At 40.3% G+C, this 288,358-nt stretch overlaps 6 protein-coding genes across 14 annotated transcripts in view; 3 read left to right on the plus strand and 3 right to left on the minus strand.

Annotated features, from left to right (window-relative positions):
* Positions 1-10,580, plus strand: part of akap9 (A kinase (PRKA) anchor protein 9) — a 208,072-nt gene extending 197,492 nt beyond the window's left edge. For all 4 annotated transcript variants that reach the window (XM_059972268.1, XM_059972269.1, XM_059972271.1 and 1 more), the window contains 6 exons: positions 1,725-1,928; positions 2,164-2,396; positions 2,856-2,935; positions 4,935-5,091; positions 5,625-5,764; positions 8,509-10,580. In XM_059972268.1, coding sequence (XP_059828251.1) covers positions 1,725-1,928; positions 2,164-2,396; positions 2,856-2,935; positions 4,935-5,091; positions 5,625-5,764; positions 8,509-8,552 — 858 coding nt within the window. In that variant the 3' untranslated portion in view covers positions 8,553-10,580. The remainder of the gene's footprint in view (positions 1-1,724; positions 1,929-2,163; positions 2,397-2,855; positions 2,936-4,934; positions 5,092-5,624; positions 5,765-8,508) is intronic.
* Positions 10,581-18,424: 7,844 nt separating this feature from the next.
* On the minus strand, positions 18,425-46,283 carry LOC132395528 (lanosterol 14-alpha demethylase). Its single transcript, XM_059972287.1, has 10 exons — positions 45,949-46,283; positions 41,769-41,867; positions 40,154-40,330; positions 37,808-37,934; positions 32,471-32,645; positions 30,289-30,408; positions 29,035-29,230; positions 24,115-24,210; positions 22,475-22,643; positions 18,425-19,290 (listed from the first exon to the last, which is right to left on the minus strand). Exons 1-10 carry the CDS (start codon positions 46,111-46,113, stop codon positions 19,112-19,114), a joined length of 1,503 nt encoding a protein of 500 aa, XP_059828270.1. The 5' UTR covers positions 46,114-46,283; the 3' UTR covers positions 18,425-19,111.
* Positions 46,284-56,427: 10,144 nt separating this feature from the next.
* krit1 (KRIT1 ankyrin repeat containing) lies at positions 56,428-103,526 on the minus strand. Of its 3 annotated transcripts, none has more exons than XM_059972292.1 (17): positions 103,374-103,526; positions 93,764-93,912; positions 90,251-90,410; positions 87,124-87,216; positions 86,481-86,610; positions 82,478-82,721; positions 81,079-81,194; positions 74,752-74,895; positions 72,499-72,655; positions 70,099-70,206; positions 67,256-67,412; positions 66,217-66,368; positions 63,817-63,983; positions 62,378-62,465; positions 59,522-59,728; positions 58,270-58,386; positions 56,428-57,633 (listed from the first exon to the last, which is right to left on the minus strand). In XM_059972292.1, the coding sequence occupies exons 2-17, from the start codon at positions 93,863-93,865 to the stop codon at positions 57,544-57,546; spliced, it is 2,232 nt and encodes a 743-aa protein (XP_059828275.1). In that variant the 5' UTR covers positions 93,866-93,912; positions 103,374-103,526; the 3' UTR covers positions 56,428-57,543. The 3 variants fall into 3 exon arrangements, with proteins under 3 accessions (XP_059828275.1, XP_059828276.1, XP_059828277.1); XM_059972293.1 differs by lacking the exon at positions 103,374-103,526 and adding an exon at positions 102,961-103,252; XM_059972294.1 differs by lacking the exon at positions 58,270-58,386.
* A 22-nt stretch (positions 103,527-103,548) lies between these two features.
* Positions 103,549-209,562, plus strand: ankib1a (ankyrin repeat and IBR domain containing 1a). 3 transcript variants are annotated; one of them, XM_059972291.1, is made up of 21 exons: positions 103,549-103,660; positions 113,849-113,960; positions 122,989-123,250; positions 129,399-129,699; positions 141,390-141,572; positions 145,571-145,688; positions 149,662-149,870; positions 152,614-152,702; positions 154,765-154,909; positions 168,393-168,556; positions 170,356-170,444; positions 171,767-171,897; positions 174,384-174,518; positions 179,354-179,440; positions 179,530-179,596; positions 181,004-181,149; positions 184,505-184,683; positions 185,485-185,536; positions 190,430-190,535; positions 201,465-201,505; positions 206,543-209,562. In XM_059972291.1, the coding sequence occupies exons 3-21, from the start codon at positions 123,063-123,065 to the stop codon at positions 207,263-207,265; spliced, it is 3,153 nt and encodes a 1,050-aa protein (XP_059828274.1). In that variant the 5' UTR covers positions 103,549-103,660; positions 113,849-113,960; positions 122,989-123,062; the 3' UTR covers positions 207,266-209,562. The 3 variants fall into 3 exon arrangements, with proteins under 3 accessions (XP_059828274.1, XP_059828272.1, XP_059828271.1); XM_059972289.1 differs by lacking the exon at positions 185,485-185,536 and adding an exon at positions 185,888-185,918 and having other exon boundaries at positions 103,550-103,660; positions 201,465-201,595; positions 206,543-209,561; XM_059972288.1 differs by having other exon boundaries at positions 103,550-103,660; positions 201,465-201,595; positions 206,543-209,560.
* Positions 209,563-215,735: 6,173 nt separating this feature from the next.
* gatad1 (GATA zinc finger domain containing 1) lies at positions 215,736-236,056 on the plus strand. 2 transcript variants are annotated; one of them, XM_059972296.1, is made up of 5 exons: positions 215,736-216,168; positions 223,624-223,749; positions 225,084-225,143; positions 231,873-232,056; positions 233,932-234,065. In XM_059972296.1, exons 1-5 carry the CDS (start codon positions 215,986-215,988, stop codon positions 234,000-234,002), a joined length of 624 nt encoding a protein of 207 aa, XP_059828279.1. In that variant the 5' UTR covers positions 215,736-215,985; the 3' UTR covers positions 234,003-234,065. The 2 variants fall into 2 exon arrangements, with proteins under 2 accessions (XP_059828279.1, XP_059828278.1); XM_059972295.1 differs by having other exon boundaries at positions 215,837-216,168; positions 233,963-236,056.
* Positions 236,057-253,370: 17,314 nt separating this feature from the next.
* Positions 253,371-284,858, minus strand: zgc:110410 (uncharacterized protein LOC553618 homolog). The gene is made up of 10 exons (XM_059971456.1): positions 284,782-284,858; positions 284,263-284,591; positions 277,599-277,677; positions 264,368-264,421; positions 264,190-264,280; positions 263,380-263,417; positions 263,185-263,272; positions 263,007-263,096; positions 260,307-260,354; positions 253,371-253,969 (listed from the first exon to the last, which is right to left on the minus strand). Exons 1-10 carry the CDS (start codon positions 284,856-284,858, stop codon positions 253,820-253,822), a joined length of 1,044 nt encoding a protein of 347 aa, XP_059827439.1. The 3' UTR covers positions 253,371-253,819.
* Positions 284,859-288,358: the final 3,500 nt, after the last annotated feature.

Below are 288,358 nucleotides of genomic sequence, written 5' to 3' on the forward strand. Positions count from 1 at the left end.
AATTAAAAATACTGGCAAATTAAAATCAATTGATTTGAATCAGTACTCCATTAAGATGATTATATTTTCAAAAATTATTTTCATTAAATCAACATTGTGTTTTAATCAGTAAATTTGTTTTAAAGTGTATTTAATTTTTGTCCGCTACTGACATTTTTATAGTGGACATCCACTATTTAAATGGACAAGTGATGCAGACACTAAATATACAGATAATTAGATAAAAACTCCTCACTAGTTGTGAAACTTTAGTTCTCGGGAGAGAACTAAACTTAAAGAATAAGATAATATTCTTAGCAGTAATGACCATAAAATGCTGATTTGTTGCAAATCCACTAACTTCCTTCAGAATTTGTATTCTGCCACTCTTGCATGATCTGACTGGTATGTGACCAGATTCACAACAATGATGTTCACAACTGCCATCTTAAATAGCTTAGTAAGCTCCTCAGTTATTTCACGATTGCCAGTTTAAAACAAAAAGGGGATAAAATATCAAATTCAGATCTGACAAAGTTGGTGTCAGCTTAGACCATAGGACATAGGAGCAGAATGAGGCCATTCAGTCCATCGAGTCTGCTCTGACATTTCATCATAGCTGATTTATTATCCCACTCAGTCCCATTCTCCAGCCTTCTCCCCATAGCCTTTGATGCCCTGATTAATCAGGAACCTATCAACCTCCACCTTAATACACCTGAGAACTTGTTCTCCACAGCCATCTGTGGCAATGAATTCCACAGACTCACCATCCTCTGGCTAAACAAATTCCTTCTCATCTTTGTCCTAAAGGGACGTTCTTCTATTCTGAAGCTGTGTCTTCTGGTCTTAGACTTTTCCACTATTTGAAGTATATTTCGATATTCTGTAGGTTTCAATGAGACCCCTCCCCCCATTCTTTTAAACTCTTGAGAGTGTGGTCTTATGGTCTCAGAGCCATCAAACATTCCTCATGCATTAACCCTCTCATTCCTGGGATCATTCTCATAAACCACTTCTGGACCTTCCCTAACACCAGCATATCTGGTGGCTCCAGTTTCCTCCCACGTTCCAAAGATGTACAGGGTAAGTTATAATGGACATGTTATGCTGGCGCTGGAAATGTTGCACACTTGCGGGCTGTCCCCAGCACACCCTTGGTCTGTGTTGGTCATTGACACACACAACATATTTCACTGTATGTTTCAATGCACATGTGACAAATAAAGCTAATCATTAAATCTGTAAATTGCCCAGGTATGTTCTACCCACAAAAGTCACATCAGTATAACGTAGCTAATTACAGTCAAAACAATGCACCAGTTTACTGTCAGCTATATGTTGCAATGTTCCCCTGACATGAACCATACAAAAAGGAATGCTCTTTAACAAATGTTAAATGAATGTTGATTTGCCATAATTTTCACTGATATTGTTTCCATTGTAATCTGAAAGTAAATTGAAAATCTAAATTGATTTGATGAACTTATTTTGTACTACCCTTGAATTAGTAACATACAACTGTTTGACTTCCAATGGTGATAAACGCATTCGAGAGATAGCAAACCTTCCCACAAGGATATTGCTACCCTTCCAGTTCAGGTGTAAACCATCCCAATTGTAAAGGTCCTACCTGGAAGAGAACAAGTCAGGAAGACGTTATTTTTCCAGCTTTTTTACATTCTCGATAGTCTGTATGTTGACATGTGTCATTTTCCGCCCCCCCCCCCCCCCCCATTTTTCAGCTAACTAGACGATCTTTGGATAACCAGGATTGTGTTGACATCCTAATAAAATCGGAGAGAGCAGCTTGGGCTAAGGAAGAATCAAACCTTCAGCAGGCCCTGAAGCTGGCAGAGGCAGAGTTAGCCAAAATGAAAGCTGAAGCCAGAAATGAAGCTTTACAGACAGAACTGCTTGGGTCATGCTCTGAAAGTATTGCCGTAAAGGTAAATATCCACTTTTTCGTCATTCATAGTTGGTCATATTTGATTATATTTGTAGAGAAATATCTGCTGTATTATGGATTTTAATATTGCAGTTGTAGAGAGACATTGTTAACCTAAAAATGATGAAGACCTTCCCCAAGTCTCTGAAATAAAAATACAGTATTGTGGAACTTAAAATGTTTTTTGCTGAAATAAAAGATTTGGAATTTTAAGAACATTTTTATTTACATCACAGAGAATCTATGGAAAATATCTGCGGGCAGAGAGTTTCCGAAAGGCACTAATCTATCAGAAAAAGTACCTGTTACTTCTGCTCGGAGGCTTTCAAGAATGTGAGCAAGCGACGCTCTTGCTTATTGCCCGAATGGGTGGTCACCCGTGTTACACAAGTTTGCAGGTTATTACAAATCGTTCCAGAAGTTTTACCCGATTCCGCTCTGTGGTCAGGGTAGCCATAGCAATCTCAAGGTAAGCAGTTGGAATGGGTTTGGATTGTTCAGGAAGTCAATTCTGCTCTAGCCTGTAACTGGATGAGTAATTATTTAGCATCAGTAGTAAATTGGTTTTAGCTGTACATGTTTTTCTGCCAACTGGAATTCAGAGTTTTCCTAACTGCAAAAGCTAAGGGTAGAAATCTCTTTGTCTTATTCCCAGAGTTCACATTCATCCAAGGTTTGCTGTTGCTTTTATTTAATAGTGTTAATATTTGTAGCACTGATTTGCATGTAAATATTTGCTATGCGAAAAGCAATAGGCTAGAAGAGCTAAGGAAGTTTTATTCTTTTTATCTCAATTTCTATTGATGTTATATTTTTGTATTTCTAGTGTTGATTTATTATGTTAAAAATTAAAGCCAGAATGTCATACAAAATATTCATATGCATTATTATAGATGGTTTGTTCAACATTTAACTTTCTCTATTGTAGATTGAGATTCTTGGTCCGAAGGTGGCAGAGATCTTCTGGGTCAAGTAGCTTAAACAGGAATGGTCATGGCCAGATTTTGGGTAAGCTACTTTCAATGAAAATTTGATATTGAACTGTAAATCAGAGACCCAAATTTGTTAATAATACAAAGGTAAGCAGTATAGTACTCAGGGTAGCGATTTCAAAGACAGGTTAACTGTGGCAAGTGGTTTTACATCAAGAGTGATGTCTGATTTGAATCTGAAATGGAAAGGATGAAGTACTTCCTGAAATATAAACAGAAGCAGTCCAAAGAGTATTAATGGTTCAAGAATCATAAAAATTCAATGGACAGGTCAAAAAATAATCAAGTAAACTAATTAAATATTACTTATTTTACATGCTATGCTCAGCAAAACTCAATCACAGTCTTACTTACACCTTATATACCTTTGAGCCTTTTTGGATGTCAGATGTTCGGAGAAATTCAGTGCCCTTGGAGATAAGAGTACAGCATAGGTTTACAGGAATGGTCCCTTGTCTTCAAAGGTTAAATATCAGGCAAGGTTACACAATTTAGGATTGCATTCCCATTGTGGGTAAACGGTGATTTTTAGCACATTAATGTAGAATATTATGTATGATGATGGGGGAATATAACACTAGAGGGTATAGCGTAAGTTTCTAAGTAGTCATAGAATTGTACAGCATGGAAACAGGCCATTCAGTCCAACTTGTCCAAGTGGACACTTGGGATACTAGTGAATATCTAATGGATATTAATCCCATCTCCCAGCATTTATTCCATTATCTAATATGCCTATGGCAGTTAAGTTCTCATTTAGGCAATTAAATGGTGTCAGCAAATCAGCTGCAAATATTCCCACAGGGAGTGCATTCAAGGTACTTAACAGTGACTGGGTGAAGAAGATGCTCTTCTTATGCCTCCAAATCTCTTCATACTCACCCCAACTCTCCTTATTTACCTCCGATAAGGAGAAGCTTTCCTGCAGTGTACCTTAACTATATCTTTCAAATGTTGTATAATTTCATCATATCCTACTTTAATCTACTTTGCTCCAGGGAGAGCAGACTTGGCTTCTCATATCTCTCTTCATAACCGAACTACTCTGTCTAGTTCCTGTTCTGAAGTAAAATATTTGTAAAATGCATAAGTTTACTGTATTTATATACCAAAAGGGTACAGAAACCTTAGGTCCCACACCACCAGGTTCAGGAACAGCTATCAACTATCAGGCTCCTGAACCAGAGTGGATAGCTTCATTCACCTCAACTCTGAACTGATTCCACAACCTATAGACTCACTCAAGGAGTCTACAACTCATGCTCTCAATATTACTTATTTTTTTGTTTGCACAATTTGTCTTTTACATATTGGTTGTTTATCAGTCTTTGTTTATGTATAGTTGTTCATACATTCTTTTGTATTTAGTTTTGTTAATTAGAATTTGTGCAGAAAGATTGAAAACTGTGGGCACAGAATAAATAGATTTATGTTTCAGGTAGTGATAATGTTCTCCATTATACTTCCAACTAAAATAGCTTGGCAACAATTGATGAGGCTACATAGTGGAAGATTTAATGGCTGTAGCACATTTAGAACCTAGAACAGTAAAGCTTTCTGTGCAAATAAAACCTACTTCTGATATCTCCTAAACTTTCCTACACTCACCTTCAATGACCGTCCTCTGCTATTGGCCATTGCTGCCCTGGGATGTGGGAAAATGGAAAATCTATTCAGTTTCTAAAATAAAGGTAATGTTACTGAAATTTAAGGTGGCCCAATGTCATTGATGCTTGCTGTATAATGAATCTCCCTTATGTGGGCAGCGGTTTAAAAGATGGTAGGTTGTGCCAATGGATCCAAGAGCCTTCATTTAAGTCTATCATTGTTAGATTTTATTTAGCATACGTACCATAATTGTTGCTTCTCTGATGTAATAAGCCATCTGTTTGAAGTATAAATAAAGTCACACTGTAGGGCAGAAACCTCAGTATCATATATAAATGCAAACCAAAGTACTGGGTAATTGGTTAATCATTGCCACTCGTTCATTCAAATGTTTTTTTTAAATCTAGCTAATGAACTAAGAATGGATTCTCCTTTTGTACATTCTGGGACCATGTCTTTGGAATCATCCTTAGCTAGAGAATTATTTGGAGATCGTAGGCACTGCACAAGTAGACAAAGATCTGGTCAAGAATCCCCCAGATCAGTCACAAATTCTCAACACAGGTGATTTTTTGACATAATATAATTAATCTAATGTAAAAAATTAATGTATATAACTAGTGTATCTGTATAAAAATGTTTCAATCTGTTGGTATCATCCACTGAAACTTCTTGAATGAGTAACACATTTACATCTTTGTTTTAGAATATCTGTATTTTGTATTTTATATATTTAGTATAACTGTGTACCTATGAGAAACGTAAAAGTAACATGAAATAGAATTGTCAGATCTTCATATCATTTCAAAGCCTCTTTAGCACATTCCTAATTGTATGCACGACTATAACTATTTTGAAAATTACATACTGTAAACATGTTTATTAGTTTTAATAATTTATTACTGTCACTATAGACACATTCCAATGAGTAAATGTCGTGTTTGGCATTTATATTTGTAACACATCGTGTTCTTTTGATACAGTTTTGCTTGTCTAAAATTGGCAGGTAACCAGCTGCTTGAGTTACCTCAATTGTCAAGTTAATTGTTAATTGTCAAGGCACATGTAGATATCTGAGCTTTCTCCTCATCTCCTAGGTCTCAATCCAGTCTACCTGATTCTAGTTCGGGTTCTTTGGCAGCTTCACACCTCCAAAGCTACGACCCTGACAGAGCTTTAACAGATTACATTAATAGACTGGAATCGCTGCAGCGACGACTGGGAAGTGTGCAGTCAGGTAATGTGATTTCAGTGCTTGTTTGAAAGCCTGCTAGGTGGAGCTATAAATCTGTTCTTTGGTTGATTATGTTCTACTTGTGCCTGAATGGATATGCCAAGTAACAGGTTTCCAAGCCTCCTTTGGACTGGTGACATATAAACTCAGTGGCCACTTTATTAGGTACAGGAATGGAAACTAGTGTGATCTTTTTTCTCTGCTGTAGCCCATCCTCTTCAAGATTCAAAATGTGATGTGATTAGAGATGCTGTTCTACACGCCACTGTTGTAACGTGTGGTTATTTGGGTTACTGTGGCCTTCCTGTCAGCTTAAATCAGTCTGCCCATTCTTCTCTCACCTCTCTCATTAACAAGGTGTTTTTGCCCACAGAATGGCCTTTGTTTTTGCACTATTCTCTGTAAACTGTAGAGATTGTTGAGTGTGGAAATCCCAGGAAATCAAGAGTTTCTGAGATGCGTAAACCACCCCGCCCAGCACCAACAATCATTCCACAGTCAGTCACTTTGATCACATTTCTTCCCCATTCTGAAGTTTGGTTTGAACAATGATTGAACCACTTTGCCATGTCTGCATAGTTCTATGCATTGAGTTGCTGCCACGTGATTAGGTATTTGCATTAAGGAGCAGGTGTATCTAATAAGGAGGTGACTGAGTGTATGATCCAGCTGGTCTGACATCCCCACCCACTCCTTCTCTGCTTTCAGCTACTGGTTCAATTTCACCTTGGTTAGAAGGAGGTAATGCTTCTGAAAACTCTGTCTTGTTAATCATGAATGACAACCAGGATTTACATGACTTCAGTGCTTAAATGGCACTGAATTAATTTTGTTGACATGAGATATAAAGGAACAGATTTGTCAAATTTTAAGCACGTAAGCAATCAGAAGCTTGGGACTCAGCACAGACTGAGGTAGGGTCCACCGCTCAAGGTGATTGACAGCCCTAAGATTTTCCACCTCTTAAAGAGTTCCTCCAAGAGGACCACAACCTTGCCATAGGGTTTGGAGGCTTGTGTGCCTCAATGACCCAAAGAGCCAAGTTGGCTGGAGTCAGGGCTGTATGCTTTGGCTCTTGGTAGGGTCACCCATGCCAAACAGGTCAAGGGCCAGACTAACAGTGGTCTACCAGTCCTCCAGGTTCAGGGTTTTAGCTCAGGGTCAATGTTCCTGACCAGTAAAACAAAACGGTTATAGAAACAGCAAATGAAGAATCCTTCTGTATCAGTGTGCAACAGAATGGACACCGATGGAGGACCTTCATTGTTGTCCTGAACACCAGCGGTGTAATGGGCAGTAAGTAAGCAAGCAGTTCTAGTTATAAAGGTATTTTAAAAATGACTACCATTTAAGTGAGTAACAAATTATTTAAATAAAATACAGAACTAATTAAAATACTACCAATACAGTCCTATAATTTGTTATTGATGGAGGAATTATGCAGCCATTTTCTATTGACTGTAGGTGAATAACATCAGCACAGACATCAAGTGCAGTAAATGGAATGACTTCATACAATTTGTGACAATTGCATCTTCCAAGTTTTCATTATCATTCAAGATGATTGTCAATACCTTTAAGTTCACCATAGTTCCTAACCTGTTAAAGTAATGAAACCATTTCATTTTCACTCCTTGCTGTTTTTGGCGTCTCCAAGCCCAAATGCTTGAAACCACAGTGAGCAATACAGTTCAAAATTGACTTACTACTTAATTTCTCAACAGCTATCGGTGACATAAATTGCTGAATTTTTTTTAGCATAAACATGACTGACGCTATTTAGGAGCTGTTCGCTCTCAGCGCAGTACAGTGTGATCGCCACACAAGTGCACAAAACTGACACTAGTTAGAAACTGTTTGGCAGAACTCTCCTGACCCAAATAAATGAAGGGAATCTGGCTAGTTTTTTCAACTAATTTTTGTCCAAATAAGCAACTACCCCGATTAACCAATGGCCAAATTAACCAAAATCCACTGTACTTAAATTTAATGTTTGGCAGATTGGAATTGTAATAACCATTTCATTTTTAAATGTTCAAGTGTTTACTGGTTTGGATAATTAGTCTCCTCATGTGTAGTTAATTTAGAAAGTTAACCAACAAGCTATATACAGAAAGGATGAGACTAAAGCTGGCAATCCTACTTCCAGCAGAAATAGTTTTTCAAGGACATAATAAATGAGTTTTTGCTCCTGATCATGTCCCATGAGACTTTATGTGCTCTCATTTTAAAACTGGTTGGTTGTTCAGATAAACTTTTCTGGTTATACAGAAACATCTCCATTTGATTGTTAGTCCATGAAATCAAAAGAATTAATGGAGTTGATTTAAATGGGAATGTATATGTATATGCAAATTATTACCGATACTTTTTCCTTAGATTGTAAGTATAATCAGTTCAGTTTCAAATTAAACCACTAAATATTCAAACATTTGCCATGTGCATTGGGTTTGTTACTAATGCTACCAGATTTTTAAAAAAATTCACAGGCCAATTTTTGAAATTCATTTAAGGCGGTTATTGTTTGTCATTCCTTATGAATGTAATTTCCACTCAGGATAAGATTCATTGGGAAATAGTGTATGTTTTTTTTCCCCAGTTAGCATTAACCCTCAATAATACAACTTTTGCTCAGAAGGTAGAATATTTTAAATGTCGTGATTATTCTAGATTTACCTAGTGAATTATTTGTTTATAAACCATAGCTTATGGCTTTTCATCAGTTTGTTTCCTTTTGCAATACTTAGGTTCAGCGTCTTATGCACAGATGCACTATGGGACCAGAAGATAGTGCCTTGGAAACTGCTTTTGACCTGAAACTGGATTGCTTTTGAAGCTGTTTTGAATATTTTTCCTATTATTTTATGTATATTGTGGGACTTCTGTGAACTGGATAATGAAAATGCCTTGCCTGCAAGTCTAAATGTATTTTATCCTTTAAATAAGTTTAAGCTTCCAATGTGCAGGATACAATCTGTCTAAATAATTTAATTGTATATTTGTGGATTGCTAATTTAAACATGATTATAACTTAAAGCTGTTTATTTAAAGGGTAGAAGGAAAAATGTTTATTAAATGATTCCAAGCGCACTGCAGTCTTTCTGGTAGCTGCTGAGGTTACACTACAAGGTCCATTATAGCTTTGGCACAATGGACAGTAAGTACAGTTTGTAGAGGAATTATTTTTATAATGGTAGAGGTTTTGAATTATATGGGTATTTTGTCAAAGTATTGAAATAAACAGGAATTCAGAATTCAGATCTTTTAAATCTGCACTGTTTTTTTCTCGGAACGAAGCTGATTGCAGAACTGCGATTTTACACTGTCATATAGAATTTGAACATTTTGACATTCTCAATTTGTTTTTGGAAGGGTAATTTTCCTCTAACTCTTTGGATTTAAAATATATCTGAAACTGCATTTGATTCATAGTACAATATCCAAAAGATGTAAAATAATCATATAATGACAGTAAATGGCAAACTAGTTTATATGTGAAGCCAGACTAGACATGCCTAGACATCATTCCTGATGAAGATGGCAGAGTTTGTCATTGAAACATCGGCTAAAATCGATACCTGTACCCAGCTGGTAGCCCAAGAGGTTATTCATGACAAGTAGTATTTCATAGTAGTACCATAAAAACATCATGACTAATTACTATGTTTAAATACTGATGCACCATCAATAACTCACACTGAGACGTAAGGTGAGATATCGGCTTTTATTGACTGGAAGAAGGAACCAGGAGTGAGTGTCTATCATACTATGTCTTGGAGACTGAGGCCGAGCATCAGGCCTCAGATCGCCTTTATACAGGGGCCTGTGGGAGGAGCCACAGGAGCAGTCAGCAAGGGGCATGTCCAGACAGGCAGTTCACCACAAATACTAAGCATCGCCAAGGAAAATCCAGTACTGCCTTTGATTATACATTATTATTCCCAATAATGTAGTTGAGAAAATAGTTCTAATATTCAGTATTTGAATGAAATGTTGATTTGGCCTATGAATTTAAGATCTTGATAGTTGAGTTAATTTAGGCTATGAGCAAGTTATGATTAAGAATTATTATCCCCACCAGTGTTCTCATCTTTGGATGTTGCGAGAGCTTTGCTCACAGAGGAAAAAAATAGCAAATTCTGCAAGCTTACAAATGGAATAATGTGTTGAAAAATCAACAAACATAATTCTTGAAGCTCTTCAGTCACCCTCCTGACATTATGACTGCCAGCTAATCTGCTCTCGTTCAAATCAAGTTGCAGCAGGATGGGCATTTGTATTGGATTCTCTTCTTTGCAAGCTACCAACACATCATTCCCTAAGGAGCTCTTATTAATTTTGTTCTAATGTGGTGCTTTCATTTTCATGTATTGTTTGAAAGCATATCAGGTTCTACACACACAGTGACCATTTGTTATACTATATGTTTGATATGCAGTTCCTCCAATCTCAACCATTCTCATGTGCTTCAGTGCAGTTACTTCCACTCACATAAACACATTCAAACCTCATTAACTATCAGTCAATGATGCTGTGGTCATTAACCCAAATGTCCTAGACATTTTAATTTCAAAATTTAAATTCAGATGCTTGACTGCCTTTTTCCGTACCTACCTACAAACCTTAAATTTCTTCTTCCAGATCTGAATTACCATTTCCCCACCTGCAGTCTTTTTTAATTGTCCAGACCTTAGGAGGGCTTTGCAAAATTTCTATCAAGATGTTTAAACCATTCCAGTATGACCAATCATTAGGTTACCTTTTGTAATAATTGTGAAACACATGAGACATTATTAAAGTGTTAATGATGGTATGTAAATCCAAGTTGTCAACTTGTCGTCTTTTTGCAGAGAACAATGGTGCTATGCTGGTATCTTTGAATGCAGAAAGTTTGTGCTTTCTGTGCCCAGAAGTGATTTAGAGCTGCAGTTAAGTGGCTGTGGTGCTTCAAAATAATTAAATTCCACACTCATCTTTAGAAATAATGATTTTCTGTAAGACTTTTCAAATAAATTCTCAACAATTTCTGCTTGGTCACACAATCAATAACTAAAGACCAACTCTGGCAGGAGATCACTTATTTGAGTTTGAGAGGAGTTGGATTGTTTAGTGATGTTTTATTTACAATGCTATGTTTGTTTTCTTTGAGAGATAAAGGTTGGTAGGGTGAAGGAACGTTGATGAAAAATGTGGAATAAGAGGACAAAAGAAGATTAGGGTTTAGAAAGCAAGGATCAGACAGCACTTGAGGGTTATAAGGTAGCTGGGAAGGAGCTTAAGAAATGAGAGTTACAAGGGGACATGAGAAGGCCTTGGTGAGTAGGATTGATGAAAACCTCAAGGAGTTCTTTGTGTACATAAAGAACAGAAGGATGACTACTCAGTAGGTCCAATCAGGGATACAGAGGAAACATGTTTGGAATTAGAGAAGGTCGGTAGGTCCTTGATGAATACTTGGCTTCACTGTTCATTATTGAAAGAGGAAAGGGACCATGATGAATATGAGGACAACGTAAAACAGGCTAATATGCTGTTAGTTTTGAAAAACACCAGGGTAGATAATACCCAAAGCCTTGATATACTGCAGGAAATGAAAGAGACTGCTGCGCATTTGGAGATTATCTTTGCATCCTCACTGGCCACAGGAGTAATACCAGAAGATTAGATTGTGGCAAATAGTATTTCTTTATTCAGGAAAGGTAATAAGATTAATCCTGAGACTTACCATTGAGCTTTACATCGGTGATGGGCAAATTATTGAAGATTCTTGGAAACATGATTTTAGAGAAGCATTGTCTGATTAGGGATAGTATGCCTTTGTGAGGAGCGGCCATGCCACTCGAGCCTGAATGAATTCTTTGAGGAAGTAACAAAACAAGTTGATAAAGCAACGGATGGGATGTTTATGGATTTTAGAAAATAAGACTATCATGGTTCCCAATGCTAGGCTGATTCAGAAAGTCAGATTTCTTTTTAGTAATTTATTTTTTATTGAAGTTCATCATCAAACAAACGTTTTCATAAGATGTATTTCAGATATTGTACACATATATATTCATATTTCCCACAAATCTCCACATATTTATCTGAGGTATACACTTATAGAAAAGAGAGGAAAGAAAGAACAAGTGAAAGGAGAAAACTATGTACAAGTAGGAAGTGTTTTTTTTACAACATACTCATTGATTTGTGAGAATAAAATCAGGCCTATGAGGTGTTATGTAGCTAAACCATTTTTCCCAGTATGAATCAAATTGTTCCAACTTATGATTAACAGATGCTGTTATCTTCTCCATTTTGTAAATGTCCATTGTAATTTCTATCCATGCATTTAAGGTTGGGCTCTCCTGTGATAACCATTTCCTAGTAAGAGTCTTTTTACCAGCCACCAGCAGTATATTCATTAAATATTTATCTCCTTTCAACATCTTTGAGGTATATATCCAAAATATATGGTCTTACTCTCTAAGGGTATTTCATATTTAAAGATGTTGGGCATTGAGTATCCCACTCCAATAGTCTTTGATAATGGGGCATTCCCAGAAAATAAGATAATGGTTTGCATCTTGATTTCCACAATTTCTCCAGCAAACAGGGAGGTTACTATCATAATGGGATTTCTGAGAGGGTGTAATAAAATATCAAGTTTTTCCATCCGAACTCCCTCCATTTCTGTGAAGTGGTACACTTCCATTGATACCTCCATTCTTCCTCAGATATAATCCTTTCTTCTCCCATTTTGTTTTAGTGTATGAAGTAAAATGTGTTTTAAGATTTGACAAACCCTTATACACGCTTGAAATAAGTCTACTGCCGTTATCTGAATTATATGCTTTTCTAAATAGCTCTATCAAACATGTACTTGCTTTAGTTACATTTTTAACTGTCCTATTAACATATTGTCGCATCTGTAAATACCGATCAAAGTCTTGTTTTTCTAATGTGTTTCTCTTTAAGCATTTCAAAACTGAACCGTGTTCCTTCTTTCATTATGTTGCAAAGAACTGTTATTACTTTAGCTGTCCAGTCCTTAAATCTAGCATCCAGTTTATTCTGCGTAAAATCTGAGTCACATGCACGCCATTTAAGAATTGCAGTATCTCCCTCTAGGTGATATTCTTTTACAATAGTTTTCCATATTTTAAGAGTCCATTTCACCCATGGGTTATCAATAGGGTTTGTGTAGGTTATCATCAGCCAAAATTACCTGTATGGGGATGGGAAGTATCCGCTCCTCAATGTTTTTCCATTGAGCGTCAGGTGATGGGTTGCACCAACATATCACTGCTCTCAACCATGCTGCAAAATAATAATCTCTAAGAGAAGGTAGGCCCCATTCCCCCCCCCCCTTTTTCCTTAGCTAATTGTAAAGTTTTGAGACGAACTCTAGGCCCTTTACCTTGCCATATATATCTTGATAACGTTTTGTTCCATACATTGAATTGATTTTGATTCATCTCTATTGGTAGAGTCTGAAAGAGATATAATAGTTTGGGCAATATATTCATTTTAATAGATTCAATCCTTGAACTGAGACTAAAAGAAGGAATTAGGTTCCATCTTATTATATCTTCCTTAATTTTTTTATATATAGGCTGATAATTGCATTCTGATAATTTTGCCAAATCTTTTGGCATAATGATGCCCAAATATTTGAAAGACTATTTGCCAAGCCCAGGGATATCTACTTTCAATTTCTCTAGGTGAGCTATATATATATGAAAGTAATTGTGTTTTATCTATGTTGATCTTGTATCCTGACAATTGACCATTTTGTTCAAAGGATTGCATCAATTTAGGTTAAGAGTATGTTGGTTGCCCTAGATGGATCAAAATGTCATCTGTGTAACAAGCCAATTTATGCTCTGTCCCTTTAATAGTAATTCCCCTGATATCTTCATTGATGTATTGATCTAATGATTCCTGAAATAATGCGAAGAGTAATGGTGACCATGCACGACCCTGTCTCGTGCCCCTTTCCAGGGTAAGACTATTTGATAAATATCCATTGATTTTAATCCTAGCAATAGGGTTGTCATATAGTGTCTGTTTAGTTTTAATAATTGTGTCATGGAAACCAAATCTACGTAAAACTCTGTGAAGAAAAATCCAATTAACCGAATCAAATGCCTTTTCAGTGTCCACACTTAGCACCATTGCTTCAATTTTTTTTTGTATATGGTTCATAATGTGAACCATAATCCTTCATGTATTGTGTTTGGCGTTGTTGTATAAAACCTGTCTGATCATTATGTATCAGTATGGGTAGAAACTCTTCTAATCGTTTGGCCATGATGGAGGTAAATAATCTATAATCTACATTAAGAACAGATACTGGTCTAAATGACTCACATTCTATTTTATCCTTGCCTTCTTTTGGTATAGCTGAGATTATCACCTCCTTCCAGCTGGGTGGTGTTTGCACCTTATTTAGAGCCTAGTTCGGTGTGGGGAGTAAGACAGGAATTAACTCATTTTTAAATTCTTTGTACCACTCTGCAGTATACCCATCTGATCCGGATGACTTGATTAATTTAAGCCTACTAGTTGCAGCTTTTAGTTCAATTTCAGTTATATCAGCAGTCATCGTTCTATTTTGTTCTTCGCTTAAAGTGACAAACTCTAGAGAATTCAGTAAGGTCTCAATTTGGGTTATGCTTCCCCCTGGAACTTTGGAATATAGAGTTTTGTAAAACATTAAAAAAGCTTCTTGAATTTCCCTTAGCTTATTTTTTTTATCATTTTAGTTCTTGGATTCCTAATTCTATGAATTGTATTTTCTGCAAAAAAAATTTCAGTTTCCATGCCAGTATTTTCAGACTTAGATCCACTTTCATAACGTCTGTTTCAGAAACACTAAATTTTTCCTGATTTCTTGCGTAGCCAAACTATTAATTTCATTACTTATTTTTAAATTTTCCTCTAATGTATCCTGTGCCAAATTCAATTTGTTTTTTTTCGAGTTCCTTCTGCCTACTTTGTAATTCCTCTAATGTTTTATTCCTTATTTTTTTTCTTATATGAAGATATCGCTATAATTTTCCCTCCTAAAACAGCCTTCAGAGTATCCCATAGAATGGGAGGCGAAACCTCTCCATTATCATTGAATCCTAAGTAAAGACCAGTTTCTTTTTTGATTTGTTTCTTAAAGTAGGGATCATTGAGTAGACTTGAATTTAGTTTCCAAATAGTATTCTTTGGTTGTAGATCAAAATTAACAGATAAATGTATAGGTGCATGGTCACTTACATCTATTGTCCCAATTCCACAGGTGTTTTTTTTTTTGTCTTTGTCTTTTCCAAATGTTATGAAATAGTCCATTCTTGTATATACAGACTGGGGGGGGGGGCAGAATAATGTGTGTAATCCCTTCTGTTGGGGAAAGGGTCCCTCCATATATCAATTAGACCAACATCCTCAAAAAGTATATTGGCTTTCTTATGTAAGGAATTTGTTTCATAGGTTTTTCTATTGGAAGAGTCTTAACTTTGGTTGTAATTGTAAATTTAAGTCTCCCCCTCATATCAGGAGGCTTTCTGTTTCCATTACCATATTAGTAATTTTCTGAAAGAAGCTAATATCATTTCCTGGGGGTGTGTATATATTCAATAGAGTAACAGAATTTCCGTCTATATTTCCCCTTACCAGAATATATCTGCCCTCCTTATCTCCCATTTCGAATACTTTTTCAAAATTTAGCTTGCTTGAGATAAGAATAGCAACTCCTCTCCTATGTCCTGATTTATTTGAGGAGAAAGACAAATTAGTGAAGCCCATTCTCTTTAATTTTCCATGCTCATTATCACTTAAGTGAGTTTCCTGTAAATATACTACATGGGCTTGTTCTATTTTCATTTTGGATAGAATTATACTACGTTTGATTGGATTTAATAGCCCATTGACATTAAAAGAAATTAATTTTACTGTACTTTGTCCTTAGCCATGTGTATTTATCTGTCAACATATCATTGCAATGAGCAGAATAAAATTTAATTGATCTACTCCTGAACAAATAAGAACCAAAAAACACGAATAATTTTTAAAAAGGCAATGAAGGTGCAATTCCAAGGCTCTAGTAGAATACCCTGGGTTGAGCTAGAGGAAACATCTAGCCATGGGGGATAGTCCCTCCTACCTGTGAATTGAGGGCCCCATTGCAATACCCATAAAAGTAAGTGAATAAATCTATATCCATTACACAGAAAAGATTTCCCTGTGTATTCCTATATATATATATTCTCACTTAGGTGGGGGGAAAGTATTGAATGAATGAATGAAAAAGAATTGAGTAATATAAAATCCACATTATAATGAGTATTTCTTGAGATAGGTATAGCACCTTCTAATTTTGCTTCCATTTAGCTTCTCAACACTTTTAAAGTCAGCCAAACCTTATGGCTGTTTGGGAGGGGGTGAGGGCTGTCTTCAGAAAACTCAGTCTCTTCCTGATATACTTCTCTCGCCCTCCTCCCATCCCCTGCTTTCTCGATTCTCTATTTCCCAAGAGAGAGGGATAGCTGCTCAGCCAGGCTTTCCCTCGGTTTGATCACACTGACGGGCAACCCTCTGACCTTCATGTCTGTAGTCGCCTCTTCCACTGTCTGATATAGTTGTATCCCATCTTCATAAAACACTCACAGTTTAGCAGGGTACAGAGTCTGGAATCTAATCTTTCCTTGCTTTAATATTCGTTTTACTTCAGAGTATTCTTTATGTCTCTGGAGGACTGCCGGGGGTAAAATCTTGATCGAAATATATTAATTTACTGTCCAAAAACACCCTTTTCTTACCCCAGGCCCTTCGTAGAACCTCCGCCTTGGTATTGTATCGAAGGAATCTAATTACTATTGAGCTTGGCTCATCTTCTCTGTCTCCAGTAGGCCTCGGGACGAATGCACAATGCGCCCTCTCAATTTCAAGCTCCTTAGTTGAAGGAATCGCTAGCGCATACCACAGCAACAGAAAGTCAAGATTTCTTGGGATCCAGGAAACTTGGCTGTGCGGATTCAAAATTGGCTTGCCCACAGAAGGCAGAGGAAAGTAGTAGATGATGCAAATTCTGCCTGGAGGTCAGTGAACAGTGATATTCCACAGGGATCTGTTCTGAGCAGGACCCCTGCTTTTCTTGATTTTTATAAATTACTTAGCTGAGGAGGTGGGTGGGGGGAAGGGTTAATAGGTTTGCAGATGACGAAGATTGCTAGGGTTGTGGATAGAAAGTTATGATGGAACTTTTGATACTCTGCAGAGCTGGGTTGACAGGTGGCAGATGGAGTTCAATTCAAAAAGTGTGGAGTGATACACTTTGAAAGGTAGTACAGGGTTCATATGGGATTCTTAGCATTGTGCAGGAACAGGGGAATATTAAGGTCCATGTTCAGAAATCTCACAATTGCAGTGCAAATATATAGGGTGGTAAAGATTCAAATGGTTTGGTTACCTTCATTAGCCGGGGGACTGAGTTCAAGAGCTATGAGGTATTGTCGAGTTCTGGTTAGATGGCACTATGTTCATTTCTGGTACATCATCACAGGAAGAATGTACAAACATTTGTAGAAGCTTTAAAGAGAATGAAGATTTATCAGGATACTGCCTGGATTAGACAGCACATTTTATGATGATAAGATGAGAGTATAAGATAGACAGCCAGTGCCTTTTTCCCAGGGTGGCTAATGCAAGATGACATAATTTTAAGGTGACTGGGGGAAGTCAGGTAGATGTTTTTTTTTAAACTGACACTGGTAAGTGCTTGGAACATCTTGCCTGGAGTGGTGTTAGCAGCAGATACATGAAAGATAAATGGAAGACAAAGGCAATATTAGTGTTCAAGAGGTCTAGAATATAAAAGCAAGGATAGGATGTTGAGACTTTATATGGCATTGGTCGACCGCGCTTGGAGTGTTGTGGGCAGTTTTGGGCCCCTATTTAAGAAAAGGTGTGCTGGCATTGGAGAGGGTCTAGAGCTGCTGCACCACATGAAGAGTATTTAATGGCTCTGGAATTGTACTCCCTGGAGTTTAGAGGAATGGGAGGGTGGGGGGAGGAGAATCTCATTGAAACCTATTGAATATTGAAAGGCCTAGACAGGGAAGATGTGGAGAGGATGTTTCCTATAGCGGAGGAGCCTTGCAGAGGGCACAGCTTCAGAATAGAGGGAAGTCCCTTTAGAACAGAGATGAGTCAGAATATTTTTAGACAAGAGGGTTGTGAATGTGTGGGATTCATTGCCACAGACAGCTGTGGAGGCAAGATCATCAGATATATTTAAAACAGAGGTTCTTCATTAATAAGGGCAAAAAGGTTACAGGGAAAGGATAGGAGAATGGGGTTAAAAAGGATAATACACCAGCCACAATGGAATGGCAGACCTGACTTGTTGGGCCAAATGATCTAATTCTGCTCCTGTGTCTTTTGGTCTTATTGTAAAATATTAACAGCAAACAAGTGATATGCTTTCATGAATTAACTACAACTAAGGACTTAATTAATCATTTTACACTTTTTTACTTTATAAATTTGAACTTATCCATTAAAATACTGTTTTTCAAACACCATACCAAACAGGCATGCTTTTGCTCATGAATTTTCAACATAACTGTCCTTTGTTTTGAGGCTAGCTGAGGGATGGGGTATAAACAATTAGATAAATTTCCTGATACAATGACCAATTTTGGTGCTATATAATTAGTTAAAATAATACAAAACAATGTGACAATCTTTTGTACAATCAATTACATTCACAAGTAAGACAACAGTTTTAAAGCCTTAAGCAATCCCATTTTGAGAGGCTATAAAGTCATAACCATTATTATCCATCCCAAGCTGATACAAAATTTCTACAAACTAAGCTTTACCACAACTTCAGAAATTCCAAATTCATACTTAAAAGCAAACTTCACTCCCTAATGTTCATACAAGCAGCCCACCATTGGAAAAATGCAACATATCTTCTCTACATTTCCTTAATGTTAAAATGTTAAAGTACGTTGCAAAAGGGACAACATCCAAGTTTAACATTGAGAATAAATCACATAAGGATGTGATAATACAAGGAAATTCACTAAGCTGCTGTCTTTGAGTGCTCAGCAGTGCAATTAAGTCTCAACACATCTTTGCTTTCAGGGATACAAATGCAATTCGTGAGCAGAGACAACAAAATTTCAGACTACTACTATTTGTAAAACGGACCCCAGTTATCAATATCCTTAATTTAGAAATAAATTAATAGTAATTACAAAATCAGTACTGAATTAGTTGAATGAGATTTTTATATAACAGACCAACAAAATGATTTGATAGCATAAACAAGTCACTGCAGAATAGCAAGATTTGATTTTATTAATCCATTTCTTATTTCATTCGTCTCTTATAGCTGATAACTGGGTTTGTAGGGGTGTGGATCATGGTTGTGTAGTTCACAACTGGGAAGTATCCATCAACAAGATCAAACTCATACAAACGGATTAAAGTAGACCAGATTGTCTTGATCTGTACATATGCAAAATTTTCCCCAATACAACGATGACGACCTAGAGGAAGAAAAGAAAGTTAAAGGTTGTGAAGTGAAAGACATGACATGATGTCTTTTACAAACAAGAGAAAATCTGCAGATGCAGGAAATCCAAATAACACACAAAATGCTGGAGGAACTCAGCAAGCCAAGCAGCATCTGTGGAAAGGAGTATAGTCAAAGTTTCAGGCCAAGTCCCTTCATCAGGACTGGTGAAGGGTTTCGGCCCAAAACGTCGACTGTACTCTTTTTTTTCCATAGAAGTAGCCTGGCCTGCTGAATTCCACCAGCATTTTGTGGGTGTTGCTCGTCTTTTTGTTAATAACTTTTCAAAAGAGTAATGAAATATGAGTGACAAAACTATAGCACAAAATATCTTTAATTTATTTACCCCTTTAAAAACAAAAGTCAAGCTTTGTATTGGTTCTACAGAAGGACACATACAAAGCAGGAGTTGCAGACAGTAGGTAATCTTTAAATTGTATGAAGAATGGCAGCTAATAAGGATGATTCCAAATCAAAGGAATATTGGTGCAAGGGAAATGTTAAATCAGGCTTGTTTCTATTTTAAGAAATTAAACTTTCCATGGACATTATAAACAAAGCAAATTGCTCAAGGGGGAACATACTGGCCAAGGATTTCACCATTTTAAAATTGGCACTTTAGAAGTTAGAGGAATTCACACAATATACTTCTTCTGACAGAGCTACAGAGTACTGGGAAAGGATGTTTAAAAGAGAACATTAGGAAAAGGGGGTAACCACTTATCTCTTCAATCCTACCCTAATCGTGGCTGATCTACCTAGCTCTTCTGTATTGTCCAGAAAGCCCTAATCCCCAAATTGTTCACAACGTTATTTACTTCCTCTTCAATAATATAATTCCCATAATTCTGGGGGTAGAAAATTCCCAAAATTCAACACCCTTTGCAACAAGAAATCCCTACAGTTTTAAGGAACTGTCACTAAAATTGATAACTATGTCTTTTTGTTTGAGATTCTCCCACTTGTACAGACATTAGCATCTGCCTGATCATACATAGTAAAGTTCCTGCTTGTTTCCATTAGATAACCACTCACTCTTTCAAACTCTAAAGAACATTAATCTATTTTTTCTTAGCTATCCACATCTGGAATGTCTCCTTTGTCAGTACAGTAGATTCTAGTTAATTGGGACAGATCAGTACCAGTACATTTTGGCCCAGTTAAATGTCTGCCCCAATCAGCCAGAGTTTCATAGAAATAGTTAAACATTTGTTACCATGTAAATCAGTAACAAGTAATGTATTTAAATGAAATACCAAACAAATTAGAACACTACTAACACTACTGGTGGTTGTCCATCACATCTGATGATGACAGGAAACCTGTTCAGGAGAGTTTTTAAAAGTGAAAAGGCTGTTACACTGGAGCAATTCCACTCTCTTGACCTCGGCAGTCTGGGTTCAGTGGGAGGAGTAGACATCACAACCAGACTCTTCCCTGATGCAGTGGATGACCATGACTTACTCTGTACCTCATCATACCCTCCCCTCTCCACGTCGCATTGTAGAACCACCTTCCAGGCCATTGGATCTCACTGTAGATCTCATCCACCCGATCCACCAGACCTGACTTTGCAAGCTGGGACAGGCATGTCCCTATATGACCCGGGTATAAGACCCGCTGGCTGAGTGTCCAGTGGGGACCAAAGGTAGCATTCAAGATGATTGCCGATAACTTCAAGTTCTTCAAGGTTCCTAACTTGTTGAAGTAGTGAAATCGTTTCATCTTCACTCCTAAGCTCTTTCTGGCATATCCAAGTCTGAATCCTTGAAACCACAGTGATCAAAACAGTTCGGAATTGCCTTTCTGCTTGTTTCTCGCCAACTATCAGTAGCAAAAATCACTGCTTTTTGAACACGTACACAAGTAACTGACTTTTTTTTAAACTGTTCAATCTAAGCATGGTGTAGTGCCCAACAGCCACATGAACATGCACTTGACTGGTTAGAAAATGTCAAGCAACAGTCCCCTGCCCCAATTACTGGTGCGATGTCCCAAACAAACAAAGGGAATCCCAGCTACTTTCTCCATTTGTTTTCATCTTTAAGAGTTGTGCTAAATAAGTGGCTGCTCTGATTAACGAATGGTCAAAGTAACCAGCTCTGCCGTATATCCTTTCTTCAACAAGAGCACCTAGTTGTGCATAGTACTCCAAGCTCAGCATCACCACTGTCCAGTACAATTCTCAGTTATTCTCCACTTTTGAACTCCAATACTTCTGCAAATAAAGGCCAATTTGTCTTGCTAACCACATGCTGTACACGTTTACTCTTTTGAAAATAAGACCATGGGATATCGGAGCAGAATTAGGCCATTAGGCCCCTCAAAACTGCTCCACCATTTCACCATGGCTGATCAAATTTTCCTCTCAGCCCCAGTCTCCTGCCTTCTCCCTATATCCCTTCATGCCCTGACCAAACAAGAATATATCAACCTCTCCCTTAAATATACAGAATTGGCTCCACAGCTGCCTGTGGCAAAGAATTCCACAGATTCTCACTCTCTGACTAAAGAAATTCCTCCTCATCTGTTCTCTATTCTGAGGCTGTGTCCTCTGGTCTTAAACTCTCCACCATTGGAAATATCCTCTCCACATCCGCTCTATCATGGTCTTTCACCATTCGACAGACATCAAATGTTCTTCATGTGACAAGCTGTTCAATCCTGGAATTATTTTCATGAACCTCCTTTGAACCCCCTCGAGACAGTTTCAGCATATCCTTTCCAAGATGAGGGGCCCAAACCTGCTCACAGTAGTCCAAGTGAGGCCTCACCAGTGCTTTATGAAGTCTCATTATTACATCCTTGCTCTTATATTCTATTCACCTTGAAATGAATGCTAACATTGCATTTGCCTTTCTCACCAGACTCATCCTGCAAATCAACCTTTAGGGAATCCCACATAAGGACTTTGCATTTCAGTTTTTTTGTATTTTCTCTCCCTTAGAAAATTGTCAGCCCTTGCATTTCTACTACCAAAGTGCGTGACCATACTTTTTCCAACACTATTCCATCAGCCCATTCTCCTAATCTGTCTCAATCCTTCTGTAGCCTCTCTACTTTCTCAAAACTACCTATTCCTCCACCTATCTCATAGCTCAAGAGCTCCAAATCAGACAGCAACTGGCTTGAAACTTTTTTGATAGAACAAAACCTACCTGCACCGAAAGGTACAAACGCAAACTTCTGCTGAGCAGCCGGGTTATCTTGGAGATAGCGATCAGGGTCGAAATCAAATCTTTCAACCCAAGTATCTTTAAGTCTATGATTGACGGTAGGAGAGACACACACTTGATGGCCTGGAGGAATGGTGTAACCAGCAACAGTCTATAGGAGGAACAGAAGCCAATATTACAGATATTCAAAAGGTTGAACAGCAGACCTGGACAGCTTAATGAAAATGTCAATGGATAATTGATCAATGCAGACTGATTACTTGTACGTTTTTAAAGAAGCAAATTGATAAGCCTTGTTGAAGATTAGTAACTCGACACATGGAACAACTGTGCAATTAGTTTATCTCACATTAAACTCAACAAGTGACAACAAGGTAAGCAAAAATTAGTGACTTTTTATCACAAGTATCAAGGGAATAGCTATTCATGTATTTCTCAAATAAATGAAACAATAATAGTCAATACAGTTAAGTGGTAATCAAGATATGATCATGTATAATCTTATCCACACCACTGTCCACATGAAAACAGTTCTCAATGGCTTACCTTTTCCAACTCCTGGAACATTTTGGCCAGGTGTATCAAGTCCTAGGCGCTTTACCTGGGAGTGTGACAGAACTTTCTCCAGTTGATTATATCTCCACAACTCAAGAACCTACACATGAATTGGCTTATTGACTGGAATTTAATTCTCTGTGCTAAATATTTGGTTTCTCCACCTCTAGTGAAATGTGATTGTAGTGCAAATCACTTACAAGGTATCCTTTATTTTACAAAGTACAATGGCAATAGACCTGTCCACTACTTAAGAATTCCTCTTTAGGTCATACACTAACTTGGAATGGAAGTGACATGGTTACTGGGTCTAACTTCTTGAACGGCCTATAAGAAAACACTTTGGGAGTGCTTTCACCACTCAAGCCCATCAGCCTCGGCCTTAAATACACCCAATGACCTGCCTCTACAGCCACATCCACAGATTTACCATGCTCTTGCTAAAGAAATTCCTACCCACCTTTGTTCTAAATTGACATCCCTCTATTCAGAAGCTGTGACTTCTGATCCTAGACACCCTTACCATAGGAAACATCCTCTCCGCATCCACACTATCAAGGCCTTTCACTATTCGATAGGCTACTGTCCTCTGGTCTTAGACTCTCCCAGCATAGGGACATCCTCTCCACATCCACTCTTATCAAGGCCTTTCAAAATTTGACAGTTTTCAATTAGCTCCCCCATTATTCTTCTAAATTCCAGTGATTACAGGTCTAGAGCCAGAAATCACTCCTCTTAGAAATAACTGTTTGAACCCCAGAATAATTCTATTGAAACTCCTCTCAACCTTCTCCAATATCAGCACATCCTTTCTTAAATCTGTTCACAATTACTGCTTAAACTATCCAAGACCGTAAATAACAAATGTACTGAATATTGCTGTGTAGACTAGCAGTGAAGACAAATAGCAGTCCCATCTGTTCAGGCATTCATTTAAATTGTGCGCTCATAAAAATGATTCCACTGTGAAAAACAGATGTGCTTCTTTTGATTTAGAATACTGATTCATAATGCCGATATTTTTAAAGCCCAGAAGCAAGTTATTGCGTCCTCAGGCTCTGACGTACCTGTGGAGTTCTGGCCATCCTCATCATTGTCATAATCGGAGGACGGAGCCTGAGGGTTTCCTTTAAGCAGCGGTCCAACAAACTCATGTCTTTCAGCTGCAAGAAAAGTTTTTTAAAAAAAGGACTGATGCTGTCTTGGTACAAGTCACTAATGAACCAAACCTAGGTTAACCCTAGCCCACCATTTTATTTAAATAGTTCACTGATTAAAAATACCCTTGAAAGCGATTTACATGAATTAAGCATAAAGCTCCTCAGATATACCAGCAATACTGGTACCACAGATTATAAGGGACTATGCAGAAAACATTATTTTCTATACTTAGAAAATACGTATTTAGAATATATGTTTCTGCACTAGGAACAGTATAAATCAGACATTGGGTAACAAGAAATGTTGAAAGTGAGGCAAAGAAAATTTAAGGTCAGGAGATGAAGTTTGAATAGAAACACGACTGAAAAAAAATACACCAAATTGGCAAGCAGCTAAGTAACAAACCGTGGTTTGTTTTCACCACAAGCATAAAAAAGGTGCTGAAATATTGGGCTCTATTGTTTCACTGAACTGAATGCCAGGAGGGGAATATTACAAACATTTGATGCTACAATGTACAAACCCCATTTCCAGAAAAGTTGGGATATTTTCCAAAAGGCAATAAAAAACAAAAATCTGTGATATGCTAATTCACGTGAACCTTTATTTAACTGACAAAAGTACAAAGAAAAGATTTTCGATAGTTTTACTAACCAACTTAATTGTATTTTGTAATTATACACAAATTTAGAATTTGATGGCTGCAACACACACAACAAAAGTTGGGACAGAGGCATGTTTACCATCGCGTTACATCACCTTTCCTTTTAATAACACTTTTTAATTGTTTTGGAACTGAGGATACTAATTGTAGTAGATTTGTAATTGGAAATTTTGTCCACTCTTGCTTGATATAAGACCTCAGCTGCTCAACAGAACATGGTCTCCGTTGTCTGATTCATGATGCGCCATACATTTTCAATAGGAGATAGATCTGGACTGGCAGCAGGCCAGTCAAGCACACGCACTCTGTGTCTACAAAGCCACGCTGTTGTAGCCCGTGCAGAATGTGGTCTGGCATTGTCCTGCTAAAATAAGCATGGATGTCCCAGGAAGAGACGTCGCCTTGATGGCAACATATGTCTCTCTAAAATCCTAATATACGCCTCAGAGTCAATGGTACCTTCACATACGTGCAACTCACCCATGCCATGGACACTGCACCCCCATACCAACACAGATGCTGGCTTTTGCACCTTTCGCTGATAACAATCAGGATGGTTGTTTTCATCTTTGGCATGGAGAACTCGACGCACATTTTTTCCGAAAACTAGCTGAAATGTGGACTCATCTGACCACAGCACACAGTTCCACAGTCTTTCGGTCCACCTGAGATGAGCTCGGGCCCAGAGAACTCGCCGGCGTTTCTGCATAGAGTTGATGTATGGCTTCCTCCTTGCATAATACAGTTTCAAGTTGCATTTCTGGATGCAGCGACGGACTGTGTTAAGTGACAATGGTTTTCCGAAGTACTCCTGAGCCCAGGTGGCTATAATTGTCACAGTAGCATGGCGGTTTCTTAGGCAGTGCCGCCTGAGGGCTCGAAGATCACGCGCATTCAACAGTCGTTTCTGACCTTGCCCTTTACGCACTGAGATGTCTCTAAATTCTCTGAATCTTTTCACAATATTATGTAAAGTAGATATTGAAAGACCTAAATTCTCTGCAATCTTGCATTGGGAAATGTTCCTTTTGAACTGACTAACAATTCTCTCACGAATTTTGGCACAAAGGGGTGAGCCCCGACCCATCCTTGTTTGCAAAGACTGAGCCTTTGATGGACACTACTTTTATACCCAGTCATGATACCTCACCTGCTAACAATTAGCCTGCTTAATGTGGAGTCTTCCAAACCGGTGTTACTTGAATATTCTGTGCACTTTTCAATCTTATTTTAACTCTGTCCCAACTTTTGTTGAGTGTGTTGCAGCCATCAAATTCTAAATTTGTGTATATTTACAAAATATAATTAAGTTGGTCAGTAAGACTATTGAAAATCTTTTCTTTGTACTTTTGTCAGTTAAATAAGGATTCACATGAATTAACATATCACAAATTTTTGTTTTTATTGCATTTTGGAAAATATCCTAACTTTTCTGGAAATGGAGTTTGTACATACTTAGTTCTATGGATTGAGGTATTTGATTTTGGGCCATTTAAGATAATCTTGGTTGATGTTATTTAAAAATGCATAGAAAAGTAAGTTACAGATTCAGTTTCCTGAACAGTATTTCCAAAGTAAACTGGTAAACTTAAATTGGTTTATTTTTGTCACATGTACAGTGTACATGTACAGTGGGAAAAACTGGTCTTGCTTACTGTTGTTACAGATAAATTTATTACAACATGTGCATTGAAATAGTATATGGTAAAACATAAGGAAATTACTGTAGCATGAGAGAGGAACTGGCCAAAGTTGACCGGAACGGGACACTAGCGGGAAGGACGGCAGATCAGCAGTGGCTGGAGTTTATGCAAGAAGTGAGGAAGGTGCAAGACAGATATATTCCAAAAAAGAAGAAATTTTCGAATGGAAGAAGGATGCAACCTTGGCTGACGAGAAGTCAAAGCCAAAGTAAAATCAAAGGAGAGTGCAATCAAGGAAGCAAAAATTAGTGGGAAGATAGAGGATTGGGAAGTTTTTAAAAGCTTACAAAATGAAACTAAGAAAGTCATTAAGAGGGAAAAGATGAACTATGAAAGGAAGCTAGCAGATAATATCAAAGAGGATACTAAAAGCTTTTTCAAGTATATAAAAAGACAGGTGAGAGTAGATATAGGACCAATTGAAAGTGATGCTGGAGAAATCATAATGGGAGATAAGGAGATGGCGGAGGAACTGAACGAGTATTTTGCATCAGTCTTCACTGAGGAAGACATCAGCAATATACTGGACCATTCAAGGGTGTCAGGGAAGAGAAATATGCGCAGTCGCAATTACGACAGAGAAAGTACTCAGGAAGCTGAATAGTCTGAGGGTAGATAAATCTCCCGGATCAGATGGAATGCACCCTCGTGTTCTGAAGGAAGTAGCTGTGGAGATTGCGGAGACATTAGCAATGATCTTTCAAAAGTCAATAGATTCTGGAATGGTTCTGGAGGACTGGAAGATTGCAAATGTCACTCTGCTATTTAAGAAGGGGGCAAGGAAGCAAAAAGGAAAGCATAGACCTGTTAGCTTGACATCGGTGGTTGGGAAGTTGTTAGAGTCGATTGTCAAGGATGAGGTTACAGAGTACCTGGAGGCATATGACAAGATAGGTAGAACTCAGCATGGTTTCCTTAAAGGAAAATCCTGCCTGACAAACCTATTGCAATTTTTTGAGGAAATTACAAGTAGGCTAGACAAGGGAGATTCAGTGGATGTTGTGTATTTGGATTTTCAGAAGGCCTTTGACAAGGTGCCACACGAGGCCGCTAAACAGGACAAGAGCCCATGGAATTATGGGGAAGTTACATACATGGATAGAGCATTGGTTGTTTGGCAGGTAACAGAAAGTGGGAATGAAGGGATCCCATTCTGGTTGGCTGCCAGTTACCAGTGGTGTTCCACAGGGGTCCGTGCTGGGGCCACCTCTTTTTACATTGTATATCAATGATTTGGATTATGGAACAGATGGCTTTGTGGCTCAGTTGGCTTATGATACAAAGATAGGTGGAGGGGCCGGTAGTGCTGAGGAAACAGAGTCTGCAGAGAGACTTAGATAGGAAGTGGCAAATGAAATACAATGTTGGAAGGTGTATGGTCATGCACTTTGGTAGAAGAAATAAACAGGCAGACTATTATTTAAATGGGGAGGGAATTCAAAGTTCTGAGATGCAACAGGACTTGGGAGTCCTCATGCAGGATATCCTTAAGGTTAACCTCCAGGTTGAGTCGGTGGTGAAGAAGGCGAATGCAATGTTGGCATTCATTTCTAGAGATATAGAGTATAGGAGCAGGGATGTGATGTTGAGGCTCTATAAGGCACTGGTAAGACCCCACTTGTTTCCCATGGTGGGGGAGTCTAGTACAAGAGGGCATGAAGGTTGCCCATTCAGAACAGAGATGCAAAGAAATTTTTTTAGCCAGAGGGTGGTGAATCTGTGGAATTTGTTGCTACGAGCGGCAGTGGAGGCCAAGTCACTGGATGTATTTAAGGCAGGGATTGATAGTTATCTGAGTAGCCAGGGCATCAAAGGTTATGGTGAGAAGGCGGGGCAGTGGGACTAAATGGGAGAATGGATCAGCTCATGGTAAAATGGTGGAGCAGACTTGATGGGCCAAATGGCTGACTTCTCCTTTGTCTTATGGTCTAAAACAATAACAGAGTGCAGAATAAAGTGTTAACAGTTACAGATAACCACAGTGCAGGTAGACAATAAGGTGGAAGGTCATAATGAGGTAGATTATGAGGTCAAAAATCCATCTTATCATACAAGGGAAATATTAAATGACAACAGGATAGAAGCTGACCTTGAGCCTGGTAGTACATGTTTTCAGGCTTTTGTATATTCTGCCTGATGGGATGTGGGATATATCTGGGGTATGCGGCCTTTAATTAAGCTGGCTACAACTGAGGCAGCAAAAAGTGTAGACAGAGTCCATGGAGGGGAGGCTAGTTTCTGAACTAAACTAAGCTACATTCACAACCCTTTGAAATCATGGGAAGAGCAGTTACCACATCATCTTTGTGGCAGTTTTTCTCCAATCTTTAATCCAGAGATGTTCAGATCAAACTGTGAATGATTTGCACATAAACAACATATTCTAGCTTTAACAGTAAATTCATTTAAAAATATGGTTTACAAATCATCCACACAGTCACAGTTCACATCAGGCATACCTGGTCGTAGGTGAGCAGTGGCAGGTCCTCCCCAGCCACTGCTTTCTGCTCTGCGTAGCAACGCTCCTGCAGCTCTTTATGCTTAGCCAAGAAAAACCCCATCCAGGCACTGGTAGTAGAGGAAGTGTGCTGCCCTGCCAACAGAAGTCCAATGAGCATACCTGCGATTTCGTCATCAGTCAGAGAAGTTCCATCCCTACAGAAAGTATATATATCAAAAGAAATGGCATTACATCAAAGCAAAATGGCCGGACTGGAAGACACAGATGACATTTGAAAATCAGTGGATGTTGTTTACTTGGATTTTCAGAAGGTCTTTGACAAGGTGCTTGCACATGAGGCTGCCGAACAAGAAACCATGGTATTACAAGAAAAAGCGTGGGCAGAAGTCTAGAACCAGAGGGCACATCTCAGAAAAGAAGTATGTCCCTTTAATAAAGAGATGAGGAGGGATTTCTTTCATCAGAAGGTTGTAAATCAGTGGAATTTATTGCCAGAGGTGTCTGTGGAGGTCAAGTCATTGGGCATATTTAAAGCAAAGTTGGATGGTTTCTTGAGAGATAAAGGCATCAAAGGTCAAGTCAAAGGGAGGAATAAAAGTATCCAAGGGAAAAGTCAGAAGAATGGAGTTGACAAGGAAAATAAATCGGCCATAATCGAATGACGGAGCAGATGCAATGCCTAATTCTGCTCCTCTGTCCTACGGAAAACATCAGTGAACCAGATGAGTTTTTAAACATGGCTAATGATTACTAAGGTCAGAATTTTTAGAAATTCTCTATTTCAGATATAAATTCAAGTTCTACAGCTCATGAAGTTGAATTTGAATTCATGTCTCTGGATGAAAGAACTACTAGTCCTGTCATTTAATCAGTACACTATCTTGCTCATGGAAAGATTGTGCATTTGTTCTCCTGTATTCTATAGCTGCTCACTTATCCAATATTAAAATAGAAGCATATATTTATCAAATCTATGCTTTTTATCCACTTAGAAATAATCCATCAAACATTTAGGTTTTAAATCAATATCATCTTAATCCCAACTAAGGAATTTGGGAAAGCGCCCTCCAAGCACAAATACAGCACTAGAATAGCTTTCAACATCAGTGACCAATGCTACAAAGCAAAATGCTAAATCTTTTCAGTATAATTTGACTGATTCATTTGTAACATAGTGTTTTCAATCACAGGAATAACCTGGTGAACACTAAAAACAGAAAAGCTCCTTCATCCCTGAGTGCTGATGACATACTTATAGGTAGCATCCAGTAAGGTCTGCAGCATGTCATCTTCCCTGGTACTCGACTCCCTCCGTTTCTTAATTACATCATAGAAAATATTCTTGATCTTCTTATGTGCTTTATCCCGTCGTCTATCCAAAAACAGAGAGAAATATTTTGAAATATGTCTGAATAAAACTTATTAATGAAGGCAGCCCTAAAACAGTTGACTGGGTACAAAATAAAATATCAGGGAAGGGAAAATGAAAACCACATAACAAGCATGTCAAATGTGTAAAGCTGACAATAACCTAGAGCACAAGAATTTACACTGGTAGAAATATTCCAAAGCCAGTATACTTACAGTATGTTTACACCTATATATTCTTTCTTCCAGTATCCACAGACAGTTCCATCTCCTTCATGAAGACATCGTTGGCTTATTGGGCCACAGTTCCTCAGACTGGGGTAACTACCACCTGCTACGCTCAACCCTGATTCCCAAACTATAAAGATCAAAACCTTAAACAGCGGGCTTGTTGTAGAATGTTAAATTAATCAGACTTAGCCTATACACTCACGTTCAGAAACACAAATCATTATGTAATTAAAACACAGAAAATCCTAATGGGACTTAAAAGGTAAGTGCTTCCCCTGGCTGGGGTGACCAGAGTCCCAAAATAAAGGCACAACCGTTCAGGATAGAGTTAACAAGCGGTAGTTAATCTTTGAAATTTTCTATCCAACTGCATGGCACAGAATTGGTCAATCATTATATTTAAGGGAGTCTGATAGATCTTTAAATTGAGAACATGGGATTTGTACAGGAAAGGGGGACAAAATCAGCCACAATCTTACTGAACGGTAAAGTACACAAGGAGCTGAATGGTCTATTCCTGTTTCCATCTTATGAATTTAAAAAGGGTACTGCAGAATCATAATCAGGTTTAATATCACTGGTATACGTCATGAAATACAATACAATACATAATAGAGAAAAAACTGAATTTAAGTATACATACACATATATACGCACACTTGTATATTAAATAGTTAATTAAGTAGTGCAAAAATTAAAAATTTAAAAAGCGAGGTAGTGTTCATGAGTTCAATATCCATTCAGAAATTGGATAGTGGGGGGAAGAAACTGTTCCTGAATCGCTGAATGCGTGCCTTCAGACTTCCATCCCTCCTTCCTGAGGGCAGCAATAAGAACATGGCATGTGTGGGTGTTGGGGGTCCTTAACGATGGATGCCATCTTTTTGAGGCATCACTCCTAGGTACTACTGGAGGCAAGTGCCCACGATGCAGCTGACGAGAACGCTCTGCAGATTATTTCAATACTTCTTCCTTGCAAGCCAATACAATGAGCTGCAGCATACGGCCTCACAATCCACATGGCTCTTTCAGTAACTGAAATACAGGCGACAGCTCACATTTTTTTTAAAATATAATGGAGTACTGCTGCTTCATAGCTCTAGTGATCAGTGTTTGATCCTGACCTCAGCTGCTGTCTGAGTTTGACTGTTTTCCATATTTCTGTTTCCACCACCCAAAGAGCTGGATAGTCAACTGACCATTGTAAATCATGCCTTAAAATAACTAAAAAAAAATGAAAGGTGAGTTAACGAGCAAGTGAAAGAGGATAAGTTGCAGGATACAGGTAAAAGGAACCGATCAGATTGCTGCTTCACAGTAAGTCAAATACATCTTAGAAAAGATACTGATATACATGCTTTATAAACTGACCATAAACAATGTTACGAGAGTTTATTACCGGTATTATTAACTAACATTCCAGATGATACACACCCTCTAATGCAAATTTCTGTGTCACAATGCTAGACTTGAAGGGTGTACTTAACTGATATTCACACACAAAAGACAAGTGATTGTCTATAATCTTCCGCAATCTTTAGTTAGATCTCTAGTCTACTTCTTACAGAAATTAAATCATTCATTTCTGTCAGAAGCAGACCAGAACAACAAGTTGATTTCTCATTGTAGCCATCCGATTGGCCATGTCTAATGCTAATATGACTGGTTAGCAATATGACTGCATTTTATAAAAAGGGATAGCATATTTAAAATACACAGAATATTTATTCGGATTTCACAATTTAAAGTACAGAACTGTGGATACTTTTAACAGTAATGCAATCCTTGGAGTTAATGTTTGACCCAAGGGGTTTCGGAACAGTATGATTCAGTACCTGAAACTGGGAAGAGGTAACCAGCTGGGAAGAAGCCATGCAGCATGGGTAAATCCACCATCGAGGTCAGCATAGAGCTGAGCAACTTTCTCATCCAGCAGATTTCGAATCTCTTTTCCATGTAAACAACGGCTGGCTGTTAGAATGATCAGCTCTGAGAGGGCCTCAAACAAATCTAAAAAAAAAGTTGAAGCAATTTATTCTAAGTTTTAAATGCCCTCTGAATACTAACATTTTCTGCAAATAAACTTATCATCAATACAATGAGAAAACAGATTCTTGTTCTTCTTTCTTTTTCCTTACATTAAACTTTACTGGCATTTTGTGCAAATAGCATTCAAATATTATAAAAGCCCTGCAATTTTAATTGCTACAGTCAGTCATCCAGTGTGGCGACTGAACATTTGAAAAGTTGCATTTAAACTCCGTGCTCAGCATGGCTTTCAAATGTGTATCTCCAGCTACACTGAGATACTCAGTTCTGACCAATCCACCTCAATAAGCTCAGCAAGTTCATGGGTTTGCTCTTACTTACAACATGTTAAGCATACTTGCTCGATTGGACAGAGACTGTTGCTCATTTAGATACAAATCAGAGTAAGTTAGAACACAGAGTGTAGAACATACAGCACAGGACACGCCCTTTGACTCACAACATAGTGCCAACCTTGTAACCTACTCTAAGATCAATCTAACTCTTCCCTCCTACATAGCCTTCCATTTTTCAATCATCCATGTGCCTATTTAAGAGCTTCTTAAATGCCCCTAATGTACCTGCCTCCACCACCACCTCTGGCAAGGCATTCTACACACCCACCACTGTGTTAAAAAAAAAGTTAACTCTGACACCCCCCCCCCATACTATCCCCCAGTCACCTTAAAATAACGCCCCCTCATATTAGCTATTTCTGCTCTGGGATAAAAAGTCTCTGGCTATCCATTCGATTCATGCCTCTTGTCATCTTGAACACTTCCATCAAATCACTTTCACCCTCTTTCCTTCAGAAGAGAAAAGTCCTAGCTTGCTCAACCTATCCTCATAAAACACAGTATTCCAAGTGTGGTCTAACCAGGGTTTTATAGAGCTGCAACTTTACCTCGTAGCTCTTGAACTCAATACCCTGACTAATGACTTCATTTCTTCGGCAGTTTGAACGGGGCACGACTGTGCAAATGCGTGAAAGTCGACCTGTGAGACAGTGGGAGATTTTAAAAAGCAAGCAGATTAACGGAGTGGGCAAAGGAGTAGTGGGAGACAGAGTAGGAAGACTTTGGCTCAAGAGGCTTCGGCGAGCAGAGGCTGAGGACGAGCTTGCTCCCAGTCAGGTAAGGCCGGGTAAGCTCCTTTAAATAATCTAATTAGCTTAGGAACGGGTAACGGCAGCAGCAGTTAGGGCAGTTGAGTGCTCCGTTTGCAGTATGTGGGAAGTCAGGGCGAGCACAATTGTCCCTGATGACTACACTTGCAAAAGATGCATCCAGCTGCAGCTCCTGACAAACCATGTTAGGGAAATGGAGCTGGAGCTGGATGAACTTCGGATCATTTGGGAGGAGGAGGCAGAAATAAACAGGAGTTACAGGGAGATAGTCACCCCTAAAAGTCAGGAGGCAGGTAGCTGGGTGTCTGTCAGGAGAGGGAAGGGGATTAGACAGAATGAGCAGAACACCCCTGTGGCCGTTCCCATCAATAATAAATATACCGTTTTGGATACTGTTGGTGGGGACGACCTACCAGGGACAAGTTAGTGGTTGCGTCTCTGGCACCGAGAATGGACTTTCAGCTCAGAAGGGAAGAAGGGAAAAGAGGAGAGCAGTAGTAATAGGGGTTTTGATAGTTAAGAGGACAGATAGGAGGTTCTGTGGAAAAGATCAAGAATCCCGGATGGTCTGTTGCCTCCCTGGTACCAGGGTCTGCAATATCTCAGATCGAGTTCTCAGTGTTCTCAAGAGGGAGGGCAAGCAGCTAGATGTTGTGGTCCATGTAGGGACCAATGACGTGGATAGGAAGAAGGAGGAGGTCCTGTAAAGAGAACTTAGGGAGTTAGGTGGAAAGTTGAAGGACAGGACCTCCAGGGTTGCAATCTCAGGATTGCTACCCATGCCATGTGCTAGTGAGGCTAGAAACAGGAAGATAATGCAGCTAAATACGTGTCTATGGAATTGGTGCATTGAAGTACATGCACTTTAGCCCTTCCACCTTACTACCTTTACACCCTTTATTCTGTTTCTCTTTCCTCAAAGCCTCTTTATTTGTTAGATCTGGCTTTACTCCATGCACTATGCTTGCAACTATCACATCACCTTTATCCTCCTCCACCTCATTATCTGCTCTAACACTCTGGTTCCCCTCCCCCTGCAAATCTAGTTTAAACCCCCCCCCCCCCACCGGAGCAGCACTAGCAAACCTTCCCGCAAGGATGCTAGTCCCTTGTTCAGTTCAGGTGCAACCCGTCCCGTCGGAACAGGTCCCACCTTCCCTGGAACAAGGCCCAATTGTCCAGAGACATGAAGCCCTCCCCTCCCTCACCTTTTGATTCTGACATCTTCCCCCTTCATTCTCAGTCCTGACGAAGAGTCTCAGCTCGAAACGTCAACTGTTTATTCATTTCCATGCAGGATGCCTGACCTGCTGAGTTCCTCCAGCATTTTGTATTCTTTGCACCACATTTTCTTGCCTTCTTAGTTCAAAGTAAAATTTATTATCAGAGTACATACATGTTACCACATGCAACCCTGAGATTCTCTCTCTGCGGGCATACTGAGCAAATCTATAGAACAGTAACTGTAAACAGGATCAATGAACAACATACTGTGCAGATGCAAATGTAATAAATAGTCATAAACAACGAGTATGAAATGACAAGATAAAGAGTCCTTAGAGTGAGACCAGCGGTTGTGGGGACACCAGAAATAGAATGAGAGTAGTCATCCCCTTTTGTTCAAGAGCCTGACGGTTGATTGTAGTAATTGCTCTTGAACCTGGTGGTGCGAGTCCTGAGGCACTTATGCCTTTTACCTGATGGCAACAGTGAGAAAAGAGCATAGCCTAGGTGGTGAGGATCTCTGATGATGGATGTGGCTTTTCTACAGCAATGTTTCATGTAGATGTGTTCAGTCGTTGGAAGGGTTTTACCCATGAAGCTCTGGGCCAAATTCACTACCTGCAGATGAACGTGCATTTAAGTCTGCTTTTTAACCTATATTTTTGAAGAGCAAAATCATCAGAATTCTCCAAAGCAATCTTGTAAACTGGGAGAATGCAGAAGTGAAAAATGGGTTGCATTTTGCCATGACAGATTATTCAAATGACAGGAAAAGTAAGTTCTGTATGGACTCTCATGCAGGCTGTCCCTAAGCAAACCATGCCTTTCCAACACACAAAATTCCTACCCTTCAGTCTCTTCTCCAGTTGTTTCCTTCCCACTCACTTGAGGCTCACTCGTCTATACCTACCTGGATTATCCCTATTTCCTTTCTTGAACAAAGGCACATTTGCTACCCACCTGTTGCTATTGAGGACACAAATATCTTTGTGAAAGATCCAGCATTCTCCCCATTTGTTTCTTTAAGTATTCTGGGATACATACTATCAGGCCCTGAGACTTGTACATCTTAATGCTTTACAGAAGGCACAGTACTACCTCCTCTTAATCTCAAAGTGTCCCAGTCAGCCTTCACTATTCTCGAAATCCTTATACTTGGTAAATACTGACAAAGTACTCGTTTAATACCTCAGCTACTTGCACTGACTCCAAACACAAATTCCCTCCTTTACCCCTGAATGGATCTGCCTTCTGTTTTGTTACACTCATTTTCTTAACATAATTTTAAATTAAAACTTTGAGGTTCTCCTTAACCTTGCTTGCCAAAGACAATTCATGGCTTCTTTTGCCTTCCTAATCACCTGCTCGAGCACTTTCCTGCTAAGATTACATTCCACAAGGGCCCAGTCCGATTTTAGTTTTCTAAACTCTATGCACATTTGGTTTTCCTTCCTAAATTTACACCCTTGCCCTTACTCCTTATTGGAACACACTGATCCTGAACTCTGATCAACTGGTCTTTAAACATACCAGACATGGACCTGTCCGAAAGTGGCTGCTCCTAATCAATTCCTTAGCTCCTGTCTTATCCTGTTGTAACTTACCCTCCTCCAATTTAGTGCCTTTCCACAAGATCTTATTTTATCCTTACTTATAATTATCTTCAAACATCATGAGTTGTGCTCACTATTCTCAAAATATTCATCCACTATCCGGACTGTACCTGGCCTGGTTCGTTTCCCAAAACCAGGTCCAATAAATTTCCTCAAGTTGGACTTCCCACATACTGTACTGTTTCAAGACCCCTCCCAGATGCACTGAAGAAATCCTGCCTCACCTAAGCTTTTTGTGCAAAGGAAGTTCCAATCAATACTTGGGAAGTTAAAGGCCCTCAGAACAACAATGCTGCTGCTTCTACACCTTTCCGTCTACATCTCTGTACTTCCACCTCCGAGAGGGGGCCATAGTATAATCCCATCATCATAATCACACCTTCCTTATTTTGAAGCTCCACTCAAGTTGCCTCTGTGAACGAGCTCTCCAATGCACCCTCTCCGATCACTGCTGTTACTATACAGGGACAACAGATTTTTCACATTTCAAAACTCTCTTATTCCTTTCACTGAGGATTAGTAAGTAACCTGACCTGAGTTAGCAAACTCATCTGCTATACCTGTTGGCTTGTCACAAGCTTTCTTTACAATATGAGTTCTTGCGCTTTATTTTTAACTATTGTAAAGTAGGTATGAGGAAGAGACTTTTCAGGTAAAACTCTTTCTTCTACTACGTTTCAAAGATAGTATGTCTTGCAGAATACAATTAATGAGCCGTACAGTACATGAACAAGCTCTTTGGCCTGCTGAGTGCACACCACTATAAACCACCCACTTACACATCTTACTTTACACCAATTTTTAGCCTCCCTATGTTTATGAACTTGACAGATTTTTTTTACCATTCACTTGCACACAAAGAACAGGACACAGTGGCTAATCAAACTACTGGAGAGTTGGGAGGAAAAATGAACGGCCCAAGGGAAACCCATGTGGTCTCAAAAAGAACATACATGCACCACACAAACAGCACCCAGAGGCACCATCTCTGCTAACTATGCCACTGTCCCCTTCCCACCCTTTCAAATTAGAATATACTATTACTTAGTACTACACTTCACCCACAATTAAATAACTCAGCATAAACAATAATCCTCAACTTAACTTCTTTGGATTTTATGCAAAGTTATTTCAAGTTAAAACCAGCAAAAGCAGAGATGACGAAATATTCAAATACTTACTTCTGACACCACTGTCACCCCAACGTTTAAAATACTCAATAGTTTCCTCTTCAATCAGAGAGATGTGCTGTTTAAATTGTGCAATGTTCAGACCAGTTTTGAGCATCTTCTTCTGTTCCAGAAATAACTTGTCAAATAAGAAAACAACTTTTATTTATGGAAAATACTTAAAAATGGAAAAGTAATTTCTTTTACTTACAGAAACAATTCAATGCTCTGAAGAGATGAACTTTGCAGCTTTGTCCTTTCCCACTCTAAATGACGTATTTTACTTACAAAGTTAACTTACAGATAACTCAAAATGGCAATTGTTCAATAAACATTGGCTGTTCGCGGCCAAGGTTTTCATTTTATGCTCTGTATTAACTTGTCAGTGATAATAAACCTGATTCTGTTTCTGAATTTCTAGTTAGAGGCATTGATCTACAGAGGAATTGGAATTTTATTTTACATTTGTTGTATTTTCATATTTCCTTATGACGAAGGGCTAACCAACCATCTGTGACATGTTCTCTTCTCAACAGGAAGGAGGTAAAAAAGCCTAAAGACACACACTCAACATTTTAGGAACAGCTTCTTCCCCTCAGCCATCAGATTGATACTGAACCAATGAACATATTTCACTACTTATGCTCTCTTTTCGCATTACTTATTTAGTTTTTTGTATATATTTCTTTTTTTAATTCATCGTATATTTTAGGTATTGCACTGTTCTGCTGCCAAGAAACAACAAGTTTCATGATTAATGCCGGTAATAATAAACGTGATTTTGATTTAGATGGAACATGTGTTTAGCCAACTATGACTGAATCAAGCTTCAGTTCTGAGTAAACAGGCAGTTTTCAGACCAGACACACAAAATATTCAAGTTAAAGTCAAACATGACATCCAAATTTCAACAAGATCCCTTCACCACTAATTCCTGTCAGATGGATGAGCTGTTTCTCCATGCTGCTCTTACCCCTTTTACATCATTGTCTTAACAAATGAGTTTTGGAAGTCCATTTAGACCATACCAACTGCATTTCCCTCACTGACCTCTGTTACATCAAAGCAAATTGCTATTAAGGTTAGTGAGACACTATGCACCTTTAATAAATCTGTTCTGGCTTTCACTAATTAATCAGTGTTTGTCCAAATTATTGATGATTATTTCTTCTTCATTGTTTCTAGAAAGCTCCCTGCCACTAAGTTTGCTAGTTTTCCAAATTCTGGCTTCATTGTAAGATATTTCAGTGTGCTTAAGATGCCAAAAAGTGCGATGCAGCAAGTGCAGAAACTGGAAACTGCTGGGAGTGCTCAACAGTATCCGTGGGAAGAAAGAGCTGCAGAAAGATAAAAACTACAGATGCTGAAAAAATAGATCTCTCCCCATTCAGCATCCCACAGGGTCTGTTCCCTCTGCGAGTCCCTGCTTCACTCTTATGAGTCTACCAACCGGTCAGTTCATAAGGCGGTCCAGAGTTTTCACTCAATTTTCAATCCCACCCCCACTCTGAATTCTCCCTTGGGCTTCTTATAGATCATTCCAACACCACTAAGCTCAAACAAAAACCATCTCAACTCCCATTGTAGACTTGAGGCTGATTTTAACAATTTCAAGTGACCAGCTCTTCCTCTCTTTTACACACATACATCCCTCTCCCCACACCGTCCGATGTGGCTTTTCAATCTCAATATTTTACTTCTTTTTTCTCTCTTTTTCTTTTATCCCTAACTTCATGTTTTTTTTTAAAATAGGTGATACTTTGATCATTTTAGTCTGCACCATATTACAGACATTTCTTCTTTCTATACACCGATAACCGCCCCCCCCCCCCCCCACAACCCAACTCAGGCAAGGTTGCTCACTTTCCAAATCTAATGTAAGGCCTTCAACCTGAATCAAAGCATCTACATGAATATGAGTAAAACTAATAAAACAAGCTGAAGAAACCTAGCAGCTCAGATAGCATTTACAGACCACAAAATCAGGTCAATGTTACAGATTATTAAAATCAGAACTACTGAACATCTCCTATATTTTCTATCTTTTATTTCAGATACATGGCATCTGCAGATTTTTATTATCAGATGAGTACTATTAACATAACTAAAATCTGAAGTTTCTTTGTGGCAAAAATAAATTTGCCTTTGAATTAAGTATAATTTGAGAACAAGAATGATGTCCAATGTTTAATTCTGTCATTCATTACACAATTCCCACCTTCAGCAGCTTACTATAATCAAGAGATCATAAATAGATTAGATATTTTAAAAAAACAAAGAAACTAATTACAGGACAAGTCCTGATTACAGTTGATGTGAAAAGCCCCACATTTCTGTCCAACAGGAAAATATACATACTGGGTTTGGAATATCGTAGGCAACTCCTTTGCCAAAAACTGGTGTTGTAAGCTTGGAGTAAACATCCTCAGCATTTAAGTCCTCATTTTTACTGTTGAAGAGCAAAGCAGCCGAGTCACTCCCCAGCAAATATGTAAATGTCTTCCCAACCATTGTGAAACTAAACACAGGACCATACTGTTTAAAAAAAAGAGAGAACGATTTAAAATGATAAAAAAAATTGAATTTACATTAGTTGACCTATTACTTTCAAAGAGCATACACTTAGTAATTCCCTGAGTCCCTTGCCATTCTGACAATACTTACTTTCTCAAATAACAACTTGTGAAAATTCAGCAGAGCCTGTACATAATGCATTAACGAGCTTTCACTCCAATAATTTGCAGCACAGAACACTGATGCATCAGACTTCATGACCAAGGATATTAGCAGTTACACCATTAATCTGAGAAATAGGGATCTTGGGATAATGGTCACAGAAGTTGTTAACATGTTAGAAAAGGCATTTGCAGTGTACATCTTTATTAGTTGAGGCACTGAGCTCAACAGTTAGGAAATTATGGTGAAACTTTTTATAAAGTTCTGGTTTGTCCACATCTGGAGTATTGCATTCAGTTCTGGTTTCCCCATTTGTGCAAGCTTTGGAGAGGGTGCAGAAGAGGTTTCCTGGGAGGGTGCCTGGATTAGGGGCATGTTAAATAAGGTGAGGTTAGAAAAACCTGGCTTGTTTTCTCTGGAGGGGCAAAGGCTGAGAGGAGACTTGATACTTATAAAATTATGAGACACAGGTACATACAGTAGGAAGCCAATATCTATCTCCCAGGGTTGAAATGCCTAATACTAGAAGATATGTATTTAAGGTGGGGGAAGGGGTGAGGAGGCAAATTCAAAGGAAATGTGTAGGAGAAATCCTGGAACGTGCTGCAAGGAGAGTGGAGGCAGAAATGAAAATAGACATTTAAGAATCTTAGACAGGCACATAAATAGACAGAGAATGGTGAGATTATGGACAATACAGTATGCAGGCAGAAGTTTAATTAGTTCAGCACAATATTATGGGCTGAAGGGCCTATTCTGTTATTCAGAACAAATTGTACCAATTAAACAAAAGTTGTAAGTAATTACAGATGGATTTTAATGTAGAAATAAATTTGCAAAATGGAAGTAACTCTTGATGTATGTTAATGCTAATTAACACAAGAGTGTAACTAGATAAAAATGTTGGGAATACTTAATAAACAATGGTTTTACACTATTGGCACTATAGGAATGTTACCTGAAGAAACAATAAATTGAAGTAAATGAAATAATTATATACTAACAAAATTTTAGTCCCACAGTTATAGAATTTTTTCACCTCCCAAAATATATTAAATATTGCAAATTCAGTTTTGCACAACAGATTTAATAAACTTTGAGCATTTCCCCCAATTACTCCTCCACAAGTATCAGGCAAGATTTCTGATATGTCCAATGCAACCCTTTTTTCCCCCAAATCAAACACTCAGCTCAACCACATTTCTTTAAGGTCATTATAATGAACAGTAGAAATAGCGACAACTGGAAATTATGCACAATTATGTGACCGGAGAGCAGAAGTATATTTAACACTTACTTTAGAGTATGCATCTTCTAAAAAGTCAATCGGATTTCTTCCAAAAGCAATTGCATGTCCAAGGAATGGAATGCTAGAATGAATATATGGCGGGTATTTCTGAAAAAAAGACGCCAGTAACTTAGCAATCAATGAAATACACTAACATAAACAGTAATAATTTCACACACTCAGCCCATCTTGTTGTCTATCAGATACACCAAGTGATAAGAAAGAGTAATAGAAAATTGGTCTTTATTGTGATGGATAGGAGGGGGAAAATTAGGGGAGTTTTGATCCAGCTTTCCTGTATATTGGTGAATTTGCAGTTATAGTCTCCATACTTAAGAGATGACATACTTGCTTTGGACAATGTGAAAAGAATGCTCGATATGAAGAGACACATTAAGAATGGTTGATCAGGATTTATATTCAGTCAGAATAAGTGTCAATCAGTCTAAGATCTGATTGAAACATAAGCAAGTCTGTGGGGATCTGACAGGGTACGTCTTCCCAAATTGGAGATCTAGAATTAGGGTATATCAGAAGCTAATGAGATGGAATTTCTTCGCCCAGGTGGTTGACTTTCTGAGGTATTCCCTTATCACAGATACATGCAATGCAGATAATGAGAGACTTTTGAACAGCAGGAGAGGCTTCATAGGTCCAATCAGTCCACTTTTGTTTCTTATATTCAACATTATCCACCACACAAAAATCCTAATAACTCTTCTAGTTTTAAGTAGCACTTTAACTGCCTATCCAATTACATCAAGTGACATAATTTCTCCTTCAATCAGCCTCTACGCTGTCAATAATTACACAAAAGCACTTTTCTTAATGCGATTATTCTTTACTAGTCTTAATTACGTTGATCATATCAACATATGGTGTCAACTGCAAGATAAGAACGAAAAATAATTCACAATTTTATGTGAGGAAAAAATAATTAAATAAACAGAACGTGAAAGAAACAAAAATATGTTGTCAATTTTTGTCAAGGGCTCCCATTATGGAAACTTGTGATACAGATGGCTTTCTAGGAACACAAACCCACCATAACATTGGGGCAAGCCATATTTGCCTTTCCTCTTATTTTTAATATACATTCATTCATGATTAGTGGGTGCCTTTAATGAGATATGTCTTCTAGAACCACTGCAATTTGAAGGTAGCACTGTAGTGTGCTGTTAAGAGTTTCAATATTCTGATTCATCAACAACGAAAGAATAGTGATAAATTATACTCTGAATTCTGTTATGGCTTTCCCCCTGTACTACCTTGATGTACTGATGTGCTATAATAATCTGTATGGATGGAGCACAAAACAAAGTTCACTGCACCTCAGTATACGAGACAAATAATAAACCAATCAGCAAAGTTTCAAGTCACTACATGGCTTGAAAAGGAAGTCAGGGTTGGTGCTGTTCCCCTGCACTTATTGTTTGTTTTTTGTGGGTGATACAAGTCATAGATGTGGAGTGCTCTTGAAGAAACCTGAAGAACTGCTGGATTACATCTTGTGCATCATACATCCTACAACCACAGAGCCCCAGCTGTAAGGAGAATAATTATTTGTGGTGGGTTGGTCGTCAAGGACGCAGACTTTCCTCTCCCAGATAGTCGTGTTAAGAGTGTCACTGGTGTTGCACTCATCCAACTAACACATGGGTATGATGTTGTACTTCTGCATTGTGCTTTCCCAGTGCTGCAACAGCCTTGGGATGAATCACTCTGAAGAATACCCAATTTTCTGCCTGCTATTGTAAATCTAAGTGCAATAAGATTCTGCCTATCCAGTCCAGGATTGGTCATGGGGTATTCAATGGCACCAAGACAATGCAGTACTATGAGATGACAATCCTCTCTTCCTAGCACTTGTGGCACAAAACATTGCCTTGTCACTCATCAGGCAAGCCAAGGTGTTCACAGCTCTTTGTCCATGCAGATATGGTTTATTCCATAGTGTAAAGAATTGTGAAGGGAACAGTATATTATGCAAATGTTGACCAACATTCTGATCTTACAATGAACAGAATATCATGGATAAAGCTTACTTTAGGAAATAACGCTGAGAAGTTTCTGCCTTGATGGTTTGAAACAGAGTTAACTGGCTTCCAACAACCTTACTTTATGAACATAATCAAGAGAAGTGGGTTTATAGCTGATGAGCTTGGCTGTCATTCAAGGGATTATATCTGAATTTCTGTATAAAATCCAATTTCCCCATTGGGGTCATTAATCTCAATTTGCATAATCTTCAAAAATCAAGTATTAATTATCTTCCAATCATTACAGTCTTTAAAGTAAAGAAAATTATATGATAGGCAATTTCCCTGAATGAAAGAATGTCTCATCATAGTCATGTCTAAAGACCATGACCCCCACCTTCAGACTTTCAGGCCATGCTTAACACACTTAGCATTCTTTCTCAGAGAACCAAACACTTTCTTTAATGAAAGAGTACTGGGAAAATTATTGGAGCTATAAGCCAGTAAATTCATTAAACCTAGTGTTTTAAAAGAGCAGAAGAAATGTGGAATCAAAATGCAATCACAGTGTTTAAGAGGCATTTAGACAAACACTTAAATAGGCCAGGCATAGAAGATACGATAGTGTAAATGGGTGAAAATGTCATCATGGAAGTTATGGACCAAGGAGTTTGTTTTTGTGCTGAACAAAGTGGCTACAAAGATGACTTATGAATTGATCACAATGCTCAAAACCTCCTTATTTGCAAACAGAATCTAAACAGTCTGCAAAATGACAAATGTAACACCATTACTTAATGAGCGAAAAAGACAAATTGAAAGCCAGTTTCATTCCTGGAGGAATGTTGTTTCGATTTTACTGTGTATTGTACCAGCAGTTTATGGTCGAAATGACAATAAACTTGACTTGATTCAGGAAATGTAGGAAAATAATGAAATCTATGGTTAACTGTTAATTTAGAATTTAAGAAGAACTGGTGTTTTATCCCTTATCGTACAGAGTAAGCAATTCTTGTGGAAGGACTTTGATGAGACCTCACCTGCAGCACTCAGCTAACTTTCTCTCTAGTAAGATACACAAAAATGAAAACCAGGACCACAGGGCTAGCCTTTGAAGAGACAGATTAGCTTATAGCCTCTAGAATTTGGAAGAATGAGAAACAAACACATAGAACACATGATTTTGAAAGGATTTGATCAGAAAATTAGTTTTTATCAACTTTTAGTGAGTTTAGAACTAGAAAGTACAACCCTCAGAATACAGAGGTCTGTCGTTAAAAACCTAGGAGAAGAGAAATATGTTCACTAAAAGGGCAGTGAAACCTCATGTCTTCGGATTGGCTTTCTTTAATTAAAGGCTGAGGTCAATAAATAAATTCTCAGGGAAGTGGATCAGACAGAAAAGAACTTCTTTTTAATATCACAGTAACATAATGGTTGGTTTGAATAACAGATCTGACATACCAGGTCATGTAACCTATTATTTCTTATAGCCCAAAATATCCTTTAGCAGTAAATTTCTACAGCAAAATAATTTTCAATTAGTTTGACCACAATTCTGTAACTATTTCATAGGCAGCAACAAAGATCCATCCAATCTACAGTTTGCAATTTACCTGATGGTAACCATTGCATCAAAAATGACTGAGGTGCTGTCACAGAATGTTAACAAGACAGTAGGAATTATGTCTGGCTCTATTATTATCACTGGCAGACTCTAATGGCATGCTGTATAAAAGTTTCATAATCACGTATTTCTTTAAAACATCACTTTAGTCCGTATCACCTAGTTCTTGGTTTCTGCAAATTGGAACACTTTCTCTGTCAACACTAAGGGATCATTAGAAATACCTGTCAGATCGGCTCCCAGCCTGCTACAGCTTCGACAACATATCAGCCACATTATAATTTACAAATTAAACAATGTGATATTTATTAGTCAGCTCCTGGTAATAATTTTTACTATGGCAATCCTTATGAGTAACAGTTAATCTGAAGGAACAGTGAACCACGTTTTAAATAATTGAGATAAATTGAAAACGACTGCTTCCAGTATGATTTATTCATACTCAAAGGTGGTTTACTCTCAATTTCTTCCCTACTTCGGAGGCAACTGAGGATGGCCAGGGGCATCAGATTCCTGCAGGGAATGATAATACAAAGTTAAGAACCATTTCCAAAATATAACGGAATTGAGTTCTGATACATACTGTGTTCGGACTTTCATGATGTTTTAGGCTCATTTTGGAGAAGTACGCCAGACTTAAGATAAAAGCTGAAGTAACCAGCACCATGGACGTCAAGCTGCCATCCACGACCTTTTCCACGGCATTTCCCAGGATGGACGAGCCAGCCTCCAGCAGCAGCAACAGCATCGCGGCGACCGCAGACTCAGCCCTTCGGCACACCTCCCTGCACGGTACAGATTTGCAAGCGGTAGTCCCGAGGGGGTCTGCCTCCACCTTTTCAGTTACGGTGTAGCAGACATACGGGAGAGCTCCGCACCGAGACGCAGCGCTGGCTGGAGGGACCTGGAGCAAGGGGGCGGGCCCGACGCAGGGACCGGACTCGAGCAACTCTCATTGGCTGCCCGCCGCTCGGACCGGACCAGCTGCAGACTCGAGCAACTCTCATTGGCTGCCCGCCGCTCGGACCGGACCAGCTGCAGACTCGAGCAACACTCATTGGCTACCCGCCGCTCTACTGATGTCTGACTATATGATGTCACAAAGCAGCCCGAGCAGTGACGCGATCCCGGGGGAGATGGTGGGGGTCTCTCCCGGTGGAATTTCGCTGCTGAAAGCGCATTAAGACTTGGGGACGATTTCATTATAGAACCAGAATAACTGGCAATCAGAAAGCTGAAAAACAACAGTAGATTCTGGATTTAATTTAATTACATTTAACCAACCAGGTGAAGATGCAACCTGTCACGTACCCTGTGACCGGGTTGCCAAACCAGCAGAAATGGAATCATACATTGGAGTCTGCTGGTACTGTAACTAAAAGTGTTTATTAGTAAACTAAGTAATACAGTACTATAAAATGCAAATATATATAAAACAGGTTAGCAATGATATATATAGAAGTGTAGAAATGTAAATCAAAACCAAGCTCTATCGAAGTCTAGGGGTAAATGAATAGTCTTATAATGGTGCAGAGTTCAGTTCAGTTTAGCTTAAGTCGAGGTAGTTGCTGTTGTACTGTTGGGGAGAGAGAGAGCAAGAGGTGATGCAGTTGCAGGCAAACCTTCCATTGTCTTCTTGTCCTGTTGTGGTCACGGATTGTGACCCCTCCATACCAGGCCAACCTTCAGTGGCAAGCTTGTCACCCAGGCGAGAGTGGACACACACACAAGCCCCCACCAGTCTGCCTTAACACACTGTGAACCTCTGATCAATTCCCCCGAATCGATCCTCCAAACTCCCACCTTCACGTGGGTGCACAATGCTCTTTCAGTGTCCCGTGGCGTGTCTGCCTGATCTCAGCAGACTTGCTTTTTATCTCCCCTGCCGGGGTACCAGCCATCCATCACCTCACCTGGCACCGTCTTGCTGTCTCAGCAGGAATCTACACAAGCAGGCAAAAGTATCCTTGGAGCAAAAATAAACAATTATCGAAGAAGCCATAATACTAAATCATTCTCTCTCTCCCCCTCTCTCTCTCTCATTTTCAGCATCTGCAGCAGGATGCCTCCCCCCTCTCTCTCTCTCGTTAGCAGCATAGTTCACAGGGGGGTCAACTCTGGACACCATCTCAGCCTGGTTTGCTCATCACACATCACAAATTAAAAAGATGAAATACCAGACACTGTACTTGATTGAAATCTAAAATAAATAATATGAAAAATTATTTTAAAATGCAAACATGAGAAAATCTGCAGATGTTGGAAATTCAAGTCCCTCCTCCCCTTCTTACCCCATCCCTAATTTTTATTTCCTCTCACAATAACTCCTTGCCTGTTCTCCATCTTCCTTTGGTGCTTCCCTACCCCTTTCTTTCTCCCTAGGCCTTCTGTCCTATGATACTCCCCCTTCTCCAGCTGTGTATCCCTTTTGCCAATCACCTTACCAGCTCTTAGCTTCATTCCACCCCCCCCCCACCACCGTCTTCACCTGTCATTTTGGATCTCCCCCCCCCCACTTTCAAATCTCTTACCATCTCTTTTTCCCGTTAGTCCTGATGAAGCGTCTCGACCCGAAACGTCGACTGTACTTCTTCCTGTAGTTGCTGCCTGGCCTGCTGCGTTCCACCAGCATTTTGTGTGTGTTGCTTGGAAACCAGGCTGCATCTGTAAAGAGAATGATGTTAATGGTGTGATCACCGTTCATCACAACAGACTTAACTTCCATACAACTGGCAAGGGTTGGTTACCTGAAATCACTGAATTCAATGTTGAGTCCTGATAGCCATGACGTGCCTGAAAGAAAGATGTTGTCCATCAAGTTCTATGGGCTTTATTGGAACTGTGACTCTGTGGTTCACTTTTCCATCTCCACCACATTCAATCCCTCTTCTCCCAACACTTTCCCATGTGGCACAGATGGAATCAGGCTCAGACACACCTCAGTTTGAGAGGGAGAAGCTAAAATATGATGTATCAGTATTACTATTGAGTAGAGAGGATGACAGGCATGAGAGATGAGTAGTCAAAGTTAATTTGAAGGGGACACGAGCAGGGATGATGGTACAGCAGCAATGGCTGGAGTTTCCGGAAGTGATCTGGAAAATGCAGGATCAGTTTATCCCAAAGCAGCAGCAGCATTATTAAATGGAGGATGAGGCAACTATGGCTGACAGGGGAAATCAAGAACAGGTTAAAAGCAAAAGAGTGGACTTTCAATAAAGCAAAAATTAGAAGCTAGAGGGTTGAGAAGTTTTTAAAAACTAACAGAAAGCAATTGAAAAACCATGACAGAAAAGATGCAATATGAAGATAAGCTAGTCAAAAATTAAAGGAGGATACCAAAAATATTATTTCAGATATATAGGGTAAAAGACAGGTAAGAGCGGACATTGGACTACTGGAAAATTACACTTGAGAGGTTGTAGTGGGAAAAAATGGTGTATGAATAGAATGAATATTTTGCATCAGTGGAAAACACCAGCAGCATGCCTGAAATTTGAGTGTCCAGGGAGCAGATGGGAGTGCAGTCTCTATTACTAAGGAAAAGGTGCTTGGGAAACTGAAGGATCTGAAGGTACATAAGTCACCTGGAGCAGATAGACAACACCCCAAGGTTCTGAAAGAGATTTTGGAGGCATTAGTAGTGATCTTTCAAGAATCACCAGATTCTGGAATGGGTCCAGAGAATTGGAGAATTGCAAATATCACACCACTCTTTAAGAAGGAGGGAAGACAAAAGAGAGGAAGTTATAGGCCAGTTAACCAGACTTCAGTGCTTGGCAAGATGTTCCGGGTTGGCAAGTATCAATGACGTTTCAGAGTTCTTGAAGCCACGTGATAAAATAGCCAAAGGTGTGGTTTTGTTACGCTCAATTCAAAATCCAGCAGTGAGCAAAATAAGAAGGTGCACAATAACTTTAAAGCACTAATCATTGTATTCAGTCCTTGAGGGAACAAAAACAACACTTATCTAAAGAAACACCTTCATTCCCTCTTCTGTCCCCAACACCACTTGCAACATGGTCCAGCAATGTAGTACCTCCATAAGTATGGAATAGTTGTGTTTGCTCCCAATCATACTGGGGTGAAGGAGGCAAGTTCTCCCCACTGCTAGTGTCCCAGTAGAGTTCAGTGATAAGGTAAATTTAGCATATTATGTTTAACCATGTTCTGCAATTCGTATTTTGAAATGTTTCAACAAGCTCAGCCACCCATCACTCTATAGCAGCAGCTCAGGTCATTTTCCCATTGTTCGGCTTTACATTTTATCCTACCATACAAGTTTCCTTAAGGAGAAAAGCCTTAGCTGACAAATCTGTTGGAATCCTTTGAGGAACTAACAGGCAGGTCAGAAAAAGGAGAGTCAGTGGACGTCATTTATTTGAATTTTCAGAAGGCTTTTTATAGCAAGGTGTCACACAAGAAACTGCTGAACAAGATAAGAGCCCAAAGCACGACAGTTAAGATAGCAGATGGACAGAAGATTGACTAACTGGCAGAAGGCAAAGAGTGGAAATAAAATATTCTGATTGGCTTACGGTGAACAATAGAATTTCACAGGGGTCAGTGTTGGGTTGGCTATTTTTCACATTATATATCAATGATTATAATTGATAGAATTTACAGCTTTGTGACCAATTGTGGATGATACAAATATAGGTGGAGGGGCAGGTAGTGTTGAGGAAGCAGGGAGTCTGCAGAAGGACTTGGACAGATTAAGAGAATGAGCAAAGAAGTGGCAGATGGAATACAGTGTAGGAAAGTGTGTGGCCTGGCATTTTGGTAAAAGGAATAAAGTTATGGACTATTTTCAAAACAGGGAGGGAAGTGAAATATTGGAGGTGCAAAGTGACTTGAGATTCCTAGTGCAGGATTCCCTAGAAGTTAACTGGTAGGTTGAGTGGGTAGTAAGGAGAGCAAATGTGATGTTAACATTCATTTTGAGAGGATTAGAAAATAAAAATGTAATGTTAAGCATTTACATGATGTTGGTCAGACCAAATTTGGAGTAGATATAGAGCAGTTTTGATTAAAGATAAAAAGATTAGCTTTATTTGTCACATGTACATCAAAGCATCGAAACATACAGTGAAATATTTTGTTTGTATCAATGACCAACATAGTCTAAGAAGTGCTGGAGGCAGCCCACAAGTGTCACCGTGCTTCTGACACCAACATACCATGCCCACAACTTACCAACCTTAACCCGCATGTCTTCTTGAATGTGGGAGGAAACCAGAGCACCCGGAGAAAATCCACCTAATCACAGGGAGAAAGTACAAGCTCCTTACAGACAGCAGCAGGAATTGAACTCCAATCTTCCAATTTAGTAGCACTGTAAAGCATTAAGGTAACTGCTACACTACAGCACCTTACAGGAATGATCCCAGGAATGACAGGATTGACATATGACATAGACTGCTGGACCAGTTTAGAAGAATGATGGGCAACTCATTGAAACTTTCCAAATGTAGAAAGGCCTAGACCAGGGTTTCTCAACCAGAGTTCTGCAAGAGGACATGATTACAAAAAAAATGAACATCATCTTTTGAACTTCATGCAACAAATGATGCTAGTGCTCACAGTGGTGGGCAGTGACCAAGAAGTCCCGTTCACAATCTCATTAGAGGTCTCTCAGCACTTTATGGCAATATGCAATAGGATCATGTTTATTTGGTGGAGTCCATTCTCAGGTTTTGATGCAAGATAGGGGAGGCCGGTAGGCTGATGAGGAGTGAGAAGTGCATTTTCCGAGGATTGTATGGATTCTGTCAACTTGGGCTGTGACATCCAGAAAAAAGTTCTGGATGATGCTACAAAAGTGGTTAACTTTATTAAACCAACTCGCCCAAGAATGTTTAAAAAACTGAAAACCTGGACAAAGAGCACACCAATCTCCTGCTACATACAGAAATCTGGTGACTTACCAGAGGAAGAGTTCTCAACAAGTTGTTTGAGCTGAAAGGTGAATTGCAGTACTTTCAAGAAAATAGTACGCCAGATTTTTCTGAGTGCTTTGAAGATGAAGCATGACTGCAAATAATAGCCTGCTTAAAGGAGACACATGTCATCATGTGACCACTTGAACAAGTCTCTGCAAGGCCCTGGAGAAAATGTTTTGACCTCAAGTGACCAAGATTCTTCAAGTGACAAGATTCTTGGATTTAAAAGGAAACTGAATCTTTGGGAAAGTCATGTTGCAAAAGGAAATCTTGAAATGTCTCCACTGCTGCTTGGGCTTGAGAGTGAGGAAAGATATTAGGAAGTCTCAAGAATATTGAAAACTACCTGGAAGAACTACAGAACAAAATTGAACAATATTTTTCCCCCCTTTCAACAGAAGTGCATGACTGGGTGAGGGACACTTTTTCTGAATCTTCTGCTTAACCTGAGAACTTGACTTTGAGAGAAGAGGAAGAACTTTGGGAGCTGCAGTCTGATTGTGTACTTAGGATAAGATTTACTGACCTGCTCCTGGACGTTCTGGATTTCTGTGAAAGAAGAGTATCCCACTATTCATAGGAAATAAACACTCTGCAGTTTTCAATGTCTTACATGTGTGAGCAAGCTTTTTCTTGTTTAACAAGCATCAAGAGCATGGAGAGAAAGTCTCATGGTGAAATTTGTGTGTGTTAATCTCAAGTTTGACCCAGAATTGCAACAAAAAACAAGCACAGGTTTCACATGCTAGGCTTATATTTGAGCCTGATCATGTCACTTGGTAAGAAAATGTTTTTTCAAAGTCATGTATAAAATTGTGTCTTAGGCTGTATCTTTATTCATACTTCTTTGACTTATGGTTTTTAGTAACTTTACTATTCAATTTCATTAATAAATGTTCATGTTGTAAATAGCACTAATTAAAATCAATTTACCATTATTTATATTAAATCTACCAAGCCTTCCTGTAGAAAGCTTAAAAATCACATTTTGGCTTAAGCCAGTTATTTAACAGAAATTTATTATGCTTGCCAATTGAGTTCTTAAAATTTATGAAAAGGAAAGAAAGATTAATTTCAAGAAAGGTAGCTAAGCTTAATTAATTTTTTTCAAGAAAGACAGGCTAAAAATTCATTCTCTACTCAAAAGAGCATTGACAATTATTCTTGGATTATATATCTACAACTTACTAATCACGCTAATATACCATGTGCTGTAGATACAATAATTTTTACACAGAGGTTCCCTGAGACCTGAAAATTATTACATACAAGTTTGACTTATCTCAACAATTTTCTATTTCATACCACTGTATATAGTTAGCATTTTCAATTACTTTGCAGGCCTGTAATACCAATTTAAATTAGCTTCTCTATATTTTGCATGTTTTCATTGAGCAGTTCTTTTTCATAGAGTAGCTTAAAGAGTTTCTTTACAGGTGGCAAGTTTGGCAAACTTCAGGGTTGCCCATAAACTATGGACACTTTCCTCCTCATGGACTGATGTTGAACAAGAACTGCTTTTGGGATCTTTGGCAGCAACAATATTGATCTTCCTGCAGAAAAGCTCCTGTTATTGCTTAAGTTTTGAGACAATGTTCATTGAGTCAGTAAAACAGATTGAGCAGTGGTCATTACTGCAGTCATCAATACCGTACATGTCCTTTGTGACCCCTCTATTGGACAATGATATAATTTAACCGGTGCCAGTGTTTGGACATAGTTTTGTGACATCTTTTGCTGGTTCTCCTGATAAAGCAGAGTTTGTTAGAACTTAGCTATGCTTCAAGCATTTTATCAAGAGGAGAGCCCAGCTGGACTTGGCCTTCCCTATTCCTTTATTTCCACTAAAATGAACAGACTTTATTTACTTAATATCCAAAGTAAAAGAAAGTTAGAGATTAAGCAATTTAGCAGCAAACTTTAGTTTAAAAGTAATACATAATCTGTTTACTATATATAATTATTAAATACAAAAATAAAACATTACTTAAAAGGCAGATAAAGCTAATACCTTATTCTTTTGTTGTAACATGCAGGCACTTAAGGTAATATAGCCAAATTAACTTTAATAGCACCAAATTGTTCACTACTATACCTCCATCCCTGAGGTTTTGATTCATCTTTTCTCTAATTAATTTAACAGACTGTTGTGTAAGGATTCATTTGTCTTTAAGTGTCTCAATTACTTCAGATCTATTGCAGAGCAGCATATTATGAATTCCAAAAACTCATGCAAGTATGTTTTTCCTCAATTTAATTCAATGACTGCTTTCTAGTTTTAAAATTGATAAATATCCCTTCTCTACAAGAATGAAGAAGCATCAAACATGGTAATTCCCTTCATTAATTCAGACACTCTTAACCCACACTAATTTTTATAGGTGCACCGTAGAAAGCACTCTTCTAGGATGCATCACAACCTGGTATGAAAGTTGTCTTGTCCTAGACCGAAAGAAGCTGCAGAAGATAGTGAGCATAGCCCAGCCCATCACACAAACCAATCTTCCAACCTTGGACTCACTTTACACCACATGCTGTCGGAGCAGTGCTGCCAGGATAATCAAGGACAAGACCCACTCAGCCAACACACTTTTTGTCCCACTTCCCTCTGGGAGAAGGTACAGGAGCATTTAGATTCGTATGGCCAGATTTGGGAACAGCTTCTTTCCAACTGTGATAAGACTGCTGAACAGATCCTGACCCGGATCTGGGCCGTACCTTCCAAATATCTGGACCTGACTTGAAATACCTTACTTTCCCTTTTCTGTTTTCTAATTATGATTTATAATTTAAATTTCTATTATATTTAATTCAATTTGTACTTCAGGGAGCGCGAAGCACAGAAACAAACATCGCTGTGATGATTGTATGCTCTAGTATCAATTGTTTGGTGACAATAAAGTATCTAAGTTCCTTTCTCAACCTTTACCTTAAGAGAAAATAACAATTTTCCACCCTCTCATGTTGGTTAGGGCACCTCAGCCATAAGCAGAGAGTAGAAAAGGATAAGGTATAGTGACCATTAATAAAAACAAGAACCAGTGTCAAAAGCAGAAGAGATTCTGCAGATGCTGAAAATCCAGAGCAACACACACAACATGCTGGAGGAACTCAGCAGGTCAGGCATGTATAATGTATAAACAGTCGACCATTTCCAGCTGAGCCCCTTCATCAGGAGTGGAAAGGAGGTGGGGGGGGGGGGGTGGGAGAGAAGAGATCAGAATGAAAAGGTGGGGGAGAGGAAGAGGGCTAGCTAGAAGGCAATAGGTGAACCAATGGAGTGGGAAGGGTAACGGGTGGAGAAGGAATATAATAGGAGAGGAGAGTGGATCACAGGAGAAAGGGAAGGAGACAGTGGCGCCTAATGGCGACTCCTTGGCACGCATCTTTGGAAACAGCTCTATTTCTATCTTTAATATCTCTATTTTTCAGATTCAGCATTCTTTTGAAGACCCTGACCTGGAGTTACATGCTGACTTCGGCTGTTTGTGGGAAAGGGACCCGCTCTCACGACTGGCCGTTATTCAATGCGGCCTAGGAGATCAGCTCAGGAGCTCCGGGACCTTGTGGCTCTGGAGACGGGAGGACTGAAGGTCGGTGTCTCTACAGGAATCTGGTCTGTCGTGGGAGTACACGTTGGATCGAAAGCAGCAAGCTGGCTGCTGGCTTTGTGCCCAGAGACCCGAGTTCTTTGGGCAAAGAGCTCAGAAAAAGCAACGCAACAGACTTCTAACATCGTAAGTTAGTGAGATGTTTGTTATGTCTCCCCTCAAGCTATGAAGCGGAGACATCTCTTTCTCCCTTAATAGAGAGAGAGCCTGTGGTATGTCAAATACCAGGTGAACGAATAGTCTTTGGGGTACTGCAAATTGGTATCTTTGCTGAAACTTTGCTGCATGCTTGAGAGCTTGGTAGTGGGTGCCGGTGCTTGCTTTATTTTTCCTCACTGGTGGGGGGGTGGGGATCATTGCTTTGCTGCTCCTTGAGCAATGGGAGGGGGGAGATTTGGGGTTCTAACACTTAACTGTCATTCATTCGTTGGCGTCATTCTTTTGTGGATGGTTGCAAAGAAAAAACATTTCAGGATGTATATTGTATGCATTTCTCTGACGTTAAATGTACCTTTGAAATGGGGCAGCAGGGGAGATGATAGGCAAGTGAAAAGAAGAGGTAAGGGATCAGAGTGGGGAATAGACGAACAGGGAAGGGCAAGGGAAAAAAAATTACAGGCAGAAGAAATCAATGTGCCATCTGGTTGGAGGCTACCTAGATGGAATATGAGGTGTTGCTCCTCCACACTGACAGTGGCTTTGTCATGGCAAAAGTAGAGGCTATGGACTGACAGATCAGAATGGGATAGGAATTAAAATGGCTGGCCATCAGGAAATTCCACTTTGGCAGATGGCCAAACACAAAAACAGTGCTGAGTTAACTGAAATGCATCAAAAAGCCAGTCATGTATATACAATGGGTCAAGATCTGGGCAATTGAACCAAGCATTAAACATTTTAAAATGACAAGATGTTTTGCACCATTGTTTCACTGATATAGGGAGCACATTGTGTCCCTCAGAATGAGATCAAATAAAGGTTCCAGAGTGACTAGTTTGTCACTTAGCATTTCAAACATGGTCAAGACAATAACTGCGGTGTTTTATATAAAAATGGCTATTCATCACAGTACTGTGGTAAAAGGTGGCATCGGGGTTGTGTATTCAGAAGCTTTTAGAATACTAATGTGAACCTTGTTCCAACAAAAGTGATTGAACATTCACAATTGATTTTGTCAGTAAGATGTGGTTCCTTTGCAAATGTGTAATTCTATGAAACCATTAATTCACACCCAAAATACTTTAGTAAGCTCTGCAACTGTAATAGTAGAAATTTGTTAAACACCTGCTATTATTTAAAAGGCATAAAAACTCAATATATTGTATGTTCAGGAAGATTTTCCCACCGGGCCTCCCCTCTATGTTTCTTTGTATTCAGTGTTACATCTTCAGGTTCCATTTCCATTTGACTCATTCAAAGCCCCAACACGTCAACCATTGTAGCTTTATATGCTCACCAAAATTTAAAAAGATATCTATATATATATTTAAATGTACTCCAACTAATGTATGCTATTCAAATAAAATAATTTAATTATAAAACATTGAGGCAAAGCCCTAAATTATATTGGCTTTTTTAAACAATCCATTAAATTAAAAAGCTAATTCATAACAAATTTGATCTAGCACTTAATCTGGTATTTTTCAAAATAACTTTTTGTAACAGTAATACATGAATTAATTAATAAACCATTTTTGAACTCATCTTTTATTTTATAACTAATTGCATGAAGCCTTTAAAATTACAATATACACTCAGAGGTCACTTTATTAGGTACACCTTAGAACCCTGTGTGGTCTTCTGTTGCAGCCCATCTACTTCAAGAATTGATGTATTGTGCATTTAGGGATGCTCTTCTGCACACAACCATTGTAATGCATGGTAACTTGAGTTATTGCTACCTTCCTGTCAGCTTGAACCAATCTGGCCGTACTCATCCAACTTCTCTCAAAACAAGGCGTTTTCACCCATTGAACTGCAACTTACTGGATGTTTTTTGTTTATTTTTGAACCATTCACTGTAAACTCTAGAGACTGTTGTGTGTGAAAATCCTATGAGATTAATGGTTCCTGAGATACTTAAACCATCCTGCCTTAGCACCAGCAATCATTCCATGGTCAAAATCACTTAGGTCATATTATTCCCCATTCGGACATTTAATCTGAACAACTGAACGTCAAGCATCTCTGCATGCTTTTATGCAGTGAGTTGCTGCCACAAGATTGACTGATTAGATATTTGTGTTATTAGGTACAGATGCACCTAGCAAAGTGGCTACTGAGTGTATTTCTAAACTGCTTTGTATAAAAAAGGTATTTAACAATCAACTATTACATCACATGCAAACTTTGTGGGTGGCATTTGTTCCAATTTCAGAATAAAGTTTATTTCTTTAACAAAATGAAGTAATGCAAATATTCTAATAGACAGTTGATACACATGAAACATTTGTTAAAGTAACACAGAAAAGAAATACAGTATTTGTGATTCTTCAGTATCATACAAATATACATTTTCAAAAATACACAGTGACAATGGCATTTTTGTTCTTAATTTCTTATAAACAAAACACATTAGGACATCAAGAATACATGCTCAAGATAAGCCATACTGGTAATTAATGGTTATCCATATCCATGTCTCTCTGTCAAATTTCTTTCATTTACACTTAGCTGGCCACTTAGTTTCATCAGTAACTTCACAATTAGACCAGCCTGCAAGAAACAAGAAATAAAATGTAATTGAAATATAAAAAGAGAAAATGAAATAATTCCACTCTATTTTATTTATAGAGTAACATATTTACTTGATAAAGGTGATACTCTGAAAGGATGATTGGGGTCTCTCTTCCACACATCAGAGATATCTATCAGGTGTGCTGCATATGCAGAGCCCTTAGCATTGTCAATGATCCCTCCCATTGCCCAACCATCTCTTTAGCATCAGGCAAGAGGTATGTAGCATTAGTACAAGAACGGCTGGATGGGAAACAACTTCTTCCCCAGCCATAAGACTACTGAACTTCTGCCACCACCCAGGTCTCATCATGCATTAATTGTTAAACTTGTGTCATAAACACAGCTTATTAGTTGTTCATTTACTTGTGGTAATACTACCTTATGTGTTACGTGTGTGAGTTATTCAGTACTGTGTTGAGCACCTTCATCCAGAGGAACATTTGTTTATTTTACTAGTATACATGTATATGGTTGAATGATAATAAACTAAACTTGAACTTGATAATTGTTCACCTAAACTATTATTGTCACTGATTATGTACCAACTCCTGATACTGTTTTAAATTGAGAAAAGAAATTATACTTACCTCACTATTCATAATGATTTCTTACCTGCTTTGTGTGTACAACAAGGCTCATTTTATTTTCCAAACTGTGAATTTGAAAGTAGGCATCTGCTTCACCCAACTGCCACATGAGGGAGCCATACTTAAGACTAATCAGCAAAGCCTAACAAGGATTCAAGATGTATCAAAAAAACTACCACCAATCACTTCTGTAATTCTAAAGTACTCAGCAAATATCAGCAACAATGAACAATTCCCATCATAAATGGTCAAAGTATATACAGTATATCTGTGCAATAGTAATACAAGTCAGATAGGGAAAGGGCTTCCCTTTCTTCTCATGTTCTAACCTGAACAGTACCAGTTTTAATTTATTAGTTGTTACTTCGCAACAATCAAATCATGGCATCTATTTCTACAAATTCACAATAAAAAAATGTCTTCCAAATATACAATATACATTGAAAAACCAAAGCCACGTTTTTTGATCTCTACCATAATTTTCATTTCCTGTCCACCGACTCAGCAAATAACTAAAACTACAACAGAATGTTTCAACCTTTGACCTCAAGATGAGATCCAGAACATCAGATACCAATTCTCTCCTTCAGAATATCCCCTGAATCAAGCCCTGATGCACATCAGTTGTTGCTGAATTTCTCATCTATGCTTTCTCGTTATTCAAATGTATACTGGCTACAACCTGAACATCCAAAATTCTGCAAACGTACCCCAACAAAATATCTTCTTCACCTTTCACTTATGTGCATGGAGATTTTGGGAAGCAATTGCCAGATTTAAAATTTTAATCTTGCTTTCAAATTATTCCATGGCCTTTCCTCTCCCTATCTCTAATTCCCTCCTGTCCTAATATCCTCCTAAGATTATCAAAATCCCACTGACTCTGGGTTTTTCTGCTTGTGAACTAAATTAACCTATCACTGATGACTAGCTTAAATACTAATTCCCTTGTTCTGGAATTCTCTCTTTAAATATCTGCATGTCACTCTTGCCTTTTAGGATATGAATTAACCTTTCTACTCTGACCAACAATCCATTCATCTACTCTCACCAACTCTGATCATCTACTCTGACCAGCAAACTAGAATGAAAATATCTTTGCTAATGCTTCTAAAGCACTATATAAATCCAAGTCGTTATTTTTTGAGGAGTTAATATAAGTTGCTGTTACAAGTTTTTACTTTGAAAGCAATTTCATGTAGGAAGCACCTGGAAGTATTAAATTAACCTGCATTTGTCACATTATGAACTTATTGGGATTTATACAGTAAAATTACCTTTGTTTCCATGTTGAGCAAATGCAGACCTCTTGTGTTTACACCTACATAAACCTTGACAACTTTATGACCACTTGAGCTAGCCTTGGTATATATTTGTCCTGTGAAAAAGGCTGCTCCGTAGGTTGGAAATTCCCAGCAAATTTGCAGGAAGAGTCGTTGAAGATGGTGCATCTCCTTACTAATCCCTTCACGGCTGCTTAAGCCCTATTAGAGATTACATTCTTTTAGATATGCATTCCAAAGGAAAAAAATTACAAATGCTCAAAGGGAGAGAATGAGGTTTGTAAAGCAGTTTCACATCTACTTGGTAATTTAAAAAAGCGCATCAAATATTATTGTTAAAAATAACAATTTACAATGAAAAACCTGTTTATTTTTCCATTGTTAAAATAAATTCCACTGTGTTATTGTTTTAAGGTTTGTCAAACTTGTGCTGAAAGATATTACTGAAAATATTTCAAAAGCTGCAAATTACTACATACTGTTTTACATTAATATGACAGGGAGTTCGAGGGTAAGAGAGGAGGCAGAAGGGAAGTCAAGAAGGGACTTGGGAAAGTTAGAATGAGTAATGAAGAGACCTTGAGTAGTAAAGAGAATCACAAGGCATTCTACACATACATCAAAAGCAAGTAGAGAACTAAGGAGAGAATAGAACTCCTCAAGGATAAAGAAGGGAACGTGCTTAAAAGATTTGGGTAATATTCTAAGTAAATACTTTATGCCTGTATTTACCCAAGTGAAGGGTACAGAGGATTAAATAGAATAAAGCATGCTAAGATGCTAGGGCATCTGAAGATTAGGAAAAAGGTAGTGTCTGTGTATCTTTGCTAGTCACAGGTATGGTGCCAGAGGAGTGGCAAGCAACTAATGTTGTCCAATGAATTAGGAGAGGTTAAATTACTTTTTTAAAAAAAGAGAAGGTAATTGTAACATAGATTTCACAATGGTGTATTTTTGATGGCTCACATTTGAGAGCTATCTGTGTAGCTTTAATATACCTTGTTTAAAAAAGTGCCCAAAGGTCCACATAATGTATCAGGGATTAACAAGGCAGTTACTAACTAAAAGAAATCTTGAAATAATTAACTTGAAATACTTGACATTTACCATAAGAATGTAGAGATTTTTTAAAATAATTATGATATCTTGGTGGAGCTGTGATGACATTCTTCCTTGGTTTAGGTAACAAATGAAAACAGGTCATCAAATTTATTATGAAGAGAGGGATTACATGAAATTTTGGTAAATACTGCAATTTAAACCTCAGAAATAGTACAGGATAAATGGATCATTTGGGATTTGTCTAGTAAAGACCATGCACAGACACTGCTGGTAGCAAGTATTCAAGAAAGATTAATTAGGTGTTCTTTTTCCACTTATTAATTTGTTTCAGACTTCTAATTTGAATTATATATTCAAACCATAGACACCAAATACTATAAAAGCTATAAATCTGAAATAAAGCAGAAAATGCTGATAAACATTAAGAAAAACAAATTAAGTATTTTAGGGTCAATGACTCATCAGGTCTGATAATAGATCATTAACCCAAGGAGCTAAGCCTTCTTTCACATTAGCATAGATATGACCTGATGATAATGACCTGATCATTATTTTCTGTTTTAATTTAAACTACATTCTTGCTGATGGATATTATAAAAATTGGAAATATGGCAGTTTGAAATCAGTACATTAGTTTTCTATGGTACAATTCTCTTCTCTTTATTCAAATGTAAATTCACCTCTCTTAATTCACTAATTTACATGTCACATTATTATCTGGAGAATGTACAGGAGAATAACATTTTGTTCCACTTATGCTAATTTTGGCACAGATATGAAACAAAACACATAGGTTACACTATTGATCAGGAGAAATTCCAGTATCCGTAAGTCACCTTTGTACATCGGAGGAATAGAGAGAAAGAAGCTGATCATCACTTTTTCCTTCTAACTCATGGACATAGGTGAATTAAAAGCGTAAATAAGCTGAACATTTAATAAAATACGAAATAACAGCAAATCCTACTTATGAGGGTGCGCTTTTATTTTGCCAGTGGGAGAAGGGAGTATTGTTGCTTACACACGGGAGCAGGGAGCTGGGGGGGGGGAGATTTCGGGGTTCTCACACTTAACTGTCGTTCATTCTTTGGGGCACTTCTCTGTTTTCGTGGATGTTTGCGAAGAAAAAGAATTTCAGGATGTATATTGTATACATTTCTCTGACATTGTTGGACTTTTGAACCTTTGATCTTTCACCTCAGACAGTCGAGGAAGATTGGTATGGGTCCCCACGTCCTAAGAACTTACTGCAGGCGCACAATTGAGAGCATCCTGACTGGCTGCATCACTGCCTGGTATGGGAACTGTACCTCCCTTAATCGCAGGACTCTGCAGAGAGTGGTGCGGATAGCCCAGCGCATCTGTAGTGTGAACTTCCCATGAGTCAGGACATTTACAAAAATTAGTTTGAAAAAAAGGGTCCGAAGCATCATTGGGGACCCGAGTCACCCCAACCACAATCTATTCCAGTGCTACCATCCGGGAAATGGTACCGTAGCATAAAAACCAGGACCAACAGGCTCCGGTACAGCTTCTTCCACCGGGCCATCTGACTGATGAACTCATGCTGATTTGAGTGTATTTCTATATTATATTGACTGTTCTATATACTATAAATTATGAATTACTATGATTGCACATTGCACACTTAGACAGACATGTAATGTAAAGATTTTTACTCCTCATGTATGTGAAGGATGTAAGAAGTAAAGTTAATTTCATTCAATTCAAATGGTATTACATTTAGAAAGCAGCATGATAAATATTAAAGAATAACTTGAAACTGACCTTATACTCCTGTAGAATCCTACCAATCCAATGTGGACCCTTGCTTTTCACCTTGGTGCATGGTAATATACATTTGAGATTTTCCTCACTAAAAATGTTAAGAAACAGAAACAAGTTAGAACTACAGCAAACAACAAACACAGATAACAGACACACAATGTTCACTTCAACAGTATAGCTAAACACTGAAAGATGCAGAGGGAAAATATTTTGTCAAATAACAAAATAAAGTTCTTGCTTTTTACAGAAACTATTTGATCTTAGTCAAGATGAACTCCGTAATTGCAGTTAATTTCCCTGAGAATCCCTTTGCATGGGAAGGGAAATTAATTAAGTATAGTTTCTGTAACAGGAAGAACACATTTAAGCAAATTAGGTGAACAAAGAATTCTGTTTGCCTCTGATAAACTGCAAAGTGATACTGAGTATTCACAAACATGGGGTTATTTACTTCATTAAAACATGAGAAATTCGCAAAGAACTATATTTCATTATTGAGGAAAATAGCAGTTACAAAAAAAAAGAACTACATCTATCTTTGTCAATTCTTCCCATGCTCAATAAATCAATCCCAAAGTTTAAAAATTGAAAAGACCAAATCTCTGAAGGGAAAAAAATTCCATATGTACAATATGTTAGTTGGGACAACTCTTAAAGAACAAACGGTAATCAAGAAAATAGCTGAGGATCCCTTCATTTATTTGGAACACTATGCTATTTAATTGTGACAGGAGACCATTGCTGAACAGTTTCTAACTAGCATCAGTCACATTAACTTGTGTGGCTGTTAAGACACTACACTGTGCTCTGAGAGAACAGTATTTAAACAGCATCAGCTGTGTGTTCAAAAAGCAGTGATTCTTGACACTGATAGTTGGCACGAAATAAGCAATAAGACAATTCGGAGTTGCTTTGCTCACTGTGGTTTTAAGCATCTAGGCTTTGAAATGTCAGAAATAGTCAGAAGTAAATATGAAACTATTTCACTACTTCAATCTCCAAAAAGGAAGTATAATCATCTACATGACATCCAGAATTAAGTACTGCACTATTAATATTCTTGGGGTAACCTGAACCACCCTGAAGTATATGCTGTCTTTCCCAAAGGGACAGTTCTAAATGGAACTTCATTAGTAATAGAAAAATGTTTCAAAAAGTGACAGCTTATGTTTACTTCCTGTAATAATAGGAACTGGATCACTTTGCTTTCATTTATTCATGTTATTATTGTAAAATAGACAATCAGGGTTTCAAAGGGACAATCATTTGAGTGAGATGCACATATTTAAAGCACTGAAGTAATGTTACGTTTCTCAGCCAGAAAACCAAAATAATCAATTGTGAGATGGAGGTAGTAGGTAAGGTCATTAAAAATCTTGAACAAATATTCTAGTAGATTTGCTCTATCTGCCTTGTCCATCACTAATAGGCAAACTTACTTAAGGAATCCTTGCTTATGCTTTTTACTGTCATAATTTCCATAGATGATTTGAAGGAGGAGACCAGCCAAAATTATCAACTGACTGTCAGCACACGGATATAATCCTTTCAGCAGGTTACTACGTGCCTCATCAAATAGAATGAGGATAGCCAATGGATCGTCCACCTTTAACAAACAAAACATATGAAAATCAAAAAATAAACTGCAGATGCTGGAAGTCTGAAATAACAAAAGGAAATTCTTGGAATTGATGATCAGCTCAGAGAGCATCTCTGGAAAGGTAAACAGAGTGATGTTTCGGGCTAAAGACCTTTTATCAGAACTGGGAAAACAATGGGGTGCAGAAAAGGATGTCTTGAATGATTGCAAGTTACACAGATGGAGAGGGAAGGGGGCCTTAACAATATGAGACTAAACCTTTCTCCAAGGTCCCTAGAACTTCAACTGTTTTTTTCACTTTCCTAAACACAAGACATTCTGTAGATGCAGGAAATTATGAGCAACACACATCAAAATGCTAGAGGAACTCAGAAAGATGGGCAGTATCTATGGATGAGAATAAATAGTCAACATTTCATGCTGAGACCCTTCATCAAGACAGGAAATGAAGGGGGCAGAAGGCAGAATGCCACTTTCCTAGTTCTCATGAGGGACTTTGACTTAACCATTAATTATTTTTCTTTCCACAAATGCTGCCTAAACAAATGAGTATTTCTTTTTGTTTTTAAGTTAATATGTAGATTATGTATCTAGCACCATGTAAACTATGCTTAAACATTTTTGATACAATATTAAATCCACGTCAGCATAGGTGATAACATAAAATCATCAGTGGACAAGACCCCAAATTGATTACTAAAGCAAAATTGCAATGGTTACAATCAATACATTATAATTTCCAAAACACTTAATTATAAATAGGTCAAAATAAGTGAAAACTACATTTATGACCAATTCAATACAATACTTTCTCTTTTTTTTGCATTATTTTAATGCCAACCTTTCCAAGATTGGTAATCTTGCAAAGGTAATTGGAAAGGTAATGCCATACCTCACAATCCATGGACTGAGGGAAACAGCCCCATGCTGCCAGGCTATTGCAGATGCTGCAATGGTAATGTCAACAAGGGAAGACTAGCAGGAATGATTTGCTCACTGTTTTCCAATTCTTGAACATGCAACACCCAGTGACTGCAAATTAAAGATTCTGTTTGAATCTGATCAAGGAATAATGGAACTGCAGACACTGATGAGTCCACTTATAGTTTAGAAACCATAGTGTATTTTGATTTTAATTATAATTTTAGAATGCCATGTAAGAAATTCAAAGCAAACTCTCATTTCTTATCAATTCACTTCACAACAGGTTTGAGGTCCTTGACATTAAAGTTTTTAAATTCGAACAACATTTTAATCCCAAGCATGTTTAAAAATGAAAATTATTTCCAGTTTCATGAACTAAAGTGGGGCAGATATAATAATTTGGAGTATGGTATATGGTTTTGGTCATTCAGCTATAGAAGAGATGCGGTTAAACTGGAAAGAGTGCAGAAAAGATTTATAAGGATGTTGCCAGGACTACAAGTCCTGACTTTAGGAAGAGGTTGGCCAGACTGGGTCTTTATTTCTGTTTATGTGGCAGAATGAGGAGTGATCTTACAGAAATGTTTATAAAGTTCTCAGAGGCATAGATAAGGTGGATGGCAACAGTCTTTTCCGCAAGAGGAGGGAAGTCCAAAACAAAGAAGCATAGATTTAGGGTGAGAAGGGAAGGATTTAAAAAGGAGACGAGAAGAAACTTTTTCTTCACAGAGAGTGGTGTGGTGAGATTATATGGAATGAGTTGTCAGAGAAAGTGGTGGTGGAGGCAGGTTCTAAAAATATGATTTAAGAAGCACTTGGATAGGTATATGGTAGGGGGGACTTTAAGGGATATGTGCTGAAATCAGGGACTAATTGGGACTAACTGGGTGGGCACCTCACCTCAGTCAACATGGACTTGTTGGCCAAAGGACCTATATGTGACTATAAAAATCTTACTTTAAACTTTGCAAAAAAAAAAATCAACAAAATAGAAATAAACCATGAAAATGAAAGTGGTATGGGGAGGGGAGTGAGTAGAACTTATCCCAATTATTTCTCAGTTATCATCGTACACAAGAGAACAGTGGAAGGAGCAGAAAAAGCATTGAGAACCATCAAGAGTTATAACACCAGATCCATTGTAGAAACAGTTTACCAAAACAACACATTTCCTCAAACACTGAAATAAATTTTTGTTACAAGTCAAAGTTTGCTATCTTTATTACTATGACTAAGGGTTATTTTTAGCAGTGAAAGAATAGTGATGTATGTAATAATGTATATGTAACTAACTAAACAATCTATGAACATTAACCTTCTTCTCATTTTCTAGCTGAAGTCGCACATCCCTACGCAGGAAAAGTTGTGGCTTTTCCAAATGAGGATCAAGGCATGTTAATTCCATAACAATTTCCGGCCAGTCTCGCAGGTGCTGAAGTGATTTATGATATGGCTTGAGTTGCAAACCTGGACAAAGAAATTCATGTTATTTTAATGAAGCAGTAGCTTACATCTATGAAAAAAACTGATATGCCTTGAAGTCAATAATCAGAAAGTGAGAAATTTCAGTGGGTTACACGCAGACATTTCATTTCTGGGAATTAACTTGAAATATAACTGTCTCAGAGTGATGGCGTGAAAGCCAACTTTCCCACAGATTTTCAGTATTCAAAAATAAGAGCTTGGGTGCTCTTAATCTATTTTCTGCTGAATGTAGGCTTGTACCATTAAAATGGCCCAACTGTCCCATAGTCTTTTCAGTTCACGACAGGTGAATGCTCAAAGGCAACAGTGAATAGTATCCTCATTTTAAAAACAAAATTGACAAAATGCACAAAAAGATCAAAGCAAGTTAAATATCTCTATTGTATTCAGAATTTATGATAGATCTAACAGAAGGTTTGAGTGGTAAGATTTTCACACAAAGATTAGTGAATGAGCTGCCTCGGGGATTTGGAGGCAGGTACAATTACAGTGTATGAAAGGTGTTTGGACAAGTACCTGGATTGGAGAGTTATATATACTTGTGCAGAGAAATGAGAATAATTCAGATGATGTCATGAACAAGGTGGACCAAAAAGGACAGTTTTTGAGTTACAAAGTTTTATGATTTTTATGATCTCAGAAATGCCAAAAATAACAAATATAACTTATTTCAGGATTGGAAAACAATCAAAATAATTAGCTATGTTTCAAAATGCTTACTAAAATTTCTCCTGATACCATGCTTACAATTTTTATTTTATTCTATTTTAAAAACGGATTGAAAATTACATCCCTGACAATATCTGGCCATTTAACTTGCATGACAATATTAATAACCACATATTAAATTGTTTTGTTAACTTTCTTACTGAGGTTCTCAGAGCAGATCCAGATGGTAAAGTACTGTTGTGTTTCCTGTGAAAGCCGCATGCCTTCCATAATCTGCTGCACTGTTGTATTGTTACCATGCCTCAGTTCAACAGCACGGTATGACCCATCAGTACGATAAATCCTAACTTTCTCGTACTAATCAAAGAATAAAAAAGTACAAGTTAAAATTTAACTATATTTTAAATGTTTCTGAAAAGTTTATCCTTCTGATTATAACACAAAATGAACTTCTAATCAACACCATAAAAGACAAATTCATAAAAGCATTCCCTGAGAAACGTAAGCGCAGGATTTGCTGCCTGGAATTGTCAGCCCATTCATGAATCCTGCACAAATGAAAAACCTCTTAATATGTTACAAACATGAGGAAATCTGCAGATGCTGGAAATCCAAAGCAACACATAGAAAATGCTGGAGGAACTCGCAAGTCAGGTAGCATCTATGTAAAAGAGTTAGCAGTTGACCTCTCAGGCCAAGACCCTTCTTTAGACAAGTTCTGCCAGTTGAACTCAATATCAAGGCCCATGTTGATACAGAAGCTTGATGGAATTCTAGTGAAGAATCTACTCTCAGAACCCACGACACATTGATCCATTCATTTCACTGGAAATTTTAGGACTACAAGAAGAACAGGCAATATTTTAAACCCCCAGCACTCAGGACATGCGCGCTTCTCATTGTTACCATCAAGAAGGAGATTCAGAAGCTGAAGGCACGCACTCAGAATTCAGGATGGCTTTTTCCCTCTGCCCTCCAATTTCTAAATGGACATTGAACCTATGAACATTACCTCGCTAATGTTTTTTTCAATTTCTGTTTTTGCACTACTTCACTATTTAATATACACACACACACTTACATAGGCCAGCAATATTCAGCCTTATTCTGATTTTTGTTTCCCTTAATGTTTTTAACATTTAAATATGTTTAGATGATTTTATATTTTTTAAATTTCTTTTTAATGATATAATTGTTCACTTGAATTTAATAGTTTTAAAAGTTTTCTGCAAGTTAGACAGAGAAACACTGAACAACTGACAGTGGACAATAAAGCTGAGATGTTGTGGTTTCACCATCTATTCGAGATCTTCAGTTTTGCTGGCCCACCCAAACATACAGTATCACTAACATCACTGAAGGTCCTTTATGCTCAGGACATTTTCAGTAGGCAAAATTATTTTTGTAATTGCAGATAAGGTAACGATATAATATCAACATCTTCTGTTGGTGTTAGGGAGTATTCTAGAGTTAAGTGAATATAGCAGGTATCAATTCAAGCAAGAACCAGTCTTCAGTTCTTATTGTATATTGCAAGCAGTGAATTGAAGTTGAAAGCACAGGCTACTTACCAGACTAAAAGACAAGACTTGCAAAATGTTGACTATATTTGCATATACATCAGCCAAACGGTGGCAACTATTTACTTATGCACGTACTTACTTATCGACCAGCAATTACTTACTGTCCAGCAATCCCGTAATTTAATCCTAGCATAATGACAGGACAACTTGCAATGACCAATTAACCTACCAACCTGTATGTCTTTGGAATGTGGGAGTTATCTAGAGCACACAGAGGAAACCCGCACAGTCACAAGGAGAATGTACAAACCCCTCACAGGCAGATGTGGGAATAGGTAAAGTAATTTGCACCATTGTGATTTGAGTTAAAGGAAGTTTGCAGACTAGTCTGATATTATGACAATTAGTTTGTCCCAGAGGTTTCTCCCACAGTAGATGTGCAATTCGGAGGAAGCACTGTCAACCCAAAGTATTGAAGTAAACAAAGTTATTGTAACTACTGAAACTGTATTGAATCACCTATTGATTTTAAGGGTATAAAAGTGTGATGTACTTTTGAGTTTACGAGACTCTACTGAGAGAATCTCTGGAAGAACACCAGATTGTTGAGCTGAATTAAAGACTTCTGTATCACCAGCTTCAGTCTCTCTCTGATGACTGATGACAGTCACAACAGTTGGTATGTGCATGAGGGTAGAAATTCACAGGTCAGATTCAGTAAAATCCAGACCTGCAGTATATTTTAATGCGCCACTTCAATGTTCATTGGTATCATAATCTGCACTGTAATATTCTGCACTGCAATATAAAATAACCTCTACATGATTTTGGAAATGTACATGTTCATGAGACAATTAACAGCAAGATACATTGAGTATCACAATTTTGTACTTTATAGCAATAATATGGTTTCTGTACTTCCTACACTTATGGGGGCATTATTCCAAATTCAGTTGCTGAGCCATCTTCAACAACTTATGGCCTTCATTATCAATAATTACAATATTCATGCTAGTTCAATCCACCAATGTGCATGTTGGTTAGAAAATTAGAAATCTGCAGAAATGTGTGGGTTTCTATAGTTGACTCACCTTAGTCAACAAATGTATCAGAACAGATTATTGTTCCCACCTTACCAACTTATTTTGGCCCAAAGCACTATTACAAGGTAGGTAAAATTTGGTACATTTACACAATCCTTCTAAGATTTTTAAAATTAAATATTCATTCCTAAGTTTTGAAGATTTTCACCAGATATTACTGTTCTAAAAACATGCAATCTCAAACACTGGTTAAAGTATAACAGCAAATTTTTGTACATAGCAACATGATGCTTATAAAGTAATAAACAAAATATAAGTCTATGATTAAATATCAGACACAAACTAAACACTAAAGCTATGTTTTCATTATCGAAGTAAAAATGACCAAGTCCATTAAATATCAGCATACTGATAAAACACACAGCCTAGGATCTATCTAAAACAAAGTTCAAGCAGTTAAAGAGTACATGAACTTACTGGCTTATTCAGTGCATCAGTAAGAAGTTGTAATGTTTTTTCCCAATCATTCTGTTTGTTTTCTTTGCAGACTTGTATTGATGTCTTGCCCTGCTGGTCCACAATATGCTAGAATAATAAATATGCATAAAATAACTCACCACAATTTGCAAGCATTCTATGATGCTATATCCATTATTAAAATATGATCCACACAAAGTTATTTGTCTGCGAACATATCCGTAAGCAACTGTTACAGAGCTGATAAAGAAGCCAATTGAACTGTGATAGTAACTAATAGCCTCTTACATTGTTTAATGAATCCCCTGGATCCCTTTCTCTTTACCAATTACTATAAAACAAACTTTCAGGAAAGCAGAGGATAACTAGCAAGAAAGCTAGTATGGTCTATCAGGGGTGACAAACCTATGGCACATGTGCCCAAGATAGCACATGCAAAAATTTTGTTGGCACACGGCATGCAGTGACTCCGATTCTTTAAATCCTCCCAAAATAAAAAGGTACATGACTATTTTTACTGCCAAATGAAGCAGAGAACATTTTTTTTTACAACCCAAGAGCAGTGAGATGTTTTCACAGGAAATATTTCATGCCAGCCTGGTGCCATCTGGTATGTTGGGAGAACCTGTGTCATTGGATGACACATTTTGAAATTGTTGCAGATCTGGTCCACACTTCAGTATATGGTTCTAGAAATCCAGAGAAACTGACTGAGAAATCAGACAATATTTTCTCATCTCAGACAGGAGGATTATAATCTTCATACTCTCTCAGAGAACTGTGAATGAAATATTAAGTAAATTCAAGGACAAAAGGATTTTTATACCACATGAGAATCAGGACCAGGCAACAATGTGGAATTGCAATCAATGAATAGCTAAACCATTATCTTTTTGAATGGCAGGAAAGCTCCTGGATTTCTCCTGTTCTTTTTCCTTATATTCATTTCTAGCAAACCTATACTCAATACCTTCAAGGTAAGTCCATCTTTCCTTAGACAATGAGACTAAAACTGAACATAGAATTTCAGACGCAATCTTACCACAGCATGTACAGTTTCAGGACAACTTCCTAACTCTCAATTCAATCGTCTTTCAATACAGGGAAAATACCATTTGCCCTCCTAACTCTGCAATACTGGCATGAAAGCTTTCTGTCATTCATACACTAGCACACCAAGATCACTCTCAATACATTATTTTAAAAAATATCTTATTATTTTTCATATCAAAGTCAATAACCTCACATTATATTCAATATGCATCTATATTTATCCCATCAAACTGTCAACAATCTTTAACAGACTCTGTGTCCCACACAAAGTTCTGCTTGGTCCTTTCTCCTAAGGCATTAGCAAAGATTACGTATAGCTTAGAGTTCAATACTAAACTTAAAGCATCCCATTGGAAACAGTGTATCCACATGGGCATAAGAAAATAAAGAACAAGAGCAGGAATAAGCTGCAAGGCCCTTTAAATCTGCTGCATAATTTAATAAGTTTATATTTGATACCAACCTCAGCTCCATTCCTGTTCTCAATAATGTTCTACAGGGTAATGAAATAACAATGATTTTCAGAGCCTTGAATACATCCACTATCGCTTTTATGAATATAAGAAATAGGAGCAGAAGTCGGCTATCTGGTTCTACAAGCTTGCTCCACCATTCAATAAGATCATGGCTGATGTGGCTGTAGACTCAGCTCTAGCTACCTTGCCTTTTCCCCATTTCCTCAATTCCTTTGTTATGCCAAAATCTATCTGTGTCTTAAATATATTTAATGAGGTAGCCTCTACTGCTTCCTTAGGTAGAAAATTCCAGATTCATTACTCTCTGGCAGAGAAACAGTATCGCCTCATCTCCATCCTAAATCTATTGCCCCAAATTGCAAGGCTATGCCCCCTAGTTCTAGTCTCACTCACCAATAGAAACAGCCTTTCAACCTGTACCTTACTTATCGCTTTCATAGTGTGAGCAAGGCCTTGGGGAGTGCTGTTGAAAATAGAGACCTAGAGGTAAAGTATATAGTTCCCTGGAAGTTTCAAAATATGTAAGTTGCTGGTGAGGAAGGCATACGGTATACTTCACGGGCAAAAGAAATTTTTCACACAGAGTAGCTAATATGTGGAATAAGCTGCTGGAGGTGGTAGTGGAGGCAAGAGCAGTAACAAAATTTAAAAGGTATATGAACAGGTACCTGAATACGCAAATCATGGAAGGATGTGAAGGTGAAAGTATAGATAGTCATGATGGTCAACAGAGATAGGATGAGCTAAGGGGCCTGTTTCTAACTTGTACAAACATGCAGCTCTATGACTCAATAATGAAGAAAGAAGCTTTCAAAGTGTAGCTCACATGAAGACAAGAAGAAAGTGATGCAAAGAAATTGCTGAATCATACCCGATCAATCTCTGGATGCTGCAGCAGAAGTTGCACAATCTCTGCACGCCCTCCACCAGCTGCAAAATGTAGAGGGGAGCTGAGTTGTCCATTTAGAAGATTGGGATTACACTTTCCTTTTTCTAATAGGAATCGAGTAGCTTCAACTTTTCCATACCTAATGAGTAAATTGTGACAGGAAAATGTAAAAGACAGTTGTATACTTACATTCAATTACTTCTGCTTTTCGAATGAACATGATTTTGATTTTGTGATTTGGAACCTTTCTTTCATATTTAAGAAAACTGATTTGCTGTATCATCTCAATTTAATTTAACCATGGAGATGATTGTTGACTTTAGAAAGGCAACTTTGGGACAGCACATCCCAGTTCTCCACCTCTGATCCACCAGTGAAAGAGCAAGCAGCTTCAAATTCCTATATATTAATATCATAGGTGACTGGTCCTGGACCTTGTACATAAGTACAAGCACAAGGAAGACATGCCAGTACCTATACTTTCTTAGAAACTTAAAGAGATTTGGCATATCAGCAAATACTCTAACAAATTTCTGCAGATGTATATTGTTGTAAGTATTCTAACTGGTTGCTTCATAGCCTGGCATAACATTTCCAATGCACGGGAACAGAAAAGCCCGCAGAGTCCTGGACAGTTAAGTCCATCATGGACCCAACCCTCCACACCATTGAGACCAGCTATAGGAGGTGCTGGCTCAAGGTAGTGGCACCTGTAATCAAGAATTTCCACCTTTGGGATCATGCTCTATTATCTGCTACTACCATCAGGCAGGAAGTACCATACACCACCAGGTTCCAGAACATCTACTTTCCAAACCCATCAGGTCGTGACCTGAACCTATGTCTCTGTGTTTATTTCTCACTAATGTCTTACTTTTGCATAGTTTTTTCTGCTTTTTGTCTTGTCTGACTTATGAACGTCTTGTGTGTTGTCTGAACCTACACGCCTGGGATGCTGCTAAAAGCAAGTTTTTCATTCTACAACTCACCATACTTGCGCATATGAAAAAAACTTGACTTGATTTAATTGTAAGTAGTGCAACGGAGATGACTGAAGTTCTGAAGATGATGTGGGTTTACTGAAAATAGATCCGTACATCACATTTCTACACATCATCAGTTTTAAATGCAGATAGAACAGAAATGTTGGTTTTACAACAAGATGAGATTTTTTTTAAATGGTAGAGCGGAGATTGAGCTGGTGCTCATTTTTGGACCCAAACTGGTCTATCTTGTTTGTCTACGTCATAACTTGTGATTAGCATGTTCTGGATACTCCAGATAGGTGTGGATCCTTCTATTCTCTCCTCTGGGCTGGTCATAAGTTTGTACAGTGTAATAATAAAAGGTATGGAAACAAGACCACATTTTGCCTACCTTTGAAGTGGCTGCCACAAAAAATGAACCAAAATGCTATCAAAATGATATCATTGTTATCTATGTCACAAATGAAGTTAGTGAGCTCACCTATCTAGCAAATGTGATGGCAACACATTGAGGTGTACAAATATGTCAATTCAAGAATTAGAAAAAACAATGAAAGATTATCATCTAGTTTTCCTCTTTCCATATATGAGTGTAACCTGCTGAATATTGTCAGCAACTGTTTTGTTTCCTATTTTTTGCATCTGCAATGGGTCCGTTTTGAATGAATAAACACCTTAACCATATTTAAGAATGCTTTGACATCAAAAAGCTGGAAGTATGGTACACAAGCTAAAAATCTTTCAAAATAGTTAACTGTAAGGGATACTCAGAACTTTATAGCCAGAAGAAAATCAAAGACAAACTATATCTGAGGACAAATGCAAGACTTGTCTAATAATAGAAAGTACAGTAGAATTTGGGTATATGTCTTATTATATATCAGATTAGTTGGCAAGTTTAAAAGAGATCATCCTAAATGGTGAAGAACAATGGATGATGAAGGTGGTATGAGGCATGAAATGGATTACCATTATTTAGCATATCATCAAACATGCCACAGTGGAAAACTTCACAGCCAAACAATGCACGCACATAGGAGTACAAATGTAAGAACATGCAACAAGATGTGAATTATGAAGTAGACAAACAAGACTGACCAACTCCAATGATGAACCCTGTAATGCATGTGTTTGCATTTACCAAAACATCCAATACTCAAGCAAAAAAGAAAACAATGGGTGAAATTATACTTATGGCTTTATCAATGCCAGTAATGATTTTTAGATTGTATACAGTAAAACAACTTACCAACAAGCATAATGAATGGGAGCCCAATGATCACTGTCTAACTGATTAACTGAAAAGCCACTATCCAGTAGTTTGCTCAATAACTCTGTATCACCTTCACAGGCACTGCGATGCAGGGGAAAATCATCCACCCATTGTCGCTCCCTTGAGGAGAAATCAAATTCATATTACTACCCTTCCAAATAAAATTGTCATTAGAAACATATAAAGCACAAATAAATTATTTTTCCTTTAATTTATATGCCATTCCTTGTAAGTCAAAAGAAATTACAAGTTCATTGGGATAACTTCTGGGGAAGGTATGAAATGTACAAAAGGGACGGCTTACACCTGAACCCAAGGGGGTCCAATATCCTTGCAGGCAGGTTGTCTAGAGTTGTTTGGGTATGTTTAAACAAAATTGGCACGGGTCCAGAAACCGAAGTGATAGTGCTGAGTTTAGAAAGAGAGACTATGTGGAGTGAGACTCCTAGCAACGCGAGGCTAATGATAGAGCAAAATTGTGGTCAAAAAGATGAGTTGCAAAATAAAAAGCAAACAAAATCCAAAAGGGTGAAAACAGGACTGAAGGTCTTATATTTGAATGCTCGCACTATACGGAATAAGGTAGATGAACCTGTAGCAGTTACAGACTGGCATGTATGATGTAATCATGGCTGAAAGAAGATAACAGCTGGGAGCTTAATGTCCAAGGATACACACACTATTAAAAGGACAGGCAAAAAGGCAGAGGGAATGGCATTGCTCTGTTAGTAAAAAAAAGAAATCAAATCATTAGAAAAAGTTGATATGGGGTCAAAAGGTGTTGAGACATTGTGGATAGAGCTAAGGAACTGCAAGGGTAAAAAAGACTCTGATGGAATAAATATACAGACCCCCAACAGTACTAAGGATGTGGTCTGCATATTACAAATGGAGATAGAAAATGCATGCCAAAAGGGCAGCGTTACAATAGTCATGGGGAATTCCAAAATGCAGGTAGATTGGGAATATCAGGTTGGTGCTAGATTCTAAGAGGGGTAATTTCCAGAATGCCTATGAGATGCTTTTTAGAGCAGCTCGTGGTTGAGCCCATGAGGTGATCAATTATTCTGGATTGGGTGTTGTGCAATAATCTGGAATTGATTAGAAAGCTTAAGGTAAAAGAATCCTTAGGGGAAAGTGATCATAATATGATTGAATTCACACTGAATTTTGAGAAGCAAAAGTTAAAGTCAGATGTATCAGTATTATAGTGGAGTAAAGAGAATTCCAGAGGCATGAGAGAGGAGTTGGCCAGAACTGACTAGTAAAAAACACTGGCAGGGATGATGGCAGAGCAGCAATAGCTGAAAGCAATTCAGAAGGATACATATGCCAAAGGGGAAGAAGAACACTAAAGGCAAGATAACACAACTGTGGCTAACAAGAGAGGTCAGGATCAATATAAAGGCCATGGTGACAGCATGTAACAGAACAAAATTTAGTGGGAAGTTAGAGGTTTGGGAAGCTTTCAAATACTAACAGCAGGCAACTAAAAATGTCATTAACGTAAAGATGGAATATGAAAGTAAACTAGCCAATAATACTAAAGAGGACACCAAAAATTTATTTAGTTACATAAGGTGTAAAAGAGAGGTGAAAGTAGATATTGGACCACTGGAAAACAATGCTGGGGAGAGGTAGTAATGGGGAAAGAAAGAAATGTTGGATGAATTGATAAGTTTTTTGCATCATTCTGCACTGTGGAAGACACAGGCAGTATGGTGGAAGTTCCAGGTGTCAGGGGTCATGAAATATGTTCAGTTACCATTTCTATGGAGAAGATTCCTGGGAAAACTGAAAGGTCTAAAGGTAGATAAGTCACCTGGACCAGATGATGTACACCCCAGGATTCTGAAAGAGGTGGCTGAAGAGATTGTGGAGGCATTAGTAATAATCTTTCAAGAATCACCAGATTCTGGAATGGTTCTGGAAGACTGTAAAATTGCAAATGTCATTCTACTCTTCAAAAAAGGAGAGAGATAGAAGAAAGGAAATTATAGGCCAGTTAGGCTGATCTCAGTGGTTGGAAAGGATTGGAATCGACTGTTAAGAATAAGGTTTCTAGGTACTTGGAAACGCATGATAAAATGAACCATAGTCAGCATGGTTTCCTCAAGGGAAAATCTTGCCTCACAAATCTGCTGGAATTCTTTGAAGAAATAACAAGCAGGAGAGACAAAGGAAAATTGGTTGATGTTGTGTATTTGGATTTTCGTAAGGCCTTTGGCAAGGTGCCACACGTGAGGCTGCCTAACAAACAACAAGCTCATGGTATTACAGGGAAGATTCTACCATGGCTAAAGCAGTGAATGATTGGCGGGAGAGAGAGTAGGAATAAAGGCAGCCTTGTCTGAATGGCTGCCAGTGACTAGAGGTGTTCCAAAGGGATCTGGGTTGAGACCGATTCTTGGATTTGGATGATAGAATTGATGGCTTTGTTGCAAAGTTTGAAGTTGATACAGAGATAGGTGGAGGAGCAAGTAGATTTGAGGAAGTAGAGAGGCTACAGAAGGACCTAGACTGATTAAGAGAATAGGCAAAGTAGTGATAGATGGAATAGTGTCGGCGAGTGCATAGTTATGTACCTTGATAGGAAAAAATGACTATTTTCTAAATGGACAGAAAATACAACAAACTGAGGTGCAAAGGGACTTGGGACTGCTTGTGTAGGATCCCCTAAAAGTTAATTTGCAAGTGACCCTATGGTGAAGAAGGCAAATGCAATGTTAGCATCTATTTCAAGAGGACTAGAATATAAAAGCAAGGAAGTAATATTGCGATTTTATAAAGTACTGGTGAGGCCTCACTTGGAGTATTGTGAGCAGTTTTTGGCCCCTCATCTTAGAAAGGATGTGCTAAAACTGAATAGGGTTCAAAGGGTTCTGAAAATGATTCCAGATTTGAACGGCTTGTCATATTTAATGGCTCTGGGCCTGTATTTACCAGAATTCACCAGAATGAGGGGCATCCTCATTGAAACCTATTGACTGGTGAAAGCCCTTGATAGAGTGGATGTGGAGAGGATACCTCCAATGGTGGGAGAATCTAAGATGAGAGGACACTGCCTCAAAATAGAGGGGCATCCTTTTAGAATGGAGGTGAGAAAGAATTTCTTTATTCAGAAAGTGGTGAATATGTGGAATTCCTTGCCACAGGCAGCTGCGGGGGGTGTGTGCGTGCGTGTGTGTGTAGGTATATATAATATTTATTAAGGGAGAGGTTGATAGATTCTTGATTGGTCAGGCCATGAAGGGATATGGGGAGCAGGCAGGAGATTGGGGCTGAGACGAGAAATGGATCAACCATGATGAAATGATGGAGCAGACTTGATAGGCTAAATGGCCAAATTCTGTGCCTTATGGTCTAAAATGCTGCACAGATTTTTTGCACTTGTCAAGTCAAGTCAAGTCACTTTTTATTGTCATTTCGACCATAACTGCTGATACAGTACACAGTAAAAACGAGACAACATTTTTCAGGACCATGGTGCTACATGAAACAATACAAAAACTACATTGAACTACGTAAAACAACACAGAAAACTACACTAGACTACAGACCTACTGTATCCAGAGATACTGGCCATGTGGCAGATACACTGCCACCTGGCTGGTCGAAGGACACACCACATGCCAATTAATATTTGGTCCCTCCCAACTAATCAATGCACACCTAAATTATTGGTCACCTTAATTGGATTATCTCACCCAGCCCCATGCTTTAAAAGGTGAGACTTGCCCTTGGCTAGCCCTTTCTTACAGACCACCACATTGGAGGTAAGTGCATTGATTTATGCTTGGGAAGGTCTATTGTTTGCCCTGGGAAGGGAGCCGCAGCTATCCAAGGTCAAGGGGGATAGCTGTTGTAGTGCTTTTCCCTTGTTCTTTGTTTGTGGAATCGTACCCTGTCCCCACACTGCTTCCTGTGTATTGTAGTTGCTTGTGTTGACCCGACTTCCCCTTTAATAACAAATTCCTTATTATTAAAACTGTGTGTGTCCAGGCCTCTACTGTTGAGACTCAAAGAACCAGTTATTTTCCACCATAACCTACCCAGGACTGCTTAAAGTGCACAAAACAGTGCAGGCATTACAATAAATAATAAACAAGACAATAGGCACAGTAGAGGGCAGTAGGTTAGTGTCAGTCCAGACTCTGGGTATTGAGGAGTCTGATGGCTTAGGGGAAGAAACTGTTACATATTCTGGTTGTGAGAGCCCGAATGCTTTGGTGCCTTTTCCCAGATGGCAGGAGGGAGAAGAGTTTGTATGAGGGGTACATGGGTCCTTCATAATGCTGTTTGCGTTGCGGATGCAGCATGTGGTGTAAATGTGGTATTGTTGAGGGAAGAATGTTGAACACAACACCATAACACTGGAAGAAATCCCCATAAACATTTCCAAGTAGTGCTTTGGGATCTTTTACATCTGTTAGACAGAGTAGAAACAACTTAGTTTGGTGACATCTGAACAGATGCCACCTCCGAGGATCCAGTACTGCTCATTACAATACTCAAGGATGTAACGTATCTTCAGTCCTCCTCTTTACATACTTCATCTACTGCTAAATTGCCCAGTAAGTGTACAATGGTAGCTTAAGCTGACTTGTACTTTAGTTTCCCTTTCCTGAATAACAATTTAGTTCTTGTGTCCTGTTATGACGTTAAACTTTGTCACTACCAATGTATACATCAGCAAATATAAATTACATTTCACTAATTTCCAGAATTGCATTCTAATGTTTCAGGCAATGGCTTGGACAAAAGGGGATACTTAAAATTTGAGTATTATCATTCCATTTGTGATACTTTTGTATCGACATACAAAAAAATTTCATCTGATCAGAGCCACACAGATATCATTATTGTAGCTTCAGTCCTATTTCCTATAAAGATTCCATCCCAGTTTCCTTGGTTTTGTTTAATCTGTTCTTATGATCACACCAGTACTTCAGAGGCGTCGCTAACTTTTTCCCCTGATTATAAAAGATCCTTATAATATAGTTGACAGAGCACTCAATCTTGTGTTCCATTTCCTGCGTGTATGCACTCTCTTCAGACCTTAAGCATCCACTCCACCAGCCTCCACATTTATGGCAGCATCCTTCATAATTTCTGTCATCTTTAACGTGATCCTGCTTTCTCCACATGTTCCTCTTATTATTTCAAATGGACTGTTCTCTCCATGACTTACTGGCCCATTTTCCATCTCTACCTCCCGCTTTCTTATGACACTTTCTCAAGCAACTGTAAGAGATGCAACACCTAAGCATTTATCTCTTCCATTTACACCATTCAGCAACCCTAATACTCTTTCCAGATGAAGCAACAATTCAGTTGTACTTCTTACAGTTTCATATTTGCATTGATTGCTCTTAGTGTGGTCACCTCTGTCTCATGGCATCCATGGCAGAAAACACTGTTCATGACCAAGGATAATATTGAAAGTCCAATTGCCTGTCATTCTACATTCACTGAAATCATTATCCCACATTCACTCCAACTTCTGTCTTTGATCTCTTCCAATATTTCAGTTAAGTCCAAGTCCAAGCCCAAGGAGCAACATCACATTGCTGACTATGTGTTTTACATGCTAAAGGTTGAATTTGAAAACTACAGACAACCAATCATCTTAGTTTGTATGAGAACTGGATAAAAGATCAATAATTTGTAACTACAATTCACTTTTTTCTTTCTCCACAGACCCACAGGGTATCTCCAGCATTCTCCTTTATTTCATATTTTCAACAAATGCAATATTCTGTATCACGTTGTTCCAGTATTCTCTTTTCTCACCTGTTCCCTTTAATCTCTTTCTATTTACATCTCCTCCAGGCAAATCAGCTACAACTAACAGACTTTACCAGTTTTTTTTTAAGGCAGAACCTACACTAATTGTGCAATTCAGCTTCTTTTGGTTTTCACTGTATTAAGTAATTTTCTTTGTTTTCCCCATCCCTCCCCTCTCTTCACAATCTAAAACACCTGTCATTTATAACTCTTCTAACTTCTCATGAAGGGCCAATCTGAAATATTAATTCTGTTTCACTCTCTGCAAATACTGCCTGACTGTTGAGTATTTACTGTACTTTTTGTATGTATTTCACCAAGTCATACTTGAGGAAAGTACTGCCAACAAGTTACAGATTATGACCATGGTTTAGGGTTCCATATTTAACAAATGATGCTGAGATGTATCTCATATGCAATGCTACCATAAATCAATGTGAAAAGAACATATTTCTCTAGGTTCCACATCCACATTTAGCCAATTTAAGTATTAAACATAAATTTTGCAATACTTACTTGTCCTCCATAATACTACTCATGCTGCGTTGCCATTTTTCACGCTTTGGAATCTGTATCTTGGAATAATCAGGAGCTCCCAGACCAAAATATGGGTTTATGACTACTTTATCTACCTTTAAACAGAACGAACAAAAATAAAGATTGTTTACATTTAAGCATCCTTTCACTCAGAATGATTAGAAACAGATCATACACTTTTAAAACAAGTAGCAAAATTAAGCTTCAGAGTAAATCCACAAACAAAATAATGCAGATGGGTTGGAATTCTAAAATATAGATGCAAAATACTTTAAGTACTCAGTTCAGAGAGAATCTATGAAATAAAAAGTTAACAATTCAGGTCAGATGTTGTCTAACCTGTTTGGTATTCCTGGCATTTTCTGCTTTTATTTCAAAATATTATAATTGCATAAATGTAATATCGGCAAAAAGCAAATTTGACATAGGATATCTTTTAAACACATTCTTGTGCTTCTTTATATCTACATGTTTGATTAAAGAAATAATGTTTAACACAATAAAATATGTGCATTCATTATTTCTCTCAATTTCTAAAATGTTATGTAAATATCATATGATATAAACTAGTTAAATTGTATGGAGTAAGTAATGGACATTAATTTTAATTCTACTTCCCATTACGACATGTTGGTTCATGGTCTCCTTTACTGCCACAGTGAGACTCGCAGGTTGGAGGGGCAATACCTCATGTCCTGTACTGATTTCTCTAACATCCAGTAATTCTCTGCCCCCCCCCCCCCACCATCACCACTTCTGTCTTTTCCCATTTCTGACTTATCCATGACTTACCCCTTACCTGTCCATGACTTCTCTCTGGTACCCCTCCTCCCTCCCTTTCTCTCATGACCCATTCTCCTCTCCTACCTGATCCCTTCTTCTTCAGCCCTTTATGTCTCCCCCAGCACATCCCAGCTTCTCATTTTATCCCCCCCCCACACCTGATTTCATCTATCACTTGCCCATCCTCCACCTTCTTATTCTCGTGTCTTCCCCCTTCCTTTGAGGAAGGGTCTGAGCCTGAAATGTCAACTACTTATGCTGCCTGAAATGCCGAATTCCTCCAGCTTTTTGTGTGTGTTGCTCTGGATTTTCCAGTATCCGCAGAATCTCTTTTGTTTAGGAAGTAACCAATTCCATCTTCTAAGAACTAAAGTGCTTCATATTTTGAATGCAGTTTATTTGTGAACGATTGTATCTACTTAAACACAAATAGAACAAGCTGCGGGTACAAGTCAAAATTTCGGTGTCCTTCACTGTACTTTAGGTAAATGAAAGAGAAACCAAGTTACTCACAGATATTACCTCACAACCAGTATGAACAATGGCAAAGCTTAAGTCCAAATTAGTGCATAGTAATATGATTTTGAGGCCCTACCCTATTCGTGTACTGCAAATCAGATCCAAAAAGTGGATTGTAGATACAGAGATCAGCCTTCTCCAGTGTCTTCATTTTGCTTTTTATTTCCAAAGCAGTATAGCCCACATGCAACGTGTTTTCACCTTGATCCATTTCATTTACATAAGCAGGGTTTGCAACACAAGACTTGATTCTGTCAAGAGGAGATGGCCTAAAAAGACCCGGAATGGCATGGGAGATGGTGTGTTGCTCTGCCAGCCATCTGATTATGAAGAGATGTAAAAGAAAACGTGTTTTAAATAAACATTTTTCAAAAGTTTTTTCACATAACCAGTTTTTCTGATGATATGACCACTTCCATAATCTTAATGTGCTACATCTTTAAACAAGCTAACCTTTCTCTGGCACTGCACCCAAGTGACTTTTATTCTTACATGAACATTGGCAGAGAAAATAGGAAGGTAGTGTATTTTTTTTTAAGAAGCTGAGAGATTTATGGGTGTTAATGTTCAGATGAACCTGCATATCCTTCTAGGTGCAGTAAGCAATTAGGAAATCAAACAGCAGGTAGGGTGCGTTGCAGGCAGGCAGCATCTATGGAAAAGAGTGCAGTCGATGTTTCGGGCTGAGACCCTTCAGCAGGCCATCCAAAACATTTACAATACTCTTTTCCATAGATGTTGCCTGGACTGCTGAATTCCTCCAGCATTTTGTGGCATGTTGCTTGGATTTCCAGCATCTGCAGAATTTCTCTTGTTTGAACATGTTAAATATAGCAGTTTTTGAAAATGTAAAAGAGGAGAGGGAGTTGTACTACTAATCAGGCAGAACACAACACAGCTATATGGAGGGAGAACATCCTAAAGAATTGATCCAGTGAGTCAAAATGAGTAGTGATCAGAAATAAAATAAGATACAATGCTTATAATGGAGTTATGCTAAAACCCTTCAAATGGCTATCAGGAGACAGAGAAACAGCTATGTAGACAGATCATTGAAAGATATAAAAACAAAAGGGTTGTTAGAGTGACTTAAATTTGCTTAATGCCAGAGACTCAAAAGAAATTGTAAAGTGCATCCAGGAGGGTTTCTTGAGATAGCATGTAGATGATCCAAACAGTGAAGGGTCTTGCACAGTACTGTGCAAAAATCTTGAGCCCATCTAGATAGTTAGAGTACTAAGTCTTGCCTGGTACTGTATTTGTCAATCTGGAGCGGACAGCAAGTTTATAAATCTGGCGGGAACAAAGGAGGAGGGCCAGGCAGGTGATTCTGAGCAATTGGTTTATTGATCATTATAGAATCTCACTGATCCTTCCTGCTCCCTCTCCTCCCACTTCCTCCTCTCCCTGCACCTTTCTTACTCTCAGTCCACAATAGAGACCCAAATCAGAATCAGGTTCATCATATGTCATGATTTTTTTGTGGCAGCGGTATGGTGCATTACATAAAATTCCTGCAGTACTGTGCAAAAGTCTTGGGCAGCCTAGCTATATATAAGTGCCCAAGACTTTTGCTCATTACTGTAGATGGAAATAAACCTAGCCAGTTGATTAGTTTCAATGGAAGGGCATTTTGGGAACAGTACTATACTGGAGAAAGGCTAGTTAAAACATTATTAGCCAAGAACTTTGGAGAGTAAATTCAGAACAGCTGTTACTAGGCAAGTCCACAGCTGCTGTAGGTGCCATTTAAAGACCAGCTAGTTAGAATTCAGGATCAATACCTTCTCATGAGGAGACAGATAAAAGTGGGAATGTTCAGGAACAATGATGGACAAGAGATGTCATAATTTAATCAAAAAAAGAAAAAAAGCAAAATTGAGATTTAGGAAGCTGAATTAGGATAGTGGCCTTCAGACAAATAAAGCAAGCACCAAAGAAATTAAACAAGGAATAAAGAAGCATAAAAAGGGTCATGAAATATCCTTGCTGAATATTCCAAGGCATTTTATGCATACATTGAAAACAAGAGGATAGTTTGGAAAGAGAGAACTACTGAGTACAAAGGAGACAATTTATGCCTGAAGCCAGGGGAAACTTATTGTGTTTTTTTTTAAGTGAAGTGTTTATGATGATTGAAGAGTGCAGGACAGTGGATGTTAAATACAAGGAATTTAGTAAAACATTCAACAAGGTAAATTGTGGTAGGTGATCCAGAAGAATAAGGTACTTAGGATTCAAAGTGAAGTTCGAATTTTCAAATTTACCTTGACCTTGGAAAGTAAAAGGTAATGGCTAAAGAGAGTTATTCTGACCAGAGGTCTCTGACCAGCAGAGTTCTGCAGTGATCAGTGCTGAAAATTTTATTTGTGATATATAAAAATGACTTGAATATGAGTGTAGGTGGGCTGTTTAGTAAGTTTGCAGATGACACAAAAATTGGCAGAGTTGTGAACAGTGAGGAAGTTGTCAAAGGATACAGCAGAACATAGATCAGTTGGAAATGTGGGCACAGAAATGGCAGATAGAGCTTAATATGGACAATTGTGCTATTGTACTTTGGAATGTCAAGTGTAAGTGGAAAAGATAGTTAAACTCAAGACCTTTAGAAGTATTCATGTACAGAAGGCTCAGGGTACAAGTCCCTACCTCCCTGAAAGTGCAAACACAAATAAGCATTAAGGAAAAGAAGGCATATGCATTCTTGCCTTTGGGACATTGCATAAAGTTGGGAAATCATGTTACAGCTGTATGCTACTTTGGTTAGGCCACATTTAGAGGAGAGTCTGCACTTCCAAACACTGCATTACAGAAAGGGTGTGGAGACCTTGAAGAGGGTGTTGCCTGGACTGGGTGTACTAGCTACATGGAAAGGTTGTAGAAACTTGGATCATTTTCTCTAGAATGATGGTGCCTGAAAGATAACCTGATAAAAGCACATAAAATTATGAGACATAGACAGTCAGAATCTTTCACCGATATAGAAAATGGCAAATGCTAGAGAGCATAGCTTTAAGCTTGGGGGGTGGGAGGAAATTTTGAAGATTTACAAAGCAAGGCAACAGCATTTTATGACACGTGCCAGTGATGTTAAACTTGATTCTGACTTTTTTAAATATACATATACAACGAATGGTAGGTGCCTAGAATGTATTACCAGTAACTTTTAGGAGACACTTACAGCAGGTACTTGTACAAATTAATTTGATTAAATTGGCATCATGGGCAGATGGTTCTGTTCTTGTCCGGTTTCTGTCTTACATTTCTCAAAATTTCAAATGTTTCATTTATCCTCTATGATCTTTTATCAGTTTATGCTTTTGGTAACTGTACAAAATCCTCTAACACTTAAATGAGAAATTAAATCTAACTAACAGCTATGATGTGAGGTCTTCTGCTTTAGTAAAATCTATTTTATATAGTTTTTAAATAGCTATTTTTCTATATTAAATTTTAATAGCGCTCCTGGATGTCTTTCATGGTTCACTAATGCATCACAATTAATAATTCTCATAGCATTAAAAAGATATAAATAGCAGACATTAATTTCTGAAAAATGTTTAATGACTAATCTAAGAGGTAGTACAAGGTACAGTCTTGCAAAGCAAACAATGAAAAATATGTAAGTATGCTTGAAACATGGCAAATCTCAACTCAAGAAATAATATTCGCACTCTAGGTTACATCAAATTTAAGAAAAAAGTGACAACAATTACTAGCTCTGAATTGTTCAGGACAGCATATTGAATCCTGAAACTTAGAGCTCCTGATCTCATCTGAGCAGTAGTGCAGTTGGAAAAGTAATCATGGAGTGAAGCTTCTTTTGCACATTTCATATTCACATTTTCAAGTATCAGTTCATTATCAGGGATAATTTTCATCACTTTTTGTACACAAAAGTAATGTGATAGGAGGAGTGACACAATTTCTTTTATTCACTTTTAATTCAATTTCAAGACAATTATTGTGGAAAGTTTACTGGTAAGGAATTGCACAGCATTATATGCATTTTTTTAAAACCACACCTAATCACATTTAATACATTAAATGTATGATGAATAATTATTAAACTTTCTTACTTGTCCAATGCAATCAACATTTTCGCACTGAGGGTAGAAAAATGACTGCTGGTTTCACTACACACACGCATAATATCCTGGAAGCAGTAAAAACTTGGCACTCCAAGGCAATAGGATATCTTGCTATTATCTACAAATGATAGAAGCATGAGATAAATAATACAATGACTGACAGCTTATTAAGTTACATTCATGAATATTAGTCAATAAATGCAATTCTCTAATGAAGACCAAATGATATAACCAATGCGATTTTGAACTGAAGCTGAACTGCATCTTATATACTGATAATATAACCATTACCTTATAAAATCAGTATTCTTATGTGTCATATAAAACAACTAATCTTATATGAACCATTCTCAAAGCCAATAAACATCTGTGCCAACTTGCATGAATTTTTAAGATTTTCTGCTGGGAATATCCTATCCCAATCATGAACAGATACCCAAATGCTACCTGAAAAAAGGAATTATTTTTTCTCTCAAACTACTGTTGGAAATGAAGAACATCCTTACTGCTGTTGCTGGAGGGAGAGGAAATCTGCAAGACCATAAAACTGAAAAAAAAATTCTTCTTTAGCTGACAGAGGCTTATCCCTCTTGCTATATACACATTTGACATTGTGGTATTAGCTTGCTACCTTTAATTGCAGCTGGTACAACGTAAAGTGAAGCTGATCTGCTAGTGTTTTCTCCATGAACAGGGAATTCTTTAATCCGCACCACGCGTTTACCTTAGGGTGAAATAAAGAATGACAATTTAACAGGAATAGTTTATCACCATAGATAATACATCACTGATAAGCTCCCATTTGCTTTCACTTTGTTGGTCACACTTTTTTCATACTTATGACATTATTTGTTCATGTGTTTTCCATACACAGCGCAACAACACCCTTTGGCCACTTGATGGCATTGTGCACAGTATGCACACATCTGCAAAGATAATTTGTGGAAATAATTTATCTTTTCCTGTTTCACTAGTAGGCAATTTGCTTTTCAAAATATAAAACTCAATTGCTTTTTCTAAAAGCAAATTGGACTCCAAAGGACAACTTGAATTAATAAAAATTCAAAGAACAATTTAGCTTATATCACTTTGATAAAAACTATAGTAAAACAGATGGTTGAATTCATTTATGCAAGTCAATGTTCATTTATTATTGAGGAGGACAAAACTTTACAGTTGTCGGCTGATGAACAAAGATTTATGACATTTGGCAAAAAAGCTGAAGAAAATGTTAAGGATTTTTTTCACTGAGTCAGCCGTTATAATTTGTGATGCACTCTCTGACACACTAAGGAAGCATTTTCATTGGTAAATTTTAAAGATTTTGAGATTTACCTATTTAATTTGTGGGAGGAAAACATATGGAACAAAATTATAGGTCTCCGAGTGTGAACAGACATTCAAAGTAAAATGTCTTTTTACGATATACAATATAGCTCTATGGAAGTACCGTCAATGAAATAAGTATCAATAGGTTACCCTGACAATAATGATAGGAAATGGCCAGTTTAAAAGATACTATAATTAATCAAAGGGACACAGAATCAACTTGTCAGTACTGACAATAGTATATGGCACCCATACCTATTGCAGCAGGTTTCTAAATGAGTATATTTAAGTGAATGCAGCTTACTTTCAGAGAAAATTTATCATCAATATTCACAGATCCCGGATACATATCAACAGGACCAAAGACTACATACACTAGTATATAAAATGGAGTTATAAAAAATAATATTCATGAAAGGATTTTAATGTAACTTTCAATGTAATGTGTTCTATCTGAAATATTGTTTCTCTTTACATAAATGCTGTCCTGAGTATTTCCAACCTTTTCAGTTTTTACTTATTTTTGCAATTTATTGTTTTACCTTTTATTGTTAGATGCTACAGGCAGACTGATCATGCTATTGGCTAGCTATTGGCATTTTGAGTCATGAGGCCTAATGATCTGGGCTGAGAGATAGACAAACTTCTCATCTGTCACCTCAGCTTTAAGCCATCTAAAGTAGAAACCTTCATTCAAAATTATGGCAGAGCAAAATGATGTCCACTCTATCTATGGCTTCTCTTATTCACCTCTATCAAATCTGCTCCGATTCTCATTTGCTGTAAAGCCCTGGCTTGCTCCTCTGAAAATACACTCTCTAATTCAGGCAGCATCCTGTTGATTCTCCTCTGCATCCTCCAAAGCTTCCACATTTTTTGAGGCGACCAGAACTGAACACAATATCCCAAGGGTGGTCTAATCAGTTTTATAAAGCTGCAACATCATCTTGCTCCTCTTGAACTGAATCTGCCGACCAATGAAGGTGAGCATACAATACGCCTTCTTGACCACCCTATCAACATGCGCTGCAATTTTGATGTGGACCCCAAGATCCTGCTGTTCCTCCACACTGTTAAGAATCCTGTCATTAACCCTATATTCTGTCTTCAAGTTTAACCTTCCAAAGTGAGTCACTTCTCACTTTTCCATTCCTCAGCCCATCTCTGCATCATATGAATATTCTATTGTAGCCTACAACTATCCACCACTCAACTAACTTTCATGTCATCTGCAAACTTACCTTCAACTTCCTCATCCAAGTTACTTATAAAAATCACAGAGCATGAATCTCAGAACAGATCCCTGCAAAACACCACTGGCCACCGACCTCCAGGCAGAAAACACATCATCCACTGCTACCATCTGCCTTCTGTGCACAGACTAATTCTGAATCCATGCAGCTAAGTTTCCCTGGAAACTATGCTTCCTGACTTTCCAAATGAGCCTATCTTGGGGAACCTTGTCAAATGCCTTACTAAAACCTATGCACACGACCTATACTGTTCCACCTTCATCAAATTGTTTTGTCAGTTCCACAAAGAATTAAATCAGGCTCATGAGGCACAATCTGTCCTTCACACAGCCATGTTGACTATACCTAATCAGATTATGCTTCTCCAAATACTTGCAGATCATGTCTTTTAAGAATCCTCTCCAATAGTTTACCCACCACTGATCCAAGACTCACTGGTTTATACTGTAATTTTGAGGGTTATCCATGCTCCCTTTCTTAAACAAAGAAATAAAATTTGCCACACTCCAATCATCTGGCACAATTCCTGTGCCAAGTGAGGATGCAAAGGTCCGTGGCATGGATGGCATACATAATGAAGATTTTTCGGTATACCTCGTCACATGTGACCATAACAAACCAATTTAATCTATAGCAAATTACCCAAATATGTTTCTACCACTCTTTTTAGAAAGGCGCTCTAAGCACACATATTTATTGCATTTAAGTCACCAGATATCCTGTATATCAGTCTATTTATTAGATCTTGGGACATTCTGTAAGTGTTTTCATTTTGCTGCAATAAATAATTTCAATTCCTCTTAAATATGAAAGCATAAAATCACAAGTGCTAACATAAATAGGCTATCGTTTCTAAATTCCATTCCAAATCATCAGTAGGAAATACACTACTATTACTTCATTGTTCTGGTTAAAATCCTGGAAACATCCAGCTAGAAATGATGCCATCAGTCCACTTCCCCTGCTCTCTGCCTGGAAAAGCGAGACTGTCTTCACTGCACCAATTGCAGTGGTTGAAAGAAAACATCGACACATCCATAGGGTTCAATGTGTTTTCAATAAAAGTCAAGGCAATTCATGCATTGATTTAATACAGCAATTAAATCTTCACAGTTGGCAATGGCAAATAAGATGCATGCCTTTCACAGAAAAGAATAAACTGGATTTTTGCTCTACCTTTGATTCCTTGGTTGTTTGGAGATGTAAGCTTGGTGGTTTCAACTACAAAATCGAGTATGTCTTGTCCTTTATTTTCATCTCTTTTCAATTTTGTTTGCAACAAAACTTTCTTCCTCTTTTTTTCATTGCCTTCATTTTGCAATTCTAGCAGCAGAATCTGTAAATTAAGAAATAAGTCTTAAATAAAATGTGACACATTACATCTGAAACACATCAAAATATGTATTTTGAGAAACCTTTGCTTTAAGAGAAACATTACTACAGAAAGTTAGGATAAAATGTGTAAAGAACAATTCAGCTAGTCCCTACGTGACTGCAGATAAAACACTCAATGTTACAAGTTCATTGGTATCTTTGTTGATAACTCTAATGCATATTCTAGTTCCTCAGGATATACTGTATTTGAGTGCTAGCAGAATCAGTGCAAAACGAGGTCAGATGCAACAGTGTGCGAGGAACCTGGCATGAATTCCTACCCTTAGCTGGTAGCAATAAAATAATTGAAGTGATCTCATTGCCTTGGTGCACTGTCTCAATGGATCAGAACACAATGTACAGCACCTACCCATTAGACTGTGATGGCTGGGTCAAGGCAAGCGCTGCAGCTACTAACTCCAGGAAGTGGGGCAACAGGATGGCAAAAACAGAGTGTGGCCACTGGTAGGAATGGGCAGGGCTGACCTACATGCTAGACCATAGACCCAGGAGCAGAATTAAGCCTTTCAACCCATCAAGTCTGCTCTGCCATTCTATCAATACCATTCACCGGCCTTCTCCCCATAACCTTCGGCACTCTGATTAATCAAGAATTATCAACCTCCCCCTTAAATATACCCAATAACTTGGTCAGCAGAGCCGTCTGTGGCAAAGAATTCCACTCTAGCTGAAGATAAATTTCCTCATCTGTTCTAAATGGACATCCCTCGAATCTGACTGTGCCTTCTGATCCATGACTCCCCAACTATAGAAAATGTTCTCTTCACATCCACTCTATCCAACCCTTTCAATATTCCATAGGTTTCAATGAGATCTGCTGTAGACGTATTGCTGCGATAGGCAAATTACAGTAGTCCATGTTCTTGCTTAGGTAGGTGTTGATTCTAGCTATGACCAACCTCTCAAAGCACTTCATCAGTCAAAGTGAGTGCCACTGTACCACAGTTACTGAAGCAGCTCACCCTTTTCTTCTTGGGCACGGGTATGAAAGTCACCCTCGTCACCTCAGGTGGGAACCTGCAAATGCAGCAGTGAGAGATTGTAGATGTCCTTGAACATTCCCACCAGTTGTTTGGCATAGGTTTTCAGAGCCCTACCAGGTACACCATTAGGGCCTGATATCTTGCAAATTTTAACCCTCTTGAAATACTTTCTAACATCGACATCTGAGACTGAGATCAGTGTTACCATATGCTGCAGGGATTCCCATAGACATAATTTTATTCTTCCTTTCAAAGCCTGTATAAAAGGCATTGAGCTTATTTCGGGGGGGGGGTATAAAGTATTACTGCCATTCAGTCATAATACTAGGTTTCACTAGGTTGATAGTAATGGCCTGTAAACCCTGATATGCATCTGATTCCATCTCTAGCCTCAATTGGAATTGTTTTTTTGCTCTAAAGATAGCCTTCTGTAGATAACACAAAGTACACTGCAGATGCTGTGGTCAAATCAACATGTACAAACAAGCTGGATGAACTCAACAGGTCGGGCAGCATCCGTTGAAATGAGCAGTCAACGGATGCTGCCCGACATGCTGAGTTCATCCAGCTTGTTTGTACACCTTGAGCCTTCTGTAGATGCCTGGACCTCTTGTACAGTTCTAGATCACTGGTCTTGAGTGCAATAGATCTAGCCCTCAGGACATTACGTATCTCCTGGATCATCCAGGGCATTTGATTTGGGCTGTCTAGTACATTCTTGATGCCACACACTTATCCACACAGATTTTGAAGTTGCTCACAACTGTGGCATTTTCACTTAGATTCAAAGATGAATCCCTGAATATTGTCCAGTCCATTGACTCAAAGCAGCCCGGTAAGTGTACCTCCATCTCTCTTGACCATACCTTCTTGGTTCTCACCACTGACACTGCAGTCTTTAGTCTCTGCCTTTACGCTGGGAGTAGAAGTAAAGACAAGTGATCAGATTTTCCAAAGTGAGGGTGCGGGATGGCACAGTAAGTATTCTTGATGGTGACATAACAGTAGCCAAGTGTGTTAGCTCTCCTGGTTCCACAGGTGATATGTTGGTGGTAGCTGTTCGGAATTTTTCAAGTTGACCTGTTTGAAATCCCCCACGATGATAGGGAAGGTATCAGTGTGTGCTGTTTTGTGCCTGCTGATTAAGGAGCTTAGCTCCTCCTGCACTGGCCTGAGATGGAATGTTCATCACTACCAGGATGAGGGTGGAAACCTCTCTCGGCAGATAATAAGGACGACATTTGACTGCTAAATTGTTCCTGATTGGGTAGGCAGGACTGAGACAGAACAGCCACATCTGTGCACCATGATGAATTAACTATACAGCATATTCCACCTCCTCTGCCTTTAAAAGACTGAGCTATCCAGTCTTTACAGTGAATGATTAAGCCATCAAGCAATCCTAAATAGCAGGGATAGCCACATTCCCATGAACCAAAGTACACATCAGACCCTGATGCCCCCCTTTGTACAGCAATCTTGCTCCAAGGTCTTCAATTTTCCACAGACTGTACATTCACCAGAAGGATAGTCAAGAGTAAGGGTCTAAAGCCTCTGCACATCAATCTTACTGCAGCCCAGCATGCTTTCCTCGCTTCCCCTTTCTTAAAGGGAATCTGAACTGAGTCGATAGTCCAGGATCCATCTATTTTGAATGTCGATTTTTTTTTTTTTAAACATCTTAAAATGATGTTGCTTACTGTAAGTAAACAGGGCTGTGAATTTCTGCTGTAGTGACCCTGAATAAGAAAATTTGATGGTTCCCATCAGAGCTGCACGTAATGGATTACCCCTTACCGTCAACATCTTTAAGAACCTTCCATCCAGTTGCATGAGGCTTAGCTTTAGTAAATTATTTTAATGCAGAACATTCACAATTGTTTCTGAATCTGCGTTTGAAATTAATTTATTTACCATTTTAATTCTCTAATTCAATTAGATATCCCAGTGTTTATGCTGGTAGTTCTCCAAGAGTTACTTGCATTTAAAAACATTTTTAAAAATCATCCTTCATAAGTTGTGTATTTTCCTCAGATCCAATATAAAACTGAGAACTGCATTTACTGCTTATGGTAGAAAGTCTAACCTAAGTTTGATAAGTCACTTAAGAGCCAAAAGAGCTTCCATTACAACTTAAATTAATATTTGATTAATACAATGGAAGCAGCAATTCCATCCTTTTGTAATTTATTGTGAGTAATAAATCAAATGAAAGGTGGGTGTGTGTGTGTATATACACACACACACACTCTCACACACTCACTCTCACTTCTGGAATTTTGCCATGTTTAAAAAGTAGTTATTTGCATACTTCATAAGACTTTGTTCGATAGTCACGAGAATTCAAACTAGCTGCATTCTTAGGACGAATCACTGCGATGTATGTATCTTCTGGATCATTGAGACTGCCCATGGCTACTTCACTCCATTTGCTAAGCTGTAACCACTGTGCCAGTTCATCTGCAGATAAAAAAAAGACAATTTCACATTAGACGAAGATTTCAAATTGGTCCCAATCTGCCCTGAGGTAAGCACGTATGAAGATTTTATGCGAAGCAGTTTACACAAAAAAGACAAGATTTCAATTAACAGTAGTATTCTGGAAATCTGAAATTCCTTTCTTCAGATTTTATTTTCTAGAATTGTCAATTTTCCAGTAACTTTTAAACAAATAATTTCCCTATGCATTCCCAGTAACTACCTATTCAATATATGTATACTGTAATTGATTTACTTGTTTGTTTATTATTATATATTTTTCCTTTTTCTGTATTATGTATTTGCATTGAACTGCTGCTAAGTTAACAAATTTCATGACACATGCCGGTGATAAACCTGATTCTAATTCTAACTTAATGCCCAGTTCATTATATTGCTTCAAATTTTATATTCAATGTAGATGCTATGTTTCATAAATTAAACTGTGCCATAGTATACGAAAGTTAAAGTACTTCAATGACGAAAAGCACAACTTTTTTAATACTTTATAACCAAAAATCAGACACTTTAACCAGAATCCTGCAGCAGCAAAATGAAAAAATAATTTCCATTACACTTTGAAACATGCAATAGCTTTGGGATGCCTGCCATTTGTATTTTTATAAGAAAATGCAGAAGCACTTTCCTGCTGATCACAGATGTTACAGCAATGAAAGATGTTTATTTACCCACTATTACATTCAAACTGCAATTATGTATAAATATAAATTCAAGTAGGTGAGATAGGATAGAGTTTTTAGATGAGGAAACATAGTAACTCAATCTTACATAGGTCTTTGGAGTATTGCTGGTGGACAAATATGGAGAGGTCAGAGTGGGAATAGCCACAAACTGTTGAAAGTTTAGGGTTCTCTCTGAGATACTGACAATGAACTTTTAGATGCCTGTCACCCAAATTCTCCAGCCCATTTACACTTGGTTGGCGCTTACTCATAGACCGTTCCAATGAAATGCAACATCTCATCTTCTATCTTTATGCATTAAGCACAGAGTACTTAACACTGAATTCAATAATTTCAAACAATGATTTCCATTTGTGTCAGCACTGGCTAGTTGTGATGCATGATCATTAACCTGATATGTGAACTCTATTTTTCAGTGTCCACATTGCACCTTGATCTGCTGAGTATCTTCAAAATTCCAGATTTATTGTATTTATGATTTCTTGCAAGTCCAGTGCTTTAGTTTTACATCCTACAATTTTCAGTGATTTTTTTCCCCCTCTTCTGCTTTCATTGATCTCCTTCAATATGCATCTCCTCCAGAAAGACAAATATTCATCACCCCCTCACAGAAAGCAAGCTAATACTTGTCTCGATTGTCTCGGTCTTCTTACTTCCTTCACATTGCAGACATTCAATATGTTGTCATCTGAACAGGATTGGAAAAGCTGCATGAAGTTGTAAACTCAGCCAGCTCCATCATGGGTATTATTCTCCGCAGCATCAAAGATACCTCCACAAGCTGATGCCTCAAAAAGGTGGCATCCATCATTAAGGACCCTCTTCACCCATGCCTTCTCATTGTTACTATCACAGAGGTAGTACTAGAGTCTCAAAAGACACACTTAACGTTTCAGAAACAGCTTCTTCCCACTGCCATTAGATAGCTAAATGGACAAAAAAAACCCTCACTATTTTTTTGTTCTCTTATTGCACTACTTAATAATTTGTATTTTTGTTATAGTAATTTAGTTATCTATTGTGTACTGCAGTACAACATATTTCACAACACATGCCAGTCATATTATATAACCATATAACAATCACAGCACGGAAACAGGCCATCTTGGCCCTCCTAGTCCGTGCCGAACCCTTAATCTCACCTAGTCCCACCTACCCGCACTCAGCCCATAACCCTCCACTCCTTTCCTGTCCATATACCTATCCAATTTTACCTTAAATGACACAACTGAACTGGCCTCTACTACTTCTACAGGAAGCTCATTCCACACAGCTATCACTCTTTGAGTAAAGAAATACCCCCTCGTGTTTCCCTTAAACTTCTGCCCCCTAACTCTCAAATCATGTCCTCTAGTTTGAATCTCCAAACTGATTCTGATCTCAACTTAAAAGGGATTTGCTTTTAACGTTATCTCCACACAGATCATTACCCTGAAATGCTAACTCTGTTTCTCTTTCCCAGACACGTAGTAAACTGAATATTCCCAGCACTATTTGCTTTTATTTCAGATTTCCAGTAGAAGAGCAAATTTTAGATTTCGAAACATTTATTTTCCAAAAAATTTAATGTTAAAGTACTGTTTGTATTTCATTAAAGGAAGTGACATATTAAATAATAGGCCACTTTTCAAATAAAAACTTGATTACTTCGTAGTTATACAGCTCAGTGTATGATTAAACAAAGATAACAAACAGGATGCTAATGATCAATGACTTAATAAGTTGAATGAACCAAACTTATTAAATGAAACAGAAGAAGTTGTACAGCGAATCAAAATGAGTGAAGGACAATCAAACTAAAAACAGAGTTTGGCAGATGTGACAGTTTAGCCTTCAAATCATTAATTCTTACACCATGGCAAAAGTGAGCATAGCAACAAGACACAAGATGGTTATCTACGTCATCAGGGTCTCTCCCAAGCAGAAACTTTGCAACACACAGGAGCTTCAAGACACGTTGTCCAAGTTCTTCTGAAGAAGCACAGAGATATTGACAAAGTTGAGCACCAGAAACAGTGGTCAGTCACAGAAACTCTGTGCAGCAACGAGATACATCAAACTGACGTCCCATCTAAATCAGAAGTCCGGTACTGGTTTCATAGAAACCACTTGAACCCTAATACAGCCCTTTACTGTCTGGAGAAGTCTTGTCAGAGGTGGTCTTCATGGAAGAATTGCTGCCAATAAGCCATTCCTCCAAAGTGGAAGCTAAGCCCAAAGACTCCTCTATGCATAAAAAGTAAAGGACTGAGGTGCTAAACAATGGCATAAACTGCTCTGGACTGACAAGACAACATTTGAAGTTTCTGGTTCAAGCAGGAGGCAGTTTGTCCACAGAAAAATAGGAGAGCACTACATGAGGAGTGTCTGCAACCAACAGTGACGCGCAGCGGAGGTTTGGGGCTGAGTTGGTGATCTGGTCAGAATTAATGGAATCCTCAATGCTGAGAAGTACAAGCAGATTCTCATCCATCAGGCAATACCATCAGAGAGGCGTCTGATTGGTCCCAACTTCATTCTGTAGCAGGACAATGCTACAAACACACGATCAAGATCATAAAGAACTATCTTCAGTGGAAAAAAATAAGGAGTTCTGCAACAGATGTTAAGCCCTGATCTCAACATTATTGAGGCTCTCCGGGATTACCTGGAGAGATAGAAGCGAGCGAGACAGCCAAAGTCTGCAGAAGAACTGTGGTAAGTTCTCAAAGATGCTTGGAACAACCTACCAGCTGACTTCCTGATAAAGCCACATGACAGTTTACCTAAGAGAATTAAAGTTTAAACACAAAAGGTGGTCATACAAATGTAAAGGGGGTTTCTTTTTTTCTTTGTTACTGTTGGGAAAGGGTTTCTTCATTTTGTTAACGAGCAGGAATGCTAATTTACTGATAACGAGAATGGTATTCCTTTGTAAACCAAATGGGGATTAATGTTCTTTCTTCTGAGTCTGTAAGCTTTTGTTGACCGGCTTTTGGGCAGATCGGCGCGAGGGGGTCGAGAGAGAGGACGCAATGCTGTAAGTTGGCCGAGGATCGGACCCCAAGCGGGGGTCTGAGGCCGGGAGCTACTCCGAGGAGGGGGGATGAAGCTAGATGTGCTTGGTTGACCACTCGGAGGGTCCTGAGCTGCGAGTTGAGGAGTTCGGAGGGTCCTGAGCTGCGAGTCGAGGAGTTCGGAGAGGATCGAATGGTGGCCAGAAGACTTCAGTAATTGAGCTCCAACGGTTGTGCACAAAGTGGTTTGGACTTTGATAAGTTTGGCGGGGCCGAAGGCTGCTCCCCCTAGACAAGAACGAGCTGAGCAAGCCTGAGGCGACCCAGGGGGTTACACAAAATATTGATTTGATTTAGTTTTTACTGTTGACTGTTCTTTATAGTAATTTTTTGATTTTCAGAAACTTTTCATTTTAATATTTTTGAAAGCATCTTCGCTTTGCAGAATTTTTTTTACATTCACCCAGTACTGTATAAAAAAAGACCAACTACCATTTAACTAAGTAACAAATGATGTATTTAAATGAAATCATAACAAATTAAAACATCACTAATACTACTACAGTATTATAAAACTGTATTAGCTCCTAGTAGATAACAGTGGAAGAATTCATCTGCTTTGTTCTTTTGAATGACTTTAAATGAACGAGATTGGCAGACACTGAATACAGATAACACACTGCCTTCATACAGTGCTTTCAACAATTACATCCTGCAAATCTTCATTGTGTATGTTGTAACATTCAAAATAACTGGTGATACATTCAAATTCTTTGTAGTTCCTAACTTGAAGTCGCTGCGATCTCCAAATCAAAATGCTTGAAATTGCAGTGAGCAAAAGTGTTCTGAATTGTCCTGCTGCTTATTTCTTGCCAACTACCAGTGACAAAAATCACAGCTTTTTGAACACAAATGCACATAAATGATACTATTTAAAAACTGTTAGCTCTAAGCATGGTGTCATTTCAAGTGCACATTTCTCATACTAGTTTCAGCAACAGGCTTCCGTCCCAATTATTAAAATAGTTTCCCAAATAATCGAAGGGAATTCCGGCTATTTTCTTGATTAGTTTTTGTTAAGAGTTATCCCAAATAAGCAGCTACCCTGATTAACCAATGCCACAATTAATTGGAATCCACTGTATATAAAAGGGTGGGCCAAGCACTCAGTATCCGCAGAACAAAAAGTCCTCTGCAGCACACAAAATGCTGGAGGAACTCAACAGGTCACGCAGCATCTATGGAAATGAATAAACAGTTGACGTTTCAAGCTGAGACCCTTCTTCAGGACTGAAAAGAAAGGGGGAAGATACCAGAATAAAAAAAGGTGGAGGAGGGGAAAAAGGCTAGCTAGAATGAAACAGGTGAAGCCTGGTGCTTGAGAAAGGTCATGGGCTGGAGAAGAAGGAATCTGATAGGAGAGGAGAGTGGACCATAGGAGAAAGGGAAGGAGTGGACCCAGGTTAATGTCATAGGCAGGTGAGAAGAGGCAAAAGGTCAGAGTGGACTAGAGGAAGTGGGGATGGGGGAAAGAGGGGAAGAAGGGGAATTTGTTTACCGGAAGGAGAAATCGATATTCATGCCATTAGGTTGGAAGGTACTCAGACAGAATATAAGGTGTTGCTTCTCCACCCTGTAGGAACCCCCTCATCTTAGCAAAAGAGGAAGCCATGAACCAACATGTTGGAATGGTAAAGGGAATCGAATTGAAATGTTTGGCTACCAGGAAGTCCTGCTTGTGGCAGATGGAGCGAATATGCTCAACAAAGTGGTCCCCCAACTTACGACAGATCTCACCACCATAGAGGATGGCCACATTGGGAGCACTGCACACAACAAGCAACCCCACTAGATTCGCAGGTGAAGTGTTGTTTCAACTGGAAAGACTGCCTGGGGTCCTGAATGGAGATGAGGGAGGTGTATGGGCAGGTGTAGCTCTTAGGCCATTTGCAGGAGTAAGTGCCGGGACCGAGATTAGTGGGAAGGGATGAACAGACAAGGGAACTGCGAAGGGAGTGATCCCTGCAGAAAGTGGAGGAGGGAGCTAAAGATATATCTAGTGGCAGAATCCCCTCCTACATAGTTCATAAACCTCTATTTTTCGTACATCCACCTGCCCATCTATGTATCTTTTAAATGACTATTTCATCAGGCTCTACAATCACCCTGGGCAATGCATTCCATCTACACACCACTGTGTTAAAAAAAAATGTCATCTCCCTTTAACTTTCCTCCACTCCTTTAAACAGATCTTCTCTGGTATTGGCCATGGCTCTTCTAGGAAAAAGATGCCGGCTGTCCACTTTACTCAAGCCTCTCAAAATCTTACACACCTTTGTCAAGTCACCTTTCATCCTCCTGCACTCTAAACAGAAAAGCCCCAGCTCATGCAACCTCTCCTCATATGACATGTTCTCTAATCTGGGCAGCAACCCCGTAAATCTCCTCTGCTCCTTCTCTAAAGCTTCTGCATCCTTCCTATACAGAGCCGTACACAACAGTCAAAATTATGGTTTAACCAGAGTTTTATAGAACTGCAACATTACATTAGTGTTCTTGAACTCAGTCCTCCCAACGAATTAAGTAGCATGTAATTTCTTAACCACCCTATCACACTGCACAGCGACTTTTGTTGATTATGTACTTTCATCCAGATATCCCTCTGTTGCTCGACACTGTCAAGAATCCTGCCATTACCCTTGTACTATGCCTTCAAATTTAACCTGCCAAAATGAATCATTTCACTTTTCCCAGTTGAACTCCTTCTGCCACTTTTCATCCCAAATCTGCATCTTGTCTATATCCTCTTGAAACCTACAACATCCTTTACTATATACAACACTTCAACCTTTCTGTAAGATTCACTCAGTTCCACACAAAAAAAGTCAACAGGTAATTCAGAAGAACCCTGAGAGCATCTAGTTCTGCAGTCAGCACTGTTCTAAATATTAATGAGCATGAGATTTCACCAGGAGGATATGGATAATGCCCACACCATAGCACAATGGTTGTCAAAACTGCACAGAAAAAGATGAGAAAAGACAGCTAAATGCACTGGAGATTCTATGTGCAGGCAAGCAGTCAGACATTTCTGAGGCTGCAAAAAAGGCTTGATGATGGCATATTTTCTCCCTGGTGCTAAGGCTCACTGAGAAGTACCAGTAATTCAAGTCTGAAAAGCCAGAGTGCATAGTCCTAAGCAGCAGGACCCCAAAAGACAGCAAGTATTCTTTCAACCCTCATCATCTTCATGGACACCCCACTCTGGATCTCTTTATTGCTAACTGCCGACAGGACATCAACCGTCTTGTTTTAAGAGTCTTGACGAAGGGTCTCAGCCCGAAACATCGACTGTGCTTCTTCCTATAGATGCTGCCAGGCCTGCTGCATTCCACCAGCATTTTGTGTGTATTGCAAGTATTCTTTGGATTATTTTATGCCACATGCCCATGAGTAACAAACAGGAGCATAAAAAGACTGTGCAAGAAAGTGAGAAAAACATTAGGGTAATACAGCTTGGTTTGATACTGGAATTCACTGAATGGTTCTGTTGTAGACCCATTATTTAATACAAGTTTAAGGCTGTTCAGAAGTGAAGTGCAAGATCAAGACAAATTTGGTAAGCAACCAAATTTTAGAAAATGTTTCCTCTTGACTGATGACGACAAGGTCATTAGTGATATCAAGATGCCAGATAGAGTGATTATTGCTGCTCTGCGTATCTTTGCTAAGAGTTATTGTGCAGTGAAGACCATGCCTGCTTCTACTGGGTATGAACAAAATCAAAAGATTCAGAGAGCATTTATTAGGTCACTGGCAGTTGAGGAAAACTCTGTTAATATAACAACTTTTCCTGTGGCAGACAACAGGTAGGTACTCTAGTTAGGATAATTGAACTGGTCGTCTTTCTTGGCAACAATTATGATTGATAGAGATTCCCTAGAATATCCTTGCCTTTACAGATGTGGAATTGAGGCAATGGCATTATGATTGAAGTTCAATAACAGCAATCAGGATTTCAGCACCATATACACCCATTGAGATGGCTAAGGATTTCTCATTGATATGGTGTAGCAAGGCTGAACAGAACAAGTTTCTGTGGAATGGAGTCACATGTAATCATGTCCTGAAAAGTGCTGCAGTTGACTTAGACTTCAAAATGTTTCTCTTAATAGGCATAGACACCCTTTCTACCCTTCATCCCATTCCTCAACCTCAATGGATTACATTGATTTCCCTTTGATTGACCCTCCAATTCACATTATGTTTGCAATTAATTAGCTCCTTGTTCTCCTCATCATTCATCAAATCATTCCATTTTCTGCCTGTTAGAGAAACCACAGGTCTCTTCAAAGGTGCAAATTACAGTTGACTCCAGGGCAGTCCTTAAACCATAGAGGCTCCTGTAAACTCAAATTTAACAGGTTGTTCAAGGGATTAGTTTCTAAAAAAAAGACAAGTTTGTTAAGCTTTGGCACTGATCTTGCTGAGGCAATACTTCTGTTGACACTAAAGTCATGGGTGCAAGTTGGAGGAGAGAATTGGGTAAATTTGGCAGTGACTGCTTAACTGACCATCAGTGCCTGTCATGGCACAGGCAGCACACACACATCTTTGTAATGTCTTGTTTTAGCACCCACCATGACTTGGGACTAGGGGATGGTGCTCGCTCTGACTACACAGGGTATATGTTGTGAAGCAGGGACTACAGACTGCACTGATCCCCAATTCAGAGTCTGGCATCCCAAAGCACCAGAGAGGTCCTACCAATGCAGTCTTCACAAAATCCTACAAATCTTTTATGCTAAATGAACCAAAAATCAGTGTCCACTCCCAGAACAATACTTGCTTCTTAAACCTAACACAGGACTGCTGAAATAAAAAAAAAACTTTGCTCCAAACTCAGGATTAGCAGGAGAGTTGAGAAAAGGCTTCCTGGATGTTCCCAAAGTACTAAACAAAGACTCTGATAAAGGTGTACAAGATGATGAGAGGCATTGATCGTGTGGATAGTTGGGGGCATTTTCCTAGGGCTGAAATGGCTAACATGAGAGGGCACAATGTTAAGGCGCTTAGAAGTAGGTACAGAGGCGATGTCAGGGGTAAGTTTATTTATGCAGAGAGCGGTAAGTGCATGGATTGAGCTGCCGGCAACGGTGGTGGAGGCGGATACAATAGGGTCTTTTTGAGACTCCTGGATAGGTAAATGGAGCTTAGAAAAAGAGGGCTATATAATTTCTAAGGCAAGTACATGCTCGGCACAGCATCGTGGACCGAAGGGCCTGTATTGCGCCGTAGGTTTTCTATGTTTCTAAAAGTAACATTCTCACCGGCAGCAGGATGGGACGAGGTGGGCCAGGTTTCTTTGCTGGGCACAAAAAAAAAGCAGTATAAGTGGCAAAAGGAACGCAGTACCCCGCTGTCTGTCACATCGACTACCTCCTACTCCACCTGTGGCAGTCTGTAGGTCCCACAAGGGCCTCGTTAAGTACAGGATTGCAGCAACAATAACAAACCAGACTCAAGTCTATCGCTTCTTCCCACTTCTGACAAAGGGTCACCGTCCTGAAAAGTTAACGGTTTCTCTCTCCACGGGCGTGTATTGAGATGCGGAGTATTTCCAACATTTCTATCTCCACTTCAATCCAGAGGATGAAGTGAGGTGGGGTCAGAGAACCGAGTAAAAACTTCACCAAACCAATGGACACAAAAAGAGAAGAAGCACCACGCCCATGATACTCACTCGGTAACGGTAAGTGTAAAAAAGATGACGAAGTTACACTTATCCCATCCGTAGGTGGCTCCACAAGCACTTAGTTCCGATATTTTACGGTTGCGACGTCGCCCCCGCCTCCGATCCGGTACTGCACATGCGCAGTGACCGCCGGGGCAGAGGTTGCCACCTCGCCGTTGGGGGGAAAGGAGGAAGGTGGGGAGTGTTTCCGGGTCAGAGGTGCCAGCTTTTGTTTTCATGCAGTCCGACTGGAATCGGCCGGGAGGAGAGGAGTGGTTGCTTGCGACGCCTCTTGGGTAACGACCTCTCTATTCCACCAAGCGCCGCCACTGTTTTGTCGGTGGCTTAGTGATAAGTTGCATGGAGAGGAGGCGGTTACCTTTCCCGAGCTGAGAGCTCCGGCTTCTTGAATGCCGGTTGTTGGGGCGCCATTGGGGATCGCGGCCTCTCTGGGGCACGGGACTCAGTTTATTCGCGGCGTTACTGTGCGCCGTCTCCGCTTGCGATTGCTGCGTCGGTTGGACAGTGCCGCTATAGATGGATGGGTTGGTTCTTAGCAACAGCGGCGGTACTAGGGCGCTAGGTGGTACTATGGTCCATTCCTTTGCCTGCATGGATGATGCTTGATCCGCTGGGTTCTTCCAGCAGTTTGCTTCAAGCATCTGTAGTCTCTTATGTAGTAGTACTTGAGTACTAGCAGTGCGATCAACACTTTCTTTCAGAAACTGTAAACATTAGGAAGTCTGCAGATGCTGGAAATTACAAAGCAACACACACAAAATGCTAGAGGAACTCAGCAGACAGGATCTATGGAAATAAACACTCGACGTTCCAGGCCTGAAGAAGGGTCTCGGCCCGAAGCGTTGACTGTTTATTCTTTCAAAAAACTGTTCTGCAGAATTGTTCACGTTGGAGGTTAGTCAGGAGAAACGCTGAGTTTATTGTTTCAAAAAAAAAAGCCGTCCATCATTCGTCTGTTTGAAATATATTTTGGTAGAAACAAGTGAGCAAATTTACATTCAATGCAGAGTGAAGTGGGAACGATGGGAAACGTGGCATTTTATTTACGCAGTACTGTATCTCGATTAGAAGTTATGTTCCGAGCCACTATTCCATGAGTTGGTATAATGGTTGAATCTAAAATTTTAATCTTAAAAAAAGTGTCAGATGTTCCATGAGAAATATTCTTGGTAAATAATGAGTTCACCTATTTTTGCAGAAACTGTTGTTGATTCTTTCATTGACGATGTTACCTTCTCAGTAAATGTTTTATTTTACAATGCCTAACAGATCTTGCCTATTTTTAACTATATTTCAGTTGATAATGTCTTGCACTGTAATTAGAATGGTGGCAATCCAGATCGATCCTGTCCTAATCAAATGCCAGGGTTATTTAAGAGAAGACTTATCTCTAGTAGTGTATAGAAAATGATGAGGAAGGATGTGCAAATCAGTTATGAATAAATTTAAATAGATATTTGTTATGCACGTGTTGAGTTCTTGGTGTGGACTTCAGCATGAGCCGCAGTGTTCTTATTTCATTAGATTGTTCAAAATAGCCTTGGTTGAATGTTAACTGTATTCAGTTATGTAATCACAAACAAGAGAAAATCTGCAGATGCTGGAATTCCACGCAAAGTGCTGGAGGAACTCCGCAGGTCAGGCAGCATCTATGGAAAAGAGTAAAGCCAATGTTTTTGGCTGAGACCCTTCAGAACCTCAGAAAAAAAAAGATGAGTCAGAGTAAGAAGGCGGGTGGGGGAGAGGGGAGGGAGAAACGCAAGGTGATGGGTGAAACTGGGGGTTGGGGGAAGCTGGGAAGGTAATAGGTGACAGAGATACAGGGCTGGAGAAGGGGGAATCTAATAGGAGAGGACCAAAGGACATGGAAGAAAGAAAAAGGGGAGGAGCACCAGAAGGAGGGGATGGGTAGGTAAGGAGATCAGGTGAAAGAGGGAGATGGGAATAGGGAATGCTGAAGTGGGTGGGGTATTACCACTCCCCTGTCTTCTTACACTGACTCCCCATCTTTTTTCCCATCCAGTCCTGATGAAGGAGTACGGCCTGAAACATTGTCTGTACTCTTTTCCATTGATGCTGCCTGATCTGCTGAGTTCCTCCAGCATTTTGTGTGTGTTGCAATGATGAAATCTTTAGTTTTGATACTTTTTGCTTGGCACTTTCACAGCTAGACAGATTTTTGAGTATTTTAGTTTGTTTGCCACACTTGTATGGTAATAAGTAAACTCCAAGATGCAAGGAGGTAGCTTCTCTGTGTGACTTGGTGGTCAATCAAATACAATTTCCATGCCTGCTCTCTCTGCTACCCATAGTATTTCTCTAGGAAAGAAAGTAAGTGAAAGAAATAATTCTGTGCATGTCCTCAAAAAAAGTTTAAGCATAGTAAAAGATGGTTAATTTAAGGGGGATTGTAATTTTTTAATATTTTATAAGTTGTGTTGCAAGAATGCAGTCAATTTTCTTGTAAATTAGCCAATACTTCTAAACTTGCATTTGGTGTGGGACTCTTTAGTGTGCCAGATATGTTACGTATTTTAAATAAAACAGCAAACCAAAATTGTACAAAATGAGGTGCCTTCAAACTAGGTTTACTTTAGTTATTAAAAGTTGTAGAAAAGTGTTGATTTTGAATCTAATGACATTTATAAATTGCTCATTATTTTTACCAGATGATCTGTATCACCTCAGCAATCATGAAGTGCTTTGAGCGGCTTGTAATGCATCTTATAAAATCCATCTTCTAGCTACATTGAACTCTTTCCATTTCACCTAACACTCAAACTGGTCTACTGATGTTGCCATACCTTCAGTCTTCCACTCCATCCTGTACCATGTAGAAAATAATGCTTCATATACTAGGATACTATACATCGACGTCAGCTTGCCATTTGACATGATCGTTACTCAGAATCTGGTGGGTAAACTGTCCTCATTGGTACTCAACACCCCTCTCTGTAAATGGATCTTGGACTTCTTGACAGAAAGACCTCAGACAGTCCGAGTTGGCAGCAACATCTCAAGCTCCATCATGCTGAGGACTGGTGCCCCCAGAGCTGTGTACTCTGGCCACTGCTGAATCATGATTGCATTGTCAGATCCAGCTTAAACAGCGTCATCAAATTTGCTGATGATACAAAGTGGTGTATTATCAGCAACAGTGATGAGTCGGCATACAGAGAGGAGGTAGAGAGGCTTGTCAGATGGTGTGAGATCAACTTGAGTCTCAACATGGAGAAGGCATAGGAGATGATTGTGAACTTCAGGAAGTCGCAGGTTGACCACGCTCCATTGCACATCAATGGCTCTGCCGTGAGAGGGTGAAGAGCACAGAGTTCCTTGGTGTACAGATAGTGCACAATCTAACTTGGAGCCACAACATCTCATTAGTCAAGAGGGTACAGCAGCGTCTACACTTTCTGTTGAGATTGAGGTTTACAAGGCTCCCCACCCATATTCTAACAACTTTCTCGAGGAGTGCCATCGAGAGTGTCCTGTCTGGCTGCATCATTGTGTGGTACGAAAGGGTAATGGACTGCAAGGCCTTACTGAGAATAGTATCAATCCACAAAGGTCACTGGGATCTCCCTTCACCCCCTCATTTACCGGGAGTGTTGTATATAAAGGGCCCGAAGCTTTGTTGAGCATCCCAACCACCCATCCCATAATCTCTTTGACCCACTCTAACTCCATGAACACCCTATTACCACCAAGATCTCATCATTAGGACAGCAGGCTGTTTACTATTTGCTGATTACCTGTGTTGCACATTGAATTTGAATTATATTTTATTAAATTATTTAGTCCATTGTTGTTGGTCATCTGTATCATGATCTGGTAGATAATATGGGTTAGCTCGGTCAGGAAATTCGCAGATAACAACATTATGGGGGGGGTGTAGTTGACAGCAAAGAAGACTATCAGAGCTTGCAGCGGGATCTGGACTAGCTGGTTAAAATGGGCTGAAAAATGGTGGGTGGAATTTAATGCAGACAAGTGCAAGGTATTGCAGTTCGGTAGGACCAGCCAGGCTAGGTCTTACACAGTGAACGGTAGGGCACTGAGGAGTGCTGTAAAACATAGGGATCTGAGAATACAGGTCCATGATTCATTGAAAGTGGCATCATTGGTAGATAGGGTTGTAAAGAAAGCCTTTGGCACATTGGCCTTCATAAATCAAAGTATTAAGTACAGGCGCTTGGCCAAGTGGTTAAGGCGTCGGTCTAGTGATCTAAAGGTCACTAGTTCGACCCTCAGCTAAGGCAGCGTGTTGTGTCCCTGAGCAAGGCACTTAACCACACATTGCTCTGCGACGACACCGGTGCCAAGCTGTATTGGCCCTTGCCCTTCCCTTGAACAAAATCGGTGGCATGGAGAGGCGAGACTTGCAGCATGGGCAACTGCCAGTCTCCCGTACAACCCTGCCCAGGCCTGCGCCCTGGAAACTTTCCAAGGCACAAATCCATGGTCTCTCGAGACTTAACAGATACCTACTAAGTACAGGAGATGGGATGTTATGTTGAAGTTTTATAACCATTGGTGAGGCTTAATTTGAAGTATTGTGTGTAGTTTTGGTCACCTAATTGCAGGAAAGATGCAAATAAGATTGAAAAAGTGCAGAGAAAATTTACAAGGATGTTGCTGGGACTTGAGGATGCCAGTTATAGAGAAAGGTTGAATGGGTTAGACCTTATTCTTTGGAACATAGAAGACTGAGGGGAGATGTGATTGAGGTATACAAAATTATGAGTGGTATAGATAAGGTAAATGGAAGCAGGCTTTTTTTCACTGAGGTCAGATTGGACTACAACTAGAGGTCATGGGTTAAAGGTGAAAGTTTAAGGGGAGCATGAGGGGAAACTTCTTCACTCAGGGGGTTGTGAGAATGTTGAACAAGCTACCAGTGCAAGTGGTACATTTGAGCTTGATTTCAACATTTAAGAGACGTTTGGATTGGTACATCGTACACGGTACATGGGTGTGGGGGGCTAAGGTCCCAGTGCAGGTCGATGGGAGTAGGCAGTTCAAATGATTTGACATGGGCCAAGGACCTGTCTCTGTGCTGACTTGTTCTATGAATACAGCCAAATGAAACAGTGATCCTCCAGTGCCAAGGCAGAAAAGCACAGTAGTAAGCGTCATACACAGCAAAGCACATATAAGATAGCAGTAAACGTACAGTCTCTAAAAAATATGATATTGCCCAAGTCCTGCAGACTGATTGATGGTGCAAGAATGATTGTTATCTGGGAAAAGCCCTCATGCACACATGCAATCTACTTTGTCGTCCACCAAGCAAATACTGGAGGGCTGCACCAACCAGTGGGCTTCCAACATGGATACCGCACCTCAGCGCTTCCAGCTCCTCCTCTCCTGGCTGGGTGAAAAGGGTGAGCTCACAGCATGAGGCCTAGTCTATGCTACAACCAAAATCACATTTAATGGGCAATTTATTTGGTGATTCTGAACTAAATGTAGAAATACTGTTTCAGTTAGGTTTTATTCCTAAATAATTAAGAATCACACCTCCACATTCATGGGAACAGCTGTGGCTTTGTGTATGTTTTGTGTATTTGGCAGATTTCCAAAGGCTTATTAGGTAGGCTTTAAGGAACCTCATGAGGCAGATTTAAAGGAATATTATAAAGACCAAGAGGAGAAGGCTTAGAGAAGGAATTTTAGACTTCTGGCTATGGTGACTGAATTCAGTTGTTGGTGGGAGTGGGAGGTGGGGGAGACAGATAATCAACAGGCCAAAATTAATGGAGCACATATAAGAGGGTTTACAGTGTTGAAGGTAATTAGATATGAATGTGCAAAACTGTAAGAATTTAAAACAAACATGGGAATTTTAACATTGATTCAATGCTTGATAAAGAGCCAAATCTATCAGCAAAGGCAGAAATGGGCTCAACACATGTTAGGCATGATAGCATGACTCTAAATTAGTGTGTTGAAACAGAACAAAATTGTGTCTTTCATATCCTCAGGGCATTCTAAGACATAGCCTTCAAAACAATTTGTTATGAAAACACTAGTAAATTTTGACAGCCTCTGGAGCACCTGTGGCACTAAACACTTTTCTGTTGGTAGTGGCATTGTACAGCCTGATATTCCGGAATGGCCAAATACACCATTATCCCCTGATCTCCACCAATTTACATTTACATTCTAATTAACTGGAAAGAATGTGCTGCTGTTCTCTTTCAGATGATAAAATATGAATCAAAGCAACTTTACTGTGCTGAAGTGAAGAAAGATAGCTGAAGACCACGGTTTTAATACTATGGCAATTGAGAAAAGTTGGTGAAAGAAAAATAACTGCATGGGAGACCATTTTATCTCCCTAAGTCATGCAAATCTTTTGTCTGTAGATCAAAAAGAATGTAACCTCCATGGTAGATACATTGTTATGAGCATAGAGAAAACGCCTGGAATCACTTGACCCTTGAGTATTTATAAGGTGTGTCAAAAACTAAACTTACAAAAATGAGTGAAAAGAAAAATGCCAATGTTTATAAAATCATATCTACAAGAAAGCACACTAATATCTCTGTACTTGATAAAATTTACTGTTTAATCATTCACAATCCAGACTGGAGGAAGTATGTGAATGAACCCTTGTGTTTATTAACTGGTAGAACCTCCTTTGCAACAATAATCTCCACCAAATGTTTCCTGTAGCTGCTGATCAGACTTGCACATCGGCAAGGAGGAATGTTAGACCATTCCTCCATACAAAACTGTTTCAGTTCATCGATATTTCTGGGATACCTTGTATGAACAGCCCTCTTCAGGTCATGCCCCAGCTTCTTAATTGCGTTAAGTTCTGGACACTATCAGTCTACAAGTCAAAATTATATCAAGACATATTACAGGAGAATTTCAGGGTAGCAGTCTGTCACCTGAAGCTTAATACAGATTGGATGATGCAACAAGACGATGAACCAAAACTCAAGAGTAAATCAACAACAGAATTTTTTTAAAAGAAGAAAATTAGTATTTTGGAATGGCCAAGTCAGGATCCAGACCTTAACCCAATTGAGATGCTGTGACACAACCTGAAGAGGGCTGTTCATCCAAGGTGTCCCAGAAATATTGATGAACTGAAACAGTTTTGTATGAAGAAATGGTCTAAAGTTCCTCCTTGCTGTTGTGTATGTCTGATCAGCAGTTACAGGAAACATTTGGTGAAGCTTATTGCTGCTAAAGGAGTTTCTACCAGTTATTTAATACTGGAGTTCACATAATTTTTCTAGCCTGGACTATGAATGATTAAACAATGTGTTCAATAAAGACATTGAAAGTACAATTGTGCATTAGTAGTTCAGGCAGATTGTATTTGTCTACTATTGTGACTTACATGAAGATCAGGCCTATTTTAAGAGTAATTAATGTAATTGCACAGCGTTCACAAAATTTTTCTTGAAACTGTACTTATGTGTGATGAAGAAGTGTAAGACAAAGAATGCTTACTGGTAGCACATGAATTCTGAGTCTGAAATGGTGGTGATCCCAAGCTGTCTCAATATATATTCTGAAGTCCAAAAATCCAAACATTTTGGATAAGATCCAAAGATATCAACCTATAGTAGGTACCAAAATGATAAGATGATACAAATAGCCTTAGTTGTCCATAATATCCCTGGAATAAAAGTAATTTTGTTTCAAGCAAAGCTGCAACTTGTGACCCTTTTATCTTAATTGAGCTATGCAAAACGATAGTAGTTCAGATATGCTGGCCAGCATTTCATAGCAGTGATAAATGGATTTTGATTATTTCTCTTTTCTTGTGTGGGATTTTACCTATTTAGAAAGCTGTATTTGCTAATGAGATCTTGAATACAATCCAAAAAGTGTCTGCAAAGATCTGGGGTTATGCAAAATTGATCAGTTAATATGAGGAAGGTATTTTCAGGATCTGGGCAATGCTGGCAAGGCCAGCATTTAGTGTCCATTCCTAATTGCACTTATGAGGTAAGTTACCTTAAACATTTAGTGAGGGTTGTTCTGCAAAGAGGTCCAGGATTCAGTTCCAGCAGATTTCAGAGACTGGCAATGTATTTTGAAGTCAGGAAGGGGCGTAAATTGGTTGATTGTTGTCACATTAACTGAGATCTGAGATGTAGTGCAATAATTTAGTTTGGCATGCCATCTGTACAGATCATTTCAGGACGTAAATGCATCAATGTAGTTCGAAGGGAAAGGCAATGACAATACAGAATGGTGTTACAGTTACAGAGAAAGTACAGTGCAGGTAGAAAATAAGGTACGAGAGGTAGACTGTAAGGTCAAGAATTCATCTTTATCATACCAGAGGTTCATTAAAGAGTTTGATAACAATGGGGCAGAAGCTATGCTTGAGCTTGGTGGTGCGTATTTTCAAGCACTTATCTCCTGCCTGATGGATGGGGGAAGTGGAGAGAATGTCAGAGAAGTGTAGGATCTTTAATTGTGTTGACTGCTTTCCTGAGGCATCTGGAAGTATAGAGCGAATCCATGGAGGAGAGGCTTGTTTGCGTGATTATCTGAGCTATGTCCACAACTCTGCCACTTCTTTGGCATAGTAATTGCATATCAAACGGTGACACATCCAGATGAGATGTTTTCTGTGGTGCATTTATAAAAATTGGTAACAGTCAACAGGGACATGCTGGATTTCTTGAGTCTTCCTCAGAAGCAGTGGTGCTGGTGTCCTTTCTTGACTATTTTCCATGCCTCTTCCACACCATTGAAACATATAGAAGTATATACTCTGCTCTGTTTCCTCAAGTCAGCGATTAATCGTTTTGTTGACATTCTGGGAAAGGTTATTGTCTTGATACCATGCCACTATATTCTGTAACTCCTACCTGTACGCTGTCTAGTCCTTGTATGAGATCTAGCCCTCTGCGTTCATGTCATCTGTGAGCTTGTAGATGGAGTTAGAGTGGAATCCAGCCGCACAGTGATGAGTGTATAAGGAGTAAAGGGGCTGTAGACGTGGGTTTGCAGGGCACCAGTGTAAGGACTAGTCAGGATAAAGGTGTTGCTGCCTAACCTTGCTGATTGTAGTCTGTTGGTTAGGAAGTCAATTTTGAAGGGAACCTACAGCTGGTAGTATTCCAACAACACATACAAATTGCTAGAGGATTTCAGTAGTTCAGGCAGCATCTATGGAGAGGAATGAACAGAATATGTTTTTGGCTAAGTCCCTTCATCGGGACTCCTGATGAAGTGTGTCACTGTTTATTTCCCTCCTTAGATGCCACCTGACTTACTGAGTTCCAACAGAACTTTGTGTTGCAAGTTGTTTGATTCTCTCTTGTGGTATCCTTATAACCCCGCAATTCTATGGTGTGAATGCCACTTGTCAGCCCTTGTATGAATGTTCTTGAGGTCATATTTCATGCTGAGGATTTGTGAATAGCACTAAACAACAACCAACATCTGATCCTTTTTCTTTCCTTGCCCCAAGATGTAAGTTATTTTTTGCCATAACTCTGCAGTAGTTTTTTTCTTAAAGGAAAATTGGAATTTGTGAATTGCTTTTGGTAGAGTAGATAACAGCCTCCACACACAATTGAAATTGTATTGTGATGTATCACTGAAGCGGGCCATTTGGCTCATCATGGCTTTGCTAGTTTAACCAATCAATTGCAGAAATGATATGGTAGCATAGTGGCTAGCGCATCACTAGACAGCAGCAGCTGTAAGATAGGGTTCAATTCCTGACTCTGCCTGTAAGCAGGTTTGTTCGTTCCTCATGACTGTGTGGGATTCCTCCTGATACTTCCATTTGCCCTCACATTCCAAGGTTAGGGTTAGTGAGTTGTGAGCATACTATGTTGGTGCTGGAACCATAACCTTCGCTGATTTGATCTTCCACAAACAGCACATTTCACCATATGCTTTGATGTATGTGACTATTATAGGTATCCTTCAAACCTACTGGTATATGGTTCTTCCAATAGCTATGTACATTTTCTTTTCAATTTGATTTTGGCAGCTATTGTTTAATTTATTTGTGATAATCCCTCTGGTGGCAACATCTAGTTGGGGATTGCACATATTTCCTTGTGTTGCTTTTAGTTCTTTTACTCTCACATTTAACTACATGTATTCAAGTTACGATATATTTTAGTGGGGAAGTTTCTCATGATTCACAATCAAAGTAGTTGGTTATTTTCGAAAGGCAGTTATTTATGTAATTTTAAGTATCAATAATTAATGGCTCTCTGGGTAAAGTGGCTTTATGGGTTTGGGGAGAGTAATGAAAAATCATTCTGTTTTGATTGATCCTGAGAGATGTTGGAAAGATTTAGTAAAATGCTTTCTCCCCATTGGCATTGTAATTATAGTTAAAGTAAGCTCTTAGTCAGACTCAGTTTTGAAGTAATTAAAATGACTAACAGTTCAACTGTCTTTAGGATTATCTTGCATGATGCATGTGTTTACAATAATACTTCTTAATATTTTTCTCTTAGGTGCTAACTGTGGTCTTAACTGCCATATGTGCTCCTTCAGAATTTTACTGTCTGGATTTTTTTTTCATGGTGGTGTCATCAGTGATGTACTCTCACAAAAAGCTGACAGAAGGTGCGTTTCTTTGGGGCAGAAATTATTTTTGTGCTTGTGTGTCTGAGTACTTTTGTATTGTTCTCTTCGTAGTCCAAGTAAAACTAGTTAAGCAACAGTTATTTTGGACCAAATTATGCTAAATCCAGCTCTGGCAGAGCGCACATGCTAATGTTTATTTGAGCAGGTTTGGTTTGTGGGAAGGGGTGGTAATGGTTAGAGATGTTTATGGAACTGATCAGGGAAGTGTGGCAAGATGTACTCAGACCACAGTAGTAAGTGGGTTTTGGGCAGTGAAGTTCTGAGTCCTTTGTCCTACCCCACTTCCCAGAATAGCCGAGCAGCTTTAACAGGAACAAAACTGGGAGTGGGTAGCAGTGCTTCGTATCTAAACCTGACCATCTTATTAGTTCCTCCTACAGCACTAAATTGGGCTATTCAGCCCACCAAATCTAGGCTGATCTTTTGACCATCTACACTGATCTATTTTGCCTTCAGTAGTATCCGTGTTTGGCTAAATGCCTTAAACGTAATTATATCAGAATACACCACCTCCAAGGCAACACATTCAAGATATCAATTAACTCTAGATGGGGGAAGGGCAGAAGAAGGGAGAAACATTTGCCACTTACATTAGCAACCAGAGTTATGGGATGGTGTTTAGGTTTATGAATTATTGGGACTATTTTTAGGGAGGGTGGGACTAGTACAAACAGCTTGTGTTTCTCATTAATCTTGCTGGGAGGTTAGCTAGTGTTGTTGCAGAAGATCAAATTGAATCTGTAGAAGAAAGGGAACAGAGTAATTTTCCAGATGGAAAGGTACTGTTACCTAGAGGAGAAAAAAAAGTACTATCACTGAGAGGGGAAATTATAATTATAAGAAATTATGAGAAATGAAAAGTGAGTGAGCAAGTATACATCAAAGGAATTCAAAGCTAAATTGCATCAATTTTAATGAAAGGAGGATTACTAGTAGTTGAAAAAGGTTTCATCAACTTGGGCAGGGTCTATGGTATTGCTGACACTCAAGCCTATTTCATTAACATAAGGCAAGACCTGGCAAAAGTAGATTCAGAGCATCTACTCTTAGATCATGGATTCAAACAGCACAGAAAGAAGTCCTTTGGCCTAACCAATCCATGCAACCAACACGCCCATCTAAGCTAGTCCGATTTGCTCATGTTTGGCCTTTTCAGTTACGAGGAGAGACTGGTGAAATAGTTCTTTGGATATTGTTGAGGGAGATGGCTCATCGGGGAAGGCAGCAGTTGCTAAAGTCATGGTACTGTGGGTGACTCTGCTGCACATGAGGGTAGGAGAACTATCAAGGTAGGAGGAATAGAAGGGAGCTTTTATGGCTGCAAATAGGATTCTTGTTAGGTATGTGGCAAGGGTAAGGAACATCTCAGAGCAGCTGGAGGGCGTTCTAGAGGGGGAGAGTGAACAGCCAGCTGTCATGCAAGCAGGTACCAACAATATAGAAAAAAGTGGAAGGAAGCCCTACAAGCTGAATTTAGGAAGCTAGGAGATAAATTAAGAAAGACCACTTCTCAGGATTGCTACCTTTGTCAAAATAGGAATAGCAGCATAAAATTAGGATGACTATGTGGCTTGAGCCATGGTGCAGGAGGGAGGGGTTCAGATTCCTGGGGAACTGGAATTGGTTCTGGATAAGGTGGAATCAGTACAAACTGAACAGTTTACACCGATTGACAGGAACAGGATCAGTGTCTTGGGGAGGGATTGTTTGCTAGTACTGTTGGGGAGGGAATATGGCACAGGGATGTGAATCCATGTAGAAAGACAGAGGTAATGCAGAGACCAAGCTAAAGTTAGAAAATAGAAAAGTCAGAGCCAAGTACAGAAAAATCCAAAGACTACTGGATTCTCAAAAATCAGTGAGTTTAAGGACACTATCTGAATGCTCGTGTTTGAAACAAGGTCAGTGAACTTGTGGCACAACTTAGTACAAAGGGGTATGATTTGGTTGCTATTACAGAAACATGATTACAGGGTGGAGATGACTTGGAATTAATTATCCAATTATGTCAGGTAACACGGAAAGATGGTTGGGAGGATAAAGGAGGTGGAGTAGCACTCTTAAGGATAAGAATAGGGCAATAAGATCTAAGGAGCATAAAGTTCAATTTTATCTCCTTTACCATAGCATTGGAGAGGGATAGGAGCAGACAAGTTATGAAAACGTTTAATTGGAGTAAGGTGAAATATGAAGGTTTCAGGCAGAAATTTGGAAGTATAAATTGGGAGCAGATGTTCTCAGGGAAACATATGGCAGAAATGTGCCAAATGTTCAGAGGATATTTGCGTGGCTTGCTGCATAGGTACGTTCCAATGAAACGGAAAGGATGGCAGGGTACAGGAACCATGGTGTACAGAGGTTGTTAAAAATCCAGTCAAGAGGAAAAGAAAAGCTTATGAAAGGTTCAGAAAACTAGATTAATGATAGAGATCTAGAAAATAATAAGGCTAGCAGGAACAAGTTTAAGAATGAAATTAGGAGAGCCAGAATGGACCATGAGAAGGCCTTGGCAAGCAGGATTATGGAAAGCCCCAAGGCATTCTACAAGTATACAAAGAACAAGTGGATAAGACATGAGAGAATAGGACCAATCAAGTGTGACAGTGGAAAAGTGTGTGTATGGAACCGAAGGAGATAGCAGAGGTCTTAATGAATACTTTGCTTCAGTATTCACTATGGAAAAGGATATTGGCGATTGTAGGGATGACTTACAGCGGACTGAAAAGCTTGAGCATAAAGACATTAAGAAAGAGGATCTTCTGGAGCTTTTGGAAAGCGTCAAGTTCAATAAGTCAATGGGACCGGATGAGATATACCCCAGACTACTGTGGGAGGTGACGGAGGAGATTGCTGAGCCTCTGACAATGATCTTTGCATCATCAATAGGGATGGGAGAGGTGACGGAGGATTGGAGGGTTGCAGATGTTGTTCCTTTATTCAAGAAAGGGAGTAAAGACAGCCCTGGAAATTATAGACCAATGAGTCTTAATTCAGTGGTTGGTAAGTTAATGTTGAAGATCCTGAGAAGCAGGACTTAATGAACATTTGGAGAGGCATAATATGATTCGGAATAGTCAGCATGGCTCTGTGAAAGGCAGGTCATGCCTTCCGAGCCTGATTGAATTTTTTGAGGATGTGACTAAACACATTGATGAAGGTAGAGCAGTAGGTGTAGTGTATATGGATTTCAGTAAGGCATTTGACAAGGTAGCCCATGCGAAGCTTATTGAGAAAGTAAGGACGCATGAGATCCAAGGGGACCTTGCTTTGTGGATCCAGAATTGGCTTGCCACAGAAGTCAAAGAGTGGTTGTAGACGGGTCATATTCTGCATGGAAGACAGTCATCAGTGGGGTGCCTCAGGGATCTGTTTGGGTCACCTTCTCTGAGTGATTTTTGTAAATGATCTGGCTGAGGGAGTGAAGGGATGAGTTAGTAAATTTGCTGATGACACAAAGGTTGGGGGTGTTGTGGATAGTGTGGAGGGCTGTCAGAAGTTACAGTGGGATGTCGATAGGATGCAAAACTGGGCTGAGAAGTGGCAGATGGAGTTCAACCCAGGTAAGTGTGAGGTGTTTTATTTTGGTAGGTCAAATATGATGGCAGAAAATAGTATTAATGGTAAGACTCTTGGCAGTGTGGAGGATCAGAAGGATCTTGGGGTCTGAGTCCATAGGACACTGAAAGCTGCTGTGCAGGTTGACTGTGTAGTTAGGAAGGTGTACAGTGTATTGGCCTTCATCAACCGTGGAATTGAGTTCAAGAGCCGAGAGGTAATGTTATAGCTATTTAGGACCCTGGTCAGACCCCACTTGGAGTACTGTGCTCAGTTCTCGTCACCTCACTATAGGAAGGATGTGGAAGCTATAGAAAGGGTGCAGGGGAGATTTACAAGAATGTTGCCTGGATTGGGAAGCATGCCTTATAAGAATAGGTTGAGTGAATTTGGCCTTTTCTCCTTGGAGCACTGGATGATGAGAGCTGGCTGGATAGAGGTGTATAAGATGATGAGGGGCATTGATTGTGTGGATAGTCAGAGGCTTTTTCCCAGGGCTGAAATGGCTAACATGAGAGGGCACAGTTTTAAAGTGCTTGGAAGTAGATAACAGTGGAGATGTCAGGAGTAAGTTTTTTTTATGCTGAATGTGGTGAGTGTGTGGAATGGGCTGCTGGCGACGTGGTGGAGATAGATATAATAGGGTCCTTCAAGAGTCTCTTGGATAAGTACATGAAGCTTAGAAAAATAGAGGGCTATGGGTAACCCTAGGTTATTTCTAAAATAAGTACATGCTCAGCACTGCATTCTGAGCCAAAAGGTCTGTGTTGTGCTGTAGGTTTTCTATGTTTTTATGCAGACAGTCTGCAAAAAGATACAGGTAGGCTATAAGAGTGAGCAGGAGTCTGACAAATGGAGTACAATGCTGGTAAGTGCGAGGTCATCCACTTTAGAAGGAAATGCAGAATATCGCATTACTATTTAAAAGGTGAAATTTTGGAGCATTTTATTTGGAGAGACTTGTGAGTGCTTGTGCATGAATGGTAAAATAATTGTTTGCAGATGCAACAGGTTATCTACAAGGAAATGGAATATTGACCTTCACTGCTGGAGGGATTGAATTTAAGAGCAGGGAGGTTATGCTGCAACTGTACCAGGGTACTGATGAGACCGCACTTGGAGTACTGTGTGCAGTTCTGGTCTCCATACCTGAAGAATGTTGTACTGGCCTTGGTGGCAGTGCAGAGGAGATTAACAAGGTTGTTTACAAAGAATTTGAGTCATCTGTGATTATACTTATGGTAATCAGAGTAATAGATCTTATAGAAACATAAAATTATGAAAGGGATGGATAAGATAGAGGCAGGAAAGTTGCAACCACTGGTGAAACTAGAACTAGCAGACATTGCCTTAAGATTCAGGAGTAGCGAAGGGGAAACGGCAGGTAAGTGGAGCTGAACCCATGGCCAAATGATCCACGATCTTAGTGAACGGCAGAGCACACTCAACAGACTAGAAGGCCTATTCCTGCTCCTCTTTCTTATGTTCTTGTTGAAAACAAAGAGGTTGAGGGTTTATGACTGACATATATGAGATATAGATAGAGTATACTGCAGGATACTTTTCCTCCTATCAGAGTAGGTAACTTAAGTCAGTGTTCTCTAGTTTTAAGGAAAAGAGATTCAGAGGGGATATCAGGGAAATGTTGACCCAGAGAACAGCAATTACCCTAGAGTGTAGGAAAATGCATTGCCCAATAAAGTAGTTGAATCTAGGTTGCTAACAGCATTTAAGTGTCTATATGATCACTTGAATTGCCTGGAGGTAGAAGTCTGTGTACTTAGTGTTGGGAAATGGGTGCCCACATTTCAAAGGGGATGAGTTGGACCAAGTGATCTATTTACATGCTATACTGTTTTCTTTCTTGGTGAGAGTCCTCCTGAAGCTCCTTCCTCTCGTCCTCAACCTTACCCTCTTTTAGATATCTCTACCATGGGGGAAAGCCATCTATGCCTCTTCTACACTTATTTGTCTCATTGCCCCAAGGAAATCAAGCCGAAGATGCCTCTGATGTTTGGAAACACTTATAAGATTACAATAATGTGGATAATTTAATGTTTAAAATTTACTGAACCTAAGAAAAATGTAAAAAACTTTTAATTATAGTTTAAGAAAAACTTTCTCATCTTCAAATCAAGGATGGCAATTGAAACAAATGATGTCTTCATCCCATAGCAAGTATGACCAGCATGGAATTGGAGATGATGATTTCTATAAAATGTCAGGGAAAGGCAGCAAAACGGAGCTCTACTGTTGAATGTCAATAGAGTGACATGTGTTGGGTTCTGTCACTCAGTGATTGAATCCATGCAAATCTGTGACTGCCTATGTAGGAAGAACTGGATTCCAGTTTAGAAATGTCAACACAATTTTGACATATTATGCAGTTTGAGTGGGTGACCACATACTGTAACAATTGTTCTAAATTTTTATTATATGCCAGTAGCTTTTTATTTTTCAATAGAAATTTAGTTTATACTCACAAGAAAATAGAAGCAGAAGTAGGCCACAAAGCCCCTCAGGCCTGCTTTACCTTTCACTATCTTCATGGCTGATACGTGCTGGTTTTATCTCTTCTTCTGTGCTGGTTCCTATACCCTCAATTTCAGAAGGGGTGGGAACCAGAGTGAAGGGACTCGCGATAGAGCGGAAGGTTAGAAGCACGTTATCTTTGCTTAGAAGCAAAGATAACGTGCAGTCAGACTGTCAGAAAGGGCAGGCAAATGAGGACAAAATTGCAGCCAGCAGGGCAAGTATCAGTGCATTAGGGATGCAGAATCAAAGGAATGCAAATACAGTACTCAGTGTTATATCTCATTGCACAGAGTATAAGAAATAAGGTGGATGCTCTTGTTGCACTATTACCGATTGTCAGGTACAATGTTGTGGCATCACTGAATCATTGTAGTTAGCAGCTGAATGTCCAAGATTACACATGGTATCAGAGGGATAGGAAGGTAGGCAGAGGGCTTGGAGTGGCTTTGCTGGTAAAGAATGCAATCAAATCAGCAGAAAGATGTGACTTAAGATGTAGGAAGATGTTGAGTTAAGGGTAAAAGGCCCCTGATGGTAGTTATATACAGGCCTCCAAACAGTAGCTGGGATATAGACTGCAGATTACAACGGGAAATCAAAAAGGGGTGTCAAAAGGGCTATGTTATAATAGTCATGGGAGATTTTAACATGCAGGTCGATTGGGAAAATCGGATTAGTAATGGATCTCAAGAGAGTGAGTTTGTTGAATGCCTAAGAGATGGCGTTTTAGAGCAGTTTGTTGTTGAGCATACTAGAGGATCAGCTGTACTGGATTGGGTGTTATGTAATGAACTGGAGGTGATTAGAGAGCATAAAGTAAAAGAACCCTTAGGAGACAGTAATCACAATATGATTGAGTTCAACTTGAAATTTGATAGGGAGAAAGTAAAGTCTATCGTAGCAGTATTTCAGTGGAGTAAGGAAATTCCAGTGGTTTGAGAGAGGAGTTCAAAAAAATAAATTGGAAGGAGATGCAGCAGGGAAGATAGCAAAACAGCAATGGCTTGAGTTTCTGGGGGGGAAATGAGAAAGGTGCACGATAGATGTATTGCAAAAATAAAGAAATACTCAAATGGCAACATAGTGCAACCAAGGCTGACAAGAGAAATCAAAGCTGATGTAAAAGCAAAAGAGAGGGCATACAACAAAGCAAAAATTAGTGGGAAGATAGAGCTTTGAGAAGCTTTTAAAAACCTACACAAAACAATTAAAAGGATCATTAGAAGGGAAAAGATGAAATATGAAAGCAAGCTAGCAAATAATATCAATTAAAAGCTTTTTCAACATGTGAAGATAAAAGAGAAATGAGAGTGGATATTGAACTGCTAGGAAATGAGACTGGAAAAATAATAAAAGGGGACAAGGAGATGGCAGATAAATGAGTATTTTGCATTGGCCTTCACTACAAAAGACAATAGTAGTGTGATTGATGTTGAAGGGTGTGAGGAAAGAGAAGTGAGTGCTGTTACTATTACAAAGGAGAAGGTGCTTAAAAAGCTGAAAGACCTAAAGGTTCATAAGTCACCCAGACCAGATGAACTGTACCTTCAGGTTCTGAAAGAAGTAGTGATGGAGAATGTGGAAGCATTAGTAATGATCTTTCATGAATCATTGTCCTTTGGCATAGTGCCAGAGGACTGAAAAATTGCAGATGTCACTTCACTCTTTAAGAAAGGAGGGAGGCAGCAGAAAGGAAATTATAGACCAGTAAAGATTCTGTCTTTCAAGTACATACCCATCTCCACCTTAAAGATATCAAATAATCTGAACTCTACCACCCTCATATAGAGAATTCCAGAGACTAACTACCCTCTGAGTAAAAATGTCTCAGCATCTACCCTGTCATTCTATTTCGGATCTTATGTTTGAATAAGATCATGCTTTACTGTTCAAATCTCTGAAGAAATCAGACCCAAACTGTCTAGCCTCTGTTGTTTGGACTGTAATTCTCATCTCAGTAATTAACCTGGTGAATCTCCTTTGGAATGCCTCCAATGTTACTATATCCCTTTTTAGGTAAGGAACCAAAACTGTGCCCAGTATTCCATATATGGCCACCAAAATCTTGCACAACTGTTATAAAACTTACCTATTTTTAAACTCCAACTGCTTTGCAATAAAGGCCAACATGACATTTTCCACATTAACCACTTGTTGGACATGCCTACTAACTTTGTGGTTCATGTAATTCCCTCCGAACTGCATGTATTTGCAGTCTCCCTCTATTTAGATTGTGCTTTTTGCTTCCTGAATGCTATTTGCACATTGTGTTCTGTGAAAAATAGCTAGCATCATATGTAAAAAATTTTCTCGGGTTCTGCTAAATATAAATTCTTAATTATAGATGTCATGTTGTTTTTTGATAACTAGAGATTCTTGTTCTGGAACACAACTTGAAATTGGTTGCATCTTGATTTGTTAATGTTTTAAGGCTTAATTTTTTATTGGAAAAATAAGATGAAAAACTTCATAATTGAGAACTTATTGTCCACAAACTAGAAATGGCAGAACATTGAATAAGGTATTTAGCTTGCCTGGCTCTCAGCCCATTTCCATTACCTGTAACCTTGGGTAAATGTGGGATGAAAGTTGTGTAATGTCCAGCTGGAATAATCACAAAGTGGACTTGTCTTTTCTTCAATAATTATATGAATTGATGTAATAGTCCCTTTCTGGAATTAAAAAAGCTATAGTGGTTATTTTGAGACAGAAACCAAGCCTAAAAGTACTTAACATTTGGCAAGACATTCAATCAAAAAATACACGTGGATGTGACTGAACTAATTATTGGGAAAGAAAACCTCTTATGTAATTGTAATGGTTGAGAATAATCTACGCATAAGAATAATTTGTACAGAAGCATCAAAGGATTGCTTCTTCACAAGTGCATTATTTGAAGTCTCTTTTCATTCTATAGGATGTGAAGCATGCTTTTGGATATCAGCATGTCAAGTAGCTGAAACTGAAAGTGCCAACAATTCCCAATAAAATATGGGGAACACCACAACTAAATTTCGTAAAGCTCTCATAAATGGGGATGAGTCCTTGGCTTACCAACTCTATGAGAGCAATCCTCAGTTCAAAGAATCTTTGGATCCAAATGCTTCTTATGGGGAACCCTATCAACATAACACTCCTCTTCATTATGCTGCCAGAAATGCTATGACCAAGTTGTTGCGGTGAGTTTTCAAAATTGGTTGCTTAATTTGCAATGTAATTTGTAGAAACCTCATGGCTTCACTCTTGTAATGCAAAACTATTTTTACTACCCATAGTCGCATCTGTTGTTTTGCTTTCAAGATTCCTTTTAGTATTATGAACTAAATTTGTATTTCACCTGAATTTCCATGATAAATTAAGCATTGGAAGATATAAGTGATAATTATTCTGCTGTTATTATTTAACTGCAGGACAGTTGAAATTTCAGGTAGAGATGTAGGCAATGCAGGAAAAAGTATTTTGCTGCAGTATCTGGAGTTATGCATTGTCTATTGAAAGCCTCCAATCAATAAAGTCTGGTTTTTTTTTCCTTTGTGAACTTAAATTTCTACCAAATCCATTTAACTTTAGTATGTCGATTGCATTTGATTTATTAATCACTTCTAAATGGAGCTTTTACTGGAAATCTGCAATAGTTTCCACTTTATCATCCTGCTTCTTCTCTTAACCCCTGCTCGATGAGGAACTATCCTTGTCATCTTATCTGTGTTACTATGCAATAAACAGGTGTTCATTTCTGCCTGAGCACTGGCACCCAGTTCTGTATAACTACCTCTTGAAACCATTCTACTCTCTCTAAATCTGAGGTTCCCAACTTTCTTCTATGCCATTGACCAATACCATTAAACAAGGGGTTCATGGACCCCAGATTCGAAACCCTTGCTCTAAATCAGCTAATAGTTTACAAAGGACAATGTCACATGAAAATTCTCTTTTGAGAGATTGTCTAAAATTTCTCATATTTGAAGATGAAAGATAAGTGGGAAGTTTGCTTAAAGGGTTGATGTATAGGATGAAAGGATAAAAGCAGTGTTACATGGTTGTGTGAAGAAGAGCTGTTTAAGGAGGATGAGGAAACCTGCATGTAGTAGTGACATGTTTTCATGATCATTTCTGGTTCCTTTTTGCCATTGTACAACTGATGAAGGATTTAAACTGGCTTGTAAGTTCTCAAATTTGCTAATGTGCAGCACGTTTTATATTTAGAAACATTGATTATATTTTAAAGTCACATATTTAAATGATGCAATAATGTGAACCCAATAATTATCATCTACTATTCATGTAAAAGTCATAGCCATGTCTTCACACATGAAATTAAGGAACACTTCATACATTTTGTTTTGTCAGAACATTTTCAAATGACAGTTATGTACTTGAAAAATGACTTGACAGAAACTCTTGTGATAAATTTGCTATTTTGCAATTTACCACCTATTTAATATAGAATATTGTGGCAACCCACTTTCTGCGCAGGCGAACCGGCTCACAAATAGCCAGTGCACAGGGGGAGACTTTGGTAATGCACCTCTGATGTCATTTCCATCTGGAAAGGGCGGGCGCTGGGGATTAAATGCGAGCGCTGCGAAGTTTGAATAAACTAGTCTCCAAATGACTTACCGACTGCATGTCGTTATTTCAGCGCTGTGTGTAGCACATTGCTACATTGGTGACCCCAACGGTCCAAACGGGATTTGGACCAAAGATGACGGACTCTTCATCTGTTCACGCAGTTTCGCTAAAACTGCCGACTTTCTGGACGCTGCAACAACGTGTGTGGTTTAGCCAAGCAGATGCCCAGTTCCAGATTCGGCAGATATCCTCTGATTCCACGCGTTACTATCACGTGGTGAGCGCCCTGAACCAGGAGACGGCCTCCCAGGTTGCGGATTTCATACAGTCGCCTCTGGAAGAAGACAAATATGAAGCATTCAAAGCACTGCTCATTGGGACCTTTGGCCTCTCACGGCGTGAGTGAGGTGCCCGCCTGCTTCACCTGGACGGTTTGGAAGACAGACTGCTGTCAGCATTGATGAACGGGATGGTGTCCCTGGCTGACGGACACAAGCCCTGCCTCATGTTCAAGCAAGCGTTCCTAGGGCGACTGCCCAAGGACATACATCTGCTGCTGGCTGACGCAGATTTCAGCGACCCCCAGAAGGTGGCAGCCCGGGCAGACGTGCTGTAGAAAGCCAAGAGAGAGAGCGTGGCGTCCATTGGTCAGATTACCAGGCCACGCGCCCAACAGCAGACCAGACCAGGCCCGGCAGGGGGGGCACAAACAACACAGAGGCAGGAGTGAGAAGGCCAGTGAGCAGCGGTGTTTCTACCATCAGCAGTGAGGCACAAAAGCCCGCCATTGTCACCCACCCTGCAAGGGCCAGGGCCAGCTGCCGCTATTGACTATGGCGGCTGGCCACCAGGACCGCCTCTTGTACGTCTGGGACAAACAGTCGGGACGCTGCTTCTTGGTCGACAGCAGAGCGGAGATCGGCGTCTTGCCCCTGACGGGGTACGACACCCGCAACAGGAAGCCAGGACCCACCCTGAGGACTGCAAACGGCAGCAAGATACGGACCTATGGCACCTGCACAGTGCAGCTGCAGTTCGGCACCAGCCAGTTCACGTGGGACTTCACACTGGCCACGGTGGCCCAACCACTCTTGGGGGCGGACTTCTTGCGAGCTCACAGCCTGCTGGTCGACTTGCAAGGAAAAAGACTGGTACATGCTGAGACTTTCCAGGCGTTCTCCCTGGGTGAAGCCAAGTTGCCAGCCCCACACCTGGACTCCATCACGCTGTCAGACAATGAATTCACCAGAATCCTGGCGGACTTTCCATCGATTCTGGCACTGCAATTCACGCCAGCCATGCCCAGATACTGGGTACAGCATCACATTCCAACCCAGGGACCACCTCTCCACGCGCGCGCATGAAGGCTCCCCCTGGAAAAGCTCCGCCTGGTGAAGGAGGAGTTCAAGAGGATGGAGGAATTGGGGATCGTACGGAGGTCCAACAGCCCATGGGCCTCCCCCCCCCCCCCCCCCCGCACATGGTGCCCAAAGCAGCCAGGGGTTGGAGAGACCATGCGGCGACTACCGCAGACTGAACGAGGCTACCACTCCAGACCACTACCCCGTGCCACACATACAGGACTTTGCAGCAAACCTGCACGGGGCAAGAATCTTTTCCAAAGTAGACCTCGTCCGGGGATACCGTCAAGTCCCGGTGCACCCTGAAGACTGTTCAAGTTCCTCTGAATGCCGTTCGGCCCGAAGAATGCCGCACAGACGTTCCAGCAGCTAATGGATGCGGTGGGACCCGACCTGGACTTTGCGTTCATCTATGTGGACGACATCCTTATAGCCAGCAGTTGTCGTCAGGAGCATCTGTCCCACCTCCGCCAGCTCTATTTCCGCCTGAGTGTTTCGGCCTCACGATCAACCCAGCCAAATGCCAGTTCGGTCTCGATACCATCAACTTCCTGGGCCCAGGATTACCAAAGATGGGGCAACACCTCTGCCCGCCAAGGTAGACGTGATCCGCCACTTTGCCTGGCCCGACACGGTCAAAGGCCTGCAGGAGTTCGTAGGTATGGTAAACTTCTACCACCATTTCCTCCCCTCAGCAGCCTGTATCATGCGCCCTTTGTACACCCTGATGTCGGGTAAAGGCAAGGACATTAGTTCGGATGAGGAGGCCGCGGCCACTTTCATTAAAGCCAAGGAAGCCTTGGCAGATGCCGCGATACTGGTGCACTCCAGAACAGATGTTCCAACCGCCCTCATGTCATGGTGGACGTATCCGACACAGCAGTCAGTGGGGTGCTGGAGCAGCTCATCAAGGGGAGCTGGCAACCCCTGGCGTTCTTCAGCAAGCACCTATGACCACCCGAACTCAAGTACAGTGCTTTCGATCGGGAGCTGTTGGCACTGTATCTGACAATCCGGCATTCACGGACCACAAGCCATTGAAATTCGCATTCACGAAGGTGTCCGATCCCTGGCCAGCAGCAACATCTGTCCTACATCTCCGAGTACACGACGGACATCCAGCATGTCTCGGGAAAGGACAACGTCGTGGCGGACGCACTCTCCAGACCAGCTGTCCAGGCCCTGTCCCTGGGGGTGGACTATGCAGCACTGGCAGAGGTGCAGCAGGCAGACGAGATGCCCAGCTACAGGACCGCAGTTTGCAGCTGCAGGACTTTTCGTAGGCCCAGGTGATAGGACCCTCCTGTGCGACGTGGCTACTGGCCAACCTCGCCCCATCGTCCCGGCAACCTGGAGGCGGCGAGTTTTCGACTCCATACATGGTTTGGCGCACCCACCTATCAGGACAACCATCTGGCTGGTTTCCAGCAAGTTCGCGTGGCACGGACTTTGCAAGCAGGTCAGTGAACGGGCCAGAACATGTGCGCAGTGCCAAACAGCCAAGGTGCAGCGGCACACTAAAGCCCCGCCGCAGCAGTTCGAACCCACCCACCGGAGGTTCGACCACATTCATGTGGATATCGTGGGCCCCCTACCAGTGTCATGAGGAGCGCAGTACCTCCTAACAATGGTAGACCGGTTCACGAGGTGGCCAGAGGCGGTCCCACTCATCGACACATCTGCCGATTCCTGCGCCCGAGCACTGATCGCAACCTGGGTAGCACGCTTCAGGGTGCCAGCCCACATTACCTCTGACAGAGGTGCCCAGTTCACCTCCAACCTGTGGTCGGCTGTGGCCAGCCTGTTGGGAACGCAGCTACATCACACAACTGCCTACCACCCACAGTTGAACGGACTGGTGGAACGCTTCCACCGTCACTTGAAGTCGGCTCTCATGGCCCACCTGAGAGGACCTAACTGGGTGGAGGAGCTTCCCTGGGTCCTGCTTGGAATTTGTACGGCGCCCAAAGAGGATCTGCACGCCTCGTCGGCCGAGTTGGTACATGGCGCGCCCCTGGCTGTCCCGGGAGAGTTCATACCAGCCCCAAGGGGGCAAGAGGAAGAAACTGCAGCAGTCCTGGACAGGCTACGCGAAACGCTCGGCAACCTGGCCCCTGTACTGACTTCACAGCACAGACGGACCCCGACCCATGTACCCAAAGACCTGCAGAACTGTAAGTTTGTATTTGTACAAAGGGGCGGACACCGGGCACCGCTACAGCGGCCCTATGAGGGGCCATTCAAGGTGATCAACAACAACGGTCCACATATGTTCTGGACATTGGGGGGAGAGAGGAGTTTTTCACGGTGGACCGACTCAAGCCAGCCCCTGTGGACCTGGTGCAACCACGGCGCAGAGGCAGACCTCCCAAACAGGCTGATCCAGACTGTGGACATTGGGAGGTGTATTGCCGGTTCTGGGGGAAGGGGGGGGGGGTTATGTGGCGACCCACTTTCTGCGCAGGTGAACCGGCTAACAGATAGCCAGCGCGGGGGGGAGACTTTCATAATGCACCTCTGACAACATTTCCGCCCGGAGAGGGCGGGCGCTAGGGATTAAATGCCAGCGCCGCTAAGTTTGAATAAACTAGTCTCAAAACAACTTACCGACTGCATGTCGTTATTTCAGCGCTGTGTGCAGCACATCGCTACAATATAATTGTTTACATTTGCTTGAAACTTTTTAAAAATAATGAGATCTGGTGTTGACCCAACAAACAAGTTTTCATCAAATTGTGAAGATACATATTTGGGAGCAGGTGAATGCCATTCTGTCCAGATGCCTGCTCATGGCTGACCTAATTGACACCTAGTTTTGTATTCCTATCTGTTTTTAACATCATTTCACCTCCTTACTTACTAAGTATCTACCTGCTTTAAAAATATTTGAAGTTTGTTTTCATGGCTCTTTGTGGAAGAGATTTCTAAATACTCACGACTGAGAGAAAAAATATGCCTCATCCATGTTAAATAGATAACTTTATTTAAATTGTAATCCTGATTGCTAGATTCACCCACAATATCTAGCTAAATATATCCCAAAAATAAAATTTAAGCTTAAGGCACATGTTATCCTATGTTATCCAACTAGGGCTGTCCAAAAGAATGCCTGTCTTTTATATTGCCATCGCTGTTACAGCTCTTTACCAAAGGTCAACTGCATAAACTGCAAAAGGCCAAAGATTTGGAACTAACTGAAGCTTTAGTGAGGTTTAAAAGTGCTTTCTTCCAGGCTAATTACCATGTAACTCTTTTTATGTTCCAGCACTGTGCTTTGTATTGCAATTGTTAAACCCTCATGCTTTTGCAACAAACTGCTTACTGAATTTATTAACACAAATATCTGATTGTGATCAAGTTCAGTTTTGAAAATCTTTTCTCTTGTGCCAAACAGAATCTTCCTTTTCAACAAAGATGGAAATCCAAACAAGCGGAATATACATAATGAGACTGCTTTGCACTTGTTGTGTATGGGGCCGCATATCATGCTCCCTGAAGCAGCCCTGCAGCCTCGTCTTGCACGACCCAATGAAGATGATGATAAGAGAGCTGAATGTTTGCAGATGATTCTTAAGTGGAAGGGTGCCAAACTTGACAAAGGCGAGTTTGAAAAGGCTGAGAACAATGCTGTTGATAACAAAAAGAGCACACCTTTGCACTATGCAGCTGCCTCAGGGATGAAAGCGTGTGTGGAGGTAATTATTCCTAGGCTGCTGTGTGGTTTAAATATGTCTAATACAGATTTCAGTATACTATGTCAAACTGAAGGCAAAGAGATAAAGTAGCCAATCAAGAAATATATATACTAATTTTCCATTTTGTGATAAGGCCGAATCAATTTTGAGGGAATGTTAATCAAATATTTGTTTTCAAATTCAGTATATTTATAAAAACATACTGACATTTGAGAATTGCAATGACTTTATTCCCCTTTTGAGCTCAACGTGATGAACTACTGGAAAGTGTCGTGGTTTCTCGTGCCCCACAAATGACCAGGAGACACAGAAGATTCTTCAAGAAGGGTTAAACTTTAACTTGCAAATCAAAGCCGAGACAGTCATTGAGTTGGTTGCTGATTGCCCACCGATCCTTGTACATAGCATTTTTTATAGCAATCTCCTGGTTTAGTTGTATTGGCATATCCAATCGGTCTGTAGTTGCGTATCACAAGTACATCCGCCACTATTGTTTCTACCCATTGACTTAATCCTGTTCTAATCTACATCTTTTAGCTACCTCTCATTAACACACCATTGTCTTCTACATTCTTAAGATTTCATTCTCCTACTAAATTGGATACTTGCATAGCAAATAGCAAGTTCAAAGCTGACTTGACATAGTTTTGATTACACAGCAAACAATGCAACTTTGGGAGCAACTTTTATACTCCAATATATCCCCCCTTTGAGACCCATTGGGCTCACACAGAGAAAGAAGACTAAGAGTCCGCGCACAAAGGCCCCAAAAAACTCAAGCACTTATTCCCAAATCTCAGGTTAAACTATAATTTTCTGCGCCGACCTCAAAGTATTCTCTCCCTGTTACCCTGGGCCGCTGAGCTAAAAACCTGTCCCTTTGTACCTGAGACAGGGAAAAAATCTCAGAAGCCCTTACAATCTATTCCCACACTGTTGTTTTGCTCTTGTTCATCCTGCAGGTATTGTAGGCTGTAACGATACATTTTCGGTGTTTCTTTCTCCACTAAGCTTGCTTCAGTACTTGCCACGAGCATCAGAAATTATTTGGTTGCAGCACGCACTACAAGAGACTTGAGACAAGGAAGGAAACAGCACAGCTCAACAATATAATACTGACAGTTATTGCCATTTTAGTCAGCCATGCTCCCCATCCTCCGAGTCTACTTTCTAACCAATCAAAGAACTGATGTTCAAATCCTGCATTCTGTTTCACCTCCGTCTGCAGATTCTTTAATTTATTCATTGCTCTGGTCAAAGACCCTTCTGGGCTAGTATTGTTCGGTATGAAAGTGCAGCATTACACACACACACCCTTTTTCTGCCAAAAGCCAATCCAGTACCTGTCTGTTTTGCCACGCCATCCTGCTAGTTGCATCCAGCTGTTGCCCTAAGGCCTCCAGTGCATCATCGGTGTAGTTGATGAATCTCTGTTGATTGTAGTATATATCGTTTATCCATTCAACATTTTTGCTTACCCCTATCACAGGTATGATAGCGCCCCAGTGAGCATCTCATGCGGTGTCAGGCATGTCATTCGATTAGTTTGCATGTGGTAACTCATCAATGCTAACGGTAAAGCAATTAAGTTTAGTGTCTGCACAAATTTTGTTTAGTTTGGCTTTCAGGGTTCCATTAATTCTCTCTACCATGCCCTGCGACTGAGGGTGGTATACACATCCAAATCTTTGCTTTATCCTCAGTGCCTGTAGTACCAGTTTGACCACTTTCTGGATAAAAGCCGAACCATTGTCTGAGCTAACTTCTGTAGGTATTCCAAACCTTGGGATCACTTAATTTGTCAGAAATTTTACCTCTGTCTTTGCCCCTTGATCTCTTGAAGGTACCACCTCCACTCATCTGCTAAATCGATCAATTACTACCAGCATGTATCTTTTCCCTCTCACTGTCTTTATCATGTCTAAGTAATCGATCACTAGATGTTTAAATGGTCCTTCAGGTACAGGAATGTGACCTATTGGGGTTGTAATTCCCTTCCGAACATTATTCTGTGCGCGTACCTCACACTGTGACAAGACAACGTCCACTGAAGCTTGTAAATAAGGTGAGCAAAAACCATCCTTCTTTATTTTCTTTATCACTTCCCCCCCCCCCCCCGCACAATGGTCAATCCCATGCGCTTCTGAAATCAGAATCGTCAGTAGAGGGGTGGGCGCTACCAACAAACCGTCTTCCGTGCTCCACAAGCCTTCCGGGTTCTGCTTGGCCCCCCTTCGTCTCCACATTGTCTGTTCTGCCAAAGTTGCCTTACCTTGTATTTCAATTAGGCCCTCTACCTCAGGTTCTGGAGTTAGGCTTACCTGGGGGGGCAATGACAGCTGATGTACACCCAGATGCTATTCTGACTGCCTCGTCCGCAGCTTGATTTCCCTTTGTTATTACATCATTTCCCTTTTTATGTGCCTGGCATTTTACTATAGCCAATGCTTTAGGTTTCATTATGGCTTTTATTAAGTCTAGAATTTGCTGACAATGTTGTATGGGATCTCCATTACTCTTTTTAAAACCTCTCTGCTTCCCCACTGCCCCGAACAAATGGCATACTCCATGAGCATATGCCGAATCAGTATAGATGTCCACTTTCTCACCTTCCATCATTTCACACGCAACTGTCAGGGCTTTGATTTCCGCTAGTTGGGCGGAACACGGTTGGGGACAGGACTCCATCCTAATAATCTTATAGCTCAACTGATCCTGTTGCACTACTGAGAACCCTGCATGATTTCCATCATAGTCCCTGTAACAAGAGCCATCTACGAACAGAACCTTTTTATCTGCATCCTCTAGTGGTTCTGACCGTAAATCTGCTCTCAATTTGGCAAATGCCATCGTCTTCCCTACACAATCATGGGGTTCTCCTTCATAGTCCAAAGGGACAAAATCGGCTAAATTACTGGTAGTGCATCTCTGTATAGTTATGTCTGGAAATGTCAATAGCATCTGATACGCTGCTATCCTGGCTGGCGTCAGCACAAATTTCCTTCTTTCCAGCAATTCTGCTACTTTGTAGTGTGTGTACAGAGTCATAGGATAGCCCAGGGTTACAGATGATGCCTTTTCATATGCATAGTACAGCGCCACCAATTCCTGATAACAGGGTGGATACCCCTGAGCCACCTCATCTAGTCTCGTACTGTAGTATGCTATCGGCTGCTTTGCTTTTCCTGTGCCTGTCTCTTGTGTTAGAACCGCTGTGACATAACCCTCCTGTCGGTTAGATACATACAAATGGAAAACCTTCTCGTAGTCAGGCAAAGTTAATGCTGGTGCTGACTGCAATTCCTACTTAATAGTATTGAAAGCTATCTCTGCCTCTTCATTCCACTGTAAGCCGTTCTTCAAATTTGTATCTCCTGCTTCTTTCATTATCTTTCTCAAAGGTGCCACAATCTCAGCATATTCTCCTATCCAATCTGAGCTGTACCCTGCCATTCCTAAAAACGTCATCATCTGCCCTACAGTCTGGGATTTTGGGGCCTTAGTTATTGCCTCATTCTGATCTGGTGCTGTTGCCTTCAGTCCCTTGGATATTACCCTGCCTAAGTATTCCACTTGCTGCTTGCAAAATTGCAGTTTCTTTTTGGATACTTTATGTCCTCCGTGCGCCAGCTTCTCTAACAGAGTTATAGTGTCCTGCTCACACTGTTCCTTACTGTGGGAGAAAATCAACAGGTCATCCACACAATGTAACAATGTATTTTCCAATGGTATGCTCTCCAGGTCTGCCTTCAACGCCTGACTAAAAACGTGGTGAATGTTTAAACCCTTGCGGCATTCTGGTATAGGTATACTGAGCACCTCTGTAAGTAAATGCAAATAGATACTGACGCTGGTCGGCCAGAGGAATACTGAAGAAAGCCGAACACATATCAATCACTGAAAAGTAACTCACTTCTGGTGGAACATTAGTCAAAAGCGTGTTGGGGACTACCGTTGGCCAGTCCTCTACCACATCATTTACCACTCGCAAATCATGCACCAATCTACACTTAGATTTATCTGTTTTTAAGACCGGCAGCAACGGGGTATTGCATGGTTTGTTCTTTTAAGCACTCCTATTTCAAGCAACCCCTGCACTGTCGATGCTATTCCCTCTTCTGCTTCTGGTCTTAGAGGGTATTGTGGTCTCCTGGGTGGAATTGCTCCCCTTTTCAGCCTTCTTTCTACCGGACTAGCTGTTTTTATTTTCCCTACGTCCGTGTCATGCTGTGACCACAGAATAGACGGCAACTCATCTAACCTTCTATCTTTCTGCTGGCCTCTTTCCTTTCCCAGCAAGGGCAGGTGTGGTTGGGGAGTTATTTCGACCTCTCTCACTGTCCCTACCATATCTACACTTACCATTACTTTAATGCAATTGTTGTCTTCTGATATCCACACCTCTGGCGTGACTTTCCTCCACACTGTTGTGGTTTCAGCACTCTTAACTAAGGGTCCTACGTCTTTAGACTGATATCCCTTGTTTACCAACAGCGTTACGTGGGGCGCAGCCTCTGGTATCCTGTACCATTTTTCTAAAAAGGTGTTCCACTTAACTTGTAAAGCTGCCCCTTGCTTTCCAATTATCACAGCCTCCCCTTCCAGGTGCTGTTGGGTACATGCCTCCAGGTGCCATCTCTGCTCTAACTCCCTGTTCTGAGTCTCATCAAAAATCACTGTACAATATAGCTCAGATTTGGGCATTACCACCCTGGGTAATAGCCTGCACGCCCTTTTTCCATTTTTCCCAGGTTTCCTGAATCTGATCTGCGATGTCTCCTATCCAAAAGACATTAGCCTTCTTGTCTTCTTGCACTATCAATTGAGCCCCTGCTCTTTCCACACTCAGCCCATTTCTGGCGCATTCTAATTTTAATTCCAGTTTCAATAAGGCATCTCTGCCTAACAAATTAATCGGAGTTCCTTTAAATACTAGCACCGGCAAAACAATTCCTTTGTTTCCCATTCTCAACCGCACTGGAGCCGTGCACTGTGTCAACTGTGTTTTCCCCGAGAACCCTACCGTCTTAATAAACTTTCCTGACGTGGGAAAGTGAAGGGCATACTGTGGCTGCACACAAGTGTACGTGGCTTCAGTATCTATCATCATTGGTGTCAGTTGCCCTTCTAACATAACCTGAACAATGGGTTCCTCATCTGCCTCCCATGTTATCATTGGGTAATGTCCCTTCCCACTCGAGTTCTCGGGGCACCCCTAATACCTCGCATAGGGGCTCACAGGTCTGCTTTGGCCTGTGGGGGCTGGTCGTTGGCTAAACATTAGTTCCCTTCTTTTCGGTTCCTGCTGGTGTGTGACAGGCCATGGTGTAAACGGACAATCTCTTCTCATGTGACCTGGCTGATTACATCCCCAGCACAATCTCTCTACCTCTCTTTCCCCCTGTTTCCTCACTAGTCCCCTCTGCCCATAGCTCCTCTGTCTCCCTCCTTGGGACTTCCAGTCCTGTCTGGGCTGTTTGAATTTAGTCTGTTCCTGATAGGGCATTTGTGGGAATGCTCCTCCAAAGACGTTGATTATTGGCATGGGGTTTTCTGGCCCTTGTCTTACAGTATGATCGGTTCCTCCATATAGCGGTGCTTCATCCAGTTCGATGGCTGTACTCGGACTGGTGGTTGCTGGCAGCATCTTTTTGCTTTTCTTTTTCCTTCTTTTTGGGTTCTTCGACCTGCATTTGTATTAACTTTCTTTGCACCTCTTCCTGCTGCTCAGCCAACCTTCGTTTTGTCTTTCCAGTGTTTCTCAACTGCATGGACTACGTGGTCTCTAAATTCTTGTGGGGTCATTGACGTCAGCCCAACCACTTCCTCCAGTTTGGATTTTACCTGCGGATGCATTGCATCCAAAATGCTACGTCGGAACAGTGTGGTGATAAATAAGCTATTTTCCACCTCTTGCTCAGTCTCCAGTCTCCACCTTTTCAACTGGTTTTCTACGTAGGCTGCTTGGTTTTCAGTGTCTCCCAGTGGATCCCCCTTTAAGGCTTTGGGGTCCACTTTGGGTGGATAAAGCTTCCTGAGGGCCTGCCATGCTCTCTGTCTCACTCTGTCAAACCCGTCTCCATCAGTTCTCAGGTCGTTCGAGTTTACTATGCCAGCCATTTCCATTAGTTTGTTAAATTTGGAGGTTCCCATCAACCCTATCAATAGTGCCTTCAAATGTCCCATAGCCAATAATCGTCCCGCTGTTTCTTCTTCAAAGGCTCTAATCCATTTCCCTGCACCTTCATGTAGATTGGGCAAAGTGTTATTCAGCCCTTCTAGGTCCTGAGATCCCCAAGGGATATACTGCACTTGTCCTGATTCTTTAACTAACAACGGCATCATTCTTACTCCTTCCCACCTGCCCTGGCTCTCCTCCTCACCTGACTCCCAATCTGTCTCAGGGTATGTCTTTACTGCCTCCCACACAAATGTCTCCGGGGTCCCCTTCTTCCTTCGGTCTCCCTGTGGAGTCCTTCCTCTCTGTCCTGATTCAATAATTGGTTGGCCCCTGGAGTATTTTTCACATTTCCCCTGACAATCCCCTCTCAGTAGCTTATCTAGCTCTCTCTCTGCTTCCGCAAGTCGCTTCCTTACTGCCTCCTTCTGCTCTTCTAGGCTTCTACCTCCTACCTCTTCCCCACAAATTCTCGCATCCTCTCTCTCTCCACTTAACTCTTGCTCCTCCAATGAGTCACCTTCTCTTTCTTCCTGTCCGTGTCTGTACACCTGTGGCAGGGTCATTACTCATGATCCTTACTCATGCTTGATTCCCTTCTCTCTTGCCCTCCAAGACTCTCATCTCCTATCCTTTTTCCACTTCCTCTTGAATGCCTCATCTCTTCCTGCTCTGATGAGCCACTTTCTTTTCTAGTCTGTTTATTTCTATAGTATAACCGATACGCCTCATACTCCTTTTCCTCTCTCAAGTATTTCATCCATTCAATCTCTTCTTTCATTTCTGTCTTTGCCTGTTCCACCTTTATCCTTTCTGCCTGTATCTCCTTCCATATCGCTGCTTTTTCCTTCTCGTATTGTCTTTTTTCCCTCATTATCCTAAACTTGTACTTCTCCCTGCATGTTTACTGTTCCCGTCAGCAGGGGGCACTGCTTAGGGGTTCCTTCCTCATTATAGGGAGGGGGCTTTACTGTTTCTTTCACATCCGGGTACGGAGCTGAAGCCAGCTTCTCACCGTACCTTCCTCTCTCTCTAACAGGCTGTTTCTCCAGCACCTTAGTGTCTTACTCGCTTGTAATCAATATTCTACCTGTCCTCCTCAGCCTTTCTCCCTCCGTTCTGAAGAGTTTTAGCACTTCCATTTCTCGGTTCTCTTTTTTGACCTCTTAGATTTATCTTTTGGTTTGTAGTTTTTAATTAATGCCTCCCATTTCTTCGCACAAGCTTACATCAAACGTTCCTTCTCTTGGCCATTTTGTGACCAGGTTTTTGATTCTCTTTTCCCATTTTTCTGAAGTTTTTGTGATCTCATATTTATTTTTTGGGAATTTTTTGCTCAGAATCTCTACTGCCGTTCCTTTACCTGTCATGTTGTTCTCTCTTTTTAAGGTATTTCAGAGATTCACAGTTCATTTACTAGATAATATTATTTACTCTAATTCTATGCCTAGTCTATCGTCTTATCTACCAGAGCTTTAAACTATATATTGGACTGTCCTTGTTTCCTATTCTGTTCTGCCCGTACAGACCTCTATTCAGAGCGGTACCCACAGAGCTTGCTCTTTGCACCTCGTCTATTCAGACCCTTATCTCTTTAGGCGGTATCCATGAGGATTTTCTCTATTTTCCTTTCCCTGCCCGTTCAGACCTTCGTTTCATACGAAGCGGTATCCACAGGGATTTAGCAACACCACGCGGAATTTTTCTTAACTTAACTTCTTATTAACTTATTTGTACTTACCCTCACTGCAGTGTTCTTGATCAATCCTCTGAGCCTCCTGTTAACCCCCTATTCTGCCAGATTCTTTGGCCCGGAGAGACCCTTTGGCAGTGGTTCCACACTTCTAAGACTCCCAAGACCTCCCCAAAGCCAACAGAATTCTTAGTCCAAATTGTCGCAAAAAGCGCTTACCTTTTGTTTGGGTGCACCCTTAATTCTGTTAGCCTTGTGAGGGTCCCTAGAGGACTGGGAAGCGTCCACAATCTGCCAATTCCTTTCTGCGGGTCTCTTTCCGGTCCTGCCGTGGTCGCCAATTTTGTCGTGGTTTCTCATGCCCCACAAATGACCAGGAGACACAGAAGATTCTTCAAGAAGGGTTAGACTTTAATTTGCAAATCAAAGCTGAGACTGTTATTGAGCTAATTGCTGATTGCCCACCGATCCTTGTACATAGCATTTTTTATAGCAATCTCCTGGTTTAGTTGCATTAGCATATGCAATCGGTCTATAGTTACATATCACAAGTACATCCGCCACTATTGTTTCTACCCATTGACTTAATCCTGTTCTAATCTACATCTTTTAGCTACCTCTCATTAACACACCATTGTCTTCTACATTCTTAAGATTTCAATCTCCTACTAAATTGGATACATGTATAGCAAATAGCAAGTTCAAAGCTGACTACATAGTTTTGGTTACACAGCAAACAATGCAACTTTTGGAGCAACTTTTATACTCCAATAAAGGATAACAATAAGCATTTACATTTTTAGTCTCTCCAAAGCTTAAGATGTTAAATATTTTTATGAGGCTCAAAGAGCATGTGATCCTGATTTTTTTTTAATTTAAAGATAATTTATCGATAAAGCTCAGGATATTTTGGGAACCCAAATATGTTACATTTTAAGCTTCAGTGGGTTAACCTGTTTCTATAGTCAATTGCAAAGCAGGTATCTAGCCAGTGACCTTGACAGTGTGGACTTCTAGCATCCATTTAAAGAGATCACTGGAGCTGAATAAATCAAATGTTATTTAGCATCTCATTGAAGTCTTTGCGCATGTGCAAATACAGCTAACTAGGAAGTAAAAACAATACAGGTTTGAGACATGGAGATTATGGTAATATCTAAAACGCTTTTTACTTTATTTTCTCATTTTAAAAATTACTGTTTAAAGTTATTTAATGAGATTAAGCACTGGTCTGTTCTTGCAGGATAGAGAATTTAAGTTGTATCTGACTTAGTAAACCATTTTAAAAATTACTTGAGAATTGTACAAGTATAGCATTTTTTGGTATTTTTGATAATAGTTTCCATGTTCTTGTGTTACTCATCAGTTTGATTTGTATAAATAATACAAAGGTTTTAATGCATGCACCTCATGCAGTTATGTTTCTGTGTTTTATTGTTGACAGCACCTTTGAGCATAACAGAGGTTGTTATTAGATTTATGTATAGTGTATATTTACTGCTGACAATTTAATATTTTTTTATTATGTAGGAAGTCAATGGTTAGGATGTGGTCTTATTTCTATCTCTTTCACATAGCCCAAATTCCATTCCCCCTCAGCTTATTTCTGAGCTGTCTGAAGATTTTGATCATTTTCCAATGTCAAATTTCTTGATAATTCCTCACATAAGGTGGCTTATGACACCTGAAGATTTTTTTAGAATTAATATCTTGTGTAGCTTGGCCAATGTATGCTGTAATGCTAAATGCTGTCTAAAAGTTCTCCGTACATTCGCTGAAATCTATCTTGACTCTAATCGCTGGAAACTGTTTCTATGTACTGTAACCTTACTGTCTTTTTTAATAACCATACTCTGATATAAGCATGTCCACTAGTGACAAACATATTTAAATAACTTTAAACAATTATCACTTTACACTCAGTGGCCACCTTATCAGGTACCTGTCCCTCTGAATGTATGTTCGTGATCCACTGCTGTTGTAGCCCATCTACTTCAAGGTTCAAGGTACATCAGAGATGGTCTTCTGCACACCACTGTTGTAGCATCTGGTTATTTCAGTTACGTTTTCCTATCACCTTGAACCAGTCTGGCCATTTTCTCTGGCCTCTTTCATTAAAAAGGTGTTTTCACCCTCAACCGTCATCACTCCATTTTTTTTGTTTGTTTTCATACCATTCTATGTAAACTCTGGAGACTGTTGTGCATGAAAATCCCATGAGATCAGTTCCTGAGATACTCAAGCCACCCTATCTGGCACCAACAGTCATACTACCTTCAAAGTCACTTCAGTCACATTTCTTCCCTATTCTGATGTTTGGTCTGAACAGCAAATGAACCTCCTGACAATGTCTGCATACTTCCATGCATTGAGTTGTTGCCACATGATCTGCTAATTAGATATTTGCATTAATGAGCAGGCGTGTACGTAATAAAGTGACCGCTGAGTGTAGTTAGCAATTTAAAATAAATTTTGCTTCACAGTTCTATAAATGCCAATGATATACACTTTGTTTTCTGAGCTTCTTGATACTTGTTCATCTATTTCTCTCCTTTCTTAGACATATCCCTCCCCATTTTAAAGTCTTTGTATTGTTTCTATGATGGTGTTTTCTTTATTTTTTTCCTGTTTTACACTTTCATTGCACAGTTGGTGGAACAGAATTTCAATTGCTGGCCAACAGAACCAAAAATAATCAGGGTATAGACCAACTGACTGTGCGTATTGATTTTAGATTTAGGTTCCTTTAATATCAGAGAATGTATATAGTACAACCTGAAATTCATACTCTTCATAGACATTTCTGAAACAAAAGACTCTGTAGAATGAATGATAGGACATTGAAACACAGAAACCTCATCCCCACCTGCCCTTCACAGAGCCAGCAGCAAAAGCATCAAATTCACCCTCTGCCAACTCATGCCAACAAAAGCACCAACCAACCCATGATGCAAGGAATGGGAAAAAGCAAAAGCCCCAAAAAGACCTTGATCCAGAGTCCACCAAAAGTACAGTCACTTCAGTATCTCAGACAGGCTCTCTCTCTCCAGTAAGGAAGAGAGCTGTTGCAGCAATGAGAGCGATGGCGAGCAGCTCTCTGTTCCAATGTTACAGTCTTCCGTATTGTTTCAAGTTCCCTGTCTTGAGGGTCGACAGGTTCTCACTCTCCCTCAAAAGAAAGGAGAGGGAGGGATCGCATGAGTATAGGAACCAGTGGTTAGCAAGCACACCACTTGTTGTCTCGATGTTTCAGTCTCCCACAACACCTCAGGCAGCAAAATCAATGAAGAACCATCCATGGGATCATTCCCCAAGGGTGCATGTATTCCAGGCCATTAATGGAGATAACGAAGCACTAGGGGATACACAGCCAGTCTGAATAAGACTGTATTCAGTTCAAGTACAGTAGCTTGAACTGTAGATCACGGACTCTGACAGAGCCCCATCCACCTTGAAAAGAAAGGAAGACCATAAGGGAGGAATAAGCTGTTTCACGGACAAACTGGAAGAAGTCACCTAGGTCTGCAAAAACTGCTGGCACCATTTTCCAGGCTCCTCCTCCTTTTTAAATATTATCTGTAAAATCCAAACCCAGCAGATAGTGTAATTGTCCATTAGATGAATTGTTTTAGTGATTTTTCACAACTATAAGTTACTTGATTAATTGCTTAATTAAAAATTACTATCTTGTCAATTATTTAGCAACTGCAAATGGAGTCTCAAAGGAAATGTGTTCATTGGGGAAATATTTGCTAAACGTATCTGCCATGGACTTGCATGGGCAGGAAAACTTAGCTTTTTATTTTTCATTAATTGCAGCTATTAGTAAGGTACGATGCAGACCTCTTTGCAGAAAATGAAAACCGAGATACGCCCTGTGACTGTGCTGAGAAACAGCATCATAAGGATCTAGCTCTTAATCTTGAGTCACGGATGGTGTTTTCGCGAGACCCAGAAGCTGAAGAAGTGGAAGCAGAGTATGCAGCTTTGGACAGAAGAGAGGTATACTTTTTGTAATTTTCAGCATGGAACAAATGAACTTTGTAGATTTGTCACAGGTGACCTTAAATAAACATCTATTCAAATTTGTTTTAATTATTCAGAAACCAAATAAAAGATTGTTTAATTTTCAGCACCCTAACACTGATATTTTAACTGAAACAAATAGCTTGCTTAGCCATTAGTTGTATAGTTCAACTATAAATGCCATAAATCCAAAACCAAAAAATAGGATATGCTGGTGTACAAGAGAATCTGGGAGCAGATGAGGGGTGAAGAAAATAAGGGGTATTTTATTCATCAGTGAAAGCCAAGAAAACAGGTAGTGTTGACTGCAAATGTTAATAATAGCTGTTTTATCTAGAAAAGATTACATAAGGGAGAATGTTTGAAATGTCTAGCTACTCTGATACTGATGGAAAAGGTTGAATTTAATGTTGACTTCTTTCCATTTTTGGTCCCAGCAACCAAGGGCTCCAGCACTACTTTCTACCCCCAATATGTTCTCTATATTAGGTAAACTAATGCCTGGTTTATAGAGCTCAGTCTGCAAAGGTGAATTTGTGCTTCCAGTTGCCTGTCATTTCATTTCTCCATCCCAGTCTGACATACCTTAAGATTCTTGTACCAACAAAGCCTAACTAAAGCCCATGCAGTACCCAATCATCTTCTGACTAGTGAATTGAAATTTCAGATAACCAGCCTTATCTGTTTGTATTAGCACTGGTCAGGTCTAATTTTAAAAAATCATCTAATCTATAATCTAATCATTTTCCCTTTTCACAAATGCTGCCTCACTAGCTAAATACTTTTCTAGAAACTGTTATGTTTTGTTGCTCAATTTCACCTTTCTTCTTAATTCACCTCTTTTGATTTACATTTCTCCTGACATGTCTGCAGTTATCAAGTCTTCATTACTATCTCTCAGTTGACATCATTCCATCTGAGTCTCTTGTTTGTCATAGATGATGCTTCTGGTACTTTAATGCTGTTCTTTGGCAGTCATACAGCCAAGGTTTCTTTAACTGAAAGTTTGTATTTGTGACGGCTTATTTAAAGCTATTTGTGTTACTAGTGACATAGTGACCAAGTTCAATTTAACTGCATTTAATCCAGGCAAGGTAATCACTTAACACACACAAAATGCTGGTGGAACTCAGCAGGCCAAGCAGCATCTATGAAAAAAGAGTATAGTCGACGTATCGTGCTGAGACCCTTCATCAGCACTGGAGGAAAAAAAGATGATGACTCAGAGTTAGAAGGTTGGGGGGGGTGGGGCGAGGAGGAAGAAACACAAGATAATAGGTGAAACCAGGGAGAGAGGAGGGGTGAAGTAAACAGCTGGGAAGCTGATTGGTGAGGGATACAGGGCTGGAGAAGAGAACACCATGGAAGAGAGAAAAGGGGGAGGAGTGCCAGAGGGAGGTGATGGGCAGGTAAGGAGATGTGGTGAGAGAGGGAAATTGGAATGGTGAAGGGGCATTACCGGAAGATTGAGAAGTCGATGTTCACGCCATCAGGTTGGAGGCTACCCAGACAGAATATAATGTATTGCTTCTCCAACCTGAGTGTGGCCTCATTGCGACCAAAGAGGAGGCCAAGGACTGACATGTCAGAATGGGTGGCCACTGGGAGACCCTGCTTTTTCTGGTGGATGGAGCATAGGTGCTTGGCAAAGCGGTCTCACAATCTACATTGGGTCTCACCAATGTACTGGAGGCCACACCGGGAGCACTTGATACAGTAGATGACTCCAACAGACTCACAGATGAAGTGTCGCCACACCTGGAAAGACTTTGGGGTTCTGAATGGTAGTGGAGAAGGAAGTGCAGCAGCGGCAGGTAAAGCAACACACATAAAATGCTGGAGGAACTCTGCAGGCCAAGCAACATCTATGGAAAAGAGTACAGTCGACCTTATTGGCCAAAACCCTTCATCAGGACCCAGCAGCCTGGCTTGCTGACTTCCTCCAGCGTTTTGTATGTGTTGCTTGGATTTCCAGCATCTGCAGATTTTCTCTTGTTTGGGACAGGTTCCACTTGCAAAGATAACTGCCAGGAGCAGGAGGGAGATCAGTAGGATGGAATGAATGGACAAAGGATGGACAAGGGAAAGCAGAAAGTGAGGGGAAGGGAAAGATGAGCTTGGTGTTGGGATCCCGTTGGAGATGGAAGAAGTTACAGAGAATTATATGCTAGATGCGGAGGCTGGTCGGCTGGTAGGTGAGGACGAAAGAAATCCTATCCTTGGTCGGGTAACTGGAGAATGTGCGTGAAATGGAAGAGATGCGGTTGAAGGCAGCGTTGATAGTGGAGGAAGGGAAGCCCCTTTCTTTGAAGAAGGAGGGCATCTCATTCGTTACAGAATGAAAAGCATCATCCTATGAGTGGATGCAGCAGAGATGGAGGAATTGAGAGAAGGGGATGTAAATTTTATAAGTAAACGGTTGGGAAGAGGTATAGTCCAGGCATCTGTGAGAGTCAGTGGGTTTATAATGGACATCAGTAGATAAGCTGTCTCCAGAGATAGAGAGATCAAGGGCAGGGATGTATCGGAAATGGACTAGGTAAATTTGAGGACAGAATGGAAGTTGGAGGCAAAATTGATGAAGTCCACGAGCTCCACATGGGTGTAGAAAGCTGCACCAATGCAATCGTCAATGTAGGCTTGGAACATACTGTTCCACATAGCCAACAAAAAGGCAGGCATAGCAGGGACCCACGTGAGTGTCCACGGCTACACCTTTTGTTTGAAGGAAATGGGAGGAGCTAAAGGAGACATCATTGAGAGCAAGGATGTTCCGCAGGCGGAGGTGGTGGAGCGGAACTGGTTGGGTTTATTGTTCAGAATGAAGTGGAGAGCTTTGAGGACTTCCTGGTGGGGGATGGAGGAGCATAGGGATTGGACATCTATGGTGAAAATAAGATGTTCGGAAACTTGAAATAATTGAAAAGATCAAGGATGTGTGAGATGTCACAAATGTATGTAGGGAGGGATTGAACCAGGAGAATAAAATTGAGTCGATGTATGCAGATATGAGTTTGGTGGGGTAGGACAAGCAGAAACAATGGGTCAAACTGGATTGGCAGGTTTGTGGTAGGAGGTAGAAACAGGAGGTGTGGGGTGAGGGAAGTATGAGGTTGGTGGCAGTGGATGGAAGATCCCCAGAGTTAACAAGATCGATGATGGTGTGGGAGACAATGGCCTGCTGCTCCTTAGTGGGGTCCTGTTCGGGGGGTAAGTAAGAGGAGGTGTCTGACAGTCGTTGCTGGGGTCAGTCTGCCAGACCACTACAGTGTCCCACTTGTCTACAGGTGGTGAGGTTAGGATTAGTGCAGAGAGAGTGGAGAACAGAGTGTTGGGAAGGAGTGAGGTTGGAATTGGAGAGAAGAGTGGTGAAGTCAAGACAATGGATGTCTCATCGGCAGTTGGCAATGAAAAGATCCAGAACAGGTGGAAGACCAGAGTGGGCTGTCCAGGAAGAGGAGGAGGGTTAATGGTGGGAGACAGGGTCATCAGTGTGGCGTGGAGAGTCCTTGTCAAAGAAGTAGGCTTGGAGGTGGAAACAGTGGAAGAGCAGCTCAGTGTCATGGAACTCGCTGAGGTGTGGGTACAGGGCTACAAAGATACTTACTACCTTACCTTAAAGGCACCCCTTACTAAGGACAGAATGTTCTGCTGCAGAGAGGGGATGATGAAGACCCAGCATGGATGAGAGCTAGAATCAGAAGGGTGAAGGTGGTTGGTAGTGTCAGAGGAGAGGGGAGGGTTGGGGTGTTTTCCTTGTCAAAGAACATTATATGTTGCTGAGATTTGGAGTCATAATTTTTCATTTGTTGTGCTAAGAGGAGGAAATGAATCTTTAACAAGGGTTTACTTTTGTTTATTTATACTGTTAGTGAATTATGTATTCACTTAAATAAATGTTGGGAATCACATTGTACCTACATTGCCTCTACAGTTTTTTTTAAAAATTTGAATTATTTCCTCCCAATATGAAGGTATATGAGGGATTAAGACCACAGGATCTGAGGAAGTTAAAGGATATGCTGATAGTCGAAACTGCAGACATGCTTCAAGCTCCACTTTTTACTGCAGAGGCCCTGCTCCGAGCTCATGGTAATCAACTAGCAATTAAGAATCTTAGTTGTAATACCGATATAACATTTTCATTTGTTAAAATTCTCATATTTGTGAATAATTGTTTATCTGATGCTTGATCTGCCAGAGTGTTAAGACATACAAATTTAATTAAAGGTAATAATAGGGATAATAAAAGGAAAGTGAAAAGAACTTGTACAGCGGTGAGTGTTGGAATCCAAGCGTATAACAGCATGTAAAGAAGCACGCAAGAAATTTAGATTGCTAATTAAGAGGATAAAACGTAGAAAACTTTCAAACTGAAATTTTAATTTTGTTAATTAAGTAATATAAAATTAATTTTTAATGCAGGAGCTCCCCAAGGTAAAGGTGCCCTGACTTGGGGAAACCCAATCATGCAAATTCTCCCATACTATGTATATATGTATCCTTCCCTCCCCCCACTTCTGTGTCTTGTCACCCACTTGTTATTTGTCTATTTTTGTGACTTAGATGAAGATCAAACCACATTTTATGAATAATTAATGCAAAAAAACAGTTAATTCCAAAGGATTCACCAACTTTTTCTTCCAAAAGATCGCTTTTTATCAACTACAGCTCAGCATTTAATACCATTATCCCCTCAAGACCTTGTCCTCAATGCATTCTCGTGCAATTGGATCCTCAATTTTCTCACTTGCAGGCCCCTGTCAGTTCAGATTGGCAACAACATCTCCTCTGCAATCCCTATCAGCACAAGTGCACCGCAAGATTGTGTTCTTGGCACCCTGCTCTACTCGCTTTATACTTATGACTGTGAGGCAAACCATAGTTCCAATACCATATTTAATTTGCTGATTATACTACTATTGTTGGCCGAATCAAAGGTGGTGATGGATCAGCGTATAGGAAGAAGATTGAAAATCTGACTGAGTGGTATTGCAACAACAATCTCTCACTTAATGCCAGCAAGACCAAGGAGCTGATTATGGACTTTTCAGGAAGAGAAAACTAGAGATCCATGAGCCAGTCCTCATCGGGGGATTAAATGTGGAGAAGATCAGCAATTTTAAATTCCTCAGTGTTATCATTTCAGAGTATCTGCCCTGGGTCCAGCACATAAGTGTAATTTAGACGAAAGCATGGCAGCGACTCTACTTCCGGTATTGTATCTAAGACGTTGACAAGCTTCTATAGTTATGTAGTGGATAGTATATTGACCAGCTGCATCACAGCTTGGTATGGAAACACCAGTGTGCTTGAACAGAAAATTCCACAAAAAGTAGTGGATACAGCCCAGTCCATCACGGGTAATGCTCTCCCCACTGTTGAACACATTTACATGGAGCACTGTTGCAGGAAAGCAACATCCATCATCTAGGACAGGCATGGGCAAACTACGGCCCACGGGCCATATGCGGCCCGTTAAGCTTTTTAATCCGGCCCGCAGAACTTGATGAAATTATATTAATAAACCTCGTTAACGTTTTTTCCCCGCAATTCTGGCGTTTTCCCAACAGATGACGCACTCTATATACATTTGTGGCGACCCATTTCCTGGCACATCCGAACCGGCTCACAATTAGCCTGCGTCCCGGCTAAGGGAGGTAGCCTGCGGGGATTTGCGAGCACAGAGCTTTGGAGCCTCTGCGCAGGGGGGCAGGTTGAGGGAGGCTTAAAGTGAGGCTGGGGATTTCGAATAAAGTTTTTTTTCTTCGACTGCAGTTACCGACTCCGTGCCGTAATTTTAGCGCTGCATGTAGCACACCGCTACACATTGACCTTTGTTGAGGTGCAGCGTATTACTCCACATTTGCGCTTTACTCTTTGTTCGGCTCGACCTATTTGTGTGAACAGGCGTTCAGCGTCATGAACATCAACAAAGCCAGCCACAGATCCAAGTTAACTGACCAACACCTCAGATCCATCCTGAGAATCGCCACAACAAAACTAAATCCTGATGCGCTGGCTAAAAAGGGAGACCAACAACACTGTTCCCACTGAAAATTAAAAATAAATTTCTTCGTTGTGTTATGTAAAAAATGCATTTGAAAATATTTTTTTCAATAAGCCTTACATGTTATATGTCATTTCTGTTAAGTGATGGACATGAGTAGTGCGCAGGTGCATGTACGTTCTCAAAATAAAAAAATGCGCTTCAGATCAAATAACGCGCTCCGCATACTGGCGCGCTGCACTGTTCTCTCCTTGTGCTGGTCATTGTTGAGTTTTGGCACAGGGGACAATTGAATAAGAAGGAGCAGGACAAGTAGACCTGCATCTCCTACCGTTTTTGAAATAAAGACAGTCAGGAGGAGAGTGATGATGATAATATCTTGAAGGATAACAGAATTTTCAGTGCTTTAAAATAATAACTGTTACTATTAAAAAAAGCTGTATTTTATTCATTTAATTTTCAGTGTTTTAAAAGTCATTTCAATAAATAGCTAAATACCATGGGACTTCAAAGACAGATATTTTGTTGTAATGCATGTGTTCATTTTCAATTGAAATTAAAGCACATGTTTTCTACATATCCCATGATATTTTATTTTCTCTTATGAGGTGTATTACCAAAACACTCCGTCCATCTGCTCTTGGTCCGACCCCCCTGTCAAATCTTAGAACCCTTTGTGGCCTTCAAGTCAAAAAGTTTGCCCGCCCCTGATCTAGGACCTCCACCATTCAGGCTATGCTCTCTTTTCACTGCTGCCATCAGGAAGAAATTACAGGAACTACAGAGCCCACATAACAGGTTCAGGAACAGTTACTACCTCTCAACCATTAGGGTCTTGAACCAGCAGGGATAACTTCACTCAACTTCTCTTGCTCCATCACTGAACTGTTCTCACAACCTATGGACTTAAAGTACTCTTTATTTCATGTTCTCCATATCTATTGCTTATTAATTTATAATTTTCACTTTTGTATTTGGTCATTTTGTTGTCCTTTGCACATTGGTTGTCTGTCTGTTCTGTTGGGTGTGGTCCTTCATTGATTCTATTGTGTTTCTTGAATTTACTGTGTATGCCTACAAGAAAACAAATCTCAGGGTTGTATATATGTACTTGGATAATAAATTTACTGTGACCTTGAATTTGAGGTGCCTGTCTAAATGTTCTTCAACCTATACCCTCATGTATTTGATAACTACCATGGGGAGAAAAAAAACCTGATTACGCCTCTTGTAATTATAATTTAGTATGCCAGTGGGAGAAGTTGCTTATGCTCAAGTTTGCTCACTGCTTAAGTATTTTGTAAAGATTTTAGGTTGTCATTTTATAGAAAGGATATGATAGGATATGTGATAGCATGTAAGATTGTCCATGATTTCAATAAAGCTGAGAATTCAAACTATGAGGAGAGGTTGCTTAAGCTAGGGCATATAAAAATAAGGGAGATTTAAATGACCTGTATAGCTTCAGGAGGGTGTACATTCTACCTTTCATAGAGAGGACATTAAAATTTAGAGAGGAAGTTAATAAAAATAGGCAGATCAAGGGGGAAGTATTGGCAGCAAGGAAAAGAAATTTCGAAGTATTCTATAGGCATGTGAAGAGATAATTGTAAGAGATGAGGTGGCAATCAGAAACTAAAAAGGAAATCTACTTGTGAAGGCAAGAGTGCATGGCTAAGGAAGTAAATAAGTGTTTTATAATAGTCTATCAAGGAAAGTACTGGATCTCAGCAAAGGGCAATGTAGTCACAACATCTGTGGTGAGAATTAACAATTCAGTTAAAATCTTTAATAATAATAATAAGATATTAGAAATAAAATTTTAAGTTGTAGACAAGGAGAAAAGTTGGCAGACCTCAAAAGAATGTCTGAAACAATACAGACAAAGGGAGACTGTTCTTCTCTCTCTACGGATATTACCTAGTTAGCTAAGTATTTCTCACCTGTTTTATTTCATATTTCCACTACAGTTGTTTTTTTCCTTTTCATTTTAATACCAGAATAGCACCATGAACTTCAGTGCAATAATGTAATTTATTTAATCTGTTTTCCTAGACTGGGATCGGGAAAAATTACTTGAAGCTTGGATGTTAAACCCTGAAGACTGTTGCCAACGGTCTGGTATTCAGATGCCAATTCCACCTCCAAGTGGTTATAATGCATGGGACACTCTCCCCTCACCTCGAACACCTCGCACCACCCGTTCATCTGTCACCTCTCCCGATGACCTGAGCTTATCTCCAACTGATGAAGATGCCCCTGTGGTATGTTTAAAAATATGCTAATTATTTCATTAGCTCTGCAATTAGTCAGAATATTATATGGCATGCAAGACTGCCATATCGTCACATTATTTGCAATATCAGCAGTTTATGTATAATTTATTTTCATCTTGAATGAACACTATTGCCTTTAATTTAAATCAAGCCTATTTTCTATATAAAAATCTCAAATTATCCTGCTAGCCTTTACTAATTACACAAGCATTAATGTCTAAAGTTCCAAACCACTTTGAGTTGACGGTTTCTGGATAGGGATGAACTGCTGTTATGAACCCCGTAACTGGGTATCTTACCAGCAAAGATAGGAGTATCCATTGGAGTCTAGTGATACTATTTTTAACAGTATTTATTAGTAAAAATACACAAAGAATAATATCAATGCAAATATACAGATAACATACGTCATCAATACTAAACCTAAAAGTGCGGGTATAATAATAAGAAGAAATAAGCTTTATCGTTGTCTAGGGGATAATGAATTGTCCGATAGAAATATAAAGTTCAATTCAGTTCATGCAGGCTGCGGTAGTTGTTCGTCGCTGTGTTTCAATTGCTGGGGGGAGAGAGAGAGAGAAACAGCTATTGACTTGCCGACTTTCCTTTACGATCTTGATCCGTCGATGCATTGTTGCGGCCATTCACGTATGACCCCTCCGTCCTTTAGCTAGACCGTTCTTCCGTGGAGGACTCATCACCCAGGCAAGGGTGGACACACACACAAGCCCCCACCGGTCTCGTAGCGTCTCTCCTGGTGCGTCTGAGGGGTGTTCCCCAGATCTTACTTTTATCCCCACTCACGGGGTCTCAGGTGTCAATCAGGTTGGGATGATGCAACCCATCAAACCCGCCCCCTCTGGTTGCCCCCTGAGGGGTTTCAGTGAATAGAATAGTACTCAATAAACAATCCTTCTCCACGAGACAATAGCAGTAATCTCTCTTTTGTCAAGAGGAGACATTCCAACCTGTGGGCCCCTTTCTCATTAATTTACATGAGCTGTGATCAATAACAACTGCCTTTGGTGTTACCTCTCTCATTTCCTTGGTATCAGACCCGAAATAATAGCGATTTTGCGATTCTCAAAAGGGGGGGGGGGCAACTTTGCACCCTTCTGCCCATCAGAGTTGCTCCTCAATTGTAACATTGCATTCAGTAAAAGATAACAGGAAAATTATGTGATCCACGTGACAATGCCCAAGTATAATTTGGCATGGAGAAGGATGTGGCATTGCTTGAAAGAATAGTGCTTGCATTTATGCAGCATGCTTAATGTAGAAAAATGTCCCAAGGTGCTTGTTGAGATCGATATCAAACAGTATTGATTGATGGAATGCAATGAACTAAAGATATATCAAAGAATACTTTTTAAAAAGTAGCTTAATGAAGAAAAGAGTGATTCCGTGAAAGAGAGGAGGATGTTTATAGAAGGAATCCCAGAGTTGATGGTCACAATGACTGAAAACCTGGCCACCATTAGAGTTGAACATTGTATTATGGCCATGGGGATAACAGAAATTTGCCATTATAGAAATTGTAATTTCCTAGCCATAAATTTAAGATATGGAATAAAATTGGCTCTCATGGAACTTTATTTTAACTGACTTCTTGTTACATACACAGACGAGGTGGCTTTGCTTTATGGACTATTGCAGTTTGGCCCATTTTCTATGCAGCCTCCCTCTCTAGTGCATAATAGTGCAGATAAAATTGGGATTGATGAGCAGTCTAGAATTGAAGGAATACTGATGTCCTGAATGAGAAGTGGTAAGACATGGGACGGTCTGCTTGTAATGTCAAATCTTATACCATGTAGTGCACTTGTCTTATAGTAGCACAGAGAATAGCAGGAGTGTAGAGGAGAACAGAGAACACTTAATATCGATTAAGTGTAGACGAGAACAGAGTTTGGAATTTGGAAAATGCCTATTAAATGTATCAGTTAATAGCACAAAATATGTTTGGGTCATTCTTCATGTATCTATAAATAAGTGTAAAATGCATAACCAAGCTTTCCATGTTTGTTTGCATAATTAAAAACACAAACAGTTTTGGAATTTTGGTTTTTAATTTAGTATTTCAAAATTCGGATTTATGATAGTCAAGCAGTTAGAACAATCAAGCTGTCATGGTCACCTCACTACAGGAAGGATGTGGATACTGCAGAGAGAGCGCAAAGGAGGCAACATTGGAGGGCGTACCTTATGAGAAAAGGTTGAGTATATTTGGCCTTTTCTCCTTGAAGTGATGGAGGATGAGAGGTGACTTGATAGAGGTTTATAAGGGGATCAGGGGCATTGATTGTGTGGATAGCTAGAGGCTTTTTTCCAGGGCTCAATTGGCTAACACGAGGGGGCATAGTTTTAAGGTGCTTGGAAATAGGTACCGAGGGGATGTCGGGGTAAATTTTTCTCAGAGTGAAAATGGAATGCACTGCCAGCAGCAGTGGTGGAAGCGGATACAATAAGGATTTTAAGAATCTCTTAGGTAGGTACATGGAGCTAAAAAAAAAATAGTGGGCTATGTGCCAGGGAATCTCTAGGCAGTCTCTAGAGTAGGTTACATGGTCGGTACAACATTGTGGGCTGAAGGGCCTGTAATGTGCTGTAAATTTCTATGTTCTATAAAGAAATTGGATTAAGGTTAACACCTGAAGAGTAATAACTTTATCTTGTTTCTGTCTTCTGAATGTTGTTTTTAAACAATTGCTTTTAATAACTCATTTTCCAGTGTGGGATATGCATGTGCAGCATTTCTGTATTTGAAGACCCAGTGGATGTCCCTTGTGATCATGAGTTCTGCAGAGGATGCTGGGAAGGGTGAGTCAGTATAATTCTTTAAATGATTTCAGTTTGGAGACGTAGCAGTTAAAAGCTTCTTCATCCCCTCCACTTTAAACCCTATTTACTACATTAAATATACTTTGGAGTTGAAAATATCTGCATCAATTCTACCAAATATATTTGTGGTGAACTACATATACCTGTCTGGACACGCCCCCCCCCTCCCCCCCACTGACTGCTCCTGTGGCTCCTCCCATAGACCCCTGTATAAAGGCGATTGGAGGCACTGCTCCGCCCTCAGTCTCCAGGATGTTGTGTGGTGGGCTCTTGCTGCTGACGCTGCTGATGGTGCTTTCTTCCAGCTAATAAAAGCCTATCTCGACTCACGTCTCCGAGAGTTATTGATGGTGCATCAATATTAAAGAAATATTTTTAAAGAGCAAACACGAGGGAATCTGCAGATGCTGGAAATTCAAACAACACACACAAAATGCTGGTGGAACACAGGCCAGGCAGCATCTATAAGGAGAAGCACTGTCGACGTTTCGGGCTGAGACCTTCGTAGTCCTGACGAAGGGTCTTGGCCGGAAACGTCGACTGTGCTTCTCCTTATAGATGCTGCCTGGCCTGCTGTGTTCCACCAGCATTTTGTGTGTGTTGTAAAGAAATATTTTTGTCATGAAGCTACTTGTTACCAAGTGTTAACAAATGATATTTATAGAATTAATGAATTGAGTTCTCAAAGCTCCGGGAATATTTGTAAACCACAGGCAATGGCAATTAACTTTGCAGGCAAAATCACTGGAAAAGATAATTGAAAGAGTATCAATGCAAGTTGTGGATTGCAGCCTGCAGATCATTAGGAACTACCTGGGATCATTGAAGGAATTTCTGAGGCAGACTTGGGTCAATTCCCGGAAAATGACAAAAGTTCCAAATGATCATTACAAGTCGGAGTCAGAGAACCAGGGTAAATAGCATTTACCCTGTTGACAATAATTATTGTATGATTAACCTCATATGTACGGTATGGTTGCAGTTTTCTACATTGAATGTAATAAATATCCTTAGGGGTTGTAACAAACAAAACTTTGCGCCAGACCACTGGATGATGTTATTGTGATTGACTAAATGCTTGATCGAAGTCACTTTTCACAGATGTGCAAACTTGATAAATGTTTCCAGTTCGTACTGTGGACTGAATTGAAGTTTTCACTTTTACTAAACTTTGATTGTCCTAATTGCACATTGCACATTACATTTTGGGTAATTAATCTTGATCAAACATCTTTGTATTATTGATGGACATTGTGTTGTTTGTTCCATTTAAAATGTTTTGATGTTCATCCTTAATATGGTATATTCCAGACATAAAAATGATGTCTTGACTCAATGGGTATTTTGAGGCTGTTCACAAAAGTCTTGTTGAGAAATGTTAATTTTTTTCTTTAACTTTTGCTGCTTTGGTGGTATGGTGTGCAGCAGTTAGTTCTGCTGCTGCTATACAGCAGTACAGACACAGGTTAGAACCTGGGAAATTGATGGTGTGTGTGTGTGTGTGTGTGTGTGTGTGTGTGGTGTGTGTGTGTGGTGTGGGGGAGAGAGAGATGAATTTGCAGGGTACAGGACAATAAGGGCATCAATGATATTGCTCTGCTGGGAATAAGCATGGATCCACGTGCTCAAGAAAACTGGAATAGGCCACCAAGCTCCTTGAGTCTGTTCTGTCATTCAATATGACCATACTCAGTGCTTTTTGACTATGTGGTTTTGTTCTGATAGAAACAAGCGTAGTCTTGATGTGTTGTGTTGCCTGGTTCTGTGTCAAAATAAGCAAGTTGTAATCAGTGTGCTTCATGAATCTTCAGTCTGAGTTGCTAAGTTGCTTACCCTAGTCACACAGGTCTCAGATCCCCTGTAGAGATATTATGCTGAAATTGGTTGCTAATTACCACATTCTTGCAAAACTTCTTAGAAATGTGTAAGTGTAATAAATGGCTTGCAATGAGTACTAATGTAAGCCATTGAGGTTTTGTGGATTTAAGTTCAAGTGAACACGTTGTCACTTCCCTATTTATAGCAATTGTGCTTTCTGCAGGTTTTTGAATATCAAGATTCAAGAGGGAGAAGCCCACAATATAGTCTGCCCAGCCTTTGACTGTTTTCAACTGGTTCCTGTAGATATCATAGAAAACTTGGTTTCCAGAGAGATGGACAAACGCTATTTGCAGTTTGACATTAAGGTAGGTTTGGCAATCGCCTAACAACAGAAGAATATATCTTGGCTATTTAACTCCATATTAATATTGATGATTACATGTTACTTTTACAAACAGTGGGAGAATAGATTAAAGGTAGTAACGTCAATGCTATTTTAAATGCATCTAAACTTAATTAAAAGGGTTGTTAATAACTGCAGTTTTGCATTTCTCTTCATTATCTTTTTATGGTTTGGGTTCAAGGATGGAGAGCTGAGAACTGTTCCTTTCTACAACTAGGGGGCAATTACAGCTGGTTAGGTCAGGTCAAATGAAGCTCTATTGTTCCTAACTGATAAAATTTCAATAAGCTACGTTAACTTTCTGTACACACATTTTCTTTGTGATGATTTACTAACCATCATCCACTCCTCCTACTGAAAGAATACTCTCTCTGGCAGATAGAAATACAAGGCATTTAGTCAGAAATCAGATTGCAGGCTGTCTGATACCAGGGATACTTGATAGAACAGATCTAAGGGGTACATATTGGTGAAGAAAAAGCACTGAAGCTTCAAGGTAGTCGTCTGGCACATTTACATCACCAGCCAGCAAAATAGAAATACCTAGTTAATATATTTGGTGCCAATGCTGGCTGTTAATAATCTCCTTGTTTTTATTATAACAGAGTTGTTAGTCTATCAATAATAACTAGTTGGGGTTTGCGTTATCGGGTTTGTGTTCAAGCATCTCATTTATTTATCAAATGTACCTTGAAACAGTGTTTGTGTTAACAACCAACACATCTGAGAGTGTGTGTGGGGTCAGCTGTTGCCATACATTCCAACATAACATGTCCACAATGCTCAACAGAACAACTGAATGCAACAACATTAAAACAAGCCCCTTCCCTCCCTCCCACCCATGTACCTACAAAGTCCTTTACCCCAAGAACCGGCCTCTAGCCTCCATCAGACTTGACTCAGGCTTGAAGACATTGTTCCCCAATGGACTTTCAGAGACTCTCAGACATGTAACTTTGCGCTGACCAATCAGACTCCTGGACTTCCAATGTGACCCCGGGCTCAATCCTCAATGATTCAATCCCTGGACACGATGATCACTGAACACTAGGCCTCAAAGACCAGACTCGCTGATGACGGGACTCCGAACGCTACGCCTTGAACTCCAGTCTCATTGATTCATGAACCCATGATCATTAAAGCTTGTTCCTTCTGCCTGCACGAACTCCAACTGCAGACCCACCTGGGAATGGGCTCTCGTTCACTCCCTGCATTCAACATCAGACCATGGAGATCTTACATCTCTGTTGTTGTCCTTAAATCACAGAGACTTATTCCCCAGCCTGACCTCTAATTCCCCTATATCCCTGTCCCTAAAACATAACTTGACCTACTCCTGCCCTCTCTGAACCCAAAATCATCCTTACAGAACTAAAAAAGCAGAAAAATAAACACAATTTAAAATGCATTTTTTAAAAAAAACTAAATGTTATGACTGTTTATCTTTCATTTATATGAAATAACTCCCAGATAACAGGACTTAATCGCAAGACTATGACTACCTTCAAGAATGTTCCTAGCTGTCTGATTGGCACAAATTGTGGAGGTGGGCTTCAGGCCGTCTGCTGAAGTATTTCTCCTGATTCTTGATGACCTGATTGAAGGCAATCAAATCCATTCTTGTATGAGAAATTTGAGCTCTGTTTTATTAAAATGTAATTATTTAACCAAAGCCAGTATTTTAAATCTTTTTGGCTTTTGATTTTACCAGAGGTTTGATTTAATAAGTGGCAAGTGTTGTAGTTGAATATTCTTCCTGTCCATAGAATCCATTTTTTTTTGCAGGGAGAAGCATATCCCTCTTGTTTTGCATCTTATAAATAATAGAAAATTGATTTTTTTTGTCTCAAAACATTTTTAACAGTGTCAAAAGGGCAAAAGAAGCTGGTACAAGAGCTAGGCTAATTTTTCAAATATAATTTTTCCTTCTCTCCAGGTTTCTTTGTTCATGCCTAGTGGTATTGACCTTTGTTAGTGTTAGCTGTTCAACAAAGTGGCTGTTCTTCCTCTGAGCTTAGATATACAGTATCAGGTTATTCAAACCAAGTGTGGTAAAAGCCTCCAAGAAGACCACAGTCTTGTCATAAGGTTGGGAGGCCTGTGAGCTATGTTGGATGGAGTCAGGGCCTTGTACTTTGGCTCTTGGTAGGATCGCCAAACAGGTCAAAGGGTAGAGGCCAGGATAAGAGTGGTCTACTGGTCCTCTGGGTTCGAGGATTCAACTCAGATCTAACAACCCTGACTGGTCAAAACAAAATTATTGTGGAAGCAGCAATGAAGAATCCTATAGTTCCTGGTCAAAATTTCTGTTACTGTGAACAGTTAAGTGAGTAGAAGATGAACTGATCTCCAGAAGTCATAAAATTAAAGATGAAACTGTAGCGGTGTGCTACAAACAGCGCTAAAATTACGACACGGAGTCGGTAACTGCAGTCGAAGGAAAAACTTTATTCGAAAACTTCAGCCTCACTTTTAAGCCTCTGTCAACCGGCCCCCCATGGCGAAGAGGCTCCAAAGCTCTGTGCTCGCAAACCCCCGTAGGCTATCTAATTGTGAGTCGGTTCGCATACGCTAGGAAATGAGCCGCCACATAACCCCCCCCCAGAACCGGCGATACACCCCCCAATGTCCACAGCCTGGGCCAGAACCTGCTTGGGAGGTCGGCCTCTGCGCCGAGGCGCCGGAAACTCGGCCGGTTGCGCCAGGTCCACATGGGCCGGCTTGAGGCGGTCCACCGTGAAAACCTCCTCCTTCCCCCCAACGTCCAGCACGAACGTGGACCCGTTGTTCCGGAGCACCGTAAACGGCCCCTCGTATGGCCGCTGCAGCGGTGGCCGATGCCCGCCCCTTCGTACAAACACAAACTTACAGTTCCGTAGATCTTTGGGTACGCAGGTCGGGTGCCGCCCATGCTGTGAAGTGGGTATGGGGGCCAGGTTACCGAGCTTCTCGCGAAGTCTGCCCAGGACTGCAGCGGGTTCTTCCTCTTGCCCCCTCGGGGCTGGTAGGAACTCCCCGGGGACGGCCAGGGGCGCGCCGTATACCAACTCGGCCGACGAGGCGTGCAGGTCGTCCTTGGGCGCTGTGCGGATGCCGAGAAGGACCCAGGGAAGCTCGTCCGCCCAGTTGGCTCCTCGCAGGCGGGCCATGAGGGCCGACTTCAGGTGACGGTGGAAACGCTCCACTAGCCCGTTCGACTGTGGGTGGTAGGCAGTGGTGTGGTGCAGCTGAGTCCCCAAAAGGCTGGCCATAGCTGACCACAGGCTGGAGGTGAACTGGGCGCCTCTGTCGGAGGTAATGTGGGCTGGTACACCAAAGCGGGATATCCAGGTGGCGATCAGGGCTCGGGCGCAAGATTCGGAGGTGGTGTCGGTGAGCGGGACCGCCTCTGGCCATCTTGTGAACCGGTCCACGATAGTCAGGAGGTAACGCGCTCCGCGCGACACTGGCAGGGGGCCCACGATATCCACATGAATGTGGTCGAAACGCCGGTGGGCGGGATGGAACTGCTGCGGTGGGGCTTTGGTGTGCCGCTGAACCTTGGCCGTCTGGCAGTGCATGCACGTCCTGGCCCATTCACTGACCTGTTTGCGGAGTCCGTGCCAAACGAACCTGCTGGAAACCATCCGGACAGTTGTCCGGATGGAGGGATGCGCCAAGTTATGAATGGAGTCGAAAACACGTCGCCGCCAGGCTGCGGGGACGACCGGACGGGGCTGGTTGGTGGCGACGTCACAGAGTAGGGTCCTCTCACCTGGGCCCACGGGGAGGTCCTGGAGCTGCAAACCAGAGACTGCAGTCCTGTAACTCGGAATCTCCTCATCTACCTGCTGTGCCTCTGCCAGTGCCTCAAAGTCTACCCCTTGGGAAAGGGCATGAACGGTAGGGCGAGAGAGCGCATCCGCCACGACATTGTCCTTACCCGAGACGTGCCGGACATCCGTTGTGTATTCAGAGATGTAGGACAGGTGGCGTTGCTGGCGGGATGACCAGGGGTCGGATGCTTTCGTAAACGCAAAGGTAAGCGGTTTGTGGTCCGTGAACGCGGTGAAGGGCCGACCTTCTAGGAAGTACCTGAAATGCCGGATTGCCAGGTAGAGCGCCAACAGTTCCCGGTCAAAAGCACTGTACTTGAGCTCGGGTGGCCGCAGGTGTTTGCTGAAAAACGCCAGGGGTTGCCAGCGACCTGCGATGAGCTGCTCCAGCACCCCACCGACTGCCGTGTTTGATGCGTCCACTGTGAGGGCGGTAGGGGTGTCCATTCTGGGATGTACTAGCATTGCGGCGTCAGCCAAAGCTTCCTTCGTTTGAACGAAAGCGGCGGCGGACTCCTCGTCCCAGGTAATGTCCTTGCTCGGACCCGACATCAGGGCGAACAGGGGGCGCATGATCCGGGCAGCTGAAGGGAGGAAGCGGCGGTAGAAATTGACCATACCTACGAATTCCTGAAGGCCTTTGACCGTGGTGGGTCGGGGGAAGTGGCGGACCGCATCTACCTTAGCGGGCAGAGGGGTTGCCCCGTCTTTAGTAATCCTGTGGCCCAGGAAGTCAATGGTATCAAGTCCGAACTGGCATTTGGCAGGGTTGATTGTAAGACCGTACTCACTCAGTCGGGCGCAGAGTTGACGGAGGTGGGACAGATGCTCCTGACGACTGCCGCTGGCTATGAGGATGTCATCCAAATAGATGAACGCGAAGTCCAGGTCCCGTCCCACCGCGTCCATTAACCGCTGGAACGTCTGTGCGGCATTCTTCAGGCCGAACGGCATGCGGAGGAACTCGAAGAGGCCAAACGGGGTGATGAGAGCCGTCTTGGGGATGTCGTCAGGATGCATCGGGATTTGATGGTACCCTCGGACAAGGTCGACCTTGGAGAAGATCCGGGCGCCGTGCAGGTTTGCCGCAAAGTCCTGAATGTGCGGCACAGGGTAGCGGTCCGGTGTGGTAGCCTCGTTCAGCCTGCGGTAGTCGCCGCACGGTCTCCAGCCCCCCGTCGCTTTGGGCACCATGTGCAGGGGGGAAGCCCAGTGGCTGTCGGACCGCCGGATGATCCCCAATTCCTCCATTCTCTGGAACTCCTCCTTCGCCAGTCGGAGCTTGTCCGGGGGAAGCCGCCGAGCACGGGCATGGAGGGGTGGTCCCTGTGTCGGGATGTGGTGCTGTACGCCGTGCCTGGGCATGGCTGCTGTGAACTGCGGTGCCAGAACCGATGGGAACTCCGCCAGGACCCTGGTGAAGTCGTTGTCGGACAGCGTGATGGAGCCGAGGTGAGGGGCTGGCAACTGGGCCGCGCCCAGGGAGAACGTCTGAAAGGTCTGGGCGTGTACCAGTTTCTTCCTGGGCAGGTCAACCAGCAGGCTGTGAGCTCGCAAAAAATCCGCACCCAGAAGCGGTTGGGCTACGGCGGCCAGTGTGAAGTCCCACGTGAACTGGCTGGGGCCGAACTGTAGCTGCACCTGACGGGTGCCATAGGTCCTTACTGTGCTGCCATTCACGGCCCTCAGGGGGGGACCCGGTGCCCTGCTGCGAGTGTCGTAACTTGTCGGAGGTAAAACGCTGACCTCAGCCCCAGTATCGACCAAAAAGCGGCGTCCCGACCTGCTATCCCACACATACAGGAGGCTATCCCGATGGCCAGCCGCCGTAGCCATCAGCGGCGGCTGGCCCTGGCGTTTCCCGGGAACTTGCAGGGCGGGCGGCAACGGCGGGCTTCTGTGCCCCACCGCTGGTGGTAGAAGCACCAGTGGTCATTGGGCCGGGGGTTAGTGGGCTCTGCGGCCGGGCCTGGACTGGTTTGCTGCCGGGAGCGTGGCTGGGTGATCTGTGCGATGGACGCCCCGCTCACCTTTTTGGCGTTCCACAGCAAGTCCGCCCGGGCTGCCACCTTCCGGGGGTCACTGAAATCCGCGTCGGACAGCAGCAGGCGTATGTCCTCGGGCAGCTGCTCCAGGAATGCCTGCTCAAACATGAGGCCTGTGTGTCCCTCGGCCAGAGACAACATCTCGTTCATTAAAGCCGATGGAGGTCTGTCGCCCAAGCCATCCAGGTGCAGTAAACGGGCAGCCCGCTCGCGCCGTGAGAGTCCGAAAGTCCTGAGGAGCAGAGCTTTGAATTCCGTGTACTTGCCGTCTGCCGGGGGCGACTGTACGAACTCCGCGACCTGGGCAGCTGTGTCCTGGTCGAGGGAGCCCACCACGTAGTAGTAGCGGGTGTCTTCTGAGGTGATCCGGCGAACGTGGAATTGGGCTTCGGCTTGCTGGAACCATAGGTCCGGGCGCTGTGTCCAGAAACCCGGCAGTGTCAACGAAACCGCATGAACAGAGGCGGCGTCGGTCATTTCTGGTCCAAAAATCGTTTGGACCGTCGGGGTCACCAATTGTAGCGGTGTGCTACAAACAGCGCTAAAATTACGACACGGAGTCGGTAACTGCAGTCGAAGGAAAAACTTTATTCGAAAACTTCAGCCTCACTTTTAAGCCTCTGTCAACCGGCCCCCCATGGCGAAGAGGCTCCAAAGCTCTGTGCTCGCAAACCCCCGTAGGCTATCTAATTGTGAGTCGGTTCGCATACGCTAGGAAATGAGCCGCCACAAAACATTCTTTTCAACATTTTAAGCAAGATTAGTGTATTATTTTTGTTTTGTACAAATTTAGAATGGAAAAAAAAGGAAAGGAGCACCATGCAGAAGTTTGGACACCCCAAGAGATTTGAGCTCTCAAATAACTTTTACCAAGGTCTCAGACCTTAATTAGCTTGTTAGGGCTATGGCTTCTTCACAGTCATCATTAGAAAAGGCCAAGTGATGCAAATTTCAAAGCTTTATAAATACCCTGACTCCTCAAACCTTGTCCCAACAATCAGTAGCCTTGGGCTCCTCTAAGCAGCTGCTTAACATTCTGAAAATTAAAATAAATGATTCCCACAAAGCCGGAGAAGGCTATAGGAAGATAGCAAAGTGTTTTCAGGTAGCTGTTTCCTCAGTTCGTAATGTAATTAAGAAATGACAGCTAACAGGAACAGTGGAGATCAAGTTGAGGTCTGGAAGACCAAGAAAACTTTCCGAGAGAACTGCTTGTAAGATTGCTAGAAAGGCAAATCAAAGCCCCCATTTGACTGCAAAAGACATTCAGGAAGATTTAGCAGACTCTGGAGTGGTGGTGCACTGTTCTACTGTGTAGTGACACCTGCACAAGTGTGACCTTCCTGGAAGAGTCATCAGAAGAAAACCTTTCCTGAGACCTCACCACAAAATTAAGCATCAGAAGTTTGCAAAGGGACATCTAAACAAGCCTGATGCATTTTAGAAACAAGTCCTGTGGACTGATGAAGGTAAAATAGAACTTTTTCGCCCCAATGAGCAAAGGTATGTTTGGGGAAAAAAGGATGCAGAATTTCATGAAAAGAACACCTCTGCAGCTGATAAGCATGGGGGTGGATTGATCATGCTTTGGGCTTGTGTTGCAGCCAGTGGCACGGGGAACATTTCACTGGTAGAAGGAAGAATGAATTCAATTAAATACTAGCAAATTCTGGAAGCAAACATCACACCATCTGTAAAAAAAGCTGAAGATGAAAAGAAGATGACTTCTACAACAGGATAATGATCCTAAAGACACCACAAAATCCACAATGGACTACCTCAGGAGGCACAAGCTGAAAGTTTGCCATGGCCCTCACAGTCCACCGACCTAAACATCATCAAAAACTGTGGATAGACCTCAAAAGAGCAGAGCAGCGCATGCAAGACGGCCCAAGAATCTCACAGAACTAGAAGCCTTTTGCAAGGAAAAATGGGCAAAAATCCCCCAAACAAGAATTGAAAGACTCTTAGCTGACTACAGAAAACATTTACAAGTTGTGATACTTGCCAAAGGGGCTGTTACTAAGTACTGACCATGCAGAGTGCCCAAACTTTTGCTTCGGGCCCTTTTTCTTTTTTGTTATTTTGAAACTGTAAAAGATGGAAATAAAAAAAGTAATCTTGCTTAAAAATTAAAGAAATGGTTCATCTTTAACTTTATGCCTTTTGGAAATCAGGTCAACTTTTACTTGCTGAGCTATTCACAGTAACAGAAATTTTGACCGGGGTGCCGAAACTTTTGCATGCCACTGTATGTGTGACAGAGATGGAGGATCTTCATTGCTGCCCCACATGCCAGCTGCATAAAGGGCAGTAAGTATGTAATTGGTAAAAGGGATCACAGTTGATACATATTTTCTTCTCACTCAGTGTCAATGTCAGGTAAATTAGGTAAAAACTATACAGTTGTTAAGCATCCACCAGTGTTCACCTTGAGTTCACAGGCCAGGGTCAATGTAGGATTTTTTCAATTGTGAATTAAATGATAAAACTGATATAAATGGGCATCAAGTGGAAAATACTCCAGTAGCTGGAAGATGATTATTGTTACTGGAACCAATCATTCAATTCTGGGTGTTCGTTGGACAAAGCCATCTTCAGCTGTTGCATTAATGTCTTTTTTTCAATGATATGGTCAGAAGAAGGGAAGTTCTCAAATTACTGCAGGATACACAATGCCATTTATAGGTCCTTAGATGTAAAGCAGGAAGAGCTAACTAATGATCTTTTACAGACTAATTAGCAGATAATATTTCTGTCACACCCAGAAATCATTGAGTATATTAAAAACAAAGTAAGTTGGGTGATTGTATTAGCTAAAAAGATTGGTGATAAAAGGGAGAAAGCTGGAACAAGGTTCTGAATTTGAATAAAATGCAAGATGAAAATTAGCTGTACTTGTCACATGTACGTTGCAGCGTACTGTGAGATGAGTCATTTGCATCAATGAACAAAACAGTCCCAAGGATTGTGCTGGGGACAGCCCGCAAGTGATGCTATGCTTCTGGCACCAAAATCGTATGCCCACACCTCACTCATCGTAACTATATGTACAGAGATATAAAATGGCCACCCTGATAACAAAAGCTAATTGCAAAACAATGCGATAATGAACAATCCGCAACAGCTGTGAACACACAAGTAAGTGGTGAGATCTAGTAATTAGAAATAAAATAACAATCTATATCAGGAAAGACATAACTCTCCCCACTTGATATCTGTAAAACATACCGCCAACTGAACCAGGATTTTCCCAAAATAAGGATTAAACATATTAGAGTCAATGCTCCTGATCAACTGAATACGCATAATAAAACCATCAACTGAATTTGAAATACAGGAGTAACATTTTGTCCTTCAAAAGGGATCACTACCCAAACTTTGCAATAAGCCAATTAGTTTGTGTCAAATATACTACAGAGAATTCAAAACAAATCTAGAATCTGTACAAACTTTAAATATTCTCTTTGAGAGTTCATGTTTCAATAATTTTCCGAGAGTCTATTTTTCTAATTTCTTCCTAAGTAATTTCAGGACATTTCCTGAGTGTGCGTGTAAATGAAGAAAAGCAGCTACTTGCTTGTTTGTGGTTGTTAGGAGGTTGTTGTAGGGGGCTACAGAAGGTTAGCAGCAGCCACCCAGCTGTCTAAGCCAGCTAGTGGCGTAGTGGCATCAGCGCTGGACTTGGGATCGGAAGGTCCCGAGTTCGAATCCAGCCAGCTCCTGTGTGCACACTTTCCATCCGTGCTGGGAGGAGCATTGAGCTAGCAACTCAACTTCATAAAAAAATAAATTGCCTGCTACAGAAACATCAACAGCAAAAAAATGCTCTCTATGCTCTCTCATGAGTTGAAAGGCAATTTCTTTCTTCCAGCTGTCTAGATGGAACCCATCACACTAAGAAAAGTAAGGCCTTCCATTGAAGGAGTTATTCTTTGTATGGACAAAGACAGATTCACCCATGCTTACTATGTTGCTTATCAAACCTCTTTGTTGCGAGGTCACGTCAGCTGGTGGAAACTCTTCTTGATGTGGATGCTGCTAAGGCAGGAGGTCATGAGACAGGTATCTGTTTCTAGAATACTACTTCTGATGACACTCACAGGTGAAAGTTTATGTGCACTCCCTAGGTCGACATCTGGAAAGACCCAACTCAGTGAGACCTATGTGCATTATGTTGCTCTAGTACCTTGTGTCCCTTCCCGGCAGGAGCAGGATCTCAGCCTTTGGTTTAAGTGAAGGTACTTTGCTAGCTAGGGACGTGAGGTGAGGGTGGTGAGTCGCTGCTTCCAGAGTAGGGATTTCCTTCCTGTTATCTGAAAGTTAGACATAATCAATGAGTGTGGGGAGAGCTAAATGAGTTTTTTCATCAACAGATTCAACAATGAAGCCTCTTGCTCTGGGCCCAATCGTCTGTGACATACCTGCACATGTCTTAAATGTGTAAGGTGAGGTGCCATTGGTTATGTTGAAGACATTGAAAAAGGATGATTTATTGCTCTGATCATTGAAGACAACATACATCCTGATCCTCTTCTGACAGTGGCCTTCTGAGCAGATCCTTGAACATGACTTTCTGGTGGAGTTTTCCCCACTGACCTCAGAACAGGAAGATGTAACTACAGAGGAAGGAGATTATCTCCCTCCCTGCCATGCTGTAAGGAGGTACTTGTGTTGTTCTTCACAGACATGAAGGTAGGCCAACATGAAGAGCAGCAATGTATTTGTCGCTGTTGCATTCAGAGCACTGCATGACAGCATTACAGTCCTTCACCTGGTGGCTGGTTGAAGAACAGCAGCAGAAACCTGTGGAGTGCTTTTTAAGAAAGGCCCTTCTCCCTGAAGCCTCTATATTTCTGGAGAGAGTGTAATTTCTGATGTAGAGGGCACTGTTTGTTGGACTCCTTCTGACATTTTAGAATCATCCTTTTGAACAGTATTGTCCACCTCAGTTTTGTGCACTATGACAGGGCCTTGAACGGGTTTCTCTGATTTAAGTGGTGCTGAGCTAGAGGTGATCATGATGAAGCTGAAGTTCTTCCTCATTTTTGCTTCAATTGAATGAAACTTGAAAAGAAGGAGAAGGGTTGGGAAGCTAACTCCCTTTTCCAGTTTGTATCTAGTCCCCTCCAACCTCCATTTCTCCTGCAGACTAAGGGGAGTTTCTCCAAGATAGGACAAATTCCTCATGCAGTATTATAGTAAGTCAAGCCACAGAAGTAACCTTAAGCTTTGGCTGCCTCCAACTCCAATAACAGGTCTCCTAGCTCTTGCAGATGTTCGTACACCCTGCTGGAACTCTTGTTAAAGAAAGCAGTCTCCATTGCCTCTGTGGGTCCGTAGCACTCTTCCAGTATTTGCCAGACTAAACTGAGAGCAGCACTGGGGTGTTTGATGTGAACTGACCTTAATTTGCTTGCTTGCTCAGCAGACTTGGGTCCAAGCCACTTCACCAGCAGGTCAAGTTCTTCACTAGGGTTGGCGTTGGAGAATGTGAACTTCCAAACCCAGTAATTTTCTGGCTTACCGAATTTGAGTTGGCCGTCAGTAGGTCACAACAGGCTGGGAATCTCGCAAGATTTGACATGTCGTTATTAATTTGGGGTTCATTGTGTGTGTAGTGCACCTTAACAGGAGATTGAGTAGTGTCACCACCACGTGAGGGAGGTGGTCTCTGGTCTGTCCCATTTGGGTAAAAGATGTCAAACTGCAAGATATTATCCCGTGGAAGAGGGCCCCCTCTTCCCCCCCCCCCCCCCCCCCGTTCAGTCATGATTAACTGGCGTAAGTCTTCAGTGTCTTCTGGAGGGTGGGGATGGCATAAGCAGACTGGTTTGGATCTACTTTGTAGTGCTCTTGGCTGAATGACATGGTGAGCTTGATCTAACATCGTCATTTTCAGCTAGCTGCTTCTTGCCACCTCAAAGGCTTCGGCCTCTGATAAGGCCGCCTTCACCTCACTTCCTTTTCATGCTGTGGTGCCTCTAGTGTGGCTTTCAGGTGGGTTTCTCTACATTTAATTCAGCCTATCTCACTTTAATATCAAGTTCTCTGTGCAAACAACACCTTGGCTAGTACTGCTTCGGCCCTTGCACAGGCTTCCAGTGCCACTAAACTTGCCACTGATCCGTGCGGCTGCCTCGATAATCTAGCTGATCACAGCGAGCACACTGACCTAGTTTCAAAGCTTCCCTTCTCCTCTGCTGACATTGACCTGGTTTTGAGGCTTCTTTTCTCCATTGTGAACTTTTTAACTTTCTGTTGTGCAGGAGCTTGCAGAATCAATATCAAATCCACCACAGATGGAATCAGCATTGAGAGTATCTTTTTACTGTTCTGACCTCTAAAGCTAGACAGATAGATCACTTCAGTCCCGGCAAAGCTGTAGTTGAAGGTGGTTTTATTATTCATCAGTACGCAAGGAGCCAGTGTTAAAAGACAGTATTTGGCTTTCTAACGAAGGGCAGATTCAAATATTGATAGAAATTCCTTCGACTTCTAACTGCTAAATGAAATGTTCAAAGATATAAAATGGCTGCCCTGATGAGGAAAGCTAATTGCTTAACAACGTGATACTGAGCAATCAACAACAGCTATGAATGCACAGGTAAGCAGGGCAATCCAGTAATTAGAAATAAAATAACAATTTCAAATCTGGAAAGACATGACAGAGTTGCTGCTCTCAAACACTTTGATGGTATATCAGTGCATGGCATTTGGCTAGGAACGTAGCCACACAACGCTAGAATAAAAATAAATCATAGGAAAGTTCCATTAAGTGTGTCTATAAAATATTAACCAGAATAGATAGAATGTTTATAAGTTGTAAGAAAATTAAGATATATTTAAATGAGTTTCAAAGCTTTCTAGATCAGGAAATGATAAAGGAAGAAGTTTATAAACTGTATAAGTGAGTCAGAAATTGATTGTAGTCAATAAAGTTCTCTAAATTGGAAAAACTTGATTGCCACTTTCTGCAGCAGCACTCTACAGTGTGGGGAATTATAAGATAATATAAATTATTTGAAAAACACATTAAATAACTTGCTAGGTGAGCTCCCCTACACCTGCCTTTCCCATCCAGTCATGAAGGCACGGATGACCTCAACATAGTGTATAGTCTTAAATTGAGCAACAATGCAGCTTTCCCACAGTTTTGGTCTGGGTGACTGTGAGAAGGATATTAAATTACAACTTTTGGAAATGAAAAAATTCCTCTGAACCATTCCTGAGATCTGAGAAAATCTCGCTCATACAAGGATACCAACAATGTCCAAGTTCCAGGAGCTCGGATTCTTGCCCGTACAAGATTCAGCATCCGTTGAAAGGCACAGTCGATGTTTCGGGCCGAGACCCTTCTTCAGTCCTGACGAAGGGTCTTGGTCCAAAACATTGACTGCACCTTTCAACAGATGCTGCCTGACCTGCTGAGTTTATCCAGCTTGTTTGTACGTCCCATGTAAAACATGTTGCCTGTACTCATATGATTGATTGAGACTGGTTCCATGAAATTTTTTTAAAATGCAATTCACTATTTTTGCTTTATCCCTAGTTGGTATGCTGATATTCTTTTTTTTTTACATAGGCATTTGTGGAAAATAATCCAGTTATCAAATGGTGTCCTACCCCTGGCTGTGAGAGGGCCGTAAGACTAACCTGTCAAAGATCAGGCTCTACAATGGACCAGTTGAATTTTCCTTTGCTTAGTGCACCTGCAGTAGATTGTGGAAAAGGACATCTCTTCTGTTGGTTAGTGCACAGAAATTGGCATTCCGCTATGTCTCATTAATGTGGATAATATTTTGTATTAATGTCTGAAATGTGGTTGAACTTACTTCTACTACTATGCCTGGCAGTGAATCCCAAACCCTGCTCACTGTTCATTTTAAGAGCAAAATTCTCATTTTGTAGTGCTTTGTTAGTCACCTTCATTCTTTGTTCACTCATTCTTAACTGATTTGTTCATGGAAATAGTTTCTTGCTCAGGCACGTTCTTATTGAATCACAGAGTGTGCCCCAAGGGACAAATTGGATAAGCCAATTCCTATTTCTTGCATCCTTCCGCTCTTAAATGTTCAGGATTAATAGTGAACATGGTTAATCAGTTACATGCCATCCTTAAGAATAATGATGTGTTCGTGACTGAAATTTACATTATCTTTTAATCATTTCCCAATTTAAATTTTATCAAACCAAGTAAATGCTGTGGTTTCAGTACAAGGAGAGGAACTTGTAGATGAACATCATTCCCATTTCCTCACTTCTTGGAGTCAGTAAACCTGCTTAATCACCTGGCATGTATAGCCTATTAGCTTGAAATTATTAAACAATTAGAGTAAGGTAAAAGTGTGCAAAATGCTGCTACATATTTTTTAACAATTGTATTTAATGAAAATTATCTTGTGCTTTCCCGGTGTATATATAATGAATAAAGTCTTCTCAGGCTTCCAGCCAATTGCAAGTATCAATTTTAACCAATGTTTCAGTGACAAACACTGCCGTCTTTATCGAGGATGAAGCCTGGGTATGTCTGGTCAGTAGTATTTACATTCCTATTGTCTTTCCCTCCTGATTGGTTAGTCCTCATCCAATTAGATTTCCGCTGTTCCACCTTGTTTACAGGATTCCCAATATGCCAGCCAGACGGTACGCACGGTGGAATCATGCATCAAGGAGCACAAACATTCATTTGGATTACCTGGAGAAATCAGCCGTAGCAGAACATTACATTTGCAATGGCTATGGGATTGAGTTGGGCACAAAACTACTGTGCCTCACTATTGGGCTTTGGGTCCGCCTGGTGAAGGAAAACTAAAGGAAAGGAGTTTTAACTAAGACCAAGGTCTCGCTCTAAGTAAAAACTGGAATTCAGTTGTAAGCAAGCTTGAACTGTGGAAACCTGATTAGATGAGGACTAAGAAATTAGGAGGGACAGACAATGAGGATATAAATACCACCAGATTTTCATGCCCAGGCATCATCTCTGGGAAGATGGCAGAGTTTGTCATCGATACATCTGTTTAAAATTGATACCTGTACCCAGCTGGAAGCCCAAGAATAGTTTATTCATTCTACTTAATGATATAAGTTGTGTATACCTGGCTAATATACATTCAGCTGCTCTTTTCCTGAAACACTAACCCTCCATACAGTTGGCAATCTATATTTCAGTAATTCTACGCTTTCATCAATTATCTGAAGGAGGGATGGACAAAATGACCTCTCAAAGACGATTCCTGTTTGTTCACATTGGTCTTTTAAATAAATATTTATTTTAAGCTATTCACAAAATTGTGCTGCCTAATATTCTGTCAAATAATTGTACGGTAAATCTTCCTGAAGTATTGACTTCATTAGTCCCTATTTAACAAATTCAGTCTGAATCTTAATGCAGCAGATCGCCTTTGTGTTGTGAAACCTGCTAACATTCTGGAAGCCTGTGCAGGGCCAAATCAGTGCTAACCAATTCCAGAGTTGTTCATAATTCTGAATTTTTTTATACATGATTAGGTAAATGGATGAATCTTAGATCTTGATTTTTTTTACAGGGAGTGTCTAGGAGAAGCCCATGAACCCTGTGATTGTCAAACGTGGAAAAATTGGCTACAGAAAATTACAGAAATGAAACCAGAAGAACGTAAGACCTGCTGTTATGTATTTTTATGCTCTGAGTCCACCTACATTTGTCCATGCCTTTCCCATTCCATGGCTCCTCCTATCTCCTACATCACGTGTCTTCATTTGAAATCATAAAAACAAAAAATACAAGTTGAACCCAAAAGTTGCCTGCAGTTATCTCTTCCTTTCTGCTGCTTGCTAAGCATATGATTACTAAAGGAGCGATGCTTTTTTTCGAGTTATCTCCTTCCTTTAGTACCACAAATCCATATGTTTATGGCACAATGAGCACTATTTAGTTCCATAGGAGTAATTCAGACCAAGCCCATATCGTGTCTCTCTTGTCATCTGTGCACAACAGCCATGTGAGAAAGGGACTATCCCACTCACTCCATCTTTTGGTTGTAGTTGAAACTGACAGCTTCCCTCGTATGCAGCCAGCAGAATTAGCCTTTTTCTATTCCTTCTGTTGAAGTCTTTTGTAACTTCAAGCATAGCTTAATTAAATATCCTTCTTAACTTTTTCAATGGAAATAGTGCTTGATACTACTGAGCATAATCATAACTAGAAACCAAGACTTTAACATTAATTTCTTTGAATTTGTAATATGTTCCCACTGTGTTTGAAATGCAAACAATTGCTGGACTGGAACATCTGAAATAACAAGTATTATAGCAGACCACAAGCCATCACTGTTTCTGTGTTACAACTAGTTATCAAAGCTAGAGATTCTTGTCATTCCAAAACTTTGTACAAATTCAACATCACTTTCATTTTCTAGAATTCTATGCCCAGTCTTAAAATTCCAGTGTAGCAGAGATGTTCATTTTGAGTTCCATTTGAACTGATCTCCATTTCGAACAGAGTCGCAAGTGCAGCAGATCACAATAAACACATAGCAGTGACATTGGATGAATTGGATTTAAATTATTCCTGAGCCCTTGATGCAATTTCCCTATCACAGTACATTTACATTAAGAGCAACCCTCTCTTCTAGACTGCCCGTTACACTGTATGATAACGCATTGAAAATAACCTAAAGCAATTCTTGGTCACAAATTTAATCAAATTCTTTATGATTAGGCATAGAAATTGATGCTAAACAAAATACTAGAACTGCACATTGGGTTAGAATCTGCAAAGATACAGAAAAATTAATGTTTCTTGTCCTTGTATTAACACTGGTCTTTTACAAATGCTCCCTCATTATTGAGTTTTTCTGGCATTTTCTGTGCTGTATCAAATTTCCATTATTTACTGTATTTTTACTTTTAGTAATTGTAATTGATTATTATTGACATTCCTTTTATTTTTCAAACCAAGTTCTGTTTTGCTACTAGTTGCTGGTGTAAATGAAGCTTTTGAAGATGCTGCCAACTGTCTTTGGTTACTATCTAATTCTAAACCATGTGCCAATTGTAAATCTCCAATTCAAAAGAACGAGGGCTGCAATCACATGCAGTGTGCCAAGGTAAGCATTATAAATTTAATTTGCAGTGAATTAGAAATGCATATGAAGTATAATTTACAAGCATGTATTTCTGATAAGTGCAGAATTATGCATTTTGAGAAGACTAATTGGATTAGCACATCACAATGGTGGGAAGTATTGAGAAATGGAGAAACCTTGCTGGACAAATCCTAGCATCCTTGAAAATAGAAGCACACATAGTAAAGGTGGTGAGGAAGGCATTGGGGATGCTGTGGTCTTACAATACCAGAGTAAGATTTTGCTGTGACTTAAACATTGGTTAGGCTAGAGCTCAAAACACTGTGCAGTTTTAATCACCACAGTATTAGAAGGGGCATGATTACAGGGAAGAACATGTGCAGAGGGTGTGCCTAAGGTGGTTCATTTCCGTTATGGCAAGAGCCTGGATAGGTTGAGTTTGTTTTCTTTGAAGTGAAGGAAGCTGGAAGAAAAGGAGGACTTGAAGAACACATTCTAAATTATGAGGAGTGTAAATATAAGGAAACATTTTCCCAGAACATAAGTACTTAAACCTGGTGGGCATACCTTCAGTAAGGTTTTGAAACAAAGTAATGCAACTTGAAGAGAGGCCATTTGGTCCACCTCATCCATGCCAGTCATGGTGCCCACTAAACTAGTCTCATTTGGCACACATCCTTCAATCTCTCCTATCTGTTTACTGTTAAACATTGTTTATTTTATCTGCCTCAACCACATTCTCTGGCAGTTCAGTCCATATATGCGCCAACCTCTGCCTGAATTTGCCACTCGGGTCCCTTGTTAAATATTTCATCTCTTAAACCTATACACTAGTTTTTAGTACAGCATCCCTGGGGGGGATAAAAGAGCTTTGTGAATTCATCATATCTATACCCTTTAGTATTTTATGTTTGTCAATTAGGCTACCTTTAAATCATCTATGTTCCAACAAATAAAGTCCTAGCCTGCACAACTCTCCCTATAACTCAAACCCTGGCAGCATCCTTTGAAATCATTGCACTCATTCCAATAAAAAGTCAAATAAAACTGTAAATACTCCAAGTGTAGTCTCACCAATGTCTTGTACAACTGCATCATAACTTCCAAACTTTTATACTCAATGCTCTTACTAAAGGCCATTGTGTCAAATGCCCTTGTCTACTTGTGATGCTGCTTTCTATTTCTTTTTAGAAGGGATCTGAGGTGATTTTTTTTTCATCCATTCCATCTACAATTGCTTCAGCTTTGGCCAGAGCCATAATGTGCAGTGAACAGCAATCTTCTACTTTCTCAATAACTAGAATGGTTGAAATCTAGAATGCATGGTGATGGTGGCAGGTACTCTTACACTATTTTATAGATATCGAAGCACTTGAATCCCCACTGCATAGAAAGCAATGGACAAAGTGCTGGAAAATACTATTAGCTATTATAGCTACTTAATGGTTAGCATAGATGTAGTAGGCCTATTCCTATGCTGTATGATTCTGAAGTGGCTATATGGGTGAAATTGCTCTCATACAAGCAATTTAGATTTTCACTTTATTACATGGAGCTATATTTTAAATGTTATATTTGTATGGGTGACTGCCATATATAGTCTTAAATGGTGAGGAGGGCTTTACCCATGATGGAATGGGCTGTATACATTATTTTTTGTTCAAGGGCATTGATGTTTCCATACCAGGCTGTGATGCAGCCAGTCAATATACTCTCCACCACACATCTGTAGAAGTTTGTCAAAGTTTTAGATGTCACACTGAATCTTTGCAATCTCCTAAGGAAGTAGAGGCGCTACCATGCATTCTTCATATTTGTACTTGTGTGCTGGGCACAGAATAGGTTAAAGAAGGTGATTCACCATCACCTCCTCAAGGATGATTTTTTTTTAAATGCCAACAATAGTCAATTTTAGAAATGAAGAATCAATCCTGAGTGAGCTTATTGGAAAGATCAGAACAGAGGAGATGCACTTTCAGTTTAAAGCAGAGGTTCCCAACCTTTTTTTTCTATGGACCAATACCATTAAACAAGGGGTTCATATACCCCAGGTTGAGAACTCCTAGTTTAAAGGATCACCCCATTAGACAGATAATTTTTTATTTCTTGAGGAAAATAAATGAGCTGTAGATGCTGGGTACACAAGCTTAAGACTGTAATAGACTTATGAGCTATAGCAAAGTGAACACTTGAACATCAGTAGAAAGCTGGAGTTCAAGCCGGTGATCAAATTGAATGGGACTTTATGCCAGTTGTTCTGATTTCTAATGTTAAATTTGAGGCTCCATTCCAAATAAGCCATTTTTGGAGTGGCATGTTGAAGCTTCTAAAAGTAGCCCAGTGTTTGTACTTGGAAAATTACTGAATCTTACTTAAGTATTGGTTAGAGTTAGTTACTGTGCTTTTAATGAAGCACCTGCATATTATTTTCTATGGAAAACCTGTAGAAGTATTGAGAAATTTACTTGGATTGAAGAAGAAAAAAATAATGTTCTCTTCCTTCACAGTGCAAATATGATTTTTGTTGGATTTGTCTGGAAGAATGGAAGAAACACAGCTCATCCACTGGAGGCTATTATAGATGCACTCGTTATGAGGTCATTCAGCAGGTTGAAGAGCAGTCAAAAGAGATGACAGCTGAGGTAAATATAACTCCTTTTTTTATTTTTGAAGTTAATGTAGTTACCTTTTATGGCTTCCCCTGTTTTATGCCAATTTATTTAAAGCTTTATCTTTCTCATTGCTACACTTGAATCCTCTAATTGGATAGCCATTTCTGCATGGGAAGGGTGCATGAAATAGAAGCAGGAACAGGTCATATACAGCTTCTAAATCATCTGTGCTCTTCACTAAATCCATAGTTCACTAAACTCACTAAATTCATTCAAGTCTACTTTCCCGGCCAATCCCATTTACCTTAATTCCTTTAAAAATCTGTTATTTAGATTCTTGAATATACTCTGAGCATTTGCAGCCCCCTGGCACAGGGAATTCCAAAGATTAGCACCCTTGAAATTTCTTCATTGTGGTCTTACATGTCGGATTCTTTTTCCTGAGATTCTGTTCCTTACTCTCAATTCTGGGAATAAAGGAAATATCTACTCCATAAATCCCTCTGTGTCCCAATGAATTTGCTCTCAATTCTTATAAATGCCTTTTTTTAAAGACTAATCTTGAATGTGCTGTGTTTTTTTTTAAGGAAAAACCCTCATTCCAAAAGCTAATCTATAGTGGAATGATTCCAACACTAGTGCCTAAGCAAAATTAGAAGCGTTACTTGAAATAATGTCTCGCTGAGTACTGTACAATCTCATCAAGACTTCATTACTTCTATGCTCCAGCACCACCTTACACTAAAAATTAAACACCATTTGCTCTCTTAATTGCTTGCATGTTTACTTGTGTGTGACGTGAACCAACACAGAGAAACACTGTTTTTACATTCTTCCTGCCAAACTGTGTAACAATAAGATATCTTACTTCCCAAACCTGCTAAACGTTTGTTCATTTGTTAAATTACGTAGTTTCTGCTGCAGATATTTACAACATCTTGCTAGCTCGCTTTCCCATCTAGTTTTGCATAATCAGCAAATGTAGGAATGTTACATTATCTTCATCCAAATAATTAATTGTAAATAACAAAATAACTCATGCCTAAAAGCTTGATAGCCTGAAAATGTTATTGCACATTTTGGTCCACATTGTCTGTACTGACCATGATGCTGATCTATGTTAATCCCACTTACCTAGGATTCCTCTATACCTTTATTACGTACCTGTCCAATTGTCTTTTAAATATTGTGAAGGTATTAGCCCCCCACAACTGGCAGCTCATTTAGATAATCATCACCCTTCATATGGGGAAGAACTTTAACTCTCAGATGTCCATAAATTTCAACCCTCTCAAATCTGGACTCCCCTGCACTGGGAGAAAGGTCTTGACTATCACTACAGCCCACCATTCTGGGCAACATCCGGATGACACAAGACACTGCTAATACTGGAATGTAGAACAAAAGAAAAACAAACTGTTGGAGGAACGCAACAGATTAAGCACCATCTAAGAGATGAGAGGAGTTGTCAAAGTTATTTGGTCAAGATCCTACATCATGATTGATGTAGTATGTAGTAAATGGTCAGCCCCTGAGAGGCACTGATGTACAGAGCAATCTCAGTGTATAAGTCCATAGCTCTCTGAAAGTGTCACGGAAGGAAGTTAGGATAGTGAAGAAGGCATACAGCATTTTTGTCGTCTTTGGTTAGAGTACTGAAAATAAAAATCATCTGTTGTGCAGCTATATAAAACATTGTTAATCTATATTTGGAGTATTGTTTGCAGTTCTGGTCACTGCATTACAGGAAGAATATGGAGGCTTTAGAAGTGGTGCAGAAGATATTCAGCAGGATATGCCTGAAGTTAGAGAGTTTTAGCTAAAGAAGCGATTGGAGCATTGGAGGATAAGGGGCAACCTGATCTAAGTGTATAAAATTATGAGAGGCGTTGACATTGTACATAATTAACATTCTTCTTCTTACAAAGCAAATTTTAAATACTGCATGGCACAACTTCAACATCAGAAAGGCAAATTTTAATTAAGGTCTATAATTCAGTTTAGTTTAAACAATGGTAGGTGTCAGCAGTGCACTGCCAGTAGCCCGTACGACATCATTGCATTTAGGCAGACATGTGAACGAGCAGAGAATTGAGAGATGTAGACTCATACAGGCATGTGTCCAGTTAAATTTGCATTGTATGCCAAAGGGTTTGTTCCTGTGATGTTCTTTTATACATATGTAGCGTGATACAGTTTGATTAACTATAAAAGCAGCTGTTTCCGACTCGTGGAGAAATTGGCTTACAGGCAGCTCTTAGGAACAAAACCCACCCTTGCATAACGCAGAGACTGCCTAAGTGTCCTGTTGGTATTTGAAATCCTTAAATGAATTATCTCTTATTTGTCTGGATTAAATTTTGTCTGCCAGCTCTCCACCCAGCTGATACATGACTCACTGTATTCTTGGACATATTTTTGGTATCTATGACCACCAACATACTAATCAGATCACCTACACTCACATCAAGTCATTGATGTATAGGATGACTAGACTTATTAAATGCAAGATATTTTGTATCTTTCAACATTTCCTGTGCTCTAGTAGGCATTATCAGTTAGTCAGTAGCTAGCATCCTGATAGAATATTATGCCCGGAGACCTGCTTCACGTAAGGTAATTGATGATCCTCGGTCACTTACCTGTGAACAGGACTCAGGATCATCAGTTTCCACATAACAATGGATGACTTCCAGCTCCATCTCACCATCACCTACTGACTGGTGTTCGTCTAATTCATCAGAAAGGTTGCTTGGCAGTCAGTATTTGATGAACAGATTAGAAAGATTGAACCCACTATTGCTGCTTCCTTCTGACTTCATCTCTCTTCCTGGCAACTATATGATAGTGAATCAATCTGTTCTTGAACCGTGACGCCCAAGATGAGTTTCTACAACCAAGACCACAACTTTTGCATTTGTGATCTTGCCATGCTCTGCTCCAGCCTCAATTCATCATTTGCTGAAGACCTTGATCATTTAACAGTTACTTCCATGCTTGGCTATTACAGTGTACTGTTGGCTATTCTCCATCATTCTACTCTCCTAAATCTGAAAAATTGAGAAAGATCGTATGTTCATGATCAGTCCTACCTTCACTCTAGTCATCCTCCTGTTCTTCATGTACTTATAGATTGCCTTGAGGTTTCCCAAATCCTACCCATTAAAGCCTTCTTATGTCCTCTTCTAGCTCTCTTATGTCTCTTCTTGAGCTTCCTAACTAATTTATAAAAAAAAAGCCCTGTTTGTCCTGAACCTTGGGTATGCTTCCTTCTTCCTCTTGACTGAATGTTCTGTCTCTCGTGTCAACCATTATTTCTTCATCATTTCCCTGCCTTAATAGGACCTTTCCAGAACTCTATGCAAGTGCTCACTAACAACCTCCACATTTCTGTTGTACTTCTCCCTGCAAACATCTGTTCCCAATTTATGCTCCCAAGGTCCTATGTAATTGCATCACAGTTAGCCCTCTCCCAATTAAATACTTTCCCATACCATCTGATCCTGCCCTTGACAAAGTCTATGCTAAAGGTCAGGATCGCCACTGAAACATCTCTGATACCTGATCAGGTTCATCACCTGGTACCAGATCCAGTATAGCCTCTCCTAGAGTTGGCCTGTCTGTCTAATGCATCAGGAATCCTTCCTGGACACTTAAATTCTGCCCTGGCTAAATGTCTTGCACTAAAAAGGTGCCATTCAGTATTAGTGAAATTGAAGTCACCCACAACAGCCTTGTTATTTTTGAACCTTTGCAAGATCTGTCGTGGCCTATATGGACTATAGAATACTTCCAATAGAGTGATTGCTTCCTTCCAGTTTCTGACTTTCACCCACACTGATTCAGTAGAGGATCCTTGTGTGATGTACTCCCTTCTTGCAGGTGTGATACTATCCCTGACTAGCAATTCCACTTTCCCATCTCGTTTGCCTTCTTCCCTTGCCCTTTTGAAACATCTATACCCTGGAACATTCAGCAGTCATTGTCACAGCCAAATCTTGGTACTGGCCATAACATCGTAGTTCCAAGTACTAATCCATGCTCTACATTAATCACCATTGTCCTGATACATCTCACGTTAAACATATTTCAACTCATCTAACTGACTGAGTGAGTTCAAATGTGCTGAATAAGAGAATGTAATGTAAGAATATAAATATAATCTTTATTAAATACAGTTGTTGTGTATCTGAATGTTCCACCTCCTGTATTTGAAATCTACACCCTTTTTTGATACCCTTGCCAAGGGGACAAGATTCTCACTGTCCACTTGATTTATGCTTTTATATACCTATTTAGAAAGTTGCCCATTCTGAGAGATGTCTGCACTTTTTGATGATTTTAATCATTTGTAGGTTTTAGTGTCAACGGCACTATTGCTGCAAGTCTGGAATTCGTGCTCTAACATCACTTATCTTTTAATATAAGCCATAAAATCTAATGAGTTGATTCTTGCTGCTTGGTCTCATTTTGTTTATATACACTGCAGTATAATGCCCCATATATTAAAGGAACTAAAACATTGTCATTATTGCTTTCTTCCAGATATGGGGGTCTGTTCTTTTAAATCACAAGTTTGAGGAAGGCAAGGATGGGTCCAGGGTCTATTAATGGGGAGAGCGAAGTGAAAGGGTATTGGCAGAGTTTCAGTAAAATATGCCTTGTAAAAATGATTGACAGCCAAGAATCTGTTAGTAAGTCCTTTAAAAAAATTGGACTTTTCTCTATGTTTACTTTTGAATTCATTGTAATTAATTCTACAGTGTGATCCTAACACTTTTATCTTCAAACTCTGTTGGTTCTTTAGATTTTGAAAGTACAAATCCAGCATACAATTTAGAGTGATGATGTGTCTTATGTTTCAGGCTGAAAAAAAGCACAAGAAATTCCAGGAGCTTGACAGATTTATGCACTACTATTCAAGATTTAAGAACCATGAGCATAGTTATAAGGTATCTCATAGAAAGAATATTTATCTCATTGCTGCTACCTTTTGAATCAAGTAAAAAATGGGTTATTTTTGTTTTATCTCCTGTACTAGTTAGAGCAACGTCTTTTGAAAACTGCCAAAGAAAAGATGGAACAATTAAGCAGAGCTCTAAAAGGTGGTAAGTGGAATAAATAAAATGATCAGCTTTCATAAAATGGCTGCATCCCTGAAATGACTATCTCTGACCTGGCTGCGTTTAATAAGCAAATTAGTGTAGTTTAGTCAGATTTTTGTAGCATATAGGACATTTGGCCTACTAAGCCTTTGTCAACTTTCAGAGATCTCACTTTTTCCTCTTAAGAAAGATCTTTCCAATTATAAATTCTGGTGACTCCATGATGGAATATACTTGCTTTAAAACATGGCACTGTAATTATACCCACCTATCAGTGATAAAGCTGTACTAAAGAAAAAAATCCTATGTGCTATCCCACTACTCTTCCGCATTTGAACTTGACATATGTCATAATGTCCAAGAATTGCTTAAACAAGTGCAATGTGTGTCCTTAATTTTGATTTGAGTCGTATCTCTGCAATATTTCCTTTAATTTTTCTCAACAATCTGTTAATGTAGGCAAAGATAACTGCAGTCTACTAATTTTAACTTCCTTCTGAAGAGATTGACAATCCTCTTCTGTAATTTTTTGCAGTTATAAACTGCTTGTAGGACCATGTATCTATTTTCTGTCTGTTTTGTATTTTGTGTTACAAGTTTATTATGGGTAATATGCCATGTGGGTTGGGGACTGGTAGAAGTAAATGAGTGTATTTACATATTCATGCTTTGTCTTTATTTCAGTTTAGTCTAGTTGAGAATTAGAGGCAACTGGGAATTATATTTTTTTGATCATTAAGATCAATAATTTTTCTATTATGCTAACTTTGCTCATTCTGATTACGCTAATTTAGTTTGACTGCTTAGTAACACTGATTTGAACGCTAAGATCACCGTATCGCTATTTTTACTCTTGTTAGTTTTTTTTATCACTACAAAGTTGATCGTCTTTGCTGGTTTCATAATAAAGGATAAAACATACTTCTTTCAGTTTGGAAATTTGTTATTTTGGAAGTGCATCATACAATGTTAACCCCCATACTTGGTCTCTGAGCAGTTTTGGTTTGTTTTCAAGTAACCACTACACTGCTGTTTCCTATGCTGATTCTGTTCATTTTTATGTAATCTTTATATTTATAAAATTCAAACAATGTTGTCTTATTTACTGCCTAGTAAATTCTCTGATCTGGGTGTGTTGGATTATTTATTACTATTGGTAAATAAATCTTAAATCAGAACTAACGGATGTATTCATATTCACACTTCACAAATGTAGTGATGTGAACATAGTGATGGCACAAGCTCTTTTATGGCTGCCTGTGCACCCTATAAAAGATGTAAGCTTGGAAAATCTTGCAGCCTACTACATTTTGGCGATTTAAAAAAAAATTACTTTAGTTGATTCGCTTTTTGCATGTTATGTCTCCATGAGAGAAACTGGATATATTGTACATTGTTTTATTTTAATAGTTGAAGGAGTCTCTCCTGATACAACTTTTATTGAAGAAGCGGTGCATGAGCTTTTGAAAACACGGCGTATCCTTAAGTGCTCCTACCCTTATGGATTTTTTCTGGAACCTAAAAGCACAAAGAAGGAAATATTTGAGCTTATGCAGGTATGTTTGCTGAGGTTAACTACTTTCAGTACTGACTATCTCAGTTTTGAAAGGCAGGAAATATACTTTAAAGTTATAAAAATGATAACACCAATTTACTTAATCTGCAGAGCAACGTATTACTACTTCATTAAACACTTCACGGCACAATGATCTTTGTTTGAATTAATAATGGTAATAAATATTTATTTCTCTTAGATGAGAGGGATACTTGAAGGTAGCTAGAGTCTTGCATTGTCTCATTGGTAGAATTCTCCCAGGTTGAACAACAAAAACACATTGCTGGAAATAGGTAGCAGATTGGGCTCCATGTATGGAGATGAATGCCCTCGTGGAGATGCATGTCTACTTCAGGAGAAATGTCACCTCTCCACCCACTCATAATCAAATTAATTTAAGCTCCTAATCAAATCCAGTTAATTGCACAACACCATATCCAGACTCGCCCTTTCCCTAGTGGGCTACTCTAAAAAGCCATGTAGTTGGTATTCTACAAATCTCTTTTCAGGATCTAGTGCCAACCTGATTTTCCCAGACCTTCTGCTTATTAAAGATCCCCATTACCACTGTATCATTCTTTCTTGCTATTTGTAGTTTGTATCGCACATCCTGGCTACGATTTGGGGACTTGTCCATAACACCCCTCAGTGTCTTTTTATCCTTTCTGTTTCTTAACTCTGCCCACAAGGATTCTACATCTTCTGATTTTATGTCACTTCTTGCTAAGGATTTGTTTTCATGGTTTACTAAAATAAAACAACCACTCTGTCCACCTGCCTTTCTCTTTGATGGATGTGTATTCTAAGGTATTTAGGTCCTAGTTGTGTTCTTCAAACCAAGTTCCCATTTTCTCAGTATTCTTTATTAACTTGTTTATGTTTTCAGTATCTGCACAGTTTGTCTTTTGTACATTGATTGCTTCTCAGATTTTGTGTAGATTTTCATTGGTTCTATTATATTTCTTTGTTCTACTGTAAATACCTGCAAGAAAATGGGACATGTATGTACTTTGATCATATATTTACTTTGAACTTTGAAGTTGATGCTGGCTTTTTTTAAACGTAGGATTAAAACACAACAGTAGTTTGCAATAAAAAAAATTGTTGCAGTCTTTTTTTATATTTATTGATGAGCTTCAGCAATTCTCAAGTGAATAGATTTAGGAGATCATTAGTTTTCAGCATTCAGTTAGCTTTATAATACTTTATTAGCACAATCTAATAAACACTTGCAGAACAACCAAACTTAGAAGTTAGATTGCCCTGTCTCATCTTTCAGAGGAAATGGGTAAAACTCATGGCTCTGGTATTAAAAACTGGAATATAGCAATAGCAAGAAAGGGTCTTAATTCAGGAAATTAAAGTACAATCAATTTAGCTGCAACATTACCTCACAGCCCTTGAACACAATCCTCAGCTAATCAAGTCACAACTAATGAATGAAAGTAAAATGGAGGGCTATGTGGAAGGGAAGGATTAGATTAATCTTAGAAAACATTAAAGGGCTGGTGCAACATCGTGGGCCAAGTGGACAGTACTGTGCTGAACAGTTCTATGTTCTACTCCTGTGGCTAGTAAGAGCTCAAAGATCATTGCTTCCCTCGCTCCCATAGTAACCTGGAGTATATACCATCCAGCCTGGGGACTTATCTATCCTAATGGGTTTCAAAAATTCCCACCACCCTCTTTCTTAACATCAGCGTATCAGTCTATTTTATCTGACTTCACATTCATCAAGGTGAAGCAAAGTATTCTTCAAGGATCTTCTGTAACTCCTCAGACTCTAGGCTCGTACTTCCTCTTATCCTTGATCAGTTCTACCCTCACTTCAGTCATACTACTGTTCTTCATGTATGTGTAGATTGCTTTGGGTTCTCCTTAATCTCCTTAATCATGTTCCCTAGTAGCTCTCTATTCTTAAGCTTTTTAGCGACCTTATAACTTTCAAGTCTGATCCTTACTTCCTATACTTACATATTGTGTCAGGAATCCTTCCTGCACACAACTAACAATTTCTGTATCATCTAAACCTTTTGCACTAAGGAGGTGCTAATCAATATTAGGGAAGTTGAAGTCACCCATGAAAATACCCTGTTATTTTTGCATCATTTCAAAATCTGCCTGCTGATCTGAACCTCAGTGTGTCTGTTGCTATGGGGGTGTGGGGAATACTCCCAACAGAGTGATTGCTCTCTTCCTGTTTCTGACTTCTACTTACAGAGACTCAGTAGTTGATCTCTCTACAATGTCCTCCCTTTATGCAGATGAGATATAACCCTGATTAGCAATGCCATTCCCCCACCTTTTACCTCCCTCCCTCCTTTTTAAACATCTGAACTTCAGAACACTCTGAAAGTCACTGCCATTGTGAAAGTCAAGACAGTGTAGTGGCCACAATGCCATAATTCCATGTCCTGACCTATGCACAAAGTTTTCCATGATTCCTGATACTTCCCGTATATTTCAACCCATATAACTGCTATTATTTCCTTTCCAATGTCTATCCTTCCTCAGTTTCTATACACACTATATCTACCTTTACACCAACTGCTCCTTCTTATGACCTATCACTCTGGTTCCCATCACCCCGCCAAACTAGATTAAACTCTCAACAGCTCTAGCAAACTTGGCTGCAAGGATATGAATGAATGATCTTTATTGTCATTATATGTAGATACAATGAAACCCTGTTTCATTGCTGAAGTTCAGTTGTAACGTATCCCTTTCGTACAGATCATACCTTCCCCAGAAGAGATCCCAATGGTCTACAAATCTGAAACACTGCCCTGAACACCAATTCTTCAGCCACACGTTCAACTGTCAAATTATCCTATTCTTGCCCTCACTAGCACGTGGCACAGGCAGCAATCCAGAGACTTCACCCTTGAGGACCTTCTTTTCAGCTTTCTACTTAGCACCCTATATTTCCTCTTTAAGATCTCCTTCCTTTTCCTACCTGTGTCTTTGCTACCAATATGTGCCTACAGAAGACCAACAATATGGTAGCTTATCGCTACCAAACAAGATTATTAAACAAATCCAGAACACATGATCTTGAACATAGATATCTACGGCAAATTACAGGCCCTTCAGCCCACAGTGTTGGGCTGACCATGTATCCTACTCTTGAAACTGCCTAGTATTTCCCTATCGCATAACACTCTATTTTTTCTAAGCTCCGTGTTCCATGAGCATAATATTAGATCATGGGTTGAAGATTGGTTAATAAATTCCTCATTCTAAGTGAAATTTGAAGTATAGAAACAAAGCATTTTTAACTAAGGACCATGTATTAAAGAATTGCACTTGGCTGATCTTACACGGTGATGCAATTTAAATGTCCTTTATTCAAACAGACAGACTTAGAGATGGTAACAGAGGACCTAGCTCAGAAAGTTAACCGACCTTACCTCCGCACTCCCCGTCATAAAATCATCCGAGCAGCATGTCTTGTTCAACAGAAAAGACAAGAGTTTCTGGCTTCTGTGGCTCGTGGAGTTGCCCCCGCAGACTCTCCTGAAGTACAAAGACGCAGGTACTACTTCAGTGATGCGTAACCTTTAGTTACTTCTATTGCTTTAAAGAAATATCTGATTAAACTGAATTAACAATTTAAAGATCAAACTATTTGGAATTGAGCTGTTTATTTCCTTTCCTCTGCTTCCTCACTTTTATATTTCCTTTACTAAAACACCCTTCCTCACTTTTAGATTTTGGCAACTATTTAGTGATGTTATTACCCATGTATTAAATTTAAAATGTTAAATCTGTTTTATCCCAAAATCTTGTCTTGAGGATTTCGAACTGGTGCACTATCCAATGTTCCTATCCATTGAAAATTTCCAAACAGCATTGTTTTCAGAATGCAAGTCAATATTTTTTTACTTTCCATTTCACTGATTTGAATGTGGGCAAATATTTGTGCTATTAATACAGAATATTAGCAGAAAGCACTTGTAAAAAATATGTTTAAGAGGAAAGGGAAAAGAACACCTACCACAGCCCCTTAGGTTTTTTGCGTTTAAAGTGCAGAGTAAACTAGTTTTTGTTTGATATTTGGATCTTAAATTCAGTAATTTCAATGGATAAATCTTGGGATGAACTTTAAAATAACTGCAATATTGAAAAAAAAATTTCTTTCACAGTATTAGCCCTAAAATGTCCTTTAAATAGTATATTTGCTCATAAATAGAATAATTTACTTGCTTACCTTAAACAAATTGCAGTTATTAGTATTTTAGTTAGAACACTACTACTATTGGCTACCGACATAAATCAGTTAACATTAAGTAATGATCACTATCATATTGACAGAATTTTGACTTGTTTGTTACAGTTTTGCTGGTGGAACCTGGGATTGGGAATATTTAGGTTTTGCATCACCTGAGGTAGGTATACCCTGTTTGCAGTTATATGATATAGCCCTTCAGTGCAGTTTCTAGGAGGACCTTATTTAAAGGAGCTATCCTGAATAGGTGATGATAGTAAAAGGTGCCAATAATTCTGCTGCTGACAATCCTTAATCTGAAAATGTTGAATTTTGTTTTGCTTTAATTCAAAAGAACACTTCTGTCTGTAACAGGACCTGGTATGGAGGCAGACACAGTGGTTAATTACATCTGTCTATCTCTGTGCCCAACCCTGGGAGACCACATAGACCAGGTGCCAACCTTTAATGGCTGTGCTATTCTTAAAATAATTTTTTTACTTTTTATTTCTTTATGCAATACGGCCTGCAGGTATGGAGGACGGGACATAGAAGGCCTGCAGGTAAGGGTTTTAATAATTTGCATTTAAAAGCCTGTTTAGGCTGCAATTATTGTGCAGGACAGCTCCTTTAAATTCTTCTGTTCTAATCATTGACTATCAACATGTTGCAACTGCTGGAGACTACCACAATTATTGATAAGTGCCAACTAAACCACCATCAGTTAATGTTAGTTATTCTAGATTCATTCAGATTAAATTTAGAGAATCATTTTTCTGATCCTCCAATTATATATTTGGGATTGTAGATTTTTCACAGGAGCAATTCCTGGTTGTGCATTGAATATGGACTCATTTATATGAAAATTATAAGGTGTGCAAGCAATGTTACAATAGATTAGTAAACCAAAATGCCCAAGTTTAAAACATTGGATACAGAATCCTTTCTATGTAATCCTATATCTACTTAACCATCAATGAAAAGCAGTCACTTGGGTTTTTTTGGCACTCCTGTTAGAATTTGATTTTACAAATTTGCATTGAATGGTACTTGCTGAGTGTTCATCAGTTATTGAAGCTGGTTTCTAATCAAATGTAAACTATTAGCAGTCAATGAAAATATTGCACCATTCTGTTTTGGCTGTTCAATTTTTATTATTTCATCCTGTTGCCATTTCATTTGTTCATTAGAATTTTTGAAACATTTTCTTTCAATTTGTGTTCTTTGGTCTGAACAACAACTGAACCTCTTGACCATGTCTGCATGCTTTTATGCGTTGTGTTGCTGCCACATGATTAAATGATTAGATATTTGCATTAACAAGCAGGTGTGTAGGTGTACCTAATAAAGTGGCCACTGAGTGTATTTGAGTTACACTCGGACCCTGCATAGCTCTGATTCATTACAGTGAGGTCATTCAATTCTTTATTGAAATGTTTTAATTTTAAAAATGACAAAAATCCATTCTACAGAACATTTAAAACTTCTCAAGAGCAGCCTCTATTACAGTAAACATTTAATCATAGAATGAAAGCACTTTATATATGCTCTGAGCCACATACAGCCAATCACTTATTAGTTCACGTTCTGCCTCCTCCACATGTGTAAATGTTCTTGCTTCCTCGGCAATTTATGACATTTCTTTCACCCATAATGTCTGGAAAACGGCCTGCAACTTACAGTGAGGGTAGTATATCTAAGATGTCTAGGAAAAGTATTAGCATGGATGAGAAACTACAAGTGATACGGCTTTAGGAAGCTGGTGAGTGTCAGGTTGATGTTGACGCCTCTTTGAACTTGGCTACATCGACAATTATAAAACATGCAGACAAGATAAAAACTTCTACAACAACAACCTCAAAATTATCATCAAAGAAGGTGACTCATTCAAGGAGCTATTTGCTTGAAAAAATGGAAAATAGACTAAATATATGGATGGATGTCCAAACAACGAGACATGCCCCTAAGGCACCTGATAATGGAAAACTCAAGAAGCATCCAATCAGATTCAGTAAGGCATTTGATAAAAGTTCCCCATGCAAGGCTCATTCAGAAAGTAATGAGGCATGGGATCCAAGGAGGCCTTGCATTGTGGATCCAGAATTGGCTTTCCTACAGAAGGCAAAGGATGGTTGTAGGAAGTTCATATTTTGCATGGAGGGTGGTGACCAGTAGTGTTCCACAGGGATCTGTTCTTGGACCCATCCTCTTTGTGATTTTTGTAAAATGACATGGATGAGTAAGTAGAAGGGTGGGTTAGTAAGTTTGCTGATGACACAAAAGTTGGGGGTGTTGTGGATAGTCTGGAGAGTTGTCAGAGGTTACAGCGCGACATCAATAGGATGCAGAACTGAGCTGAGAAGTGGCAGATGGACAGATGAGTGTGAGTGGTTTGTTTCAGAAGGTCAACTTTGAAGACAGAATATAATATTAATGGTAAGACTCTTAGCAGTGTGGAGGATCAGCTAGATCTTGGGGTTCATGTCCATGGAACACTCAAAGCTGCTGCACAGGTTGACAGTGTTGTTAAGAAAGCATACAGTGCATTGACCTTATCAACTGTGGGTTTGAGTTTAAGAGCCCTGAGGTAATGTTAAAGCAATATAAGACTAGACCCCACTTGGAGTACTGTGTTAATTTCTGGTCACTACTACAGGAAGGATGTGGACGCTACAGAGAGAGTGCAGAGGAGATTTACAAGGATGTGGTCTAGATTGGAGAGCATGCCTTATGAGAAGAGGTTGAGTGAACTTGGCTTTTTCTCCTTGGACTGAGACTGAGGATGATAGAGGTGTATCAGATGATGAGAGGAATTGATCACGTGGATAGCCGGAGGCTTTTTCCCAGGGCTGAAATGACTAACATGAGGGGGCATAGTTTTAAAGTGTTTGGAAGTAGCTGTAAGGGAGATTCAGAAGTAAGCTTATCACACAGAGTAGTGGGAGCATGGAAGGCACTGCCAGCAAAGGTGGTAGAGGCAGATGCAATAGGATCTTTGAAGAGACTCATGGATAGGTACATGAAGTGTAGATAAATAGAGGGCTATGTGCTAGGGAAATTATAGGCAGTTTCTAGAGCAGGTTACATGGTCGGCACAACATTGTGGGCCGAAGGGCCTGTAATGTGCTGGAGATTTCTATGTTCTAAGAAGAAGATACGTCAGTAATATTCACAGCCGGCAGAGGTTGGTTTGATAGATTTAAACAGCACAGTAACCTCCATAGCATACGTACCCCTGGTGAAGTGACTAGTGCAGACAGCAAAAGCCTTAATAATGAAGAGCTTCGAGAACTGGCAGAGCGACACATCCTGGGTGAATCTGAGGACACAGATGGAGATGAGAAAGCACCAGCAAGAAACCTCACCACAAAATTCCTCAGCAGTAGCATCACCACGATCACACAAATCATAGATCAGATCATCGATAATGACCCTGACCAGGAGCAAAGCAGTAAGGCAAAGAGCAGTGTTCCTGGTATGATTTCCTGCTACCGAGAACTGCTTCACGAGAGGAAACTTAGGAAAAGGCAGTCAAATCTCAACGTCTACGTGAAGAAGAAGCCAAAGTTAGAGGAGGACCCACAGCCTAGTCCCTCCCCTAAGACGTAACCACCATCTGCTTCCTTCTGCTGCTGCTCCGTGAATTACTGTGTTTGCATTAGATAATACGTCATATATCTCGGGTTGGATTTTTTTTCAGGCACGCATGTCCATTTACATAATGTTATAATGATCCTGCACAGTGTTGATTTACATAGCACTCCACCTCCAAGGAATGCATCCTCAGCGTTAAGCGGGGTCTGAGTGTGTTGGAAGCCAGGTGTAATGTTAATGCTCATTTTTGCATAGTATATGCACATGCATTTCAATCCTTTTGATCACTCTGTTGAAGTAACAAGACAATAACTGAATTTTTAAATCATTTTGTTTTATTTTTTGCTTCTTACCGATTATTTGTTAAATGGATAAAAGCATACTTCACCATGGAAATGAGGCACAGTCGATTTCAATGTATTTTGGGAGTTTGTATTCTCATATATTACTCTAAAATCAATGCACTTCTTAAACTGCTCGTAATACCATAATTGCTTTATGGTTTGTTTCATTACGTAAGTTCATATGAATTCCAAACATCAAAAAAACAGCAAAATGAACCTGAAATTAAGTAAATATACACATCCATTCTAGTTACCTATACCTGATTAACACAAGTGCGTATGACTAATTGACATATAAAACTAATTTTTCTAATAATAAAGCAAAATTTATGGAGTACTTAACCATAAATACTTGAAAGTCAAAGGTTCATGGTGTTTACTGTGCTAATTGATTACAGGAGTAGTGTTGGGATTTCATAATAGAATGATGTCTTTTCAATGAAAGGAAAGAAAATGAAGGGCCCTCACAAACCGTTCCCTTCACCTACAATCTCTCACACCACCTAACTCTTCAAAAAAAAAAGCACACGTTATCTCTTAGTCACAAAATGTTTGTGTACCCATTAGCTAAATTCAGAATCCACCTCAGCTATGTTGCTGAATGCTGAAAAATGTCTATTGACATTAAATTACCCAGTGTAACACAGTCGGAATGAGTATAGTCTCTCAGGAATAGTATAGCGCCCGTTAAGGGTTATATTATTCCCCACTGATATGGAGCACTTCTTCATAAAAATGTAGAATATTTGCTTTTGTCAGTAATCAGATAATTCCGATCTTAGCCAATTTCTAGTTTTGTAAACTTTGTCTATAATCTGAAGATAAAGCACATTTGGAGTTTGGGTAAAATATTTGAACCAGAACATTCAGATATGGTTTGGTCATGATTTTGAAATTAGTTATTTTGCTTTTCGTGGTTTTTTAAAAATTTATTTAAAAACAGAAGCAAAATTTGAGGAACACTGCTATATAATTGGTAGATTGAAACATTAAAGTTTCTCCCCATAGACTTGTGAAGTGGAATGAAGTGGTATTTACTAGATGGACAGAAAAATAGACGCAACTCTTTTTATTTAAAAAAAAGCGCAAAGCTGCTTTACTACTAATGCAATCTTTCTGTTGCTGGTTGTATTTAGGAATATGCTGAATTTCAGTACAGAAGACGGCACAGGCGACGGCGAGATATGCATAGCCTTCGGAGTAACACACCAGATCCTGAAGATCCCAGTGATAATACAATAGGTAACACTGTTAATGCAAGCAAAAATTTCCTGGTTTGTTTTTATATGTGGAGCCTACTAAATTTTGCATGTCAAATATTTTTATCTAATTCAATAGCACAGTCATTTTCAAAGTTCACATTGAAGTAACTGTGCTGCTACACTAGAAGCGATGCATTGAATTGGTACCTAGCTCTGGTCTGGACATAAGCAGTGGGGTTACAAATTTCACTGACTGTGAAGTTCCCAATTAATTTGACTCGTCTTGACTGACTTCTTGATAAATCTCTAACATATTTAGAATAGAAAGTAAGGGAAATATAAATTATACATTTCAAGTTGACATTTCTGATGTGAATCATAAGCATTTTTCGTCACCTTCTGTTTGAGATGTTTGTGTGATAATACAGTACTGTTCAAAAGGTACATTTAAAAAATTCTATAATGCAAAGATGCTTTCAAAAATAATCATTTGAAAAGTTTCTAAATATTAAAAGAATTACTATAAACAGCACTAAACAGTAAGAAACTAAATCAAATCAACATTTGGTGTGACCACCCTTTGTCTTTAAAACTGCATTAATACTTTTAGGTACAGTGTTCTGCAATTTTATAAGAAAATCAGCTGGTAGGTTGTTCCAAGCAGACTTTGGCTGTCTCACTTGCTTCTGACTCTCCAGGTAATCCCAAGCAGTCTCAGTGATATCAAGATGAGGAAGGATTCTGTGGAGGCCATGCCATCTGAAAACATATAAAAAGTCTAGGGAGGGTTCTAAGACTTTTGGACAGTACTGTAGTTCTGCCTTAACAATTGCTTTTATTACCACTAATTTCAGCAACAATTCTCTTTTATTCTAAGGCTACCAGTCGATTTAGGATGATACAAATTTAACTGGCCCAATTATTTCTGAAGTTGCCATTTAGCACACTGGTAGTGAACTTTTAGACCAAAGTTGTAAATCTAAAGCTACTTGTGTTAGAAGTTGCTTCTCCATAAAACCACAGAATAAAACCTTAAAATGAATAGATAAATTTAAAACACAACTCTGCATCAATCTCTTGTCCACATTACTTTGTGTCATTGCAACAGCAATTGCAAAATGACTTGAGCTTGCTATCTGAAATTTGGTAGTTGTATACATAGGATGGTTTCTAGAATGCAAAGGTTTTTAAGGCAGTATCTTAAGTTGCAAAGGAAGGAACTTTTCTTTGGAAAAATTCTAGATTTTCATCTCTTGTGACAAACTCCATATTCCTCTTGGAATTGCCCCTGAATAATGTAATTTTTGTGCAATTGGACTGATTATAGTTTAAAAAGCGACAGTTGTGCTAACTCCTCACAAGTAATGACTGGATTTTAGATCCTCTGAGATGCTGATGCCAAATAACTTGAAGCTGCGCGCTCTTTGCACCGTTGACCCCCCCCACCATGGTCCAATTGAGGGTGAGGGTGATTGACTTGGATGTTTTTGTTGTGATCGCAAGACCCTGTTAGATGTTGGTAACATGGATAACCGCAAGTCACTGGTTCATTGACGAGACCCACAGCAGAGAAGCTGCACGGCCACGTTGTTTGCACGGATCAGGCCCTCATGCCTCAGTGCCGCCTATCGCAGACACCTGGCAAGGAAATGCCAGAGCTGGTTGTGTGCCACTGGATTCTGTGCTGTGTTGGGGGCTGGCTGCTCCCATCAGTGCTGCTCTCCAGTGTTCGCTTGATGGAAGACGATCTGGATTGCATTCATGCATTCATCTGTGGTTGCATTTGTGCAAGATAAGGATCTGTGGCAGGCTTGTTCTTGCAGAAACGTAACTCCAGGGCTACATTCATGAACCATCAATCCACAGGCCATGCCACTTGGGCTATATTATTATTTTCTTTTTTTTTTGAAACTGTATGTTTTTTGCTATCATAATTATATGTGTCTGTGTGACTGTTGGTACTGTGTATTGTAGCTTGGCCCCGGAGAAACACTGTTTCATTTGCCTGTATTCGTGTGTATGATTGTATGACAGTTGAACTTGAACTTGAAAACTGAGATTATGAGCGCCCGTGGAACCTTGCCTGTGAGAATGTTATAACATAGTTTGAAATATGAGATTCTATTCAATTTAGGAAATGCTAACAATAGTAAAGAGAGTCTTTAATTTTTTTTACATTTTCAACACTTATTTTAATTTATTAAATACAGTATCCCTTTCCTGGGTGTCCTATTGAGACCAGTTTTGAGGTTAATTTAATTGTCTTGCATTAATAGTTGAAAGTCATGACCATGAATTGAGATTAAAGCACTGGCTGCCCTGCTCCTAATCTACTGGACGTGGTGTGCAATTTTTAACAATTTATGTTTTAACCAAGAAAAGTATTCAGTTATTTTGTATACTAAGCAATCACTTTGATAACTGTTTTGACGATACCTATAAATGTCATTCTGACTTGATAATATCCAACCTCTTAATTTAAAACATAAAATAAGAGAAAATCTGCAGATGCTGGAAATCCGAGCAACACACACAAAATGCTGGAGGAACTCAGCCAGGCAGTATTGGAGTATAAAAGTTGCATTATTTGCTGTTATATTGGAGTATAAAAGTTGCATTATTTGCTGTGTAACCAAAACTATGTAGTCAGCTTTGAAACTTGCTATTTGCTATGCATATACCCAATTGAATGTAGAAGGCAATGGTGCGCTAATAAGAGGAAGCTAAGAGATGTAGATTATGTAGTCTGAGTTTGCTATTTGCAGTGCATGTACCCAATTTAGTAGGAGAATGAAATCTTAAGAATGTGGAAGACAATCCTGTGTTAATGAGAGGTAGCTAAGGGATGTAGATTAGAACATGATTAAGTCAATGGGTAGAAACAATAGTGGCGGATGTACTTGTGATCAGCAACTGTAGACCAATTGGATATGCTAATGCAACTAAACCAGGAGATTGCTATAAAACATGCTATGTACAAGGATCGGTGGGCAATCAGTGACTAGCTCACTGACTGTCACAGCTTTGATTTGCAAATTAAAGTTTAATACTTCTTGAAGAATCTTCTGCGTCTCCTGGTCGTTTGTGGGGCACGAGAAACCACGACAAAATTGGCGACCACGGCAGGACTGGAAAGAGATCCGCAGAAAGGAATTGGCAGATTGGGGATGCTTCCCAGTCCTTTAGGGACCCCCACAAGGCTAACAGAATAAAGGGTGCACCCAAACAAAAGGTAAGCGCTTTTTGCGACAATTTGGACTAAGAATTCTGTTGGTTTTGGGGAGGTCTTGGAGTCTCAGAAGTGTGGAACCACTGCCGAAGGGTCTCTCTGGTCCAAAGAATCTGGCAGAATTGGGGGTTAACAGGAGGCTCAGAGGATTGATCAAGAACACTGCAGTGAGGGTAAGTACAAATAAGTTAATAAGAAGTTAAGAAAAATTCCACGTGGTGTTGTTAAATCTCTGTGGATACCACTTCGTATAAGACGAAGGTCTGAACGGGCAGGGAAAGGGAAAATAGAGAAAATCCTCGTGGATACCGCCTTAAGAGATAAGGGTCTGAATAGACGAGGTGCAAAGAGCAATTTCTGTGGATACTGCTCTGAATAGAGGTCTGAACAGAATAGGAAACAAGGGGACAGTCCAATATGTAGTTTAAAGCGCTGGTAGATTAACGATAGACTAGACATAGAATTAGAGTAAATAATATTATCCAGTAAACCAACTGTGAATCTCTGAAATATCTTAAAAAGAGAGAATAACATGACAGGTAAAGGAACGGCAGTAGAGATTCTGAGCAAGAAATTCCCGATAAATAAATATGAGATCACAAAAACTTTAGAAAAATGGGAAAAGAGAACCAAAAACCTGTTCACAAAATGGCCAAGAGAAGAAACATTTGATGTAAGCTTGTGCGAAGAAATGGAGGCACTAATTAAACATTGCAAACCAAAAGATAAATCTAAGAAAAGAGGGCAAAAAAGAGAACGAGAAATGGAAGTGCTAAAACTCTTCAGAACGGAGGGAGAAAGGCTGAGGAGGACAGGTAGAATATTGATTACAAGCGAGTAAGACACTAAGGTGCTGGAGAAACAGCCTGTTAGAGAGAGAGGAAGGTACAGTGAGAAGCTGGCTTCAGCTCCGTACCCGGATGTGAAAGAAACAGTAAAGCCCCCTCCCTATAATGAGGAAGGAACCCCTGAGCCGTGCCCCCTGCTGACGGGAACAGTAAACATGCAGGGAGAAGTACAAGTTTGGGATAATGAGGAGGAAAAAAAGACAATACGAGAAGGAAAAAGCAGCGATATGGAAGGAGATACAGGCAGAAAGGATAAAGGTGGAACAGGCAAAGAGAAATGGAAGAAGAGATTGAACGGATGAAATACTTGAGAGGAAAAGGAGTATGAGGCGTATCGGTTATACTATAGAAATAAACAGACTAGTAAAGAAAGTGGCTCATCAGGGCAGGAAGAGATGAGGCATTCAAGAAGAAGTGGAAAAAAGATAGGAGATGAGAGCCTTGGAGAAACACAAGAGAGAAGGGAATCAAGCATGAGTAAGGATCATGAGTAATGACCCTGCCACAGGTGTACAGACACGGACAGGAAGAAAGAGAAGGTGACTCATTGGAGGAGCAAGAGTTAAGTGGAGAGAGAGAGGATGCGAGAATTTGTGGGGAAGAGGTACGAGGCAGAAGCCTAGAAGAGCAGAAGGGGGTGGTAGGGAAGCAACTTGCAGAAGTAGAGAGAGAGCTAGATAAGTTACTGAGAGGGGATTGCCAGAGGAGATGCGGAAAATACTCCAGCGGCCAACCAAGTATTGAATCAAGACTGAAAGGAAGGACTCCAAAGGGAGACCGAGGGAAGAAGAGGACCCCGGGGATATTTGCGTGGGAGGCAGTAAAGACATACCCTGAGACAGATGGGGAGGCAGGTGAGGAGGAGAGCCAGGGCAGGTGGGAAGAAGGAGGAAGCATAATGCTGTTGTTAGTTAAAGGATCAGGACAAGTGCAGTATATCCCTTGGGGATCCCAGGACCTAGAAGGGCTGAAAAACACTCTGCCCAATCTACATGAAGGGAGCAGGGAAATGGATTAGAGCCTTTGAAGAAGAAACGGTGGGACGATTATTGGCTATGGGAGATTTGAAGGCACTATTGATAAGGTTGATGGGAACCTCCAAATTTAACGAACTAATGGAAATGGCTGGCATAGTAAACTCGAACGACCCGAGAACTGATGGAGACGGGTTTGACAGAGTGAGGCAGAGGGTATGGCAGGCCCTCAGGAAGCTTTATCCATCCAAAGTGGACCCCAAAGCCTTAAAGGGGGATCCACTGGGAGACACTGAAAACCCAGCAGCCTACATAGAAAACCAGTTGAAAAGGTGGAGACTGGAGACTGAGCAAGAGGTGGAAAATAGCTTATTTATCACCACACTGTTCCGACGTAGCATTTTGGATGCAATGCCTCCGCAAGTAAAATCCAAACTGGAGGAAATGGTTGGGCTGACGTCAATGACCCCACAAGAATTTAGAGACCACGTAGTCCATGCGGTTGAGAAGTACCGGAAAGACAAACAAAGGTTGGCTGAGCAGCAGGAAGAGGTGCAAAGAAAGTTAATACAAATGCAGCTCGAAGAACTCAAAAAGAAGGAAAAAGAGAAAAGCAAAAAGATGCTGCCAGGAACCACCGGTCCGCGTACAGCCATCGAACTGGATGAAGCACCGCTATATGGAGGAACTGATCATACTGTAAGACAACGGCTGGAAAATCACATGCCAATAATCGTCTTTGGAGGACCATTCCCACAAATGCCCTATCAGGAACAGACTAAATTCAAACAGCCCAGACAGGACTGGAAGTCCCAGGGAGGGGGACAGAGGAGCTATGGGCAGAGGGGACCAGTGAGGAAACAGGGCGAAAGAGAGGTAGAGAGATTGTGCTGGGGATGTAATCAGCCAGGTCACATGAGAAGAGATTGTCTGTTTACACCATGGCCTGTCACACACCAGCAGGAACCGATAAGGAGGGAACTAAAGTTTAGCCAAGGACCAGCCCCCACAGGCCCAAGCGGACCTGTGAACCCCTATGTGAGGTATTAGGGGTGCCCTGAGAACTTGAGTGGGAAGGGACATTACCCAATGATAACAAGGGAGGCAGATGAGGAACCCATTGTTCAGGTTATGTTAGAAGGGCAAATGACACCAATGATGATAGATACTGGAGCCACATACACGTGTACAGCCACAGTATGCCCTTCACCTTCCCATGTCAGGAAAGTTTATTAAGACGGTAGGGTTCTCGGGGAAAACACAGTTGACACAGTGCACAGCTCCAGTGCGGTTCAGAATGGGAAATAAAGGAATTGTTTTGCCGGTGCTAATATTTAAAGAAACTCCGATTAGAGATGCCTTATTGAAACTGGAATTAAAATTAGAATGCACCAGAAATAGGTTGAGTGTGGAAAGAGCAGGGGCTCAATTGATAGTGCGAGAAGACAAGAAGGCTAATGTCTTTTGGATAGGAGACATCGCAGATCAGATTCAGGAAACCTGGGAAAAATGGAAAAAGGGTGTCCAGGGTGGTAATGCCCAAATCTGAGCTACATTGTACAGTGATTTTTGCCGAGACTCAGAACAGGGAGTTAGAGGAGAGATAACACCTGGAGGCATGTACCCAACAGCACCTGGAAGGGGAGGCTGTGATAATTGGAAAACAAGGGGCAGCTTTACAAGTTAAGTGGAAAACCTTTTTAGAAAAATGGTACAAGATACCGGAGGCTGCACCCCACGTAACATTGTTGGTAAATCAGTCTAAAGACTTAGGACCCTTAGTTAAGAGTGCTGAAACCCTAACAGTGTGGAGGAAAATCACGCCAGAGGTGTGGATATCAGAAGACAACAATTGCATTAAAATAATGGTAAGTGTAGATGGTAGGGACAGTGAGAGAGGTCGAAATAACTCCCCAACCACATCTGCCCTTGCTGGGAAAGGAAAGAGGCCAGCAGAAAGATAGAAGGTTAGATGAGTTGCCGTCTATTCTGTGGTCACAGCATGACACGGACGTAGGGAAAATAAAAACAGCTAATCCGGTGGAAATAAGGCTGAAAAGGGGAGCAATTCCACACAGGAGATCACAATACCCTCCCAAGACCAGAAGCAGAAGAGGGAATAGCATCAACACTGCAGGGGTTGCTTGATAGGAGTGCTTAAAAGAACCAACAGTCCATGCAATACCCCGTTGCTGCCGGTCTTAAAAGCAGATAAATCTAAGTGTAGATTGGTGCATGATTTGCGAGCGGTAAATGATGTGGTAGAGGACTGGCCAGCGGTAGTCCCCAACCCACACACACTTTTGACTAATGTTCCACCAGAAGCAAGTTACTTTTCAGTGATTGATTTGTGTTCGGCGTTCTTCAGCATTCCTCTGGCCGACCAGTGTCAGTATCTGCATTTACTTACAGAGGTGCTCAGTATACCTATACCAGAATGCCGCAAGGATTTAAACATTCACCACACATTTTTAATCAGGTGTTGAAGGCAGACCTAGAGGGCATGCCATTGGAAAGTGCATTGTTACAGTATGTGGATGACCTGTTGATTTGCTCCCACAGCGAGGAACAGTGTGAGCAGGACACTGTAACTCTGTTAGAGAAGCTGGTGCACGGAGGACATAAGTTATCCAAAAAGAAACTGCAATTTTGCACGCAGCAAGTGGAATACTTAGGCAGGGTAATATCCAAGGGAGTGAAGGTGATAGCACCAGATCAGATTGAGGCAATAACTAAGGCCCCAAAACCCCAGACTGGAGGGTAGATGATGACGTTTTTGGGAATGGCAGGGTACAGCTCAGATTGGATAGGAGAATATGCTGAGATTGTGGCACCTTTGAGAAAGATAATGAAAGAAGCAGGAGATACAAATTTGAAGAGCAGCTTACAGTGAAATGGAGAGGCAGAGATAGCTTTCAATACTATTAAGCAGGAATTGCAGTCAGCACCAGCATTTGCCTGACTACGAGAAGGTTTTTCATTTGTATGTATCCAACTGACAGGAGGGTTATGTCACAGCGGTTCTAACACAGGAGACAGGCACAGGAAAAGCAAAGCAGCCGATAGCATAGTACAGTACGAGACTAGATGAGGTGGCTCAGGGGTATCCACCCTGTTATCAGGGATTGGCGGCGCTGTACTATGCATATGGAAAGGCATCATCTGTAACCCTGGGCTATCCTGTGACTCTGTACACACACCACAAAGTAGCAGAATTGCTGGAAAGAGGGAAATTTGTGCTGACGTCAGCCAGGATAGCAGCGTATCAGATGCTATTGACATTTCCAGACATAACTATACAGAGATGCACTACCAGTAATATAGTTGATTTTGTCTCTTTGGACTATGAAGGAGAACCCCATGATTGTGTAGGGAAGACGATGGCATTTGCCAAATTGAGAGCAGATTTACGGTCAGAACCACTAGAGGATGCAGATAAAAAGGTTCTGTTCGTAGATGGCTCTTGTTACAGGGACTATGATGGAAATCATGCAGGGTTCTCAGTAGTGCAACAGGATCAGTTGAGCTATAAGATTATTAGGATGGAGTCCTGTCCCCAACCGTGTTCCGCCCAACTAGCGGAAATCAAAGCCCTGACAGCTGCGTGTTAAATGATGGAAGGTGAGAAAGTAGACATCTATACTGATTCGGCATATGCCCATGGAGTATGCCATTTGTTCGGGGCAGTGTGGAAGCAGAGAGGTTTTAAAAAGAGTAATGGAGATCCCATACAACATTGTCAGCAAATTCTAGACTTAATAAAAGCCATAATGAAACCTAGAGCATTGGCTATAATAAAATGCTAGGGACATAAAAAGGGAAATGATGTAATAACAAAGGGAAATCAAGCTGCGGACGAGGCAGCTAGAAAAGCGTCTGGATGTACATCAGCTGTCATTGCCCCCCAGGTAAGCCTAACTCCAGAACCTGAGGTAGAGGACCTGATTGAAATACAAGGTAAAGCAACTCTGGCAGAACAGACAATGTGGAGACGAAGGGGGGCCAAGCAGAACCCAGAAGGCTTGTGGAGCACGGAAGACGGTTTGTTGGTAGCGCCCACCCCTCTACTGACGATTCTGATTTCAGAAGCGCATGGGATTGACCATTGTGCGAGGGGGGGGGGAAGTGATAAAGAAAATAAAGAAGGATGGTTTTTGCTCACCTTATTTACAAGCTTCAGTGGACTTTGTCTTGTCACAGTGCGAGGTACGCGCACAGAATAATATTCGGAAGGGAATTACAACCCCAATAGGTCACATTCCTGTACCTGAAGGACCATTTAAACATCTAGAGATCGATTATGTAGATACGATAAAGACAGTGAGAGGGAAAAGCTACATGCTGGTAGTAATTGATCGATGTAGCAGATGGGTGGAGGCAGTACCTTCAAGAGATCAAGGGGCAAAGACAGAGGTAAAATTTCTGACAAATGAAGTGATCCCAAAGTTTGGAATGCCTACAGAAGTTAGCTCAGACAATGGTTCGGCTTTTATCCAGAAAGTGGTCAAATTGGTACTACAAGTGCTGAGGATAAAGCAAAGATTTGGATGTGTATACCACTCTCAGTCGCAGGGCATGGTAGAGAGAATTAATGGAACCCTGAAAGCATTGGACTGGCTGTTGGCAGAAAAAGGAGGAGTTTGTGTGATGTTTGGAGAGAAGTGCTGTACTTTTATACCAAATAACACTAGTCCAGAAGGATCGTTTACTAAGGCAATGTATAAGTTGAAAAGTCTAAGAAAGGAAGTTAAACAGAATGCAGGGTCCGGACATCAGTTATTTGACTGGTTAGAAAGTAGACTCGGCGGATGGGGAGCACGGCTGACTAAAATAGCAATAACTGTCAGTATTGTATTGTTCAGTTGTGCGCTTGGGCTGTACTGTTTTCTTCCTTGTCTCAAGTCTCTTGTAGTGCGTGCTGCAACCAAACAATTTCCGATGTTTGTGGCAATTACTGAAGCAAGCTTAGTGGAGAAAGAAATACCAAAAATGTATCGTTACAGTCTACAACACCTGCAGGATGAACTGCAAAACGACGGTATGGGAGTAGATTGTAAGGGCTTCTGAGATTTTTTCCCTCTCAGGTACAAAGGGACAGGTTTTTGGCTCAGCGGCCCAGGGTAACAGGGAGAGAATACTTTGAGGTCTTGGCGCAGAAAATTATAGTTTAACCCGAGATTTGGGAATAAGTGCTTGAGTTTATTGGGGCTTTTGGGTGCAGACTCTTAGTCTTCTTTCTCTGTGTTCAAAGGGGGGATATATTGGAGTATAAAAGTTGCATTATTTGCTGTGTAACCAAAACTATGTAGTCAGTTTTGAAACTTGCTATTTGCTATGCATATACCCAATTGAATGTAGAAGGCAATGGTGTGTTAATAAGAGGAAGCTAAGAGATGTAGATTATGTAGTCTGAGTTTGCTATTTGCAGTGCATGTACCCAAATTAGTAGGAGAATGAAATCTTAAGAATGTAGAAGACAATGGTGTGTTAATGAGAGGTAGCTAAGGGATGTAGATTAGAACATGATTAAGTCAATGGGTAGAAACAATAGTGGCGGATGTACGTGTGATACGCACTATAGACCGAATGCATATGCTAAAGCAACTAAACCAGGAGATTGCTATAAAACATGCTATGTCCAAGGATCGGTGGGCAATCAGTGACTAGCTCACTGACTGTCTCAGCTTTGATTTGCAAATTAAAGTTTAATACTTCTTGGTCGTTTGTGGGGCACGAGAAACCATGACAGCAGCATCTATGGAAAAGAGTACAGTTGACGTTTTGGCCCAAAACTTCAACTGTACGTTTTTCCACAGATGCTGTCCGGCCTGATGAGTTACTCCAGCATTTTGTGTGTGTTGCTCATTTAAAACCAACACTATTGCAGCAAATTCATTTATTTTGATGCTTTATTCTAGATACCCAAGAAGGCAACAGTAGGCGACACGGTACTTCCATGGTGAGTTCAGCATCTATGAGTATTCTGCACAGCTCTTCGCTTCATGACTATACCCCTGTCAGTCATTCTGAGAACCAGGACTCTCTGCAGGTATCTCTCTTGGTGCAAATCTCTATCCTTCAACCATCTTTGCTTTGCTGCATGTTTTAACTAGATTTTAAATAAATACCTTTGGTTTTTATCCAGTTAACAAATGTTCTGTTATAATGTAATTTTTTACAATTAATCAAAAGTTGTGGCTCCGTTTCTAGTGGTTCTCCATTAGTCATCAGGTTATGTGCTTAAATTTAGCTTTGTAAAAAGCAAAGCATTAAATCTGGAGAAATACTGTAAGTTCTCTCCTATTAGATGTTGTCTTTTGGTTGAGAAATTAACCATAGGTCCATCTCTTAACTTAGTACTATAAGGTTGTGCAGTATAGTATAAAAGAACTATGGAATCTTCATCAACAACACCTAAACAGATTATCTGGTCATTATCACATCCTTGATTATGTTACTTGTGCAAAAAATGGTTGCTGATGGTCTAATTGTATATACGTCAAAATATATACCATTTCAATGGCTGTATAGCATTTTAGTCTCGACCACAGGTTGATCTGTTTTCAAAGATTTTGTAACATATGAGGAACATTAAGAAGAATACTAAGAAGAATTATTTAGTTTTTAAAATATTTAACATTTTACAACAGTGTTTGAGATCAAGCGTTTCAGACGTAGAAAGCACAACCCTGGAACAGGCCCTTTGGCCTGCAATGTCTGCAGTGTTTTATCTGAATTAAATAATTTCAAACCTGTTATTTGTTACTACTATAACAGAAACTAATGGTGTAGGATTGTAAACTGATTGGCAATACTTTTTTAATACCTCCATTCTACATAGTATTACTTTCAGCAAAGGATGACATTAAAATCATTTATGAATATGTTCAATTCTTGCCATGTATATAAATACCCAGTGCCAGCAATGAAGTTAAAATGCATACAGATTCACCATCAAATTAATATTTGGCATGGAGGCTTTTTGAGTTTTTTTTCTCATTTATTCCTCAATGAGCTGGGATTTTTTATTTGTTGGACACATGACAATGACTCCTGGTTATTCTCTGCAATGAGGTATACAGCATAAGTTGAGATGCAGTATTTTTACAAACTAAATAATGCATGTCACGAAATGTACATGTTATGTTTGGTATCTCCCTCATAGCCAATCTCAGTTGGAAATTTGCTGTAAAGGTAATGACAATTTCAGTACTGGACAATACTTGATCAACATTTTGTGTTGCTCCACATTCAGCATTTGCAGTTTCTTGTGTTTCCAATGGAAATGAAAATTTTAGGTTACTCCTCCAGAGCAATACTTCAATACTACATGTACTGGTAGAAGGAGGAAATATCTTTTTTTTAAGGTGAAATAAAACTAAGGGCGTAAAAAGTCATGACTGGAAGTGAACTAACCTTAAGTTATACAAAATTATGAGGGGTATAGCTGGGGTAAAAGCAAGCAGGCTTTTTCCACTAGGGTTGGGTGAGACTACAACCAGAGGTCATGGGTTAAGGGTGAAAGGTGAGAAATTTAAGGAGAACATGAGGGGAAACTTCATCACTCAGGGTCGTGAAAGTATGGAATGAGCTACCAACAGAAGTGGCACATGCGAGTTTGATTTCAACACTTAAGAAAAGTTTGGATAGGTACATGGAAGGCTATGGTCCCGGTGGAGATTGTAGGCAGTTTAAATGGTTTTGGCATGGACCTGTTGAGCCGAAGGGCCTGTTTCTATGCTGTACTTCTCCATGACTCTAACATGTATCACTTAACACCCCACCCTTTAGCATATACAGTTTATACTTTTTACCTGGGGCATCAGTGGTGCAGCCAAAATTTAGTACTCACCTCTAACTGCCATTATGGTAGTATTAAATCAACACTTTAAAACCTTGTAAACATACTTCAGAGTGCTATTAGAAAGATGTTTTGGGAGTTAGGCTATGAGACAATAAAAGATAGCAATATTTTTCCAAAACAACACACACAAAATGCTGGAGGAACTCTGCAGGCAACTTCTGTGAAAAGTAGTAATCAGTTGTCGTTTCAGGCCAATACCCTTCTTCTGAGAAGGAATGGGGAAGACGCCAGAATAAACAAGTCGGGGGAGGGGAAAGAGGCTCACTGGAAGGTGATAGGTGAAGCCAGGTGGGTGAAACAAGTCGAGGACTAAAGAAGAAAGAATCTATCTGATAGGACAGGAGAGGAGAATCTGATGGGAGACAAATCCCCCCCCCCCCCCCCCCCACCAATCCCCTGACCTCTTCTCACCCTGCCTCAGGTGCCCTTCTCCTTCTCTTTCTCCTATTGTCCCTCTCGTCTCCTGTCAGATTCCTTCCTCTCCAGTGTTTACCTTTCCCACCCAGCTGGCTTCACCAATCACCTAGCTCTCTTCCTTCCCCTCCCCCCAGCTTCTTATTCCAGCATCTTCCCCCTTCTTTCTTAGTCCTGAAGAAGGGGCTTGGCCCGAAATATCGACTGTTTACTCTTTTCCATAGATGCTGTCTGACCTGCTGAGTTCCTCCAGTTTCTGCATATTGCTTTGGATTTCCAGCATCTGCAGACTTTTCATGTGTTTGTGAATATGTTTCCAATTAAGAGTAGTTTATTGTGTGACAGGAACATGCAGGTGGTTGTGTTCCATGATTAGTAAGTTGCTGTAGTAGTCACTTAGGCAAGTAACTTCAGTGTATTTGGCAGACATTGTAAACTGTAGTCATGGAACACCAGTGGTGCGACACCGGTAAAGTGGCCTGCTTTGTTCCTGGATGTTTATTTTCCTGTACTGTAGAAAATGTTCATCCAAACAAGCGGAGAGTTCTGTTATACTCCTGTTTTGTAGATGGGGCTAACTATGGTAGGACTGTTTCTACTGACAGGAGAAGGGACAAAGGGGGGTTACTGGCACCTTAAAACCAGTTACTTAAGGCAGATAGAGCTCATCAGCCATGGTTGGCAGCTCATCTGGGAGAAGGAAAACTCTGATCTCAAACCTCCACTGCCTTGCGGCTATATCCACTCATAGGGAATGCTTTGAGAGCAAATCCAAAGGAAAAATCTGGAGCTGGATTCTCGAAGACTATCTTACGCTGACTGGCAACTCGTGCGGCATTGCTGGTGCCAAACTGTATCGGTCTCTGCCATTTCTTTGGGTTCATCAGTTGTGTGGAGGGGGTGGCTTGCTACATGGACAACAGTTTGCTCTCCATATCTTACTGCTCAGGCTCACATATCGAGTCAGCTAGGATGCAATATCCATGGTCAACTCTGATCGAGAGCGGCCTCAGCAGCAGTATATGGGGTATCACATGACAAGTCACTCACTGAAGAATACTCAGGTTCTGACTGTTGCCAAAATATTTTCCGTATTTCTTCCTGTGCAGTGTACTTTAATATTTTTGTACCTTTGAATTTTACACCTGTATCTCTAAACCAGTTGTGCAAATTGTGTTGCTGCTGCAGATTGGGTACTATATTGCAATGCTGTGGCCATTACCGAGGCTTGATTGTCACAGGCAAGATTAGCTGCTTGATGTTCTGGGGTTTGAATGTTTCAAATGGGATAGGGATGGAGGTAAAAGAGGTGGGTGAGTGGAACTGCTAATCGGGGTTAGTATTGTAACTGCAGAAAGGGAGGATGTTGTGGAGGGATCATCTGCTTAGTGTAGGTGGAAGTCAGAAACAAGAAGGGAGCAATCTCTGGGAGTATTCTGTAGGACTCACAATAACCACCAGGACACTGAAAGCAGATAAGTTTGAAAATTTTGGAAAGGTGCAAAAATAAGTTATTGGTGACTGCAACTTCCCTAATATTAATTGGCTCCTCTTTATTGCAAAAGGTTTCAATGGGGCAGAATTTGTTAGATGTGTTTAGCAAGGATTCCTGACACAAAAATGTGGACAGACTGACTAGAGGAGAGGCCATACTGCTGTTTCATAGAGATCTCTTCTGGGACCGCTGCCATTAGTGATTTTTATGGATGAGGAAGTGGAGAAGTTGGTTAGTTTACAAATGACACAAATGTTGGAGGAGTTGTGTTTGTCGAAGGTTATTATAGATTACAACAGGATATATACAGGATGCAGAGTTGGGCAGAGAAGTGGCAGATGGAGTTCGGTCCAGAAAACTGAAGTGGTACACTTTGGAAGATTGAACTTGAAGGTGGAGCACGAGGTTAATGGCAGGATTCTTAGTGTGGAGAAATATACAGGGATCTTGGGTTCAAGTCCATAGATCTATTAAAGTTGCTGTGCAAGGTTGATGGCGTGGTTAAAGTGTATGATTTGCTGGCCTTCATTAGTAGAGAATTGAGTTCAAGAGTTGTGGCATAATGTTCACCTCTATAAAACTCTGTTTAAACCACACTTAGAACACACTGTCAATTCTGGTCATCTTATAATACGGAAGCTTTAGAGACAATGCAGAGGAGATATACCAGTATGAATTAGAGTCCATGTCTTATGAGGAAAGATTGAGTGAACTAGTGCTTTTCTCTTTGAAGTGACAGAGAATGAAAAGTACCTTGGAGAGGCAGAAGTATGAGTGGACATCCAGTACCCTTTTTCCAAGGGCAGCACTGGCCAATACCAGGGAAGAGTTTAGGGATGATATTGGAGATCGGTTTTTACATAGAGTTTTGGTGCGTGTAATACACTGCCATGGTGGTGGTAGAGGCTGATAAAAGACTCCTATAGGCATGATGATGTAAGAAAAATGGAGGGTTGTGGGCTTTCTAGGAGGTAGGGGTTATATTGATTATGAAGTAGGTTTATATTGGTCAACCCAACATTATATGCCGTTCTACATTTCATGAATTAAATTCTGTCATATCGGCTTCAATGGATTTTAGTCTGCGTGTGCGTGCGTGTGTGTGTATGTCTCTCTCTCTCTCTCTCTCTCTCTCTCTCTCTCTATATATATATATATATATATGATGAAATTTATTAATAAAATCTACATGTAGTAATAATATGTTTTGCTTTCTTTATTAGGCTTTGAGCTCTCTTGATGATGAAGATCCAAATATCCTGCTAGCTATCCAGCTTTCCCTGCAAGAATCTGCCCTTGCTGTAGGTGGTGAGCCACAAGAATTCCTTAACAACGAACCATCTTTAGGGGCCATTGGTACTTCCTTGCCTTCAAGGCTTGATACACCTCAGAGAGGCATGGATAGTGCTAGAGCTCTGAGCAATTCTCAGTTAATGGATTTGGATAACAACCTGATGAGACTTAATGTAAACAATGATCCCTACCCTAATACATTTAGTAGCTCCTTTGATGTACATACTAGATACTTTTCATCTCCTGAAGGTACTGATCCCACAGACACAGACCCTGCAATGAATGTAAATCTTCTTGGTAATATCATGGCCTGGTTCCATGATATGAATCCACAGAGCATTGCATTAATTCCTTCGGCATCTTCAGAAACTGACATTGATACACAGCAACTTGGTGGAGAGGAACAGGCATCAGGCAGAATTGAGATGTTACAGAACCTTCATGAGGACCATGCATTATTTGAAGCTGCAGTCATGAGTGAAGGTAGAGGACCCCAAGTTGATGAAGCCTACTCTTTGGAAAGTACTGATGCTACCAAATCTGAACCAGAATCATCAGGTCTGAGTGACAGCAGGAGTAGAATACTCTTGGATGATGACTCCCAGCAGAATAACTCTTCAAATGAATGGGAAGAACAAATTCATTTAGTATAACTGCAACAAGTAGATTACTCATGGAGTCACTTTCATTGTGTCCCTGTTGTTTAGATCAGCATGAACCTAGGCTGGCACATAGTATAGGAGTGCTGAAGCACCTGTCAATGATAGAGAGAAGTTTTGAGTCCTCCAAAGAATATCTCAGCTAGTTAATCCCACATCGGTTCCTGAATTTTCAATGAAAAGCTTAATTCTTTTAGATCCTTGTTTATCTTTTAATTATACCAACTGGTAATTAAAGGATCTAAAGTAAAATTGCTGATGGTATATAAACAGGGAGGCTGTCTTATCCTACGTAATAGGCATCGAGAATTGTACTAAACGGGAGTCTGTTGGAATACTTCTAAATTGATTGCAAAAGTAAGCACTGCCTATTACAAGTGAATTGTGGTGCCAAAACTTAACCAGTTAAAAGCAGTTTAATCCATTGTATTCCGCTTGTGCCTGCACTGGCCAGAACTAATCAAAACTCTTTGGAGCCATCGACTGGAAGTGGCCTGTTTTTGTGGAACTAGATGCAATTTGGAAGTAAAAGTAGCATGGTTGCTACGGAGGCTTGTCTTGCGCTTTGATTTGTTAACAGTGGTTGCTGTTTTAAAGTGATTTATTTAAAGGAATCAGAATTGGAGATTAACAGAGTAGTCTTTTTTGAACTCCCCACTTTACTGTAAGTTTAATTGGAGCCTTTTCATCTGGGGAAGTGCAGGGGGGAGAAGAAAAGTATTTAATTAAATGTACTGTCAGTGCCACTTTGTCTTGAAAAAGACTTGAAATGTAGGCCTAAAATTTGTTAAATGCAAAGCCATCCCTTGTAGGCAAAAAGGTAAAAATCATGTGAAAGCCACATCGATCACTTCAAATGTCTGCCTACTCAGTCTATCATTGTGCCTTGCCTTACCTACATGGTTGGTTGCCACATTTTCAGATCATCAGAATTGAGATCAAACCAATGCACATGACCCTAATTTAATTTATCATTTAATTGTTTCCATTTGCATTTTGGAATGAGAGTTTTGCATTGAATACTGTATTGGATGTGTTTCTGTGGAATTTTGTAGTAAATTTCACAGCATTTTAAATATTTGGTTGTATAATAATATAATCAAGCTTTTTCCAAGTACACAGTCATTGTCTGGAAAAAGAATCTAATTGTGCTAATTTTTATTATAAAAGTTTTTACCCTTAAAAGCATCATACTAGTCTAAATCATCAAGTTGCTTTTATCAAACTCAAATAATTTCATTCAGTTTTTGAAATTTGGAGTTAAGTAAATATAAACAATGTAAAGCCCAAGATTTGTAAGTGGTTTAAGTTTGGAATGTTTTACTTAACTGACTTTTTACTGAGTCACTGTCTGACAAAGTAGTGTTGCATTGAAGTAATTTTGGTTTGATATTGGAAATAAAAAGGATATATATTACATGGCTTTGAATATGTATTGCAAAGTTGAGCTATGTAAGAGTGTTGTATATGAAGTTAGTAGTTCTGTGGGGTTTTGGTTATGTAAAACCATTGTTTAATTTGTGGAATTTAAACCATGGTCCATTCTGTGTATTGTTGGCTATGCATGGTCATGAATCATTCAGATTCAAAACTATCTTTTCAGTTACAAGTTTTAAAACTCTTGGATTAATTTGAAAATCTGAAAAAAAAATCAGAAATATTTTTAAGGAACTGCGGATTTTATAATACTAAAGCCAACTATTAACCTTGAATTATCTTCAAAAGAATTGTTGCTATTTGCACTTTCATAGTACTGTACTTAATACATTCCCACTTTATATAAGGATACAATATTTAGATGTTTGACCAATGCAAAGTGTCATTTAAAACTAACAGTTAAACTGTGCAAAACTGATTGGACATATTGATTTAAATTGAAGTCAGCAAATTAATTAACTTGCTAGTAGGGTCATTCACTTGAATTTGTGAAGTTATGTTTTAAGTTTTGTTTTCTCAAACTCCTGTAATTCTGTTTTAAATATTGCAGTTATTCCTCTGAGGCCGAATGATAAAATTCAGTTCTTACGTTATTGGTTTCATTGAAAACTGCATTTCCTATATTTACTCCTTATCCTCAAGTATAATTTTCTTTGGTTCAAATGTTATAATATGGAAATGAATGGAGGTTTGATCAACACAATTGTAAATTAATATTTATAATAAATTCAAGTTTCTGGAGTTTTCATAATGAAAGTGTTTAAAGTCTGTTCAACATTATCAAGCTACTTTTGCAACATTGTCAAGCTACAGTGACAAGAGTATTAGAACAACCATAACTGCTTTTCGGCATCTCACCTTGAATTTTTTTTCCACAATGCCAATAAAAGAGAGTTGATGGCATTGTAAGTGAATAATTGCCCACAAACTTGTGTTTGAGCAATCTGGTCACAAATTTTGTTTAAAATTACACAGACTTACAAATTTCTTTGCTCCATTTTAATGCACTTGCATATTGCTGAGTGAAAATAGTCTTTGCAGTCAGCCTTAGTATCAGAATCTTAATTTATTGTGTATAATTCCTTAAGTATATTCAAGTGATATCTTTATACATTTTCATTAATACAGCAGAAAATGAATATACAGTAAACATTTAACTGGAATTCTTTTAATTACCTGTATAGGTGAATTTTAAATATCTGAAAACATCAGAGCTGCTAGTTACGTGGCATACACTAGTCCTTTCCAATATAAATTGGATGCCCTGGTAGTGTAGCAGTTAGCACAAAGCTAATACAGCTTGGGGTGTTGGAATTCAATCCTTCTATCCTCTGTAAGGAGTTTGTATGTCCTCGCCACAGAACGCATGGATTTCTCTGGATGCTTCGGTTTCCTCCCACAGTCTAAAGGCATACTGATTAGTAGGTTAATTGGTCATTGTTCAAATTGTCCCGTGAACAGTCTAGGGTTAAATTGGGGACTGCTGGGCGGCGCGACTCATTTTGATATGCTGTATGTTTAAACAACCTCAGCATTTTGTTCCTTGCATTAATCATTGCATTTGGTCTTTTGCAATGATTTGGAGAGATTTTGTCAAACAAACATGCACACAGCACATACTCTTGGTGATCACATCCTTTTTTTCTATTGAACTAACTGATACGAGTCTCAGCTACTATGGAAATACCACAATTAGCACTTGGTGTTGGTTTTAAAGTCACCCACCAATTTGTAAAGTGGTTCACAGTAAGAGCAAAAAATGTTAGAGTAATGGTCCTTTGGACCACTGAGTCCGTGCTGACCACAAACCAGTTGTTTTTACACAAATCCTACATTAATTACATGTTTTAATTCTCCCCACATTTTCCTCAACTTACCCTACACTCTATTACTTACCTACACACAAGGGGAAGTTTACAATTGCTAATTAACCTGGCAAAGTGCACATCTCTGGAATGTGGGAGGAGCACCTGGAGGAAACCACAGCACAGATTGACCAGCATCCCCAGCATCTGGTACTATGTATCAGTGACTACAAACTATGCTGCTCCTTCTAAACTCCAGAAAGTTAACTCTTCATAACACTTTATATCAAGGCTCAATATCCATGGTTAAGAACTCCCTAGTTTTATCTTGGAATTTTAAATAATTTGGAAAATTGCCAGAATATTGCACATGGAATGCCTTGAATTTGTTCCAGATCAGACCAAGAAGAGATATCAAACCCTTTTTGTTTCCCAGATCCTTGAAGGCACACCCAGTAATACAACTGCATGTGTTTAGGGTAGAGCCTATATCCTAAAATAGCTTTTTCATCAGGAACAGTGAAGAGGAATAATATAGATCGATACAAACAGAATGTGTAATATGATGGAAAAATAAAATTGTTTTAAAGTTAAAGATAAGAAACTGCAATGGAGAAAGGGTATAAGGTCTTGTGGTCGGTGTGAAGAGGGAGAGGAATTTGTGCTGAAGGATGGGAAGAAAAAGTTCTTCAGAGGGGTGTTGCTTTGGAGAGCTGACGAGGAAGATGTGGTTAGAGAAGCCTATTTGGAAGGGGGGAGTTGGCTCGCTACAGGAGGCATTTTGTGAAGGGGAGCAAATCAAATTTGAGTTTATTGTTCAGTTCATTGTCATATGCACAGTACATGCATGCACAGGTACCACGAAAAACTTGCAACAGTATCACAGGCATGTTGCATAAGAAAATAAAAGCATAACGAAAGAACATAAGATATTATTTACTGAGGTGGCCTCCACTGCTTCATTGGGTAGAGTATTCCACAGATCCACCACTCTTTGGGAAAAATAGTTCCTCCTCACCTCCATCCTAAATTTACTCCCTTGAATCTTAAGGCTATGTCCCCTAGTTTTAGTCTCACCTACCAACTTTCCTGCTTCTATCTCATCTGTCCCTTTCATAATTTTATATGTTTCTATAAGATCTCCTCTCAGTCTTCTGAATTCCAGCGAGTACAATCCCAGGAGATTCAAACTCTCCTTTTAATCTAACCCCCTCATCTCTGGAATCAATCTGGTTAACCACCTCTGCATCGCATTCAAAGCCAGTAAATCCTTCTTTTAGTAAGCAGAACAGAACTGCATGCAGTGCTCCAGGTGTGACCTCACCAGCACCCTGTGCAGTGTAACCTCCCTGCTCTTAAATTCAATCCCTCTAGCAATGAAGGCCAACATTCCATTTGCCTCACCTGCAAACCAACCTTTTGTGATTCATGCACAAGCATTCCCAAGTCCTTCTACACAGCAGCATACTGCAATCTTTTATCATTTAAATAATCTAATCTTACATTTTTCCTTCCAAAGTGGATGACCTCACATTTACCAACATTTTATTCCATCTGCCAGACTTTTGCACACTCACTTAATCTATCTATATCTCTCTGCAGACTCGCACAATTTGCTTTCCCACTCAATTTAGTGTCATCAGCAAATTTAGATGCACTATACTTGATTCCCTTCTTCCAGAACATTAATGTATATTGTGAACAGTTGCAAGCCCAGCACTGACTCCTGCAGCACACCGTTCACCATTGATTTCCAACCAGAGAAACACCCATGTATCCCAACACTCTACTTTCTATTAACCAATCCACTACCCATGCTAATACATCAACCCCAACTTTATGCAACCTTATCTTATGGTCAAGTCTTTTATGTGGCACTTTATCAAATGCCTTTGGTAAATCCAAGTAAATAATGCTCATTTTTTCCCCTCTATCCACTGCACTCATTATTTCCTCAAAAAACTCAAACAGGACCTGCCTTTGCTGAATCCATGCTGTGTCTGCCTGATGGATCCATTTCTTTTCAAATGGCTCGCTATATCTTCTTTAGTGATAGCTTCAAGCATTTCTGCCTTATTGCACAGGGCCATATCTGAGATAGCACATTCCTTTGTAGGTCCAGTAACGTGCTGTTCAAGAAAGCTATCACATATGCATACTTTGAAGTCCTCAAGACTACCTAGACCAACTTAATTCACCCAATCTATGTGCAAGATAAAGCCCCCCCCCCACAATAACTACTATTTCATTCTTACGTGTCTCAGATATTTCTCGGTTTATTGCCTGTGCCTCTGTAATGTTATTATTCGGTGGCTGATAGACAACTCCCATCAGTAATTTTTTTCCCTTTATTATTCCTAATCTCTACCCAGATGGATTAAGCATTCTGCTCCTTAGATCTTGTATCATCTGTCACCATCATACTGATCTCATCCTTAATTAAGAGGGCTACCCCACCTCCCTTCCTGCCTATCCTTCCGTATTATTTGATACCCTTGGATATTTAATTCCCAGTCCTCTCCACCCTGCAACCATGTCTCTGTAATAACTACTAAATCATATCCCTTTAAACTGATTTGTGCCACAAGTTCACTGACCTTGTTTCAGATGAAGTGTTGTTACACTCATTACGCTTTTCAAACAGGGCACCTCTTTTACCCCCTGTTAGAGAGAGAGAGCCTGTGGTATGTTGAATTACTGGGTGAGTGAGTAGTCTTTGGGGTACTGCAAGTCTGTCTTTATTGATGCTTTGCTGATGGGGGAGGGGAGATTGTTGCTTTGCTGCTGTTTGTGGGAGGGGGAGCTGGTGGGACTTTGGGGTTCTAACATTTAACTGTCATTCATTCTTTAGGGCACTCCTGTTTTGTGGATGGTTGTGAAGAAAAAGAATTTCAGGATGTATATTGTATACATTTCTCTGGCATTAAATGTACCTTTGAAACTTTGAAATCTAGTAACCTTTGTCTCTTTTGCACTTGACTTCTGCACTCCACCCTTACTTTTCTCTTTTTTAACTTTTGTTTTTACTTTATCCACACTTTACAGGGGTATGGGTAAGATAAAAGAGTAATCTATTGAACCCGCCCCCGCTATTTAGTTTAAAGCCCTATCGACAGCCATCTTTATGCGATTCAACAGGATCCAGGTTCCATCACTGTTCGGGTGGAGCCCATCCCAATCGGACAGCTCCCTCCTTCCCCAATGCTGCTGCCAGTTTCCCATGAATAATAAACATATTGTATACAATTTTTACAAAATTAGAACAAAGAAAAACAAAGATCATGCAGGGAAAATCACTGGAGGGCAATTGAAGCTAACTAGGACAATATTTTGGGGGAAGAATATAAAGCAAGCTGAACTGAAGAATTATTGATGGGTGACCTTTCACACCCACCCAGTTTTACCTATCATCCAGCTATTCTCTTTTCCCTCTACCCACCTTTTTATTCTGGTGTCTTCTCCCTTCCTTTCCAGTCCTGAAGAAGGTTCTTGGTCCAAAACATTGACTGTTTATTCGGTTCCATAGATGCTGCCTGACCTGCTGAGTTCCTCCAGCATTTTGAGCATGTTACTTTATATTTAATATGATGATAGATCTGCTCCAGGCCTCTCTCCTCTACACTCCCCTCTTTTTTTAAACAAAAATTCAATCTCTTTAAATAATTAGTGATTTAGCATCCACTAAGTTGAGAATGCTAGAGATTTGCCCTTTGTGTAAAGAAATTCCTACATGTTGGGAGTTAGCTCATCTTGTAAATGTCAGCACATAAGGTCCTGCAGACACTGCAGGAGAAGGACGTGATGGACACAGTGGGGTGGTTCCCTGAGCAGACCGTCCAGTTCATCTGGCAAAATGCCTCATCGCCAGGCCTCACCAACAGGCACCAAGACCTCGCCTGGCTGGCGGTGAGAGGGGCCCTCTCAGTCTGATCCCTCCTGTATGCCCGGAACGTCATCTCCACACCCCTCTGCCTATGGGAGGACTGCAGAAAGGAGGAGTCAGTGACCCACCTCTTTGCACACTGTGGGTTCACGGAGAAGGTGTGGAGGAAGATGAAAGGGACAAAGTCGAGGTTCATCCCAGCAGCTGCGTAACAGAGGACTCTCTGATCTACGGGCTGTTCCCGGGGACACACATGGAGACCAACATCTGGTGCTGCTGGCAGATCATCAACTCGGTCAAAGACTCTCTTTGGTTGGCCGGAAACTTGATGGCCTACCAGCACATGGAGATGTCCGTGTGGGAATGCTGCCAACTGGCACATTCTTGGCTGCAGGAGTACGTGCTGAGGGACGCACTCAAACTTGGTGCAGCCACCGCAAGGGCCCGGTGGGGAAGGACCATGGTCTAGGGTTCTTCTCCCGTGGGAGTTGAGGGGTAGGGGGGTTGGGGGGTTGGGGGTATACCCCCTGAATGTAAATACGTTAGAACAGAGTGCCACGTGGGTGGCAAAAATTTTGAAAATGTAAAGACAGTAATGGAAACAACTGTAAAGAATTGAAAGTCATTGAATGGTTATTGTGTATAATTTTATTTTTGAATTATGTATATTTTGTTTCATAAATAAAAAATTTTTTTAAAATCTTGTAAATATCCTGTTATCTGTGTCTTACATTAGTGGAGACATTGCAACATCTACACTGTAATACTCTCTTAAAATTTTATGTATTTTTGTAAAATCAACCCCATTCTTCCAACAACAAATTCAGATTTAACTTGTATTAGATCATCTCATCCCAGGTATTAGTTAAATGAAGCTCTTCTGGCTTGCTTCCAATGCTAATATTATCCTTGTTTTAAATAAGGGGACCAAAACCCTACATCGCACTCCAGATCTGGCCTTGCCAGTTCTTCAAACCTGTAACTAAACTCTATTTATCAAACTCTGCCCTCTTAGCAATATGCATGATGCTACCTTCATGATTTGCTGCACCCTAATACTATCACTTGTAGTTCAGCTATTCCATTATCAAAACAGATACAAACCTATCTGTCGGATTTTCCTCATAATCCAACATTTTTGAGCTGCTAATAATGCAATTATGCTCTCATCCTAGGAATAAGCCTAATGTATCTATTGGATTGCCTCTAATACTACCCTGTGTTTTAAATTCTGCACTATTACTAGCATTTAAGGTGAGAGGGGAGTTTTGCTTACATACTGGTGGGTGGCTTGAATGTGCTGCCGGAGATAGCGGCGAAGGAGGATGCAATATAATCGTTTAGGAAGCTCTTTAGATGGTGCTTGTGCAGACAATGGTGGGACTGACGTACAGTTCGATGGGAGCAGGCGAAGAGCGCCGCTTTCTGCCGGTCCTCCCGGTCACCGGGGGGCGCTGCTGACTGGTCTTCCCACCGGCCGCGGAGGGGAGGCGATGTACGGTGCAGTGCCGAAGGTTCAGCGGGGTAAGGGCCGGGTTTGGTGCTGTGACTCCTTAAGTTAATTGGCGCTCGGACCAGACGCCGACAAGATGCCGCTGGGTTTAAAGCCATCGTGCAGCGTATGCAAGGCCAACTCGTCGGCCATGTGGAGGAAGAGCAGCCAGGGTGACATCGTCTGCAACAACTGCGCCGGGAAAAGCCCCGGGCCCGGCTCGGCCTCAGCACCTGGAGTGGCTCCGCCAGCGCAGCAGAGCAACGGCGGTGGGAAGCAGGTGAGACCAAGGCCTCTGACTGGCCCTCCCGGGGAATGGTGCGCGGTTGCTCCCGAGCTGAAGGCACCTGAGATCGCTTCTGCTTCACCAGAAACTAAGGCCGTTTAATAGACAATTGTTTTGAGGGTGTTTGGTTCGAGCGTTGATATAGACCAGACACAGGAAGTTGTCATTTGGCGTATTGAGTTAACCCTAGCTCCGTGTAGAAACATCCAGTTATTGGTGTTCGTTTATTATTGTAACATTGTCTTGCATCGTTACACAGTGCATTGAGATTGAACAGGTTAAAAAAACCGCAAAATAAACTAACAGGTGCAGAGGAAGTTCAGGTAAGGTGCATATCATAACGAAGTTGTTTGTGAGGTCAAGAGTCCATCTTTTGGTTATAGGGAACCCTCTTAATTTATGACAGTGGGACGGAACTGTCTTTGAGCCAGATGATGGGTGCTTTCAGGCTTTTGTATCTTCTGCCCAATCGAAAAGGGGAGAAGAGAGGATGTTTGGGGGTGGGTAGGGTGTCTGATTGTGCTGGCTGCTTTTTTGAGGCAGCGAGAAGTACAGACAGTCTATAGAAAGGAGACTGGTTGCTATGTCCAGAACTCTGCAGACACTTGTGTGCAGAGCAGTTACTATGCTAAGTCCCTTGAGCCCAGCAAATCTAATTTTTGTTTGTAAGTTTAAATGTTTAAATGTTCGAACCCCAAACAAAGCCCCCCCCCGCCCAGCTCCCCCCTCCCACGCACAAGCAGTAGTAAGGCAATGATTTCCCCCCCCCAGCAAAAAAGCGTCAGTGCCCTCCACTGAGCACTCAAACGTGCAGCAAAGCATCAGTAAAGATACAGACTTGCAGTACCCCAAAGACTGCTCATTTCCCGGTATTCAACATAACACAGGCTCTCTCTGGCTCTCTCCCTAATAAGAGTAAAGAGGTGTCTCTGTTTCATAGTGAGAGGAGAGACATAACAGAAGTCACTGATTTATTATGTTAAATGTCTGTTGCATCGCTTTTTCCAAAACCTGCACCTAGCGAATCGGCCCCAGAAAGGCTGCTCAGGTCCCTGGACACACAGCTCCTGATGTTCCGTGTTCTCCCGCGATGCTCAGTCAGGGGCACCAGCCTTGAACCAGTCTCCAGAGCCATGAAAATCCGGCACCCTGAAGGTGCGCGAGTCATACCTTGGCATATCAAAAAGCGGTCGGTTGTGGGACCCTGAGATTGGGTCCCATTTCTGCAAAGAACACAAGTCAGAGTGTAACTCCAAATCAGGGTCTTCAAACGAACCTTGAAAAGGGGAAAAAGAGATATCAAAGATGAAAATAGAGCTGTTTCCAAAGACGCGAGCAAAGGAGTCGCTGTTTAGTGCCGCCTTAACTTTGCTCCACATTCAAATGTACACGTGTATACGGCCAAATGAAACAACCATTCCTTCAGATCAAGATGTACATATAACACACACACACACACACACACACACACACACACACACACACACACACACACACACACACACACACACACACAAAATGCCTTAAGTAATATCAGGAGTCAATTAACAAATAATAAGGTACATTTACAACACTAATGAAAAAGTAAAGAGCATAAAACCACTGGCGCTTCATGCGTGATGTGATCTGGGTGGTGGCAGGGAGTTCAGTAGTCTTCCTGGGGAAAAGAAACTGTTTCCCATCCTAACCGTTCTTATTGCTACAGTACCTCCTGCCTAATGGTGGGGTCAAAGAGATTGTTGGACAGGTGGGAAGGGTCATTAACATGCTAAGGACCTTGCGTACACAGTGCTCTTGACAAAATCTCTAATGGATGGAAGAGAGACCCTGATGATCCTTTCTGCAGTCCTCGCAATCCCTTGGAGGGGCTTGTGGTCAGATGCTTTGCGATTCCCCTACCAGGTGGTGATGAGTTGGACACTTGATGGTGCTCCTGTGAAAATTGGTTAAAATGGGGTTGGGGGGGGGGGGGGGGGAACAGGAACCTCGATCTCAGAGTTTCTGCTATGTTTTCTGACCAAAGAGGTGATGTTGAAGGACCAGGTGAGATTGTCTGTCATATGCACTCCCAGAAACTTTGTGTTCCTAACATTCTGCACGAGGAGAAGCCGTGTATGTGCAGTGATGTGGTCCGCCTGCACCTTCATCCCTGTGGCCTTGTCCACATTGAGACTCGCGTCTCACCATTCTACCAGCCGCTCAACCTCCTTTCTGTATGCCATCTCGTCATCATTGTTGACTGCCATTAGCGAACTGGATCTAGCAGTGCTGAGTACACAGAGCTGGGAAACGTCAGTGCTCGGTGTGATGGAGCTAAGATGTTACTGGCAATATGGATTGACTGGCCTTTCTGTCAAGAAGTCTACAATCCTGTTACAGAGTGAGGTGTTGAGACCCAGTGAGGACAGTTTACGCAGCAGCTTCTAGGGATGATCATATTAAATGTCGAGCTGAAATCAATAAACAGCTTCCTGGCATATGAGACACTCAAGGTGAGTCTGGAGTGCAGAGACTATGGCATCAGCAGCAGATTGAATTGAGCTATAAGCAAAAGCATTATCATCTCCTTCCCCAGTACTTGATTTATGCAGTAAATAGAAACATAGAAAACCTACAGCACAATACAGGCCCACAATGTTGTGCTGAACATCTCCCCACCTTAGAAATTACTAGGCTTACCTATAACCCTCTATTTTTCTAAGCTCCATGTACCTATCTAAAAGTCTCTTAAAAGACCCTATTGTATCCACCTCCACCACCGTTGCTGGCAGCCCATTCCACGCACTCACCACTCTCTGAGTAAAAAAATCTTACCCCTGACATCTCCTCTGTACCTACTTCCAATCACCTTAAACCTGTGTCCTCTTGTGGCAACCATTTCAGCCCTGGGAAAAAGCCTCTGACTATCCACACGATCAATGCCTGTCATCATCTTGTATACCTGTATCAGATCACCTCTCATCCTCTGTCGCTCCAAGGAGAAAAGGCCAAGTTCACTCAACCTATTCTTATAAGGCATGCTCCCCAATACTCCCCAGAACTGAGCACAGTACTCCAAGTGGGGTCTGGCCAGGCTCCGTTGATCCATTGCTCCCTGAAAGAGCTAACACATGAAACTGTGTGATATTTGTGCCTTCATCACTTGGATATTGAGTAGGAAAGTCGAAGAGTGCTGGTTCGGCCATATTTGGAGATTTGATCACTGCATTACTGGAAGAATGTGGAGGCTTTGATGAGAGTGAAAAAGAGGTTCACTGGGATGTCACTTGGAGAAGTTGAACAGACTTGGACTGTTTTGTCTTGAGGGTCAGAGACTGAGAGACAGTGTGATAGGAGTGTATATAATTATGAGCAGCATAGATAGGGTAGACGGTCAGAGACTTTTTCCCAGCATGGCAATGCCAAATGCATTGGCAAAAGCCTAAGTCTAAGGTGAGAGGGGGAGAATGTTTAATGAAGGCTCTCTGGAGTGTGCTGCCAGTGGAAGAGAAGGACACCCCTAATAACAATGTTTAGGAGGCATTTAGAGAGACATATGTCAATCCAGTTCTTGGTTGAAAGTACCAAGTGAATCACATCCTCCCACACTTGCAGTAAGTTTCAGATTATAGTTACTCTCCATGTAAGGTTTTGTCCATCATATGTTTTCTGCGGAATTTCTCTTGCTGATGTTCTCAGAGGTGTTTGAGCTATAAGTTTGAACCATACAGTGTCTCTGTTTAAAGTTTTATAAGATCAGTATCAAAGGCATTAACCAACTGATGAAATTTTCTTACATAAAAGGACTGAAGCCTGGAGAAACCACTTACAAGATAATTGGGCCATTAGTTAATCAGGGCAGCCACTTATTTGGGACAACTCTTACAGAGCAGAAACTATCGAGAAAGTAGCTGGGATTCCCTTTGTTTGTTTGGGATAATATGCAGCTTAAAAGGGGCAGGAGACTGTTGCTGAACAGTTACTAGCATCAGTCACATGCACTTATGTGGCCATTAGGTAGTACACCGTGCTTAGAGCAGACAGTTTTTAAATTACAGTCAGTTGTGTGTGTTTGTTTAAAAAGCAGTGATGTTTGTCACTGATAGTTGAAATAAGCAGCAAGTCAATTCAGAACTGTTGCTCACTGTGGTTTCAAGCATTCAGGCTTAGAGATGCCACAAATGGACAAGAGTGAAAATGAAAGGATTTCACTACTCCAGCACGTTAGGAACTATGGATAATTTGAAGGTATTGACAGTCATCTCGAATATTACAATGAAAATGAAGATTTGGAGGATGCAGTCATCAAAAATATTGCGTGGAGGCAATGAATTATCTGCACTAGGTGTCTGCCCTATTTTGTTCATTTGCAGTCAGTCAAAAGAACACGGCAGCGTACACTGGATGAATTCCTCGCGTCAATAACTATTAGAAACTAATACACAGTTTTATAGTACTATATAATATAGTGTTCTAATTCTGTATTTCATTTAAATACATAATTTATTATTCGGTTAAACTTTAGTTTGCCTTTTTTAAATACCTTTTTAACTATTTCTGTGAAACTTCAGCAATTTGGACAGCTGCTTAATTAGGTCAAAATGTAGTGCTCCCAGTGTGTCCTACCGGAACCCACTGTATTCTGTTCAATGAGCAAATCATACTGTGCTGCCCCTCTTCACATCTGTGTTTGATCTGGATTCAGTGCTTGTGGTTTAACTGCTATGTAATAAATGGTCATCTTCCTTGTAATCTATGCTTGTATTTAAAGACTAGAAGCCCACATACTTTTTAATCAAAATCTCCTTTACCATTTTAAACACTTTATATATAAAGCCTGAGGTTTAGAGTCATATAGAACAATATAGCACAGATAGGACCATATTGTCCACCTAAGTAGTCTCAATTTCTTGTGTTTTGGCTATATTTTGAGGAAAAGACTATTATCATTCACCTAACTGATGTTTCTTATTTTAAATACTTCTATAAGCTTGCCCCTCATTCTCGTACATTCCAGAAAGTAAAGATCTAGCCTAGCCAACCTCTCAGCTCAGACCCTCGAGTCCCGACAACATCCTTAGAAATCTTTTTGTGCATTTTTTAGTTAAATTAATTTTTTCCTATAACAGTAACCAAAAAGGTACACAGTACTCCCTAATGCAGCCTCACAATGACTTGTACAGCTGCACCATGATTTCCCAACTCCTGCATTCAGTGCCCTGACTGAGGAAGCCGACCATGCTAAACACCCTTTGTGCCATTCAGTCTACCTGTGATGCTGCTTTCAACGAACTATGCATTTGTACTTCCTTTATTCCATTACAGTACCAAGTTCCCTACTATTCATAGTACAAGTTTGACTTTTCAAAATGCATTACCTCATACGTACTTGTATTGAAATCGATTTGTCACTCCCTGGGCCACTTATCTTGTAGCCATTTATAGGAAAACAGAGCAACACAATAGAATCAGTGATTTTTTAAAAGCTGGCAAACAACCAATATGTAAAAGAAGACAAACTGGGCAAATAAATGTAAATAGTACTGAGAACATGAGTTGTAGAGTCCTTAAAAGTGACTGCATAGTAGAATCAGTTCAGAGTTGAAGTAAGTAAAGTTATCCACACTGGTTCAGGAGCTTAGTAGTTTGAAGGTAATAGCTGTCCCTGAACCTGGTGGTGTCGGACCTAAGGTTCCCATACGTTTTTCCTGATGGTAGCAACAAGAAGCAAGCACTGCCTGAATGGCTGGGGGCCTTGATGATGGGTGCTGCACTCATGTGGCAGCACTCCTTGTAGATGTGCTGAATGTGGGGAGGGATTTCCCTGTATGGACTCGTCTGTATCCTCCACTTTCTGTAGACTTTTCCATTCTTGGCCATTGGTGTTTCCATATCAGTTTGTGATACAACCAGTCAGGATACTCTCCACTCTGCGCCTATAGAAGTTTGCCCAAGTTATGGATGACATGCCAAATCAGAGCAAACTTATAAGAAAGTAGAGGCACTTGTTGTGCCTTCTTTGTGTTAACACTTAACTGCTGGTGCTAAGACAGCTCCTCTGATATGTTAACACTAAGGGATGTAAAGTTACTGACCCTCTCCACCTTCAATCCCTTGATGAGGACTGGTTCATGGACTTCCAGCTTCTTTCTCCAGTAGTTAATTATCAACTCTTTGGTTTTGCCAACATTGAGTGAGAGGTGGTTGTGGTACCATTCAACCAGATTTCATTCACCCTCTATATGCCAGTTCAGTTGGTCATTGCCTCTGATTTGGCCAATGATAGTGGTGTCATCAGCAAACAAACGTGGCTTTAGAGCTGTACTTAGCCACACTGTAAAGGATATGCTAATACCAAGGGATCACAGCCTTGTGGTGCGCCTGTGCTGATAGTGATTGTGGAGGAGAAGTTGTACCAATCCATACTGACCAGAGTCTTCAAGTGAGGAAATGCCAACAGTACCACAGGGTGGTATCAAGCTTAGCGATTGGTTTTGCAGGGATGATAGTGTTGAATGCTGAGCTGTAAGCATTGAAGAGCATCCTGATGTCCTGATGAATGCATCTTCATTGTCCAGATGTTCCAGACTGAGTGAAGAGCTAATGAAGTGTCATCTGTTGACCTGTTATGACAGTAGGCAAATTGGAGCAATTCCAAGTCATCCTCAAGCAGGAGTTAATATGCTTCACAACCAATCTCTCAAAGCAATTTATCACAGTGGATGGAAGTGCTACAGGCTGATCATTTCATGCCCTTTGGTCCCAACATCAAGAATATTATATAGCACTTCAAGTGCCTATTGAAGTCTGTATTTATATATCACGAAACAGTATTTCCCTTTTAGACTTGCCTGTTACTCATCAAAATTTTTATCTGGTTTACTAGACAAGATTTTCATTTAACACATTTGAGCTGGTTTATGTAATTGATTTGCAGTTGTCCAAGTGACTGCTAATTCTGTTCCAAGGTCTTGTTTTGAGAACTTCCCCAGCCACCAAGGTTAAACTGACATACCTGTTGTTGCTAGGTTTATCCTTACACCCTTTTTATTTTGAGCAAGGGCGTAATATTTGCAGTTCTACAGTCCTATAATCACCAACCCTGAATCTGTAGATGTTTGGAAAATTATGTTGAGAGCTTTTTCAATTTTCTTCCTATTTCCATTGGCAGCCTAGCCAGTATCTTAATAAATTTAACTGCAGCTGGCCTTTCCAGGACCTGTTCTTTTTTAGTCTTTTAACACACCCAGAATTGAATTTAACTTCCTTTGATAAGGCATCTGCAACATCATCTTTTTAATGACTGATGCAAGTACTTATTTGGTACCTTAGGCATTCCCTCTTCCTCCATGAGAAAATTTCCTTCTCAGTCTATGATGCGTCCCATCTCTCCTCTGGCAACGCTTTTCCTGTTCACCTGCCTTTTTTTAAATATCCTTTCATATTTAATCTCTTTTTGTGTTTTGACAGGCAAAGCAAGAAATTCACAGACGATCTGCAAGGTTGCGGAACACAAAATACAGGTCTATGCCTCCCACTGAGAAAAAAGTTTCTACCAAAGGAAAGGGCCGTAGGCATATATTCAAATTAAAAAATGTAAGGCGGTTCAAAGGTACAGTCTTTGAATATTTAAAACTCTTGGGGATGGTGTGAAAAAAGTTGTCCAACTGGTGTAATTATTTTGACTCGATCTGGCTGTATGGTTCACTATATAATTTATCAATCATTCTGAAAGTCTTGTATGTAGTACTCATTAATAGTTGATGCCTTTTGTTCTTTAAAATAAATTTCCATCCTGAGTTGCTTGCAATGGATCTTTTATTAAGTGTGGAATATAAAAGAGTCTAAAAGTGCACGGATGACTATCATGGTTAAATCCATCTCTGTGATATATTTATTGATTGTGTTCTTCCAGTAACTGAACTTGTAGAAAACAGCATAGTTATGGCACTTAAATGTCCGTGAGTAATTTATTTTGGAGAAAATTTCACCCTCCTGTTTCCCATGAACTACTTGGCAGTACTATAGGAGAAATGTCAGCTGTACTGCCCTATTTAATAAGTGACATCATCTAATGGTGCATTTCAAGTAGAGAGTATGGCACTGTAGCTTAGTTGATGCTTAAGGTACAGAAAGTGGTCTTTAAATCTGTTGTATCCACTTAAGCCACTTCTACGGCCTTTAGGATTGTCATTATTCCTTTTCACCCTCTTTGAGCCTCTCAGAATCAGAATCAGGATTATTATCATTGCTATGCGTCATGGAATTTGTTAACTTGATTTTGTACCCTTCAGTTAAATTTGGTTTTGGTTATTTCAAAGAAAGTAACCCAACCTAGTCATTTTCTCGCAACCATATTTCTCCAGTCCTGGCAACTAACTAGAAAATCTCCCCGGTATACTTTTGGTATATTCTTCTTGTAATCTGATGACCAGAAATATGCAAGTAATGTAATTCTTCCCTTCCTAGTATTTTGCAGTTCTAGCCTGATCTGGAATCTAGTTGCTCATGTCTAATTTGCAGTCTCTTGTGTCTCAATCTAGCCTGACCTACGTGCTTGGCAGATGAAGGCTAATATTTCTATAATAAGATATTTAATATTCTGGTTTTGATTTTGTAAAATTATAATAGTGGAATTTAATAAGGGACCTGTTGACTATCAGAATTGTAAGAGAAATGCTGATGATTGGGAGTTTTATATTATTGTATTCACTTGCATATAAGACCGGAAAACTGACTTCTTATTTTATGATTGGAAGTAAAGATATTTTGCATGTTAAGAAGGTGCACTGTAGAATAATTAGTTGTACGTAGAACAAATTCTATTCCCTGTTATGCAGTCTTTAATGTAATCTCTTGCACTCCAGTTCCTCATCTTTATTTTTCAAATGCTGGTTTAGTATAATGACTGAGTCTTTTGTATTTTGCAGCCAATTAAAGCACCAGAGTCTGTATCTACAATAATCACATCTGAATCTATTTTCTATGGGGTAAGACTTTTTCAGTTCTATTTTATATTTTTAAGAAAAATATCTGATAGAGATCTCATTCTTGCTTTGAAGTTATTTTTATCAATGGATATCACTGATATGAAGTGAAGTTTGTTTTCTGGCAGAGGTGCAGTGAAAAAGCATAAAATTACTATAAATTACAAAACTTTTACAAAGTGCAAAAGAAAGGAATAACCAGTGTTCATGGACTCTTCAGAAAGATGGCGGAGGGGAAGCAGATGTTCCTAACTCCTTGCGTGCGGGTCTTCAGGCTCCTGTACCTCATCCCTAATGGATAGTTAACAAGAAGAAAGTATTTTCAGGATGATCCACCTCAGGCCATTGTAAATCAGGGCTTTAGATGATATGAGCAATGAGATCAACATGCACGAAACATGCATTTTGGGGAATTTTAACCAGGACAGTCTGAAAAATATCACTAAACTATTACCATCAACAGATCATTTGCAATGCCAGAGGAAACAGCACACTGGACCATTGTTACACCACCATCAAGAATATCTACCGTGCTATTCCACACCCTCACTTAAGGAAGTCTGATCACTTGGCTGTACTTCTACAAGAGGACCAAGAAGGTATGGACAAGAGAGGCACAGGAACGCTTACAAGACTGCTTTGAATCGGTGGACTGGACTGTATTCAGGGATTCGTTTTCGAAATTGTTTTAGTACCCTGCAGTTGTTACCAACTTCATTAAAACCTGTGTGGATGAGTGTGTGCCTACAAAGACTTGCTGTACATTCCCAAACCAAAAGCTGTGGATGAACCAGGAGGTACATCATCTGAAGGCTACATCTGTGGCATTCAAGGCTGGTGACCCAGGTCTGTACCAGAAAACCAGGTATGACTTGCGGAGGGCTATTTCAAGGGCAAAAAGAGACCATTTCGAATGAGGTTGGAGTTGACATCAGATGTACAACAATTCTGGCAGGGATTGCAAAACATTACTTCCTAAAAAGCGAAACCCAAAAGCATGAACGGCAGTGATGCTTCACTACCAGAACAATTCAATGCCTTCTATGCCCGCTTTGAAAGGGAGAAATGTGCTTAGCCCACTGCTCTATTCTCTATATACCCATGACTGTGTGGCTAGGCGTACCTCAAATACCACCAATAAACTTGCTGATGATACAACCATTGGTGGTAGAATCTCAGATGGAGATGAGAGGGCAAACAGGAGCGAGATATACCAACTAGTAGAGTGGGGTCAGAGCAACAATCTGACAACTCAACGTCAGTAAGACAAAAGAGGTGACTGTGGACTTCAGAAAGGAACACATACCAGTCAATAGACAATAGGTGCAGGAGTAGGCCATTCGGCCCTTCGAGCCAGCACCTACATTCAATATGATCATGGCTGATCATCCACAATCAGTACCCCGTTCCTACCTTCTCCCCATATCCCTTGACTCCACTATCTTTAAGAGCTCTATCTAACTCTTTCTTGAAAGCATCCAGAGAATTGGCCTCCACTGCCTTCTGAGGCAGAACATTCCATGGATCCACAGCTCTCTCACAAATCAGTCCCCGTAGAGGGATCAGAAGTGGAGAGAGCAAGCAGTTTCAAGCTTCTGGGTATCAAGATCTCTGAGGACCTAACCTGGTCCCAACATAACGATGCAGCTATAAAGAAGACAAGACAACGGCTATACTTCATTAGGAGTTTGAAGATATTTGGTATGTCAACAAATACACTCAGAAACTTCTATAGATGTACCGTAGAGAGGATTCTGGCAGGCTGCTTCACAGTCTGGTATGGGGTGGGGTGGGGAGGGTGGCCAACTTCTGCACAGGACCAGAAGAAGTTGCATAGGATTGTAATTTTAGTCAGCTCCATCTTGGGTACTACCAGGACACCTTCAAAGAGCAGTGTCTCAGAAAGGCAGTGTCCATTATTAAGGACCCCCAGCACCCAGGGCACACTAGTTTCTCACTGTTACCTTCAGGTCGGAGATACAGAAGCCTGAAGGCACACACACAGCAATTCAGGAACAGCTGCTTCCCCTCTGCCATCCGATTTCTAAATGGACATTGAACTTGTGAACACTACCTTACCTTTTTAATATATATTATTACTGGTTTTGCACGATTTTTAATCTATTCAATATATGTATACTGTAATTGATGTACTTATCTTTTTCCCTTCTATATTATGTGTTGCATTGAACTCCTGCTGCTAAGTTAATAAATTTCACGACACATGCCAGTGGTAATAAACCTGATTGTGATCCTGAGGGACCTTAGTGATGGATGCTACTTTTCTTGCTCTTGAAGACATTGTTGATAGTGATGAGGGTTGTGGCTGTGATGGAACTGTAACCGGTGAGTTTACAAAGCTCTGTAGCCCCTGGTGATCCTTTTATTGGATCCTCCATATACTATTCCATGATGCAACTAGTTAGAATGCTCTCCACTGAAATTTGCAAGCGTGTCATGCCAAATCGTGCTGGCTGGTGGTGTAGTGGCATCAGCACTGGACTTCAAGGCAGATGGTCCTGAGTTCAAACCCAGCTGGGTCCCAACCTGGGCAGCAGCAGTATCTGCATGGAAGAAAGGCCTGGCAATCTATTTCCATATCTTGCCTTCAAAACCCTATAGACTCATACGGACTTGACTTAACGACTCAACAACATGCCAAATTACCTCAAACACCTAACAAAATTGAGCTGCTGGTGCGTCTTTTTCATGATTGTATCTATGTATTGGGCCCAGGATAAATCCTCTGAGATGCTGACACCCAGGAACTTGAAGCTGCTCACCCTTTCCTCCACTGGCTCCTCAATGAGGACTGGCTGTATTTCTGACTTCCTCTTCCTAAAGTCCACAATCAGTTCCTTGGTCTTGGTGATATTGAGTCAGTCCAAAGCTGTTGGTGCAACACCACTAAACCAGCCAATCTTTCTTGCCACTATATGCCTCCTTGTCACCACCTGGGATATTGGCATTGTGATTTGTATACTGCAATTCACGGAGTTGGGTAGGATGTTAAAAGCCATGACCTTTCCATAAGATAGTGAGTTTAGAAGTAGGAAGGTGGTTTAAATGTATGGCTAACCTTTTGTCGAGAAGTAGTGCGTTTAGAAACAGGAAGATAGGGCAGTTAAGTGTATGGCTAAGGAATGTAAGGGGAGCTTCAGATACTTGATAATTGTGTGACCCTCAGGTTCGGCTGGTATGCGTTTGTCTAGGGAAGATGGCCTTTGGCTCAGCCAAACTTAGACATCTCGTTGGTGTGGATGCTGCGTGATATGTTGCCCGGTACAAATCCATACCGCAAAATATCGGACAGTACACCATATACAATTAAACGACTGAACTTTATAAATCTTAATCTGACTATAGGGTTAGTAAAGAACATAAAAAGAAAAAGGGCCCATTTTAATGAAACAGTCTTAATGTGCACATGGGAGCTCACATTTACATTCATTCGTTCCCCATCGACCTTCTCCAAGCGTCGCTGACCCTTGGATCCTCATTCCAAGTCCACTCCATCCAGCGGTCTACCAACTCTTTTCACTCGTGTCTTCTCTCTTTATCTCTTGCCCACAAAAGACCACAAAATCCCTTCTCTCAGACCCACAAGAAAGCACAATATGCCTCATTGGATGGCGCACATTCCAAAGCCCTCGTTATCTCTAGTCATAACCAGATATTGCTGCTACAGAGAAACCATTACATTAGCAGTGAATCCTTATAGTGCATTACAATTGGAGTCTCTTATAGAGCAGTGGTGACCTATACAAGAAGGAAGGGTTCCATCTAAGCTGGGGGGTGGACAGCTTCTTGGCTGGAAGGTTAATCAGGATGGTTTAAACTGGTGACAATGTGATTGGGACCCAAAAATGACAGTGTAACAGGAGAGGAGAGAAGAAACGTCTGTAGTAAATGGAGCAGGCAGTCTTGTCGGCAGAGCAGCTGGTGATGGGTGGGGAGCATAAAAGGGCTAGTAGGCTTAAGTGCATTTACACATTGATGCAAGGTGCCTTTCAGATAAGACAGATGAGCTGATGGTGTGAATCTGCATGTAGGATTATGATATTGTGGCAATTGTGGAAATATGGCTAAGGGAAGGAAAGGAGTATCAGTTCAAAGTACTGCAGACAGGATTTTCAGTGTGATTCAATGGGGGCTCTAAAAAGAGAGGTGTTGTTCCATTGATGATTAAGAAGAGAGGATTACAGTACTCAGGAGGTTATACTGAAGGGTCAGCAAATTAAGCTATATGGGTACAATTTAGAAATAAGAAAGGGGCAATCACTTTGATGAGATCATACTCTAGGCCTCCAAATAGCCAGCAGGATTTAGAAGAACCAATGTGTAGACAAATAGCAGTAGGCTTGTAGTAGGGCGTGATTGAACTGGCCCAGTATAGACTGGGGTAGCCGTAATGATGTGGGCCAAGATAAGGTGGAATTTGGTAAATGCATTTGGGAAGTATGTAACTGTACTCAGCCTTAGGATGGGCAGATGGCGGGAGTCTTTGTGGAGGAACCCTTTGTGAATAGTGATCACAGTTCAGTAAGCTTTAAAGTAGTCATGGAAGAGGAAAGGGTTGAATCTTGAGTTAATGTCTTAAATTGAGGGAAGGCTGACTTTACTAGTATAAGGCAACATTAGATTTGAGCAGCTGCTAGAGAAGAAAACAACATCCAATTAAGTGGGAGATGTTTAATAGCAAAATAGTAAGGGACCAGAATTGCCATGTCTCTCTAATGTTAAGAAGCAAAGATGATAAGATTAGGGAATTCTAATTAACAAAGGAAATTGATCAGGAAAAAGCAGTAATTCTGGTCCACGTTCAGGAAATCGTTAATCAAGCGAATCCTGTGAGATTTATTGAGGATAAAGGAGAGACCTTAAGAAAACAATTAGGAAGTCAAAAAAAAGGGACATTAAATGGGTCTGGTCAGCAGAATTAAAGATAATTCAAAGGTTTCCAAAACCTTTCATAAATATATTAGAAGCAAGAGAGTAGCTAGTGAAAGAGAAGGGATCCTGGGGGGCTAAAAGAGGTCTTTGTATGGAACCAGGGGATATAAGCCCTAATGCAAGATCTGCCTCAGGGTAGCAAACACCTCCTCTGTAGTCTGTACAGGGTCTATGAAGTTGATGTTGCTTTGCCTCACTTCTGTAGACTCTATATCTGTCTCCTGAGTAAGTATAGATGCAAAGAATGTATTTAAGATATTCCCCCATCTGTTTTGGCTCCACACGTGGATTACCATTCTAGTCTTCCAAAGGACCCATTTTGTTCCTTGCAATCCTTTTGCTTGTAACATATCTGTATAATCCCTTGGCGTTCTCCTTCAGTTTGTCTGCTAGAGCAACTTCATGCCTACTTTTAGCCTTCCTAAGTTATTTCTTAAGTGTTCTCTTACATTTCTTGTACTTCATAAACGCCTCATTTGTTCTACTTACCTATACCTGCTCTGCACCTCCCTTTCTCTCTTAACCAAGTCCAGCTGGTGGCATAGTGGCATCAGGGTGAGAGGTCCCAAGTTCGAATCCAGCCAGCTCCCTTGCACGCTCTCCATCCATGCTGGGTTAATCGCTGGTGATCTCTTATAAAAAAAATTCACCCAGCAGAAGGCTGTAACTTGCCACGTACATGATTTCCCAATATGTCAGAACGGCATGGAGGGAAATCGTTCGCCAACTGGAAATTCCAGATGCAACCTACCAACGACCGACAAAGCCCTCAATCTCTCTTGAAAATCAAGGTTTCCTACACTTGTTATCTTTACCTTTTATTCTAATGGGCACATAAAAGATTTGTACTCTCAAAATTTCATTTTTGAAGGCCCCCGACTTTCCAAGTACACTTTTGCCAAAAGACAGCCTGTCCTGATTCACACTGGCCAGATCATTTCTGATACAATCAAAATTGGCCTTTCTCCAATTTAGAATCTAATGTCTTAAAACTAGAGGACAAAGGTTTAGGGCGAGAAGAAAAATATTTAAAAGAAATCTGAGGGGCGAGTGTTTTCATACAGCAGGTAGTGGGTGTGGAACAAGCTATCGGGGAGGTGAAAGAGCAAGGTACAGTCATAGGATTTAAAAAGCATTTGGACAGCTACATGGATAGAAAAGGAGCGGAGGAATATAAGCCAAATATAGGAAAATAGGATTAGCAGAGATAGGACATGTTATTCTTCATGGAGAAGTCTGACCAAAAGCCCTCTTTCCATTGTATACAACTCTGCCGTGCTATTTGACTGATTTGTTCTGAAGAAAGATATTTTGACATTCTATTCTATCCACTTTTTCCATGCATCAGTTGTTTTCCTTTTCATCTCTACATGATCAATATGTTACAATGTCTTGTCTTTAGATTTTTATCAAGGGGCATCTGTTCCCCACTGCTCAATAATAAAATGATCACTCTCCATTCTCACTGTTGTGGATGATGCATGGTAAGTGCTGTTTCATACATGCTAGTTAGCCAATCTTTATATTTGGTAGAATAGCGCATTCAATCAAGAATAAAGATGTACGACCCAGCTAGGCTGTGTATTTACTGGAAAATGGCTAGGAAAGGAGTACCCTGCTTATTTTGCCCTGGGGCTTCAAATCTTATTACAGCAGCAACCCAGCAATTACACCTCTGGCCTATTGGAATTATCTGTGTATAATTGGATTAATTGGGAATTTTAAGAAGCATCAGTGATAATTTTACTTATTGTTACGTGTTCTTTCAATATACTTTAGGGTATATATTACCAGGTTGGAGACGTAGTCTCTGTAGTGGACGAGGATGATGAAAAGATTTACTATGCCCAGATAAGAGGGTTTGTACAAGATCAATATTGTGAAAAGAGTGCAGTGATTACGTGGCTCATTCCAACTCAGGCAAGCTCTAGGGAACAGTTTGACGCATCAACTTATATACTTGGTATGTATAAAGCCTTTTATACCACAGTCATTTTGATTGTCCATTGTAACAAATAACTGAATGTCCCATTGTGATATTATTTACTGAGATAAGTCCAAAAGGAGGGCATCACTAACCATGACACTAATAAGCGTACTGTTTGGAGAAGAAGGTGCCTTCTGAGACAGTTTCCAATAACCAGATACATGCAAATCTACTTGTATGCAAAATATGCAGTTTTGTACTCGTATGAAGTGTGTATAGACTTGCATGGACATTCTAACAGATACTTACACACTTGTGCGTGTGTGTGCTGATGTCTGTACATCCAAACCTATTTTTCGGTTGTATTTGGACCTCCTTGCCACTGGACCAGAACGTTATGATGCAAGTCTGTGAGATAGTTGATGTTCACTGGTTATCTGTTAGGGAAATTAATTTGCTAAGGAAATTCAATTAAAGTTGATTGTAAGTAAATTAGACACGGACTTCAAAGTAAAGAGAACTTTATTCACAGTATCTTGGGAAGTGGAACCTCTAACAGTGGGTTTCGAACTCCAAATAATACAGAGAGCAGAGATCTGTTTTGTGCACGTTCAAATCAATTACAAAAGCAAAGCCTGATTAACCTTGTGAATTAGAAAAGATAACTTGGGTTCACATGCAATTCTCTTGTGATGAGCTAACCTGTAGCAACAGACAAAAATTTAAAAAATCATCTAATGTACAACTTTGTATTTACTGTTTATATTAACAAACAGTTTGTCTCATATCCTTGTCCAATTCTTACAAGATGAACAACTGGAAGTATTTATTCTAAGAGTCATCTCTGCTGAAAGCCAAAACCATATCTATAACAAACTAAGCTGCAAATTGGTTTCCATACTCAAAAAGCCAATATTAACCCTTTGTCTATCAAAATCTTTAACTCTCAGTATTTCCTCCACATTAACCAATATTGAAAGTATTTTCACACGGTCAACTTCTAGTCCTCATTATAAGGTTCTGGACTAAGAACATCAGGACTCTTGGGCAACAGACCTGAATGTTATTGTGGTACAAATCATTCATTAAGTGATCATTGATCCTAAAGCAATTTCTGAGAAGAAGTGAATAATAAGCCAGGGTGCTAGCTAGCTGAAAACCACATGTTTGAACAACACTTAAAATGTGCTTGAATGCATACTGCAGTGAAGGGTCTTGCTTCATTGAAGGCTCCTTGCACACTTAATGCCACAGCCCAGAGAGAGCTGGGTGTTTCAAAACTCGGAGTGTTGTAGGTTATTTTTCATTTTTATTTAGAGACACAGCACAGAATAGGCCCTTGAGGCCCAACAAACCGCATTGCTGAATAACCCACCTGTTTAATCACAGGACACATTACAGTGACCTGAATCTACTAACCGGTAAGTCTTAAACTGTGGAAGGAAACCCAGGCATTCATGGGGAGAATGTATAAACTCCTTGCAGGCAGCGCCAGAATTGAATTCCAAACTCCAGAACACCACGAGCTGTCATATCATTACACTAACCACTACGCTAACTTGGGGCCCCAAAGATGTTGCATTCAGTGTAGATGCAGCCTGACCCAAAATGAAATTTGTATACTGAGCATGAAATATGCAATCCAAAAGGAAAATTATATAAGGACACATTTTAAACTTGGCACCACGCTTATAGAATGAAAGTTTCAAATCAGTAAGGCACACAATCTGTTATTCTTGGATATCTGTGCTCTACAGAATTGATATATATTAATGTAAAAGTTGTAATGGTCTTATGTGAGATCATAATGTATGACAGTAAATTATAAAGTTGTTATTTTGTAAGTTTTAATTTACATATTGTAGATAAAATCATCCTCTCTTTGGCATTTCAATATTAATTCCATATTAGGGTATATGCCAACATATTGTTATAATTTTAGGACCAGAAGAAGACTTGCCAAGAAAAATGGAACATTTTGAGTTTGTCTGCCACGCACCTTCTGAATACTTCAAATCACGATCTACTCCTTTTCCAGTTATTCCAACCAGACCTGAGAAAGGGTATATCTGGACCCGTGTTGGACCAACTCCTGCAATAGCCGTGAGGGAATCGATTGCAAACTGTTTATAGCAAGAATGCCAAATGTTTATTAAAATGTACATTTTTATCATTACAGTGGATTCTGGTTAATTGAGATTCATCGGGGCCAGTACATTTTGGTCCAACTAAGCAGTTGCAAGTATTAACGGAAGTTTCACAGAAGTAGTTACAAAGGTATTAAAGAAAAAGGCAAGCTGAAGTTTAACTGAATAACAAATTATGTACTTGTGAAATACAGAAGAAATTAGAACACTACAAATGCTACCACAGCACTATAAAAGTATGTATTAGTTAACGACAGAGGAATTTATACAGTGTACACTGCCATGTTCTTTCGATTGACTGTAAATGAACAAAATCAGTGCAGAAATACAAGAAAATCTGCAGGTGCTGGAAATCCAAAGTAACACACACAAAATGCTGGAGGAATTCAGCAGGCCAGGCTGCATCTATGGAAAAGAGTAAACAGTTGATGTTTCAGACAAGACACTTTGTCAAGACCGGAAAGGAAGGGGAGAAGGCAGAATAATAAAGTGGGGGGAAGGGAGGAAGAAGGAGGTGGTAGGCGATGGGTGATGATGGAAGGAGTGAAGTCAAGAGCTGGGAAGTTGATTGGTGAAAGAGATAAAGGACTGGAGAAGCAGGAATCGGATAGGAGAGGACAGAAGACCATGGAAGAACGGGAGGGGGAGGAGCACCAGAGGGAGGTGATGAACCTGAGAGAGGGAAACAGGAATGGGAAATGGTGAAGGAGAGGAGTGGGGGCAATCACCATAATTTCGAGAAATCGATGTTCATGTCATCAGGTTGTAGGCTACCCAGATGAAATATATGGTGTTGCTCCTCCAACCTGATCCTGGCAGTAGAGGAGGCCATGGACCAAACACCAGGTGCTGATAATGGATTGCCTTCATACAATGCTTTTAACAACTGCATCCTCCAAATCTTCATTTTCCTTGTAATATTGAAAGTGATTGTTGATACCTTCAGATTCTTCATTGTCCTAAGTTGTTGAAGTCGTGAAATCATTTTACTCCTGGCCACTTTTGGCATCTCAAAGCCTAAATGTTTGAAATCACATTGAGCAAAACAGTTCTGAATTGTCTTGCTGCTTACTTCTCGCCAAATATCAATGACAAAAATCACTGCTTTCTGAACATAAATGCACGCCGCTGACGCTATTTAAAAAGCTGTTTGCTCTAAGCATGGTATAATGCCTAACGGTCTCATAAGTGCTTGCAACTGACACTGGTTGGAAACTGTCTGGCAGTAACCTCCTGTCCCAATTAAGTGGCATAGTGTTCCAAATAAACAAAGGGAATCCCAGCTATTTTCTTGATTGTTTTTTGTTATTAAAAAGTTATACCAAATAAGCTGCTTCCCTGATTAACCAATGGCCAATTAATCGGAATCAATTGTATCAATTTTGCTGGGATGGACTGTTACAAACTGAAATATTACTCATGCTCATTGCAATACTTTGAGGGTTCAGAGCTATTTTGACCCAAAATTCTTCAACAGAATACATCTCTTAGATTGTGAAAATCAATATAGACAAAACTTATTTTTGACATAAGGCTGTTGTAACTTTTGCAGAAGCTATTTGTGGTCTTTTTTAAATATAAATGAGGTGCTTTATTTGTATAGTACTGAAGATATTCATTGGAACCTTGTGTTACTTCAACCAAATAAAGGGGCCAGCTACATGTTCAATCCTTCAGAAACTGATTTTCAGATTGCATTATTAAGAATCTGGTTTTGTACAGGTGTAAAAATTGTTTTTGAAAACCATCTATAGAGAAAATCCATATTGTGCTGTTTTGTCTGTCATATTGGCCATGTCAGGTACTATGTAGATACTATTGTTCAGATGTGATTCTATTTAAATAAAATTAACATCTTGTTAAAGTTTCTTAAGCTCTTCTTTGTGGCTGCTGTCGTGGGCTTAGAATAAAACTGGATGGATGCATTATTCCAAATATTTTCAGACTCTGGTGATGTTGTGTGGTCATAACTTTTGTACACTGCGTAATGACTGAAAGAATTGCACATTGTGCTTAATATAGTTAAAGTTATAAAAGTTTAACAGTTATGAGTAGGATAATTTTTGGTCCATTTACACAGCTTTATTACATAATGAAATTCATAGCATGGGTTGTCATAACAAGTTGAGTTCACAAAATAGATTAACAGGAAGAATACTGTCTTTCCTCTAGTGCATATGTGCTCAGAATGGCTCCCCAATTTCAGGCTGATGGATGCTAACAATCAGTTATCATCTTGAGTGGAGTACAAGAATGGCCAGTCACTTCTACTTCCTGAGGAGACTGAGAGCCTTTGCAGTATGCAAGCCTGTCCTTCACATGTTCTACCAGTCTGTTGTCGCCTGTATCTTCTATGTGGTGATGTGCCAGGGCAATGTCATCAACCCAGGTGATGCCAACAGGCTCAATAAACTGATCAGAAAGGCTGGCTCTGTTATAGGAGTCAAACTGGACACTCTGGAGACTGTAGTAGAACAAAGGACCCTATGGAAAATCCTGGCAATTCTAGACAATATTTCTCACACCCTCTGCATTAGGGTAATCATTCATAATTGCTTAAATGTCAGCTGAAGATTTAAGTTCAATTCTGGGTGTCAAATCAAGGACAGATGCATGGGGAGATTTATGAGAATGATATCAAGGATTTATTTGAAAGGGACTAGAGAAGCTTGATTTCATCGAGGAAGAGGAAGCTTAACATCAGAATTCTAAATGCTTTAATTAAGTAGATGAAAATAAACTATGTCCAGTAACCAATAAGTAAGATTTAAGAAAATTAGAAAATATGAGACATTGTTTTACAGTAATTTTAATCTGGAGCTCAAGGTTTGAAGCCCTTGAAGCTCAAAGACAATTCAATAATTTTATAAATGGTAATTGGATATTTTCTGGAAGGATTTATAAAAATTTATTTTTATTATGTGATTATTACTGGCAGAACTATATTTATTGTCCATCCCCTTACTGATATTCCAACAATGGTAGTAAACTACCTTCAAGTACTGCAGTGCTTCTACTGAAGGTACTCTTTTGCGCTAGTGGGAAGGGAGTTTCAGGATCTGTGCCAATATTCAAGAATTGCCTTTATATTTCCAAGTCTAATTGATGTGTACCTATTAAAAGAACTTGTTGATGTCATTGCAAAATACCAGCTGCTCTTCTTCTAGGCAGCAGATGTTGTGGCTTCAGAAGATTCAACATTTTTTACTCATTTAATTGCAATATTTTCTGAGGCCATGTTAATGATGATGGAGGGGGGGAAAATCCAAAAAAAAAAGCAGTGATGAGCAGGTTATTGGTGAGTAAATATCAGCTTGTTAACACTTCCCTCACCAATGTGTACCTCATTTTTAGGTATAGCTGGATGTGTACCTGCCTTGACCTTTTAAACTTTGAACCTGGTGCTCTGGCTTGTCATTAATGATATAATGACCAATATGATGAGCCGTTAAGTTACTGACTGTGATGGAGATCAGCTCTTTTGCTGTTCATGGCTTACAGTACTTCATTGCTGTCCAGCTTTGAGCTACTTCATCTGTTCTGAATCACTGTAATGATAATTATTTTAAAATTCTGTTCCATGTTCTTTCCTGATTCAGCAATAGACATTTTGTATGTATTCATAGACAAAGACACAGTACACGTGTTAAGTAACTACTTTAATAGTTATATAAAACTTGCAACACAAAAAGAAAAATAGTTAATGAATTAGCAGTACAGAAAAATATACTTATCATCCACTAAAAATGCTGATCTTCAGAGTGCCAACAAACTTACATGGAGAATATCTCTCTCTTTCTCCCTCTCTTTTGTCTCACCTCTTCTTCTGTCTCTTTTTCTCCTTTTCTCTCTCCCTCTTTCCATGTATCGCTAACTATTATAGCTGTAGACTTGTACTCCCTTAAGTTCCTCAACACATTGATGTGAACTGGTTCTCTTTGTATATTCTCAAAATAATCCCACTCCAAGCTAACAACATTTGTTTTTACAGACTTCCATTTTATTTTAGCACATACCAAGAAGGAATCACATTTAACTCTTTCCTTACAATTCCTGTGCTATAGAATTTTATAGCATGGACACCCTTCGCAATATTGAATCCACACTGACCATTAAGCATCCATTTACACCAATCCTACTTTAATCCTCTCTTTATTCTTCCCACATTCCCCACCCACTATTTCTACTGTTCGCCAGCACATTGGGGACAAACCTAGCATAGCCAAGTAATTTATCAATCAGCACAACTTTAGGACATGAGAGGAAAGTGGAACGCCTGTGAGAAGTCCACACAGTCAGAAGGGAGACGTGCATATTCCACACAGTTAATTGTAGTTCAGGATCAGACTGGGTGGTTGGAACTGCTCTATCAGTTGTGACACTGCACCAATTCAACATAATGATAGTGTGGCTTATCATGTTGGAAGGTGCTTCTGTGTGACAAAGTGACTTCATTTCCAAAACAACTGCTGCAGTTACTCCTACTGCATGCATGCAATTTGTATTGATGAGATCAAGGTCATGGAGGCTTCATGTCTCATGTTATATTTCCTCATCACTTGCTGCTGACAGTGTTTGCCTGCTCTTAACTTTCAGAACTAGAGCAGCACAACTGTTAGTGGTGATGTTGGACACTGAACCGTCCACGTACTACTCTCCTACATTGCTAAATTAATAGTGGGCAGTTGCTATTTTTGTTTACAAGTATTGTTCTACAGCTAAGAAAGATTTAGAGGATACAGGCCAAAAATGGATAAGAAAGACTGAGAGGGAGATGGACCATACGTGGGCAAAGGAGACTATCTCAGATGGGCATCTAAGTTGACATGGCCATATTAATTTATGACAAATGAGACACAGATTTACCAGATCTTGGAGAATAGAAGGAGCAGTCACTTTTGGTACATAATACCTAATATTGCCACAGATGCACAGCAAGGAAATACGAGTCATCAAAGAGGGAATGTGTGATTTACAGTTTTAGGGCATGTGCTTCTCAGAATGGGATTAAGAAGGGTTTTTTTTATAGACAATAGACAAACAATAGGTGCAGAAGTAGACCATTTGGCCCTTCAAGCCTGCACCGCCATTCTGAGATCATGGCTGATCATCTACTATCAATACCCGGTTCCTGCCTTGTCCCCATATCCCTTGATTCCCCTATCCATAAGATACCTATCTAGCTCCTTCTTGAAAGCATCCAGAGAATTGGCCTCCACTGCCTTCCGAGGCAGTGCATTCCAGACCCCCACAACTCTCTGGGAGAAAAAGTTTTTCCTTAACTCTGTCCTAAATGACCTACCCCTTATTCTCAAACCATGCCCTCTGGTACTGGATTCTCCCAGCATCTGGAACATATTCCCTGCCTCTATCTTGTTGCAATCAGATCCCCTCTCAATCTCCTTAATTCCAGCGTGTACAAGCCCAGTCTCTCTAACCTCTCTGCGTAAGACAGTCCTGACATCCCAGGAATTAATCTCGTGAATCTACGCTGCACTTCCTCTACAACCAGGATGTCCTTCCTTAACCCTGGAGACCAAAACTGTACACAATACTCCAGGTGTGGTCTCACCAGGGCCCTGTACAAATGCAAGAGGATTTCCTCGCTCTTGTACTCAATTCCCTTTGTAATAAAGGCCAACATTCCATTTGCCTTCTTCACTGCCTGCTGCACTTGCTCATTCACCTTCAGTGACTGATGAACAAGGACTCCTAGATCTCCTTGTATTTCTCCCTTACCAAACTACACCGTTCAGATAATAATCTGCCTTCCTGTTCTTACTCCCAAAGTGGATAACCTCACACTTATTCACATTAAACTTCATCTGCCAAGTATCTGCCCACTCACTCAGCCTATCCAAGTCACCCTGAATTCTCCTAACATCCTCATCACATGTCACACTGCCACCCAGCTTAGTATCATCAGCAAATTTGCTATATTCTCAATGCCTTCATCTAAATCGTTGACGTAAATCTTAAACAGCTGTGGTACCCCACTAGTCACCACCTGCCATTCTGAGAAACACCCATTCACCATTACCCTTTGCTTTCCATCTGCCAACCAGTTTTCTATCCATGTCAATATCTTTCCCCCCCCCCCCCCAATGCCATGAGCTCTGATTTTACCCACCAATCTCCTATGTGGGACCTTATCAAATGCCTTCTGAAAATTTTTTTTTGAGGAAGTAAGTGAGGTAATTTAATAAAGTGAATTAATTTTGTTTAATTGAATACTGTAGAGCTAAGAGTTAGATTGGAAGTTAAGAACAATTTCTTCCCAGAGACAAAGACCTAGAAATTGCACTTCATATACAGTGGCATGCAAAAGTTTGGGTACTCCTGGTCAAAATTTCTGTTACTGTGAACAGCTAAGCAAGTAAAAGATGACCTGATTTCCAAAAGGCATAAAATTAAAGATGCCACATTTCTTTAATATTTTAAGCAAGATTACATTTTTATTTCCATCTTTTACAGTTTCAAAATAACAAAAAAAGGAAAAGGGCCCAAAGCAAAAGTTTGGGCACCCTGCATTTGTCAGTACTTAGTAACACCCCCTTTGGCACATATCACAGCTTGTAAACGCTTTCTGTAGCCAGCTAAGAGTCTTTCAATTCTTGTTTGGGGGATTTTCACCCATTCTTCCTTGTAAAAGGCTTCTAGTTCTGTGAGATTCTTGGGCCGTCTTGCATGCACTGCTCGTTTGAGGTCTATCCACAGATTTTCGATGATGTTTAGGTCAGGGGACTGTGAGGGTCACGGCAAAACCTTCAGCTTGCGCCTCTTGAGGTAGTGCATTGTGGATTTTGTGGTGTGTCTAGGATCATTATCCCATAGTAGAAGCCATCCTCTTTTCATCTTCAGCTTTATTTATTTATTTATATGTGCGCGCGTGTGCGCGCACACACACACAGAAATGGTGTGATGTTTGCTTCCAGAATTTGCTGGTATTTAATTAAATTTGTTCTTCCCTTTACCAGTGAAATGTCCCCCATGCCACTGGCTGCAACACAAGCCCAAAGCATGATCGATCCACCCCTGTGTTCAACAGTTGGAGAGGTGTTCTTTTCATGAAATTCTGCACCTTTTTCCTCCGAACATACCTTTGCTCATTGCAGCCAAGAAGTTCTATTTTAACTTCATCAGTCCACAAGACTTGTTTCCAAAATGCATCAGGCTTGTTTAGACATTCCTTTGCAAACTTCTGACAATGAATTTTGTGGTGAGGACACAGGAAAGGTTTTCTTCTGATAACTCATCCATGAAGAGCGCCACCACTCCAGAGTCTGCTAAATCTTCCCAAAGGTCTTTTGCAGTAAAATGGGGGTTTTGATTTTCCTTTCTAACAATCCTACAAGCAGTTCTCTTGGAAAGTTTTCTTGGTCTTCCAGACCTCAACTTGACCTCCACCATTCCTGTTAACTGCCATTTCTTAATTACATTACAAACTGAGGAAATGGCTACCTGAAAACACTTTGCTTTCTTCTTATAGCCTTCTCCTGCTTTGTGGGCATCATTTCTTTTAATTTTCAGAATGCTGAGGAGCCCATGGCTGCTGATTGTTGGGACAATGTTTGAAGGGTCAGGGTATTTATAAAGCTTTGAATTTGTATCACCTGGCCTTTCCTAACAATAATTGAACAAGCCATGGCCCTAACAAGCTAATTAAGGTCTGAGACCTTGGTAAAAGTTATCTGAGAGCTCAAATCTCTTGGAATGCCCAAACTTTTGCATGCTGCTCCTTTCCTTTTTTTTACTTTAAAATTTTACTTTAAAATTGTGCAAAACAAAAATGTTGCTTAAAATGTTGAAAAGAATGTTTTATCTTTAACTTTATGACTTTTGGAGATCAGTTCATCTTCTACTCACTTAACTATTCACAGTAACAAATTTTGACCATTGTGGCCAAAATTTTTGCGTGCCACTGTAGAAGCCCAAATTAAAATGCCATTATAAATGTGATTGAGGCTAGTTTCAATCAAGTCCATGGGACAATCATTTTCATGTCTGCCTGATAGTATAGGATACATGGTATGAGTTGTGAGCTCAAAGAATTACTGTGCACAGTGGTCATGTGGTTTCAGGAACCTTGATATGGTTGATATTGTCAGTTTTCAATTGGAAATAAAACTTGGACAGTCAGGCATCAAGAATGTCTAAATGAACACCTTATCAGGCACTCCAATGACTGGACACCCCGAGTATCTCATAATAATTTTTTATTCTGTCTGTTCTGAGCACAGGTGTATCAAGCGGATGGAGGTACATGAATCAAAACTGTATAATATGTTGTTATACACATTCAGAAGTATCTGTCACACCAGTGACTGAATTTGCTTTTGGTTCAATTGCACTATTGCATAAAAGTAAATGCCGTACAGTAAACCTGTAGGCCAGTGCCTTTGAGAGTAGAACACAGAATTTCTGAATAAGTTCTCTGAAACTCCAAAAGTGTTGAACAAGTTCCTGAAAGAAGTCATTCTGGCTCACTGAAAGGGGATGATAACAGTATGTTAGTTCACCTCTGTCTTTTACGTGTGTCCTTTTTGTCCATAAAGGTTCTAATTCAACAAAATATTCTTATTATTGTTAGTTATCCATTGATGTTTCAAAGAAGATTTGATAAATTGTAACAGCTAGTAAGTCACTGATGAGACCTGTCAGCAATAAAATGGATGAAGAACTGTCAAGTGTAGTAACATGAGTACCATTTCATTAGTTGTGATGTAAAATGTACAGATGAGGACATTTTAACTAGTTCTGATTTTGCTGAACATTCTAACATTATTTTCAAGACGAATAAACTCTTGGGCTTCTGGCCGGGTACAAGTATCAATCATAATTGACCGTTTCGATGAGAAACTCTGCCAACTTCTTCAGGGAGAGAAGATTTTTTTTTATTTTCGAGGTTTAAAATTTTAAGGTTTTCTAAGCTGTATGAGAAGTTTCTTTCAGCTGTGTGTGTGCTCTGTTGGAGAGTATGAGTATGATGAGAGTATAAAGCCCTCAACCAAATTACATCACTAGAGATACAAATGACTGTAGTTTCTTCTTAATCCACTGAATTAAATAGTAGTAATCTTGTGATGAAAGAGCCACTCTTTCAGTTAACATGGAAATTACTGTACCACTTCAAATAATCTTTCATAGAGTATCAGTTAAATAAAAGTGATTTAAAAATAACTCATCACAGGAAGTAGGTGTAATCATTAGGAAATAATTTTCAGTTTGTGATTAGTTCAACTGACTCATTCTTCTCAATGAGCCATAATTTGGTGTGACAAGTCACTGAATCAAATCAGCTGTTAGTTAGACCTGCTTAATTAAGTTTTTAAATATTTGTATGGTCATAGTGAAAGTGACAACAGGTAATAGTGCAGCTGGAAAAACTGGGCTATTATGAACTGAGTGCATCAGGCAAGCAAATGTATTTCTTAACAAGTTAGATTAAAGGATTGTGTAAGAAAAACTGATCGAGCAGTATAAATTAGAATGTGCAAATAAAGTGGAGTCAGAAACATAAAGAAGAAATTTAAAATTGACATTTTCAGCTTTGATATTTTAAGAATCCCTTGGAATAATTAAAACTAGAATGAATAAGCATCTACATTTTAGGTGATAGAAAGGTTTAAATGTAATTAAAATTGTGCAAATGGGGTAGCTAGTACTGAGGTTAGTTTGTTTAATGTATTTCTAAGTTATGCTGAACGCCAGATTTTGGATTTCTACAATTAACTTTGCATTTACAATAAATACTGTTAAGCCCCAATAACTTCACATTTTGACATCTTAAAATAATTGCTCAACTTCACTGTGAGTCCATTTCTTAATATATAAAATGTGAAGTCTAAATCGACTATGTGAATATAAAATATCAATATATTGTGGCGGTTTTACCAGTTGATAATTACTGGCAAGGATGATAGTTGTACAAAGGCTATGACAATAGTCAGATTTTCAGTAAGTATTTATAAGATCATTTATTCAAACTGATCAAATTTGAATTGCAATTTAGCCAAAATAGATTTTTTCTAATCTTACAGCTTTACTATTGTTCTGAAAACGTTAACCTTCCAATTTTCAAATAAAATAATCTACCACAATATTTTTTAAAAAGTAAATTAAAATAAAATAGTAAATCACAAGTTACAACAAGATAAAAAAAATTTTCACATATTGATCCATATGAAGTTGCTCAGCTCCAGCTTCTGATTTCACATTGGATCGTCCTAATGGATCTTTAGAAGCAAATCATTAAATTTATCCTGTAGATTTTCAGCAGGGGCCGTGAATACAGGCAGCAAGATCTTAACTTTGCTTATTTCAATTCAAAATTGATTTCTCCAGACAAATTGGCTTTTCATATGAAACTCTCCCCACAGTAGCACCTGCAGCTTCTTCACCATTTTTCTCTCAAAAAAGTTATTGAGCACAGGTGAAGTATTCCAAAAGGATATCAATTTATTACCATTCAATTTATTCTGTTTTTTCCAAAAATTATTCTGTTCTGGCAAAAAGTGATTAATGACACAATTTTGAGTTGATCTCAATACAGGATTAGATTTTTAAATGTCTTCAAAGAATTCAGTAGATATATAAAAATAAATCAATTGTAGATTAATTTTCTTCACTCAGATTTGCATATTATTGTGACATAGTTGGTGCTGCCATGCAAAAGATTGGAATGGAGGTGGAGAGAGCAAGTAGCTTTGAATTCAACACGAGTGAATCTGCAGATGCTGGAAATAAATAAAAACACAAAATGCTGTTGGTGGAACGCAGCAAGCCAGGCAACATCTATAGGGAGAAGCACTGTCGACGTTTCGGGCCGAGACCCTTCATCAGGACTAACTGAAAGGAGAGATACTAAGAGATTTGAAAGTAGTGGGGGGAGGGGGAAATGCGAAAAGATAGGAGAAGACCAGAGGGGATGGGGTGAAGCTAAGAGCTGGAAAGGTGATTTGGCAAAAGTGATACAGAGCTGGAGAAGGGAAAGGATCGTGGGACGGGAGGCCTCGGGAGAAAGAAAGGGGGAGGGGGAGCACCAGAGGGAGATGGAGAACGTCAGGGATGGGGTAAGAAGGGGAGGAGGGGCATTAACGGAAGTTAGAGAAGTCAATGAAGCTACAGAAGTTTTAGGTCCCACACCACCAGGTTCAGGAACAGTTATTACGCTACAACTGCCAGGCTCCTGAACGACCATAGATACCTTCACTCACCTCAGCAAAGAGGTGGTTGAGGAAGGTAGAGGATCGGCTACAAGATTGCTTCTTGTTAGTGGACTGGGCAGTGTTCAAGAACTCATCTGTGGATCTGAATGAATACATCACGGTTGTCTGGACTTTATTAAAACAGTTGCAGATGAGTGTGTCATCAGAAAATCACTCAGTGTCTTCCCCAATCAGAAGCCCTGGATGAACCATGAGACCTAAGGGCTAGATAAGAGGCATTCAAGTCAGGTGACCAAGAAAGTCAGGCCCAAGAAGAGCGTGATCTGTCTCAATGACTATTGTCCTGAAGCACTTGTATCCACGGTGATGAAGTGTTTTGAGAGATTCGTGATGATATTTATCAACTCTTGCCTGAGATCTTGGATCTGCTCCAATATGCCTACCAGAGCATCAGCTCCACAGCTGATGTCATCTCATCGGCTCTTTACTCAAATACGCCCCAGCCTTTCTGGACTCTGGATTGGGGACTGCCAAATGTTATGGGGATTTTCTGGTGTAGTCTGTTTTGTCATGTGCTTTTGTGATATCGTTCTGGAGTAAAGTTGTCTCATTTTTTAACTGCGTTGCATTTGTGGTTGCTAAATGACAATAAACTGAAATTCAATTCAATTCAACCTGGGAACATCTGGACAGCAAAGATGCATTCATCAGGATACTCTTTATCAACTACCACTCAGTATTCAATACCTCAATCTCCTCAAATCTAATAAGTTTCAAGACCTTGGCCTCAATACCTCCTTGTGCAATTGGATTTCCTCACTCACAGACCCCAGTCAGTTCAGATTGTCAACAACATCTCCTCCACAATCTCCATTGCCACAGGTAAACCACAAAGCTGCGTGTTTAGCCCAGGGCTGGGCAAACTTTTTGACTTGTGGGCCACAAAGGGTTCTAAAATTTGACAGGGGGGCCGGACCAGGAGCAGATGGACGGAGTGTTTTGGTAATACACCTCATAAGAGAAAATAAAATATCATGGGATATGTAGAAAACATGTGCTTTAATTTCAATTGAAAATGAACAAATGCATTACAACAAAATATCTGTCTTTGAAGTCCCATGGTATTTAGTTATTTATTGAAATGACTTTTAAAATACTGAAAATTAAATGAATAAAATACAGCTTTTTTTAATAGTAACAGTTATTATTTTAAAGCACTGAAAATTCTGATATCCTTCAAGATATTATCATCATCACTCTCCTCCTGACTGTCTTTATTTCAAAAACGGTAGGAGATGCAGGTCTACTTGTCCTGCTCCTTCTTATTCAATTGTCCCCTGTGCCAAAACTCAACAACGACCAGCACAAGGACTGAACAGTGACAGCGCGCCAGTATGCGGAGCGCGTTATTTGATCTGGAGCGCATTTTTTATTTTGAGAACGTACGTGCACCTGCGCACTACTCATGTCCATCACTTAACAGAAATGACATGTAACATGTAAGGCTTATTGACAAAAATATTTTCAAATGCATTTTTTACATAACACAACGAAGAAACTTATTTTTAATTTCAGTGGGAACAGTGTTGTTGGTCTCCCTTTTTAGCCAGCGCATCAAAGTCTGGATTTAGTTTTGTTGTGGCGATTCTCAGGATGGATCTGAGGTGTTGGTCAGTTAACTTGGATCTGTGGCTGGCTTTGTTGATGTTCATGACGCTGAACGCCTGTTCACACAAATAGGTCGAGCCGAACAAAGAGTAAAGCGCAAATGTGGAGTAATACGCTGCACCTCAACAAAGGTCAATGTATATAGAGTGCGTCATTTATTGGGAAAACGCCAGAATTGCGGGAAAAAAACGTTAACAAGGTTTATTAATATAATTTCATCAAGTTCTGCGGGCCGGATTAAAAAGCTTAACGGGCCGCATATGGCCCCCGGGCCGTAGTTTGCTCATGCCTGGTTTAGCCTCTTGCTCTACTCACATTACACTTACAGCTGTATGGCTAACCACTGCTGTGGGTCGAATCAAAGGTGGTGCAGAATCAATATATAGAAGGGAGATTGCAAACCTGGCTCAGTGGTGCCATAACAGCAATTTCTTACTCAATGTCTGCAAGATGAAGGGGCTGATTATTGACTTCAGCAGAGGGAAACCAGAGGTCCATGAGCCAGTCCTTGTCGAGGGTTCAAAGATGGAGAAGGTCAGTAACTTTATATTCCTCAGTATTATTATTTCAGAGGACCTGTCCAGCACATTAATGTAATTACGAAGAAAGCACAACAGCACCTCAACTTGCTTAGAGTTTGTGAAGATTCAGTATGACATCTAAAACATTGAAAAACATCTATAGGTGTGTGGTAGAGAGTATATTGACTAGCCGCATCACAGCCTGGGATGGAAATACCAATGCCCTTGAATGGAAAATCATACAAAAAGTAGTGAAAACAGCCCAGTCCATCACGGGTAAAATCCTCCTCACCGTTGTGCATATCTACACAAAGCATTGTCACAGGAAAGCAGCATCCATCATGAGGGACCCTCCCCCCCACCACCACCCAGGTCATCCTCTCTTCTTGCTACTTCTATTAGAAATAAGGTCCAAGAGCCTCAGGACTCACACCACCAGGTTCAGGAAGAGTTATTACCCCTCAACCATCAGGTTCTTGAACCAAAGGGGATAACTTCACTCAACTTCACTTGCCTCATCATTGAATTGTTCCCACAATCTATGGACTCACTTTCAAGGATTCTTCATCTCATGTTCTCAATATTTATTTCTCTGTATTTTATTATTATTTCATTCTTTTTGCATTTGTGCATTTTGTTGTCTTTTGCACACTGGTTGAACCCCGAGTTGGTGCAGTCTTCCATTGATTCTATTATGGTTCTTATTCAATGATGGATTTATTGAGTTTGCCCACAAGAAAATGTATCTCAGGGTTGTATATGGTGACATTGATAATAAATTTACTATGGACTTTGAAAATGCTGAAGGCACTAAAGTGGACACACTGTTAGCTCCAGACGATAGTGGCAAAGAAATAGTTAAGTGGTGACCGCTGTTATTGACAGAGGACCTCAATATCCCCTTCTGCAATTGGATCCTGGATTTCTTCACTTGCAGACACCAGTCAGTTTGGATTGGCAAAATCATCTCCTCCACAATCTCCAGCACTGCAGTGATGTATACTTAGACCCCTGCTCTACTTGCTTTACACCTATGACTGTGTGACTAATTACAGCTCCAACACTATATACAAGTTTGCTGATGACACCACTGTTGTGGGCAGTAACAAAGAGAGTGATGAATCAGCATACAGAAGGGAGACTGAAAACTTGGTTGAGTGGTGTAATAGCAACAACGTCTCACTCAATATCAACAGGACCAAGGAACTGATTGTAGACTTTAGGAGGGGGAATCCAGAGGTCAATGTGCCAGTAATCATCGGAGGTAGAGAGATCCAGTAACCTTAAATTCCTTGGTGTCACTATCTCAGAGGCCCTGTCCTGGACTCAATATAATTGCAAAGAAAGCATGACAACACCTTTACTTCCACAGGAGTCTGCAAGATTCAGTATGTCATCAGAAATCTTGGTGAACTTCAGTAAATGTGTGGTGGGAAGCATGCTGACTGGCAGTATTACAGCCTGGTAAGGGAACACCGATGCCTCTGAGCAGAAAATCTTACAAAAGATAGTGGATTCGGCCTAGTATATCACAGGTAGAGCTCCCACAACGATTGAGCACATCTACATAAAACATTGCTTTCGGAAAGCAACATCCATCATCAAAAACCTTCACCACCCAGGTCATGCTCTTGTTGGTAGAAGATAGAAGGTACAAGTGCCTCAGGACTCGCAGCACCAGGTTCAAATTCAGTTATGACCCCACAACCATCAGGTTCTTGAACAAAACGGGATAATTACTCTTGTGAATCTTTTAAATTGTTACTTCATTCTCATTATTTATTGCTTTACATCTTTACAGATGTACTCTTTACATCTGTATTTGCACAGTTTATTTAAAATTAACAGTTCCTGATGTTTACGGTTGATAGTTCTAGTTACTGATCAGCCTGCAGAAAAAGAACCTCAGGATTGTATGTGGCAACTTGCACGTACTCTGATAATAAATTTTACTTTGAACTTTGAACATAATCTTGACATTTCCAAATTCTGCTCATGTGTAAACTAGAGTTCAAAGGTGGTTCCAAGAACATTTAGATTCAAGGGGTATAGAATTGCCACAGGATTGCTGGGAGGCATGAGGCGACAACCAGCACAGCAACTTTTCTAAATGATTTGGCATGAAAATTTTGCCCTAAGAATTGTTAAATTAGTACCTTCAAACTGGCACCACTGAATTCAGATAAGAATTAATCTATTTCTATGTTGTCAAAAGGGAGCAGTGGAAAAGCAGCTGAGAGAACTCGGAATAAGAGGCACCAAAAGACAGCGTCCTCTGGTGGTTTCCCTCTCAAACCACAACGTTTGTGGTTTCCCTCTCAAAGCACTGCCTCTTCTCTTGAGTTACCTGAGAAGCTCCTCCAGATTTACAAGGGAATTACAATGGATTTTTTTATATTTCTTGTTGCCTGAGTAAAGGTGAAATTGAATAGCCAAACACTGCCCAGAATGTGGCTGACATGAATGCTCATACCATGGCTATGAACCTTATGACTATACCATTGTCATTTAGTTAGAGCTACACAGCACAGAAACAGGCCCTTCAGACCAACTGATCTGCACTTCTAATGTGCCCAGCTGAGATGGTCTGCATTTGGCCCTGTTATGCCTGCAGCCCCCTCCTTTGTGAGAATCGCAAGATCACTATTGATTTGGGTCAGGAGACCCAGGAAATGAGAGAGAGACGTGTGGAGTGTCTTGTTCCCCCTGCGATATAAAGCTACGGGACACGGCCATTGTCTCTTGAAGACGAACTTGTGTATTGCAATACTGTGCTACGTGGAAGCCCTCAGGCAAAGTGGGCTGGTTGAGGGAGGGATTGCATCACCCCCAACCTGATTGACATCTGCGACCCTGCGAGTCAGGATAAAAGAGGGTCTGTGGGAACAGCACCAGAAGAAACGCTAGCGATCCTGTAATAGCGGGAAGCCATTTGAAGGAGGCCACGTGTGTTCAGTTCCGTTGCCTGGGCTGGTACCACGGAAAATGCCTTTCAGCTAACAACGGGGAAACCAACTCCCCCGACTCAAAGAATTGGCCTCATAAAAGACCTGGGCAAGTTTAAACCGTCTCTCTCTTAAACCCAAAACGCTGCAGCTTGAACGAACTAACAGTGACTGTTATATTTCCATCGGACAATACATTATCCCCTAGACAACGATAGAGCTATTTCTTATTGGTTGTTATTATACCCGCACTTTTAGATTTAGTATTGGCGACGTATATTATCTGTATGTTTGCATTAATCTTATTTTTGTGCTCCTTTTATCAATAAATACTTTTAAAAATAGTACCATCAGACTTCAACGGACCTCTCTATCTTTGCTGGTAAGTGACCCAGTTACGGGGTTCGTAACAGCCCATATAAGACCATGGGACCATAAGATACAGGAGCAAAATTAAGCCATTTGGCCCATAAGTCTGCTCCACCATTTCATCATGGCTGATCCAATTTCCTCAGCCCCAATCTCCTCTCTTCTCCCCGTATCCCTTCATGCCCTGACCAATCAAGAATCTATCAACCTCTGCCTTAAATATACACTAAGAGTTGGCCTCCACAGCTGCCTGTGGTAACAAGTTCCACAGGTCCACCACTCTCTGGCTAAAGAAATCCCTCCTCATCTCTATTCTAAATGGATATCCTTCTATTCTGAGGCTGTGTCCTTTGGTCCAAAGCCTTCCCACCACGGGAAACATCCTCTTCTCATCCACTCTATCAAGGCCTATCACCATTGAGTAGGTTTCAACGAAGTCACCCCTCACTCTTCTGAATTCTAGTGAATACAGGCCCAGAGCCATCAAGTTCTCCTCATATGACAAGTCATTCAATCCTTGAATAAGAGTGGCTCTTATGCACAGATGTCAGAGATCATACTTCAGTGACGTGAGTTTGCCACACTTGATTGATTTTACTTCTGTTATTTTCTAACACATATGTGCAGTGCAAGTACTTCTTGGTCCTTGTCTGACAGAGCAGGCTTTAACCAGAGAGTAAATGTTTCTTCCTTCATTAGTTAAAGGGCAGCTTCCTGTCTGAACTACTGGCAAGTCCAACAGGAGTTTCCACCAGTCCACTGAGATAGTCCTGAGAACATTCTTCTTGAAGGTAAAGTTTTCATCCTTTTCCTGTGCTGCAATCATTCAGGCCCCTGAAGCCCAATATGGGAAGTCTTGGAAAGCGAGCTAAGACTCACATAACTGCACAGCCTAGAGCTCTTTGATTAAAAATATTAGAAAATCTGCAGAGGCCAGAACTCCAAGCAACACACACAAGTTTATGGAGGAGCTCAGCAGGCCAGGCAGCATCAATGGAAAAGGGTAAACAGTCGATGTTTCAGGTCGAGACCCTTCATCAGGTCCTGAAATGTCCACTGTTTTCCTTTCCATAGATGCTTACTGGCCTACTGAGTTCCTCCAGCATTTTGTGACTTTTTGATTAAGTTTATTAAAACAAAGCTAAGTGCTAAAATAATAAGTAAAAATAATATGACAAAGTATGCTACATGAATTAGCAAAGGTATGATGTAAAATCTACAAATTATCTTGTAGGATCTGTTTTTTATTCCTCCCTCTCCCTCTCCTCTTTCTCTCTCTCATTCACTTCCACTTTCTACCGTCTCCATTCTTTTTGTCCAGTGTAGGATTGCTCAATTCCCAATGATCAGAACAATGATTTTTGTCATTTTGATGACAAAAAGCTTGAACTTATCTAAAAATCACTCACAAATATTTCTTAAGATGTTTTCACTTGGACATGGTTGCTGAGGACAGGCTTAACCATATCAGGACCATCGTATTTTATAAGCAATGATTTTTTCTTTGGTAAAAGTAAGGGTCTCAAGATGAAAAGCCTGTTCAGGATTTCCTCTCCTGTTTGGGTAGATTAATACTGACATAAGGTTCCCATTGCATTCTTGCTGAAAATGTGATTCTGTCACCTGCCCCAGCACCCTGGCATTTTGTTTGTCAGAGGCAATGGTGCCTATCCACACACCAATCACACCTGGAGGCACAAATGCCTCAAAATGGTCTCACTTATGTTCCTGACATTAACTGCTGCTCCCATTTCCCGTTACCCAGACCTGTCACCTTTTATCCCAGCCACGTTTCCTAGCTAGTCCTTCACCTATTCTCCTTCCTCATCTGCTCAGCACCAAATACAGAGCAAGGTCACTCTCTGCCTCGTCTTCTCCAATCTGGGAAAATATGCAGGGCTCTTGGATTATGTGCCTTAGACTATGATCCCAAGGGTTGATGATATCTGGTTTAGATTTACACATTGAAGAAGGTCTCTAGGCAAATATTTGTCCAAATTAGGCTTGAGGCATTCCTCATTGAATCTGGGTATGTGATAATCCTGCCAGGTCTGAACAAAGTTCATGCAGCTCCTTTTTGGTAGTTTGCCTTGAAAGCCAAAATTAGCTTTAAGCTTCTCTAGTTCGGCCTTAAAAGCTTGCCCTGATAATATTGTGATTCCCACATGAATAAATGTATTCCCACTGTATAAATCGCAGTGGGTTTTCAAGTTCAGTTGCACCCTTTCTCAGAATGTGGACATAACTGCTCAAAGATCATTCTATTAAAATCCATTTACCTCGGCTAGATTCATTTCCAAATCTGTGTGAAAACTGCTAACCTATTGGTAAAGAACAGATTCTAAACTTTGACAAAATACTGCAATAATACCATTTATGAAACTATCTTGCTGTAAGTTCATCACTGATACTGTACACCATGTTTTGTAAAAATTAACAACCATTTAAAAATGACAAATAACAATTTCAGAGTAGTTAATATCAAGAATTGATCTTGGTGATGCAGAAAGAAGAATTTACTATGTTTGCATTAAACACTTTATTTTGAAAATATGCCCACTTTTACAAAACTTTCACAGTTCACAAACTATCATACTGAGGCACTTTTCATATTTGCAACTGTTACATTTTAATGCTAATTTGCGATATTATTAATTAGTAAACAGGATTGAACCATCAGTTCTAATACAGGGTATTTAGGGTTTAGCTGGTACTTTGACCTTTTACATGCCTTTTTATTGTTTTGTGGAGAATTAGCTTTCCAAGACCACAAGTTATTTTTGTAATTTCTGCTGCATAATGACATTTCAAAATTATAACCATTAATATTGGGTAATGACATTTAGCTTCTAAGTTTACACTTTGTTGTTCTGCTTTTCATTGATTATTTACTGGACTTCTTTGTCTGAAATAAAAGATTTCTACAAGAATGCATTAATGATCAATAATTAAATAAATTTGCATAATTCACTTTTTATATCTTAACGACTCAGGCCAATGATCTGAAGTATGAAGAGGAAGAGATTTATAATGTCAAGATAAAGATTCAGGGCTGCAAAAATGTATTCCTCAGGGTTGAGGCTGTATCTGTGCTTTCCTCCCAGCATTAATTGTACGTCAATCACCAGGTACTAAAAAAGAGATACGAAATATATTTGTAGTTCAACATATTGAAAAAAATTTGAGCAAAGGTTGCCCTTCACAGAACTCTCTGCTGTATATTAACTCTCCACGTCTTTTCTCCCCTCGGCATCCATTACTTCAGACAGAACAACCTTAGTTTGGCTAACTTCTCATTATAGCACATGCCTTCTAATCCACGCAGCATCCTGATAACTGTCTTCTGCATCCTCTCTAAAGCCTCCTCATTCTTTCTCTAATGGGGCATAGTCCAGATGTGGCCTAACATAAAGCTGCAACAAAACTCCCAGACTCTTTAACTCAGCTAAGAACGTCAAGCATGGCACACACCTTCTTTGCAACCCTTTCAACTTATACGACCAATTTCAAGGAGCTATGGTCTTAGAGCCAAGACCTTTCTAAACATCAAAGATCCATCTGTGCGTCAATGATACTTCTCATCGGTATTCACTGAGACTAGGAACATTTTATTTGGAGAATTTAAGTAGGGGATTGGTGGAAGTGGTGGCTGAAATTGTAGAGCAGTTAATTGCTACAAAGGCAGAGGTAAAATGGGTAAATTCCCAGGGCCTGAAATGTATTCTAGGTTCCTTGGCTGGTGTGGGGTAGGGGGCAAGGAAGGTGATTACCATGGCTCTGACAGATATTTAAATCTTCGCCGCCACAGCGAGGGTCGGATTACTAGAGTACAGCAAATGTTGTACTTTTACTCACGGAGGGAGACAGAGGTAAGCCAGGTAAGCCCAATGAGTCTAGTGGTAGGGAAGATACTGACGTGAAAGGAAAAATTCTGAGAGACAGGATACTTGGAAACGCAGGTTAAACAAAAAAAAAATCAGTATAACTTTGTTAGAACTTTGTTAAATCAGTATAAATTGGTTAAACAAATTGACTGAATTTTCAAAGAGGTAACTGAATGCATTAGTGAGGGCACACAACTGCTGTGGTCTACATGGATTTTGACAAAGCTGATCCCTAGGGCTAGAGCTCACAGGATCCAAGGGAAGTTGCTAAACTGAATCCAAAATAGACTTGGTAATCAATATCAGAGTAATGTTGGCGGGTGACTTTTATGATTGGGAGCCAGTGATCAGCAGTATATCACAGAGATTGGAGCAAGGACCCTTACTGTTTGTAGGGATAGTGAGTTGGGCATGAATATAGGACGTACGATTTTCTGGTGACATAAACGTTTGTGGTGCTGGTGTTAGTGAGGAGAGCAGCTGCAGTCTACAGAATGATGTTGATCATTTGGTAAGGCTAGCAGTATCAAGAATGCTCATGGACTGTGTGTCCCACTCCATCAGGGAGTCTATGTAGCAGCCACGCCAGGACCACCAGACTCGAAAACAGCTGGGAAGTAGCTGACCAAGAAGTACGGATGACCAACACGTCCACCCAGTAACCTGCCATTTGTCATCATTTCCAGAGCTGCATTATGTTGAAATGGTCCTGTACCTGCTGTCATGTTATGTACAGATATCAATCTATCTATTTAAGCTGTCTTCTGTATTTATATGAATTGTGTTTTTTTTTAAATCTTATATGCTGCCTTGGATCCAGAGTAACAGTTATTTTGTTCTCCTTTATACTTGTGTGCTGGAAATGACATTAAACAATCTTCAATAGACAGAGCCATAAAAGATGGGATTTAAACCTGATAAGTGCAAGGGAGGACTAAGAGTGGAAGGATAATAAAATGAATAATAGAATGTGAGGGACCTTGTGTACCAAGTCCAAGTATTCCTGAAGGTGGCAGCACAGGTAGATGAAGTAGTGAAGAAGCCATTTGTGAGATTTGCCTTCGTGTGACTGCAACACCCTCTCACTGTTCTTTTTTTCTTTTTATGACCCTGATGTTCTTAGGTGTAGCATGATCTGACTTGATGGCACGCAATGAAAATATCTCATTGATAAACCAATAAAACAACATTGTGATAGGAGCCTGAGTGGACTGAAACAGAGGTGGATCCATGGGAAGGGGAACTGATTAGAATTGCCTTCAAAGAAGAAGCACAGACAACTCGGGCTGTGGCCATGGGTAGCAGCTGAATTAATCCAACAAGAGTTGATAGGCACTGTTCATTGACAGTGAAGGATAATGGTATATATTTAAATCATATTGCTGAAGATAAAATAGAAGAACAAAAGCTTTGACCAGTGACCAATCTGGACATCAGAAGTTTTGAGAAGAGGAGATTTCACCAGGTCCACTGCCTGATAGAAAAGTGGCAGCAGGTCACAAGCAGCTTTGACGAGTGACCACTTGCCATTTGGGATCGATTAGCAACAGCAAATTATAGGAAGGCGGGAAAGCGCAACGGCTATCAATGGAGTGGACAGAGCCAGAGTGGTGATCTTGAGGCTTTAGCTCTTTGAGGCTTCAGTCAGAGAAATCAAAGAAAAGAAAAACTCTAGGTTAAGACTATATTCTCCCATCCCTTCTTTATACCTGCTCTGCTAGGACAGTAGTGATGCCAAGCAGGGTAGTGGAATGTTCCTCCTGCAGGATGTGGGAAGGCAGGGAGACTTCCAGTGTTCCTGATGACTACAACTGCAAGGTGCATCCAGCTGCAGCTTCTAACTATCCATGTTAAGGAGTTGGAGTTGGAACTGGATTAATCCCAGATCATTCAGGAGGCATATTGACAGGTAGTTACACCCAACAAGCAGGAGACAGGAGACTGGGTGACAGTCAGGAAGGGAAAGGGGTTAAAGAAACAGTGCAGAGTACCCATCCCCCTCAACAAGTATATCACTTTGGATACTACTGGGGGGGGAATGTCACAGTATCTGGTACTGGTCTGGCTCTGTGACTCGGAAGGGAAGGGGGGAAGAAGAGGCATACTGTGCTCATAGGGAATTTGTTAGTTAGGGGAACGGACTGGAGGTTCTGTGGGAAAGAACGAGATTCCTAAATGGTATGTTGCCTCCAGGGTACCAGGGTCTGGGATCTCTTGGATCAAGTCTTTAGCAATTTCAAGTTGGAGAGTGAACAGCCAGATGTCGTAGTCCATGTAGGTAGGACAAGTGACGAGGTTCTGCACAGGGAGTTAGGTGCTAAGTTAAAGGGCAGGATCTCTAGGGTTGTGATCTCAGTATTGCTACCCGTGTCACGTGCTAGTGAGGCCAGAACTAGGAAGATTATACAGTTTAATACGTGGCTAAGGAGTTGGTGTAGGAGAGAGGGCATAAGATTTTTGGATCATTGGGCTATCTTCCAGGGAAGTTGGGACCTGTACAGAAAGGATGGTTTACACCTGAACTGGAGGGTGACTAATATCCTAATGGGAAGTTTTGTTCATGCTGCATGGTGAGGTTTAAACTAAAGTTGCAGGGGACGGGAACCAGAGTGCCAGAACAGTTACTGGAAAGCTTGTGGAGGCAGATGTTGGTAAGACCTCTGACAAAGTTAGGAATGAATAGGTTAAGCATGGTGTGACTAGTTTCCTGAGCTGTGTATATTTCAATGCAAGAAGTATCGAAGGAAAAGTGGATAATAGTGCTGAAGAAGAGGTAGCTGGTTTACAAACAGAGGCAACGTGTAGTGAGGAGAGGCTGTTGATAGGGCAAAATTCCAGTCAATAGGATGAGTTGTAATGTAGAAGGTGGACAATATCAAAAAAGGGTGTATCATGCTGAAGGTGTGGTATTTGAATGTGCGCAGTGTACAGAATAAGGTAGATGAACAGTTGCAGATCGGCTGGTATGATATTGTAGACATCACTGAATCATGGCTGAAAGGTTATAGCTGGGAGCTTAATGTCCAAGAACACACATTGTATCAAAAGGTCAGGCAGGAGGTAGAGGGGGTAGTGTTATTCTGTTGGTAAAAAATTAAATCAAATCATTAGAAAGAGGTGATATAGGGTTGGAAGGTTTTGAATCATTGTGGATTGAGCTAAGGAACTGCAAAGGTAAAAAGAACCTGTTGTGATTTCTATACAGACCCCCAAACAGTCATAAGGATGTGGCCTACAAATTACAATGGGAGATAGAAAATGCATGCCAAAAAGGCAAGATTACAAGGGGGATTTCAATATGCAGGTAGATTGGGAAAGTCAGCTTGGTGCTGGATTAAAAAGTGAAGGGGGGAGGAATTTCTAGAATGCCTATGAGGTGGCTTCTTAGATCAGATCATGGTTGAACCCACTATAAGAACAGCTATTCTGGATTGGGTTTTGTGCAATGGATCAGAATTGGTGAGAGACCTTAAGATAAGACCTTTGGGGCAAGTGATCATAATATGATGAAATTCACCCTGAAATTTGAGGAGATGTTAAAATCAGATGTATCAGTGGAGTAAAGGGAATTACAGAGGCATGAGAGAGGAGTTGGTCAGAACTGACTGGAAAAGAACACCGGCAGGGAAGACGGCAGATCAGCAATGGCTGGAATTTCAGCAATTCAGAAGGCAAAGGATATGTACATCCCAAAGAGGAAGAAGTATTCTAAAGGTAAGATGACAAAACCGGACTAACAAGAGAAGTCAAAGCCAACATAAAAGTCAAAGTGAGGGCATATAATAGAGCAAAAATTTGTGGGAAAATAGAGGATTGGGAAGCTTCTAAAAACCAGCCAGAAGATAAAGAAGGAATATGGAAGTAAGCTAGCCAATAATATTAAAGACAATAGCAAAAGTTTCTTTAGATAGTGTAAAAGAGAGGTGAAAATGGATATTGGACCACTGGTAAACTGTGCTGGAAAGGTAGTAATAGGGAACAAGGAAATGGCGGATGAACTGAATAAGCACTTTGTATCAGTCTTCACTGTGGAAGACACCAGCAGTACAGTGGAAGTTCCAGGTGACAGGGGGCAAGAAGTGTGTGAAGTTACCAAAACTAGAGTAAAGGTTCTTGGGAAACTGAAAGGTCTAAAGGTAGATCACTCATCTGGACCTGATAGTGTACACCCCAGGGTTCTGAAATAAGTAGCTGAAGAGATTGTGGAGGTATTAGAAATGAACTTTTAAAAAGCAGATTGAATGCAGTGTCAGGAACTGTTTGGTCTTGGTCTTTGGTAGAAGGAATGAAAGGGTTGACTATTTTCTAAATGGAGAGAAAATACAAAAAAAAATTGAGACACAAAGGAACTTGGGAGTCTTCCCTAAAGGTTAATTTGCAGGTTGAGTCTGTGGTGAGGAAGGCAAATGCAATGTTAGCATTCATTTTAAGAGGACTAGAATAAAAAAGCAAGGATGTAATGTTGAGACTTTATAAAGCTCTGGTGAGGCCTCACTTGGAGTATTGAGAACAGTTTGGAGCCCCTTATCTTAGAAAGGATGTGCTGAAACTGGAGAGGGTTCAAAGAAGGTTCACAAAAATGATCCCAGGATTAAATAGCCTGTCATATGCATAGTGTTTGATGGCTCTGGGCCCGTATTCACCAGAATTCAGAAAAATGAGGTCTGATGTCATTGAAACCTATTGAGTGGTGAAAGGCCGTTATAGAGTGGATGTGGAGAGGACATTTCCCGTGGTGGGAGAGTCTCAGCCCAGAGGACGTAGCCTCACAATAGAGGGGCATCCTTTTAGAGCGGAGTTGAAGAGGGATTTCTTTAGCTAGAGAGTGGTGGATCTGTGGAACTATTTGCCACAGGCAGCTGTGGAGGCCAAGTCTTTATGTATGTTTAAGGCAGAGGTTGATCAATCCTTGATTGGTCAGGGCATGAAGGGATACGGGGAGAAGAGTGGAGATTGGGGCTGAGAAGAAAATTTGATCAGCCATGATGAAATGGTGTAGCAGACTCAATGGACCAAATGGCCTAATTCTACTTAGGAGCTTATGGTCTAAGTATATTTCAAATTCAAACCGTGGACTAAAATCATTTAGGATTGCTTATTAAAGAAAAGTAATCCTAAATGATTTTAATAAGCAATCTTTAATAAGCAAACCCAAAAGAAAGGAGATAAGGAAGCTTTAAATGCAAAAACAAAATATTGCAAATGATGAAAATCTGAAATGCATCAAAAAGTTGCAATTATTCAGCAGGACATGCAGCAGCGGTGGAAAATTAGAAGGAAATTTTCAGGTCAATGAGCTTGCATCAGTACTGATAGCACAGTGAGAAAAACAATAAAGAAACAAACAAGAGCATTATAAACTATGAATTAGATGGCCAAAGAGTAGAAAGATATTTGGCCAAGAACAAGAAGGGAAGGGCAGCTGTGTTTTCTGCATAATGTCTTTGCTACAACTGTCTTACAATGGAGCTATTTTACTGAGCGAGAAACTGTTCAGAAGCCACATTTGTTATACGTAGTTGTGTGGGAAAGCTCCAAAATTTTAAATTGTAAGCTGAAGAAACAAAGGCTTAAATATACTTACAGCCGAGAAGACCAGTGTTCCTAAAGAGGCATAAATTATCTGGAGCCACTGTAGGGAAAACAAAACAATTCAAATTCAGATAATATTTACACCTTCCTTTCTGTTCATAGGTGCTCCACATAGAAAGTAGTGGGGAGAGTAGGCATGCTTTATAAGGGCTAGTTTCGCAGCTTTGTAATTCCATTTTAGAGTTTTGCACCACTGAATGCAATGTGGAAATGTATTTGAAGAGAGTAACAGTCCCCACTAATTGGCAGTGGATGATACACAGCCTGTGGGCGGGATCTAGAGACCAGTGTGCTCCAGCTCGTGATGGACAATGATCTTGCGTTTGGAGAGTGACTTGGCAGAAGTTACTCATTAACTTGCAAATATATTGTATGTTTATCCATTTTTATCCAGTACCTTCCAGTTATCCAGTGACCAGATTTCCTGCTGGGATCCAAGTTATTCTCAATATTTTAAAAGTCTAAATTTTATAGCAGTGATTATCAAAAAATTCTCTGTAATTTTTATAAGGTTAGCTTTATTTGTCACAGGTACATTGAAACATCAATACAGTGAAATTCTTCGTTTTGCATCAGCAATCAACATGGTCCGAGGATATTAAACAAATTTGGCAGGGGTGTGGGAAACAGAGCATCAGGTCAGAAAGTGAAGGGATGCAGAGGAAGGTAGATGTCAGAGCCAGTAAAATCAGGCAAGAGCAAAGTAATAGATATGATGGGATGGATAGAATGAAGTGTGTGTGTTTTAATGGGTGAAGGTGATGAATTTAGAGCATGGATCAGCACACGGAACTATGATGTTGTGGCCATTACAAAGAGAAGGGTAGGAATGGATGCTTAATGTCCTAGGGTTTCAATGCTTTAGAAAGTATAGTGAGGGGTGGGAGGGTAGTTGCACCACTAATCACAGACAATATCACAGAACTCAGAGGGAATGTAATGGAGGGCTCGACCACAGAGTCTGTGTGGGTAGAAGTCAACAATAGGAAGAGTGCAATCACTCTGGGGGAACTGTACTACAGACCTCCTCCCACCAATACCACCCCCACCACCACGGGGACATTGAGCAACAGATACGCAGGAAGATTAAGAAAAGATGTAAAAACAACAGGGTTGTTGTCACAGGGAACCTCAACTTCTGTAATATAAACTAGGATTTTCTGAGTGCAGGAGGTTTAGATGGGTCAGAATTTATTAGGTCTGTCCAGGAAGGTTTCAAGATACAATATGTAGATAATCCAACAAAATGTGGGCGGGGGCTGTACTGGATTGGGTTTTGAGTAATGAGCCTGGTCAAGTGACTGACCATTCAGTGGGTGAGCAGGTTGGGAAAGATGACCACAACTCATTAAATTTTAAGATAGCTATAAATAAGGACAAGTGTGGACCTCGCAGGATAGTTCTAAATTCGAGCAGGGCAAATTAAAGAGCATTCAACATGAATTAGGGAGAGTTGATTGGGACTGACTGTTATTGGGCAAGTCCACATTCAACATGAAGAGGCTGTTTAGAGACCAACTGCACAGATTACAAGACAGGTATGTTCCACCATAAGGAAGAACAAAAGTGTTGAGAGAGGTGATGAATTTAGTCAAGAAGGAAAAGGAGAAATACGTAAAGCTTAGGAAACTAGAGTCAAACAGAGCTCTTGAGGATTACAAAGAAACTAGAAAAGAACTCAAGAAGGGAATTAGGAAAGCTAGGAGGGAGCATGAAAAGACCTTCACAAATATGTTTATAGAGAATCCCAAGGCATTCTATACATACATTAAGAGCAAGAGGATAACTAGGGAGAGGGTAGAACCACTGAAAGATAAATGGAGGAACATTTGCATGGATGTGGAAGGTGTCCTTAATGAGTACTTTACATTAATATTTATCAAAAAGAAGGATGTGGAGATTAGGGAGATCAGTGTTGAGCATATTAATATGCTAGGTCAGTAATGTTGACTCTTAAAGAGCATTAAGATGGATAAGTCCCAAGGTCATGATGGGATATAGCCCTGGTTATTGAGAAAATCAAGAGATGAGATTGCTGGGATCATGACCAAAATTTTCATGTTGTCTCTAACCACAGGCGAGGTCCTGGAGAACAGTTGAGTAGCTGATGTTGCTCCAGTATTCAAGAAGGGAACCAGGGATTATCTGGAACCTATAGACCTGTGAATCTCATGTCAATAGTAGGGAAGTTGCTGGAGAGAATTCTTAGGTACAGCATTAATGAGCATTTGATAAAACATAATTTTAAGCTAGATCAGGAAAAGAAAATAGGTTCATATTAATGCAAAGTAATTAAAGACTAATTGGTCATGTTTAAGTGCAGCTCTAACATGGTTGGCATGGATATGAATACTGGTAATGACTAGTTACTGCTGAAAACATAACTGGATAATGTCACATAAGCATGGAAAGGTAATGCTTTCCTTAATCAAGATCTCCAGATTCCTCATAGATATAAACATTAGTAGTTAAAGTAAGCCAAATGAAACTACGTTAGTGCATCTTTCTAGAACAAATGATCAAATACAGCAGTTTATATTTGTCATTAAACCACAAAAAGTGTGCAGGTGTTTAAATTGGTTCACAGACACCTTCTCTCAGACAATCAGAGACAGACAATAAATGCTGGCCTTGCAGCAGGCTCCTCATCTAATATAATAAAAAAAACATCAGATATAAAACAAAGACTTACATATGATCGTATTATGGCACACAAAATTCCAAATGCCAAAAGCACCAGTAGTATCACGAACAAAATTCCAGTTCCCTTGGTGAAATCCCACTGAAAATAAAGAAAACTCAGTCATTCAGATTTTAGCACAGAGCAATTGAGCACAACAAAATCCTGGGGCAGGGACTGTAAACTGTACCTTGGTTTGCAGAGCAAATAGTGTCAGTCCAAATGCTACAAATGTAGTAGCACCAACAGCCCACATCACTGCATCAGCACCATAGAAACTGAGAAGCAATAGAGAGAAGAGTCACAACTTAAGTTTTGGAAACTAAAATTATATCCAAGTCTTTATTCAATACAAAGGACGTTTCAAGCAAAGTTAAACACTTACACTGAAACTGCTCCCAACATCAAGCCTTCCAGAATGGTCTGTAGGTGAAAAGGATTAAATATATTGGATGTCAATCGTATAAAATTGAAATCAACTTTAGTGGAGACATTACACCATGGGCATTAAACCTGGGAAGTGACTCCCAGGCTGTGCAGTTTTGATGACGACTAGGAACTGGATGAGACAGTTCACAAGATGGCTGGATTTGAATGCAGATTCAAATAGATCTCTCAAACAAACCTCAAGTGTAAAATGCAACACAATGGTGTTTATAAACCAGGAAACTGAATATTTTTCTACACTAGAACTGAGCCTTTTGCAAATTGTTTCTTTGAATTCTGCACTCCCCACCAATGGAAAGTGCAAACTCGTTCCATTGGTGGTCCCACAAGGGTTTGACCTGATGTCAAGGTTCAAGGTTCATTTTATTGTCAAAGTATGCGTGTACAATACAACACTGATGTTTGTCTTCTCCAGATAGCCATGAAATTTAAATGAAAAAGTAAAAGAAACAGAAGTTACAGACCCCAGAATCCCCACATCCTCCCTGCAGAAAAAAACAGCGACAATAACAATCCCTAACCCTCCCCACAGGAAAAAAACAGCAAAAAAAACCGATGCCCATTAAACTAGTGAACTGGGCTGCAATCCCTCAAAGGAACTCCTTCCAACTGTTGGAGCTGGATTGAGCAGTCAGGCCCCTTTCTGATGAAGACCTACAACTGACTTAGTAAGCTGAACTAATAATGGACAGCAGGGAAATCACAACATCTAGATTATTACGATTAACTGTACCATTTAATCACTTACAAATAAAAAAAGAAGCACAAAGTTCCATGGAGTTTTGCGTCGTACCCCTTCACAGCATGACAAGATAATGATTAAAACAAAGATGGCAGGGCTGCAATAGAAAGAAAGTGAGAAAGAGGCGTCTTAGAGATACCAACCATAATCAATAAGAAATTAGAAGAGCTTAAAAGATACTTACATTAAGGCATATGTAAACCAATAAGTTTGGGCTACCCATAAATTTAGGGCTGGCCTGGAAAATAAAATTTAAAAGATATTTATTTAAAGGGTTGTTTGTAGATTTTTGAAGAAATACATGCTGCAAATTACTTATTAAATATTTGCCATATTTCCCAGCTTTATATCTTAATTAGGGACAAAATGATAAAAAGAGGTTTGAGAGTAGCTGTGGATAGAACAGACATATTTATGGTTCAGGTGTAGGGCCTTGCTTTATAAAAATGAAAAGCTGATGAGATATGAACGCATACACATACGTGCACACACAGAAACACACATGCACACAGTCAGCAAGAACCTATATCGCAGTCAGCAAGAACAAACACAGCAGGTTTAGAATATATAGTAATTTAAAAAAGAACAGGATGGCTAAATGGGGGGAAAAGACCACATGAAAAATTAAAGAAATAAAATGTTATATATTCATGCATATTTTAACCCTTACTGATTGCTGTACTGTGAGAGGGCATTCTAGGTAGATGACATACAAACACAAAATAAACAGCAGCACATTTGTTCTTCACTTCTCTGTCTCTCATGTGTGTTTTTCACGGTCACTCAGCTTCCCAGTACCATAAACATAACAGGTGACAATGAGGTGACATTTATTGTTTGGCTCCCTTCAGGAAGAAGAGTCCAGGTGCAACACTGGTGATGTACCGTTGTGTAATGTGGGTGAGTGAAAAGAAAATGGCCACAGGAAGTGTGGTCAGTGAAGAATCCGAGGGGAGTGAAACAGAATGGGATGGTTAAATAAAAGACGTAAGAGAGGAAGTGAGAGACTAAGTGAGACTAGGTAAGACTAATTAACTTCTCTGGAATGTGATTGTGGTTGAAAATAGTAACAATGTTTTGAAGTTTGGGGCCATGTTACAAAATGACAGACCAATGGAGTTCATATACTGGAAGATTTGAAAGATTTGAATATTTTGCACTGGCAAGTCAAATTTCAGCTGATATTCATGTTCCAACTTTTCTGACTGTGATGGGTGCAAAAATATTTAATTTATTATTCAGCTTAGTGCAACCTACTAAACCTGGCAATAAGCCTTAAGAGGAGTTAAAGTTTTAAAGGGCCACTATTCACTTAAACCTTTGATTATTGTTGAGAAGTTTAGATTTCATGAAAGGAATCGAGAGAAAAGTGGGTCTATTTCACAGTTTGTGGTGGTGCTGAAGCAGCTGTCTGAACACTGATTTGGGGCAGATACTGAACAACATGTAATGTGACAGATTCGCATGTGATCTGCGTAGTGAGGTAATTAGGAAATGTTTGATTACAGAAGATAGATTAACATTGTAGAGGGCAATTGAGATCAGTAAATCTAATTAAGCACTTCTTCCCAAATTCATAAGGTTTCTACAGACTTTCAGTATAAAACACCTACTGGCATTCAGTGTTACCGTTGTGGCAAAACTGGGTAGTTGGCAAGAGAATGCTGGTATAAGGATTTAGATTGCCAAAGGTGTGGGCAAAACAGACATACTGAACAGGCCTGTAAAAGTAAAAAGGCACTGTCAACCAAAAACAGTGCAATAAAGAAAACTGACTTTTGGAAAAGCAGAAAGAAAGATGTGAACAAGATGGAGCATACTGAGGACGGACTGAGTGACTCTCATTCTGTGGTTGAGGAAGCTTTGCGTCTTTTATCTGTTTCAGGACACAAAGATGGCCATTGGGTGACCGTACGTTTGGATGGGGCCACAGTGAGGATGCAGGTGGACCCGGGTGCTGCTGCATCTCTGGTGTCGGAGTCAGTTTACAAGGAGAAGTTGCAACATCTCACTCCAGATGAGGCAAGGTTGACTTTAAAGACTGGCACTGGTGAGGTTGCTCCAGTGAGGGGAAAACTACATGTTACAGTGGAGATTAACAGTGGAGAAGGTGCTGCCTTAGGAACTTTGGTGTGTTGTTGCAGGGCATCTTGTAGGTGGAACACACCACTGCAACTGTTTGTTGATGTGTAGGGATTGGATGCTTGTGGAAGGGGTACCAATCAAGTGGGCTGTCTTGTAGAGGATGGTGTCAAGTGTTGATGGAGCTACACTCGTCCAGGCGAGTGCCGAGTATTCCAGAACACTCCTGATCTGGGCCCTGTAGATGGTGGACAGGCTTTGAGGAGTTAGGAGGTGAGTTACACGCCGCAGGATTCCTAGCCTTTGACCTGCTCTGGTAGGCATGGTGTTTATATGGCTAGACCAGTTCAGTTTCCGGTAACCCCAGGATGTTGATAGTAGGGGATTCAGTGATGGTGATGCCACTGAACGTCAAGGAACGATGGTTAGAGCCTCTCTTGTTGGAGATGGTCATTGCCTGGCACTTGCGTGGTTCAAATGTTACTTGCCACTTGTCAGCCCAAGCCTGGACATTGTCCAGGTCCTCTGCATTTGGGTATGAACTGTTGGAATTGGAATGGGAAGTGGGTGGCCACCGGGAGATCCTGCTTTTTGTGGCAGATGGAGCAAAAGTTCTTGGTGAAGTGGTCTTCCAATTTATGTCTGGTCTCACCAGTATATGGGAGGCCACACCAGGAGCACTGGGTACAGTAGATGACCCCAACAGACTCACAGGTGAAGTGTTGCCTCACCTAGAAGGATTGTTTAGGGCCAGGAATGGTGGTGAGTGAAGAGGTGTAGGGGCAGGTGCAGCACTTGTATGAAGTTTGACTGCTCCAGCAAACCACCTGAAATTAGCTTTGTCAAAGTAATGCAGGAACACTTAAAACCAAAGCCATTGTTGATTGCAGAATGCTGGGTTTCATGAGCAAAATCAAAAAGAAAGTAAGTGTAAGAGCATTTAGAAGTGCAAAATAATTAAAATGGTATTTAACAATCGCCTGTAACTTATCCCCTACCTGGCCAAAGAATATCAGGGTAAAGGTCAGCTGTTCTCTCTCTGCTGGGTCCATTTTTCTGGTCGAGACTTGCTGTCAGAGCCTCCAGATATGGCCCAAGTGCAAACAGAGAGAGAGACTGACGTGGGTCAACAGTTCACAAACTTTACAAGATAATTTGTGTACAAGATAATGAGAGGCATTGATCGTGTGGATAGTCAGAGGCTTTTCCCCAAGGCTGAAATGGTTATCACGAGAGGGCATGGTTTTAATGTGCTTGGAAGTAGGTACAGAGGGGATGTCAGGGATAAGTTTTTTATACAGAGAGTGGTGAGTGCATAGAATGGGCTGCCAGAGGTGGAAATGATAGGGACTTTTAAGAGGCTCCTGGATGGCTACATGGAGCTTAGAAGAATAGAGGGCTATGAGTAAAACCTAGGTAGTTCTAAGATAGGGACATGTTCGGCACAGCTTTGTGGGCCGAAGGGCCTGTATTGTGCTGTATGTTTTCTATGTTTCTATTGATGCGAACCTTGCAGAATTTTAAGGGAAAGGAAAACAATAAACACTGGGCTAACAGGGCTGTTAACTAAGACTCTCAAACTGAAAGTAAAATGCCAAAACTGCAGCTGTTAGCAATATCTAAATGGTAAACAAATACCGCTCCTTTCCAGCATCAGTCGAAACTGTTGTCCTCTTTCTCAGACAAGGAAGAAAGTAAGCAGGGAGCGTAATGTTGTGTGCTTTGTTCAAATCTCAGCAAAGCTACAACAATAAGAAGGGAAAAAGGATCTAAGAAACATAGAACACAGAAACATAGAAAACCTACAGCACAATACAGGCCCTTCAGCCCACAAAGCTGTGCCAAACGGGTCCCTGCCTTAGAAATTACCTAGGGTTACTCATAGCCCTCTGTTTTTCTGAGCTCCATTTACCTGATCTTGTGCTTTCCTGGCATATTTGATGCTTCTGACCAGGTCCAGGTATCAATTATAACTGACATTTCAATGACAAAATCTGCCATTTTCATCAAGGATGATGCCCAAGCATGTCTAGTCCTGTGGTATTTATAGCCCTGGTGTCTGTCCCTCCTGATTGGTTAGTCCTCATCCAATCAGGTTGCTTACAATCAAATTTCAGTTCTTACTTACTGGTTGGTAAGTATGTTGGACAAAGGAAGGGCCAAGCTGTTCAGAGGAAGTGTGGAAATGATGAAAGCAATGGTCCAACTGCAACAGATTTTGTAGGCAATGTATCTGAGAAGGCTTCTGTTATGTTAATTGGGCAGTTACTTGTGAAATGTAGCTTGTTTTTAAGCTGAAAGAGAGTTCAAGAAGCATCAGAAAAGATGAATGCACTTGGCTTTTGTGAATATAAAGATCCAGAATCTACTCTTTGTGCGCTAAGGTTATTGCATGAATTTCAAGTGGGTGATCATAAGCTGCTTTTAAAAGTAGATGGAAAGACCAAAGCCCAGCTGGATGATTGGAAGGCCAAAAAGAAAGGATTCAATGGAGATACAAAAACAGAGGATATGTCAGATGATGTTGTGGATGAGGAAACCAAGAGGAGAGATCTGATGGTAAAGGGAGCAATAAGAGAATACTCCAGTGAACTAAATGCATCTGTCCAAGATCAAAATGCACAAACGAGAAGAAGATAATGGAAGAAGAAAGGGGGCTACCACTGTTGGAACCACTTCCTGCAGTCTCAGGGTCAACTTCTACAACCACCATAGAGGAGGCCCCAGTGCCTTGGATTGTTTCACAGCTGCAAGTCTCACCTGTCAAGCAGAGGGATCCTCCTTGTCAGGAGGGATGGTAGCCCACAGAGGTAAGAAAGCTTCCACCACAATGAAATTTTTCCACCTGAATGGGACACTTTAAAATATACTATGCTGTGGATGTCTATACATAGTAGTTGTATTATATAATATACTGTGCATATAGTGGAGGTGCATTCTATATTGAGTTGGAATTTATAGCTAAGCAAGGAGGAGCATTCTGTATTTAATATTTTGTTATATTTGAGTAATCTTGTGTATATATATTGGCTGGTAAAGCTTTCCTGTTCATTTAAGTAATTCCATACAGGTTATATGTATAAATTTGTGAACTGCTTACGCCACCACACAACCTTGTGATTCGGTATACATAACTTAAAGTAAATTCAAACCAGACTTGTATTCTCGGACAGCCATGTCTTCTTTGAGTTAGTTTATGACAGATATGTTATGTATCTCTGTATATTTTGACCCTTGCAGGCTGCTGTTGAGTTTTCTTTGTGTTAAAGCAATGAACGTAATGCAAGAGGGCATTTGGCTGGGCAACTCAGAAATAATTTAAACAGCATCTCTCGTGTGTGTCATTCACGGCCACCTGGCTTCTCAGTACCACAAACACTGCATAAAATGCATACATAAAGCTGAATGTGTGCATATTTTGTACAGTTTGAGAAGAGAAGAAGGGGAGATGGTAAAGAAAACTGTCAAAACAAAAAAAGGCAATACAGAAAATATTGGAGGAACGTGGCATGTAGGGCAGCATCTGTGGAAATGAATAAACAGCCAGTGTTTTGGGCCGAGACACTTCATCAGGAATGGGAAAGGATGGGGGAAAATGCCAGATTGAGAAGGCGGGGAATGGGGAAAGAGTTCAAGCTAGAAGGTAAAGGGTGAAGCCAGGTGGGTGGGGGAGAGTAGTGAAGTAAGAAGCTGGGAATTGCTAAGTGGAAAAGGCAAAGGGCTGGAGAAGAAGCAATCCAATAGGAGAGGAGAGTGGATTAAGGGAGAAAAGGAAGGAGGAGAGGGAGTAGGGGGAGTTGACAGTCAAGTGAGGAGAGGTAAGAGGTCTGAATGGGGAAATGAAGAAGAGGGAAAGTGGGGTGGGGAATTACCACAAGTTTGAGAAAGCAATGTTTTTGCCTTCAGGTTGGAGGCTACCTAAATGGGATATGAAGTGTTGCTCCTCCAACCTGAGGATGGACTCCTCATGGCAGAAAAGGAGATCATGGACCCATCATATCAGAATGGGAATGGGGATAAGAAGTGAAATGGATGGCCACCAGGAAGTTCCATGGATGGAACTGAGGTGCTCGACAGCATGTACAGGATCTCTTGTGTTTAAAACAACAAAAAGGCTCCAGTGTTCTATAAATTGGTAAGTGCTTTCTCTCTATAAGTTCATCACCATACACAGCTGCTGGGCAGGCAATGTTGTTTACCCTGGAACCTTGATATCAACCCTGCTGCAGTAATCATGATTTAGTTGTCACCATTTCTTTCATGAATCACAAATGTAATGAAAAGGGAGGTTAGCCGGTATATAATCCCTGTTTAGAATGACCCAATATTCTTGCACTTTGGAATTTCCTTTAAGTGTAAGCTGTAAGTGTAGGGAAAATGGTACAAGCTTCTAGGGAAACAAGCTTCTAGGGAAACAAGGCTTCCTGAGGCACAAAGAGGGATGAACATTGTAACAGCTATCAATAATCAATAGTACTGGGATAGATTTCAGGAGACTGCAGATATGCTAATGATAAATTCCTTAATCTTCACTTCTTAGTTTACATCTATATCTTTCAATTTTTTTTTGTAGCAAATGGTAAAAAGGTTACTCATCCTATCTATGTGGAAAGGTTTTGCTGTCATTTACAGAGAAGGGTGCATATATGATGAAAGAGCAATTTTTCAAAGGGAACATGACTGTACTGGACAAAAAGAAATATAAATGAAGTATACTCGAGGAAAGTGAGGAAAGAGCTGTAACTCAGCTCTCCTTGAGATACAACTCAAACTGAAAAAGGCAAACTTATCCAAAAGTAAAGGGAGCCTCTAGAGATGGAGGTTTATCAATTTGATACTTCAGAAGATTGTCACATCTTTGCTGAGGAACAAATCTCCAGTATTGCATACACCAGGGCACATGGTTGAGCAGTTTCAAGTTCCTGGGTGTCAACATCTCTGAAGATCTATCCTGAGCTTAACATATTGATGCAATCACAAAGAAACCACGACAGTGGCGATATTTCATTAGGAGTTTGAGGAGATTGGTATGTCAGTAAAGATTCTAGCAAATTTCTACAGATGTACCATGGAGAGCATTCTAACTGGTAGCAATACCATTTGGTATAGAGAGGCTATTACACTGGATCAGAAAAGGCTGCAGAAAGTTGTAAGCTCAGCCAGCTCCATCAATGGCACTAGATTCCCCAGCACTGAGGACAACTCAAAAAGACAGGAGCCTGAAGAAGCACAATCAATGTTTCAGGAACAGTTTCTTTTCCTGACAGAAAAACACTAGTTTTAACCAAATATTTAAATAAACATATGACCCTTGTAAATGTGCTTTCCAAGCATGGAGTGCATGCATAAGGGTGTCAACATCTCTGGAGATCTATCCTGGGCCCAACGTATTGATGCAATTACAAAGAAGGCATGGCAATGGCTACATTTTATTAGGAGTTTAGGTAGACTTGGTATGCCATCAAAAACTCCTGCAAGTTTCTACACATGAACTGTTGAGAGAAATCTAACTGGTTGCATCACCATCTGGTATGGAGAGGCCACTTCACAGGATCAGAAAAAGTTGCTAACACAGCCAGCTCCATCATGGTTACCAGCCTCCCAGCATTGAGGACATTTTCGAAAGGTGATACAGCACCTAAAAAAGGCCACGTCCATGATTAAGGACCCCATCACCCAAGATGAGCCCTCTTCTCATTCCTGCAATCAAGGAGAGGTTCTGAATGGACAACAAACCCATGGTTGTAGTTATTGTTTTTTAATTAATTTATAGTTACAGGTTTTTATTATGTATTGCATTTTACAGCTGCCACATAACAACAAATCTCAGGACATATGCCAGTGATTGAAAACCTGATTTTGACTCAGATTCTTGACAAAACTGTTGACTATAAACATGCGGACTTTAAACTGTTTAATAGAGTAGTAATTTAGTATTATAAGCTTGTCAGATGGTCTTATTGAAACTAATCTCAGAAAATCATATTGCTATTGATTTCAACTACAGGTTGAAATTCTCTGTCTGGCATTTTGTGGCCTGGCAACTCCCATGGTCCGTGGAGCAAGTTATGAATCTGGCATTAACGGTTTACAGAGAGGCCATTGGTAGCTGTACAGTATTAGCATTCTGTAGTAGCAAAAATTTGCTGTATTTGCAAAATTTAAAATGTGGAATACAAATTTGCTCTTAAAGAAATTATGTGAAAAATAAATATACACAAAATGTAAACAGAGAACTGAATTAGTTTACCAAGGACAATATTCTACAGGTTGCTTGTTAAAAGTGGTAGGTCACTTAAGGGATTTGCATTGCAACCAGACATAGTAATCCCTTTAATGATACTTGTAGTTAAAAGCTCATAGCAGGAGCCCACTTAGAGCTTGTGCAGAGTGAACTGCCAGGCCCAGGGGCTAGGCATATGTTTACATAGGGAGATCCTGAGGCATTTTCTGTGGTCCAACGCTAGTCATGCCCAAGGATGCTGGACTAAGTTTCAATCGGGATGTATTATTTGTAACACTGAATCACTGTGACACAGCCAAACCTCACAAGTAAATTTTATGATTTATTTCAACTATTAACCATTTCAGCTAAATGCGTGCATGCTCAATGTTTAAGAGTTACTCTGGTTAGGAGCAATATTTTCAATTGTATTTTTAAAATGAGCATTAACTGATTCATTTAGTCAACTGCATCTGCAGATTCTGATGGAAGATGAGCGATATAAAAATAAATAAGGATGGGTGCATTCTGGTTGGCAAGGATGTGGTGGGCTGTATGGCCTCTTTCTCTGCTGTACTCCACGAGTCATGTGAGGTAAAGTGGCAGGTCTCAATCTCGCTAAATGGTATGTCACAGGCAAGGCATGAAGAGCATTTGGTTAACTTGAAAGAATAAAAGTGAAACAGTTGAGTATTCAGCTGTGTCTTTGTCATTATATAATAATCCCGATTATATAGATGTTCAGAGATGTTAACATTGGTGAAATACTTATGCATTTGGGCGAAGAGAAAGCTATCCTGAAGTAGAAGCACACACAACAGCACAGCACAGCAATGGCCCTTTGGCTCATGATGTTTGTGCTAGCCATGACGCAGATTTAAGTTATACGTCTGCCTGAATATGTAGCCCTCCCCCCAATTTCCCACCTATTCATATGTCTGTTGAAATGCCCCTAAAACGTTACTACTGTTCTCTGCTTCCACCACTACCATGGCAACATGTTCCAACCTCTCTCTGTATAAAAGTCTAGCCTAATAAATCTTCTTTAAACATTACCCCTCTCACCTTAAATGTATGCCCTTTAATATTGGATATTTCTAACCCAGAATAAAGACTTGGACCATCTACCCCATCCATGTCTCTCATAGCAACACACACAAAATGCTGTCGGAACTCAGCAGGCCAGGCAGCATCAATGAAAAAGAGCACAGTCGACATTTCGAGCCGAGACCCTTCAGCAGGCCATTGTACCTCCCTCTGCAAATGGATCCTTAACTTCCTCACTGGGAAACCACAATCTGTGTGGATTAGAAATAACAAATTCTCCTTGCTGACATCCAGCACTGGTGCTCCTCAAGGATGCATACTTAACCCACTGCTCTACTCTCTGCACCCATGACTATGTGGCCAGACACAGCTCAAGTGCCATCTATAAGTCTGCCGATGACACAACTGCTAGTGGCAAAACTTCCAATTGGTGATGAGGGAGCCCACAGGAGTGAGATAGATCAGCTGGCTGAGTGGTGTCGCAACAACAACCTTGTACTCAACGTCAGTAAGACCAAGGAATTGATCTTGGGCTTCAGGAAGAGGAAGTCAAGTGAATGCACACAAGTCCTCATGGAGAGATCAGATGAGGAAATGTTGAGCAGTTTCAACTTCCTGTCTGTCAGCATCTCTGAGGACCTACCCTGGCCCAAAGCAGTGATGAAATTACAAAGAAGGCATGACAGTGACTATATTCCATTCAGAGTTTGAGGACACATGTAAGTTTCTACAGATGCACCGTGGAGAACACTTTAACTGGTGGCATCACCTTCTGATATAGACAAGCCAATGCAGAGCATTGGTAAAAGCTGCAGAAGTTGGTAAACTCTGTCAGCCAGCTCTGTCATGGGCACTGGCCTCCTCAATATCCAGGAAAAGTCAATGCCTCTGAAAGGTGGCATCCATCATTAAAGACCCCCATTATTTAGGATGTGCCCTCTTCTCATTGCTACCATTAAGAAGGAGGGATAGGAGCCTGAAGGCACGTTTTCAACGATTCAGGAACAGCTTCTTCCAGTCTAGCATTAGATTTCTGAATGGACATTGAACCCATGAACACTTCATCAGTTTTTCCCTTCTCTTATGCACTACTTATTTAATTTAATTTTGTACATGCAGTATATTTATATATATACTTGCTGTAATTTATAGTTTTATTATTATTTATTGCAATTTACTGCTGCTGCAAAACAACAAATTCCACATCAAATACCAGTAAAATGAAATCTGATTCTGATTCTGAGGCCACATCTGTGGAATTAATTCATTGTTGAGGTGATTGAGCCTGACGACTGCAGGATAACACTTGGCAGTGTGAGACACAAGACTCCTGCACCTCCTGCCGGATGGCAGCAGCAAGGTGAGAGGGAGATCAGTCGACCACGACATACTGCTGAAGGCAAGTAACACCTGTGCCTCTTTACCACCCTATCTACTTGTGAGAGAGTCATGGACTTAATTCACAAGTTCCTTCTGCACATCAGTGCTCTTAACACCCCTGCCATTTACTCTGTAATTTCCTCTTACATTTGAACTCCTGAAAGTGCAATACCTCACACTTATCTGGATTAAATTTCACCTCCCACTTATCTCCTCATGTTTCCAACTGGTCCACATCCTCCTGTTTCCTTTGATAACCTTCCTCAATATCTACAACTCTGCCATATGAAATCAATAAATTCCCCACGATGCAGAACTTCACTGTGGGCAAGTCACCAAGGCAACACTGATAAGGCATTCCTCAGAGTTAACCAACTCAAATATGTAGAATGAAAAGGTTTTAGTGCGATTAACTCTATTTAAATTTTTAACAGACTGAGTAATAGAATAGATTAAATTAGTGTGATGTGTGGCATTTCTATCTATGACTGAGGAACAGTGGCTTAGATTCTACTAGATAGTGCTGGCCATTCTGCACGGAATTGGAATTTGCACTGTGGAACTGATCAATATGAGTAAACACCAGGGAATTGGCTCAGGTCCTATGCTGTTAGAGATGTAGGATTCACTAATTCATTGAGCTCAATGGGGACTGAAGTGCTGTGAAAATGAAGGATAGAGAATCTAAATTCCTGCTTCAGTTATTCGCAATTTGCAGCTTGTTAAACATTTGGAAGTTTATTTAGAAGTATATTGAGTGATTTTGTTTTTTACTCGTACACTGAATATCAAAATGTTACTTTCTAATAAATTATATAATTCCCAAACTGTACTGGTAGTCTAACTGGTTCCTATAAATTGCCTCAGGGGTAAGTGCGTGATTGGAGATTCAATTCGGGTATTACAGGGCGCTACAGGGAAAATGTATTAATGGGGTTGCCTTTAGAACTAACAGTGACTCAATGGGTAAAATGGTCACCTTCTTTGTCAGAAATATGTGAAAAATATATACTTGTACAAGGAATCATTTTTTTTGAATGAAGGGATACAAAGGAGATTTTTCTATATATCAAAGGTGTGTATTTGATATTTCAGTAACATCCAAGTAATCTTGTAAATATTGTTTGATTAAGCATTCTTTGTTGTATGTCTAATTCATAATGGCTATATGTAAAAATACAGGCATTGCATATGTCACAGCACTACCATGTGATTGTGCGCACCTCGCTTAAAGTAAATCTAAGTTAGACTTACATTCTGGCACGCTGTGTCTGTCTTTTAATTAGTTTAGTGTTTCGGAGTTACAAAAAATAAAAGTGGCGATGAGGTGTTTTTAAAATGAACCAGATATGGCTACTGACCTTTTGAAGCACAGCAAGCAAGGCATTTAAGTTCTAAAAAAGTGCATGAGGAATGGCCAAGTTAAAAAAAAAGCACAGCGCAGCAAGTGAGGAGGCAATTGAGTTTTAAAAAATGGCAGAAAATAGAGGAATTCACAGGATCATAAACAGGAAGCCTCAGGTGAGCAGAAATGGCTAGCTACATTGGAAAGGTGTGAACTTGAAGCAGTGGCTTTGGTGGGTAACAGTATTGTCAGAGGCAGGATTAATCTTTAAATTGATCTGTCCTGAGACAATTGTTGCACTTGTATGGCTGGTTTTAATGGCCTTCTGCTACACTGATATCCTACAGGGCTTCTTCAGAAGGCAGCAAAATGAGAAATAAATTTGCATTTCTCCCAGATTTGCATGCAACAGGCCATTCAGATGTTGGCAATCTAATTTCCTGTGGTTTGGAGAGCAGAGAAATTGAGGAAGATTTATTTGGATCATCTATTTGGATCTATTTGGATCATCTATTTGGATCATCACAGGATATAGGATGAATGGCAAGACCTGATCCTTTACCTACCCCTTGGGAAAATTATGGTGAATAGCTTCTTGAGTAGCCATGATATTTTCCCACAGTGCTGCCAGATGGAAAGCTTGGGACTTCTGATGAAACAATGAGAGAGATCTGCTGTGTCAGTTGGAGGTAGAGATATTCCAACCCATTTGCTGTGCTAATGGCTCAAGCTTGTGAGTTTGGGAAATGGAATTAAAGAAGTCTTGTTGGCTGTTGCAATGCATGGCCACCTGGCAGCTGTAATGTGCCAGTAGCACAAAAAAGATATGTTATGAATGAGACGGATAGTGCATTAATTACTCTAGCTCGTCCTGGAAGGTGACAACTATTTCAATGTACTTGTGACAGATGGGTAAACAGCTCTGCTAAGTCAGGAAATGCTCATTCATTATTAATCTGTTCTTGTAGCCATGCCATTTTTATAGCTGGCTCAATTAGGCCTCCAGTTACTGGGAACTCTCAGCGTGCTGCCTAGTAAGGGATCCAATAATAGTGATGCTACTGGGTATTAACTGGAGGTCCAACGATCTGCTAAATCTCTGGGAGAAAATAGCCTCCTTCTGTGCTGCAAGGAAAATTCTTGAGTTATTACCAGCCATGACATACTGTAACTTTCATAACCACTTGGATGTTTATTAAAAATTATCTTACCGGGGTTATCACTACTGAGGAACACGATATCAAAATCTGAACGACAAAATTCCTCTATTTTAATGCTGTGCAGGTTATGATGCACCATTATCACAAATGGCACTTCTATGAGTAAGGAAGTACTCACCAATAAAGAAACATGCAGATTATTGCTGTGGTCATCAACAATTGAACCATTAATGTGAGAAACACCTTTCTAATGAAAGCTATGGAAAGAGTAAATCATAATATTTATTAGCATTTTTGGGATGAGTAAATGCTCTTTGAAATTATCTAAAGTATTCAGATTCATCTTAGATTCCACAACCGCTCTGTCATCGAAGCTTCTCCATTTCCTGGTAAACATTTTCTTTTTCCAGTAATTCTTCCTGTTTACCAGCTCAGTGAGACTCCACTCAGTTTTTCCCAAGTTTTGTTTTTAATTATACCAGGACCAAATCTGGGAATTACAGACCTGATGGCCTAAGACCGGTGGTAGGGGAATTTCTGGAATCCATAGAGAAGTGTAACATACCACTCTAAAAAGAAATAGCCATGTTAATGATCCGGGAAATGAAATGGTTAGTGTATGAAGAGCTGTCATACATTATAACATTTGGTGGTTCTGGTCCTGCACTCACTGGAGTTTAGAATAATGGGGAGGGGGTGGAGTCTCATTCAAACTTACAAAATATTGAAAGGGGAAGATAGAGTGGGCATTGCAGAGAAAGTTTACACCGATGGGAGAGTCTAGGACAGGGGTGGGCAAACTTTTTGACTCGAGGGCCACAAAGGGTTCTAAAATTTGACAGGGGGGCTGGACCAGGAGCAGATGGACGGAGTGTTTTGGTAATACACCTCATAAGAGAAAATAAAATATCATGGGATATGTAGAAAACATGTGCTTTAATTTCAATTGAAAATGAACAAATGCATTACAACAAAATATCTGTCTTTGAAGTCCCATGGTATTTAGCTATTTATTGAAATGACTTTTAAAACACTGAAAATTAAATGAATAAAATACAGCTTTTTTAATAGTAACAGTTATTATTTTAAAGCACTGAAAATTCTATTATCCTTCAAGATATTATCATCATCACTCTCCTCCTGACTGTCTTTATTTCAAAAACGGTAGGAGATGCAGGTCTACTTGTCCTGCTCCTTCTTATTCAATTGTCCCCTGTGCCAAAACTGTGAGAGCGTGCCAGTATGCGGAGCTCTGTGCTCGCAAATCCCCGCAGGCTATCTCCCTTAGTCGGAACGCTGGCTAATTCTGAGCCAGTTCGGATGTGCCAGGAAATGGGTTGCCACAAGGTCACAAAGAGTAAAGCGCAAATGTGGAGTAATATGCTGCACCTCAACAAAGGTCAATGTATATAGAGTGTGTCATCTATTGGGAAAATGCCAGAATTGCGGGGAAAAAACGTTAACAAGATTTATTAATATAATTTCATCAAGTTCTGTGGGCCGGATTAAAAAGCTTAACGGGCCGCATATGGCCCATGCCTGGTCTAGGACCAGACGCCACAATCTCAGAGTACAAAGACAGCACACTAGAACAGAGATGAGGGAGAATTTCTTTAGCCAGAGGGGGGTAGATATGTGGAATACATTACCACAGACAGCTGTGGAGGCCTAATGGCCTAATTCATTTCCTATGTCTTATGGCCATATGGTCTCCAGCTGACCCTCTGCTGTTACCCCTGGAACCTCTTGGTGATGTAACTTGTCTATGTGGCTTCAGCATCCATACGTAGTGAAGTTCAGTTCTATTCCGCTACAGAGCTATAAAGTGGCCAAGCCAGACAACATCCCAGGCCGAGTACACAGGGAGTGTGCACACCAGCTCACTGACATCTTCAACACTTCACTCATCCAGGCTACTGTCCTCACATGATTCAAATCAGCAACCATCATCCCTGTACCAAAGAGCTCGACACCTTCAGAACTAAATGACTACAGTCCAGTGGCATTGATGCCAATCACACAAAGTGCTTTGAACGGATTCCTGCACACTGGATGCTCACCAATAAGCTTACCGACAGAACTGTTCGGTGACAGATGCCACCGTATCTGTCATGCATCTGGCCCTGACACACCTTGAAAACAAGGACACTTCTGTCAAAATGTTGCTTCTGGATTTCAGTTCGGCATTCAACACTAGTGTCAAACAGACCTTGTTGAACAAGGTCTCATTGTTGAACTCATTGGTCTAAATACAAAAGCTGCGCAACTCAGTATTAGACTTCCTAACGAACAGACCTCAGGTAGACTGCACGACTAAATTCTCATTGTCAATTCACCGTGACACAACAGTGGCGGGACTCATCACTAACAGCAATGGTACGGCTACAGAAGAAGTTGGAAGAGCTTGAGGCCTGGTGACAGGCAAGTATCTTCCTCCTCGATGTCAAAAAGACAAAGGAGATGGTTATCGATTTCAGGAGAACTCTGACCACTTACACGCCTCTACATCGGTGACACAGCAGTGGAAACTGCAAGTAGTTCCAATTCCTGGGAGCAAATACCTTGCTCAACTTCTCATGGTCCCAGAACACATTCCACACAATCAAGAAAGCTCACAAATGCCTCTTCTTTTTGAGGAGGCTGAAGAGAGCTGGCCTTTGTACATCAATAGCACGTCCTTCTACGGGTGCGCAGTAGAGAGCATCCTAACAAGCTGCAACTTTGCAGCGGACAGGAAGACTCCTGTTGGTTTTGACGACCCTCTACTTAGGTAGTCAAAACTCCCCAATGCATCACCAGCACCAGTCTACCCGCCAGCAAGGACATATTTACAGAAAGATGACAGAAAAAGGCCAGCAACATCAACAAGGATCCTACCTATCCAGCTCATGGATCATTTGTCCCACTCTCATCAGGGAGAAGGCCAACATAGATTTAGGCCAGGAGCACCAGACTCAAAAACAGTTCAATTCTCCAAGCTGATCAACACCTCCACCCACTAACCCATCCCACAACACTCCCACCACTAATACTTTATCATTTCCTATCAGAGTCACCTGATGTACAGCCACTTCTGTGCCTAGCGTCATTTTATGGACATACAATCAGTCTAAGCACATAAGCTATCTTATGTATTTATACTTATTGTGTGTTGGTTTATAATTGTGTTCTTTTTCCTATTGTGTTTATATTTTGTGCTGCATCAGATCTGGAATAACAATTATTTTGTTATATATAACATTTGTGTATGGGAAATGACATAATCTACGTCTCTCATAACCTTTCCACCAACTCTGAGTTATTGGAATGCTTGTATGACTGATCTTCCTCCAACTAAATTTTTGGAAGACTAAGCCTTTACTTTTACCAATGCCAGTAAATTATATTCTCAGTTTCTGTCTGATGATGACATGGGCAATCTGCAATTTTGCTATTTCCTTTATCCCACAATATCTGCTCTGATCCCACTTCCCCATTCATGAAACAACTTCTTTTCACTTCTGTAACATCTGATTTTGGCCACTGAAACCTTCAAACATGGCTGTACACCTCCAGATTCACATGATTCCAACACTTTCACTGGAAGCCACCCATCTTCCATCATCCATAAACACAGGAAGCCACCCATCTTCCATCGTCCATAAACACAGGAAGCCACCCATCATCCATCATCCATAAACACAGGAAGCCACCCATCTTCCATCGTCCATAAACACAGGAAGCCACCCATCTTCCATCGTCCATAAACACAGGAAGCCACCAATCTTCCATCGTCCATAAACACAGGAAGCCACCCATCTTCCATCGTCCATAAACACAGGAAGCCACCCATCATCCATCATCTATAAACACAGGAAGCCACCCATCTTCCATCGTCCATAAACACAGGAAGCCACCAATCTTCCATCATCCATAAACACAGGAAGCCACCCATCTTCCATCATCCATAAACACAGGAAGCCACCCATCTTCCATCATCCATAAACACAAGAAGCCACCAATCTTCCATCATCCATAAACACAGGAAGCCACCCATCTTCCATCATCCATAAACACAGGAAGCCACCCATCTTCCATCATCCATAAACACAGGAAGCCACCCATCTTCCATCATCCATAAACACAGGAAGCCACCCATCTTCCATCATCCATAAACACAGGAAGCCACCCATCTTCCATCATCCATAAACACAGGAAGCCACCCATCTTCCATCATCCATAAACACAGGAAGCCACCCATCTTCCATCATCCATAAACACAGGAAGCCACCAATCTTCCATCATCCATAAACACAGGAAGCCACCAATCTTTCATCGTCCATAAACTATGGCTCTCTTAAAATCTTCTATCATTACCTCCTCATCCATCTAAGGCTGGCTCTTCTCTTTGGAATGAAGGAGGATAAAAGATAATTGATAGAGGTGTAGAAGATTATAAGAGGCATAGATAGAGTGGACAACCAGCACCTTTATCCCAGGAAGGCAAGGGCTAATACCAGAGGACATCCTATTTGAGGTAGAGATGAGCTAAGTGAATGGGCAAGAGCGTGTGAGATAGAAATAATGGGGGAAAGGTCACTTACATTGGTAGAAAAAAATTAAAAAAACATAAGTGACTTTTTTCATTTGAGAGAGATTGTTAAATGCCAGTGCCTAGAGGGACTTTGGTGTCCCACAAATATCGCTTACAGATGATGGGCTGGTGGAGTGAGCAATTAGGAAAGCAAATAATACGCTGGCCTTTACCATGAGGGGATTTGAGTACAACAATAGACACAATTGTTTATGGCTTTTGTGAGACTGCACCTACGATATTGTTTACAGATCTGTTCTCCCACCTGAAGAAAGATTTACTTAAAACAAAGGGAATACAAAGATTTCCAGGGCAGGTGGGGAGAGGGGGAATATTGTTTGAGGAGACATTAAGCAATTTGGTCCTATTACTTTTAGAAATCAACAGAATGAAAGGTGAAACAAAATTCTTACACACTTTAGAGGGTACAAGCAAGGATGAAAGCTCACTTGATTGAATGCCTCAAAATTAGCGTTGGCTATCAGGACTTAGATAACATGGAAGTGAATCTTCGGAAATCTCACTCCAAGAGGACTGTCAGTTACAGCCACTGGGTATATTCAAGACAGATCAATGCATTTTTATGATTAAGACAATCAATGTGTCAAGGTTTGGGGCAGGAAAGCACAGCCAAGTTAAAAAGATCAGAAGCATAAGAATGGCATATTCATGTCTCTACCTCTTATGTTTTTAAATGCTCTTGGATCTTTATTGTGTTATTTGTTCATTTCTTATATGATGATTAGAGTATTTGGGGGGGGGGATGAGCTCAGAGTTAAGTGGTGATGCATTAAGGAGAGGAAAAAGAAAAGGTCAATTTGATACGGCTTGCCATTTGGGAAGGATGTAGAAGTAAAAGGTTATTTATTCAGCAAGGTCATATACACACTGAGTGGCCACTTTATTAGGTAGACCAGCTCATTAATGTAAAATGTAATCAGCCAATCATGTGGCAGCAACTCAATGCATAAAAGCATGCAGACGTGTTCAAGAGGTTCAGTTGTTTTTCAGTCCCAGCATCAGATTGGGGAAGAAATGTGATCAAAGTGACTTTGACTGTGGAATGATTGTTTGAGCCAGACGGAGTGGTTTGAGTATCTCAGGAGCTGCTAATCTCCTGGGATTTTCACGCACATAGTCTTCACATCCTCGTCTACTCCGAACAATTTCCACAGAAGTGGCATCAGTACCCTCCACCCAACAAGCTCGTGATAGCAAGGCCCCCAGTAAAGACCTTGATCTGCAGTATAACAAAAATGAATCGTTCACCTGACAGTTCAACATGCCACAGGTTCTCTCTCTCCCCAATAAAGGGGAAAAAGAGGTGTTCCCTTTCATAGCAAGAGTGGAGGCATAACAAAACAGCTCACTGATTAACAGTGATAAAGTCTGGCATGCCATTTTTTTTCCTGAGTTCTGTGACTTGAAAATTGGAAACAATCTCTCACCCACTGACATTTGTGAATGAGAGAGAGAAAAAAAAATTAGGCCTATCAAATCTGCTTCACCATTTCATCATGGTTGATCCATTTTCTCTCTCAACCACAATCTCCTACCTTCTCCCTGTACCTGTTCATGCCCTGACTAATCAAGAGTCTATTAACCTCTGCCTCAAATATACCAAATGACCTGGCTGCCGCAGCTGCCTGTGGCAAAGAATTCCACAGATTCAACACTCTCTGGCTAAAGGAATTCCTCCTCATCTCTGCTCTAAAAGGACGCCCCTCAGTTCTGAGGCTGAGTCCATTGGTCTTAGACTGTCCCACCATAGGAAACAACCTCTCCACATCCACACTATCAAGGCCTTTCAACGTTCGATAGATTTCAATGAGGTCACCCCTCATTCAGTTAGCAGAGGGCCAGAGCCATAAAACACTCTTCATATGGCAATCCTTTCATTTTCATGAGCTTCCTTTGCACCTACTCCAATGTCAGCACGTACTTTCTAAGATAAGGGGCCCAAAACTGCTCTCAATACTCCAAGTGAGGCTTCACCTTTGCTTTATAGAGCTTCAACATATAAAAAAAATCAGGTCAAGTCAATTCCGCAATCAATCAAAATAGCCTTCCTGACACAAAACATGAAATTATCAGCAATGTTAAGATGCATTTAGATTCTATACACAAGGGTATTCATTTTCTAGATTTAAAAATATTCATAGTTTTTGGATGATTTATATTTATAATTAATACTTTAACTCCAGATTACCTTGCTTCATGATTAATGCTAAGTATTGCTTATCTATCATGTTAGAAGAGATTGACTTACCCCTCCTTATGATTTTGTCTGAGAAGTTCTTTTCTGTTTCATTGGCAAATTCGTTTTGGTACTCTGGGGGTGCATCATCCAGAGATGTGGGGGAAGGCCCTGTGAAGGCTTGACACGGTACATTCGGAAGATGCCCCTGACGAATGTCTTCTTGGGGTGTATACCTTGGAGCAGAGTATTCCTGCGACAGACAGCCTGAAGGGCAATCCAGATAATATCTGTCGTGAAATTTCCCAGAAATTGCTCCTGAATTGACTGTCTGTGCTGGGAGATAAGGTGGTGAACGTTGTTCCATTATTCCCACATTCACTGGTTGGTTAATTGTTTCTCTGAAATGAGGATTAGCACATCATTGTATCATAACATTACAGAAAGTATATTCCAAATCTGAACTGCAACAACATGGATTATGAACAGGAGAAGATCTGCAGGTGCTGGAAATCCAAAGCAACACACACAGAGTGCTGGAGGGACTAGGCAGGCCAGGCAGCGTCTATGGAAAAGAATAAACAGTCTTACTCTGATGCCTCATCTTTCTTTGATGAAGGATCCCGGCCCAAAACTTCGACTGTTTCCTCTTTTCCATGGATCATCATGTTTCACTTTCAATTCAGTTATTTTCTAAAAGTGTTACTTTAATTAAAAACAAGAATTGTACTTACGGAAAGCCTGTTACAGAGCGGTTGCTCAAGCTCAGAAATGGCAAACTGCTTATCAATAATGAATAGTACAAAGTACAAACAGTGCCTTTTGTTTACAATAGCACTTTGTGACATTTCAAAGTCACACTTACTGCTTCATTTACAGATGGTTCCCTTGGAAACTTTAAGTTCAACAAATTTTCCAGGAAGCTTTACTTTAACTCTTGATATGAAATGGTAGAAAGGGGGTCTTAAATTCCCTCTAACCCCTATCAGCCGTCTGGCCCTCAACTCCTCGCTCATCTGTACCTCTTCTTCCATCTGAAGATTCTTAGTTTTCTTATTGTGGGAGTTTATATAATTCTTCTGCTCCAATCACTAATCTTTCTGAGATCAAAGCATGAGTGGTGTTCCCAGCTGACTTACTTCCTTTCCCATTTGAGGTGATGACTCAATTCATATCCTTCTGGCTGACATTACCTATCTTAAACCAGAAATGCTCAGCAAGTACATAAACTTCTGCTGAAGTACCAATAGCTGCATTTGGACCAATTAATTCCTTAAAATTCAGGCTATCTCAATCTGTCCCTTGTACAGACAAGCAGATAATCCCAGGGATATTTCTTTTGTTATATAAATTAAGTCAATTTTATTACACTGGTAACCACATTATGACATTGATCCTTGCAGCGGTTATCTTCTAGCCTGCCAGATGTTGACATGAACATTTTAACCATTTTCACATCTGATTTATCATTCAACAATTTAATAGTTCAAAGGGTCAATGGTTCAAATTAACATCAGAGAATGTATGCAGTATCCAACCTGAAATTCTTACTCTTCACGGGCATCCATGAAACAGAAAAAAACCAAAGAATGAATGACAGAAACATCAGAACCCCAAAGTCCCCCCTCCCACACTTGCTTCAGCAAAAGCACTGATCCTCCCCCCCCCCCATCATGCAACCAATAGCAAAGACTCCAAAGAGACCATGATCTAGAGTCCATCCCAACACTTTGGTAACTCAGACAGGCTTTAAGAGAGAGGGAGAGAAATTGCTCCTGCAACAAACGAGAGCGGAGACCAGCAGCTCGCTGCTTCCATGTTACAATCCTCCATGTCTCCCAACTTGAGAGGCAACAAGCTCTCACTCGCCATCAAGAGAGAGAAAGGATCGTTTGAGTATGGGGGTGGCCTACTTCTGACAGCAGCACACACCGTCTGCTGACTCGATGTTTCAGTCTCCTGCAACGCTTTAGTGGGCAATATCGGCGAGGGACCGGAGTCATCGCACCCAGAGGCTGCTCAGTAAGTCCGAGTACCCGCTCACGGAGAAACATAGTTTGAGCTGCAGCTGTAGATCATGGATTCTGACAGGACCCCAGCCATCTTGAAAGGGAAAGAGAGACATGTGAAAAGAAAAATAAGCTGTTTCCTGGATGAACTGAGTCACCCAGGTCTGCAAAAACTTCTGGCACCATCTTTTCTACAAAAATTTATTCCAAGAAAAAAAGAAAATTTTATATGATCCCCCAATTCAAATCAAAGTACTGTGAACAAAATTCATTTCTGGTTGCCCATCTATAAGACCATACGATGCAGGAGCAGAATTAGGCCATTTAGCCCATTGAGTCTGCTCCCCATTTCATCATGGCTGATCCAAATCCCTCTCAGCCTTCTCCCCGTGTCACTTCATGCCCTGACCAATCAAGAATCTATCAACCTCTGCCTTAAATATTCGTAAAGACTTGGCCTCTGCAGCTGTCTATGGCAACAAATTCCATGGATTCATTACTCCATGGCTAAAGAAATTCCTCCTCATCTCCATTCTAAAAGGATGCCCTCTGTTCTGAGACTGTCCTCTAGTCTTAGACACTCCCACCACGAGAAAATCTTCTCATCTCCACATACATTCTATCAAGGCCTTTCACCATTCGAATTTCAATAAGATTTCAATAAGGTCACCTCTCATTCTTCTGCATTCCAGTGAATAAAGACTCAGAGCCATCAAACACTCTTTTTTTGACAAGCTGTTTAATTCTGGAATCATTTTTGTGATCCTCCCTTGAACCCCCTCCAGTATCAGCACATCCTTTCTAAGATAAGGGGCCTAAAACTGCTCAAAGTGAGGTCTCACCAGTGCTTTATAATGACTAACCATTACACCCTTGCTTTTGTATTCTAGCCTTCTTGAAATGAATTCTAACAGCATACGAAGGGCGTCATTAAACTAGAAAGGGTGAAAAAATAGAAAAGATTCACAAGGATATTACCGGGATTGGATGACTTGACATGTAAGGAGAGATTAGGTAGGCTGGGGCTTCTTTCCCTGGAGCGTAGAAGACTGAGGGAGTGACCTATTAGAGAAGGTTATGGGCAAAGCAGAGACAAATGGGAGTAGTTTGGCTAGGGACCTTGGTCAACACAGACAAGGATTAAGGAACTAGTTCCACACTGTTGCAGTAGTTAATGGGTTAATCCTAACTCCTTCGAGCTGCACCCAAAAGTGGAGGCATTCTAATAAACTGTGGACAACTAACCTAGGGAAGTGCACAGAGACATAAACACAGCAAAGAAGTCAGTCAAACTCAGAAAGGGATAAAAAAAGCATTTTTGTAGTACAAATAAATGAAATACTAAACAAAAACAACAGGAAAATTGCACAAATAGTGCCTATGTTTATTTACCTAATAAAGCCCCCTGAGACATTTGATTTCTCTAAACCATTGTACGTTGAGAGTTGGTTCAGACACTTTGAGAGATTTAGGGTTGCTCACAATCTCACTCAGGCTTCAGAAGAACATCAGGTAAACACACTGATATGCTGCATGGGTGACAAAGCAGATAACATTATGGTTGGATTAGGTCTGACAGATGCTCAGAAAAAGCAGCACAAAACAGTGCAGGACAAATCCAAAGAATATTTCACAGGAAAACAAAATGAGATATATGAGAGGGCAAAGTTCAACTCCAGAAAACAGGAGCCAGGTGAAAGTGTAAATGACTTCATCACAGCATTCTATAAATGTCAGACAACAATGCGTATGGAAATCTGAGAGATGAGCTCATTAGGGAAAGGATTGTTGTCGGGCTACCTTACACCAAATTGTTAGTGAGACTAGAGTTGCAGGCAAATCTCACACTTGAGAAAGCTATTAGTATAGTCAGGCAGAATAAGAATGATGCAAGAAAATGATCCGGAGGTAAAGCTAGAAGCTGTACAAAGAGAAGGGTGCAAATAAATTTCATTCAAAAAGACTACAGACAGCAGAACTCAGCTCAAACCAAACAAACAAGCAAAACAAGGTGCGGGTAAAATGACCAACTTCAGGAGATGCAGCGTGTGCATTCCATATCAAAGAGCTTTGTCCAGCAAAAGAAGTGAGATGCCACCAACATTGAGTTGGCCATTATAAAAGTCAGGGTCACTCAAAAACAGTCCTTCACAAGGTCA

This window comes from Hypanus sabinus, chromosome 6, assembly GCF_030144855.1.
Source record: "Hypanus sabinus isolate sHypSab1 chromosome 6, sHypSab1.hap1, whole genome shotgun sequence".
Lineage (NCBI taxonomy): Eukaryota > Metazoa > Chordata > Chondrichthyes > Myliobatiformes > Dasyatidae > Hypanus > Hypanus sabinus.

Coding starts and splice junctions, on each gene's coding strand:
- LOC132395528 (XM_059972287.1), bottom strand. CDS start 46,113: ATGCTGTTGCTGCTGCTGGAGGCTGGCTCGTCCATCCTGGGAAATGCC. Junction 40,331..41,768: donor TAGAAGATGCATACTCTAAA/GTAAGTGTTAAA, acceptor TTTTTTAAACAG/TATGGTCCTGTGTTTAGTTT. Junction 37,935..40,153: donor CCTACGATATTCCAAACCCA/GTATGTATATTT, acceptor TTATTTGACAAG/TTATTTCTGGAACAGAAGAA.
- krit1 (XM_059972292.1), bottom strand. CDS start 93,865: ATGGGCAGTCTCAATGATCCAGAAGATACATACATCGCAGTGATTCGT. Junction 87,217..90,250: donor AAACAACCAAGGAATCAAAG/GTAGAGCAAAAA, acceptor TTTCACCCTAAG/GTAAACGCGTGGTGCGGATT. Junction 74,896..81,078: donor AGTAGTATTATGGAGGACAA/GTAAGTATTGCA, acceptor TTTCTCCTCAAG/GGAGCGACAATGGGTGGATG.
- ankib1a (XM_059972288.1), top strand. CDS start 123,063: ATGGGGAACACCACAACTAAATTTCGTAAAGCTCTCATAAATGGGGAT. Junction 145,689..149,661: donor GGCCCTGCTCCGAGCTCATG/GTAATCAACTAG, acceptor CTGTTTTCCTAG/ACTGGGATCGGGAAAAATTA. Junction 185,537..190,429: donor TAGGTTTTGCATCACCTGAG/GTAGGTATACCC, acceptor GGTTGTATTTAG/GAATATGCTGAATTTCAGTA.
- gatad1 (XM_059972295.1), top strand. CDS start 215,986: ATGCCGCTGGGTTTAAAGCCATCGTGCAGCGTATGCAAGGCCAACTCG. Junction 223,750..225,083: donor ATATATTCAAATTAAAAAAT/GTAAGGCGGTTC, acceptor TGTATTTTGCAG/CCAATTAAAGCACCAGAGTC. Junction 225,144..231,872: donor CTGAATCTATTTTCTATGGG/GTAAGACTTTTT, acceptor AATATACTTTAG/GGTATATATTACCAGGTTGG.
- zgc:110410 (XM_059971456.1), bottom strand. CDS start 284,858: ATGATGATCCATGGAAAAGAGGAAACAGTCGAAGTTTTGGGCCGGGAT. Junction 264,422..277,598: donor ATCTGCATGTTTCTTTATTG/GTGAGTACTTCC, acceptor TTTATTTTCCAG/GCCAGCCCTAAATTTATGGG. Junction 263,097..263,184: donor TATTTGCTCTGCAAACCAAG/GTACAGTTTACA, acceptor CTTTATTTTCAG/TGGGATTTCACCAAGGGAAC.